At 43.5% G+C, this 287,466-nt stretch overlaps 9 protein-coding genes across 24 annotated transcripts in view; 4 read left to right on the forward strand and 5 right to left on the reverse strand.

The window, feature by feature from the left end:
• Positions 1-772: 772 nt before the first annotated feature.
• Positions 773-32,908, reverse strand: DCAF12 (DDB1 and CUL4 associated factor 12). Of its 3 annotated transcripts, none has more exons than XR_004982031.1 (10): positions 32,721-32,908; positions 31,656-31,910; positions 21,597-21,803; positions 20,305-20,365; positions 17,489-17,682; positions 16,312-16,377; positions 15,508-15,670; positions 11,618-11,802; positions 10,427-10,884; positions 773-8,403 (listed from the first exon to the last, which is right to left on the reverse strand). XR_004982031.1 is itself a non-coding variant. In XM_036402829.1 (9 exons), exons 1-9 carry the CDS (start codon positions 32,799-32,801, stop codon positions 10,726-10,728), a joined length of 1,371 nt encoding a protein of 456 aa, XP_036258722.1. In that variant the 5' UTR covers positions 32,802-32,908; the 3' UTR covers positions 773-10,725. The 3 variants fall into 3 exon arrangements, 1 of the variants encoding a protein (XP_036258722.1); XR_004982030.1 differs by having other exon boundaries at positions 9,001-10,884; XM_036402829.1 differs by having other exon boundaries at positions 773-10,884.
• A 3,406-nt stretch (positions 32,909-36,314) lies between these two features.
• On the forward strand, positions 36,315-70,120 carry UBAP1 (ubiquitin associated protein 1). Of its 4 annotated transcripts, none has more exons than XM_036403360.1 (8): positions 36,315-36,424; positions 53,756-53,796; positions 58,121-58,245; positions 60,099-61,049; positions 64,377-64,415; positions 64,868-65,065; positions 66,416-66,517; positions 67,961-70,120. In XM_036403360.1, exons 2-8 carry the CDS (start codon positions 53,763-53,765, stop codon positions 68,099-68,101), a joined length of 1,590 nt encoding a protein of 529 aa, XP_036259253.1. In that variant the 5' UTR covers positions 36,315-36,424; positions 53,756-53,762; the 3' UTR covers positions 68,102-70,120. The 4 variants fall into 4 exon arrangements, with proteins under 4 accessions (XP_036259253.1, XP_036259254.1, XP_036259255.1 ...); XM_036403361.1 differs by having other exon boundaries at positions 64,380-64,415; XM_036403362.1 differs by having other exon boundaries at positions 60,099-61,022.
• Positions 70,121-73,278: 3,158 nt separating this feature from the next.
• On the reverse strand, positions 73,279-98,351 carry KIF24 (kinesin family member 24). Its single transcript, XM_036403303.1, has 13 exons — positions 98,313-98,351; positions 94,355-94,982; positions 90,935-91,124; positions 89,601-89,698; positions 88,086-88,301; positions 86,894-86,981; positions 84,815-84,936; positions 83,163-83,268; positions 81,309-81,380; positions 80,525-80,634; positions 77,425-79,602; positions 76,419-76,512; positions 73,279-74,240 (listed from the first exon to the last, which is right to left on the reverse strand). The coding sequence occupies exons 2-13, from the start codon at positions 94,966-94,968 to the stop codon at positions 74,100-74,102; spliced, it is 4,029 nt and encodes a 1,342-aa protein (XP_036259196.1). The 5' UTR covers positions 94,969-94,982; positions 98,313-98,351; the 3' UTR covers positions 73,279-74,099.
• A 2,572-nt stretch (positions 98,352-100,923) lies between these two features.
• On the forward strand, positions 100,924-119,627 carry NUDT2 (nudix hydrolase 2). 5 transcript variants are annotated; one of them, XM_036403219.2, is made up of 4 exons: positions 100,931-100,949; positions 101,494-101,547; positions 102,090-102,247; positions 105,593-107,663. In XM_036403219.2, the coding sequence occupies exons 3-4, from the start codon at positions 102,115-102,117 to the stop codon at positions 105,904-105,906; spliced, it is 447 nt and encodes a 148-aa protein (XP_036259112.1). In that variant the 5' UTR covers positions 100,931-100,949; positions 101,494-101,547; positions 102,090-102,114; the 3' UTR covers positions 105,907-107,663. The 5 variants fall into 5 exon arrangements, with proteins under 5 accessions (XP_036259113.1, XP_036259112.1, XP_036259114.1 ...); XM_036403221.1 differs by lacking the exon at positions 100,931-100,949 and adding an exon at positions 119,207-119,627 and having other exon boundaries at positions 101,124-101,547; positions 105,593-105,946; XM_036403218.2 differs by lacking the exon at positions 100,931-100,949 and adding an exon at positions 101,124-101,375.
• LOC118699297 (uncharacterized) lies at positions 108,049-121,378 on the reverse strand. Of its 3 annotated transcripts, none has more exons than XM_036403215.2 (6): positions 121,083-121,378; positions 113,456-113,920; positions 110,760-110,900; positions 110,300-110,365; positions 109,683-109,773; positions 108,049-109,330 (listed from the first exon to the last, which is right to left on the reverse strand). In XM_036403215.2, exons 1-6 carry the CDS (start codon positions 121,135-121,137, stop codon positions 109,117-109,119), a joined length of 1,032 nt encoding a protein of 343 aa, XP_036259108.1. In that variant the 5' UTR covers positions 121,138-121,378; the 3' UTR covers positions 108,049-109,116. The 3 variants fall into 3 exon arrangements, with proteins under 3 accessions (XP_036259108.1, XP_036259107.1, XP_054373902.1); XM_036403214.2 differs by having other exon boundaries at positions 113,456-113,923; positions 121,083-121,377; XM_054517927.1 differs by lacking the exon at positions 121,083-121,378 and adding an exon at positions 114,008-114,050.
• A 7,979-nt stretch (positions 121,379-129,357) lies between these two features.
• LOC118699836 (myogenesis-regulating glycosidase-like) lies at positions 129,358-131,832 on the forward strand. The gene has a single exon (XM_036404029.1). The coding sequence runs from the start codon at positions 129,574-129,576 to the stop codon at positions 131,662-131,664; it is 2,091 nt and encodes a 696-aa protein (XP_036259922.1). The 5' UTR covers positions 129,358-129,573; the 3' UTR covers positions 131,665-131,832.
• A 2,965-nt stretch (positions 131,833-134,797) lies between these two features.
• On the reverse strand, positions 134,798-153,466 carry LOC118699234 (myogenesis-regulating glycosidase-like). 3 transcript variants are annotated; one of them, XM_036403097.1, is made up of 2 exons: positions 153,445-153,466; positions 134,798-141,393 (listed from the first exon to the last, which is right to left on the reverse strand). In XM_036403097.1, exon 2 carries the CDS (start codon positions 141,266-141,268, stop codon positions 139,232-139,234), a length of 2,037 nt encoding a protein of 678 aa, XP_036258990.1. In that variant the 5' UTR covers positions 141,269-141,393; positions 153,445-153,466; the 3' UTR covers positions 134,798-139,231. The 3 variants fall into 3 exon arrangements, with proteins under 3 accessions (XP_036258990.1, XP_036258988.1, XP_036258989.1); XM_036403095.1 differs by lacking the exon at positions 153,445-153,466 and adding an exon at positions 148,363-148,419; XM_036403096.1 differs by lacking the exon at positions 153,445-153,466 and adding an exon at positions 145,727-145,902.
• A 153-nt stretch (positions 153,467-153,619) lies between these two features.
• FAM219A (family with sequence similarity 219 member A) lies at positions 153,620-246,528 on the reverse strand. Of its 3 annotated transcripts, none has more exons than XM_036402715.2 (6): positions 246,360-246,528; positions 192,661-192,760; positions 168,026-168,128; positions 164,046-164,126; positions 163,662-163,716; positions 153,620-162,523 (listed from the first exon to the last, which is right to left on the reverse strand). In XM_036402715.2, the coding sequence occupies exons 1-6, from the start codon at positions 246,384-246,386 to the stop codon at positions 162,365-162,367; spliced, it is 525 nt and encodes a 174-aa protein (XP_036258608.1). In that variant the 5' UTR covers positions 246,387-246,528; the 3' UTR covers positions 153,620-162,364. The 3 variants fall into 3 exon arrangements, with proteins under 3 accessions (XP_036258608.1, XP_036258607.1, XP_036258606.1); XM_036402714.2 differs by having other exon boundaries at positions 153,620-162,520; positions 246,327-246,528; XM_036402713.2 differs by having other exon boundaries at positions 246,327-246,528.
• A 556-nt stretch (positions 246,529-247,084) lies between these two features.
• Positions 247,085-287,466, forward strand: part of DNAI1 (dynein axonemal intermediate chain 1) — a 141,376-nt gene continuing 100,994 nt past the window's right edge. The window contains exons 1-12 of the mRNA XM_036402527.1: positions 247,085-247,162; positions 259,208-259,264; positions 261,121-261,210; positions 262,106-262,186; positions 263,983-264,109; positions 265,486-265,586; positions 266,383-266,556; positions 268,261-268,320; positions 270,384-270,518; positions 277,732-277,819; positions 278,561-278,678; positions 280,909-280,952. Of these exons, the coding sequence (XP_036258420.1) occupies positions 247,130-247,162; positions 259,208-259,264; positions 261,121-261,210; positions 262,106-262,186; positions 263,983-264,109; positions 265,486-265,586; positions 266,383-266,556; positions 268,261-268,320; positions 270,384-270,518; positions 277,732-277,819; positions 278,561-278,678; positions 280,909-280,952 (1,108 nt within the window). The 5' untranslated portion in view covers positions 247,085-247,129. The remainder of the gene's footprint in view (positions 247,163-259,207; positions 259,265-261,120; positions 261,211-262,105; positions 262,187-263,982; positions 264,110-265,485; positions 265,587-266,382; positions 266,557-268,260; positions 268,321-270,383; positions 270,519-277,731; positions 277,820-278,560; positions 278,679-280,908; positions 280,953-287,466) is intronic.

Consider the following 287,466-nt stretch of genomic DNA (forward strand, 5'->3'; position numbering starts at 1 on the left):
AAAACCTTAACTTACAAAGCTTGAGCTTGTCCATGATCATGGAAACTAGGAGAAACATCTCTCAGGATGAGGCCAAGGGTGCAGACAGGGAGGCAGAAGCTGATTTTAGGCACAGAATTTTAACCTCCAGCATAAAACTTAGACGTCTCAGACATTCCTCTTCTGAAAAAGTAACTTTACCAGGTATAGACAGTGAAATAGGACAGCTGTGTGAAGGCCTCACTCTCCCTCCTGTGCAATGAAAATATGTGGAAATGCTACAGATGCAGTTTTGGGATGCAAGATCTCCCTAAAACCTGTAGTCCTATATCTGACTGTCCAGCTACATTTATCTGTGCTGTTCAACACTTCTAAGAGGTAGGTCCTTCTTAGAAAAATAAAGTCATTGAAAGGAAACTCTTGCCTCAGAGCAAATGAGGTATCAAATGATGAGAACAGGAAGGAGATGCTTTGAAGTTGTAACAGTCCCAACTCTGCCAATAGATAAATCTCCTGTGGAAGTAATGAGTATTGCTACAGCTATACAGAGAACCAGGACTAATGTTTAAGCCATGAAAAACCAAAAACAAGCTGAGATTCTGCTCTCAGGTTATCAGTCCACTCACTGGTGGAGGAAAAAGAACAGTTCACTTTGTTTTCACTGAATCAGTCATGTCCACACAGAGGCTGGACTGCTGTGGTAAGAAACCCAAGCCCACTTGCTTTTAAACTGCCCTGGATTTACTTGCAATCGGGTATTAGCAAATAAGGGAAAATATCAGCCACACCAACACACTATACAAATACATTTTATTTGAGATACCCATAGTAAGATGCACAAATACTTTTTGTTCACCAATTTTCAGATCACACAACTTCAAGTAGTGGAAAAAAACAAACTGCAGTTAATTACAATTATCTATGTAACAGGGCAGTAGTAAAAGATTCATTTGTCAGACTACAGCATGGTTATACAGCATCGTATACTCAGATGAGAATGTACAGGTCTAGGTATTTAAAAAGTGCATGGGGCATTGCCACATACACTGACATGCTTCTTCAAAGAGCAATATCTTTCTGGCATGTGAACACAGTAAACCAGTTAATGCAAGAGGGAAAAGAGGCTCATAATTTGATCTGGATATGTATCTACTAAAAGTTTTCCTCCAAACAGCAAATTATTTGTGACTGACACATGGAAACCAATCTATAAAAATCACTGTTACATTGTCCATGTAGTCAAGCAACACACACATGACCTAAAATTTAAAATTATCAGTTCCAGTCTATGCCTTCACAGCTTTTACACAGTCTTCTTCAAAAGAGTCCAGAATACTTAATTGCATTTAATCAAGCTGGGGGAAAAGCTGTAATCTGAGCTCCACACTTTTGCATCCAGAATGAGCTTCTTCCACAAGAGAAATCTCAATCTTCAAATTAAAAAAAAAAAAAAAACAAACATGTTCCACCTGCAAGGACATCAAATGGCTCATGTATTGCTTGGTTTATTTTTAAATTCCCATGTAAATGGAAGGAAAGGTAGGAAGCTGCACTGGTCTGAGAGAATAGCTGCATTGGTTTTAAGTTACATTTAAAACACATGGAACCTGGACTCTTATCTCCAGGGTCTCCCTCAAACCAAGGAAATTCATTAGGTTCCACTACTCAATGCAGTCCCTGTTTTGTTTTTAAATAGGGATAGTGTTGAATAGTGCTTGGGAAAGACCAGCAAGGACTGTTGTGTGGGTGATTACATATAAGAGCAAGAAACACATTTAATCAGTCTTCAGATAATCTTTGTCCATTGCAAATAAAAGAGCAACAGAGATTGACTTTGCATTATAGTTGGGAGTTTTCTGCACTCATGGACAGAAAATCTGTTTACTTTGCTACTTTCTTAAGCCAGCAACTGGCTTAAAATACCACCTAACTTTCTGTTAAAGCAATTTTTTTAGAAGAAACAAAAAGCCCCCTCAATTACTGTTTTTATATTTAAAATTCATAAGCTGCTCCTTCACCTAAGCTACTCAGAGATACCTTTCTACTTGTGTATATGCAGCTGGTTTCTTCCTTGTTTGTCTAAGAGATCCTTATTTCTGTGCACCTTGAGAGTAGACAAGTAATTCTGATGCCTCAGGATGGGCCCCTGTACTATTTTCAGGAGTTGAGAAAGTCAGTATGGTTTTGTACATTTGCAGTGAACCCCAGAATAAAAACAAGAAAAACAAAAGCCACAGAATTGCAATAACCAGCAGTATGGGAATCAATTCCATGGAACAGGAGTGACTTTGGAGCAAACCTTTTTGGACTGAAAGGGATATGGCAGTCCAAGAAGATACCTAGAGCTGAGTAAAAAGAATAAGGACTCTCTGAGCAAGATCCTAGTTCAGCAAACCACTGCCTAAGCCAGCAGAAGTGTTGTAGGGCTCTAACAGGTGCCCCCAGGCTTTGCAGAACTTGGTACCTGAACTAGTACACCATGAGAGAACAGGGAACTTGCTCAATCCAAGCAGGAGTGTGACATGATATGAGTGAGGCTGGGACAAGAGACTGACACTGGAGACAGCAATTTGAACAAGAGGGACAAAGCCCACCAGAAGTTACTTAACTTAACTTAACAGTTCTTTCTGTAACAGCCCCACTATCACACCTGCAACGTGAGAGAAGCCTAGAGCAACCAGGGGAAGCTGTAAATCACAACTGGCCTGTTACATCCCTGCACTGTCAACAGCCAGCCAAGTGGAGGACAATGCAGACAAGGCCCTTTCACTCCATCATCCCTGCACAAAGCAGGTGGAGGGTGCTGGTGGCAGCTGTGAAGCACATTAGTCATAGTCACTTATGAAAACAGAGACAAGTGCACTGGTAACCTTGAATGTTTGAGGGGAAGACTGAGTGACCACTAGGGAAACTGGTTTTTCTGCATGCCATCTTCACATCTCATCTGAAGAGGGATTACCACTAGTTTTCAAAGCTCTGGGAGCAACTAATTTGCAGTGATCTAAGGCATGATGGCACAAACCCTCAAAGCCTACCCTTCAAATATTCCATTGCCAGCTCACCTCTTTGTCATTCTTGCTGGCCAAAGTACATCAGAATAACTTTTTTTCTTTTGAGCACAGGATTATTGTTTTGCTCATATCCCTACTCTTTTATAATTCCACCCCCCAAAAAATAAATCTCTGGAGGAAGCCTTTACCTGGGATCAAGTCAGCAACTCACCCTCCTGGTATTGCCCTGAATGAAACATTTCATCAAGACTTTGAGTAGCAGTTGAAGATGCCAGTTCTCTGGCTACACCACTACAGATCACTTTGATAAACACCCTGGGTGAAGGCACAGGGCACCTCCACTTCCTGATCTGCTGATACCCACCGAACAATATGGGTGCAAGAGGCTTTCAGCTTCTCAGACTGTGCGGGGCGGACTCTCCACTTGCAAGACAGGCATCCAGCCACAGAAGTTTACAGTAAAAGCACAGAGTGATCTGGCCACCCTGGGCTACAGGTTTTCTTTTATTATGACTCGATAATTTTCAGAGTAGGCAGACAGTTTTGAACTCATCACTACAGGTGAACTAGGAAGAAATGGAAGAAGAGGAAGATGCTTAAAGTAGAAAACTAAGTTAAATCCATTCATTCTACTTAGAAAAGTGACTGTCTTAAAAACAGCACCTCACTGAATTTAAAGGAACTCTGAAATTAGCATGAAGCAAAAAAAGAACTCCACAGTAAGTCTGCACTGCAGTACAGAGAGAACAGATACTGTTAGCACAGAAATCACACAGACCTTAGAGCTCCATCACCATGTATTAATGTCAATACACTGATGACTAATCGTGCTGATTCTAAATACAAAGGTAACCTCATGGATCAACAGAGTGCAGTACTGTAATTCAGTTAATTATGCATAGGCATGTCCATGGAAGGCCACAGCAAGTGAAGCTATATATGTTCCTCTTTCCATGCTCTTATGAGACAATGTATCAATTGTACTGTATTTTCTAAATTAATAAGAGTTAGAAACTCAGGCCAAATACCAGATGTCAGTTTGAGGTTTGTAAACAAATATATCTTTAGAAAACTAAACCAAATGTAATGTCTTTGTGTTGAAAAAAACAACAACAAAAAACACCTTTTCAGAGAGGAGAAACAATTTGCAAGGTAACAGAACACTGAGCCCCATGTGCAGACAGGCTGGTTTCACATACTATCTGCAATTTCACAGTGTTCCATTTGCAAGTTGCATCAATAACTTGGAACAGGTTTATCTTACAGCTAAAAAACGTGCACTGTAATATTTGAAAAGAACTGTTACTGCTTTGTTTGACAGCTTCTGTGATAGTTCAGGATTCAGTGCTGTTTCTGATACAGCTCATGACAGAAACAAGCTGAGAAAGCCTCTGTTAGATGAGTGGATTTGGAGGAGTTGTTAACAAACATCAGACCCTGGATTCAGAACAAAAGCCATCAAGTATCAGAAAGTCCTGATTTTTTTTTCCTCAAGGCTTTGAATCTTATTAAAAATGTTTGGGAAAAAATATTAAAAACAGTTCACTGTAGAACATCCTACCTTCAGGCAACAAGTTATGATCACTGCACATTTTAAAACACCTTTTGTATTTTGTGCATCTTATGCACCACAGGCAGTGGGGAAGATCCAGCATTTATCTACACATGAACATAAAAGCAAGGACTGACAGGCATCACTGGCAAGACTGATACCAAGACCAACCAGCGCATTGATTTGTCTACACCACAACCTAACACAAATGGAACAAGTCACAAATAACAGTACAAACCTGTTGCAATTTCAACACATACATCTTAGAAAAAGACAATGCATGTACTCAGCCCTAAGACAGTGACAAGTTTAATAACTTTATAAAGATCAAGGTACCAGAAGAGGAAGGCACATTAACCTCTGGTTGGTCCATTTCGGTACTATTTGGATGAGTCATAGTGATTTATACCCTGAGACTGTGGGAGGCCTTGAAAATGAAAAGAGACCAGGTGAATGGGCAAATAAAAAGTACAAGTTTAATGTGATTGTAAGATTCAGCACCTGAATTTTCCCTTTTAGTAAGGGAATCTGGAAAAGCAGTTCCTAAGAAAACACTGTATTTACTCTTAAATCTTTTGTCCTGAAGGCAAAAGAATCAATTCAAAAGAATCTTGGACTAAAGACATTGCAGTATGTTGCAAGGGGTTTTATACACCCTCTCAGTTTCAGTACAGCAACCGCAATTTGTATACAATCAAGTGTTGGTAGTTTTTTGGGTATAGAAACAGTCAGACAGCCCACATTTTCCCAACTCTGCCAACTCCATTTTAAATCTGTGTGCACTTTCTTATACCATACTGCTCCCAGCAGGGTATTAGTGGGACAGGCTGTTAGAAAATGGGAAGATTCCTTTTTGCAAGAGCATTCTTTTAATTAGCCAAGTACCACATGGTTTTCATTAAAAAATCCAACATCACAAGCAAAAAGATACTTCCTAATTTTATCCTTGAAAAATAACACACAGTTATTGTAATAAAAACAGTTATTAAAATAAAAAACAGAGTTGCTAAAATAACACAGGAATGTTAGGGATATATACTTAATCTCTCAGAGATGTTTCTGATTAGGCATTTACATATCCCCTCTAGTTTTTAAATTCTTCAGGAGTCCCGAGAGCCATACCAAACACTGTTTGCCTTTTACTGTTTTACTGGTGTTCCTTGCCCATCCTCACCACAAAAAGTGCTCTTGCACAAAGGAGAGCACCTCACACAAGATGTGGCTGTGTTCTCTCTTCTACTCTCCCTTGTCCTGGGGTGTCTGCTTGAGAATTTTAAATAAGTTACTGAGGGCACCGTAACACTCAGAAATGCATTTTAAGTTGAGGTCATACCATGGGCTCAGACTGAGGCATGGCCAGCAGGGCATACAGGGATTTTCACTTGGCTAAAAAATTTGTGCCTGGTAGCTCAAGAGTTCCTGGCTCAGCATGGGCTGGCCAGAGGATCAACTCCACCAGCATAATACACAGCTCTGCAACAGACTTCCTTAGGAACAAGCTATACCCCAGTCCAGTAATTCAGTCATAGCAGCAATTGCAAAAGTAGCTATGTAAAAAGATATCAGACACCTTGGAAAAGTGCATTTATTGAAAATAAGGGTAACAGACCACTAAAAACAGACCTCTCATCTGGTTGCTGAAAGATGCTGCTGCTTTCCCACATGCAGTAACTGACAGCCCACCTGTCCTTGGTTTCTTGCAAACTAAGCAAACAAGTGACCTCGTGAAGGGTCTAGGCAAGCCTGCTTTGTTTCATGCCTGCACCAGGTGAGGGCACAGCAGTTCAAAAGGCCTGTAAATGCCTCTCAGCTAAGTGGCACAAATTAAGACAGCAAAGCACCACTCGACATAGCTGGATCATATATTTAATCTGTTAATTTTTCATCTGCAAGCTATAGACAAAGCAAGTGCTCAGGTGAAGGAATAGGATGAAATTCTGGAAGAGAATGATCCCCAAGTATCTTAATCCTTAAGATACAAAAAGCTGCCAAAGACCTAAAATGGAGGCAGCAAATATAAACCCCTTATTGCAATTCAGGAGTTTCTCTCATGAAGACAGTCACAAGAGTCACCCACAATATGAGTGTACCTTTTGTGAACAGACTAAGTACAGCAAGATCACTGGGTACTCTTGCAATGTTCTTAAAAATGCATCTGTGAGGAGAATGAACAATTGAGACTAGGAACATAAACCTACCATCAACTCTTCTTTGGTTATTTACTCACCTCAAACTAACACCAGCAGCACTGATGAGGAAATCAAACAAATGGACTCACTTCTTTACTGCAATCCCAGATAGCACCAGAGGAGAGCACTAGCAATTCTCCCTACAAATCTTGACTGAACAAGGGAGAAACCTGGAGGAATTACAGGAATAAGGTGTTTAATGAAGAGGGTGAGCATAATCCTTGTTACTGTGCTCAAGCCAATACTGCAAAGTAGCTTCTGGTTCCTCAGTAATGTCCCATGACATACCATCCAGCTGTTACTGAGGAGTTGCTTACTGAGGAGTTGCTGCTCAGTATTTACAAGCTAGGTATTAAGAAACTCATCACTGAGTCACTAGTTTGACTACCTATCATGAATACTGAAAATGTAATACCCAAAAATTCCTAAATTAACATGGTAGTCTCCTAAACTTACTGGTAGCACACAAGATCGCACATGACTGAGAAGTCAATAGCAAGCAGTCTGAAGGCGTGTTATGCTAAAAGTTCTTTCCTTCAAGAGAGATAAACCAGAGTATGTTGCCCACGTGGAATAGACTGCTACTCTGTAATCATTTCAGTCCAGCATGTACAAGGGCTATTGCCCTGTTCAACAGTCTGAGCCAGCCTTTAACTTATACCGAGTTAAACTAAAGCAATTTGAAAGTCTTGAGCACAGGCTGACAAAATGCCAGCAAGCCTGTTCCTGCTCAATAGAGGTCACCTCTGCAAGGACAATATTGCTACAGCAAAGACTGGTGTGATTTGGGTTGGAGGAGGCAACCTCAAACAAACCATTCAGTAGGAAAGACCAAGGGAGGGAAACCTTGAAGAAACAGTGGAAAAGATAAGATGGTCTGATTATATGCATGTCAATGGGTCTCAGCAGCGCACAGCAAGCTGTTCAAGAAGCTACTGAAGTGCAGTCACCAGACTGAGCTCACTCCATTGCAGGGGTGTATCTGGCTTTTGAACAGTAAGGTACTCAACTTGCCTCTCTGCAGAGCCTGGAAGCTCCCCGTTCTGCAGCCATTCCTGTGCTTGGATGGGAAACCCACTCACTTCTAACCATGATCAGCAGATACCTAACCTAACAGGGCAACAAAATCAAAGTAAAATAAAATCAGTTTTTCTCCTATTATTTATCTTTGGACAATTGGCAAATCATCATCATCTTTCTATGCCTCCTTTTCTAACAGTGATTGGAACAGAAGTTTTGTATGACAAACCACAAAAATATTTTGAAACTTAGTATCTATATCACTGTAAGCATTTAAAACCACTGAAACTAGCTAAAAATTAAGTTATCTCTGGTCCAAATTGTTTGTGTGCTTGCAGCACTATCTGGTTTGGTTCCTAGTTTTTTTGTGGGGATTTTCATACAGAACAAGGATGGCTCCCTTAATATGAGAAGTTATTTTTGCAAGAAAGCACCCTGAAAACAGAATACACAAAAACATGTGAGACTTGAGACATTTTACATCATTTTCCAGATTAATCTGAGAATTGTGCAGAGCCTTCTATGAAGAAAAAGCAGGAGAAAAAGGGCACTCACATTACCAGGCTTTAGGAGCACATATTGAGGTACTTGTGGAGATCACAGTCAGTAGGGAGGGACAATTTCCAGTGGTGCCTCTTCAGTAACCTAGAGACTGTAGAAAAATCAGCCTTTGTGTTTGAAGGCCATACACATACTCTTTTTCCTGCTATCATGGCCTAAAATATGCTTCAATTAACAGACCAACACCAGGGGTAGAATTTCCAGACCAGGAGTCTCCCTTTGGCACTGCTGATACTAAATGCCCAGATATTACCTGTTGCTTCAGCAGAACTGGAGGACACTCAGGTAGACTAAAGTGTCTAAGTTCTTTAAAAATACAAAGCAAAAAACTTCAAACCAAACCAAATTTAAAAAACAAGCAAACAAACCAAAGCAGAACATATTTCTTGTGGCAGAATTATCTTACCCAGTAGCTGTAAGGACACAAATCCTGCCATTCTTCTCCAAGACTTGTTTTTCTTCATATATTTCCACTTTTCTAAGCCCCTAAAATAGCCAAAGCAGCTATCTCATGGTATATAATTTTACCTTTTCAGAGAAAAGCCTGTCTAGCCATACACACAGTACCTTGAACTGATGCTGTTTATGCAACCAGGCCACAATGGTATTATCAAACACTGGAAGATCTACTTGTGAAGCACCTGTGTTAATGCTCAGTGCTAGTTATACTTCTGGGATAGGTGCACACCTGGGAGAGAGTTCTTCTCTTGCCAGGATTTCCACCCCAATGAGAGGGACCTGCACACTCCTTGTAGAATTTCCATCCAGGTCTCCATACCAGCTGGAACTTAAGCCTGATGCTGACTGCTTGGTGTTACTGATGAAGATACTAGTTTGAAGATGAGAGAGACTGTAAAGATAAATGCAGATTAGCTCTGGACTGTGGGCAGGAACTGCAGTGGTAGCTATGATCTCTCACAGAGATGGGAGAACAGAGCATGTCCCAGCCTCGTCTTTCCTCTCAGTTCCAATCAACTGTTCATGTGGCACCAAAGCTCTGAGGCACAGGCACACTTTGCTCCACCAATGGCAGGGGAAAGGCATTAATTCCAGCAGAGAACAGAGGCATCACTAATAAGCTGAGAGTCTGGTGCCGGCCAAAATGAGGAACACCTTAGAGTCTTGCATTTTAGCTGAGTATTGTGTAAGACCATCACCCTGGGAGGCACACACTTCACAGCTGGACCTGAAGGGCACTGGACCTGTTATCCCCTCCCAGTGCCAGGTGAAGCTGGAGGGAGTCTGAACACAGAAGGCAGCAGGGGATTCTGGAAAAGCCTGAGCCTCTCCTACAGCATATGGTAGTGCAAAGTGAGGGAACACCAAGATACCCTCCTATGCAGAAAGCTGCTCACTTGCATTAGTAAAGTCTGAGATGCACTCTTTAGTCTGGGTGAAAAAAATAATTTATTCCATTGGCTTCTTTGAGCAGATGGCCAACCAGAACAGCAAAAAGGGGAAAAATTTCCACAACGTGGGATAAAAAAGGTCCGAGGTTTTAGGCAGTTTATGAAGAGATTATAAGCTACCCTAACAAGCATACTTAGAAACCATATTTCATCTGGAGAACAGACAGATTTAGTTCATTTTGAATAACTAGCCTCCATTTCCTCTCAGCATCTCTGCAGCCCTCAGTGTAATGTCACCCTGCAACAGCCATGCTGCAGAACAGCCTATACAAACTCCAGTTGTGCAAGCCAATACCTGGGACGGGCAGTGAAGAAACAGACCAATTTTTGCTCCGAGCACTGCTGAAAACTACCATTCAAACACAAATGCATTTTTAAAAACTCCTGCACTTTGGATTTGATGGGCAATACCCCTAAGGAATCCATCCCTGGGCTCCAGTTAGTACAGCTTAATATTACCATATCCCTCTATGTAAAAACAGTGTCATTAGACTTGTACTTTTAAAAAATATGATCAGCCCAGGCCAGGGCCAGGCTCTCCAGATAAAGTAGTAGCTTATCTCTTATAAATATTTTTCATAGCTTTTAATTACAAGTAGTCCTCACTCCAGGTAATGTAACTAACACAAAGTACCTGCACACATGCAGCCCCAAGACTTTCACAGAAAGCTCAGGAGCAACCACTCTATAAGAAAGAAATCCTACCTCACAGCAAAGTAGAGGAGGGGACACATGGCCAAGCCAGCCTAAATGGAGGGAAGAGTCATTTGGAGAAAATACAATAAAAAAGGATTTCAAAACCCCTCCATATAAAGGATCAAGGAGGTTAAAGCAAAAAACTAGTTCAAAAAGATGTACAAAACTGTTGGAGACCAACAGAAAACTCTGCCAAAAAATAACGTGTTTAAATCAGGAATCAATGGCATCACACAATTTTGTTGTTTAAAAAATGAAAAGAAAAGTGGAAATCTGTGTAAAGATCAGCATCATAATGATCAGTATCATTAGCTCCAGAGACCGGCGTAATTCCCATGAAGTCCTGATGGAAGAGGGCCTCCTGCCACAAACAGTTTCATTCCAGACGAGTCGTAGCAGTGGGTGTAAACAGCATTTGGGAAGTAATTTATGTCAGAAAAATAATTCCTCCAGGTTTCATCATGGTTCTGTTAAGGGAAAGTTTAGATTGTTATTGTTGCCAAAAAAACCCAAAACCCTGTTTCACAAAAGCATTAGGTAGCTTCTACAGCCTAAAAAGGGGTATTTTCTCTTAACAATCCTGAAGCTTCATAAAAGTCAACTAAAAGATACTTGAGTTGTCCTGAACCTTTTTCTGAGAACATTTAGGTCAAACATTAGAACAGGGAGGTGAGGGGACATTGCACTGATACAACAAAAGGTAATAGAGCTAAGTTAAACAAAGTCATTAACTGCTTTTTGATAACATACAGGAAACCAAACTCAAGCACCCGCCAAGGCATTACCTCAGGAAGCCACAGTTTCTAAAACTGCAAACAATTAAAAGTACCACATTAGATTACCATGGCTTTAAAGAAAGACAATTTATTTTCTGTTTGAGGTTCTGAAAACTACAAGTTAGATTACACTCAAAAATCCAAAGATATAAAATCTAGTTCATTTATGAATCAGTGCATAAGAACTGTAATCACTATGCCTTACACTCAAGCAAATAACCTTCAGTACCTTTTCATAAAGCTTTCGTAGAAAGCAATTCTACAGCACTTCTTGCTCTTCAGTTTTAGTTACCGGTTACATGAATACTGTTTGACTGAGACACATTTCACACAATGGGTCCAAAGAGAACTGGCTCATGCTCTATGCCACTCCTATATAATGGGTCTACTTCCCCCACCTCTATCACAGCTACAAACTACCTACCAGCCAGCCTTTCCCAGTTGTCAACTTCAAAATTTCACTTCCTCCTAATTTCTGCTTCTGTCCATAGCAGGCACGGGGGGGCTTTTCTTCCAGGAACCTCTGGGCTCTGATATCATAGAACAACAAGGACCCTTGCCCTGTCCCCACAGTGATGATGTGCTCGTAGAAGCTCACCGAGCGGATACCTGTCAAACAGAGAAGAGATGGACAGTGCAGTAAGGAACAGGGATGCTTTGGCTCTGTAGTGCTGTTGCTTCATGTCTAATATTAACTACTAGTATTCTCCAAAACACACAAGTTTTCCCACCGCTACAGAGCAGTGCAGACAAATCCCACTGATGCTATTGAAACCGCAGCTTTGATAGCCTACGTGACTACCCTACTTCCTTGAGACCATCAGCTACACCAATGGTTCATAATAAGAAGCTTCATCCTCACCAGTCCTCAGGTCTGCCAGCCAATTAGGGTCCAGAGAACCTTTGCTCTGTCTGCACAAGCCCTTAAGTGAATACACCAAGAGTAAGTACGTAGCAGCAGACAGAGGGAAGAACATCATGCTGTTTTCCTCCACGAGCTCACACCCTAACCTGCTAACCTGCAGTAAATGACCATCTGAGAAAAGAAAGTCCCAGCTGCCACCAAGTGCATTGTGCTGATCAACAGGCTAGCTGTAAGCAAGTGTAACCATAATAATCACCAGTCACTTTGCTGATAAGATACCTTCAGAACTATTAATGAGCCTGATCTGTCTCCACTCAAATATTCTCAAAGCACACCTGATTTTTAGCAGCTGGCATTTTTAGCACTTTAGCCAGGAAAGAAAACAGAACAGGACTCTTGCCATCTAAACAACACTACCAGTTCCACCAGTACATGGGAAGGTACAGTTCAAACTAAACATTAGCACAATTCAGTTATTCCATTACATTGAACAGAATGTACATTTTGTTCTCACAAAATCTAAATTTGAAGTCTCAGCTAATCAAGGATCCCTTGGAACTAGGGGATAATCTGAATGCAAGAATTTTCAACCTGCAAAACATCCTGTTATCTCCATTTATTGTGCAAATACTGTTCTGTGTAGCCACTCTACTCCAAACAACTCTTCCACGCAGGTTAAACTCCACCACATCTACACTTCTCCTTCCTTCTTGACAGAATGCCAGGTTATAAACCCTAGGGCTTTTTAGGCTCTCTTTAGAGTACCACTGAATTACAGCCTAAACAAGCATTCAAACAGGAGAGGAAATACATGAGTTATGTCAGCTACATTCACATGCCAAGTGTTGTCACCACACCAGGCAGGGCTGAATGCCACAGAACTTGTATCATCTTGGACTATTCCCAGCAGTGCATGTGACAGCCGAGCTGCGGATGCAATCAGAGAGTTTCCTCTTCCCCTCTGTATCAAGTCCTAACAAGAAATAAGTCCTCATCCTTCTGCCTCTGCCACCGGATGTGACATCCACAGCCACCAGCATTCATGATGACTTAGAACAAGGCAAGTCCACATTGGCCTGCTCCAGATATGGGGTGAAGTCTTGGCTGTGAGCTTAATAGGTGGGAAACCACTGCCTCTCATCTACTCTAGATGATGAGATTCATATAACAATCTTCACTTTAATTCAGAGAGCTACAAATGCACTTAAGATAGCAGAAGACCTTCCCCCCACCTCTATCACACAGATCTGGCTCTGGCAAAGAAACACAGAAAGCTTTAAGCCCTCTGCAGTCAGCAAGAGCAGTCACTTGGATAAGAGAAGAAAGGCACAAGAGTGGACCTACTCTTATTTTTGCTCCAAGAAGTGATCTGGACAAGCCACCAGGAGAACACTTACTTCACAAACAGGTGATGGAGTATCAAGGCAGATGGCATTTACTTTTCAATTAAATGTATTCATAGAAAGCTATAAAATGCAGAAGAACTGTAGATCTTTCTCTAACCAAAGAAATTTACTGAAGAAATCCATGATGTACCCACTACTCAGAAAGTATTTAGAATAGGTTTTCAAAAACAGCATTTCAGATTGTCTCCTAAGGGGCTGAAGTACCTCAGATTAATCATTCCCATCAAGCTAAAAGTACAGCCTGTGTGCCTAGAACCTATCACAGTAAGTTCTATACTCCCAGCCCACTACCACCTGTGGACCTAGGTAATTTAGGTAAGTATATTGAACCTCACTCCCATGCTGCAGGAATGGTCTACAGATCCCAGAAAGAAATGAAGATGTAGTGTAATGTCCTAAACAAGAAATCACAGAGTCTATGCCATACAAGCTCTGTCTGCTGCCTTCAGGACATGAAGGACAGGGCACATAACATGGCTCTGCAGGCCAGTCAAGCAGAGAGCAATTGCTTCTGTGGATCAAGTGCTACTGTCCAAAGTGCGCATTTCCCTTTACAGCTGCTATGAAAAACAACACTTACAAGATGTACGAAAAAGCGTTCATTGCTTTCTTGTGTAAACAGGGTCACAGCAGAGGAAAGCCAGCTCCAGCCTTACTGAGCCACCACCTTTCTGTGACCTGCTTTTGTATACAACACAAGTGAACTGAAGTTAACATGGACTCACCACATTCAGCAGGTGCATTTGGAAACTTAAAGCACATTCAGGTACCACTGCAAAGCACTTGAAATCAGATTTTAGTCCACAGATCAATAAAGACCCTGTTTTCTAAAGGTGCTACACCACTCCAAGTTCCAGGGAGATCAATATAAAGTGGAAACACTCAGTATCTTGGAAATTACTGTTATTTATGTGCCTCCACCACCATGCCAAATAAAAAGATGCACCTACTCTGCAGAAGAGAAAACAGCCCTGAACAAAGGCTTTCTCCAGACATGAACTGGAGAAACCCCTCAAAATATTCCCTATACATATTATTCCCCAATATGGAAGATCACATCTTGAGGCAGGTTTCAGGCAGCAGCCACCACTGGGCACCACACTGCAGTGTCTGGGTGAGGACCTGGACAGAATCCTCACTAACAGCAAGTGAGGACAAGCAGTCTTGCTGGTAAGATGTTCAGGTGATTTCTCCTGACATTATACATACTTCTCCCATAACTGAAAGCAACAGACCCTGACACTGATCTGGACAACACTGCTCAGTAACTGCATAAATAAAACTTTCCAATCTTTGCCGACATACGTCCTCCTCTGGTAACCTGCTTGAAGAAGAGATGGAAGCCCAGAGACAAGCTAAGTAAGGACTGCAACTTACTGGTCTGGGATTAATATAGGACTCACTGTGCCTTCTCATGCCTGATAGTAAAAATAGGGAGAGAGCTTTATGGGACCATGCACTCTGCAAGCCCTCAGGCCTGGCCCTGGTATAAGGTTCAACTGGACATACTGCATGCATGAGAAAAGGAAATAGCATTCAAATCACACAGAAAATCAGGAGCCTCAGTCATGGCTTTAAAATTACAAAGCAAGCTTTCCCTCACAGCACATACTCCCAATAAGGTAGCACAAAGCAGACAACATACCTTTTTTCTAATTCATAGAGAAGAATGCAAGAACAGTATAAATAGTGGTTAAAAGACTACATTTGCTTTGAGATGATAAAAAACAGAATAAGAGCCAGTAAAAAATACACAGAAGTAAAAATGCACACTTTTGAAAGTTCAGTAATATCTGGATGGTTTACAATTGAGTTGCTCCTAATGGCAGTGATGTTGCCCTTCATTAGATTTCAGAGCTGGTCACATGTGGTTTGTTGGTTGCTCCACGTATACTGTCACAAACCCAAATCTATAAATGAACTGCTAATTATTTAGCCAATCACTAAAAAGTGCTTCCTGTGCATTAGAAGCTTGACTGACCACAGTTTTAACAGCTACTTCTGCAAGCAAACCATTTGAAGCACCTTTCACAGGTTTCTTACCGCTGCCTCGTTCTTTGGAACAGACGGATTTAACATTGTGAGAAGGCTGCCTTGGATCCAGAAAAGAGACATGTGCCTGTGATCCCACTGCGTACACTGACCACTCCTGACCATAAGCCAAACACACGTTCTCCCTGCAGTATGGCAACTTTGTGGAAAGTAACTGGAAAGAGAAAAAATAAAAATCAAACTGTTACAAGAAAAGACGAAGGTCTTAACAAAACAGTTTTGTAAACTATGTTCTAGGAAGCTGCAAGGAAATAAAACACAAAATGCAGGTGAAAAATAAGACCCAGAAGGAAAAATCCTGAAAGCAATGGCATGCCTTATCTGAAGCAAACTGAGACAATAAAGGCCAAAGCCAAGAAAAATAGACATTTCAATAAATTGCTTTAGATCCTTCTAAGCTGCTGCTATATCTTTAGCAGGTGCACAGCAACTTCAGCTCTCAGCTGAAAAAGCATATCACATTCATTGGGTGTGATTTGCCATTACACTTAAATAAATGCAACTTCCTTTATGAATTGTACTGATCAAGTATCCACCGTACTCCATGCAACATTTCACTTCAGCTAACCCAAAACTAGCAGAAAGTTAAGAATGCTTCCTGTCCTCTCAATTAAGGGAAGTGTGGAGCTTCTCTCCTCTTCAAGCTTAAAATTTCAGGACATTTCATTTTACATAGAACTTTAAAGTGTTTTACAAACACTGCTGCTCTTCAAGTATTCGAAGGAAATCAAGAATAGTGAACAGCCTTAACTGCTTGCAGTTTTTGAAGTTTAACTCCAACAAACAGAAAAGCACCTTTGACAGTGTGTGCTCTGCTTTCCAAAGATGAAAATACCCATCCAGGGACACAGCTCCCAACTCCTATTAGAAGGAAAATAAAAAGAAGAGAGTTAGTTTCTGTATTATAGCTATCCTTACAAACTCATGCTCTAATCTAGGCAGGCTGCAGAGTCTGGATTGAATTCATCCATAATCCTGTAAAGGCTCTATCAAGATAATTTTTATTTTATACTGATCTTCATAGAATGGTATACAGTACTTCAGGTGTCAAGTAGAATCTAAATTAGCAAAAGAGTAAATAATAACTTTCAAAACTATAAATTTTGCTAGGCAATCAAATAATGAATTATGAGACAGTACAATCTAGAGTTGACAATTCTCTTCAGCAGGTCCCACACTGATTCTAACCCTCAAGGAAGTTTCAGGCACTACTCTACTGAAAAAGTTACATCAAGTTTCAATCATGGAGGAGTAGCTAACAGCTATTGTGAAAAATAAAGCCTACAGGATCACTGTGCTTCAGACAGCACTCCCACCTTTGCTTCAGACCTCTTCTGTTCTTTGAGTGCAGGAGGGGAGAAAAAAAAAGTGGTGAAGGATGAATTGCTATGAATTGCTACACCCACTAGTAATAACAGGAGATCAGGATGGGGGAGATTGACCTTTACTGTTTGTCAAATACCAACCAACCAAAATAACCCCAAAGCATGCGCTAGTGCCTGCCCTGTGAGTCAGTCACCTCATCTGCTGAGCAATACAGAAAGGATTCAGCCATTGAAACAGGAACTGTTAAATGTTAGCTGGTCTTCACAGAATGTGAAGGAAAGCAGAAAGAGCACTAAAGAATGGGATTCAAGCTGCAAGAGATGTTTTGGTGCTTTCTTGGCTTCTTGTAAATATTTCTTTACTCCCTTGCTTAGGATGCAAATCTAAAATCAAACCCACAGGAAAACTTTGCCTTCTAAAATGTCTGGAGTTGTTTTTTTTTCCCTTCTGGACTCCTCCATTCACTTGGGGCAGAAGCAGACGTTGCAGATTAAAACCACTGCCTCAAAAGACAAGGATGCAAAATAATCAGAGAAAAACATATTAACTTGCTACTCTGGCATATTCTATTTAGCTAACTTTTTAGTTTTTCCTATACACATGGACAGTTTTAGGACTTCTCAACTGTTTTCCTTGTCTTACTGACCTTGTTCTTATTGTTGAAAGCCAATGCTCGGACTTTGCAATTGTCAGGATTGGTGTTCTCCTTGGGGATATCCTTCAGAGCGCTGTGTGTTATGTGGGCATAGACAGGAACTTGAGAGAGATTGTGCCTGGCATCACTTTTGGATAACACATCCTCTGTGACTTCCCAGAGACCCATCGAACCATCCCGGGAACCTGATGAATAGTCCACACATGAATAGTCCATTCCACATATACAGAACTCCTCTTTTCTAAGAAAAGGATTAATCAATAGGGTCTGAAAAAAAGGATACTCTTAGTTTAATCTAACAGAACACGCTGTTAGTTAGCCCATATGTTAACAAAAGGATGATTTTACTGAGCTGTAAAGTTCAGAATGTTATGAACTCACTGTCAGCTGTCTCTATGGTTTCCAAGCAGCCAGACCATCTCATATATTTTTAAACTAATTAGGATGCATCAAAACCCACAACCCTGTGCAACAACCATCATCTCATATACAGAATGAACTCAGAAGTGACTGAACAATATAGCTTCAGCCTGAGCCTGTCACTCTCAGCCTTGGTAAACCAGTCTGTTAAACCAATGCAAAATATCTCCACAAAAACCTCAGCTGGGTTTATGCCAATTTGGGTTTACTTGATTTCTGTCAGTATGCTTATGGCTGAGTACACAGTAATTTTTGAGCTGAACACAAACATTTATTTCTAATCACAGTTGTACCACTTTGGATTAAATCTATCAGAAAAATTATTTCACTAAAACCTGTGCCACTTCTTTCTTAAAGAATGTAACTTAGCTTAAACAGACAATAACTCATTTTATTTTTCTACTAAATTGGAAGACATTCATCTAAGATATGAATCACTAATGTTAAGAACACTGGATCAAGAAAGCTGAATGCCTCTGGTTCACTGATCAATACAGACTTAATCCAAGACCTTATACACATCTCTTCTGGTGTTCAGACAACTCACTTCCATCTAAGTCAGCTCTGACAGATTTGACAAGTACCTCAATTTCTTTACATAAAGTGAAAAATTCTGTCAAAAGAAATTCATAATGAAGATGCCAGAAAAGCTATATATCTATATGAGGCTATCAAACTTATCAGCTTTGCTATCTCATAGGGGAGAAGCTGCAAAGACAGTAAAGCAAAACATCTTGTTGCAACAGGAGTGGTCCAGCACAGCACAGGTGGCTTTGCCCCTCACAGACGGATTCAGGCATCTGCCACTATCACCTACTAGAGAAAAATACAAAAAGGAGCATCCTAATGGCACTTGCATCCAGCAGCACAACATCTTGCCACTCCATCACATGCCATTGGTTTTAATTGCACCTAATCTTGTTTGTTATGGAGGCTGAATACTCATCAGTAAAATTTCTAAACATCTTGACATACTTTCGGAGGAAGCTGTCCCTTTTAATAGCCCTGGCAGGGGAAAAAGTCCATGTATGTTGTTCAACTGGTTAGTCCTGAAGCCAAGCAGAGTATCATTTGCTACCATAAGCTCATGCCATCCTGGGAATTATTCATCTCATCTGAAGCCTTTTGCCATAAAAATACTTCCTATATCCTCAATGTCTGGAGTGGAGTTCAAGTATTTCTGCTTAACACTTTCAGATACAGATGTAATTGAAATCTGTACAATTAAAGCCATGTCAGAAGTTAGTTGTCTTTTTTCACTCTTAATTAGGGTTGTCAGTGAGTTCTAAAGAATTCAGTTTAGAAACCAGTCTTGCTAATTGCTTTCAATGAGTTTTCCCTGGTGTCTGAGATGTGCAGACTGGAACCTACATCCAGCCTGCTATAAGCACCACAGCAGAGAATATGGCAGTAGAGAACACTTCCACTCACACATCCACCCCTGACCTTTCCATCAGTTCCATCTCACATGCTATGCAATCTATCAGGCCCTTATCTTTCCCCTGGACACCTGTAATCATCTGTGCTGTTCTCTTCAAGCTTACTAGCTTGAATGTGAGGGAACTGCTGTACATATTTAGGGTAGAGACCTGCAGGATCAAGTTTTATATTAAATTCAAAAATGAAATTCCAGAATTAGCTTTTTGGATTTGGAAGAAAAATCCTACTAAACTAAACCAATTCAAACATGTGACTTTTATGTAAGACTATTATGATTTTCTCTCACCTGAAGTTTGACAACTCTGAGTACAGAACAGTACACCTTTTCAGCACAGAAAGGCAGTAAACTGCTGAATTAATGCAACAAAACATTACTATTTTTGCCTTTACCTAAGCAATTCTTTATGAAGTTACATTGATTATCCAACTAGTCACCAAAAAGTCATTAAATGAGTTTCTCTATTACAGCCTTCTGTATTGACTGCCATAGTGTAAGTGCATATATACATATACACATACACAAAGAACTGTACTGAGAGCTTGATGAAACAATCTGAGTTCTCATTAATTACTCTTTCACATGACTTCAGGAAACTGATATTGATCTCAAGTGTTCTGAAGTTATTAACCAATAACCAATATCCCTCTTGAAATTACTCCTCTTATGTGGAATCTTTTCCTGTGACTCATTGTGTTCAAACATCCCCTTCACTAGAAACACAATAATATTCTAATACTAGGAAACTCAGATCTAGACTAAGGCCCAACAACAAAATAAAATGAAGCACTGTACTAAGTCCAGGAAGTGTTTAAATGCCCCCACAGAGATGCTTTCCTAACACTTATCAAATACTGTGCATCACTAGAACATTCAGAGAGAAGGAAAGCTTAAAACACAAGTAAACAACAACAAAAAAAAAAACTCAAGAGAAAAAACATGATTTTACCAGAAACAGCCATAGTATCACTGATCCATGCAATTGAAAAAATCCAGTCCTTGTGTCCATCCTAAAAGAAGAAAGACCGATTTTTCTGTGCCATTATACTCAAGAGCAGTCTCAAAACAGACAAGTATTCTTCACTTCAATTTTTAGTACAAGCTCAGAAGGACAGACCTACATTAAAAGTATACAGATAAGATTCCAGTATCAAGCTGGAACACTTCAAGTACCTAGCAGTAATTTTACCTTTTTGGGTTTTGAAGTGTGCAATTAATAAAGAAAAAACAGGTCTTGGAAAAACAGGCCTCTGACCAAGAAAAAATTCATCTAAATTCTAAGAATTTCCAGAATTCTCACATTTTCTATTCTGAAAGCAGCATTCTTCTGTAAAGTATCTATTTGTTAGGATTTTTTTCTTCTAACACATATCCTACTATAAAAAGTAACCAAAATATTATGTTTACAATGCATGACCTAAGATTAATGTTTCAAGACTCTTTTCTTTAGTGTGTGAGAAACCTGTGGGGGAAAAAAAGGACCATAAGACTCTAGTTTTGTTTAAAAAGCTAAAAAGTGACAAAAATTAAGAGCAAGTCATGCAAATCTTCAGTCAAGTCTTGCTCCAGCTGGTTATCTGCTGCTGCAGAAACTCTGACCTGACCTCTGCTGTTGCAGTTAACACTACATGAAATTCTGAATAAAAAGGAGAAATGAGAGAGAAGCACTCACAGGACACTACTATATCCTCCAGCCTGTTTTTTTAAAGACTGGTTGTTTTAAAAAGGCCTCAGGATGTTTCAGAAATAAAACCAGTACCAGTTAATATCAAACTGCCACAAGCCACAAGGTCAGAACTAATCTTCAACACCAAGTTCCATCTCTGGAATAATACATCCAGAAGCTGCACTGGGATAAGGGGAAAAAATTAAAAACTTGTAACATATTTTTCATTTCTCAAAAGAGCTTTTTCACTATAAATAGTTTCAGAGCTCATCACCACAGTTAGACTTTAATACTTAGGATTGTGTTACATTTTTCGTGCTGAAAAGTAAGCTAAAGTAGACCTGAATGAAGGTGATGAAGAAATCTGACCCAAAGCCCTGAAAATCCACTTGCATGTTTGAGTACTCAATTATATTTAAGATACCACAACAGAAATGACAACTCAATCAGAAATGTTTTCAGAACTTTACTTCCTTACAAGACTCCTAAATATACACCTTGCTCTGATCAAACACACTTCAAAATGGTTACTTTTTAAGTGAGAGAATAAATTTTCCCCAGATACTCCCACTTACATCTCCCACACAGACAGGATCAAGTGTAGGCAGACGATAAATTGCAAGACTGTTGGGGTTGTCTCCACCTGTGGCCAGGAGGGTCCTCGAGGGGTTGATCTCAATGGCATGAATGCCACATCCCTGCTGGTTCACCATGCCAGGCTCACGATCCTTCAGGATAGGAATCTTGGTAATTTGACCAGTCTGGACATCTACTACAAATAACTGAGGGAAAAAAAAAAAACAGATAAGAAAAACAAGATGGTCAAATATCCTCCCTATTTTGAACTGACATTCTTTTTGAGTTGAAATCCACAAATGCTTCAAGGATTGCTGAAAAATGCATAGATTCCTTCTCAAAACAGGTTAAGTAACAATTACAGTGGGTTTATATCAATCATCCAATTTCATTTTCACAGTAATGGAAGGGAGAGGAGAGAAATCTGTCATGGGAGGTTTCCCACCTGAATAAAAAGACCTTGAATATAAAACTCTTTTCCCTGTTCAGTACGACAAAACAATATTGTTTTTCAATTTCCACCTACCACAGTGAAGGAAAAAACCCACCTCAAAAGAGCCATTAAGCCCCATGGAACTTAGCATGATTCTTCCTGCCTCCCAAGTAACACACCATAAAGTTTTGGCTTGGGCAGACTGACAGTTTATGCAAGTGGAATTTATTTTCTGGTGATAAACAGAGAATAGTAACTAAATACAGTACGGCCTGTGTGAACATCTGAAAGAAAGATATTTAGCTATATAACTCATCCCACTTAAAAAGACAAGAAATTAGAGCAGTATGTCACTGACACCTTGTCAGAAAAATGTTATAAAGCCTTACAACTCTTCAAACAGACCCTATGCCCAGCGTTATGTCAGTTCAGACATATGCAACCACGAGGTTACAGTTTAAACCAGAACAAAGGTTTACATTGCCTGCCAAAGTGCACTTTCATTTGGGAGGCTCATGGGCTGGGTCATTTCACAGATGGTGCTCAGAGGGCAGCTGCACTGACAGTCAAATAGGTCTAACAGCGGAGACAAAGCCCTGTGAGGGAACATGAATGCAGCAAGAAAATGGAGGATCTGAAGCTGACTTAGCACTAAGGCAAGTGATCTAGAATTCATAGCCCAGGATTATACTTAAATTCAACGTCATCTTTAGTCTGTTACTTCTATAACCAAGAATGTTGTTTCAAAACCTCTGGAAGTGAACCAAAGATGATAACAGTAACAACAAAAACCCTCAATACAAATTTTTAAAATACACACCTTAAGGAAATTGTTCTAAAATCCTTTGTCAGACATTTCTAGATGACCAGAAGAAAATCTAGAGGTTCTTAGAGAGAAGTTATACATACAAGCTGCTTTTGGTGAACTCTTACAGAGTGTAGATCTGTTCTTTAATAAAAGCATAGGAAAAATAACATAATAACATAAGATAATTTAGTGGCATATCTATTACTTGATGTACTGAACTAGCAGAATACTAACATCCTATCAAAACCTAATAAAGTATGGTATGTAACACATATTCCACAGAAAAGATGAAATCCACTCGTTGCTATTTGTGTGTTGTGTCTAGAATTATGCATCAACTTCATTCTGCAATTGATTGTAGGTAGCAGTTTTGCACAAACAGATGATTCCTACAGAGACTACATTTTCATGTTTACTTTTTTATTTTGCACAAACATGTGGTGTATGGCAACAGCTGTGGTGTAGCTGAGGAGGAGGGAGGCACTCCTCACTCTTCCCAAGCCTTACAAAGCCTTCACTGCTGGATACAGCTGGTAAGAACACAATGCACACAGCAGTCTTTCTGCCCAACCACCTGAAAATTAACACCTGCACTGAACAATCAGGATCAGTCATTTCCTCTCCTCTCACCTTCCCTTGTCCTCTCCACGTGAGTGCATATCTCCCTTCATCTCCAGTATTTCTTTCCAGCAGAAATGCCCAATTCCCTCCCCAATCCTCCTTAAACTACTGAAAAATATCCAAAACCTTAAAAAAGTTAACAGTTTATGAGTTAGGATTAAACTGCAGGTCCTAATGTTGTACTAATTAGGAAAACACATCCACACCTAAGGATGTTCATGGACTAAGAAGAATTGTGCTTCAGCTGTAAGAGATTCACAACTGGAAGTGCAAGTCAACTGGTAGGACGAATGAAATTAAAACCCCTTTGCATTCTCCAGTCTGACACCCTCGTCATACACCTGTGTTGGTTAATTAAAACTTACTCTAATGCAAACTACTTTTACCTAAACTCTAAACTAATTGGACTAAAAAGATAAAGAACTTAACTTTGCACATGTAAGGGACTTGCTATGTTGTTTTGGATGTAAAGGTCAGAGCAGTAACTTCTCCACTTGCCTGGTAAGGAACTTGGCCACTGAGTAGTTTAAAAACAACCATCACCTCCCCTGAGTAAAATAAGCAACCACTGCCTACACACAGAGATTCTTACACCACCTGGGGCATAACAGGAAGCAAAACCTCACACTTGAAAGCTGCACCTCTGGCTGCCCAGAAATCATCCCTATAAATCCAGCAAACAGAAGCCAAGATAAGCCACAGTCGACAGACATTTTTAAAGCCAAAAAGGGAGAAATGTTAAGAAACAAGAGAAGAACCCAGCTAAGAATGCAGAAAATTCCACACAATTTCAGGAGTTTTAAAGACACCAGAGTAAATAAAATACAAAATATTTTCAGCTGTTGAAATGAGTACATCTGCCAACAACTTCAAAGCAGTGTAGACATTAAAAGCCTTGACGAAGTCCTGATAACAGAGAAAATTACTGTATGGTTCAGTTATTTCAAAGAGAAATAAGAATTTTTTCCCCAGCTACTCATTATATAGAAACTAAAACCCAGCCCACAATGTTTTCACTGGACATAAAAAAAACTCCACCAGTCTCCAAACACTGAATTGCATGTATTTGTCTCTTGATTTTAAGCTTTGCACAAATTTGGTTCTTCCTTCTAATAAAACATGCATGTCAATCTTTACTATGCCAAACAACTTAACATCAAGGATCTGCCTTGATATCTGGATTGCTTCAGGCATCTGGCCGAAGTGCAAGGACCACACTTCATCTGTGAGAAACACAGCAGACTCAGCTGCCATGATCTATGCCAGACAACTGTGTTCTAACAAGGAAACAGCCTGGATGACACAGAAGAGAGAAAACCATTTCCCCTATTTTTTTTAAAGCAGTTTGGATGCACAGCTTGCAACAGTGCTATGATCAAGGCAGACAAGCATGGTTAGGTACTACAGCTGACTTAGTTTTAAGTCTTAGTTTTAAAACTATAGTTTATAAAATTATAGTTTTATAGCCATAAAACTTCATGATCTTTGCACATTTGCAGAGACTGATAGCTGTACACTTATTTTTCTTTCAGCCTGCAGAAGTGGTGAGAAGTCATTTTAGCAAATGGCTTCCCTGCAATTACTATATGGCTGTCCTCTTGGCTGTCCAACCTGCTTAGGATCAAGTTAATTAAGGAACTACCTCGCTTCACTGATGAGGGAAGTTCATTAATCAACTTGCCAAAAGTGGCAGTCTTTATCCAAGGATGCATCCAGAGTATCCAAGGATGAGAGTATGAACTGCAAAACCCATCATACTCTTATATGCAATACTGAGAGCAGAACGGTTTAGCAGGTTTTTTCATTTTTTGGCCTGCCTTTCAGGACACAATAATTTAGGGGGAAGAAACACCCAGAAAGCTAATAATCCAATACAGATAAATTCCCTTCCCATGTATCTTCAACTGAAAGCATTCACTTCAAACAGCAAGATTAAAAGAGAGGTCTATGAATGCCATTTCAAGGCAGCACAGACTCGTGTCTTCAGCTGCTACCCCTGCACAAAAAACAGCAGATGAAAAGTTCCAAATCCTACCCTATCTTTTAGTTGGTTGTACAAATCAATCAAAACAAAACTAAAGGGTGCCATCCTGTTTTTATTACACAAGCAGGATGGATGGAGATCTAAAAGGCACAAATAATATGCATGAAAGAGACTGCTCATTCTTCATGCAAGAGCTCACAACATGCTCTGTGCACCAGCTCTTCACACAGTGCTCTCAGAAATCATGGGCACATTCTTGTCATTCATAGTAACTTCTGAAAGAAACCCAACATAAGTACACTGCCCTGCTAAAAACAGTCACTAAAAGAGACTCAATCACGTTCAAGTTTCACAACTGGCTTAAGCCTATCTTTTGAGAATCTACATGCCTCCTCCTCACCATCCACCTCCACCTCACCTTACCTAAACAGTCTCATCACCCTTGTGACAATAACTAGTGCTCAAGTAGCTGCAAGGTCCACTGTATCTGCCTTGGTGAAATTAACCCTACAAGAAAACCTGTCTGCACACAAAGCAGCAAGCTGATCCAGATGACTCCCTAGCCACATGCACTAGGCAAGCTCCATAGCCAGCGCTAGCCAAAATGTGCAGGTGGGAAAACACTCGGCATCAGCTTCTTTTTTCTGTAGCAATACAGATTTACTAATATATGCCAAGCCCCAAAGAAACATGGACACTTTACTAAACGGGCATGGTATGTCCACTTTCTGCTGAAGATCAAAATAAAGCAGCATAGAATGGTTTGGGTTGCAAGGAGCTCTTAAAGGTTGTCTTGTCCAAGTGCCCAGCAGCAAGCAGGGACATCAGCTAGACCAGATTACTCAGAACTCTGTCCAACCTGTCCTTGAATGCTTCCATGGATCGAGCACTCAGCAGCTGTGTGAGCAACCCATGCTGGTGCGTCACTACCCTGATGGTAAAGCTTAAGAATCTTCCTTGTATCTAGTGTGACTCCTTTAATTGAAAACCATTACCTCTTCTCCAGTCACAACAAGCCCTGTTCAATTTGTCTGTCCCCATCTTTTTGATAAGTTCCCTTTGGGTACTGGAAGGACATGATAAGGTCTTCTCAGAGCCTCCTCTCCTCCAGGCTGAACAACTAAAACTCCCTCAGCCTTTCCTTGTAGAAGAGCTGCTCCATCCCTCTGATCACCTTGGTGGCCTCCTCTGGGCTCACCCCAGCAGGTCCCTGTCCCTCCTGTGCTGGGAGCCCAGGGCTGGATGCAGTGCTCCAGGTGGGTCTCAGCAGAGCAGAGCAGAGGGGCAGAATCTCCTCCCTGCCCTGCTGCCCACGGGGCTCTGGATGCAGCCCAGGACACGTTTGGCTCTCTGGGCTGTGAGTGCCATGGCTGGGCCATGTGCAGCCTCTCACCCCCAGCACCCCAAGCCCTTCTGGGCAGGGCTGCTCTGGGGCTGTTCATGCCCAGCCTGTGCTGGCACCAGGGCTTGTCCCAGCCCAGGTGCAGCACCAGCACTTGGCCTTCAACTTTATGATGTTCCCATGGACCCACTCCTCAAGCTTGTCTCTGGATGGCATCCCATCCTTCAGGTGTGTCAAAGCACCACTCAGCTTGGTGCTGCCATCAAACTTGCTGAGAGTGCACTGGATCCCTCTTCTATGCCCTTAATGAAGATATTAAAGAACTGGGCCCAGTACGGATCCATGAAGGACTCCACTTGTCCCACCAACCAACCACCTCTAGATGTGATTATCCAACCAACGCCTCACCACCCAACAGTCCGTCCATCAAATCCATCTCCCTCCAATTTAGACAGAAGGATGTTGTGGGGGACCATGCCAAAGGCTGTACAAAATGACAGATAAATGACATCTGTAACCCTTTCCTTGTCCACTCCTGCCATCACTGCATCACAGGAGGCCTCTGGTTTGTCAGGTAGGATTTACCCTTGGTAAAGCCATGCTGGTTGCCTCAATTCACCCCCCTGTCCTCCACGTGCCTTAGCAGAGTTTCTAAGAGTAAACTAGATCCCATGGTCTTCTCAGGCACAGAGGGGAGGCTGGCAGGTCAGTAGTTCCTGGAGTCCTCCTTTCTACCACTTCTCGAGACAGATACAATGGCTTCCCTTTTCCAGTCACCTGGGACTTCATCTTCCTGATATGACTTTTCAAATATCACAGGGAATGGCAACTACTCCAGCCACGCTAACATGCACTGATCTTAGCACAAAACTTACTAACAGGTTATGCAGTAGAGGCAACTCAAATGTGTAATGGCCTTGCACATCCTCCTTGAAAGGGTCTCAAGCAAAAAAATCCACAATATAAAGAAACCACCTGAGAAGTGAGGAGAGATAAAAGCAGCCAGCAAGTTGGTTGACTTTGAATTAACATTTCCAGAGATAAGACCCTGAAATGAGGCAGGGTCCACCTTTCTGTCGAACTCTGAAGCACTACCAGCTAATAGCCACAGACTTTGATGTTACTGCATTTGTGCAGTGCCAAAATCACATTTACAATTTTTTACTTGCATTTGGCCCTCTGTGTTTAATTTCAGGGGGCTGGGAAACAGTTAGTACATGCTGACAGATGGCAAAGGATGGAGAAGTGACAGACGTTGTCTGCTAAAGGGCATCCCTACAGCTCACACCATACCTGGAACAGAAACTGCCAGACAGACACAGTATCACATGCAGTTGACAGAAAAGCAAATACTCTTCAGACAAGAAACCAACACCAGGCTATTTGGTCACGAGCCACTGAAATACATGTGAATGGAGATATCAACTACAGGCACCAAAGGTTTATTTACACCGAGTTTCAGTCACTGTTCACTGGACTTTGAGTAGAGCTACAAACTGGAGGGGACTTCTCATTTCCTGCATGTGATCAGAAATGAGCTGTCATCTCAATGCTTCCTCACATATGCAAAGCCAGAAGACACATTAACTTGCAAAGCAAGTGGAAATAATTTTCCTCATAGACAGTTCACATTCACAGACAGAGGAGAAACTTCCCATTGTACTCTCACCACAATCCCAGGACTACAAGACCGGGCTGTAATTTTATGAGATGCATAGAACAGACACGTTTAAAGTCTCTAATAGGAAATGAGAGCTGGTGACCTACAGCAGGGCAGCCAAGGAAACACAGCAATCTGCTAAAGAGAGAAAAGGTTTCAGCCAGCATTCAGAAACCAACCCAAGCATGCCTGGGAAAAGCTGCCTTAGAAACCATTTCAGAGCATTCAGAAAGGAAGTTTTTCAACACAAATACACCTATAGAGCTTGCCTGGAAAAAGGAAAAAAAACAAACTAGATTCCAAGCAAATATATTTTCAAGCAACTGGAAACTAATTAGCTTTTTGTATTTAGGGAATGAGATACAGTTATTAACAGTTTTTCATCTTTATCTTTGCAATTAGCGAAAGGATTATATCTTGAACATGTACATGTAACTAACAGAGCAAAAGAAGTTGAAAAATTATTACAGAAACTACTTTTTAGATGCTACTTTATCCTTCATAATTTCCTGAAATAGTAAAGAGGAAAAAAAAAACCAAACCAAAACACAGGAACTTTGTGTTCTATGTTTTTGTCTGCCATAAGCCTGTCTCCTACCTAAGTCTCATAAGTTTCTCTATGAAGCCTGAACAGAAGACTGCAGATTACACACCATATCTTCTTCTGAGACAGTTTCTTCTATGTATCTTCACAGCATCAGTTTTTGGTAATTTAGATACCTATCAGAACACACCCTAAATGTCTGCACCCCCACTCATTCATTTGAATTGGAAAAACATTAAGGAGCCCATTTCGTGCAAGGTCTAGGAAATTCTTGCAAACAGGAATCCCGGCTCTGCAAAGCCCAGGTGAAAAGTCTGGGTGATTTCACTTGAAATTTTAGGTGCTTGAATGCTTACAATAGTTCCCATAATTTTCAATCAACCAGAAAAAGCATGCACCTTTACAGAACACAAATATCTGAAATATTTGATTTACTGCTCAACTTGAGCACCATGGAGAAGAATAAAGTTATTTCACTCCCTTGATTAGCTTTAAAGATAAAAAGTTATTCCATATAACTGAACAAATTATAATTGTCATCAAAAAAAAGAGTAATTGACAGAAAACTCCATATTCTCTTCAGTACTTTTATAGTAACTAGTAACTGCCGAGTGACTAAACCCAAACGTCTTTCTCTATGACAAGAGCGTATTTTTGTTTTGTCATTAAGAACACTGAATCCTGCTGGCACTGCACAGTGAAGGGTAATTTATAAATTAAATGCTAAAAGCAGTCAGAGCCACAGTCAAGCCCTGATTAAAATAACTGCTGTAGTTTATATTTTTCTCTTGCATTAACTTTAATTAAATGCAACTCCAATGCAGCAAACCTCGCTGAAGTCAACCAAGGTGTTTTCAATTTACTCCCAACTTGAATGCCACAACTTCAGCATATGAGAATCAGCAAAGGCATTTTTCTTTAATAGGTCACTCACTAAGGAGATGAGAGAGAAACATCTTGTAATTAGAGTGTAGAGTTTAATGCTTTACTTGTTCATATGTGAGCACAACACAAACAAGGTACAGCTATTACAGCAGTCATAATTCACATATGATCTTTCACAATGCTTCAGGAACTTCTTTTGCAATCACTATTTTGCTCAATGACACAGGAGGTCTGTCTCTAACATTAAGTCTGGCTGTGGACAAACACTCTAGGTTGCAGCATGTGCAAAGGGAACAACAATACTACTGAATCCCTCTTCAGCTTCATGATTGTTTGGTTCCAAACAATTTTCTGCAAGGTTGCGTTAACAACCCACTTGCCCATTTATCTTCGCTGCAGATACGCCCAAGCTACAAAAGTTACAGAACACAGCAAAATCGTGGCAACGCTATAAAACACACAGTCAACTCGCTAGAGTAAGCAAGATTTTTGGGAGCTTGTGTTTCAGCAGGAGTTTCTCTCCCGTAAGCACCTCTACAACCACAAGCAATGCTGGCTGCTGACTGGCTGAGGAGATGAACGTATGTGGAGAAAGTAGGCAGAGAGATTCTATTTTGAGCTTATTGCTGTTAAAAGATTGTTTTGTTTATACAGTTCGACCCTGCTTCTTCAGAGCTACTACATAAAAGCCTCTCCCTGTGCAACTGTGAATAATAACAGAACATCTCAGAATGTTTCATCAGAAATGGAAAACAACAGCCCACTAACCCTTGCTGGTCAGACCACTGAGCATGGCTTTGGCACAGAAGGATCTTGAGGCAAAGAAGCAATTGCAGCACCTGATACTCTCTGAGATTTAAGAGCTGCTGCATCTATGCAATCCCTCCTTGTAACCCTCAATTCCCATCTGTGGCACCAACTAACCTGCAGTTTAGGATTTTGCACTAATTCAATCACAACTCCTGACATGAAATTGCAACCTCAGCCAATGAACTTGGGCTACTAACTCTGGTGGTGAATACTACCCATGAAATATGGTCTCCTCCATTTACTAATCCCACAGGACTAGACACCATTTTAATATTCCCCTGAAATGTTTCAAAGCATCACTTCAAGAACCTGAGGAGTTGTCAGTTTTTGTAGAAGCATGTAAAGATACATAAACCACAGAAGCTATTCAAACACTGGAAACAGTTTTAGAGTGAATAATTATGAAGTCAAGAAGCAACACAGAAGATCTGATATTTTGTTTTTTTTTTAGCTCAGAACATTTCTGGCTGCTCTGACAAATACCTCGAGTTTAACCACAGTTTTAGAACAACTTTTAAAAGCCATCAGCACAGAACCATATGTAAAACCAAACTGTATAAGATTGAGAGTAACAGAAAAAAGGAACCTTAACAGCAAGTCTGGCCAAGAACTGACAGCCACAATTAGAGACTAATATCTGTCCATTAGCTTCTCATCTGCAGGACAAAAGGAAAGATCCAATCCCGCTGTTGGCTCTTCATCCCACAGCCAGGTGTAAATCGCTCTGTAAGGTCACACAGATGCTTCCAGAGGTGCCTCGCTGGGGCTTACAATGCCACATATTCAGATAAGAATAGATCATCGTTAAGCACTGCTTTCATTGAAAGTTAATCGGGAACGATTTTGACTCCACTCCTAATTCCTAATGTTTTCCCAGGTCATCCACGCACTTTGATGCTTAAGCATCGTTTGAGGGTGGGGGTGAAATAATTATAGAGAAGAGGGAAACAAAACAGCGAGGTGGCACTCACCGTGTTGCATTTTGTCCCGCACACCACTTGTCGGTGGTTTAGCCACTGGGAGGCAAACACTTTATTGAGTGTTCCGAGGTGAAATTCCCTCTCCTTCAGGAGGCTTGGGAGCTGCTGGGCTGCGTATCCATGCAACAAGCGGTGGTAGCTGGACTCATTCTGCATCCGAACCTCTCTCCCTTTCACGTAGTACACTAGAGACCTTTTCACCGGCGGGAGCCTTTTCCTTTTGTGAACAGAGTGATCCCACCCGTACTGTGGATAATAAAGTTAGACACTGGATAAAGCAACTAAAACAAACTTTAAGACACCACTCTTTCAAATTCAACGATATCCCCGGCAAAACCCTGAAGCCTTTGGAACACAGCGCACGGAAACTAACTCGGGAATGCTGACAAGCCTTTAGCAGCGCGAATTAAACATAAATATCTGCTAAAGGAGTAACACGGCGACAATATAACGACAGTCGGTGGCGGTTCGGCACCGTTGGTACGCCAAATGCTCACCATGGGAAAAAGCGGAGCGCTTGGAACGGGAGAGGGGCAGCGCACACTGCCCTCCCCCTCAGCCTGGCAGGTGCAGGGGTGACACCCGGGTGACTCCCCAGTACCAACCGCGGCGCTCGGCCTCCTCCGGCCGGGCCAGAGCCATCCGGCCATCATCGCTCCGCGGCAGCGACCGAACAACGGCCGAGCCCAACGGGGCACCGCGAGCCCCGGGGCGCGGGCACAGAGCGGGGCACTGACCCTGGGACCAGGGGCTCCTCCTCCCGGTGACCCTGGCACTTGGGGGCTGCCCCTCTTGGGATGACACCAGGAGCGGGGCTGTCCCTCCCAGGTGACACCGAGACCGGGGGCTCCTCATCCCTGGCTACCACCGGGACCCTGGCTGCCGCTGCCCAGGAGCCCCAACCCCCTAGGACACCTTTCCCATCCGTCGGACAACAGGGTCACCCCCTTCCTCCCGGGGACCGGCACGTCCGCCGTGCCGTGGGAACCAGCGCTTATCTCCCTTCCCACCACCGGGAACCAGCGCTTCTCCCCTACCCCCCGCCTCACCCCTTACCTGCTCCCCCTGGAGTCCCCCGGTCCCCGCGGCGGCAGCCACCGCCGCTTTACGCTTCCTGCTAACTGTTTTCCGGGCCATAGTAGAAGGATGAGGAGGATGTGGACGAGGAGGGGCCCCACATGGAGCGGGACGGGGCGGTTCGGGGCATATGGAGAGGGACCGGGCCCGGGCTCTGTCCCTCAGGCCCCGCCGGCCGCGCCTCACGGCATTTTACAGCACCACGGGTTTCGGTTTTTTTCTCTTTTTACGACAATAAAGTCGCAGCTTTGCGGCGGCGGTTCCGCCCCGCCCCGGCACCCTGTTGCTTAGCAACCGGCCAGAAAACTGGTCACGCCCCCTCTGCCTTTGCCATGGCTGCGGAGCCAGCGTGGTGAGGGTGTGGCGCCCCCTAGCGGCGAGGCGGGCTCAGTACAAGGTGGGCGTTCGGGAATTCCTCCCAGGAAACGGAGATTTTCCCAAACCCTTCCTGTTTGATCAGACTGCCAGCGCCCCAGGAAAGCCGAGACACTCGTGCCCGACCAGTCTGTCAGGGTCCCGCTATGAGGACAGAATCAAAGAATCAATTAGGTTGGAAAAGACCTCTAAGCTCACCCAGTCCAACCTATGAGTGACCACCTTGTCAACCAGACCATGGCACTGAGTGCCATGTCCAGTCTTTCCCTAAAGATCTCCAGAATGGTCACTCCTCCACCTCCCTAAGCACCTCATTCCCAAAGTTTAATCACCCATTCTGTGAAGAAATTCTTCCTAATATCCAACTCTTCACTGAATAGTGAATAGTCCACTGGATCAGAAAGTAGTTCAGCTGACTCCTTCAGGGTCACACGGAAACACAAAAACCCCTTTGAGGGTTTCTACACCTTAATCTGGTCTCTTGGCACCTCAGGAAAGATCTAGGAATGCACACCAAAAGCATTAGAGAGACCCTCTCCCGGGGCTGCACTCTCAAGTAATTTACACACTGTTAATGCTCCTGAAGGACTCACATTTTGAAGGACAGTTTACAGAACAATAATCTTTTATTATTGTAATAGACCACTGTGACAGGTTAAGGTGCAAAGATTGCTGGTGAAAGGATCTGGCTGCAAAAACTTATTCAGAGCAATTGTGATAAACAATCACCATACATATAGTTTTGACAGGTTCAGCCTGATCAGTCAGTCAATCCCAGAAGTTACAGTGGAACCTTCCCTAACTTGTCCCCATTTTTAACTTACTTTTATACTGGTTTTGCACTAGTTACTCTATTTTTAGTAGAGTATCTCTAGTCATGCATCATGTCCAGGGTTGTACCTTGGAGGTGGGTAATGTCAGCATCACACCTGAGGCAGCCTCTGGGGTGGAGGTGGGCATTTGTGACCTCGCCACAGTAGCTGGTTCAGAAGCAAGGCATCCCCTTTTCCTCCTCGTTTTTCAGCTGCTATACAGTTTATCTGCACCACTGAGTTCCCCCTCTTGCCAGGATTTCAATAGAGCCTGGGCCTGGTGTCTCCACTCTGCTCCACCTTCCTTCAGTCCCCTTTAGCATGGATTGTGTGTGGGAAGTTGGGCATGCTGACCACATCCCACCCAGGGAGTCGTGACTGTGCTTCACCCTCTGTTTTCTGTACTGTTATAATTCTGCTGGAATGTGAATGTAACTCCCCAGTTACATTCTAATTTTACTCCCAGTTTTCTCTAATTTTACTCCCAGTCATTTTCCTGTTGCAATGTTTTTGCAAGGGTTAGGCCATGGTGTGCACCAGCCAGCCTGCTCCTAAGTTTGTTATCAAAGTCTCAGGAATTCATCAAGGCTACTGAGATATAAACTGTGATAAATTAAGAAAGAAGAGGCTGAGAAACCTAATATCAAGACCACAAGGACTAGATAACAGGACTGTGAAACACCTGAACTGTAACCAATCACACACTCTGAGAAGTGCAGGCAGAAAACGAGTGAACAAGACAAAGGCACCAATCAAGAAGTGTGTACTTAGTAGTTTGTAGAATCTATAAATATGTCTGTAATGTAAACAATAAATGGCCTCTGCTTGATCATATTGGTTAGTTGTTCAGGAGTTCTGAATCTCCCACATTTTCTCACACATTCCTCCTGAGAAATCACTTACTGCTGGGGAATTAAGGAGACAACATTTGTATGTATTTACATTTCATTGTATCCCTTTGAGATCCATGTGGAAGGATGAATGCTTTTTCTGATGTCTACATGGCTCCTACACTCTTTTTCTGTGATTTCAGAGGCAAAGCTTCATATGATCCAAACCCAGCAATCACTGCTTGCCAGTGGTATTGCTGGGTAGAGAAACAAGGAAAACATGTGATATGCAGACTGGCTTTAAGGAAAAGCCAGCTTCTGACCACCTGATATCTGATGGTGCCTCAAGTCACATGGAATCAGTACATATTTTCCTGATGTGTACAACATTGGTTTTATGACCTTTATTCTGTGTTTTCATCCAACTAACCCTATGGCAAGGGTGCTGTGAGAAGCCAAACTGAAAAAGAAACCATAAAAGAACCCCTCAAGCTTTCCAGCTTCCTCTGAGTGTACAAGCAATAATTCTAGTTTGGCTGTTTTCAGTCGTGATTTACCATGACTAACTCCCCTCTCCCTATCCACCCTCACACAGACAACTACTACACCCATTTTGGACAAAACCCCTCCATTTCAGAACAAGGACCGCTCAAAAACCTGAAAACCCAGCGGGAATGTCCCTGAGCCCCTGGGGAGGGTGAGGTGGCCGTGGCAGCTGAGGGAAGGGGCTGAAGGGTGTAGGATGAAATGGCTTCTCTGTGTCCCACTCACCAGCCTCATCCAGCCCCTTGGGGAGCCCTGGCACAGCTGGGAGAGGGGCAGGAGGCACTGCAGGAGCTGGGAACAGAAGCAGGGACCAGAGCAGGTAAAGGAACAGTGACAGGGACAAGGGCAGGGACAGAGATGGCACAGGGAACGGGGCAGGGGCAGGAAAAGGGGTAGGGATAGGGACAGGGACAGGGATAGGGATAGGGACAGGGATAGGGATAGGGACAGGGATAGCGACAGGGACAGGGATAGGGATAGGGATAGGGACAGGGATAGGGATAGGGACAGGGATAGGGATAGCGACAGGGACAGGGATAGGGACAGGGGGAGGGACAGGGATACAGATAGGGGTAGGGACGGGGACAGGGATAGAGATAGGGATAGGGACAGGGATGGGGACAGGAGCAGCAACAGGGGCAGGGAGAGGACAGGACAGGGGCGGGGATGGAACAGGCACGGACAGGGACAAGTGCAGCGACAGGGGCTGGGACAGCGATGGAACAGGGCAGAGTGAGGGATGCAACACGGACAGTGGCTGGTAAGGGGATGGAAAAAGGGCTGGGATGGGAGAGGGACAGGGTCACGGCTGGCAAAGGCAGGCGACAGCGACGGGGACGGGGACACGGACACGGACACGGACGACGCACGGACACTCCCTCCCCCGCCCCCAGGGGAGGCGTGGCTCTGACTTCGCCCCGCCCCTCCCTGTTGCGGTGACGTCACCGCCCACCGCTCCCGATTGGCCCGGCGGGCGCAGGTGACGCCACAGCGTGACGCCATCCCGCCGGCGGGGCCCAGACAAGATGGCGTCGCCCGGGTCCGGCGGCGCCGAGCGGGGCCCGTAGGGACGACGGGCGGTGACCGCGGCACGGCGGGACAGCGGGGCCGAGGGCCGCAGGTACCGGGCTAGAGTGGGGGCGCGCAGGTACTGGGTGGGGCAGCGAGTCTGGAGCGCCGCAGGTACGGGCGGGGTTCGCGGGGGCCGCAGGTACCGGGCGGGGGCAGCTGGGGACGGACCGCGCCCCTTCTTCCTCTCCGGGGACAGGGCCCCTCCGCTCCCGCTCGGTAAAGCCGCCCTGGGGTGCCGGCACTCGGCCCGGGGCTGGGCTCGCGGAGCAAGACGGGGTGACGCTCCTGCCCCACAGGCTTCTGCTTTCCAGCAGTTTCCGGGACCGCCGGAGTTCAGGCAATGTCTTTCTGCCGAGTAACCCCTGATGAGTTTGCCCTTGATGAGTTTGCTCAGTGGCTGTTAAAATCCGAGTAAGCTGCTGGTGTCCGTGATGTTCGGAAGTGCTTCCTCGCAGTAACTAAATCGGTGAAGAGCCAAAACAAACATCTGATTTTCTTTGGGGGTGTGGTGTGTGTCGAGTCTGCCTTCAGGTAACTTGTTAATTTCTGCGTCTTGTGCTGTGCAAATCACGGTGCTCATCTTTCCTATGCTGCTTGTGACTTTAGAGTTCTGCTAAATCACGGGGCATTCACTCTTTGGCTGCGTCTCCTTGTAGGCTAAAGATCTTTATTTCGTGGGTTGTAGCCCTACACTTCTCTTTTTATGCTGATCACCACTTTCTGGATCTTTTCCAGTTAGCTATTCTGCTTTTGACTCCATCTTTCTCAGAGTATGAGACATCCCATGGATGTATACTTTGGTGTAAGAATATTTCAGTTTAGTTGATTCAACTTCCTGATAATGCTTTGTGATCCCTTTAGTTCGGTGCTTACTAGAAATAAGAGATTCAGTGCATTTATTTATGTTTAGTGTAATTCAAGGGCTGTCTTTCTGTGTTTTGATACTCAAAATTTATCCTACTAAAGGGATACATTTGTTCTGTTGTTTTTTTTTTTTTAATTAGTAAAAGAAATGACAATAGATGGAGATGAATAGCTGCCCTATTCACTGTTTTTATTCCCCACATCATTAAAAAATCCAAAGAAGTGAAAAACATATAGAAATGTTACGACACTGATGTTGTCTCATTAGAGTGGAGATAAGCAGATGGACTCTGGCACTTGGCTGTGGAACTATTATAGCTGCCATCCCAGACCCAGTAAAATGAATTTGTGTTGGATTTAAGCACTTTGAGGTCGATATTCCTACGTGACTCACTTTGGCAATTGAGTGTTGCCAAACTCAGGGGCAACTGGGTTGTGCTTGATGGTGTAACTTCAGTGGCTGTGCTGCTGATGCAAGGCTTGCTGCATCCCACAGCCTGTTAAGGGGCTAAGAGGTTTTTGTGGGAGCTTGGTGAGAGGGATCTTGTTCCTGCTCCAGCTGGGATCCAGGGTGTTGAGGAAAAAGAGGAGGTGCTGCAGCTAGCCAGATCTCTTCATCACCTTCCCTTATCAGCCTTGGAGCATGGGACCATCTGCTCCTGTGCAGGCACTCCTGGTTTTCTGGCATTTTTCAGGCAAGAGTGGGGAAAGCCTGTTTTGGCCTCCTTCCCTTTTCTGCCCAGGATAATCTGTGTAGCTGTCAGCAGGCACGGGCAGTAGGGTGGGTTGAGGTGCTGCCCGTGGCAGCAGCACGAGGAGCGTTTTGGGGCGTGTGCGGGGTGGTGTTGGGTTACAGCACCACGAAGAACTGCTGCTCAATGACTTCAGTTTCCTGTACACACAGAGCTACAATTCAGAAGTGCCAGTGGTTCTTAAGGTTACTGTTTCCACTGCGTGGCTTAAACCTTTTAGGGAAAAACCTTAATTCTAAGGGCAGGGAAACAAAAAAGTGTGTAATTTTTAAACAGCTTTTGCAAGTTTATGGGTTTAGTCTCAGGAAAAAAAACTGAAAGTGATGGTCCTTTCCTTGCCTCACCATCTGTACTTGACCTGATATCTCCTTTTTTTTTTTTTTTTTCTTTTTTTTTTTTTTTTTCTTTTTTTTTTTCCTGTGCATGCCCTGTGACACAAAGGAGTCAGGGAAGAAGTTGCTGCTGCTAAAGTGCTAATCAAGTGTGAGCTGAAAGAAACAGACACGAAACTCTAAAAGGGAAAACCAAAAATCTCTCATATTTAACATATGTGAATCAATAGGTGTTAGTTTCTCTTTAATGAAGAGAATTTAAAATTTCAGAATATTGAAAAAATGAGTATACTGGTCAGCTGGGAGATTTACTGTATAGTTTATGTTGATGGATAGAAAAATCAATGGCGAAAGATCATCAAAAACACGTGGAAGAGCTCCATCTCCATTATTCCATTATGATGTTTTGTTATCCTGGAGACAAAAACCTGTAACTGACAGAATGGAGTCAGGTTTCTGGACCAATCCAGCCTCATCTGTCACACTGTGACAGCTGGAGCTGCTTTGGCTGGTGCTGGGGGCAGAAGTGCTGTAATGACACAGAAGGTGTCACCTTACTCATCCTCCTTTTTAATTTGTGTAAGCTTATGGTTTCTTGTTGCTTTCACAAACTCTAGGGATTGATAATTTTGTTGTCCAGTTTAGTTAATTGATAATTGTTGTCCATATCCAGTCTCTGCATCATGAGTTTTTAACAGCAGTCCGTTCCTGCATTTTACAGTTGATGCTGGGTTGAATATTTTGATAAATTATCTGTGAGAAATTTAGTTTTCCTTATTACTTCTTTTCAACCTTCTCTGGTATTTTGTCTAGCATAATCACTCCCAGTCTCTTCAATCATGAATTCCAGAGTTTCAGCTGTCATTTTACAGGGATTTCTTCCTAAAGGCATGATTCTCTATTTAAAATTGATCAGTGCAATTCAGATCAATGTCAGCGTAAGGAAGATCTAGTGGAGCCATAATTGGAAAGCTCTGAAGCTGTTTGTGAAAACAGTTCTTTGAAGGAAAGGCAAAGAAGGGTTGTTTACAATTTATAAATAGTTTTCTTGTTTGAAAAAGTAGGTCTTCTAGGATGCATCAAAGGTTTGTTTCTCATCCCTGCATTGTGTGTGCTGACGCTGCTAACTGGGAAGGCAAGGCTATTGATCTTGCAGCACACACCACTCTGCAATCGACTCTTGGGATTAGTGCACTGATCGATACAAGCCTGAGCTCACAGTTGTTGTGTGTTAACTACTTAGGCAGGTAATCCTCTCTGGTATGCAAGTGCGTTGCTTAATGCTTTGACCCTCTGACTTGGTTTGAATAAGCTCCTGTTCTGTGTCCCTAATGACCTTTTGCAGTCAGTGTAGTCTTGTGCTGAGGTCTCCATCAGAACCTGAGCACTGGGGGCTTTCCCTCTCTCAAGTCTTAGATTTATTTAAAATCCTTTCGTGCAAAGGGCTTTTTTTCTTAACTGTTAAGAAATGCTGTCTTTCCTGTGGATGGGAAACTTTTAAAGGACTGATTGTATGACCAGTCTCGGTTTGGTTTGTATTTTTTTTTGAAAGCTACAAGATCTTTCCAGAATCTCTTAAGCTTGTAATGTACTTGGTTCAGAATATACAGAATTATATCAGAAAGGGAGCACAGTGGTTCAGAATATACAGAATTATATCAGAAAGGGAACACAGTATCATTGCTCTAATTTAGACTTAAATCTTCCCTTCTACAAGGAAAGCAGATTGGTTCAAAATGCCATGCTGCAATAGTAGTATTACAGTAACTGACTGAGCTTATTTATTCTCAGCTGCATTTTGTGTCAGAAACTCTTACACAAGAGTAACATTTTAAATCAGAAGAAGGTGAGTTCTATCCAAGATGTAGTCAGCTCTTCATCTGGAGGACTATCTGCATATGAGTACAATTAATGTATTTTGCTGGTGGGTATACAGGAAATTAGTAGTAAAGAGTTGTGAGCTCTTGTCTGGTCTCTGTTACTGGAATTCGGTGGTTTTGGTAACTATATACTAGATTATGTGAAAGATTTTATTTTTAAGCCCCTTCCTTATGCATACGTTTGTGCTTGCACCATTTGTCATCTCTAGGCTAGCAGCAGAGGAAGCTATGACTGAAATGACTGATGAGATTTATTCCCTGAATTTCAGGAAGGTGTGTTTCAAAGGTGTGCCTGTTACCAGTTGTGCTGTGTCATGTTTTAGCCCTGTGCCTAATTCAGACACAGGGAAGTGCTTGTGTGTTCAGTTTGGTACACTTCATCAATTGTGAGCACTAAAATAAAACTAGATTCCTAGTTTATTAACACTCTCCAAAGTACTTGCTTAAACTTTCAAGTGTTTCCTTCTGTGATACAGCAAAGCCACTCTGGGTTCCACCCTAATGACTAATACCCTCATGTGGTGTCCTTGCATAGTACTGTGTCATAATTTGACGTAGAAATATAGGCACATGTAGCACGGAAGGGACTCTTGAATAAAGTCACTATTAATCATCTGGAATAAAACTGTGTTTGATGAAAAAGGCCGGAAAAGCTTTACGCTGCATAGCCTCCGAGAAAAGAATGTGTTCTTAATCTTTTAATTAAGTATTATGTCACCACAAGCAGTTTGTTGACAGTCTGACTTCTTGGTAGAAAACAGGTGAAGGATTATTGAATTTCATTTTGCTTGCTATGTTTGTAACAATATACAAAATAACTGTTTCCAGCAAGTACCTTGATATTCCTTACTAAGAAGAGGTGGGGAAAAAAAAGTACCTGTAGTTAGAGGTATTTTTATTCTTGCTTGTGGGAGGGAGCCTAAAACAGCCTGCTGTTTTCTGTTTACTTACCTGGAAGTGAGTGCTTAGAAATTTAATGTCTCTTTTGCAAAGAAAACCCAAGAAAAGACAGTAAGATGGCTTGTTGCTTTTAACTAACACTGTTGAATATTTCTGAATTTGTATGCAAAGAGAGAGCTATCGAATTCAAGTGTGAATGTGAAAGTAATACTGTTACAGTCTGTAATCTCATCTATATGAAGGTCTTCAACTGGAAAAGCCTTAATAAATGTACCTTAAAGAATCCACAGTTGTATTATAAGATGAAAAATAAATGAAGGAAGGCAAAGGTGAAGAAGTTGGTTTTGAAATGAATGGTGAGGTGGTCTGAGCTGCTTTTGAAGTTGGAGGTGGACTCTGGGAACTCTGAAATGGCTGTGATGGCTGTTTTTGTGGCACAGTAATGTCACCCTGTTCATACTGACCTCCCATATTGCATACACGGTTATTGTACAGTTCTGAAAGCCTGTCTGTCTCTGGGGATGTTCTGTATGTGTTCTGATATTGGAGATGAACACTTGAAATGTGACCGTGTTTAGTGCAGGGAATCTGGCTGTACTCTGGGTAAATCAGTTATACCAAGTAATGGAAAGGATTTCTCACTTTCCATTCAGGCTGGGAGAGAAGCTGTGTATCCATTTTATGCTGGTCTTCACTGAAAGCAAATTTCTCCTGTAATTTGATGTTCTTGCAGGAATCTGAATATGATACTCATGTTCTGTTGTTAGGCAGCACTGGATTAATTTCCTAAAGTAAGCTGGATTGAACCAGACATATGGGTTATGAGAAGAGCAGGCTGGGACTGATTCTCAGGTGACAGTAGAAAATCTGATAGCTCAGAGGAGGAATGGTCAGCCCACAGTATTGCCACTTCTTAAAAAAAAAATCATCTTACTGCTGTGTCATGGTTATTATGGTGGTCCACTGAGAGAGATCTCTGTGCTGTCAGCAGTCCTGTGTTCTTGCCAGCCTTAAATGTTTGGAGAGGAGAATCTGTGGGATGACTTTGGTGGTCATGGGGCAGCTTCATCCAGCAACCTAGTCTGGTCTAGTTATGAAATAAAGTAAGGCTAGATTGCTGAAACTGAGTCAGATCTGTCAAAATGTCCTGAGAAAATTAAGCTAATGCATCTCTGAAGGTTTCTTTTTGCGCATAAAATGAGCCATTTCTGTTTAGTTATTCATTGCTTTAAGTGTTCTGGGACTTGCATTCATTACTGTATCTGCTGAAGAACTTTGTGATGTGCAGGGGAAAAGTTTGTACTACTAAGTGAGACAGGCTATATAGTATATAACAAAATTACAGACTTAAATTAATTGGAAATGGTAACTTAAAAATAAAGTTTGGACTACACCAAACTTCATATGCAAATCTGAAGTGTATCCTTGGGGCTTTTATAGTGAGATGAAAAAGACTGAATAGGAGTAATTTGGTAGGGAATAGATACTGTTCCAAACTTGAGAGACTGCAGTGAGATTCCTGGGGTAGCTGTGGGTTTGGGATTTGGGAAATGCAGGTTGTGTTCTGACTTTGCTGCTGGCTGAGCTGGATGACTGTGAGGAAACTGCTTCAGCTTTGTGCATTATTCCTCAAACCTGCAAAGCAGGGACAGTTTGTCTGCTGGTTAAGTGCCTTGACAGGTATTCTGGAGTCTCCTGTAAGAGCTATGTGGTGCAGAGGGTGTAAGGGAATGTCAGCAAAACTACTTTGCCCTCAGGGGAAAAAAAAAAAAAGAATGAGAAGTGTGTAATTCCTGGCATTATAAATATCCTGTAGGTATCTAGATTTCATCTGAAAGCAGTGTCTTTCCTTGTCTTTAGTTTCTTTTCTCTTTTCCGTTCCACTTGAGCACTGGAAGTTCAGTATCCATATGCCCTGTTGGGAGGCTTGTAATTGTGTGTCTGTCCGTCTCTCCTACTACCTTACAAGTCTGTGGATTTTGTTCTGTGCATTTGTGATAGAAAGTTCACTCTATAAGTGCAGACTTTTACACTACTTCTTAAACTTACCTGCTGAAATATTGGCAGGGTTTGCAAGTAGGGTTGCAGTGCTGGGAGGGCAGACTTGTTGTCTTACACAGGGGGAAAGCACACCCCTTCAGTTTGTTTTAAGTGAGGAAATTTAAATCTTAAAGCTCATTTTAAGTGGAAACAGTAGGAATTAAGATAGGTGGGCAAGGAGATTATTTTATGAAGCTTGGGGATCTACCAAGTACCTTGTGTGAATGTGTCAGGGAGGGAGGAATGACACCTGTGGTACAGAAAGGCTTTCTGAAGCATTATGTGAAGGTGACTATAGCAGCTGGAGCATCCTTGAAAAGTACATCTCAAGGATTGAGTAGTTGCTTTGCTTTCCCTCTTGGAGGGTGGGGGTTGTTGGTCTGCATGTTTGTGTATCTTCACTGCTGGTAACCTCAGCTGTAGCAGTTGCACACACAGAGTAAACCATGTTTAACAGATCTGCAGTCTCTTCGGTTTTTCCTTGCTTCTGGCTTCCATTCCTGAATTTTTCAATCTGTAGTTGGATTACAGGCTGAACCATATTTCAATTTAAGCAGCCCCTAATAGAGGGGCATTTGCTATTCAAGAAGTACAAAATGAAGAGATTGCAAGGAAGATGTTTGTGCTCAGGACTGAGTATGCTGCCCTCAGGTAGTGTAGGCCCATGAAGTTTTCTGACATAAAACACAACAAGCAGTTCCTTTACTTATGATGCTCTTGTTTTGTAATAGATCCGCTATAGCTGAGGGCAATCTCAGTTTCACTTCACTATTCAGAGGCAAATTTTTATTTTTCTACACTAGACAAGCTTGCTCAAGGCAACTTACCTTCCTGTGTTCCAAATTAATTGTTTCAGAAGTATACTCAGTGTGGGTACCGCCAGTTTGCTGAGCTGTTCAAGTGTCTGCTGCTGATTTCATATACCGAGCATTTATTTTTTTGATAGCTGGTAATGATACTTCTGTTGCTGTGTGTTTTTAAAGGGCAGAACATCATCTTTATATCAGTTCCAGCCGCTCCAAAGTTTACAAGCCATTGCAAGAAATAATGAAGAAATTACTCTTAATTTTAAATCAGTTTCCTGCTCTTAATGCTATTGTGCACCAGTTCCTTGTTAATTAAAACAAGTGAATTTTTTTTTCATTTGAAAACATGACTTCTGGTAGTGAAATTTAATTTGGTGCTATCTACCCATAGTATTTCCCATCTAGCTCATCTTTTTAATGCAGTCATTCAGTCCTGTTTGGACTGAGTGGGAAAACTTGAAAGCAGGATTGACTGATAGTATGCCTGGAGATGAAAAAAGATTGGTTTTAGGCATTACTGTAATGGGACCATCTTTTCACTTGCTTGATACATTTTTTTGAATTTCAGTTTGACTCCTTTGTTCTTTTGAGTTGGTTAGGTAAGGAGTATGTCCCTGATGAGGCCTCAGCTCAGCGAACACATGCCAGTAGCTGAAGTGAGTATTCATGAACAGTGAGTGATAAGGGTTTGTTTTCTTCCTGGTCTTTTAGTTTCATCCTTCAGTGCCACAAAACCTGGCATGTGATACATGCTTCTGTCTATGCTTGTTTTCTTGCCTCAGTCTTGGTAAGATGGGTTAGATGAAGACAGATGCCTGTTGGCTAAACAGGAGTGACACATGAATTAAGGACAAAATGAGTTTGCATTGAAAGCTAAGCCAGTACTAGTGATGATGTGTTGGAGAAATGCGTAAACCCCAGAAAATGTCAAATAAGCTTGTGAGGAATGTCACACCTGTGACACCTAGGATGCAATTCAGGTTTCTCACAACAGCACTGTCACGGCAAAGGCAAACCAAGTCTCATGAGGCATGTTTTGAAAATCAGTGAGATTTAAGATGCTATGAGCTTATATTGTCACTTCACAAATGAGTGTTTTGGAAACCACACTTTTCCAGGTGTCCTATGACCAGCTCTTAGTTCCTTCAGGAGTATGAAGTGTTTAGGACTTTTCCTTCCATGTATCTCAAAGTGTGTATTTGGAGAAAGATTAATCTATGGTGAATTGGGATGTTTCCTGGAAAATGGCAACACTGAAATATGAAACTGAAAAGAGGGAAGATTGAGACTGAACATAAGGAAGAAATGAAGGTGGTGAGGAACTTAACAGGTTGCCCTGGGGAGCTGCGGATAACTCATCCCTAGAGCTGTTCCAGGACAGGTTGGATGGGGCTTTGAGCAGTCTGATTGAAGAAGAGATACCCTTGCCTGTACAGAGTGTGTGGACTAGGTGATCTTTGAACATCCATTCCAAACTGAAATGTTCATGATTGAATCAAGTGAGTTTGCAGGGAATTTATATTCTTAGAATGTGCCTCTTTTAGTTGAGAGAAATAAGATGTGTCAGTGTGAAACAGGGACATCAGATGGCAGAAATAGTTTAACAGTTTTAACCACGTGATGGGAGAGATCCTTTCAGGAATGGGAAAAGGCTGTTGTTGGCCTGATGTTTGTTGAAATTGCTTGGGCTGAGTGTGCAATCAGGGTCTGAAACAGTGGCTCCCATGCTGAGTATCAATGTTTCAGCCTGCTTGCTGCAGGATGGGCAGGGTTGTTTGGAGGTGGAATAGTTAATGTTACAGGTTATTTTTTCCCTCAGTACCATGCCGAATTTTGCTGGGAAAATGTTAAATGTGTGGTAAGAGTGGGTAGTGCATGTGACCCAAGTATAAAAGGAAAAATTAATGCATCTATAGTAGTATAACACTGTTCTCATTATTCTTGTAAAGTACAAGAAGCACATATTTTGGCTGAGATCCAATACATGGAATTGCAAGTGATGTTTGACCTGCTGGCAGATTTTATTTTTCCATTTAAAAACTTTGGCCAACTGCATTTCTTGATAGATTTTTGTCTGCTTTGTTAAATCAATTCCATAAGTGTTAATATTTCACCAAATTTATAACCAATACCATAATTATGAACAAATGTTAAAATTTCTCTTCTGAGCTTTTACAGGGAGAAGATGACAACCTTATGGCTTTCTTTGGAATGGACTTTTTACATAGCAGTTTAATTGTTGTAATGAATTGTTTAAATGAATTGTTATGGTTAATAAATAAATATTGAAAATTAATGACTACAAATTGCCTTATGTACCAAAATAGTTTGAGTTTTTGTGTTGGTATTGGTATTTGAGTTTTTGATTAGGTCCTGGTACGGTCAACAGAGTTGAATTTATTTCTAAGTATTACCAGGTCAGCTACCTGTTACCTCCCTTGGTTAAAGACTATAAGAACAAAAAGCTTGAAACTGCAGAGATTGTTATTTTTGCATTAAAAATAGTATATGTTGTGATTAATGGATTAAAAGCTGTTTTACTCTGTTGTGCATTTTGAGAGTGTCTGTCTAGCTCTCATTCATAAGTGGGACAAGTCTGAAATATTAATAATACTCAAGTACTTCAGAATCAGCTTGTTACATATTGAAGTACCACTGCAACAAATAGAGCAGCATTTTAATTAGTTTAGGATATTCTGGGTTGCAGGCATACATTCTAAATGTTCAGGATATTCCATGCTTTTCCATGCTTCGTTACCAAAAGAACATTAAGTGGGCTATTTTGTTGTTGAAACTAGTAAACAGCAGTTTCCCTCAAGAAGGGTTATATTGAAATATTAACTTTCTTCTAAAGTGCTGTGATTAACGAGGGAAGTTGATGCACATTCTTGGCTCTAGCTAGTGCTAAGATGGCTTAGAAAAAATTGACTCTTTTGTAGTAGTATGAAATCTTATGATAATTAAGCTGAAGTAGCTACATTTGTTGATAGTTACCAGATGCTTACCATCTGACAGTTTCAAACTCTCAAAACTGGTAGGTATTTGTTATCCAAACTTTAGATATAGGAAAATAGCAGTTAAAAACAGTTGCTCTGCTCATCAAATTTGGGACTTGTTTCATTACTGTATTGAGATTATTGCAGCCCTCATTGCTGGTATGAGTCCTGAGTCATCTTTTTCATTTTTTTCCCTAGAATGTAGGAATTGCATAGCACATTTATATTTTTATCTCTTGAATTTCTGTCTTGCTTCTCTTGTGCCTCAAGGAGGGGAAGTTAGTCCTCTATTTCTAGTTTACCATTCTTTTCCTCAGTGATATTGTAGTTTGTAGATTAGTGAAGCTGACCTTGTAAAAAAAAAAAAAGAAGACCTATCTTTTCTCTCAGCTGTTCTGTTTATGTGATCTTTAAATGATTTGGGTAAAAATCACTAATCTGCATTCTGAAGTCCATATCTGTTCTTGGATGAACAGAACCTCCACTACTGCCCAATTTTCTGGAGTCTGGAAATCAGTCCAGCCTTAGATGTTTGTTACAGATGGTTTTCTCTTGTGACAGGATTGAGTTTTCTGGAAAGAGTCCTTTTTGAAAAGGTAACTCATTTGCTGCCACAGTTAAATATGATAGGTGCATTTATAATAGGTGCATTTTCCATGCTGTTGTTTGGCATGTCAGTGTCTGGCCAAAGGAAAAGCTTACCTTGATCTGCTTTGACCTCAGGGCTGCCTGTAATTACTTTTCTGTTTCCTTGTGCTGTTGCCTGTGAAACTTGTATTTGTAGAGGTTTGTGTTGTGTATAAACTTCAACTGTGTTGAGAACCTGTATGGCTGATAAGTCACAAAGTGACTAAAAAATTGGTGTATTAGTGTGCTTCATTTGCACAGCCATTGTAGGGTTGTCCCTGATTTCTGGGTGAAGTGTATGGCAAATTACCTTATGTTTCAAACACATAGTCGGGATCTTACAGGAATGGAGCTGTCTGTTACCAGTTATGAACCTTAAATCCTTAACCAGCCAACCACTATGTGCTTGTAACAAGTCCAGTGTCTTTAATGAACAAAGTGGGACATGATATGAGGTAACTGGAACTGCAGGTGTCTGATGTCAGTGCCATGAATCCATACGGAATGACAGGGAGCTGCCATGCCTCTCTCAGAGCGTGCGGAAGCTCCCAGCAGAGAGGTCCTGGAGCAAAAGGCTGATTACCCACTTTGTGACTTCAAATTGTGTCACGTTAAGCAGTGGCACAATTTGAAGAATCAATGTCTCCTGATGTTTATCACTGCTAGGAAGATGCAATCAAACATCCCCATGAAAGACTCCATAATGGATGTTGTGACCATCACTAGTGTTGTCTTGTAATCCAGTAATGTGATCTGCACAGTCCTGTTTGCCAGGGTCTTTTCTCCCTTTCTTTCCTACTCATGTATTTGAAAAATGAAAAATGCTTTAGAAAGTGCCATTTTATTTGTTCCTGTCCCTCTGCCCCTCAATCATTGCACTAGTTAATAGCAAGCTGCATTAGTTTGATGTAGGCTGCTCTTCAGATTTAGATCTCTCATCACAGCTGCTTGGACTGTTGATCCGTGGGATATGTATGCAGCAGGGACACCTCACACTTTCCTCCCGCAAGCCCCCTTTTGTCTGTGTGAGCCCTACTCTGAATGGTTAAATGTAGGATGATGGTCACTTGTATTTGTATCCCATAAGATAAAGATATCATTAGATTTGTTTTAACTGGTGTCCCTTGAAAGTTGGATAGCAACTTTATGAGTGTTGTCTTCAAGGAGGGTTTGGTTTGTTTATGTCCATCTTAAAATTGACCAAGAAATTTAATTTATTTTATCTTCTGGATTAAGTGCTACCACATCTCCTGTGGTAGCACTTAAGAGGAATTACTGTAGATCAAGTTAGAAGTTACTTTTCTGTTAAGACTAGTGAAAGAGATGGTTTTTCTTCTCTCTTTTTGTGGGTTCTTGGTTTGGGGGTCTTGGGGTTTTTTTTGGCTGTAGTTTTTGCTTTGTTTTTTATTGTTGTTTTGCTTGATTTGGGTTAATTTTGGTGGGGGAGCTGGGAGGGAGTGTTTTGGCCATGTTGCAGTACATGACGTGTAGTTTTACAGCTTTATCCAGAGAGCTGTTACCAGTGGTTTAACATCATTTAACATCCCCTTGCAAAAACATCCGTTTTTGCAAGGGGAGTACCTCCATGTGCTCTTGTTTGCAGAACTCTTAGAGGTGCAAAGCAGAAGTGATTGCTGCAGGTTTTGGGGTGATGCCATCTCTTTGGATACTGCAGTAAAAGCATGGAATCTGTTTTCTACTGAAGTGAACTTAGCAGCTTTTTGCTGAGAGAGGTCATAAGAGATCTGAGCTGTGTAGCAGTGGTTGAACACTTAGATAGACAGGAAGCTTTGATGAGAACTTTTGTTTTGTCTTAGCAACACGCACTGTTGACTTCTGTTTTTGCTGTTTGAAGCTATATGTACAGAAGCCTGATGTTGGTTTTAGCCCTACACTTGCACTGAAACAAGTAGGTACAGTGAAAACTGAACACAGTGTCTAAATTTTGAACACCTGTGATCGTTAGAAATCAATCTCTTGAAACAAAGTGATTTTTGCTTTTTTCTTTACTGTAAACCCAGCAGTTCATTAAACAAACATAGGCAGGAAATTTCTTTTTACATTTTCAGCCTTATGTTTGTAGTTTTCAGACTGAATGGTGCATCCTTTGAAGTGTGTAGGCTACACAATATGTATTAGCAGGTGAAATGGAAATTGCAAGATCAGGTCTCTTTCTCTGAAAATCATAGATGTGCTGATTTGATTATGGTTGATAACTTGAAGCATTTTCAAGTTTTCTATCACCCATAAGTTATTAATTTTTCATTTATCAAATTTTAGGTGGAAATGACTTCAGAGAATACACATGCCTGGAATGTAGACATGTTTGCACCCTATACTCAGAAATATAGCAGCAGGAGTCCAGTTCTTATTGTCAAATCGTTAAATTGGTTTAAGCTATCATGAATAAAGCAAGTACAGGTATTATTAGTGGTAGGATACTTCCAACTTGCCTAGTCAGAACTCCTTCAGAAGAAAAGGAATGAAGAAACACTGAAATAATAGCAATAAACCACCCCTACTTCCCAGAAGCTCTTAAAGAGTCACTCTTTGTAATAATTTTTTTGTTCTCTTCTGTTGATGAGTCTCTCCCTTTGGCATTGCCTCTTGCACCAAGTTACGCTTTTCTCTGTTCTCCTTGTCTGGCAGCACAACTAAATGCCATTCAGGTTTAAGTGATGACGTGCCCAGTGAATTGCCTTGGTCACCTCTGTCTCTTCAAGCCATTCCAACTCATCACCTCTCTGTGCCAGTTGTCGCTGTCATCAGTTTTGCCTTGCCACTTCTGTTTCTGCATCTTTGTGTTGTTGTTTGTTGTTGTGGTTGTTTCCCTGTCCCCTCTCCCCTTCTGTCATGATCACTCTGAGGTCCTCTGCCCTCATCCTCGCTCTTGCTATGCTTTGTTACTCTGGCTGGTTTTATGAATCCTGACCTGCTGCCTCGGTGTTGCTAAGTAAAAAATTATACAGATGAGTAGGGAAGAGTTCCCATCAGGTTGCTTCAGTTCCTTATAACTTGTAGGTTCTTGCAGCCCTGATCCTCTCCATGGAGAGTTGTCCAAAGCCAAGAATGCGGGAGTGAAGCTGGGGAGGTCTACATTTATAAAAGAGAGCTTGTAGGTGGCTGTAAGAACATCCTGTAGTACTATGCAACTAACTGGTTCTTCTAGAGCAGGAAAAGAGGTGAAAAAGTTTTTTCTGTCCTCTGTCAGTTTACAATGTGCAGTAAGGTATCAGGCCAAATCTGTGCCACCATGTGCTGTTGTGGCAGTGCCCTTCAGCATCTTGTTCTGGAGTCTGGAGACCAAAGGAAACCGTGGTAGAGCTGCACTTGTCCATCATCTGATTTGGAATGAAGCTTTGGAAGCAGTTCAAATTTCAAATTAAAATTCAAAATTAGTGGAAACAAAAATCAGCAAACCTTTACTGCGCTGTGTAATTAATGTTAAGATAGTGCCCAGAATCATAGTAACAAATGAGTAACTGCCTAAGTGCATGCAGATACTGTTTTCCCAGCTTGGACAATAGAGCAACAGCAATATGCTTTTAACAGTGGTCCCTGACTAGCCTGTCAAATCCAATCAGTCATAAGACACTATTTTAATTAAACCTCCTTTGGGAAGGTGGTGATGAAATGTGGCTGGCAGCCTGTTCTTGTGTTACAGTGTATAGTGCTTAACGGTTTTGTTTGCTGGCAAGTGCCTTGTGAAGTAATGTTGTCTTAATAAGTGCACACTCACAGTGCATCAGCAAGACCTGTGTGATATAAACTCAAATGCTATGTGAATCTAAAGTGACTGGCTCTTGAAATGATCAATTTCATGACTAGCTTGCTGCTGATGTGCCTTAGCTAGTTCTGTGGTTAATTAAGGTGTTGCATATGGCAGAGGGATTATTTTTCTGTTGCATCTTGAAGGCAATGCAGACACTAGGTCAGTGTTAGGATACTACAGGCTCAGCAAAAGCAAGATACATGTATCTTATGTGGGATGACACTGAGACTTTATGCCTATCCAGAGTGATAGGCTACTGCAGAACTCCTTGGAAGCTGGATGTGCAGTTTTGGCTTGTTGGGGTTTATACGCATTGCCAGTTGTGTCCCTGGGGCAGTAACCTGTAGTAACTGGTGCTGCTTTGAGCAAGCACCCTTATTAACTGAAGCTGGCAAAGTGAGGAAGTTACTTTCTCTAATCAGAAGTTTTTGGAATCCTCTGAAAAATTCTGAGGTAGTGACTAGAAAAAAAACTTTGAGAAATCAAAAGAAGTGTTGGAGGTCCCAAGTTAAGTGGAGAGTAAGCAGTGTTTGCACACAGTCTCCAGTGACAAACAGGGGACTGGTGAGGATGTGAAGGCTGTATGATTCTACATGTCACCTGGCTTTTTCACTAAAAACAATGCCTAATTGCTACTCTCACACAGAGGAACTACCAAACTCAACAGCTTGTCTGGTAGTGAAACCTGGGTCTGAAAATGTAACTATTTTTTGGGGTGTTGTCTGCAGTCTGGGCACTGGGACCTGTAAGGCTTGTTCAGCTCCAGTGGTTGACATGCAGCTTTTCTGGGTAGTCTGGTGGCTTTGCCCTTGACATCCTTCCTTGGATGGCAGGGTTGGCACTGTTTCACCTTCTTTTCTTTCTGTCTTGGAAGCCTTAATGTTTTGTTTGTTTCTGAGAACAAGGTGCCAGAACCAGTTTCTGGCTTAGTGGAATAGTTTCAGACGTAATAGCACTGCTGACAGAGGTTGTTGAGTTCCTGAAAGAACCTGACAAACATTAAGCAGGATGACACACAGTTTTTATGTGCATCATGCACCTGGACTTGCCCAGCATGACTCACTTCCCCATGGCCCAGCATCTGCCCACTGTGTTTCACAAAGTCTGGTTGCACGTGGGTGATGTTCGTACAGCTTTGGCTTTAGCTTTGTGTAGGTTTCCCATTAGCCAGGGCTGGTTCACTTGTTGATTTCAATATAATGTTGGAAGGGATCTTTGCACTGCAAAAGGTATTTTCCTAAAGTACTTGAAACTGGCTCTTCTTGTCCCCAGTCCTGTCAGCAGCAGCAATAGCTAAGCTGTGTAATCCTCACCTTCCTTTAATATGTAATGTTGGCAGTTGGAATCTGCAATGGGAACAGTGCTCACAAGAGTCCTTGACAAGAGGAATGATGGGCATGAATGTTAGATCTGTCCCATGTTGTTGTGCTCTGCTGCCTGTGGGGATGTACCAGAGGTCTCCATGGTTTCGAAGAACAGCTATTGGGCATTTCAGTCTGAGATGGAGAACTTCAGAGACAAAGGGCAGCTCTTCGTCTTTGTCATGCTACAAGGAACACTTAAAAATAAATTGAGTTATTCTGGAAATTATGCTGTAGTACTTTGTGATGTACTTCTAATCTAGCAAAAAACCCCATGTTATTTAGTATACCATAAGCATCCTGGAGCAGAGTTTTAGCTGACAGCTAATTCTGTCTTGATCAACTCTTTTGGTGAGCCAGGCCTACTCTCTGTTAAAAGCTGGCTAGCCACTTCTGTATTTAACATCTTTGCCATGAATGATTCACATCCACATTTTTAAAGTTGTTGCTAAGTGTTGTAGGCAGTGGATGGGGCCTGTTCTCATTGGTTTTTTGTGTGTATCCAAGGTGTCTTTCTCATGGTACCATTTATTTTACACCTGTTTTATGCATTTCCCAGTGTGTCTAGATGAGTGCCATGCTGCTAACTGGCTGCATACCCAGTGCAGTAGTATCCCTTTTTTAGAGCAGCAGGGATTAAACTGAAGAGGATCAGCGTGGTATTTCCAGTAGGAAGAGCTATTCTTAATGCCAAGGGAGGCAGGGTGTACTTCATGAGGCTGGGACAGAGTGGCCTCTGTGTGCTGTGATCTGTAACTCTGTCTTCCTGTTCACCCTGGTTGTGTCTTGCCTGTTGGCCATTTTGGTTTTCTGGTTGAGGCTTTTTTTTTCCTTTATTTTGCTGTTTCAATTGGCAGACCCTGGTCTAAGTTATTTCTCTGATCAATTAGTTTCAAGGCTAAAAAATATGTTTGCTTATCTGTGTTAGGAGCAGGCACATGAGGTGTCTGCAATGTGTTCCATAATCTAGAGATAAGACTCTGGAACTGCATAGACACAATCTGTGCTACATATACAAAATTGTTCAAGCTGTTTTAAAATGTTTTTCAGGTTCTAGATGGCTTCTAAGAAGTTGGGATCCGACTCTCATGGTAAGTGAGATTTAGCATCCTTGTCTTTTCAATAGGATGAATCCTGCTATTGCTGCTGACTAATGTCCTAGCCTAGACTGTCCATAGAGACTAATCTGTTCAGCCTCTGAGTAGTTTTTTGTTAGGAATGAAGTGCCTTGGCTTTCTTCATGCATAGTTGCTTGCTGATGCTGTGTTTGCCTGTTCTCTGATTAAACTGAAAATCAGTCTCTGGCTGTTCCCTGTTCCTTCATGGTAGAATAACATGTTCTCCTTCCCCAACAAATTCCCCTTCAAAATTAAAGCTGATCTGCTCTGGTGCTTGCTTAAGTGGGCTCTAGATCTGGAGCATCTTCCTATGGAAGTCACATGAGAAGTTGAATTGAAAGTGAAGCTTTTAATACAACATTGAATTATGCTTCATTTTTGCTCAACCATGAATTTCTCTCCTAAATTGGACAAACTTGATTCAGAAGACAGATGAAGAAAAGACTATTTTTCTGTCTTCTGCATATGAGATGCATAAAGTCATGCAGGTGATTGGTATCATGAAAGTTATTTGCCTGTAATATCCTTATTTTTAAGAAAACGGGGTGTAATTTCAGTGTAATTAATGTTGCTGTGGAACATTAAAGTTCAGTTTGTTGTATGCAATATGGATTCCTCAAATCAGTAATCATGACTTTCCAGGCTATCAGAACTAATGCTTTTAGAAATTCAACCTTGTCCTTCTGGATAATTTTTGCAATAAAGGTGTCCTGGGGAATTCAGTTTTTCCTGGAGCTTTTTATTTAGTCTTGCAAGTGTGAAGTTGAAGTAAGAGTAGTACAAAATAAGAAATGTCTCACTTAAATACTGGGTTAAGGATAAATAGAAATAGTGTATCAAAACTTCTTTTTTTGATGGTCTCCTTCTTTGTTGTGGCCCAGTGACTTTGCTGCAAGACAACTGATTCTTTCATTTGGTACTTGACAGCTATTCAGTAGTTGCTCCTGTGTCTGAAAACAGTTTCTATGAACACTCTGATCTGCTGGTCTTTTATGTCTGTTTTGATTTTTCTCCTCACCTAACCAGACTAATAAAGGCTGCTCAGGGCCAGAATTCGACATGTCTTAAATATTTCCCAGAAAAGTATGGTGTGGTGGAAGATGCTGCTGGCTTCAAAGTAACAAGGTCCAAACAAATGGTGCTATGAGCTGCCTGGTTGACTTGTGTGCTCCTTTGTGTACCCTCTGTTCCTAATCACACTGTCACAGTCCTGTTTCTGAGGAGCAGTGGACCAACTTCCTTGTCTTAATTATGTCTTAAGAGATCAGCAGGGCAGTTGTTTAAGTCTACTCCAGGGTTATCTCACTGAGTGAATTCTGGTTTACTGTAAAGCATCCATCCCCATGGCTGCCTTCAGCTCGGTGTCTCTGGCAGGCTGATGAAATCAGTCAATATTGTTGATGTATCTCTTGTGATTATTGTTGAACTGCTTATTAGAGGTCAGAGGGCTGTCACTGAATCACAGAATGCTTGAGGCTGGCAGGGACATCTGCAGATTGTCATGTCCACACCCTTGGCAGGGTCACCTAAAGCAGGTTGTTCAGGACCATGTTCAAACGGAGATGAAGATGGGAACACAAGGTATGAGTGGAGGGAAAGGAATCCCTTTTCCTACGTGGATTATGCCAAGTGTGATGCTTCAATATTTCAGTTGTATTTTTGCTGTCGCTATACAATTTCAAAGCTTTTAAACTGATTTCCAACAATTAAGTAAGTGGTTCATGTGACCACAGCAACTAAGTTCCTTTCACATGGTTTCAAAACCGTTCCTCATTCACGCCTGTTTTGGTTGTTTTGTTGTTGTTGGTTTGTTTTTCTGAAGTGTTTCCACTTTAGTGCCAAACTGGACACTTCTATGAGTTACACTGAAGTGGAGAGAAATCCTACTCCTACAGTAGTTTGTTGTGCCAGGAATGTAGTACAGAGGTCGGGCTGACAAGTACACTTTTGCCAGGCCTATTCTCAGAAATTACTCAGTATGTTTTTAACTGATACAAGGATGAAGTGGCTAACAGACTTACTAAATAACAGTTTGGTAAAGACTTGTTTCACTTAAACCTGTGACTGTGGTAACAATGTCTTTCATAATACCTTTTTTATATAGGTTTTTCTTACTGCTCTAGAATGTGGAATTTAAAACAATTTGCACCCTTTACTCCTCAGTGTGTGTACTTGATCTGCTTACAGAAAGAAAAGGATTCTTGGCTCTCTGGATAAGAGTTTAGCTTCACGAAGCTAGTACTGTTCTGATTGGGCTGAATTTTATGTGCAGAGGTATTTTGCCTCAGACTTTTTGCCATCAAATGTCCTAAACCATTTGAAGTGTTTTTAATATGTGCTTATTGGCTTTTTCTCATATTCAGGATGAGGTTGTTAGCAAGGGTTGTTATTAAAAAAATCAGTATACTGGGGAAGAAAGTAGGAAGTTTTTATTCCTTAGTCAAGCTTCTGGGGTTAAGCTGGCAGCTTAATAATGCTAGTTGAGTGTGCTTAGTATTTTTTATTTGCTGTGCAAAACAGTACTACTGGTATTAAAACAGCAAAGTTTGTGCTTGTACCCTCTGTGGCTGGTATTTGCTTCAGGCGTAGTTGTGCAAGGGGAAGTGCCTACTACATATTGTCAATGGGTCTAATAAGAAAAGGATTTGCATGCTGAACAATTTGAGCTGGGAAATCCATGTGGAGAAGTAATCTTGCTGCACTTGGATCATCTGGTATAGAGCAGGACTTGTGCCAGTGGGACTAACAGGCTGTGGTAGCAGCAGTTGGCAGGTCTGATTGTCTCTGACCTGGCTGCAGAGGCTGCCACAGTTATTTCTGTATAAGCAAATGCTTTGGCATATCAGGCTCTCAAGTTGGCAGCTCAAGCACAACTTGAATCCTGTGTTGCAAAGAGTGGTAGTGTTGGCCAGGTGAGGTGCTGTCTGGAGGCCATGCTGTGCAATGCTTGAATATGTGATTCTCAGTAAGGATCACTGAAAACACTGTCGTGTTCTACCTGGAGTATTTTTTTTTCATCCTGGAGGTGCAGGAGGGATGTAGGTCGTTCATCTTGATAATTTCAAAGTGTCCTACCAGAACTCTGTGACCACCCAGTGTGTGCATAGTATAAGAGCTCAAGTAATGAGAGCATAAAAGCCTTTAACTGCAAATTGACAGGATGTTCTTGTTTATGAAAGCTGCTCAGCCTCTGGGAGTCTGTGGCTGCCTTGTAGATGAATCAACATGAGGGAACACAAACAGTACTTATACTGCCATCTGAGTATGAAAATGGGTCAGATAAAAGCAGCTAGTCACAGTTCACTGAGTGAGGAGGGCTTGGTCACTGAACACCATCTTAGATGTTGCCTTTAATGTCTTTCTGTATCTGTGTCACTCAGGGAGAAGCTACAAGTGAGGCCTAGAGTCACTCTTCAGATTGTTACACGTACCAGAAACCTTGCCTGTGATTCCAAAGTGATTAGATGAGTGATCCAAGAGACCACTTTCAGTTAATGGAAAAGCTGTTTTGTTTATATTTTGGGTTTTCTCATACTTTTTCACAGTTGCTCAAGTAAAGCACACAAATACTCTGGCTGTTTGGAGGTGGTAGAGCTCTAAGTGCTTTTTCCTTGGGAATTTGCTGGAGAAATGTCATCCTAGAAAAAAACAACAGATGTAGGGCCTGATAGAGTTAGATTGCCTTATTTCAAAAATTAGAGTTGCTGTGTTAATAGCCTTAGTATTTCACTGTGTTTTGTTTAAAGTGGAATGGCTTTGCTTCATTGCTTTACATTTGTGACCACTTTCTGTCCAAATGCTACATACTACTTGTATGTCAAAACCTGGATTGTAGTTTGTCTTAGTTGTTCTAAAGCTGAGTAATTTTAAAATCTACTTTGAATATGACAAAAAAATGATAGATCTTTTTATAGAGATAGAATACAGTGTTCGGGAGAGCTTCAGCATCCAGTTGTGGAGGGATAGTGTTGTCACAAAGGTTGTGAGGGGGTTTGCCTTTATTTTTTTTTCTTTTTCTTTTCTTAACAGTTATGGGCTCGAATTTAGGAATTAAACAAACTCTGACCCAGCTCCCTAAACTAAGAGACACTGAGGTCCAAACAGCTTCAAACTCCAATTGTGTTGTATATCATATCTACATATATCATACATATATCTACATATATCATATCTGGTGTAGATGCTGCAGTGGAGATAAAGTAGCTCCCAAACACAGCAATGTGAGCCTGAACTGAAAGCGTGAAATTCGTGAGTTGTGAGGTTTTTTTCTTAATACAATTCCTGCTTCTGATTTCAGGGCCTTTCAGTTACCTTGATGATGTCCCATTTAAGATAGGAGACAAGTTCAAAACCCCAGCAAAGGTTGGATTACCCATTGGTTTCTGTCTGTCTGATTCTTCTCAGCTTGTCAGAGAAACCCAGGTAAGTGATATTTTGCCTTCCTGCTCTCTCTCCCCTCACCCTGGCCTCAACGTGTGGCGCTGTACATTCCAAGCTGTCACAGTTTGCACACAGACAGTCTTGTATTTCTAGAAGATCTGTTGGGCTATATAGAAAAGTAAAATATGATGGGTCATGCAGAAAGCTTCTAATTTTTATTGCCTTGAAAACCATTAGGCCTTTATTTTTAAGCATTTGTTTTAGTCTATCTGTTTCAAAGAAGCACAGTGGTTTTGTGTGCTTTAAGTTAGTTCTGAATGTTACCTTGACAAAATATGAATATAGTTTTTAATAGGATAAATCCTAAGAACTGATACACCCAGACAATGACATAATTTTCCATTCTTATTTTCTGGGTAGTTCTGAGTGAGAGTTCTTTCCAAGCTGTGGGGCACACAGGTTACAGCTGGGTACATGGATGGCTTCCCTGTCCTAAGGAGCATGTTTCTGCTAGTATTCTGCTAAAATAAATTGCTAGTAGCAAAAAATCAATTCCTTTAGTGCAGCTGTTTGAAATCTAATCTGCAAATGCAGATTGTGATACAGGAGGTCTGATTGAATTATACTTTCTCATTTGGATCCATGATTTTCCTTGACCAATCCCAATTGACGATTCTTTTTACCTTGTCTGTGACATATTGCCATAGATGGTTCTGCTTTTTTCTTGCTGTTTTTGTTCTCTCCCTGCCCTACATATTACCCTGTTATTCTACTTCATGGCTTTTCCCTCATAACCATTGAACAATTACCTGATTTTCCTAGTACCCATATTTCCACTCAGTTAAGCTGGTGTGGGAGAGCCAAAGGAGATACTGATGTCCTGTTGCTGGCTTGATTGTGCTGTGTCTCCATTTTTCTGCCAAGCTGGGGCTCATCCAGCATAGTGTGCCTGTTCACCCTGCACAGTGTGGACTGTGCATCTCACAGTGGAATTTTACTCTTGTTATAGCTGTTAAGAGCACTGTTTAAAAAAAATGCAGGAAACTTAGCTTCCCACCCATATTTTTAGTATAAAAAAAATGTGTGGATATTTTAAGATGGAGTTAGGCTCCTCAGAATTATGCCCTTTACAGCTAAGCCACTCTGTGGTCAGTACACTGGTAGTGAGTAGATGCCTCCCTGTGCTGATCTGGCCTTAAAAGACCTGATGTTAAATGGGAAAAGCTTTTGAGATCCTGTCACATCAGTAACTGCAGCAAAATCTGCTGCTGGCTGTATGTGTTGTCATTGGTGTAGCCACTGTATCCCCTTTGGCTGGTGAGGCACTGCACTGGAGTGAGAAAGAAAATACTGCCTTAAACCAATGGGTGTAACACTCTAATATTAAGTCCCTTAGGAATCTTTTAGGGGAAACTGAGTAATACTGTATTGGCCTTTGGATGCACAAATACTCTGCTGAATGACTTGTTGAACTTGTGGACTGGGGATAGTTCAGTGGTGCCAGATCAGAGTGTCATTGTTCATCTAATAACTCATTAGATTTCCCCTTGCTACCTCCCTTGTCCTGGGGGAAGTAGGTGGGAGGGCTGTGAAACTGATCTTGGGATGATGAGTAGTTCTAAAGCAAAGCTAAATGGAGGAAGGAGGCAAAATACAGTTCTCTAATCCAGGTTGCAGCCAAATTTTACTGTTAGAGGTAAAATTAATTACTTCTGGTGTCTGCCAGCTTTGTCAATCTTCAGGCTGTTTAAAAATGTTGCTGTTCCTAGTAATTCATGTAGCTCTTATTCTCTTTGCATTAATTTATGTTGCTGTTAGAAGTAGCAGCTATGATCCTTATAACTTTTTTGGTTTTTTACTTCCCCTTCTCTCCTTTCCCCTCCACGTCCATTCAGTATGACTTCTCGCTGGAAAAGAAAACAATCGAGTGGGCTGAAGACATCAAAAAAATTCAGGCTGCCCAGAGAGAAGCTGAACGCAAGGCAGAAGAAGCTCTAGCAAACTCAAAAGCAGCTCCAGAGGACAGCACCAAGATGGGGTTCTCAGAGGGACCTTGCCCTGAAGCCATGCCTCCTCCTATTAACCCCATCCTTGCTAGCCTGCAGCACAATAATATTCTGACTCCTACTCCAGCCAACACCAGCTCTGTGAAGCAAAAGGTCGTCAGTCCACCTCGTCCAAAGGCAGATTTCAACCCAGCTGATTTTGAATGTGAAGAAGACCCGTTTGACAAACTGGAATTAAAAACTATCGATGATAAGGAGGAATTAAAAAATATCCTTGAAATTCATGTTGGTACTACTGGGCCGATTGTTGCCCAGCTGTTAGATAATACCTTGCCTAAAGGAGGGTCTGAGTCTGTGTTGCAAGATGAGGAAGTTTTGGCATCCATAGAAAAGGCCACGTTGGACTTCAAACCCCTTCACAAACCCAATGGCTTTATCACTTTACCACAGTTGGGAAACTGTGAAAAGATGTCCTTGTCTTCCAAAGTGTCCCTTTCCCCCATCACTTCAGTGAGCAATATCAAATCCCTGTCATTCCCTAAGCTTGACTCCGATGAGGGGGATCAGAAATCATCAAAGCTCACGAGCACTTTCCACAGCACTACCTGTCTCCGCAACGGCACTTTGCTTAGCTCTTTGCAGACCTGTGCTCAGAGCAAAGCCAGTGAACTGAATGGACACCATATGCTTGGTCTTTCCGCTCTAAATGAGGACAGTGGCAGGGAGACATTATCCTCTTCATCCAGGCTGTCATCCCTGGCTGTTTCGACTGTTTGTACAGAAGAAGAATCATCTCAAAGCCCATCGACTACGGTAAACTCGGAGTGGAGTGGAACTGGGGTGAGAGGTGGAGATGCAGAGGCAGCTCTTGCCTCTAAATTGCCCTGTTACTTTGGTTATAATTTCATTTGCTAGGAGTGAATTGTAGATCCTCTTAATGTACATGGTAAATTGATCAGTCCAACAGGTCTCTGTGGCAGTAGTTCTAAACTTGAGATTATTACCCTGCATTTTGCCTCATATTTGACAGTTTTAGACCAAATCCAGTGATTGGTTTTTTTTAGCTATTCAGCTCTCATTTGTTGTTGATAATTGCACACATTTGAGCTAAGCATAAAAGGCATCTTCTGTGTACAGTCCTGCATTCTGTCCTATCCAGATGAGATATATCAGATTCTGAACTGCTGTTAGGCTTTGAATCAAATCTCTTCTGGTTTTCTTCCTTAGTTTGCTTATTTGCTGGAAATGGAGGAAATGCAGGCTTCTCAAGGAATAGAAGTAGTAGTAGGTTAAAACACCCAGATATGCTGCATCATTCAGGGAAGAAAAAAGTGCTTGCAGTTGACCTGCAGTGAAGTAAGCCTATTTTTTTTTTTAGCTTCAAGCTTCAATTTCTTCCACATCCTTTAAAAATGTAATCTTTAAGAGGAAAAAAAAAGATTATAGTGATGTGAAACCTTGTATTTGCCCTTTCTTGTGAAGGAGGGTAGTCATTGCTTGGTGGAGACCAAAATCAGTGTGAAGATAATCTTGTATTTTTAATGTTACAGTTATTCACCATACAGCTCTGAGATGCGAGATTAAGGAAATGAAGAGTCAATCTTGTTGCAAGTTCTAAAATCTGGGGACAGTAACTTCACATCAGGCGTTGTTTCTGTCTCTTTGTGACTAAGAACAGAGATTAGATTAAGTTTGTGGGGGTTTTTACGAAGAACCACAGATCTGGACACCAGTACTCATGAAGCCTAGTGAAAGCTGTGGAGTCAAATCCTCTCGCTTGTTCTAAAATAATCTGGGTTTTTTCTTTGTCCAATAGAGGCAGTGTTTCAGTGATTCCCTGGTTTTAGTGTCGTGCTGTAGGTTTTTGTGTGACACCATGTGCTGTGAAACAAGTGATGCTGCTTCTCCCTTTTGTCCTCCCAGCTCTTTTTGGGGTTAGATAAATGCACTCATAATTGTGAAGTACAGTATTCTGGGAAGCGGTGTATCTGAGAGAGCAGAGCAGAACAGCTGGTTGTTGATGACTGGAACAAATTCAATGCTGTTAACTTTGGCAGGAGCAGCAGTGTGCTGAGCACCTGCTCACTGCTGGAGGTCACAGGTGTGGGAGGGGCCTGTATGCCTCAGTTGTGGAACACATGGCATCTCTGGGGATGAAAGACCACTTACAACTGGATACACTGGCATTAAGATGCCTGAATTTACACTCAAACAATTAAAATCTCTCTGCTGAATTAAATTTTTTTAAAGACCAAGAGGGAGAGTGTATTCTTGACAGTGTTGTAAGGGAAGATGCAAAATGGGAAGAGAAAATAGACTTATTAGGAGAACTAATAAGATTAATTCATTAATTTGAAACTATTTATGCCTTGGAAGTAGTGAACCAAGAAATAATTATGGTGATGGAATTTAGTTCTTCATGTTTAAATTCCAAGACTTCAGATTATACTTGTTTTATGTTTCCACAGTATAATTCCACTGAAAAATGATGGCTGATATGCAAGAAATATAAGTAAATGCAACAAAAGAATTGAAATAAATGTAACAAAAACCCTCAGAGTATGAAAACAGTACAACAAAATCACAGTCATCTCTGTGACTGGGAGCAGAAGGCTTATATCTAAATGTATTCCATAGTGATTTTTTTTTCCCCTCACAAGATTAGAAATTTTAACTTTTTGAATTTGCAGTTACCATGGGAGTTTTTGCTTTACCACTGAATTGGATCTAGGAATCTTTGGATGGAAATAAATCTGGGGCTGCATAGGTTCTGTGGTGGTCCCCTCACTTTCACTTTTTCTTGAATCTCAGCATGTTGATTTTTGCAGCTTTAGCAGAGGTAGAAATGACTAATGAAGACAGGCGATTGAAATTAAGAAGATTGTGTAGGAGGAGTTGGCTTTTCCAGACTGTTGAATCTCTGGTGTCAGAAACAGTTTTGGTTTTCTTGGCTGCAGTGTCAATAACAAAGCATCATCCTTCCATTGATAACCCACTGGCTGACATCAGGGCTCTTTTCCCTATTTCAATGTATCCTATATTCCAGTACTGCCCTTGAAAAAGTGTCTGGAGAGAGGATGTGTCTGAAGAACACACCATGAGAATAGGTTCTTGGATACCCTAATGCATCAGAATGAATATGATGTCTCAGGGTTGGTTTTCTAGAAGAGAAATCCTTACCCTGGAAGATGTTTGGGAATGCAGAGCAAAACCTCCTTGGTGGTGGTTTGGGGTCTTTTGGAATAAATAAATGGAAATTGTCAAAATCTTAATGGATCTTTTCAGAATTGGTCTTCTGCAGGGGGTTTTTTGTTGTTCAGTTTGGGCACTAAGAAGGCCTTTCTGAAGGATGTGGACAACCTTTCAAGCAATCTGTGCTGGCATAATAAGTATTAAGAAATGCTAAAAGCTGCATTTCTCGGCCCACAGTGATTTCTTGCAGTCTGTTCTAACTCTGTTTAAAACGCAGGAGTTCTGAATGTATTGAACTGAAATGTGTAGCTTTGGTGGGGCCAAGGCCTGGCTTTGCACTGCTGTTAACTTGGGCAAGGCTGTACAAAGTGGTGGACTGGTTCTGCAGAAGCAGAGCAGGTGCACAGCAGGGAACATGACCCAGCCCTGCTGGTGTGCTGGGAGTGGGACAAGTGCTAGGCAGAAAACTCACATGTTTTTTTGAGCCAGTGTGGCATGTTGCTCCTGTGTGGTGTATAGAGTTCTGTGCTTTGGGAATAGAAAAGAGGTGTATTTTTCTCTGACCCCTTCACATAGTCAAAAGGTCCAGAGAAATTTTTAGGCAATGACTTCTAAATTATCACTGTTATGCAGGCAGTGCAGACTTGGTGAGGAGCTGAACTGGGGCTGTGTGAACAAGCAGCTGTTACAGTGACAGAATAAACAGTTTTGTAATTATTGTGGGGGTACACACATCCTTCTTGGAGTATAATCCAAGTATAGAGTGCTGAGAGGAGGAATGATCATTATGATGAGGATGATTCTATAGTTGCAGGCAATGGGTAATGTCAGCATCTTGTATGTGGAAGCCTGATCAGACCCTAAAATCTCCCATCCTGTGGTAGAATCATCTATAAAACCTTCCTTGCCCAGCTCTGGCAAATTCTGCTGACCGGTACATGATATTTATACTTGTTTTATTTGTGTGTTGTCCAGCAGGTACACCCAGACTACCAGGAAACAGAAAACCCTGTGGTAAGTTTCCAAATACACCTGTGTGCTTGCTTGCATTGGATCATGTTTATGGTAATCTTGGTAAGTGGTGTTCCTTTGAGTACAGAAAACCATAGGTCATGAGTAAACCTGAGGAGAAGGAAGCAATCTGTGCTTCCTTTGAGGTGCAGGGATTGGCTATATCCCAGCCTTCACTGTTGCTGTGCTTGGGTGTTCAAAGGCTTTGGTCACACCAGTAGGAGGGGGTTCATTGTGGAGAATCTGGGTTGTTGATTGTTGCTTTGAGGGTTAAAAGAGTATGGTGGGAATCAGGCTACTTGGTTTCATCCTCACAGTGTGTAACTTCCTAAGGGCACTCTAGAAAACCTTTTGAATTAATTACATGGGGTATCCTGGTTCCAGCATTAGGCAGAAACAGGATGTGGGGATGCAGGAGATGACCATCACCTCAGCCTCTGGGTTTTCTCCCTTAGGTAACACACCAAAACTTTGCAGTGTCTAAAGTGCCCAATAATAGCAGCTGCACGAAGTGGCCAGGCGGTCTCGCGGCTGAGCTGCAGCAGGGCCTCTCCCCCAGCGAGAGGCACTGTGTGGAGACTGTGGTCAACATGGGCTACTCGCCTGAGAACGTCCTGAAAGCCATGAAGAAGAAGGGACAGAACATAGATCAGGTAAGAGCTCGTGCAGTGCAAAGAAATGCTTGATTGCATGCTGGTTCTCCTGGGAAGCTGTCTTGGGTTTGCAGAATGGGTGGGGTAAATACTGTTACCCCAATAGGGGGTTGCAGCCTAGAGCTTGTGCTTATTTCTGGTGAGAGATTGCTGGAGTCAGCCACGCCTCTGTGTGCTGGGTTGGAGCCATGCTGAGTTTGGGATGGGCCCTTTGCTCTATGTGAAACTGGGGGGGAGTTTCTGTGTCTCCCCAAGAGCCACAAACACATCCAAAGGAAGCTTAGCATGGCTCTGTGTACTGTGTTAAGAGCCATGTGACAGAAGTCCAGCCACCTTCCTTTGTTCTGAGCATGAGGGTTTACAATACTGACGTCTCTCCTTGTGGAGAGATTGGCCCCTGCAGGCCTAAGACAGCTCTGACAGGCTCCTGCAGGGCCCCACTGACCGACTTGTGTGTCCTGGTGCTGCTCCTTCCTGCTCGAGCGCTGCCTCCAACGCCTGCTCAAACCAGGTCACTGGGCACAAAGCGCTGCTGGGCAAAGTGTGGCTCTTGGATCTGCTTCAAACAAACACTTCAAAGTGGGAGAACATGGCCCAGCCTCCTATGCTGGCCCTCAGCAGGCTGTGTGCTGCACAGAGCATGTCCCAGGGACTCCTGCTTGTGGGACTGATCTGCTGGCCCTTTCCCTACACACAGAGAGTGGCTTAAGCTGTGCGCTGGAGTGAACTGAGCTATCAAGTGGAAAAAAAAAGTCCTTAGGAGGGCAATTTTAAATCCTGCTCTGCTTGCAAGCGCTGGTTCTTTCACATATCTAGCATTGCCTACCTGACCCTTCCCCTTAAAGCTGATGATGCATAAGAAATTTGGCAGCAGTTTCTGTGTGCATGACCTGGGATTTGCAGCTCACTTGCTGATATGCTGAGCTGATCTTCAAAGGCTGACTGCTCTCAGATTGCATCAGCTTTTGTGGCTGTCTGAGAGGAAGCTAAAAGTAGACATGTCCTGGCTGCTGGACCTACAGTTTCATTTTTAAAACTTGTAGTATAAAAAACACAATGAAACTTCTGTTCTGCTATCAGAGGGCTAAAGATACACTTCTGAGGCTGCTCTGACTAGAACTGAGGGGATGGTCAGAGAGCACAGTAGGACAGAAGGGTTTGTCTTGCTTTCTCTGCACAAGCTGTTCTCTAAGGAGTGTCTCAACTCTGCTAGGAAGGACTGTATCTCTGTCCCTGGTGAAGTGCTGGGTAGAATCATGCCCAACCCCTCCACATGTACCAAGGTGACATTCAGCTGCCTGCTGCAAGTGCCTCTCTGCAAACACAGTTTGTTTTCTTCATTCCCCACAGGTTTTAGATTACCTGTTTGCACATGGACAGCTTTGTGAGAAGGGCTTTGATCCACTTCTTGTTGAAGCAGCTTTGGAAATGCACCAGTGTTCAGAGGAGAAGGTGAGGGTGCGATGTGTGCAGGAATAGAAAAATATCCTGTGACAGGGAATTCCAGCAGCAGTTCCTCTGGCTGATTAATTCTGGTTTTCATGGTAATGCTGCCTTGTTTCCAAAACTGACTGTCAAAGGACATCTTTGTGTTGATAAGCTAAAAATTGTTAAAGCATTAGAATTTGTCTGTGCCATTCTATTAGTCTCATTTGCATCCATTTTTATGGGGACAGGATTTTTTTAAGACCCTGCTTATTGTGGTCGTATTGTTTTGAATACCCAGAGTTATCTTGTGGGCCAGGTGCTTGGTACAGATACAGTTAACTTCAGCAGCAGCAAATTGTCTTTCAAACCTTGCCAGCCTGCCCTGGCCATAAATTTTCTCTGTTGTGCAACTGCATCTGCCCAGCTGCTTAGCAAATTGGGTTAGGGCTTGCTCTGGAAGAAGCTAGAAAATGCATGTGTTGGGGTCTGGTTCATTGTCTGGCTGCTTTACCAGCACCAAAGGTACAGCAGGAGCAAGTAGCAAGGGCAGAGGACAGGAGGATCTTTTAAAGTCTGCCATCCTATTGTGTGACAAGTTATTACATGAAGTCTTTAGAGGTGCAACCCAACCCCCTCAAACCTAGATATATGCCTTCCTGCCTTCCTTGGACAAGTGATAATCTTATAAACAGAGCAATAGCAGTGCAAGGATGGAAAGTAACTTGAGTTTGAGAAACCCATTTGCTATTGGCTCAGCCCCAGAATTGGAAATTGCTAATCTTCTGATTGCCCATTTCAAACTGCTTGCTTGTTTGGGATATTTCCTTCTCATGGAGTGGCTCAGATGCACTGTAAATGGCAGAGGGTTCATGAAAGTGATCAGCTGACTCACTTCTTGCCACCTTGTTCTTCAAAGCTCAGGGAGGATTCACAGTTAGTGTTGTAAATATTGTATGCACACAGTAGAGTGAGTAGAGTGTGCTAATCCCCCAGCTTTGCCCTAGATCTTAGAAGCCAATTGATGGCAAGGGCGATGGCGCTGTTCCTGAAGTCCAAGTAACTTTAAAAAAAATCAGGTGCAGCAGGAGCTGCTGGATGGGGCAGCTGGGTGCCATTAATCAGCATTTTTGGGATCCCACATTGGGCCAGGTTGATAAATTAACTTCTAAAAGAGACAGAGACACACCATGGCAGGCTGAGCTTTGGCGCCCTGGTTGAAGAGGGGTTTGGAAGTTAAGGACGGCAAACAGGGGACTGAAGGTCCCTGTGGGCTGCTGTGCCTGGATCTCTGGTGGCTCAGGTGTGAGCAAACTTTCTCCCAACAGAGCTGGAATGGGCTGTGCTTGGGGAGGAGGAATCCACAATCATGGCATGCTCAGCTGCTGAAGACAGGCTCTGTGCTACACCTCCACCAAGCACTGAGCCATCTGCTTTTCTCTTGCAAATAACAGGCTGTCTGTCTTTCAGATCACAGAACTTCTCCAATTAATGAGTCAATTTAAAGAAATGGGCTTTGAAATCAAAGACATTAAGGAGGTCTTATTATTACACAATAACGACCAACACAATGCTTTGGAAGATCTAATGGCCCGTGCAGGAGCTAGCTGAAGACACATTCCTGGATTCTTGGCGTGCAACGGAGCAGGACGAGCCCAGCCACCTTCACATCCAGTGTGACTTGGTCTCAGCGGAAGGAGTCCAGCTTTTTGCATACAAGGGAGAGTGTCTGAGCAAGCCTGCCTGCGTGCATCACTCCAGCATTTCTCTTTCCACTGAGGGCCAACTTTCATTCTTAAATTAAATTTTAAAGTGTCCTTTCCTAAGTTTCCTTTTTCCAGCTTGGCCACGGAAAGTTGAGACTGCCCAGCCTCGACTGGAATTGTACATAGGTAGAGATGGAGTGGTTCCCCCCTCATTGTTGCACTGGAGTTGGACAGAAGAATATTAAGTTGGTTCTGAAACTAGGATGCTTTGGCTCTTTGAAGCTGCTTTCATGGTGTCTTGTCTGCTTGTACTGAATTACTTGACTGTGTCACAGTCCAGATTACCTGGTTAAATTTGACCTTTAGTGCAATGGAATTTTATTTTTTGGTTGAAAGTTAGTCTGTAACTTAGTAAAACACTGGTTCAGAAACTGTCACTATGCATAAAGAGAGAACCTTGGGTTTTTTTTGTCCTCTTGGTTTTTGTTTTTTACCCATGCATCCAACACTTTTGCCAGACATGAGTGTCCAGTGCTGAGTGGTAGGTTCCCTTGAAGCAGGTAAGCTGTGAACTCAACCCAGACCTGCAACTTGTGTTGGTTCTTGAACCTGAAGGCAGAGAGCTGGGGCTCAGTATTGTAAATCCCCCAGGCTTGTAGGATATTTAAGACAATGCCCTCCTAGAAAGTCAGTTAATCTTTTTGTTCTAAATAATACACAGTGTGATGCAGGAGATTTCTTTCAAGCACTTTCTTTAAAACAAATATACTCACTGCATTAGTTCCATTTTTCACACTGCTATAGAATTACGTAATAATATCTAGTACTACAAATCAGGTTTGGGGTTGTTTTTGATAGTTCAAAGTATTACGTTGTACATTGATCAAGTTCTAAATACATGAAATATCAGCAGTCTTGAGGAATCTCTAATTTGCTAAATATTTTGATTCTGCAGAAGAACAACTAATAAAACCCTGAAATATAACTCCCAGTGTCATGGTTCCCATCTCTCATGCTCTTTGGCTTCAGCAAACGGGGACCTTGCTGGATCCTGCCCACCCAGGTGCTGCCAGCTCCTGTGGGCATGTGTGAACATTGTTGAGTAAACAACCAGAGGTCTCTGGGCTGCAGCTGCAGTGGTAGAAGGTGCTTTGCTTCTCTGTGGCTTATTTCTGTTTTGTGGCAAAACCCCAGCCTAGGGATCCAAACTCACGTTAGAGCCTGGAACTGGAGCATCAGCCTGCTGGAGGGCAAAATGTCTCAGCCCATTGCACCAGTGTAGGTTTTTCAGTAGGAGGTTTCACCTCACCAGGACTCCAAAGGGGATGGCATTTGTCTCCATTATGTTGTTAACTCTCTATGACCAAAACATCCAATTTAGGCCCAGTGTGCACTCATGGAATTCTCTGTGGGGTGCGCAACTGTGTGAATTAAATGTTTACTTAAAATGATGCAAGAGGGGGATCTGCTGGCAAGTATCTAGGAGATGTGGAGAGGGATGATGAGGAGGAGCAGGGCAGGTTGCCTTGCACATACCCCGTAGTGTTGACCTTCACCATTTTCTAGTGGTGGAGCTGAAATAAAGATTGTCTAAGAAGGACATTGAGCAGCTGGTGGGACAGCAGCTGCTGCCTCTGTGAGTGCAGGTAATGCACAGCTTTTCTTCCTTCCCAGGCGAGAAATGCAACAGTGAGGTGAGGAAATGGGGTTCCTGATTATTTGAAAAACCTTGAAAACAAAATTCAAACTGCTTTGCCATCACTGCTGAGAGCATTTGGTTGTGTTGCTCGTTCTGGTTTTCTCAGAATTGCTACCCCAGCGATCCCCATCTGGTACCAGACAGTCTGGAAGGGGCAAGAAGTCTTTGCCAGCAAAGAAACAGCTATTTAGACCAAACCTCTGAATAAAATTATCTCTGATTGTATTAGTGTGTGGGTTTGTTTTTTTTTTTCACAGTTCCCCTCCAAGGTCTGGCTCTTAACCCCACAGAATAATCACTTGGCTGTTTGAGCTCTTGGGGAGGTGAATACAGGAAGTGGCAGCTGTGAAGATGCAAGGTCTTATTTCAGATACCCATGCCCACCCAAATCTACCCTGGTCATGCTACTCTTGCTTTGGCAGTGATGTTTCTGGGTTTAAATCCTTGGGTGGCTGAAGGCATGAAGGGTATTGCTATGTTGGCATCTCAGAGAAGAAAATACCAGAGTGAGGGGTTAAGGGGGTGGCTTAGACAAGAGGAACTGCTGAATGAATGTGTAACAAGAGCTCCTGTGTGACCAGAGTTGAATGTTCAGGGTGCTGTGCAGCACTTGTTAATCTGGTACTGTCCAGGCACAGTTCATTGTGGCTGGGGGAGGTCCTGCTGGCTGGAGCAAGGCTGGGCTCTGCCCTGCTGCTGACTGGTGAGAAGGTTGGCTGCATCCCCGGTCACACGACTTTGGAGCCTTTCCTTAGGCTGTCAGGTCACACTGATTTATGTCCCTGCTGTGCCTTTGTCAGAGTTCCGTCTGAGATCTGTGTGCCTGGGCGGGAAGGCTGGTAAGAAGTGTAGAGACAGTGCCTAAGCTGGTGGTTGTGCTTTCAAGGAGAGCATCTTTGAGCTGCCTCCTCCTGGTTCTGGACAGCAGCAGCCTGGAGATGGCTCTGGTACTGCAGAGCCACCCTTCAACCCCCATGGCAGCCGAGGGCTCCTGATCCTGCAGTCGGGCTGCCCCAGTGCCCCAGGGCTTTTCTTGCCCGGCTCAGTGGCTCCTGCCGCGGATCTGCTGGAGCACAGAGCCTGTGTCAACAGCGTTCTGTGGCTGCTCTCCAGGCCAGGAACGGTCAGTCCAGCTGTGGGTCAGGGCACCCAAAACTTTCCACACCAACAGGCTCTGTGAAAATCCCCGTACAGATTTCCAGCCGCACTTAATCTTTTGCAGTCAATCGAATGGACATTTTGATGATGTTTACCTAAAATGATTTTCACCAGAGTTCTGTAGCAAACTGAATTTTATTTTAAATTCTGTCAATTATTGAAATAAAGTATCAAGCCTTTGCTAATAAGCATTAATAGTCATTGTTGCATCTGAATACAAAAGTCAATCCATTTTAGTTCTGTGTTTATTTGATGGTACATGGCCAAGCTCTCTAAATCTCTTAGATTGCTTTTATGACACTTGAATGCATGTTCAAGTTGAAGTGAAAACCTTTTGTAGCAGTTGTCAGTGAAATATCAAACAGTAGGAAGGGGATGACACTTAAAATGTTCATTTAGCACATTTTCACACAAGAATTAAAGCAGCAACTAGGTAATAAACCTCAAAGGGGAGAGAAAAATGTTACCATTTCTGACAACAGCTGGATAGTTTCTGTTGCACATGAGGAACCCATTGTTGGTATCTTTGGGGCGTGCAGCAATGTCCCTGTTATTGCCAAGGATGGGCTGCTTTTCACAGCCAGATGCTTTATTTTATTTTTGTCAAATCTCACCTTCAGTAGAGAAAATAAAATTTGGAGAACAGACATAATAAAATATTTAAGAAGGTATAGTCATGTGGATTGGCTGGATAACATATTTAAGAAAAAAAGATTGTATCAGACATTGGAAAATTGTGTGTGGTTGTTGTTTTGATTATTTGTTGTTTCTCAGTGTCCCTGGCTGTTCCTCGAGGGAGCAGATAGTTCCTGCTCTGGGAATTGCTGCTGGGGCTCAGATCTGCCAGATTTGCTTTTTTCACAGTAGATCAGATGGGATTCACAGGTGGCTCCAATCTGGCCGCTGACTTAACTCACATCTCCTCTGCTCACAGAAATTTTTGGTCACTCTTCTGTCTTGTCACAACTGTGCCTGCAGATTCTGAGGTTAGGACATGGCACTGTGGGTTGTGCAAATGATTCTTGTGTGTTGCTTAGGAATAGCCAGCTTCTGTAAGACACACTAAATGCCTGTGAATATACTTTGCTCAGCTGCTTTTTAAAAACCTGAAAGAGTGATCAACCAACACTCATTTCCCAAATGTCAGAATACGTGGAGGGAAAATTTTCCTCCCTGGCACTGTTTCTGACTGGGCATCACATTTGCCTGTGACCTGTGCACACATCCTACAGTCTGACCTCTTCTTTGGTTTCAAATAGACTCGCCAAACTCCTCAGCTGCTCCGTGACAGCAGTGTTTGCTGCATGCTTGCTGAGAACATGCCGGGGAAACTAAGTGCCCACATTTATTTTAGGCTATCAGGAGGACTGCCCAGCTGCCCTGTATTCCCCTCGCCTTACTCACAGGAAAGCTCTCCCTGACCCCAGGAAGTGGAGGGAATCGGTGGTTTTAAACACTTGTTCCTCCCTGAGTGGTTTTAGCAGAGTGCTGATCTCCCACTGCTCTACAGCTCTCTGGTGGCTGTCAGGCACCACTGCTCTGTGCCATGCAGAAATACCAAGAGTTTTGCTCCTGGATGCCTCACAGCCCTGGGTGAGTGAGGGAGGCTTCTGACCCAGGTTCAGGTGCCTTGCTGCTGGTCCTGGACCAGGACACAGGAACCGTTTTGAGAGGCATAACCTCAGACCCCAGAGAAACTCTGCTCTCTTCTCCACAGAGGAATCCAGTCTCAGCTGCAAGATGGAGACTAACCAGTGCTAAAAACAACTCAACAGCTAGGGCAGTGACGAGGGATTTGCTTCTGTTCCCCAGGCCTACGCTGGGTGACATTCCTGGGAGTGTTTGCACCAAATATGCATCCCAGAGTGTCCCTGTGATTACTGTCCTGCTGCTCAGTCCAACCCGGGCTCCTCAGGGAGGCTGTGCAGGCAGGCAGCAAAACCCACAGCTGGTCAAACAGCAGTGTTCCGTTCCCCTTGGCATTTCTGGCTACTGAGCAGGCTTTGAATGAGCTACCACAGGCGTTACTGAGGATACACAGAGATGGATGAATGTGCTGCGACAGCCCTAATTTTGGAGTGGGAGTGCACACACAGCAAGTATGTCTCAAGGTCACTTGTGCCTTCAAAGCAAGTGGACTGGCTTTGTGGTTCAGATGCAATGCTTGCAGCACCAGGGCTTCTGCAGGGCTCCAGCTGATGGCTCCATAGCCCTTGATTCAAATACCAGTTTCACATGACAGTGCTGTCAGCAGCTTCTGGAAGCCCAGTGCCTCCAAGCAGACCCTGTTTTCATGTGAGAAATCTGTTCAGCTCTGCTCAGAGCAGGCATTGGATGTGGTGTGCTGCAGGTACAGCTGCTGGCGTCTTCCTCTGGGCAGCAGCATGAAACCCATGTGCTTATTAACATGCCAGATGGAATCTTTGGTAGGAAGTCCCTGCTAAACCACTTGTTACCCATAACTTAAAGACACCTCTTTCAGGAGCTCTGGAGGGTTCATCCCAAGCATTAATTCAACTATAGGTTTCCTTCTTCTGAAACTGACAGCACTTCACATCCTGCCTTGACTTCCAAATACTTAAGGTCCAGACACCTTAGTGTAACAACCCCTGGCTCCTCTGTCTTTCCTGGCTTTTGTTTGTAAAGACTTTTCTGGGTAGCTTTTTTTTTCTGTTCTGACCTGTATCTGGCTTCAAAGTTGTTTCCCTTACTTGGCATCACAGGATTGCTTTTAACATGTGAGATGCTGCTATGATACATTAACACAACTTGAGTGCTACTTGGTGAGTGAGATATTTTAAGGCTGCTGAATTGTTACTGTTCAGAATGTGGCTTACTGGTATTAATGAAATACAAAGCTTATGGTGCCAATTAGTCATCTCTCATTTACTCAGAATTCGCTCCACTCTTATATAAAACACACGCTAGTCACAAACATCAAACCAAAAACTATCCCCTACCACCCACGCTCTGCAGCACCAGGTGTAGCAAAGTGCTGGCTGGCGTTTCCTGTAGCTGCTCCAGTGCATGTGCAGGCAAAGAAGGTCTAAACGGGTGGACGTGTTTGCAGTGATTTGTCAGTGCCAGGGGAGGCTGAACAGAGCTGAAGCTGGGCTCGCATTGTTTGGACACACTTTGACTTCAGCACCAAGATTTCATCCAGCATGGCCATGAAATTCTGAAAATCCTGGCAAGGAAGGCACAAGGAAACAGTAGGGAACAGTATCAGTAGGTTGAAAAAATCAGAGTATTTTTTACACCGCAGCAGAACATAAAAGCGTTCTGCATATTAGTAGATTAAATCAGCATTTCCTTATTAAGTCACAGCCCTCACAGACAAAGGTCAGTGCCTCTAAATACCAAGGTTCACTGACTCTGGTAGTTTTATCGGTTAGTGAAATTACAGCTCATGTGTGGCTTAAAAATAAAAATAAAGCAGCTGCTGTCACTCTTCTACTCTGCTTAGCTTTTCAAAGGTTTGGTACCAGGACTGGTCATCTGGTTTTACCATGTACTGAACTCTATTCCTGACACCTCTCATGTTGGATTTGTCAATTATGAAAATAAATGGTGAGTTAGGCCACTATGGATCAGCCCAATATTGAGAGATGTAAGGGATTTATGTCCCATCAGGTCATGGGGCCATGGCTGCAGGTCTGCCAGAGCAATACCAGCACCACACCCAGCCTCAGCCCAGGGAACTCTACCTTTCATAGCCACATGGATAAAAACCATTATGGGACCATGACAAAAACTGTGGTTTTCATCCTTTTTTAAGTAGGGCTTGTATTAGTAAGGGAGCACTTGGACGGGCTCTGCTCTCCAGCTGAGAGTAGTTTGGTGCCTTTGTTCATAGGTCTGTGCCTGAGAAGCTGGGAGGTGTCAGCTTCCCCAGGGCTGGGAAATTCAGCTGCTGTGTATGAAAATCAATCACGCAAAAGCTTATTTGGCAGTACTCCAGCTGTATCTCCTGCACTGCATCTCTGTCCTGCAGGGAAATCAGGACAGTGATGAAGACTAGCCCAGCTGCTGTGGCATATTTTTCTTAAGCACTTTAAATATTGCTTTGTTCAGTGTGTGTCTGATCTTGGCAGGAGTTTCTCCTGCAGCCAAAGTTTCGTGGCTGGAGAAGTTGAAACCATCTGCAAATGGAAGGAGAGAAGCTGATGCATGAAGCCCAAGCACATTTCATTACCCAAAAAAGGTCATGCTGTGAAATAAAACTACAGGGTATGTTATTCACACACTGCTGGGAAGGCCTGGCAAGCTTGTAAAAATTCTGCTAGCCAGAAAATTACTGCTTGCTGCAAGAGGCAAATAAATGCAGGGGGAGAGCTGGTGTCCAGTGACTAACAGATTTAAGAACAATCTCAGAAGATTAAAAAAAATTAAGAAGATGAAAGATAGCTTTGTTTCACTGCATTGTCTGCCACAAAACTAATACAGTTTATGTCTCCTGTGCTGCTTGGTGAACTGTATGTTATCTGTAAAACAGCATGTGCAGTTTGAAATCACAGTGAATAAGCCACATGGTGGCCTCACTCCAAAGTCCCTGAGGGAAGAGTCCCTGTACTTCAGATCTGAACTGTGACAGGAATTGAAATGGTTTGATAATGCAATGCACCAATGGAGCTTGGCTTTACTGAGAAGCTGAGGGAACTGGGAAGGCAGGAGTTCTCACTGGAAAATGTTCATAGTCTGGATTTTCACATAGGTGTGACAGGCATCTGTTGGGATACGGGAGAAACAGAGAACTGGGATTGCCTAGCTAGCAGTGGGGCCATGCAGGTGCCAGTTTTTAGGTCTAGAGTACACCAATGTCATCTGAGACAAAGACAAGCCAAGAAACACTTGAGTAATCAAAGCCAAGAGCATGTGAGGCACAAGCCACAGTGGTCAGAACACTGGAGTAAGCGAGGCCCAGGCTGTTGGCACACCTGCAGTGTGAGAGGCAAAGAGGCTCCCAGAGGGAAGAGCCAAATCCCACCAATGTCCTGCCCTAGGGGTGTGCTCTGTTCTGTGGGATTGCTTACTTGTCCCAGCCTGTAAGAAATAAAACATCACAGGGACAGATGGCCTGTCTGGTACAGTCTGCCCCTTGATGTGAGATAAGGGAAGGCTCTCTTATCAGAGACAAGGGCTTCAGGGTTGGCCCATCCATCTCCTGCTCCCCAAGGGCCTGTCAGAGTGGAGACTGGCAAACACAGCAGGCACTGAAAATGAGAGGCTCTCCCAGGACTAAGACAGGCCTTGGAGAAGGGCTTGAACTGAAAAGGAACAGCACATCACCAATTCAAGTTAATAATCTCTAAGATTAATTTATGCAGGCTCAACAGCCACCAAAACCATCATTTGAAACACTTACCATTGCTGACATCTGATTTATCAAGCACTCCTCTTTGAAGCACAGGTGTGCCAGTTCATCCAGCTGCTGCTGATGAGCACGAATTAGAGTCTTTCTGTTTAACAAAAAACACAGCCTGTTACTGGTTACACAGCCTGTAGTGTAATCATTGCTTGTAATCACAGCTGGCCTCAATAAAGAGGAATACCCCAGAGGGAGCCTTGCTGTTCTGTGTCCCTGGCACTCGGGAAGGGCACACCAGTGCTCCATGAAGTGCAGTGGACTGCACTGGTGTGGGCTTCAGGATGAGCTGGGTGACTGAGGGCTGCTCACAGAGGAGTGACCACAGCCCTTCTTTAGCACAGGCAGCAAACAACTGCTTTTCACTGTAGGAGAATCAAGGAGCACAACAATTGTCTAATTAATAGGTGAAATGGCTTATGGCCATGAGTCTGTAATTCCAGTGAGAAACAGGCTGAGCAGGAAGGCAGGGCTGCTGTTGATTCCTCTGAGCAAGTTTCACTGACTAACAAGGTATTTTCAGTCAAGGGAATGCAGCCCAGTCCCTGGGAGCTGACAATGGCAGCTCAGAGTACTCAGAAGCTTTGTATCTACATCTTCAGTGACTGTTCAGCTGCCCTAGCAGCTTTTCTTTTCATTGATGGAACAGCTATAACCTGATTCTTGATGGAAGGTTTTGATATGTTTTAAGTACTTTACAGCTTACAGTAAGCCATTTAATTACTGAGAACTGCAGTTTGTATTATAATATTTATTTGTCTAGCATTATCCTAGAACAATATAATAATTGGCTTCCTGTGAGATTTTAAAATATCACTAAATAAAAGCAACCATATATTTTTAAGATAATTACTATAAATTATGATGAATCTTATAATTATTTAATAGAATGATTAACCATTGGTTTTTTAAGTACATAGGAGTATGACATACAAAAAAAGGCCAATGTATCACATGTCCAGATTTTCTAAGCTTCACTACAAACTTCATGATGAGCAAGACTTACTGTGCCTTTTCTAGGGCTTCCTTCTGCCATTTCCCCACCTCTGATGCAGCACTTGGAGAACAGCTGCTGGACACCTGTGAGGGGCATTTTGCATTTGCCATTGGCTTATTATCTTTGGTTGCAAATCCTGCATCTGCAGCAAAAGTCTCCTGTGTAAAAATACTCTGCTTTGACTTGTTTTTTAGCAACCCTGTCTCCTCATTGCCGAACGATGACTTGGCAGGGTCTTCAAAATGGGTGAGATCCTCATTCCTCAGTCCTGGCTTGGGCTGCTGCAGCCGGCTGCTCTCCCGAGAGGGGGTCTCTGGCCCGGGAACGGCAGATCCAGCTGTGGATCCAGCTGTGGATGTTTCTGTCAGGTCACGTTCAACAAACAAACTGCGCCGGACTCCCTGCTTGGATAAAACTGATCGCAGGTGGCAGCAGCACGGCTTCACACGACCACAGGTGGGTGGGAGCTTCTTGTTTGTGGCTTGAGAGGAGCCCAGCAGGGCACAGAGCCTTTGCCCATGGCCGGGCTGCTCTGCCAGCTCCAGCATGCTGTCGGTCATGGATCTGCTCCTGGTGCACTGCCAGTCCTCCTCCTCAAACCTGCTCTGGGCGTCACTGTCCGGCACCTGCTTCTCGCCGTGGGGCTGCTCTTGGTTGGAAGTCGCTTTCTCTGTTTCAGTTGTGTCCTCACCATCAAGAGGTGACACCCGCAGTGGGGTCATGAGCTCGGAGGTGAAGTCTGAGGAACTGGATGAAACAGAGTGGCTGACTCCATTTTTTTGAGCTTTCCAATTTACACCTCCTCCTACAAGGGTAGCCTTTTTAGCCAAAGTGGATTCTTCCTTCTCCTCATGCTGGAGATCAAATTCTTTGCACTCTGGAGTTCCTGATTTCAATACAGGAGATACACACGGAGTTGAAGCATCCGTTTCTGGAGTTAAGGTGGCTTCACTGGAGTAAACAATACGTCTGTGTTTGGACTTGAACTCTTTGTGATCAGCTAGGAAGTCCTTGCCATTTCTCCAGCTGCAAGCAGGATCTTCCTGCAGGCAGTAGGGTTTCTCTGCAGTATTGCTTGGAGGGAATTCAGCTAAGTCATAGTTCCAGTCTGCAGGACTTTTGCTGCAGCCTGCATTTTTAATGGGTTCCTCTACTGCTGAGCGACCCTCACTACAATCCCAGCTGTCATCTAATCCGCGATCTTCCGTGGGTGTTGAATATTTAAAAAATAAATCCTGCCGCTTTTGGCCTTTTTGCTCTTCTTCGGTTCCTTGCTCTCTTTCATGAAGGAAAAATGAATGTTGACTGGATTTGCTGCTATTTCCTCTTTTCACACTCTTTTGACTACAGACAGGTGAGAAAGAATCTTCACTGAAATCACTGTCATCCAGATCTTCCTGCTGTATCCACTCTTTGCTCTGCCCTTCAGTTGGAGGTAGGCTCAGCTCCTGCTTCAATTGAATCTCTTCGGGCTTGTACTGCATTAAAAACCTCTCAAGGGGTTGATAGTTCAACTTTTGCTTTAGAATAGGGGGTTGCTGAAACTGCTGGTGATAAAGACGTAAATGTTCTTCCCTTTCCTTCTGATAGGGAGGCAGATATGTCCACGCTTCAACAGACTGTTTAGCAAAAGTATTTCCCCATTCCTGTTCACTTTGGAGATTGCCATCTCCAGAGGAATTATCGTCATTAGGAACAAATTGTTTCTGAAGAGGTTGCACTGTCTGAACTTTCAGGCACTGGACAGGTGTTCTGTTTTGCATATACTTGTCTTGCTGGCCACTCTCTTCTGTGGAAATGAAATCCTCCACTGAGGAGCTCTTTTCAGGGAGGGGGGATAGATAACTTTTCTTCAGGGGATGTGTTATTTCTAGGACTCCCTTAACTGGGGTGGTGTGGTGGAAGCAGGGACTGCTGGTATCTTCCATGTAGGCATGTCCTTTGCCAGTTCCCTTGGGGGTAGAGGTAAGAGGGACACCAGGTGGCTGGAGTGTTGCAGGATATGCCTTTGGTTTTGCAGCACTTGAGGGATGCTGTAGGCCTAGCTTCACTTTCTTTGGAGAGCTCTTTTCCCCAGGTGGCAAAAAGGGAGAGCCTGGGATATGCCTTGGAGATACAGTTCCAGCTTTGCGACGCCTTTTTGTGACAGGGGCAGGGTATCGAATCCCTTTCTTCAGCTCTTTGACCCTGTAAAAAAGAGGCTGGATTTAGAAGATGTCATGCTTTCAGATAAATAACAGCATCATCAAAACAAATTAATGCTTTCACATACTAAGACTAAATATTGAATTCAACATTGTGGTTTGTTTTCTGTCTGTGATCTTCACAGGTATCAAAACTCTTCTGCTAAAATTCCTGGACTTTTCGAAAAATCTATAGCAGTCTTTTTAAGCTGTTCCTTGAGCAGTGCATAATGGGTCAAGTGAATGGAAATGGCCTCAGTTTCAGTGCAAGTGCATTTCCACACATTATAATGCAGCAGAACCAGCTGGTGTTCTCCACAGCACATCACAGAGTCCCACAAGGCTCAAAGCAGGATTTTTGAAGTAGTTGCAGTGGGGCTTCATAGCTCAGGTGATGTGCACAGGGCTGCACTGCTCCTGGATCAGACTCAGCAGTGCAGCTGGAAGAGATGATTGACTGGTATCACCCTTCCCCCTACCACCCTGACCCTCAGCTGCTCCCTCTGCTCCTCTTGCCCCTCAAGTTGTCTCTTGTCCTTTTAAGACCAGCACTGCACAGCTTGTAATTTACTTCCTGCTCTGTAGGAGGGAGGGTGAAGGCCTTGCACACATTCTAAGTAGAATCAAAATACAAAACTAAACTAAAACTTTTGATTGCTAAGGTCAGTAATCCTGCAGTTACAGGGCACACAGTGATGTTTTCATCACTGAAAGTGGCCATCAGAAAGTACTTACAAGACCCAAAAGAATTTAAGACAAAATATAAGAGTTGGAACAAGTAATGATTTTATTAGCTTTTTAAAGATTCTGTTTCTTGCCTAAATCGACATTTTCAATTCAACTATAACAAAATGTAATGGCAGACATCATACGTTCTTTTTACTTTGTGATTTTCACCCTGGCAAGAACTGAGTTTCACCTCCTACCTGTCAGCATATCGCAGAGTGTTCAGGGTGTGCTCTGCAGCTAGGTTGCTTGGTGAAACATTGGCTATCATACATGTCTTGGAATTGCCAATGAAAGAGTCTTTCAGCACCTAAGGTTTGAAGGAAAAAGAAATTGGGTTCTTAGCAGTTCATGCCTCCTGCACATCCTGTAAATTAACATCTACAGAAGAAATTCAACATGAGTTGAATTTTTGTAGTGGCTTTTTAATTTTTTTGATAAACGTAGTCCTCTTGTCTCAGTTTTTCTTGCCTTTATTTGTTTATAGTTTAAAATGAATGCAAGTATTAATTAGGGCTCTAAACAAGCCCTTGTTCCAGATGCTGCAAGGGTGCCAATATGGTTTGAGGAATAAAGCAAAACTTACAGCTGAAGGAAAGAACTGTTGATGAAAGCACCCAGGACAGTAACTGAATAGAAGATGCAAAATTGTTTTCAGACTATGGGGAGATGGATGGTGGTGAGTCTGAATGGTATGAGTCTGGATGGTGATGTAATGGGGTTTTGTTTGGTTTCAGCTCTTGGCTTGTTTCTTTTTTTCCCATGCCAGTCCCCATTGTTGGCTGGAGGAAATTTGCAGTTAACTTTAATTCTGTGATTACCTTTAAATTTAAAATTTACAAAAGCTATGCATTTCCTCTCTTCCTCAAGAGAGGAAGTAGTTACTGAACTATGCTATCTATTTATTCATTTATTTATTTGATTTTTTGCTTATTTTTGTCCTCAGCAGGGAAACCTCTCCTCTTGCCTTTCTGCTCATCTTACCAGAGTTAACTTGCTTTGCCGGAAAGGAGTATGCACTTGTTCCTGATCCAACGCCCGAATGCATTCCTTTAGCTACCAAAAGAAAGAAAAAGCAGAAGGGGAAAACAGATCAGTCATGCACTGGCAAGGATCTGAACAACATCAAACCAAGCATACCCAGGTCCTGTGTCACTTTGTCTCTTACTATGTGTTGTCCCTTGCAAGGTCAATTTGTGCCCTGCCTGATGGCTCCATGGGCAGCACCAGATGCAAGGAGCAAGCACACACATTGAGCACACATGGAGCTACACAGAGCTGCTGCCTGCACTACATCTAGCTAGTCTGAAGCCAGACTGGGTGTAGCCTAGACTATGCTGCAGCTTGCAGAGCAGGTGTACCCAAAGGACAGAGCTTTTTGAGCTACCTCTCTTATTTTCTTTCTTCTCAAGATAGCAGATTACAGTATTGTCATGGTGATACTGCCATCAAGCATTTACAGCCTTTCTACATTTTACAAACTCCCACTGAAAATGACACTTATTCTCACTTTCCCCGTATTTTATCAAAAACTGCACCTGTAACAAGTAAGAGATTAAATTATTGTAATTCGTTATAGTGCTCTCATAGTTGCAGCGTCTGAAAGTTTTCCACTTGAAAACAACATGAATATTCAAACCAGCAGCAGACTTGAGATTTCATGGGTTAAAAGGTCTGAAGAGAGTGTTATGATCATTGAGGCCAGAGCTAGGTTTTACAGGCTGCAGGTTACGAAGATTTACCCAAAGCTGCTTTCTATTTTTAATTCAGTCACAACTTGTAGATTTCCAGGTATCTTCTTAGTTTCACACAATACCAAAAATGTACAGACTCTGATTTTACCATTTCTTTTAAAAGAATTTCATGGGCTTAGGATTCTTGGGAATCACAGAATTGTTTAGGCTGGAGCAGACCTTCAAGATCAGACTTCTTTCTATAGAGGTACCAACTCCCCATGACACTCAGTTATTCACCAGCAAATACTCAAGAAAGCATGAAGTACAGAAACACATTCACTTCACAGGCTACCTCCCCAGTACAAATACTAATATTCCAGTACAGGAAGAGCCTCTGTGCAAAAGAGCATCTACATTCCCAAAGCAGAGCAAGCTACCTCCTATTTACAACATACTAAGAGGTACAAACTTCTGCACCACTGGCTCCTACCCTGGAACCTGAATCACCTTCAGCCTGGCTCAGAGAAGCCCCCAGTCATCACTGAGCCCTGCTTGTTTGCATTAGAGCAGGTGCAAACCTTTCTGCAGCATTTACACTTACAGGCACTTCTGCTTTATCTTAGATGGCATTTTTCTGCTCCTTTGTCCCTCTTTGCCTGACTAAGGACACTTAAAAAGACAGTTTGCCTCAGGAGTGCATTTCTTCCTGTTCCTTTCTCCCCACACATAAATTGATCGTTATTATGCTCTTAAGTCCTTTATTCTTGATTTGAAAGAGAAGCCTAAGTGGCAAAAATAACTGGCAGGAACAGATGTGCTTTCATGAAACAAACATCGCAATTCCAAGCCAGTATTCTTTAGAAGGAACAAAACATTCTATATTAAATGTGGGACACTTATACTACACCTAACATTGTCCATGCTATCTTTACCAGTCTGGCAGTAAGAATGGATTAAAAATACTTAATTTTTATAGGGATATCTCTTCCTTCTTAAATTGTTTTTTGGTCATGCGACATATTAAACTGAACACACTTAGTACCTTGGTTATTTTTTCCTCTCCATGGAATACATGCATACATTATTCTGTGGTTCATTTTTATTCTAAAACACATGCTAGTAATTAAATACAAAACTTTCCCCAGACATAACAGTAGCTTACTGCCAAAAGACTTTGGTTTATTTCTGCTCCTTCCATTTTTGTTTGTCGATCCTTTTCTTTGGCATCAGCTGCTCTTTCACTGCCAGCCAAGTCAATGAATGATATCCTAGAAAAAACAAAGTTGCATTTATCTTAGGGGCTTTTGTCCCCTCTTCTTTTTTTTTTTTTTATTAAACCAGCAGGCTGCAACACATGGCATTAGAAGAGTGATTAGAAATAACTACTTTTGAACAACAAGAAACATCCATTGGAAATATCTGAGATACCAAAATAAGCATAGGAGCAGGAACCGTGTCAGAGCATCTTAACATTAAATAATATAAAGTGTAGTTACATGTGATGACAGTGCTCCACAGTTTAATGGATAAGCTGTGTAAAGTACAACACATTCATCTTTCCAGATAATCACTGTGTTTTTAGTTTCCTAAGAACAGGGCTAAAAGAAATTGTAAATGTTTTGATTTCTCCTTCCAGGTAAAAGAGACAACTGCCATGTCAAATGGAAATTCAGGACAACAGGAACAGAAATTTCCAGTGTAGCAAGTAATACACTGAGCTTTCAGTGATACCTGCTGTTTCTTTCCACAGAACTCCAGTACTCCCTTTCACACTCCCTAGCTCTGGGTGCCAGCTGCTGTACTGACTGTGGCACTGTATCTTTGTCTTTGTCCTTCCTCTTTTTCTGCAACATCCCTGGCTTCTTTTATTGGCACATCTTGGCACCCTCCCCTCAGTTCAGCTCCTCCTCCCTTTCAGGCACACAAACCCCCCCCAGTTCAAATGCCACACCTACATAAACCTCTATACTTTTATTTCTAAGCCTGCCTGTTCTGTCTTTTGCTCTCTTCAGTGTTTGTGGCCCTCCCATTTTGCCTTGTGTTCAAAATTAGATCCTGGGAAAGAAGACAGTGTGGTAGCTAATGGAAGGAGGTGTTAGCAGGATTTTGTGATACTTGGCAGTAATGCAGATGCACAGACATTCTTCCTCAGACCTATTTCTTGAGGTTGTTTACTCTGGAGAAAAGATGACTGAAAGAGGTACAATTCATTTTTGAATACATAAAGTGGATGCCACAAGTGTAAGTAAACTGCTCTTTCTGTCTGCTGCAGATAGCATCAGAGTCACACACTCAAATTATCATGGAGGTTTATGTGAGGTACTCTGATTCTTCTGGCCAAAGGCAAACATTTGTTGTGGAATCATTTGTTGTGGGCTGGTCAACCCACACTCCTTTTGTAGTCAATTACAGGACAGAAATGCTTTGAGGGGCAAATGCACCTGACATAATTTACTGCAAGGATCCCAGAAGTGGCAATTTCATTCTATTACTTCAAAGGTGGTGAGGTCACATGTGGATAAGTACACTGAAGGTGTCTATCTTTAGCCAAATTAAACACTGAAGATGAGGGGATGGATTTGATTGTCAAACTCCTTCACTGGAAATTTGTATGAACAATTTTGACAAAGCTCTTGCAGATGTGCCTAAAACATTCTCCTTGGAAACATAGAAAGGACTGTGGAACTTTTCGTAGTCCTTTTTAACCCTGCCTTCTAATTTAACTCACACCTGTGCACTAACACCTCCTCTTTGTCTCTTGGATGTCCCTGGGCTTGACATCAGCACTGAGCACTTCTGCTTTTCCGGTCTTACCTCCCAAATGCCCTGTTGCTTGTGTCTTTAATTTGAATTTGGATGATAGCATGAGACCGAGAGGAATCGGAGTTGACAGCAGTAACTCCTGTGCTACGTTCTTTTCCCCCCTTCAAAATCACCTGCAAAATAAGGGGACAAAATCCAAATGAATTCCAAATAAAACTACAATATCTCAGAAAGATATCTTGTCCTCACAAGGTGAGGAAACATTGTGAGGAAAGGTGCATTACAGCCTTAAGATTTGGTGCAAGGCAGTAGAGGTAGACTGGATCCCTTCCAATATTTCTTTCAGAGCTTTGTTCATGGACTTGCTTGTAGTGACACTACAGAGCTTAAAGAGCTACACTGCTTAAAGAGTTACACTGCTAGTAACAATCTGTTGCATCACACACTCACTCATATTTGCAAAATATTCAACTTACAAAATTAAATTCTTTCTTATATTGCTGGCATACTTTTCTAGTACTACAGATACAATCTAAGAGCCTTATGAGATTGACCATTTTTGTGTTCTTTTAAAATTTTACTTTCTCTTGTAGTAGATGAGCACAGTTATCCAGAAAGTCACACACAAATTCATGAACTGCCAAAACCTTTCTAAATTTCCAAAACTAAAAAAAAAAAATTATGCCAGAGTAAGGAACAAATTTAAAAGATTAATTATACTCAATAAAACATTAAAATAAGAAAACAAGGAAGGAAGGCAGGGCAGAAGGATAAAGGCTCCTTCAAGATAAAAATCTGGATAATTCTTTTTTGAAAACTTTAATGGACTGTTGCAGAAAGTCTAACGTTGACTGCAGCAGGACATTCATAGAAAAGCCATTAATTTTGCTTCTGGCTGCAAGAACAAATCAAAATACTGCCTAGCAAAATCAATACATTCTCAGCTGATAGATGTGAATTATTCATGCTTTTCAGTGGCCAGTTCTCAATGAGTAACATAACCACCCACTGCAGCTTCTGAGCTTTATATCAGTGCTAAGTGAAGACAATTTCTGAATCAAAGCCAACATCAATGAGTAGTAACTAACCAGGGATGTGTTCAAAGTACCATAGGATATATTTCCATATAGCTGTGGCAGAATACCCAGAAGTTCTGAGTCAAGCCAGTGACATTTCTGTTTTCAAAAGGGCTTGTGAACAATGTATTTTTTCCCCCAGGATATCGGTAAAAATTAAGTAATTTAATAGTTCTTCTGTGTGTGGAATGTGATAATACCAAGGAATTGCAAATCAAACATGTAGCAAATTTGCACTCTAACTCACAGAAGCATCACCAGCTTGTCCTGAAGCTTGGAGTTAATGGGAAGATAAACAACTGAATTAAGTGCAATATCAGTGGACAACATTATGACAATTTTAATGAGCCAGTTACAGTATCAGGCACTTGTATTGACACTTCCTTACCAAAAAAAAAAAAAAAAAATTAAACTATGCAAAGTCAGACTAAATAGAAAGTCGATTTAATCAGCTTGCTTGCTGCAGGACAATACAGAAAATTTGCCAGTGTCCTTTTAGGGCTCAGCCAGGTAGGGAAGAAAACTGAAGCCTTGTTCTTGGTGAATGTTAGCTACTGTTTAAAGATCTTCATTTTACTTGGCTGTTATCATGCACACACATAAGCAGTATTTTAATCCTAACTCAGACAAAATATGCCAATCTTAAGTATTTTCTAATGTCTGTTTCTAATAATTTTCAAATTTATATATTCTGTGCAAAAACCACATATCTTTTATATACAAAAATCTAAGTTCATAGACCCACAAGACACCACACTGAGAGAAAATACATATCCAGCTTTCAAGGTCCCTTACTGGGATAATATTTAACTTCTGGAATCTTTCCCTATGGAATGGCAGCAGAAGTGACAGCTGTTAGCATGTGGCTAACACAAGAAACAGCAATAAAGGCACTTTTAATAGAGCCCCTTGGTGCCTTGCTGGGGTTATCAATTTCAGGGCCTTAAACAGGAACACACACTTGTGCTACACAGTAAATAATCTCTGTAAGTGACACACCTCACAAATAAGCAAATTGGGCTGCAGAAGACAAAGAACAAATCCCAAACATTACCTCCAACAGCTCATCTACAGAATCCACCTGAACCTCCCGCAGTCCAACTATCTGAACGACATGCTTGCCATCTTCTCTTGCAAAAAGTCTGACAAGAGAACAGTGTAAAAAAGAAGATCTCTGAAATCTTAGAAAGCAGCAATGAAAACACACGTCCGTGCTGTGACACTGAGAAAAAGCAATCAAGGCTACTGACAAGGGAGAGGCCCTGCTGTCATAAATTTATTTTCAGAGCTGAAGAGATACTTAATTTATAACAAGTACCACTGACGTTTCACTGCTAAAGAGACATTACTAGTGCACTTCTGCTAGTTCAAGAATATAATAAAGCAGGGAAGTAAATAACCACGTTTACATGTTAAGAGTTCCTGTCTCCCTTTAAACTACATCTCAGGCTCCTCTAAGTCCTCATCAATCTGTAAATTTTGTTCTATTCATATTCTAATGTTTTTTGCACAGGATTTTAAAGCAGCTCCTACAGCCTTAGAGTCATATTTCAGCATCACCTCCAGAGGCTTGCTGGGCTGAGTCACTGGGCTCCCAGGCAAAGGTGCCCAGGGAGAAGGTGAGCAGGCTCTGCAGAGTCCAGCACTTAGGAGATCAACAGGATCTTCAGAGACTGGACTGGCAAGAGCCAAATCCCCACTGGAACAGCAGGAGGGACAGCCAGAGTTACTCCCCAATGGCTGACACACAACAGGCTGTCCAAACAAGTTGTGGATGTCCCATGCCCAAAAATGTTCAAGGCCAGGCTGGATGGGGCTTGGAGCAACCTGGTCTAGTGGAAGTTGTCCCTGACCAGGGCAGCAGGAGTGGAACAAGATGATCTTTAAGGTTCCTTCTCAAAATGTTCTATGATTTTAAGACAGGAACTTCTGGCCACAAGAAGCTTGTTTCTCTGCCTATGGATGTCCAGCTATTATCTTATTACAGTGTAAGCAAGAGCCTGAGCTTGTATCTCAAACCTAAGTCCTTATTTTTCCCCCAAACAAACCAGGAGTCCCTATCAATGTCACAGTATCTACTGTCAGATCTTGCTATCCTCCTAAAGTATCTCCTGTGAACAACCCTAATTAAATATATAACATTTACTATAAATGCTAGTATGTTAAATGTAATCACGTGAAAAGAATAATTGATTTCCAAACAGTAACCAACTGATTCACAACCACAGGCTTGTAGGAAATCATACCTTTGCCTTCCATTTAGCAGGTCATAAAGGTGTCCACAGTAGATCTCATAAAAACTGATCAGAACCACTAGCTCTTTCCTGGATGGTGATGCTTCCAGGTACCTAAAGATGTCCTGGGCAGCCAGGGCATAGAGTCCTGGGTTCCGGTGATTCCCTATCATGGTGTAAGTCTTGCCAGCACCAGTCTGCCCGTATGCAAAGCAAGTTGCATTGCCTCTGTGAAGACAGCATATGTGTTTAGTGACACATCTGATTAATTCATATCTATTAAATAATATTCTGCAATGCTGGTATCTATCTATAGAGGCCCCTTAGCAATGAGGTTTGGTCTGCTACCCTCTCTGGGAAAATGCAGGATGCTTAACAATGATTTCCAGGTATACCCTATGGAGATCTGATGTGGCACAAGGTGCTGGCTCTCTTCCTTTCCTTTCCTTTCCTTTCCTTTCCTTTCCCTGCCCCTTTTAAAGAAAAGACTTTGTACCTGGCTCAGTACTCCTGGCAGAGGAATGGGTAAAAATGTAGGGCTGCAATAATCACAGTGAACAATTTCTTGCCAGTTTAGATTGCAGACTGACCTCACCATGGTGTCAGATTAAATGAATGCTGGCAGGAGGGATGGAAAAGTAAGGGGGAAGCTGGGAAAAAAATAGCATAATTTCTTCTGGTGGCATTACTGGACTAGCAGAATTGTGGCTTTAGTGATTATTACACAGCAAGGTACAAGCCTCATTCTCCATTCTCACTTTCCTTTTCTCAAGAGCATGATACTCTGTCACTGTTGATGACACGTGGAGATTTTCAGTAACAGAATGCTCCATTTTGTTAATTTTCAGTATGGATATGTCATATTTTCCTTCAAAGACTCAAAGTAATTATATTCAAGTATATATTCCATATATATATATATATATATAACCTTGCATAGCAATAAGATGCCTCATGTAAAACCACCATAAATTTCCTATTAATCAGGAAGTATGTAATTACAATTAAAACTCTAAGCAAATATAAATCAATAAAAATAAATCACAAGGCTATTCATAATTTCTATTACCTTGTGAACTGTACAAATACATGTAAAAATATCTCTCAGTAGACTCAGGAAAGAGACTACTCTTTCCTGAGACATTATTATCTGTAGAGAAACATTATTTCTCTACAGATGAGTGTGCTCTTCCACACAGGAGCCTTTGTAGAGTGAAGATGAGAGCTCAGAAATCCTGGAACACATGTTTTTATTCTAGGCTGACCATGCTGTCACTTTGTTGCAACTGAGTTCAATTTAACCTTCTTCTGTAATTGAGATTTGTCACTTAGCGTGAAGAAAGTTTTCCTTGATTTACTTTTGTCAAAATTGCAATCAAAGATATTCTGAAAGGGGGAAGGCATGTGGCAAACGTGAAATCAAGGTACGTGTCAAAAGGTGAAAAGCATAAAGCAAAATTCAGGCATACACATAAAACTGGAAAACAAGAAAACATAAAATAACCAGTGTAAGCACTGATGCCCTACCCGTTAAAAATATGCTGAATGAGAGGATAAGCTGTCTTCATGTACACATCCTGATTGGTACATGACTCCTCGAAGACTTCATCAAAACAAAAAACATGCTAAAAAACAAAGATAATCTTTACATGAGCATGAATATGTTTCACATCCCCTCCAACTCCATTCAAAGGTAAAATGAAATAATGAAAGTCTTTCGAGTGACTTCATATGGCTTTGGATTAGGTAGAGAGTGATCTAGCACACTTAATATGCAGCACAACTCATGTAGGAACACACCAGTTAAGAGATTCAGGGTAGGGGGAAAAAAAAGAACACAAAAATGCCTCAAATTTCCCATCACTCTGAAGCATAACATGCCAGAGCCTTTTAACAAGAAACAAAAAAAAGCTAATTAAGAAAACCTATTCATGAAATTAATCAGTCTACAGATGTACTGTCAGACTGTAACAGAAAAAGAACTGAGAACTCTTGACTCTCTCAAAATTAGTTCTCACTTGTGACTTAGTTGTGATTAATTGCCTCTGTTCTTAAAAAGTTTTGTGCCAGAGAAGAAAGAAGCTGCTCCTAAGCAAAGCTACACTGTCTGAACTCAAAAGGGGGCAAGAAAATCAAAACTTCCCACACTCCAGATCAGACTCAAAGAAGCAGGGTCTGTGGAAATGATTCAGCATGTGTCCCACTGTAAAAGGTGGCACAAGAACTGGGCCTGAGAGAGATCTGAAATTTTACCAGATACTTTAAACAGTTGTTACTAGGGCCCAGATTGTAAAAATAACAGTCAGGAGAGCAAGAATAGCTTGCTGCCTCTACAAATCAGTTCTGTTCCTGGTGTTGTCAGTCACAAGTGAGAATTTGAACTATGACAGCACAAAATATTTGGGATTAAGAGACAAAGACAAACGGGAACTTAATTTTCAAAAGCATTTGAGAAAAATGGAAGGGACAGGACGAGGGTATGTATGATTCCTTGAAACAGACCTACTACAATGCTTAAACAGTGGAAAGGGAACTCCTCATTGAAGTACCCTGGAAAGCCATCAGCAGGCACTTCTCCTGCAGCAGTGGCATGTAGCAGAGGGCTTATTTTGCCACATACAAAGTTCCAAGAGACATACTTCTAGACCTTAAAATTCTGGGCTCAGGTTTGCTGGCACAGTCTGGCATAAATCAGAAGAACTCAGATATAGACAACTTTGATCTAAATCAAAAGCCCACCACCTATTTCAGTATAAGAAATACTAATAGTCCTTTTCTGTTTTTTCCTCATGGAAACTCCAGCTTTACCCTTCCATGCAAGTGACTGGCCCATAAACACAACCTTCAATGCAGGATGTTACCTGTAAAATGTATTGTGTAAGATCAACTGCCTCCTTCTTCTCGTGGAGAAGTAGGGTTTCCTGATCTTTCACTGTGATTATATTTGCCTCCCCACGTCTCTCCTCCCTCACGCAGAGAGGACGTTTTCGGACACACACTCTGATTTTTTCACTCTCTGTCCATGGAGTCTCTTTGTCGAAAGTATTGGATCTACAACAATAATGGAGGTCCACATTTTAAAATTAAGTTACAACAGAATCTAGAATACGCCTGAATTTGTTACATTTACCACAGAATATTTCTGCTCTTAATGCCTATCAAAAAACTCCATAACACATCTCATTTTTACATGATGCAGTTTCTAATGATTTTTCCTAAACAAACTGATGCTTCCTGTACGCTTCTGATAAAGGAATAGTTATGTTTGTACAGCTACACTCCTGAACTTGCTGCTGGACTGACATATTTTCAGTTGTACACAAACATGAGATGGAAGCTGACATAATATCCAAGTTATGTAATGAAATTTATTCTTGTGCAATTATTTGCACTCACAATTAGTCACTTAATCATGTACAATGAAAATATGAATAGATCTTGAAAAGGAAAATATACAATACTTAGCTGCTTTTCCTCTCCTACTGGACTTTTTTCTTCCCATTACAGATTGTTCCAACTGGTTACAAGTAAATGATTCAAACTGGCAAATCAGATAGTATCACCATGTTCCTATTCAGCTCAAAAAAAAAAAAAACAACTGATCTCATCCTTGTCTCCCCTTTGGTCTTTTTTCATAAAAGGGTTATGTGGTTTTAGACCATAAACAAAGTTGTGCTCTTACGTTTCAGCAATTTTACTTCAGTCCCCTTCCAGACATCTCAGAAACAGGAGGTAATTTCATGTTTCATTGATTAACCTGCTGTGTACAGCATTTTGTGAATAGAATAGGCTTGAATTAACCAAAGTGTATTCAATATATCTCCCCCTTCTTCAAGCTGTCTTCAGCCAAATCAGTAACAATTTTCAGCCTGGATTTGCATTTCAAATAATCAAGCCCCAGCTTGTCCAAAAGCAGTGTTTCTGCCACACTGTCCAGGTGCCAAAATCTCTTAGCATAGCAACTGAAAACTCATATATACCAGTTGTCTAACAAATTGTAACCACACAAGTAACTCAACATCTCATTAACATCCATATGCTTGTGGTATCATTGCTGTTGTGCTCCATGATTCCCCAGAAGCACATGAGATGAACATTTAAATCTCAAGATATGTCTTTGAAGACCACACATGAGCAATCTTCATTTGTCACTAGACTCCCTTTAATTTTAGTACAGCTTTCCTGTGCAGTCCAGGATCAGGCTGTGCATTTAGATGGAAAATTCTTTTGTTGGAAAAGAAAGGCAATGACACTTGAAATAAGATGCTTCATAAGCTGGTGTGAGCTTATGCATATCACTAGGCACCAAATGTTGTCCAACAAATGATCAGAAGCTCTGAAGTTTAATTCTTGTGCCAGAGGGCGTAATTGGTGACCTGCAGCAAGAGCCTGTTGTGCTCTAAGAGCTTGAAGCAGAAAGGATTGCAGTATTTGGAGAACAAAAAACCCTGAAAATTTAGAGACTGTTAATGAGAAAAAAGGAATATTTTTTTCTAGTACAGAGGAACATTTTTGTTGAGTATATTTTGTAGGGAATAGAATGCACATTAATTCTATATGCTGAACCCAAAGTTTGTATTTCTTACTAACTCTTTTAAAATATAAATTGTATTTTACAATAAAATAATTTTTCATTACTAGGCAAAAAAGTCAAACAACAGTCATGACACAGATCATCAGAAATCTAACTGAATAATAGGTCAGAAGGACAATTATGCCTTTGCATAATGAAGTCATTTGCTGTGGGCAAGTTCAAAATAAATTTGAACACATTAAAAGAGCTCTTTGTCCTTCTCCTATCTGAAATTGTGTCTGTTTTCCAATATTTCTCATAGATGAGACTAGGTGAGCCTTCACAACGGTCAAATCACAAGGTGCCACGGGAAGGGATGGATTCAGCAAAGCAGTTAAGCACTTGCAAAACAGGAATCAAACCTGAGTGTAAGCATGCTGCTCCAAGCCTGCCTGAAATGCACAACTCTCCAAACACAAGAAAATTAAGTGGAGGCATTTCAGGAGGAGGATGCAGAAAGCCCACGAGATGAGCCATAATACTTAGTACAGAAGAATGTGCTTGCAAAAGAAGAGAACAAGGAAAGAGAGAACAATGAAGAACATGTCTCTATTGCAGGATTAAAAATCTTTAACTCCTTTACTTAAGGCATTAGGTTTAATAATGTATCATTTTTTAATTTGCCAGCATTATAAATCCTGTCCTTTTAGCTGCACATTGGCTCATCTTCCTGAAGAGACAGAGAATACACCCAGATATCAATATATATTGGAGGTTAGTACACTTCTCCAGAAGGTGGGAATGATTTTTTTTTCCAGCCAAGGAGAGTTATAAACCTGTCTTGCCTTTCACAGTTTAAGTGCTCTACTTATTATGTCACCTTAGTACTTTTCCACCGTGGCAGCAGCATCTATCCCTCCAGGCTACATGCACTCCAGGTGAGAGCTGTAACTGACACCTCAACTCCATGGATCTTTCCCTGTACCAAATCTTTCTCCACAACCTTCCCAGACCACACCTAACTTCATAAAACTACCTCTTTTCATTGCATATTGACTACCATGACTGCATTGCAAAAGCTAGATACTGGTATTACGTGGGCAGAGGCGTACATGCTCTGCTGGTGAATCAGGAAAAAATATTGAGTGCTTTAAAAATGTTGCCAGGGTAGATTTACCGGTGGTTCATGATAACCCCAGCCCCTCCAGTACCAAACACTGGGAAAAGTATGGAAGTTACAGATCACATGCCTAGGGAGCAGCTGCAAGGCATCCCTCTCACCACCAGGTCTGTAACCCTTCCCAGCTGTATTCATTTTGCTTCCTTTTAAAGCTTCAGTTCATAGATTTCTTTATAAACAAATATAGCCATCACAGCTTGTATCCTTTTTACCAAGAAAAGCTTGACAAATTTAACAATAGGCAATGCTGTATTTTGGTAAAGTAATGTTTTAAAAAATAATCCCATGGAAAGACAAAGATTGGCTCAAATACCAAGAAAAGAAAGCCTTAAATCCTGAAAGATAATAAAGACTATTCTTAGACAACCTTGGTGAGTAGCAGCTGGTCAAATTCAGATGATTCCTTCTATAAGACTCGGAGAGTTGGAAATGCCTATTAATATCTCTCTTGTCTGTAAGACTGCATTGCTCTGTAGTGCTTGGATTGCTTATTTGGAGGTGAGGAATACAGATTCTGCTCCACAATTAAGAAAGAATCAATTATGACTAACCTGAAGTATTAGCAAAATAAAGGTGAGTGATTATTACCTGATACAGGAATGAGGTAGTCCATAATTATACCCTGAAATATGAGTTACTCTTTGTACAGGAGGAACTTCAGAATCACCCAGGAGAGGAGCAATATCATCAGAAACTGTTGGACAGCTCAGGTCATTTTTTGAACCTATTCCAGCAATATTTAGGTCTCTTCTAGTTAATCTGATCGGTTCTGGACTGTGTGGTGGGATGTGTCCCAGCATTTCCCCTACATTGTCCTTCTCTTCATCGGCACTGAAATCAGATGACTGATACAACTCCGGTTCAGAGTCTTTAACTGTTCCATCATTTTCTCCACAAAAGGACTCGAAACGCAGCTGTCTACGGGGTCCTGACTTGGTCACCTGAGGCTGAATGAAAAGGCCATGTGGTTGAAAATCCTGCTTGCTTAAGTTTGCAGTGCTTTCTTGTTGTGTAAATTTGATTATTCTAATGAGGTGGAAAAGATGTTTGCGGTCATTTATGTCATGGACCCCCAGTTTGGAAAAATCTTCCACGGCAACCTCGGCAAGCTCATCAATTGTCTGAACACCAAAGGCAGCAAAGTGGGGATAGTATTTTTCAAGTCCTGCTTCACAAAGGCATTCGTAAAGGCATGATGCCATCTTCAACCTAGAGCCTGCAAGAAATCAAACAAAATAAACATTAGAATAATATGAAACACCACATCTGACAAAGTTACTAATGAAGAAACTGCACGTTTACTGATGCCATTACTTGCAGTTAGGCTAGAAGCTTGTTTAACTCCAAGTTTACCATACACTAGACTGACAAACACAAAAAAAAATAGCCATAACAACAATAAAGTAAAACATGAAACACATCTTTTATCCATGAAACTGTATTTTAAAATTATATACAATATACAACATGTAAGAAATGCACAAGGCAATATTACTCACTGCCACAGAGTTCCTACACGCCTGATGTCTACTTGATGAATGCCACAGCTACTGAAACCCTGTCCTCAAGCTATAGAATGTAAAATGCCTAATTTTAGACAGTCAATTTAATATCAAGGCACATGGTCTAACGTGGTTCAGCTACCCCTGGTTAACTAACCAGAGAAGAAAAAAATTGCACTTGTCCTCACCTCAAGCTGCCTAATTAAGACCGTTCATCTTACAGATGAACTATAGCAAAGCTGCAGTTTTGTTGTGTACCTTTCTCTTTTATGTCATGAATCCTCTGAGCATTTCTGAGTCTCCTTGACAGAAAAACCAAAAAAACAATTCTGCAAAATCTGAAAGACAGCATTTCTCTAAAACTATATATGCCACTGGAATGCCATACTTGCATTCTTGGGAAACCCAAAAACCCAAAAAAGAAACATGAATCACTGAAAAGTATACCCCAAATCCCCCAGCTTCTTCACTTATGTCTTACTGGCAATGCATGGTGCAGCTGTCTGTATCCCGACGGACTAATATCTGCAGATATTTTTACTTCTTCCATAAAACACAAAAATGATAGCACGTCAAGTGTTTGCTGCCCACTGCTTTCTCATATCTTTGTTCAGTCTAGGACCTTAACAAATACTGCTCTTACTCATGTTTGGAGGTCACAGTAAGACTCAACAAAAATGAGTCATTTAAGTTTTCTTCCCTGTAGTTCAGGGTAGAGTCTTTGTGAGGATTTTCAAGGCTCTCTACAATGACATTAGAGAAGAAAATAAGGTCATCCCCAAATTTGAGTCCATGTCATTAATTAACACATTATGTTGTAGTAATAATAACAATAAAATCATATGGATTAATATATAAAGTGCTGACTGTGTAAGATACTACAGAGGCCAAAATGTAGAGAACATTTAAAATTACTTACAGTCCATGCTTTAGGTAAAATTATGAGATTCAACAACAATGAACTACATGACCAAAAAATTCACAAGTAAGTGAATTTATTTAATCTGTAGATAATGTGATTCTGAATCCTGAGGTAAAGTTAGAGTCACTGCTGAGGCTGATAGATCCTGGAAGGTGGAAATCAAAACTGACAGAGAGGACAGCAAACACAGAGATCAGGGAGACTAAATACCACATGTGTGCAAGGGTTTCACAAGTATTCTCCACTTGCCAACTTCTCTAACATATAAAAACACACAGGAACCTGAGACTTAAATTAAATACATTTTGGAAAAATTCCCTTTCTTACATAAGGTAGCTTTAGATGTAAAACCAGTGCAGGTGGTTTTACATACAGAAGTGCAACTCTCTGTATGCACTGCCATGAGAAGCTTCTGTTTGATGAAAGGAGCAACTAGAACTCAAGGCCAAGATACTAATCTCAAAAATGTTGAAAATCTGTTAAAGGCAAAAATAATCAAATAAATTTACTTTGTCTACTCTCTATCTGTATCCTAGATTACACCTATATCTTCATATATCCTTATATTAAATACAGAGTGTCCAAAGACACTAATTCAGTCACAACCTCTGTTCAAATTATAATGGTGAACACAGGAAAGAGAAAAAAGAATAGAAAGGGAAACAATGGAGACACTTTCTAAAAAAAGAACAGCAGACAAGGGAAGAGAATTACAAATTTGAAGGTCAAGGTTCTAATTAAAAATGAAACAAAATATACTTAAACAGCTAGAAATAACAGGTTGTCATTATATGGAATGACAAGTCAGAAGAATTCTTGGCATTAGGAAAACCCAAGTAATGTAGGTACTGCAGAACCTAAAAGAGCAATGTAAGCAGCTTCTGTGGCTAATTAGCTAAAGCTCTGTGCCATGTGAAAGCAACTAAATGGTTTCTTAATGAGACCTGGCCTCTTAATGAGACTTGAGATCTGCCTTTCCAGATAGAATAAGTCTTACTGGATCTAAGTGGTTTCAGGGATAACTCCACCAACTCCTTTTTGACAGGACAGGAATTTCACAAGCTAGGGAAAAAAAAAAAAAAACCCATTCACTAATAAAGGAGGAATAAAATAATTAACCACAGGAAAAAATTAGGCATTGGCATAATGAGAAAATCAGCATTTTTGATCACATTGAAACTCAAGAGTAGACAATTGCTAAAAGATTTTGTGTGGTTCAAACATGAAAGAACTCAGGGAAAACTGCAATTGCCAGTGAAACTCTTCTCACCTTTCGATCACTGATGCTCAAAAAAAAGGGATATCTTTCTCCTTATTGAAAGAACACTTTAATTCATCCAATCCTAGATGAGAGATCTTTGTGTCTGAGGATGCTTTTTGTAACAGATAAACAATTCATCAAAATAAACTGGCTTTGTGAAAACTAAGAGGAGATTTTCAAGAATCCTAAATTGTTAATGCCATCTTCTGGCAAAAAAAAGGCAGAAGACTCTCAGTCTTGCAACAGCCAGCATTTCCTCAGTTATTTGTTTCCTCACCCATAACATATCATGGGGCAGAAAAACATACCATTCTTCAGGGTGGTATCTTCATATCAAAACTTAGGCCTTGTTCCCCACAAAGATATGGGTAGCTTCACTGAAAACAGGGTTGAGATTAAAGACTGGGACTTCTTGAAATAGTTGAATATAATATATTTTGAGAAAGAGGTGAGTGTGGAGGTATAATTCTCCACATGCACCCAGCCTGACACCTCTACGTGGCAAACATGAGTTCTCTACAACTTGTTTCATATGCCAAGATGTTTTTAAAAGATCTTAAAAGGCTTCCAGATGCTGATAATGTGTGAGTGCTTATTGTAAAAAAGCATCAGAATTATATATAAAAGGGACCAGCTTAGCTTCAGAATTAGATTGCAGTCTGTCATAAGAGAACTCTTCCTCAGCTTCAGTATTAGAGGGTTTTCAATGGTCATAAAGCTGATGAAAAACAGAAAAGTCAGGTGTAAATAATAAAAAGGAGTGGTTACATTTTTCTGTCCTGTCCTAGGAAATTAACTTACAACAAAATTATGCTCTAGGAGCTGACTCTCCATTTTAAAATGCTTTTAATTATTAATTACCTCTTTCACAAGATCTTTTCCTTCTCAATACACTTTTCAAGGTGGAGGAAAGGTCTTCAAAGGTGCTTGGTGAGTGTCAATCACTGTATATAAAATAAATGATGTTAAAGCCCCATAGAAATTATTTTAAGAATAAAGCAGCCTAGAACCACTATACCTTGATCATTATTAACTTCTGATTTATTAAAGATCTCAGCACCCCATTCATTTGAGTAACCCTCACATGTCCTGTAATCCCATTCATATTGACCTGACAATTTTAGATGATTTAGAGTGACAAGTTTAGATTAAGATGATTTCCTGAGTGTCACCACTGAGAGAGAACACAAATGTCATTATATCTGTTCTTTAAATTAGGGAAATAAAGTGAAGAAATCTTACATGACACTCCTACAAATGCAAATTACACATTTTGTCCTGCATATAGGCTAAGGTAATCACTCTGAATCCTAAAACCTGGCCTGATTATGAAATAATTTTATTAGTCAAGATTTTCAAGGGTATTTGATAAACATAGAAATTGTTAATAAGCATACAAACCATAAAAACCACCTTGTTTTCTGTGTAAACCATTGTCCTCTACAAGTACCTTATAAAAATAGAACTTAAGAGCTTTAAAAGTTTGTAAATGTGTATAGCAGGTGGGTGTTTTCCCCTGATAGCAGCTACAGCAGCACACTGTACTCACTACTTGCAACCATTTTACCCCAAAAAAGACTTCAGCACTTCATCACAGGTTCTGCTCATGCCAAAGAATTTGCAGGTTTCTTGAAATACAGAAGCAAAGAATGAATAGGAAAAAGGGAAAGGAATTCTTGTCACTACCCATCCATCTTCCTTCCTTATTCATTTGAACATTAAGCTCTTTTTTTAGGTGATCCAAAGCCAAATCTGATTTAACCCTCCAGAAGTGAATGGCTAATTTGCTTTCCCAGAGCACCACACAAAATGCTTTACCATTAATCATTCTGACCCCTTTCCCTGGGAATTAGGGCATTCCTGCGAAGAACAGGGAGCTGCACTTTTTTAAGACAAGCTCAACAACAAGAGATAATCTGTTTTGTAAAATGAGCCAAAAGTTTTAGTTTAATGCAAAAGGTGGGGATCTGTGAAGCCGTGGTTGACGTTGCAGCAGATCCCTTTGGAAGATCATAGGATTACTCCACCCTGCACGTAAACAACAGGGCATTAAACACTCCACTGCTCCTTGGAACAAGCGTTCAGCTGTTTTGAAGCTGGACACTGACAATAGATGACCACTTACAGCTTCAGTACAGCAAAAATAACTGGAGAGGAGGGAATGGTTTTAATGCTAAATTGTTTTAAACGCTATTTTACAGCTGGAGCTTGACACAGGTCTGCTGCTTGCAGGAACAAGTAAGAAACAGGGGTTTCCTTTGCCACTGACATACCTTGAGGAAGTTAATAAAACAATTAATGTCATTAAAACACCCTTACAAACAACTAAATACTGGGGATTATTTTGTTTCTGCAGAAAGCACTTCAGAATATTGTGGTGCTCTATCCATACTAATTAATGTCAATAGAACTGGCTGACAAAAAACCAAATATTGGAGATTTTTTTGCTTCCCCACAAAGCATGTCAGAGTATTTTATTCCCCTCTCCATACTATTTATAGCCTGGTGACCTCAGCAGAAGAGGCCCCATCCTGCAGCTAATCCCAACAGCTGCCAGTAACAGCTGCATGGGGAAGGGGAAGCGTCCAATATTGGGATACTGACTATTGGAAGCGTCCAATATTCAACCACGTGCCGAGAAAATAACCCACCAGTTATGGCAGGGTGCCAATTATTTGAAAACCGTGCCTGAGCTCATCCTCCCAGCAGGGTCTGCCAAATGCCCCTCACGGTTTCTTTTATAATTCCAAAGTTTTACTTGAGTTTTAAAACATACAAACATAAAAAATATATTTCATAGATCTTATACAAAATATATTAAAATATATTTTAGGTAGTAATTAAGTATTTTATATATTTTACATAATGTATAAAAATATGTAATTTTAATTGCACTTACATATTTTTATGTGGTATATAAACCATGTGCTATCTGTAAAATATATAAAATACATAAATGAAAAATATTTTGTAATTATAAAAATGTAGCTAAACAAACCGCCACGCGTCCCGACTTGCACCGCGTGTCTGAAGGGGGGACATGTCTCATCCTTCAAGGAGCTGTCCCACCACAGCTTTTCCCCTGTCTAGAGCCCGGTGGGGCCGGTAAGGGTGATGTCCCTAGAGCCCTCCCTGACCCAGCTGTCCCCGTCCCCTCAGGGCTGGGGTCTCCCCTCACTCACCGGCCGCGGCGCCGCTCGGCGGCGGCCATTAAGCCGCGTCTCCATGGCAACAACGCTTTTCCCGCTTCAAACGCCCGCGCGCAGCCTCGCGCGCACAACCAGCCAATAGCGAGAGGGGAGAGAGGCGGGTAGGGCACCTCCCGGCCGCGAGAGGCCAATCCGAGGCCTTCTACGGTATGGGGGTGGGGTCTAAGTGAAGGCTGGACGGCTGGACGAAAAGGGAGTAGCTACCGGCTGAGGTGCTGCCGCTGCGATTGGCTAATGCTGACGCCAATCAGGCGCTGGTTCCCGCCCACTGCCGGACCCAGAAGCAGAGGTGAGGGCGGGGTCCATGGTGGCCGCTGTGGGGGTGACACGTGTCCCCGGTCCCGGTGTCCCCGGGGTCCCGGTGTCCCCATCCCTGGGCACGGGGGGGACCCTCTGCGGGCGGCGAGGAGGGGGCAGGGCAGCGGGGCCAGGCGCCGGCGGGGGGGCCCCGCGGGGATTTGTCCTTGTCCTTCCAGGCGCGCACGGGAGGTGGTGCTGGTGCCGCGGGGGCCGCAGAGGGGTGTTGTCCTTGTGGTGGCTGAACCGAAGGAAGTAGGCAGGAGCTAAAGGAAGCGGTTGAAGTGGCTGACCAAAGGAGACGAGCGTCGTGCCGGGGCGGGGCTGGTGGCGAAGGGCTCCGTGCTCTGGTTTCCCGTGTTGGGAGCTGGAGGTCTCACAATGCTGCTCTTGGCGTCCCAGGAAAATCCAGTGCTCTGTAAAATTATTTACTGATCTATGCTTCTCTGTCGGAATGTAAAGCTTTTCCCGGAACTGGGAATCGGCCAGATTTGTAGCATGGCTTACTCATCTCCGTTGCTTCTTTTTCTCTATAGGACCACTCATGCTGGCTGCGTAGCTTATTGCTGACAATATTTATTACTTAAGAGGTGTGTTCCTTATTGTTTACATCAAACCAGTGCTTAACAGGCATGTTAAGAAACTTTTAGTTTTGTATGACAGCCTTCTGTCTAGGTGGGACAGCAGAGAGTCTGTCCTTTGTCATTCATTTTCTCGGCTTTGCCCCGATATCCTGAGGAGTCCTGTGCTCCAGGAAACTGTCCAGAGCAATTATTTCCATATGCCAGTTCCAGTAATGGTGAGGTATTACCTCTGTGCAGGGCCTTTGCAGTTTTGCAGTGGAAAAGTTTCAGAGTGTTAATCTGTGGCTTTCCTTTTGCTTTGTAATTTTTTTCCCCTCCCTGCAATGTGGTTTGTAATTTATCAGCTGCAAAGACATGACATGCAGGTCATTTTTCATGTTTCTCAATAACAAAGGAAATTTTTTTACAATTCAAAGGTAGCTAATAATATACAATTTAATTCTGTAGTAACTTCGAAGGGGTGGACAACTTTTTTGCTGTGCTGAGATCTGTTTGCTGGCTAAATAGAGCTGGTCTGTTCAAGCCCCATGTTTTGTGCTGTTCCGCAGCTCCTGGTGCAGCTGGCAGAGGGGAATGGCTGTGAGAGCTTGTGGCTTGATCATCTTCAGGAGGCTGCAGCCAGCACCGTCCTCTAAGGTCACTGACAGCATTGAGTACCTCCTGCTGCAGACATCCTACGGGAGCCACCACTGGACCCCGCCCAAAGGTGATTTCTGTTCTGGTGACACTCCTGGCGGTCATTGGTGTCAGGCTGCTGAGAGGATTTTGGCTGAGGTCAGTTTAGAGGGGTAGTCACCACCTGGGAGAAGCTGCTGGCTGTGCTGTTTGTGTGATGGTGCCCCTGGCACAGCTGAGGGGGCAGTTCTGAGGCTGAAACCCCCTGACAGTTGTGGCTGTACCAAGTGTTGGGCATGACTGATTTGGGTTGGGGCAGGGACTGTCACCCAGCCCAGCTCCTCAGGTGTCTGATGTTTCTGGCAAGGTGTGCACACGACTGAAGTGAGGCAATGAGGGGATGTTCTGGCTTCTTGTCTCAGGTCTCACCCTTTTCCAGGCACCTGCAGTGTGGCCAGTGCAGGATTGTTTGACCCATGTGTGGTCAGAGTCTGCAGGGCTGTGGTCACAGTCAGCAGGAAGGCAAACTGAAATCTGTAATTGAACACTTTAATACACCTTTCTTAGGAGATGCAGGAGATCATTAATGAAGATCACTTGCCTAATGCAATAGAGATGAGAGGGACAGATATGAGAATTAACCTTACCAGCCATTCTTGGTCATCAGTGAGGCCTCAGAGGAGAAAACAAGCCCTGTGTCCCAGGACAGAGCAGCACCTCCTCCATAAAGGCATGTCACAGAGCCACAGTCACAGCCCTGGTACCAGGAAAAGTGCAGCACAAAAGTACTTCAGGTTCCCTGGAGATCTTCTTGCTGTTTTTTCCCACCTGAGATTTTTTCCCCAATAGTTTTTGCTTCTATTTTGTAAAATGTGTCACCTTCAAAGCATGATGCAGCAGTTTATAAACAAGAACTTGCAGATTGGAGGGAAAAAATCTTTTTACAGTGTCAGTTAGGCTCTCCTATAGAGGGAAAGAACAAAACTTTCCAAACCTCCCCCTTTGTCTACTCCACCAAGAGCCTTAGGGAATTGAGTTTGCAGCCTAGTGGAAAGCTAAAAAAAACATCTGCTGGGACATGATTGATTGTTGTGAGAAGAAATCCTCGTGGAAGGCTCCCTGGGAACGCAGTAATTCTGGACAAGTGATTTAAATTACTTGTAGGAGTTTTGGTAGGGAGCTAATTGTCTCATAAGCATACATCTCACACACCTAATAGTGTAGGTTGGGAGGGACTCTTAAAGGTTGTCTAGTCCAAGCCCCCACCAGTGGGCAGGAGCATCCTCAACTAGAACAAGTTGCTCGGAGTCCCATCCAACCTGGATGTTTCCAGGGATGAGGCACTCACTGCTTCTCTGGGAAACTTGTGCCAGTATTTCACCACCCTCATAGTAAAAACAAGTCTTCCTTGTCTGTAGTCTGCATCTGCCCTCTCCTAGATAGAAAGCAGGAGCCCTTCTCCTGTCATTCCAGGCCCTTTCCAAAAGTCTGTCCCAAATTTTCTCATAAACCACCACCCTTTAGGCACTGGAAGGGGCTCTGAGGTCTCCCCAGAGCCTTCTCTTCTCCAGACTGAGCAGCCCCAACTCTCTCATCCAGAGGTGCTCCACTCCCTGATTGTATTCATGGCTTCCTCTGAACTCAATCCAGCAGGTGAATGTCCTTCCCTTGCTGAGGACTCCAGATTGATGCAGCTTTGCAGGTGGGGTCACACCAGAGCAGAGGGGGAGAATCACCTCCCTCAACACACCACTTCAGATTTTAGAGATCAAAAACCAGAATCTGATGGTGGCCTGTAATTGAAGCTTGGTATTGATTTGGGGGAATTTATTGAGGAGAAGCTATTCCATTTTATAATATCTGTGATAGGAGGGGTCTTCCAAGGTAACCCTGGGAGGTGCAGTGTGGTAACGTGTATGTGATGTTTACACAGATTCCATGGGGCTGGAGCCAGAAGGAGAAGTTGTAATAGTGTCTCAAACTCACACAAAAGGCAGTTTACAGCTACAGTTGTACTTTGTTATTTTAAAAGTTCTCTAAGCTGCTGCAACTCTTACGGGATTAAACTGGACTTGCTTGGATCCCCTCACATGAACCTCATCAGCCTTATCTCTGCCCCTAGGACTGTGACTTTGCACTAGCTGAGGCTGATGGGAAGGGGATGTAGAGTTCATTTTCCTTCTCAGTCTATTAGAACTGCACCAGTGAGAACAGATGGGAGGATCTGAAAGGATCTGAAAGCTGTGTTGTATGAGGTGCTGCCTGCAGTCCTTTTACCTGCTCTGCAGGTAGGCTGTACTGCACAAACGTGGCAACTTACTGAGCTTAGACCTGAGGTTATCAACAGGTATCGACATCAGATGCTATTTTCTGCACAGTGACTGCTTGAAAGAAAAGTGCATTTTATATCTGAGGTGATGTTTTGTTGTAAGAGGTGTTCACACTTTTGATACACAGGCAGGGAAGTGAGTAGGACCTGTTGCAAAGGCAAAACAAACTTCCCATATACCCCAGTTGTGGTACTAAAAGGGCACTTTGAGTATCTCAGACCTGAGGAACAATTCATCTCTACAATTAAATTATAGCTATTTGGAGCCAACTACATAGAAAGTAGAGTGACACCAGGGACAAAACAGAGCTTAAACTTTTTTACCTCCCAAAATGTTCCAGCTCCTCCTATGTTGCTTTTTTGAGGTCTTGCTTCGCTTGTTCTATTTATATTCTGGAGCTTTCATGAGAAAACCAAATCTGACATTTCTCAACAAAAGTACAAATGGCTGGGGATGTGTTATATTTATCCTTTGTTTGTAGTGGCACCTCTCATTCTGAGCAATGTGAAATAAATGGTGTGTCCTAGGAGAACTATCCAGCTGTTGAAAGGACTAGCTCTTAGACTTGTTGCTTGTTTCAGAGGGGAGTATAGAAGAGAAAAAAATCCCTGTCTGCCTAAATGAAATGCATCTTTTAAATGGTCCCATTGTTTCTGGACTGTTGGCCCAAGTAAGAGTTTTGCAGAATTGAGCCTTAAGCTTATGTGAGAGGACATGTTTGAGAGAGGATTGAGACTCTCAGATGACCTGTCTCTGCTCTAACTGGATGAAGGAAAAATGAGGGACTCAGTCCTCAGTATAATCCAAGGTGGAGCTTTATGGATGTAGGGTTCTCCAGAAGTGGAAGGGAGGAGTGGGAAGAAAGGACTTCTGATGCTGAGAGGCTGATGGAAGTTTCAGGAGGTGAGGGATAAACAGTGATTCTAAAAGCCACAAGACAAAGACAAATCAAGACATAAGATCTGGAAAAGCAATCTCTCTTCTCCAATTTCCATTTCATCCTGTGTCAGCTACCATGTGCTCTCATCTCTGCCTCCCAGTGTTTCCCAATTAAAGCAGAACGTGAGTTTCCTTCCCGGAGATTTACTTTTCCACCTTCTTGGCAGGCCACGTGGACCCTGGGGAGGATGACCTGCAGACAGCCTTCCGGGAAACACAGGAGGAGGCAGGTCTGCAGGCCAGCCAGCTCACCCTCATCGAGGGCTACAAGAAGGAGCTGCACTACCCTGTCCATGGCAAGCCCAAGACCGTTGTGTACTGGCTGGCAGAAATGAAGGACTGCAACACAGAAATCAAGCTGTCAGAGGAGCACCAAGCTTTCCAGTGGCTGAAGCTGGAGGATGCCTGCAAATTTGCAGAATATGAGGACATGCAAGCAATGCTGAAAGAAGTGCATCAATTTCTGTGCTCCAGAGAATAAGTGGTTTTGTGAAGCATAAGGGGATTTCTTGAGGAGACAGGTGTGCTTCTTATGTTTTAAACTGGAGGAAGAATTACATGGCTGCAGAAATGTAGATTTCCTTTTTTGTTTTTAATCTGTAGAAATTTACTGAGGATACAAGGAGCTTTTTAAGAGAATGTCTCTCCTAGCTTTTGTCTCTCCTAGCTAGCACAAAAAAGCATAGTCTGATTGAACCCTAAGCCAGAGATGTCTGAATTGAACCCAGAGCTAACAAAAGACTTCCTCTGTCTCCTTTTCTTTTTCTTTTTTTCCCCCTTTTTTTTCTTCCTTGAAGTGCTGAACAACCACAGGTCTTTTTGAAAAATCAAACACTTGATACATCTTGACTTGCTAATGTAAAGCCAGAGAGTTGAGAAAATGAGCATATGGGGATTTTTAATAACAAAACGCTTACTGCAGAAGTCATACCTTGAATTTCAAATGAGGAAGCAGTAGTTCTATTCCCAACTCTTCCAGTGATATGCAGTGATAACTTGTCAGATCATTTCAGGTCTTTTTTTTTTTGTATCATGAATTTATGTACATCCATAATGTGCTGTTGTGAGAAGATTTTCCACCCAGACAGTCTTAGTAAATGGTTGAGGTACAGTATTTAAGTGGTAAATTGAAGTTCTTTTGCCTCTTTCTTTTAATTTTTTGATCTTTAACAGACAGCTTAGCCATAGATTTTCCAGGGGGTTGGGAAAGGGTATTTAATCCACTTTCTGCATAGGATATCCAAGCTTGTGTGCAGTCTATGTCTGTTTCATACTATCAGTTTCTATGGCTGCACCCACTCATCTCTTGGGGTAGCAGACATAACTAATGTTGGTACTGGTGTGACAAGAATCTCTTGCATGTCACTCCATTATCTTCCAGTGGAGTTATTTAAAATAGCATATATTTATATTTTCAAAAAAGGGGATGCACTATAAGGAGGCTTTTATATGTAAATATGTATGTATCTATACACATAAAAAACTTCAGTGCTCGTCCACATTACATCAGGCTTTATTTTGATTATGAACTGTTCCTCAGAAGTGTTCCACTCAGGAGGTGGCAGAGAGTGTAACAACCAGTGAAAGTGGGAGAGAAGAGTTAAAAGCCTGTGCAGCCTCAGTCTTAGTTTTTCATTATTGTTTGAGGTACCATTTAATCAGTGCTGTGTAAACAATGGTGTTGCTGCCTTCCTGTTTATGAGCAAGATTAGCATATTAAGCTGGAGTTAGAGAGTCATTAACAAGTCATCGGTTCTGCCCGTTCAGCAATAATGGACGCGGGCACTTGATGCTTTGGAAAACACATTAGCTCAGCTCCAAGCCAGTATTTCCTTTTTAATGGCACTGCTCACATAGTGCTCCCAAAGCCTGTCAAGGTTTCGGAGAGTGACCAGTGCTGTGCACTGTCAGGTGATGTACTCCTTGGAAAAATTCCAAGGGGTGTAACTGTGATAATGGGTAAGGCACTGTGTGTGCATTTTAAGTGATTTACGTACAGAATGTATTCCCACAAATTTTGTGAGTAAAATGATTCTTAAACATATTTTGATCCCAGAGTCTTTGAGTTTCATTTAAAGTAGAAATGTTGGAAAGTCAGAATTTAACTGTGATTCTTGCTGCTCACTGGTGAAGAAAGAGTTCTTCCTCTGCCCATGTCTAATAGTAAAATATTTTCCCAAGGAGCATCTGGGAAACCCTCCAGTAAATAAATATGGAATAATCTGCCTGGCAAAGATATTTCTTTCCAACCTCTATGATATTTATGCCCTAAACCAATAGGGCTTGGTTGTTTTGGTTTTTTTTAAGACCACTAAAGTTTTTTGTTATAATAACATCTTATGACAGTAAACTTTTTACCATTTAAAAAGAAAAATAATAAAAAAAAACCTCAAAAACAAACAACCAGAGATTTTAAGATGATTAAAAACCCCAGAGATTTTAAATTCCCTGGAGAGACCTTACTTCTGCTGTATGTTAAATAAAACCAAACTCAAGAGAAATCTAACCTCCACTGAAATAGCAGAACAGCTTAATTTAGGTCAAGTGAAAGGCGTTGCTCAAGTAAGCGATGTGAGGATACTGTTTCCCTTGCTCTACTGAACAAATGCACTGACACAGCTCATACTTGTAATTTCCTGGTGTTATTGTTTCTTTCTCCACATAACTCTTGACTTATAGCCATGCTTACATCATCTCAGAATCAGAGAGAAAGAAAGCTTACATTCATGAATATTAGGAAAGCACTAAGACATTGCAGATTTCACTGAGAAAAGATCAGGATTGAGTGCGATAGTCGCAGGTAATTTTGCTTAAACAAGAAGTGTAAAGGCTGAAAACAATGTCTTACTCCTATCTAAAAGAAAAAGAACTGCATTACTGCTCTGGTTATGCAGTGTATCTATTCATTGTCTATTCCATATGATTATAGGAAATCAGAGACTGAAGCTGGAATAAAGTGGCTCTATATGCAATATCCCCAACAAGCATGACCGACATTTCTTGCCAGTCTATATAATAAAAGAGGATGTGTGTTATAATAAGGTTTAGTACATCTTAAATATGGAAAAGTTTTTTTGAGAGACACATGCTCTCTCAGCAGGGCTCTTGCAGTGATGCAGAGAGGACAGTGGAGTGCTACCTTTTAATGCTGTTACTTAATTGACAACTTAGTGGGAATGAATATTTTGGCAGATACCTGGAAGAGATTTTATAGAAGGCAGTGCTTATTAATTACATTCTCACATTGACAATGTAACTGATGGCCTTCTGTGTCTCTTGGCAGCTAGTTTTATCTTAAAAAGAATTTAAGGATCATCAGGACTTTTGCTTTTTGCCTTTTGCATTGTCTTCAAAGATTCACTTTTTCATATGCTCAGTAACTCTAATTTTGATTCAATGGACAGTTGCAGCTGGCAGAAGTCCCAGCTTCATTTAGGGAAACCTGGGGTTTCTTGTGGGTTAAAGCAGTTCTGAAATTGCTAAGCAGCATGTGCCTATACAAACCAAACAATCTACTCTGCTTGCTTCAGCCCTTGTCCTGTGCAAAAGGATTGTACTCAAGTGTTTAGAAAAAAAACCCAAACTGTGCTTCCTGTCAAAACAGCAAGGGCAGGGAGGAGATAGCTGTGGTGGCAGCCTTCCTGGTGGGAGCAGTGACACGGGAGGGAACAAAAGCTCTGTCATTCTGGAGCTAGTCCACTTGGTAATTGATGTTGTCAAAAAGAGGAGTGACAGTCCCATCTTTCCACTCGATGAGGATCTCTCCCCGCCTCAGGGAAGGGGAGCGGGATGGTGGCAGGTACGGCTGGGGGTGGACCCCTCTTCGCAGCGGGGTCGGCTCCCGTAAATCAACTCTGCTGCTGTGGGCTGGAGAGCTCTTCAGAGCAGAGAGGATTTTCTTCTTCCTAAGTGAAGAGAGAAGAGAGTAACTGCACCTGTCTGTCACTTGGTTGCTTCTCCACGTCAGCAACTGTAATGGCACTTCCTTCAGGGATGGCACAAGACGTGTAGGGGAGGAGGAGCCAACAGTAGTGGCTGCATTTGGGTGGGTCAGTGAGTGGGATGGATAAACTGGGTGGCAGAGAGGAGAAATCCCCAAGGGTGACACATTGGTGACCAGAGCCATCTGCTGAGAGCCTGTGACATTAGGTGTGGAATGGGGAAGGGTGCCAAGACGAAGACTTTTGTTTTGAGACGTTGGAGATTTTCTTTAAGATGCTGTTCATGGCAAAGCCAATGAACCTGACTCTCACTTACTTGTTGTAGTGAACATTGAGTGTCAGTATTATTAATCCCAGTATGAAAGCCAGGGGGCTGAGGACCAGCATGGCTGTCTTCCAGTTCGTGCCTGAAAGGGTATCAGAGAAAGCATCACTTGTTTGCTGTACTTATGCAAACTGTTCCTAGCAATAGCCACAACTACCACAAAAAATTGCCTGTAATGTCCCTGGAAAATGCCAGATAACAGGAAAAGTGCATTGTCTACAAGATCAACCTCTTAGAGCTGTTTTTACACTGCATAGCATCCTTCTATTGAAAGTGGCCACAAAAGTTTTTCTTTCTTGCTATGAAGACAGGAATATCTCATCCTTCTCCACTCTGCATCTTTCTGATACAAAAGAAGAAGGGCTGGGATAAAGCAGTAGTGCTAGCAGCTGTCTGACTTTCATGTTTTTACTATTTTTTTTTTATCGCAGGCCTGTGGAGATTTAAAAAGAGTCTTTCTGACAGGTAATTTTGTGCCCTTATTCCCTACTGAGCATCCTCAGCAGTACCCCAGGGAAATGTATCTCTGTCACAATGGGAAGGACAGAGGCACTGATGAACCTTCATCTGCCTGGTCCCTTCCTCCTCTGGCTGATCCCTGGACCTACCTGCAAGCCTGGCCCCAGTGTTTTTCCCCCGATTTCCATGTTTCTTGGAGTGGTTGTGGGATGGGTCTAGTGGAAGAAGCAGAAAGACTCTGATTAGCAGCTTCCAGTTGGACCAGGGGTCCAGATTTCTCATGAGGCTTCACTGTAACCACAAATCCCTTTTATATGGGACCCAGAAAGGAAAAGGAAACTTTACTGTCACTCGGTGTTCCCCAACCACAGATAATTTTTGCTCCTAAAACAGTGGGTGGCTATGCCTCCAGGTTAAGCCTGTATCACTGCTCTGCTTTCCAAGGGAAACTCCTCGGCATGTTGGGTGAAAGCATTCAGTAGTACACATGGAAGTTCTTCAGAAGTCCTCAGGTACACTTCCACCACTGAAAATAGCTGAGTAACCTCAAAGTGCTGCCCACACTTTCCTTCCTGGTGTTCTTATGCATGCATTCAGAAACGTGCTCACCCTCATTTGCTGGGAGCTGTGCCTGTTTGGTCTTTGCTGGAGACACTGTGCTGTTGAACTTGTTAGCCAGAGGGGGGTCAGTCAAGCTCACAGAAGACTCTCTGTCCACAGCATCGATCTTTGATGAATCAATGGTTTTAGCTTGGAAGGAAATAAAGCAAAGATCTGTGTGATTATCATTTACTTTTTGTACAGGAACCTGGATATGCTCATTGCCCAGCAAGGAAAAGGAGCCCAACCCTGCTGGTTTGGTTCTCTGCCCTGCAGGGTGAGAAGGATGTGGTGCAGTAGCAATCACCCCCTCCTGTGCATCAGGGGCTTTCAGCTGTCACAGATTTTAAAGGTGAAGTGAACCTCTCAAGATGGAATCAACAATCAAAGCAGAGCCTGTTTTCTGGTGGTAGATGTGGTCATGGGTTTTAACAGTATGAGTGCAACACCAGCTGTTAAAGGATGATGTGTGAGGAAGAGGCAAGTGGAAGAATCGCAGCTGTTAACAACACTGCAGATATAAAATTGGGATCCAAAGGGTTTTAAGCAGGCCATACCTCCTGCAAGGCTCAGTACCTTCCTTTGCCCTCCAGTCCTGCTGCAGAGTAGGGTGTGTGGGCAAGCACCTACTGCTAGAGGGGAGGCTGTGTGAAGTTTGGTGTCAGCAATTCACCCCTCTGCTGCAATGATGCACATGCCAAGACCAAGAACACTGTGACTTCAGGGCTCCCTGCTGCCAATCCAGACCCCATCCCATCCTATGGAATGAACAACCACAGCACAGCTACACAGGTGTAATTTACTGAGCAGATAATCCACCAAAGTATAAGTTGTCTGTTGATGCTCAGGTGGAAGTTAGATAAGAAATGCCTGAACAAATGTATAGGATTTTGGTGTTGTTCGTGAGTAGTCAGAGGTTCCCTACAGTAGACTGAACCATGGGATTGATAGGAAAATTTTGACTTTGTGTGAGACACACTGAGTGGCACAGCCTGATTCAAAAGCTGCTCTGTGTTTACCCTCACAGCCTTATTTAGGGATCCTGGCTCCAAGGCAGCCCTGGGCTGCCAGGAGCATTGCCTTGGGGAATGAAAACGCTCTTTTCACATGCCTTTTTCCCATATCTTAAATGTTCCACGCATTTCCTAGCCTATATTTAACTAGCCTATTATGGTATCTAATTTGTGTGGTCCATATTTAACTTAATGTTAAACAAACAGTACATTTGTAACTGTTGTGATAATTACATGATGACCTTCTAGTTGGCTAATTAAAAACCTTGAGGGGGAAAAAGGCCACCTTCTCTACACATGACAGCCAAAGCAGCTGATGTATCTCTTTTTATTTCAAATTAGATACAGTGTCTCTGTGTCAAAAGGTTATATTTATAATCCATCTGCTTACGCCAAGCAGATACATCACATTTTCTCTTTACTCATTTCTACAGAGCTGAAAATCTCATTGGGTCCATCAACCTTAAGGTAAGGAATAGCCTCCTCTCAGGGAAGTAATTTTCCCTGAGGAATGTTGGGAACTTCATCACCTACAGAGTGGACAAATACATAAAAAATCATTACAAACACCGGGTGGTTTTGGGTCTCTGGAGTGGGAGAAAGGAGGGGAGGGGAGGAGGAGAGGAGGAATGGAATGTGATTTTCAGGTCTCAGTTCTGCACACAACTTTACAAGAAAAGTATTAAAAACCACATTTATTTGCAGAAAGGACTTAAATGAAAGTGGGAAACAGACTGGACCATGAACTATCAGTGATCAGCAGTGGGCTTCACTGGGCACACAACAAATGATCACAGCCACATCTTGGTAAAATGACCATGCCTGGTGTTTGGTAGCCTTATGTCAAACTCCTAAAATTGTGACAAGACCAGGGTTTTTGCCCTTTCTGTGTCCAGTCTAAGACAAAGGCCAATGAATACTGGTGAAAGCAGTTTGGATTCTCTTCAGCAAAGGCCAAGGCCGTAATTGGTCCCTATAAACCCCATTTTCTAATGATTTTTGATGTCATCTTCTGGGATTTCCTAATGCAAAGGGAGGGCAACACTTAAGCTCCCTCCCACTACTTGCTGTGTCCACCAGTGTCTTTATGGCTTCACTGGGCACCAGCAGCAAGGTTCACTGAGGCTAATGAGAACATTGAATGAAGGTTACAACTAGATTTCATTAGTGAAAGGTGCACTGTTGGGGTGTCACAGAAGAGAACTTTAATTTCAGAAACTGAAGCAATAATTTCTGATACAACTGCCTCTCAATAATATTTATAAGTTTAAAAGAAGTTTTCAGCTGCCTCCAGTTGTTTTACCAAAAAGAGACATTCCAAAGTACCAAAGCTCTTTCGAAGTCTAAAGTGCCTGACTTTGGGAGACTTCCTTGGGTGTTTTGTGCTTGGGAAAGCAATTTCCACTATTCTTAGCTGTGGGCACCAATTCAGAAATATTTTACCAAAATATTTGCCTGTCCTCAGAAATGCACCTGGGCTTTGGAGACCTGATCATGTAAGGTTTTGCATGCTTCTGGAAAACACTGTACAGCCACCACTGGAAACCAGTGGGACCAGTGGAGCCATTTGGTGTTTCTCCAGGTGGGGCCGAAGTGAACATGAGTTAGAATGACATGTGCAAGCCTGGTGTTAGATGGCTTGGATGACATGAAAGTTAGATGTTATCTGACACTAAAGCTACCTCCTCTTACTTTCATAGATCCACACTTGTGTGTCTAGAGCTTGTTGTGTTGGTTTGCTGGGCCTCCCAGCTGCTGTCCGGGCAGCAGCACAGACGGTTTCATCCGCCAGCGTCTTCCACCTGCTGAACTTGTCCTTCTCCCTCGAGACAAAGACCTTGTGGCCTCCCTCCTTGGTGCCAAGGTGGAAGCCCAAGCTCTGCAGAGTCAAGTGTCCCTTCCTGCTGCAGAGCCATGCCTGGCGTTCCCAGTCCCCGCAGGGCTCCAGCTTGACCAGGGCGTTCTGGCGCATCCTGTGTGCCGACAGGCAGCGCCCTGTGTGCAGGCTGACGATGGTGCCCGTGTCAGGGTTCCAGCCCCACCTCTGCTGCTGGGAGTGCTCCTTGCAGCTGGCCAGGCTGATGCTGTTGGTCTCCTGGGAGGCACGGATGCACTTTTCCAGCCGGGTGTTCCTTATGAGGAAGCCTTGTCCCTCTGCTACTGCGGTACAATCAGAGCAGGTTCAGTACTGTGCACTAACACGTCCCTTTGTAAATACCCTGGGGGAGGCAAAAGGTAACCCACCAGTCCTTTCCTGGAAGGGCATGCCCAGATAAACTGTTCACACAGCTTCCTAATTTCCTGGAATGACATTTCTTTGAAAAGCAGGAGCGTGCAAATAGCCATGAGCAACGCTAGAGGAAAATAGCAGTTATATAACTAATGAGGAAAAACATCCTTCCAACCTGAATGATTATATCAAATATCTGCCTGTATATATATATATATATATATATATATATATATATATATATATATATATGTATGTATTTAATTCAGTACTTCAATTGTTTTAACTAGGTAGCCATCCTTCCCTCCCTCCAAACAAATTAGTTTGAGGGATCTTTTGCCCCTACCCAGGTCAAATCTTTCTTATAAAAGAGCAGTTTAAATCCCCCTTGTGCTGTTCATCTGGGGCCAATGAGGCCACCTTGGGCTACACTTTCTATTAAGTGGCGGTATTCTATTAAGTGGAGGTATTAAAGCAGTGAAGGGATAAAACCATATCCCACCAGAAATGTGTAAGTATTTGGCTGAGGCAGCTCATGTAAGTATTGAAATTATCTTGGATTTAGCACACCTGACATTGGTCTGTGCACCTTAGGAACAAAAGTACCACTTCTAAGAATCCTTTAGTAAGAGGGAGACATTGCAGCTGTCCTGCAACAAACACACAATTTGAAGCAATTTCTGTAATTGCTTGTTGCTTTTAAGAGCAACAGGTCCCAACATCTCAGAGGATTTAGGACGAATATCACATTAGCTGAAGGATTGCCACTGTTTTCAGTATAACTTCATCAGGTGTGGCCTGTGAATATCCTGAGCAAAATGTTAAGTGCTAAACCATCCACCAGTGTTTCAGGTGAACTTTCTGCTGTATGTTTTATGCCTAAGATGGATAGAAATAGAAGTTTCAAATTTCTGGACATTCTGAGAAATCTTTTAATAACAACACCTTGCAACTCCCAGATTTTACAGTGACTTTTTTTTCTCTCTTTTCCCCAGGAGACAGAATTATAAAAGCCCCATGGGCATATAGTACTGAGCAAGCATAAAGAGGACACAGAAAAGTGATGTTAGGCAAGAACACTGATTTTTATCTAAACTATTTCTGCAGAGTTTCCCCTCCCAAATGAAAAAAACCACCACAGCAAACCAAAACAATACTGAGCCAATATAAGTATTTGGCTCAGTACCTGAAGAGATTTGTGACAGTATAAACAGAAGCTGGTACACAATAACAATGGAATAAACAATAGTTTAAAGGAGCTCTCATGTTTTTCTCTCAGGAAATTCTAGGGTTCTGCTAGATTAATAATGCCTTGGGGCTGTGTAAAGCAGAAACAGCTCAGGGCTTCCTGCTCAGCCTGAATGCCTGAGGAGAGGAGCCAGAAACCACAGTGCTTCTCCACCAGCTCTGGGATTGTCTGATCAATGTGTCTGTGCTGGGATATTGACTTGCATGGACCTGTGATAGCCACCAATCCAGACAATTCCTGCCAAGCCAATGTGCCTAAATGGAAATTAAATTCCTGGGCTATTTGTGGGCAACTTGTGAGTCCTGTTCTCTTTAACCCTTACTGAGGGCTGGGTGGAGGTAAGACATTCAATGCATTTTGGACTTGAGTTTCTGCCAGCCTCTAAAGGCAGGAGCAATGTCTCATAAGTAGTTTCCCTTAAACTTTAGGAAATTGAAATTGATTAATACAGTCCCCCCAGCCCCACCCCACCCTCGCCATTTTTCCTTAGGATGTGGAATTCAGGATTCTCACATCTTCGCTTCGGGTTAACTGTGAGAAACCCACTTCCAAAGTAGTAATTTGAGATGTGCATTAGAATGTAACAGAGGAATATGACAACTGTGCTGGGTCAGATAAAACTGCTGAGCCCAGGATCCTGTCTGCAGCGCTGGGCCATTAACATCTGCCTGTATAGAGGAAGAGGGCAAGAATCAGACAAGTAAGTAGCTCACTCAAGACAACAAGATGCCAGTGCCTCCTTCCAAAAATCACAGAATCACAGATTTGTTGGGGTTGGAAGGGACCACTGAGATCAAACAGTCAAATCCAGCCAACACAGGATCACATGGAGCAGGTGACACAGAATCACATCCACATGGGGTTTGAACATCTTCAGACAGGGAGATTCCACAGCCTCTCTGGGCAGCGATTCCAGTGCTCTGTATGAACTAACTCAGAGAGTATCAATGGGTATTTATGGGTAAAATGGTTTTGCCCACTACATTTTTCAGCTCTGAAGTTCAAAGAAAAATATCATTTTGTTGCTCCATCAGTATCAGAGCTCCTTCTCCAGTTTCACAATGTCAGCTTAAGTTTTGATTATTCTTAATTACTTTGTGGCATCAGGAAGCTGCCACAGGAAGCTGCAAGATCAGATCCCTTCTGATCTTTCTGAGCACCTTCTGATACTATCACTGCTGTGATCATGTCAACTTATTCCAGTCTTTGTTCCAGTCTGTGGGCTAGGTCTGTCTCCTACTCCATGAGAATGGAATTTCTTAAGGGCCTTGATGGAAGATTCTTATCAAAAGCCTTTTGCAAACACTGGCACAAGACCTTGATCTGCTCAGCACATTTATGTTCTTACTGATACCATCATGGATGTCAGGCATTCCCATTACAAAAGCTGCATTGACTTTTCTCATGTTTATCTGTCTGTAAATACTCTTCTTTTCTTCCACTGACTTGCCCATGCTGAAATGGAGCCTAAGGACCTGTGTCTCCCTAGGCTATGCAAGGATCCCTCTTAAGAAGGGCATTATTTCAATGCAGCCCTTTGGTGTCAAGATTGCATTAAATAGGAATTTAATACACTCCTTAAACATTTTTTAATGTCATCTTTAGTTTTCTGTAACTCAAAAGATATTTGGGCTGGTCCTTTGCCATAGTTTATTTATCCTTTTTTTTTTTTTCTCCCTCCTTAAACTTCCTCTGTTGCCAGTTCTGTTTGATAACACTTCAAACTGCAGAGGGAGTGACTGCCATGTCCTCCCTGACCATGTCTGAAGGGAGCACTACGGCCAGTAATCCATTCAGCCTTTCTACACTGCCCTACTTTTGGTCACCCTTCTTGCATTTGTGCCAGTCATTTACTGACCTCCTGACCCCCACCAACTTCCTGCTTCAGATAATGTTTGAAAATTTCTGCTGGCAGTTTTTTGTATTCTCTCTCTAGGCTGCTCATCCAGGTCTTTTTCTCATATGTTTTATTACAGGTTTTATTATTAAGCATGCCGCAATCTTTGCTGTATTTTCTTTTCCTTTCTTGGCAATGACTCTCCATTTGAAAATTTTGGGTATTTTCACTACACTTTGAAGAGTGCTGCTGTTTGACCCAGCAGGAAATACGTGTTTTGCTCTCTGTGGAGTGCCTGATGTTTTATGTTCCCCTCTAAACAATCATCATGTTTGTTACCTGCAAACATTGCAGTTACATGTGGCTGCCAGCAGCCATTGCTTGTGCCCCACAACTAAACCTGGAGGATGTTTACTTTGAGACACACATCAGGCACCAAGAATCATTACTCAGGAGACAAAATGACATCCCAAGTCCTGCTGCCCAGTAGTCCTACAAATAAGGCCATGAGCTCTAGCATTTTAAAGAATGTTAACCTGGAGGAACCAGAGCATCCAGTGTACTCCCTGAGGATGGGATTTAGCGTTTCTGGAAAATGCCAGCCTTACCCACAGAGTCCAAGTAGATGCCTGCTTTGGGCTGCTCATACTTGAACACTTTGGCCTCTTCATATTTTTAGGAACAAAATAAACAATTTCTAGCAAGGCTTCTTGATGCCAGCTCATTTGTCCTACGATACTGACACTCTGTCTGGTTACAAGATAGAAAAGCAAGCAAATACAGGCCCCTGCTTTTCTGCAGCATGACCACCCTGGGGACATGCTGTTCCATGGAGGATTAGGGGCAAAATCCATGCAACGTTCCTAATTAAGGTAATGCCACTGAGAAAGCCTTGGTTACCAGTAATCCCAGTGTGACTGGGAAAGTTTCTGCTGTTTCTAAGCATTGCCTGTGATGTCTTGATCAAAGACATTTGCAAATAGTTTGGGACAGCTTGGCCCATATTTTTTTCCCAAACACTGCTGTTTTCTTAAGAATATCTTGATTTTGGTTTACCAACAGGGTTTCATATCTTTCCACATCACTGCAAGGTCCACTTTTGACCAAGTAGCTCAGCAAAGGTCTCCAAGGGACCAGAGCAGCCGTAGGAAAAGGAGGAAGGTTTTGAATGAAAAAAAAAATCTATAAATTATAGGAAGCAGGGGAGGTTGGTGAAGTCACCACAAAGCTGATGCAAGTGAGGAAAACCAGTCCCTGGGGTGGGGATATGGTGGGTGTCTACAAAATCCAGAGAGGTCTGGAGGAGATGGAGAGGGGCTAACTGGCCAAGGACCGATCCTGGATGGGACAAGGGGTGCCAAGGGAAGGCTTGCAGTGGGCAGGAAGTGCTTCTGCACCCAGGCATTGTTTGCTGCTGCTGGGGAGAACCTGCACAAGCCAAAGGAGAAGGTCTGGTAGCTACTGAAGAGTTAAATGCATCACAGACAGGAAATCCCCCAAGTGAAAAATAGTTGGGGGCTGAAAAGTCAATGTGGGAGCAGAAGAATTGTACAAGCTTGGCCTTTCTGCCTCCTCAGTGCAAAATGCTTAGGGCTGCCTTTTGAGGTCAGGGCATCAGGGATCGGGGCAAGCATTACCATGGATCTGAGGGAGAGGAGAGTGGCTCCCAAGATATGGGATCAGGCCAAGATGCCAAACACAGACACCACAGCCTCACACCCAGTGCATGGGGGTCCAGAGTCAGTGTTAAATGCAGTTTTATTTCAGCAGTTTTCTTTCTGTACATGTAGGCATAGATCCTGCTGGTGCCTGACTTCCCACTGCCCAGTGCACCTCACGGGGTCACCATTAGGTCTGGCTTTTTAACAAAACTTTTTACAGAATCACAGGGTGAACCAGGTTGGAAAAGACCTTTGAGACCATCAAGTCCAACCTGTGACCTAACCTAACACTTCCTTATCAACTAAACCATGGCACTGGGTGCCACATCCAGTCTTTTTCTAAACACCTCCGGGGATGGTGACTCCAGCACCTTCCTGGGCAGCCCATTCCATTGCCCAATCACTCTTTCCGTGAAGAATTTTTTTTCTGACATCTAACTAATTTTTGCCTCTTCTCTGTTTGCAGGTACTTTCCAAAGGAACAACTGTCAGGACCAGCTTAGGAAATTCCAGGATTTCCAGTTTTCAGCAGGAAACTAACCCCTCAGAGGTCTGTTAAGAGCAAGCATCTCTGTCCTGCCAGTAGCCTTAAAACTCAGGAGCTCCAGGCAGGAGGGGATGGGGAAAAGCTGCCACAGAGGAATTTCAGCCCCAGGCATGAACACGTTTGTGCTCTGTGCTTTGAGCTTCATTGGGCATTGCCAGACATTGGGAAGATGAATTCCTTTCTGCAAAACAGTGGTGGTTTTATTGTTTTATTACTGGTCTGGCTGAAATGCAGTGGCTGATCATGTTTGCACCAAAAGCATTACACTAGAAAGGAAATTAAATACCCTGTGATCCTCCATACTTCCCTAATAAAACAAAACCATGTGGATTGTGTTGTATGGCAGCAGTAAAAAATCACTTTATTCTAACACCAGACAAAATCCTACCTTAGAGGCAAAGGAAGAGCAGCACCTTGAAGGCTGTTCTGCTCTCTTTGCATGCCATCGTGGTATAATCTCCAGATCCTAACCAAATCTCCTCTAACTTAAAAGATGCATGTGCATCATCACCCCTTACCACTACAGGGACATAGCCTCAGCCTGGGGCTTAACAAAGTGAGAGATTCAGTTCACTTTAATTGGCAACTTTTGAGGTGCAGAAAACAGCAGTAGATGGAGCAGAAGTCAAACCTGTAGGAGCACAAACCTCTCCTATTACCCAGCAGCAGAGCAAATTGAGAAGGTAACTTCTCAAAGCATCCCAGGGAACACTCACTTGTGCAGCAAGGAATGGAAAGTAGCTGGTCAGAGGTGCCAGTCTGAGGTTTGTCTTTAAAGAATAAACATCTCAGCCGGGCAGCCCAAATAGTTGTGGTCCTCTGGTCGAGGGATTTTGAACAGCTCTGAGCATGTAACCTGTAAAACTGCAGGGCTGTTCTCCTTGCTGCTTCAGGGACTGAAGGAGCCTTGAAGAACTTCAGTGATTTATATCAATGAGTTGCTTTCAACCTGACATCTCAGTCATAGCAGCAAAATAAAAAGGCTTATTAGCTCAGGGAGTTTTCCCAGTTTTAAAGAAAATTAATTCCTCTTGATGTCCATGATGAGATTAGTGAGACCATGGTAGCACCACTCCTGGGAAACTGTTCCTGGGTGGCACTGCCCCAGATCTCTGGGATGATGCTCAGCAGGGACTTCTGCTTTGTGCATCTACCCATGCACATCAAACCAGGGCTGCTTGGATTCAAAATACTTCTGTGCATGGGCAGGATACAGGACTGGAGCAACCCCAGAAAGCAGCTGAATATCAGCGTGAGATGCTACCAAGTTTGCTCCATGGAGGTGAGCAATGCAGATTCTGCAGCTCCCCAGCACATCCCGCTCCCAGCCAACCACCACAGGAGTGGGACTAATACTTCTGCACTTCCCACTACCCTCTCCCATGCTGCTAGCATGCTCTTAGCTCACTCACTTCTTCTAGGAAGGAGCAGCTGGGACCGGGAGGAATATCAGTGTTTAGGAGGTCACTTAGTGGCTGTCTCCCTCCCTGAGCAGGTTTATTCATCCACTACTCTCAGCAGCTTAAAAGCACTTTATAAAAGCTGCTGGCATGATGCCACAGTGTCCCTGGCCCAGCCATCCCAGCACCTTGCCAGCCTGTCCCTCACTCTTTTGTACCCCTGTGTTTAATCCCATTTAAATGCTGCCCTGAAATGTGCCTGTTGGCACTTGTCCTACAGCTGGTGGGTTCTTGAGCTTTGCAGCCCAAGCAACAGTTCAGCAGGAAAGCAGGTTAAAACCCAGGAGGCTGTTCTCTTCCCACTTTACAGCTACCCCAAAAGAGGAGAAACTTACCCTCAAGCCAAGGAAGGAGGCAAATGCAGCCCAGGCTCAGCCTGAAAAGCTCCATGATCTGCCAGCAGAGCAGGGGACAAGGAGCCCCCAAAGCCTCTTGCCCACGAGAAGTGTCAGGCAGCTCACTTTTACCCCTTTCTCTGTCATTCACAGCAGAAAAGCCCTGCTGGGAAGAGAAAAACTCTTTTGTCTCAGCAGTGGAGGCTTGGCAGCTGGCTTATCAGCAAAGGATCAGCTCGGAGACACAGTCCTGCTCAGCGGTTGTCCCTTGGGAGAAATCATATGATGGCGAGCCAGGATGGGGGGGGATGCTGGACCGGGATGCTCGCGGCTGCCAGGCTCGGCTGCCTAGCAGCAGGGATTGCTCCCAGCAGTGACAGATGCATGCCAAGCAGGCTGGCCCTGCCTTTGCCAGGGCTGGGAGCAGAGGGGGATGCAGGGCTGGCCTGGCAAAAAAAAGCAAAGTTCAGCAGGAGTGCTCGGAGGGGCGTGGGATGTGTCTGCTGAAACCCTGAACTTGGCCCTGCTGTCACAGGGTTATTCTCTCTTTAGAGAGAATGGTTCCTACCAAGAGGATTTTAGGCAGAGTTATAGCTCATGGCAGAGATAAAGCCTCACAAACCAGCTGTGACTGTCCTAGAGCCAGAGAGTGATGGAAGGGGCAGTTGAGCTCCTGGATGGGGGAACAGGCTCCTGGTCTGGATTTACCCCCGATCATCATCCTGAGGGTCGCTTGGGTTGAATTTGACTTTTCATGCATCACTTTGGGCTCTGCATAGGGAGAAAACCTCACATCCCTTCCAAAGGAGAAGCAGCAAAGGCTGACAGGTGAACAGTGGCAGGGCAAGTGAGAGTTACAATTTTGCTAGCAAGATGTTCCCATTCAGCCACATCCTCTCAGCTCTTGTCTGTCTCATATGTTTGCTGAGGTCATTCTCACTTTAATAAACCATTAAGCCTTTTGCACAAAGACACTTAAAAAATGGTGGCTTCACTTTCACTTTTGGGGTCCAGTCCTAAATGGTATCAATGTCACACCTCCCAGCTCTGCCCATGAGACCAGGAGTCAGCTGGAGGGCTGGGAGTTGCTTCCTTTAATGGTCAAGCTGTCAAATGAAAACAGTGCAGTACTGGCATCCATGCAAGGGCATGGTCTCAGGTCAGGGCCTTGCAATGGTGCAGCTCCCTCTTTGTGCAGCCCCCTCTTTGTGCAGCCCTGGGAGGATGGCTCCCAGCTTTCCCACTATCAGAGGGGTAACCTGGCTTCAAATAAGATGTGGATATAGTAAAGGATATTCTACAACCAAACAAAGGGGAAGGCTGGGGTAAATTCTTGCTGTGGTGAGGCTGGTCTTGTCTGACTTATGCACAGTAGCACTGTGCATAAGAAAAATACCAGCTGGTTTCTCTGTGATTACTGTGTTTTTTTTTTCCCCCACAGAAACAGGTCAAATTGTGGTAAATTATAGGCAATTTAATTTAAAAAATGCAGATATTAAATTCTCCTCTACTTGACTGGGACTGAAAATGCAAACACTCTTCGCTGCATTTCCTTGGCACCAGACTGAGGAGAGCCCACACCAGAAACCAGTGCCATATTTAGGCCCTGGAGAAGAGTGGTCAGTCCAAGAGCAACCTATCAGCACAGACCAAAAAAGAATCAGTTGAACATTAGCCACTGAGATTTTTAGGGTTTCAAGACACCACTTTGGCCTGGATTCTTATATGTGCAAGAAAGTACTTGCATATAAAATTGCTCTGTAGCCTTAGAGTCCATTCTTCCCCCCTACACTGGCTTTCTTAGGGAATGACCTAGCCTCACGCATGCAGAGGCTTTCTTCAAATTGTTTTCACAGCTTTTCCTGGGATGTCCCTAGGAGAGAGCAAGCTATTTTCCAGCTGTGGCCTCTCCCATGTGGAGCAGGAGAGTCCTGTAATCGCTGACCTTCGGTCACATAATTCCCACATCAGTTAGTCCTTGCCAGCCCAAGTCCCATGGAGGAGCCTTGTTCTTGTCTCCATCGTCAGTTTGATGGGTGCATTGTTTTTTCTCATCATGTTGCAGCTCATGGTGAATTTAATCAGAGTGAAGTAATGATCAAGTGAAACTTAATCTCCAGATTGTGGTGTGGTGCTGGCCACCACACTTTCATGCACAGGGGTCACTCACTCACCACACACCAACTGCAGCCCTGTCTGGAGTGGGACAGGCATTGCTTTCCAGCACACAACAGCTGGCAGAGGTAGTGGAGACAAATATTTTGCTAGCTCTAAACTTGTGGGGTGCTCAGGGACTGCCCAGCCTATTACACTTTCACCCCAGCCTTGTAGCCTGAGCAGTGTTTTGTGACACTGGAGACATCAGGAAGAGGCTTAAAATCTCAGCTCAATTCTTTACCTTTAGGGTTATCCCAGGAAAGAGATGGCAAAATTCACACTGTATCTGTGTGAATATGGAGTGAGGAGCACTGGGGTTCTGGGGAGTTTTTTCAGTATTTTAGAGGTGAAATCTTCCACTCTTTAAAGGTAACATACTTTGGGCAAGGTGGAGATGCTCATTGGCTTTCTTTTCAGCTCTCTGGCCTTTGGCAGGTTTTCCCTGCATTGGAACCTTTGATCATAGAGATCAAATGGCATCAGATGTTTAGGAAAATAACTACCGTAAAGATCTTGTATCTCCAAGAAGGAATGCAGGAGGAAAAAGAAATTTTTACATGCCAAAATACTGCCATGGCTGGGAAGTGGAGCTGGTCTGGGATAAAGTAAAGCAGACTGTGAGCAGCAGACTGAGTCTGGGCGGAGCCCAGAGCAGATGCACTCAGCCTGTCTGAGAGCCTCATCTCCCACTGTGGGTGCATAAGTGCCACAAGAAGTCCCACAGGTGCAGGCAGGAGCTGCATTGCCCAGGACCCCTCACCCTGCCAGGCACTTGGCTTAACCCATGCAGAACCTGAAGCATCCCTCAAGGACCCACGCTGTCCTGCCCTCGTGGCAGGTCTGACTCATTGTCACAAGAAAATAGCAAGAGCGAGCAGTTCCCCTCCAAGAAAAGCCTTCAAGAATTGAGCCTCTTTATCTCTTTTCTATTGCAGGCAGCTCCCAGGAGCTTTGTCTCTCAGAGGAGCTGCCAGCTGAGCCTGGGTGGGAGCCTTTCTCCTTAAGTGGGAGAAAGCCCAGCTGGGCCCCAGGTGAGTACCTGGCTCATTCCTTCACCTGGCATGAGCTCAGCCTACTGACTTCATTCAAAGCAGACTGAGATGACAGCACCCTTTCCCCCCCCCCATTTTCCTGTATTTCCACAGTCCTCCAGACTGCTCACATGGTTGCAGCTGTGGCACACAAGGACCTTTTCTGCCCTCACCTGTGCTTTGCTAATCCCTCCTTGTTTGGTTTGTTTGAGGGGAAAGCACCTCAAAATCCCCCTGGAGCTCCTCACAAGCATTGATCCTGGTAATTGGGTCTGATAAGCTCGGTGTACCCAGGGGATGCCTGATGACCAGTCACCCCACAGCCTGGGACAGGTCTGGCAATGGTCCCTGGGTTTCAGCCTGGGTCACTGGCACGGCAGATGGAGCTCCTTCCCAAGGATATGGTCAGAGCAGCTCCCAGGCTGCAGTGGGATGCTGTGGCCACTACTGGCAGCTTGGAGCAGTGCAAGGACACTGTGTGCATCTTGGGGAGTCAGAGAGAGACCTGAAACGGGGGAAAAAAGTTGATTTTGCAAGGCTTTTTTCTGCTAGCTTCAGAGGAGGAGTTTGAACAAGAAGACAGGAATGGATCTTCCAGATCCTGTTCCTATAGCAATTAGGAATGAAAGACCTGTGCAGTAAACTCTACCTTTTTTTTTCCCCAGTACTGAGGGACTGGAATCCTCTGGATTAGGAAAAACCTCAGGTAATATTACTGCTCCAGATCTGAGCTGGCTTTGCAAGGTTCCAGGGGGTTTATGACACTGTCAGGCTTGCACAGGGTAATCAGCTTTGCAGCAGCACTCTGTACAGGCAGAAACCAGCAATGTCTGTGCAGCCACCTTCATGCTGAGGTGAGACAAAAACCCCCCAGGCATCAGGAACCATGGGGAGCAGGGCAGAGTCCCCAAAATCAGGATGGCTTCCAGAAATAGGCCTGCTCAGAGTTGTCTGGTGGTGTGAGCTGGTGAAGGTCTCTCCATGTGCAGGGTACAGCCAAAGGCCTCCCAGCTGGTCGGGCTCTGTGGCTGGCATGGGGTTACTATGAACCAAACTGCTGCTCCAGCCCAAGGTGCTGGGTGAGATCCTCACAGGCCAAGGGTTGAAGCAGTGAGGACAGTCATCCCATCCATCCCTGGAGCTATTGGGCGCTTCTAAAAGCCCAGACCTAGGGTGAGGGGTGCACTCAGCATTAGGGCTGGTATCCTCCCTGCTCCAGGACACAAAGGAGTGTATTTGCAGGTGGAGCAGGATCCTGCACCACTCTGAGGGACAGGCTCTGACTGTGTCCTTTCTCTCCACCTGCTCGTGCTGCTGCAGGTGTTCTGTAAGCACCGTGTGCTGCTGGCAGAGATTTTGTTGTCCCTACCTGCACCCCATGGACTGCAGAGCAATGTCACTTTACCCTATGCAGCCACCCCCCAGCCACTTCCACCTTGTGTTAAGCCTTGTCGGGCTTGCAGCTAATCTGTGGCAGCTCATGCAATAACCTTGGCTCTCCCTCCTCAGCTGCAGAGGCAGCAGATGCCTCTTTCCTCACACCATCTATATGCATAGGAAAAAATGGTGAGCAAACCTCCCCTGAGTCCCTTTATTGTCAATAAATCCCCCATACACTACCCCTATTTGTCAAGCTGCTGCAGGAAATGAGAGCTAATGGGAACTGCTTTCTACTTTGCATGACTTTTCTGCTAAAAAGGTCCATTTTAAACAGTCTAAAAGGGCTTGGTAAATGATTAATCAGTTCTTGCAGCATTTGACAGGGCAGTAGTTTGTTTATGGCTTATTATGTTTAGCTACCTATGGGTCTTTCTGCTAGGACATGTTGTATAATCTCGCTAAAAGCACCTGATAGTGACTAAGTGTTTGATAACCTATAAAGGGAACTTCAATATAGAAAACTGCCATTCTGTTTAAAGGAAGAATTGTTTCCTGATGGGTTCTTTAAAGAGTGATGCTCTCCCTGAACCACCAGGAAGGTAAACATATGCAGAATCACAGAATATTCTGAGTTGGAGGTGACTCTCAGGGATCATCCTTTAGTCCAATTCTTATGTGAGTGGCCCATCCAGGGATCAAAATCATGACCTTGGTGCTCTTAGCAGCAACTGAGGCAGCCTCAGAGTCTTAGAATGCTGATAATCTGAGGATTCAGGAATCACATAGCTGTGATTCCTGAATAGAGGCCTGACAAACTTCGTGACACAAGTGCCAGGAGACTGGGGGAGGTTCTAGGGATAAATTTGGTCTGGGGGAAGGAGACTCTGAGGGTAGGTGCATAAGGGGTTTAGGGGTGTAGTTGCCCTTTGAGCTGGCTGATTTGTGTTTCGTCACTTGAAACCCTTGAAGCTCCCGTTTGGCTATAAGAGGGTCTAAAGTCCTGGCTCATTTTCGGCTTATCACAGCTATGTCAATGTTTAATCTGTGCATGCTAAGTGCTGCTAAGATCCTTGGGGTGAGGAATCCTGGCTTCTTTCAGCCTGGGCGACAGACAGGCCCAGATCCATACCTGATTAGCACCTGATAAAGCAGCCCAAATATAACACAGCAGTGCTGGTGTCCAGGGTACATCTGGCTTCCAGGGCACTGTGGGAGAATTCAGCACAACCTGCCTTGGGAGCACTTGCACTCTGGGGGGGGGTTAACAAAGCACTCACCAGAGCACAGAGGCTCTGCAAGGACCAGTTAAGTATTCTCAGACAAGGGTCTCTGTGATGCCATAAACCCATGGATGGAGCAAGGATAGGGCTGGATCTGGGCTCTGGATCACCTCTGTGCACCCCTTAGCAAAAGTCCTTCTCATCACCCCTGGGCATCACTCAGGCTGACAGCTAGGCCAGCAGATGTTTAATGCTTTCTGGAGACATAAGCTTTAAAGGATGGGAGTGCAGCTCCAGAAGCTCTTCTACCCTGGTGGAATCTCTGCTAGGAATCCAAATTTCATCCTCTGCTGCCTCCAGAAGTACCAGTGCCTGCTGTCCCCACAGACCACTCACATCTCCCCTCTTCTCTGTGAGGGGAAGGGCTGGGGTATATATATGGCATCCCACAACATCATAGGAGTGAGGGAAACCCAAAAATCCCTGGAGACAGGATGGCTTGGCTCAGGAATTCCAGCTTGCTTGTATATGATTTTTCTGCCCCTGATCTTCTGCTCCTGGGGAAATCAAGGGATTTAAAGCAACTCTCTGGGAGTCAAATCACTGCATAGAAGGCTTGCAAACTTCCCTCACATCCTTTATTCTTGGACAGATTTTTGAGTCATGATGTCCATGTGTTCTGGGGTTTTTAATGTGTTGCTTAATATAAAAAAAAAGAAGAAAAAAAAGAGAAAAAAGAAAAAAAAGACAGAAGAAAAAAAGAAAGAAGAAAAAAGAAAGAAGAAAACCTTCTCTTTCCACTTCTTATTTTTTCACCCTGGAAAATGGTGCAACTTGTCTTAAAGGGAAGTCCTGTCCCCAGGCTGCTGGGACGGTGAAAGGAGGAAGGAAGAAGAGGAAGAAAGCTCCTCAGTCAGCAACTGAGGACTGACCCAGCACACAATAACACCTTCAAAATGAAAATGTTGTTTTGCAAAAACACGAGGGTTTCACTGGAAACCACCCGGGCTGGAGCTGCAAAGCCGTGTCAGGAGCCAGGCCAGCACTGGGAAGCTGCCAGCTCTGAGCCCTTTGGGGCTGGCAGAGTGCCCTGAGCATGTGTAATCCAACCTGCTCCCCAAAACCACCCATGTCCTGGATCACCATCTCTTTGGGGCAGCAATAACCTTCCTTTTCTTACCCTCCTGCCCTGGCCAGGGCTTGCCTGAGAACACTTTTATCCACTCCAGCTCTTTTTCTCAGCTAAGTCTCTCTCATCCCAAGAATGCACTTCAAAAACTAACCAGGCAGTTAATTTGGGTGGTTTGGGATCTGCTGTGATCGATCCAAAATGTGTTGACCTCTGGCATTTTTAATGGCTCCCTGGGTGCCTTATCATCTCTGTATATTTAGACGCCGATGTCATAGTGACATGGGTAAATACACCCAGCCATTTATTGCTGGGCACAGATCAGATGAGCAAGCTGGCTCCTTTTCCCTCTCTCCATATAGGCTGCTCCTGCAAGTTTTCATCCTGTCAGATCATACAGACCCCAGGAAGTGGCCAGGGGAGCCACAAACATGGTTGCACAGAATGCATTGTCTCGAGCCTCCAGCCTCAGTTTCTCCTGCCTGTGTTTTTGTTGGCAGTAGATACTCAGCTGTGCTGCATTAGCTGGCTTGGTGATGCTTGATGCAGCTGGAACACGTCACCTTCTGTGCATTTCTCAGCAAAACAAGGTTTTGATGTAGTCCTGGTCTTGCAACAACTTCAATTTAATACACCTATCGTCATACTGTGAACCAAAACATCTTCCAGCTCCACTGCAGTGTAGCATCTTGCCTGGCATATGCCCAGCAGCTACCGAGTGGTAATAAATTAGGAGAACTGAATGATAATAAAAATACAGAGACAGAGATGTACTGGAAGATTCCCTTTTCCCCCTGCAAGGGCCAGAGGGGCTTTCCTGGGGTGATGGCTTTGGAATAGGTAGCAGGGCAGGCAGTTGAAAGGAAAGAAAAACACATCCCCACAAACACACCCCCACATCCCCAAGCAGTTCAGGGAAGGAGCAAAGTGCATAGGGAGATAAAACATCTTTTGCCAGCTGCATCCCTGGGAGTGTGGTGGGGAGCAGCAGGTGGGGGCTGGAAACTTCAGTGCAGCATTTCTCTGCCTTTGTTTAATGCAGGGAGGTTGTGGGCAGGAGAGGAAATCCAGCAGGGCTCATAATTAATGTAAACACAGATCAGCCTGTGATGTCCAGTTTGTATGCTCAGGCAGCAGCCCCTTGCCCTGGCCCCATTCTCCTCCAGGCTCTAGTCTGACTTTCATCCCTTCATCCTTGCTCTGTGGGACAGAGCGAGGCTGCAGCCAAGAGAGGGTCATAGGAATCCTGGCACAGACATGCTCCAAAAAAGCTCAACACAGCTGCCAGTGAGCAGGCTGCCACTGCAGAGCGAAGTGAGCCAGAGACAGAGGGCAGGGAGGCTGGGCTGCGGACAGAGCAGAGGAGCTGCGGCCTTCAGCAAGATTTAATTGGCTTGTTTTGGTGTTTATGACTCTCGGTTTTATGAAAAACCATTGCAGGTGTGAGCAGACAAGCTTTGAGAAGGACATTGTGACAAAGCTTCATGCAGCATCTTGGATTTTCATTTAATCAGCTGGAGTAAAAGAATTCAGCAGCAAAGTTGCTAACCAGGTGTTGAAGCTGCAAAGGGATAATGGACACTCGGATTACCCACCGCTCGGGAAAACATGGAAACTTTCCAAAGGACGGTGCCAAAGAAGGGCACTTGACTGACATTGTAGCACCAGTGAAGCCCTCCAAGGAGCTGAGGCCGATGCTGGGTGCCATCCTGCTGGGCCTCATCCTGTTCATTGCAGCGGTGGTGGCCTGGTGCTACTACACGGTGTCCCTGAGGAAGGCGGAGCGGCTCAAGACAGAGCTGATGGACCTGCGGGCGGACGGCTTCGTCATCCGCAACCAGCACGGCGAGGTGGTGTTCCGGCTGGCCTTCCGCTCGGGCAGCCTGGACCTGGAGTCGTGCTCCAAGGAGGGTGAGATCCTGAGCTGCTCACGCTCGAGCCGGGGCCCGCTCAACTTCTTCATCCAGACGGTGAAGCCCAAGGACACGGTGATGTGCTACCGCGTGCGCTGGGAGGAGCTGGCGGCCGGCCCGGCCGTGGAGCACACCATGTTCTGGGAGGACGCCCACTGGTACGGGGGCTCGGAGATGAGCATCCAGCACTGGCCCATCCGCCTGGCTGGCTACCAGGAGCCCGTACCCTACGTGACCAGCGACGTCTACTCCTTCCGCGACAGCTTTGGCGGCATCCTCGAGCGCTACTGGCTCTCCTCCAAGGCGGCGGCCATCAAGATCAACGACTCCGTGCCCTTCCACCTGGGCTTCAACGCCACCGAGCGCGCCCTCTTCTTCCAGGCCCGTTACAAGGACTCGCCCTACAAGCCCCCACCAGGCCAGCAGCCCTTCCCCGAGCTCAGCTACCGCGTCTGCGTGGGCTCCGACATCACCTCCATCCACAAGTACATGGTGCGCAGGTACTTCAACAAGCCCTCCAAGATCCCTGCTGAGAACGCCTTCCGGTACCCCATATGGTCCACATGGGCCCTCTACAAGAATGATATCGACCAGGATAAAGTTCTGAATTTTGCAAGAGACATTAAGAAGTACCATTTTAACTGCAGCCACATAGAGATTGATGACATGTACACCCAGGCCTATGGAGATTTTGACTTTGACCCTGTCAAGTTCCCCAACGTAACTGAGATGTTTGCAAAGCTGAGAGAAGATGGCTTTAAGGTCACTCTGTGGATTCATCCTTTTATACACATAGATTCGCCCAATTATGAAGTGGGGATTGAGCATCAGCTGTTCATCAAGGAGCCCACGGGGCGGCTGCCGGCCATGGTGGAGTGGTGGAACGGCATCGGGGCCATCCTGGACTTCACCAACCCAGCAGCCCGTGACTGGTTCCAGAGCCACCTGCGCCAGCTGCGGCACAAGTACGGCATCTCGTCCTTCAAGTTTGACGCGGGCGAGACCAGCTACCTGCCCAAGCAGTTCAGCACCTTCCGCCCGCTGTCCGACCCCAGCATCTGGTCCCGGCGCTACACGGAGATGGCCATCCCCTTCTACGAGCTGGCCGAGGTGCGCGTGGGCTACCAGTCACAGAACATCTCCTGCTTCTTCCGCATCATTGACCGTGACTCTGTCTGGGGCTACGAGCTCGGCCTCAAGTCCCTCATCCCCACTGTCCTCACCATCAGCATGCTGGGCTACCCCTTTGTCCTGCCAGATATGATCGGAGGAAACTTCCTCCCCAACAAGACGGAGGGGGCGGCTGAGATCCCCAACCGGGAGCTGTACGTGCGCTGGCTGGAGCTGTCGGCCTTCATGCCCTCCATGCAGTTCTCCATCCCACCCTGGCTCTACGACAAGGAGGTGGTGGAGATCGCCCAGAAGTTCACGCAGCTCCACGAGTCCCTGGTGGCCCCGCTGCTGCTGGAGCTGGCGGGGGAGGTCACCGACACGGGCGACCCCATCATCCGTCCCATCTGGTGGATCTCGCCCCGCGACGAGGCCACTCACCGCATCGACTCCCAGTTCCTCATTGGGGACACCCTGATGGTGGCTCCTGTGCTGGAGATGGGCAAGCAGGAGCGCGATGTCTACCTGCCAGCGGGCAAGTGGCGCAGCTACAAGGGGGAGCTGTTTGAGAAGACCCCGGTGCTGCTCACCGACTATCCCGTTGATCTGGACGAAGTTGCCTATTTCCTCTGGGTTTCCTAACAGGCTCCTCTTCAGCTGTGCAATTGGTGATTAGTTTACTAGTGGCTTTAATAACCTGGGAATTTTCATAATTTTTAATGCAGCAATATTTCAGAGTGCAATTTGAAGGAAACACTGACACTTCTGTTCTGTGTGGCAATTGTTCTACAAATAATTTATTAAAATGTATTGGATGGGTGTCTTTGTTACTGCATTGAGACAAGTGTAATGGACAGAAACACAGTCTCTGCTCATAATCTTTTCCCACCAAGAATTGCCATGCACGCTTCTTCTGTCTAAAGGCAATTACATGGTCTTCTTTGTTACCCAGTTTCACAGATGATCCCCATGGACATTGAAAATTTCATGTGCTTAGTGAAAGAGGCAGCTGCAGCAAAGTACTTTTTTTTTACAGAAAGCAGTCTGTAGTTATCTTGAAGAGGAAGGCACCAAATTTGCAGCCTGCATATGAGATGGGAGCTGATGCAGGAGTTAGGAGTTTGCATTTCCCATGGCCTGAGCTATCCAAGCAGCAAGAAAGCTACAGCACTTGCTAGTGCTGTGGCAGCTATTTTCTCCCTTTTATAAATTACTGAGAACCATGTCCATGGTCTGCATTCAGGTAAGCCTATAAAATGTGGTGATATCTCATGGCAGTCAATATTAAATCCTAGTAGCAAGTCATGCAGAAGTTTATACTTAGTAGGCTCCATGTGTGTTTTAGGACCATGTTTAGGACAAAGGACAAAGGTGTAATCTGTCAGGTGTCAGGAGAGAATATGGCCTCCTCAGAGAGTTCAGACAATTAACAAACCAGCCTGAGTACCAGGCTGCCTCAATTTCCCCACTGAGTATGTTTTCCCATCCTGTGTTAATGGAGATCCCGGTCCATGACAGGTGGATCCTTCTGTATCCTTTGGCCCACAGAGGTGATCTCTCCAGAATGAAGGTGTCCCAGCAGCTCCTGAAGGCTTGGGGTGACCAGGCTGGCTGTGAAACGCTTTCCACTCTTGGTCTAATGTTTCCTGCTCTTTTTAAGCAAAAAGAAATTTTAGGTTGACATGACTAAGCAGTTTAAGAGAGTCTAAGGATCTCTGGGCTGCAATGCACCTTCCCAAAGTGGGAGACAGATCACTTTGCTGGCTCCAGCACACTTCCAGTGGGCATTTGGGAAGTAAAGCTGTTTGTAGCCCCAGGGCAAGAAAAAGCTTTGGTTTTTAGGGGTTTGCCCATGGGCTGCTCCATACAAAAAGTAAATGGGTAAAGTAAATTAAGTAAACAAAATGGGTCTGGGGAACATTGTACTCAGTCGAGAGCTTGTCTGGTACCCAGAGGAAGCAGATCCAAAACTGGCTCAGACCTGTTATCCATCAGTAGGTCCATTGTTCCATGAGGACCCTGCATGGACACAACAGCAGTGCCAAGTGGGATGAGCCAGAATATCTTCTAGGTGCCCCTGAAAGCAGCTGGAATTGCAGTAATGCTATCGCTGGTGTGGCAGTGGAGAGGGAAAACCAGCCTTAATGCAGGGATGTGAAAGGGAAAGCAATGTTCAGTCTGGCAGTTGAGCTCAGGGTTAACAGGACAGCACTGAATACTTACCATGGGCTTTCTCCCATGCCAGGATGGTAGTTTCCAATGAGGCATCTCCCTCAAGTCTGAGAAAGTGTTTCTACATTTGCTGCTTCGAAGCTCCAAATGGTTCCCCATAATGGTCTTGGGGGAACCAGAGGATCCCAGGGTGGCCCAGCAAAATTCCTCTGGATGTTGTTCCTGCACTTAAAAAAACTTTTCTGCAAAGCTCATGCCCACAGTGCTGAGAGAGGAGAGAGCCAGACTCTATCACCCTCATACTGTACCTCTGCCCCTGTGATCCATGTGCTCTGCATGTGCACAGCTCTGCCACCCACCTGCACCCCAGGCTGACGGGGAGAAAAATAGGCAACACTGAGACTTCCTGCAAACCCTGGGGGTGATACGGGATGCCTGGTCCCATGGCTGAAAAAATGTCCCCCCATCTCCTTCCAATCTGTCCCTCAGTGCCTTTCCCTGCTGCCCAGCTGAGCCACAGGAAGCCACAGGGGACAGGTGCTGGAGGCATCCTGTGAGCAGGTGGCTCCACAGACACCTCTCCACACCCTGCCACACAGGGGCTGTGTCCTATTGGAGGGACATCTTGTTTGCCTTGCTAAGCTTCAGTCCTGGTTGATTTTTTACACTCCAAGTGCTGTGCACGTGCTCTTTGCTGGAGGTGCTGGTGACATGAGACTCTCCTACAGAACCTGGCTCACCACAGGCTGCCTGTTTTTTGGCAGGGGAAGTTTACTGCCTTCTTTGATGACTGCTGAGCTGAAAAACACCCAGCCCTACAGGCAAAATAAAAAACCCAAACAAATAAAAATCTGTTTTTCTCTACTTGGCCTCTGGGGTTTTGTGTCAGCACAAACCATATTCATGGCTCTCCTGGCACAAGTGATCTGCAGGCTGGCAGCTCCTGCCTGGATTGAGGAGGCTGTGCTTTTTCCTGAGGCTACCAGCCTGGCCATGTGCCCAAAGGAGCTCTGCTGCTGTCAGTTTGTCCTTTCACCACAGTCACCCCCAGCCTTGGGCTCTGCCTGCCTCTTGGCTTTTTCTTACTTTTAATCAAAGCTGTGATTTCAGGCAGGCGTGGACATGCTCACAGCTCGGGTCTCCTGGGCCAGCAGCCACTGCTCTGCTATCACCCATAGGCACCTCCTTGAAATCCAGTTTGCAACAAATTGGACTTCTGCTGTAGCTCCTCTGGGGTTTGGATTTTGCCATTAACACTCCTCCCTGTGCAATGCACAGCTGTGGATGTGTTTTCAAGCACTGCCATGTAGCTGAGACCCAGCATGGAGCTGATCCCACTCACTGCCCCCATGTCCATGGTGAGCCTCAGACATGCTGTCTACACACCGCACCAGGTTTTGTGAGGATGTAAACCAAACTCAAACCCAAAGCACCAATTCTAGGAGGACCTCTGTATCACTGAGGGTCTCCTGCAAGGCTGTGAGGGCCCTAAGTTGTCAACTTGCCCAAAGGTCTTCAGCAGCTCCAGCTTCATCCCCCATGTGATCATCAGCCAAGTGTATGGATGGCACTTACACCCAAGGAAGAAGTCAAAGGAAAAGCATTGGGAAAATGTCTTTTATTGCAAAAGGAGTGAAATGAAGTCTCTCTCAACCCTCAAGCCATGCTGTATGGGTTGGCCACTGCTAGTGATGCCCAATGGCATAAGGCAGCTATGGTTTGTGTGGTGACAATGGAAAGGGAAGGAAAACATTGTTTGGGGCAAAGGGGCTGATGTGGGGCAAGGCAGGCTCCTAAATGAGTCTCACATGCTCCATTCCTGGCCCTCCCATAGCCACAAACATCTACTCCATCCACGTCCTTGCTGTCAATGCCCTCTGGAAAAGGGAACCATGGGGACAGTGGGAACAGTGAGAAAGACCTTCTGGAGAGCCAAAGGGAAGCTGAGAAGAGGCTCCTCTTGCTCATCCCCTACAGTCTTGGTGTGTGTCCTTTGAGAGCAGCATGGACTAGCAAATCCCGAGACTCAGTGTTGATAAATCTTTTTTGGGGTGAATGTCAGTAGAAATAGGGCCATGACCCTAAAGGTGGGTGTGGTCCCCACTCCTGGGGGCTGACACAACATTGGGGTCCACCTGGACATGGCCTTTTCATGGCCAGCCCTAAGGCACAGCTAGTCTCTGCTGTCAGGACCTAAGGGAGGACAATCCTCAATCCAGTGGGATTGTCTGCCACCACTGCAGACACAAGAGTGAGGTTACTGCCAATTTTTTCTTTTAAAACATACATAAAAGCTGCAAGCTTTAAATAAAACAACAATCTTCACCCTGATTTCAGTGAAGACTAGGGTAAGAAAAGCCCCAGATCTCCCTGAACCAGCCAACCCACCAACTTGGTACAGATGGACATAGTTAAACTTCTTTTTGTTTTCCAAAATTTTATCTCAATCAAGGTGATTCATGTTACAGTTCATACCAATTAGCAGTTAGAAAAGTGGTTAAAAACAGACCCACCAGCATTACAGTCTGACAGAGGACAGCATGTACAAACACAAGCATCCAGAAAACCTGATTCACAACAGTGCAAGCTTCAAAATTCAATCACATAAGCATCATGTGTGAAAAGGCTGAATCCAACTCCCAAACCTTGCCTGGGGCTTTTTCTTGGCTGAGACAAGCTAAACCCAGCTTTGGCCTGTGACCCATGGCATAAATAAGAGGAATATCCCTAGCAGCAGTTCCCAAGGTATCTGTGCAGAGCTTCTGGTCTGCAAGGTCCGAAAGATCCTCAAATGCTACAGCATAGTGTTAGAAATAGTGGTTTTGGTAAAAAGTTGGAAAGGCCATCTAGAAGCCTGTGAGACAGCTTAAGGCAGCACTGCTGAGGCTGTCCCCAACATCAGCTCATAGTCCTCTCAGCAGCTTTACCTTTTTCCTTGCTGGACCACTGAACAGCCATGTCCACTTGTGCCCTAATTACAGCATTTAGAAAAATAAGGATATTCTGTAATCTTACCCATTCATTGATATAGTTAAATAAAAGAAAATGATAACTTTGTTAATAAAATCCTTTCTTTTTCAGGGGAGGGGAAAGAAGACAGTGTGTCTAATGGAGAATTTCCTCCATGACCTTCCTGACAGTGCCTGAAACCACTGCAAGGAGATTGAAGGCACTCATCTGGCTGCAACCATCATCTTAACAGTAGGAGGATACTAACAGAGATGCTGTGTTTCTCTTCACACAGCCTCATCCCTCATGAGTGATGCACACAGTGAGTGGCACAGAACCAGGGAAAGAGAAGACAGTGTCTCATGGTCATGCCAGGATCCTTCCCATGAAGTCCTGTGCCAAGAATCCCAATTCTGCACTGGCAGCTGAGCTGTGCAACATCTCCTCCACCTAACTGACACCTTATGTTTCTTATTTTCCAGATTCTGTACTGCATTAGTATATAACTCTGAACTCCATATAAAGTGTTAGCAAGTTCTCCTCACAGTTTAGGCAGACAAAACAATCCTTTTCCAGCCTGAGAACCAAGGACACCGTTGCAGCTTCAGGCCCAAAAAGTATAAACAGCGAATTGAGGAGAACAAACTGGGAGGATGGGACTTCACAACCTGAAGCTGTAATGGGACAATTAACCCCAATATGGAAATGGATCAAAACTTATAAAAGTGTGAAAACTCGTGACCTGTCGTCCATCTTGGCTGGAGCCACAGACAGGCCCTTGTACTGCCCAAAGTGTATCCTTGAAGGCCTTTCTAATAAATAACTATTCCTTTAATACTGTCTAGCCTCTGTTCTAGGTAGTCTCTTAAGGCATCATAATGACTCCCATGCCAAGGGATGGCAAGTATTTATTTAATGAGCAAAGGTTGAAAGGGAAGAGCTGGAGCCCCTCAAAGCTTGGTCTTCATGCATTTATAGGGCTGCAGAAGCTCCCTCCACACTTGGCCATTCTTAAAGGCTTTGGCCAGACTCATCTCCTCACCTGCAAGCCAGGGCCAAGTCCTGCCAGTGCCCTGATGAGTGACACTGAGGTTCCAGGATTAATTCCTTGCCAGACGGTGTCTGTAACTTGTAACATCATCATTTTCTGCACCAGTGGCAGAGAAGAAACTTGAGTCCTTCAGAATTAAAAGCTCGAGAAACAAACAGGCTTCAGGAAACGCTTGTGCTCCAGCTGGCCAGGGACCTGTAAGGATCCCCTACATCTCACTTTGGGATTAAATTATACAGAGGAGATTCAGGTCTTCAGGGAGTCCATGAAACCAGACTTCCTCACTTCCTAGCTACAAAAGCACTTCAGATTTTACCCCTAACACCGAAATTTCTCCTCCTGCACCCCATCACAACCCTCAAGCTTAGTACATCTCCTTTTCTGCCTCCTGAAAAGCTCTGTGGCTGGAGATGGGCTTTGAGAAAGATCCTCATGGTACCCAACCCTACCCAAAACAAGCACCATCTCCCTGCATGGCCGACTCCTGCCAGACCCATGCCCAGCCCAGACACAATTCCAGGAGAAGTCCCACAGATGCTGAGCTGTCCCTGGCTGGCTGTAGCCTGGGCAAGGTGCCCAACCCTTCCCAGCCATCACAATCCAATTCTGCAGAAGCTCATTAAAAATTCAGGGGTTGACACATGTTCCAACTGGGACAGAGCTGGGAATTCTTGCCGTCGGGAAGACTTCAAACCTGTTGGCCCTGCCTCGGGTCTCTGTAAATGCATTTTCCCATACAAAACCAAATGGGAAATCTGCTGAAGACGCAGCTGCTGGGGACTTGGGGTACAGGATGACATCACCCCACATGCACCCCAGGAGCCTCTGACAGCAATCCCACCTCCAGCAACACCAACACTGCCTGAGAAAGCTCCCCAGGACTCTCCCAGGGAGAGACAAGGGCTGACTGAGGAAAAGCTTCAACAAAATCATCACCTCTAACGGTGACCTGAGATGGGTATTAGCTTAACTCTGCGTTAGATGAGAACATTTCCGTGGGTGCAGTGAGAACAGGCGCTGGCACGGACCCATCAGTTAGCAGAGCTGGTGTTTTCCACCCACAGGCTATCGGCAAACGGTGCTGTCAGTCCACGACACGTGCTGCTTGTGGGAACCAGCTGCTCCCACGCAGTGTCTGGGGACAGCTTTGCTCCAGGCAGCCCTTCTGCCAGCAACAAACCTCATCTGTCCTTAAAAACCAAAAAGGATGGAATCAGCGGGATAATCATGTAACCAAGTGGGGTCATAAGTGCTTTAAAAAATGGGACATGCTGGTAGAGGCGGTGCTGCTCCAGGAAAGGCAATGTTGATGCCCCGGGCAAAACACACGGGCAAGAGCCTTGTAGAGGAAGTCAAATGGGCGAGCAGGTGGGATGCAGCTGTCCCAGCAGGAAATAAGCGACCCATTCAGTTAAAACACATGGACATCACTTGAGTGACCTGGCCTGCCTGGCACCCAGGAAAGTGGGAGCATGGGGCAACTGTTAGTCCAGCGCCATGCCAGGCAAAAAGGGGAAAAAATAGGTGTGTATATATATATTTATATATATGTAACTCTATTTGCTTTATGCTCTTAAAAATATCCATTTGAATATATTTTCCATATTAAAAAACTTACGGCAGGCTGTGCTGTAGCAATCCTCCCACAGCACACACCCCCATACCCAGTGCAAGGTGCTCCCACAAGACTAGGAATGCTCCCCACTGCCACTAAGCAACTTCCAACACTTGAAATCCTTGAGAATTGAAAAGGTACTGGGTTTACCATGTGTCTGCAGACAAACTGACAACTCCTTTCTGACCTATACAGATAAATTGCTGCCTACTGTAATCCAATCAGAGCCTACCACAGGACCCAAATTTAAAAAATGAAGACCAATCCCCAAATTAAAAAAAAAAAATTATCCCCAAGAACAGTGAAGTTGATTTAGTTCCCTTCCTCCAACCCAGTCTCAAATGAAATGTGCAATTAGAGTTATTATTTGTTAGACAGTCCTAGGTAAGGCATGGTTATTCCAAAGCTGATTAAGAAGCCTGTTAGGAAACCCAGAGGAAATAGGCAACTTCGTCCAGATCAACGGGATAGTCGGTGAGCAGCACCGGGGTCTTCTCAAACAGCTCCCCCTTGTAGCTGCGCCACTTGCCCGCTGGCAGGTAGACGTCGCGCTCCTGCTTGCCCATCTCCAGCACAGGAGCCACCATCAGGGTGTCCCCAATGAGGAACTGGGAGTCGATGCGGTGAGTGGCCTCGTCGCGGGGCGAGATCCACCAGATGGGACGGATGATGGGGTCGCCCGTGTCGGTGACCTCCCCCGCCAGCTCCAGCAGCAGCGGGGCCACCAGGGACTCGTGGAGCTGCGTGAACTTCTGGGCGATCTCCACCACCTCCTTGTCGTAGAGCCAGGGCGGGATGGAGAACTGCATGGAGGGCATGAAGGCCGACAGCTCCAGCCAGCGCACGTACAGCTCCCGGTTGGGGATCTCCACTGCCCCATTAGTTTTATTGGGGAAGAAATTGCCTCCTATCATGTCTGCAGATATGAAGGGGTAGCCCAGCATGCTGATGGTGAGGACAGTGGGGATGAGGGACTTGAGGCCGAGCTCGTAGCCCCAGACAGAGTCGCGGTCAATGATGCGGAAGAAGCAGGAGATGTTCTGTGACTGGTAGCCCACGCGCACCTCGGCCAGCTCGTAGAAGGGGATGGCCATCTCCGTGTAGCGCCGGGACCAGATGCTGGGGTCGGACAGCGGGCGGAAGGTGCTGAACTGCTTGGGCAGGTAGCTGGTCTCGCCCGCGTCAAACTTGAAGGACGAGATGCCGTACTTGTGCCGCAGCTGGCGCAGGTGGCTCTGGAACCAGTCACGGGCTGCTGGGTTGGTGAAGTCCAGGATGGCCCCGATGCCGTTCCACCACTCCACCATGGCTGGCAGCCGCCCCGTGGGCTCCTTGATGAACAGCTGACGCTCAATCCCCACACCAAAATTGGAGGAATTGTAGTTTATGAAAGGATGAGTCCACAGAGTGACCTTAAAGCCATCTTCTCTCAGCTTTGCAAACATCTCTGTTACGTTGGGGAACTTGACAGGGTCAAAGTCAAAATCTCCATAGGCCTGGGTGTACATGTCATCAATTTCTATGTGGCTGCAGTTAAAATGGTATTTCTTGATCTTTTCAGCAAACCGCAAGAGTTTATCCTGGTCGATATCATTCTTGTAGAGGGCCCATGTGGACCATATGGGGTACCGGAAGGCGTTCTCAGCAGGGATCTTGGAGGGCTTGTTGAAGTACCTGCGCACCATGTACTTGTGGATGGAGGTGATGTCGGAGCCCACGCAGACGCGGTAGCTGAGCTCAGGGAAGGGCTGCTGGCCTGGTGGGGGCTTGTAGGGCGAGTCCTTGTAACGGGCCTGGAAGAAGAGGGCGCGCTCGGTGGCGTTGAAGCCCAGGTGGAAGGGCACGGAGTCGTTGATCTTGATGGCCGCCGCCTTGGAGGAGAGCCAGTAGCGCTCGAGGATGCCGCCAAAGCTGTCACGGAAGGAGTAGACGTCGCTGGTCACGTAGGGTACGGGCTCCTGGTAGCCGGCCAGGCGGATGGGCCAGTGCTGGATGCTCATCTCCGAGCCCCCGTACCAGTGGGCGTCCTCCCAGAACATGGTGTGCTCCACGGCCGGGCCGGCCGCCAGCTCCTCCCAGCGCACGCGGTAGCACATCACCGTGTCCTTGGGCTTCACCGTCTGGATGAAGAAGTTGAGCGGGCCCCGGCTCGAGCGCGAGCAGCTCAGGATCTCACCCTCCTTGGAGCACGACTCCAGGTCCAGGCTGCCCGAGCGGAAGGCCAGCCGGAACACCACCTCGCCGTGCTGGTTGCGGATGACGAAGCCGTCCGCCCGCAGGTCCATCAGCTCCGTCTTGAGCCGCTCCGCCTTCCTCAGGGACACCGTGTAGTAGCACCAGGCCACCACCGCTGCAATGAACAGGATGAGGCCCAGCAGGATGGCACCCAGCATCGGCCTCAGCTCCTTGGAGGGTTTCTGCTTCACTGGCGTGAAGTTCTCTGGCAGGAACGTGTACATGGCGCTGCGCTTTCCCTAGAGCTTTCTCCAGCACAGTGGGAAGGAAGCACGCCTGGGGCTACCAGGAGAAGACACCGGATTGTTAGGAGAGCTCCCACCTCCACCGCGTCCCAGAACACCCATCTCTGAAAAAGGAGAGGATATAATTAGTCTGAGAGAACCTCTGAATCAAGGGACAGCGTGTCATGCACTTGCTCCCCCCGGCCTCCTCTGCCCATCTGTGACTTGCCAGGAGCTGTGTTCCAAGTACCAGACATCATCTCCAATTACCCTGGGCAAGACAACACATGCAGGGAACAGCCTGAGCCCGACATGGGGAACAACCCTAGGGCAACAAGGACCAAATCATTCCCACATTTAATGGCTTTTTGTTGTTGGGAACACCTTCAGTGAGTCAGGAGTGGAGACTGAGTGGCAGTAGGAGGCTGAACAGGAGCCAGATCAGGAGCCCACTGAGAGTGTCTTTAAGAGAAAGGCATAACTGAGAGCTATAAAAGACACCACATAATGAATTCCATGCAGCCAATCCTAATTTTAATCATATTGCCTCCCTGGCAGATTTAATTCATCTGCAGCAACATCCCTTTCTTGTCCCAAGCATGTCCCAACTGCTTCACTTGGGTGATGCTTTGCACTGAAGGTGAGTAAATCCCTGCTTCTCCACAGCTCACAGAGAGCCAAATGGGGATGGGGTACAAGTGGCTCGTGTCTGGCGTTGGGGGGCATGTAAGGCGTAGGGGATGCAGTAAGTAGCACAGAATGGCTAGCTCCTGCCATGTGCTCAGAGCTTTACAGCAGATCTGGGTGGAAAAGAACTTCCAGCTTTTCTGGAAGAAAAACTAACCTTGTAGGAAGTGAGCAGTGGGCCCAGAGGGCCCTCCCTCCATCCAGCAAGGCTCCAGCTCCAGTGTTTCAGCTCCATCCCACTCCCCCCTGCCCGGCCCCCGGGAAGTGGGCTGTGCCAAGAGCCTAATGGCTTTTCCTTGGCCAGGGCCTGGCTGGGCTCCGCCAAGCATAACGCCGGGATCCAGGGGGGAAAAGTAAAGTAAGGACATGGGAGAGCGAGAAACAAACACAGCTGCAGGAGGAGCAGGGGAGGGAGAGGAGCTGCAAAGCTGGAGAGCAGCTGCCTGGTATCTGCCTGATGCCAGCAAACACAGCCACCTCCTCCCCAAGCTCTGGGGCTGTAAACCTGCTGGCTGTGGGCAAACCAGAGGGGAAAAAACTCTTTTGGGGCACAAATGAAACCAGTTGCAGAGACTTCCTCTAATAAGGTTGTTTTTTTCCTTAACAAAAAGGAAGAAAAAGATCCAAAATGAATTACAAAAGCGTCTCCCTGCCACAGGCATGGCAATCTGGAACAAGTGGATCCTGTGCCTCAATAGATCTTTCTCCCCAGGAAAGGAAAAGTAAAGCAGAAAGAGGTCCTGAATGCCACCTAAGCTTTGTTGCTCCACTACAGTGATGGCTACGTGTAAACCCACAGCAGCATCTGTGCACACGCTCAACAAAACATTCTGTGTTTATATCCATCTTGAAGCACGTATTGGACACGACCTTGCAGTTGGGGGAACTTTTTGTGTGGCCAGATGGGTCATCCTAACCTTCCCCGGGGAGCCAGTAACTTTCTAGACAGCCAGTTGCTTTAAATGGGATTATAGAGGCATTAGGAAGTGATTAGCCTGAACAGGCGATAGGTTTAGTTAAACAACTTGTCCCACAGCCAACTCCCACAGAGCCCTCACTTGCCAGCAGGGAGCTCAGTCACAGGATGGGGACAGCTCCAGCCACTCCAACTGTGTCACCCAGCGCTGGATCCTGCCTCCCACGAGGGCAATGGGGCTCTCACCCACACAGTATTTGTGATGCAAGGCCAGCTGAGCCCAGCCAAAATTGGGCAATAAAGACAGAGAGGAGGTGATGGCGGAATGAGGCTGTGTTTGGGAGAAACCTTCATCCCTGCCTCAATTCTTCCTTGGCTTTAAGGTGAAGCAGAAGGACCTTGGCCAAAACTAGCAAAGCTGAGTGCAGCCACAAAGCAGCAGGATGCTTCCAGAAATACAGACAGGTATGCTGAGCCCAAACAAGGCCTCACCCTCAACATTGGCAGGTTTGGGGATGCCAGAGAGAGAGAGAGAGAGATGGAAACAAATACCTGTGACTCTGGAGACACGCCTGTGTCTCACTCGTGCTTTATCTAGGGACTGCAAAGCTCAAGATGGGAAAAAATAAAATGCATCCTCCACCAAGCAGGACTTGCAAATTATTTTGGAAAATATATTTTTTTGAAGTTTTCACATCTTCTTTACAAAAAAAGAGGGTAAAATAGTGTTTTCTTTGCCAATTCTCATTCAGGGTTTTAAGCCCAAGAAATATCTGATGCTGCTGTGGCTCCATCTAAAATTGACAGCAGCTCTGAGGGCTTCAAGGAGTTTCTGGATTTTTATCTCCCTTTCAGGAAGCTGGTTTATTATTTATGAACTTCTTCGAAGCTGCTCTATTTTTGGCTGTTTCTTTCTTTCCCTCCCCCCTCCCATGGACTGGAGCTCATGGCACACATGAGGGAGCCATCACTGCCACTGTCAATAGAGAAATAGTGTTTTTTAAGAAAGGTTTTGCAGCCTCTTGAGTCCCTTGGACACCGACCTGCCTCAGAGAGATGTGGAAGCTGGATGATTGAGCTGGTGGATTTAATTCTGCTCTGACTGCTGTGGCTGGGTCAAACCCCGTGGCTGCTGATGGACACTGCCCACTTGGACACCATTTCAACAAAGATGCTGAGAACAGTGTTTGCAGGCATCACTCAGCACAGTGATGGGCCAAGGAGGTCTCCAAAAACAATCTTGGTCTCTGCCCTGTATTTTTTTGCCTTGTTAACAGAGTGTACATCCTCCAGTGGGAGATTTGCTCCGTCCCAGGTGAGAGCTAAGTCTCCCAGGATCCCCGGAGATGCCTTCTGCCTCTCACTCACAAGCTGCAGCCTGCAGAGGTGCCTGCTCATGCACTGCCTGTTTCAACAAATATTTTTTCTTTTTGTGTAATGCTAACTTGTTATTTTGCTCCAAGATGACATTGTGGCGACCTTTAACTCCTCAAAAAAAAAAAAAAAACAAACAAAAAAAAGAAAGCGAGAAGGGAGAGTGTCAAAGTCAAACAGCATGTTTGCAGCTTGCTGCGCCGCAGCTTCCCAGCTGACCCAAAACAAAGCTTTTTCTCTGTGTTCTGTGGAAGCAGTGAGTCGCCTTGCCTCAACTCGAGATGAAAGCAAAACATCTGAGCAGGACACACTTTATGGAGTAAAAATAAAAATCCATTTTTTGACCGCTTCTATTTTTACCAACACCACTGCTAACCGCGGGCTGCGAGACCCACAGCACCACTAACCCCAGCCACTTTGCAATTAGGACATTCATTGAAAGAGGGTCAATAACATACAACTGGTCTCTATTGCCCTGGCAGGGTCAGGTCTGAACCATGCTAGGGGCCAAGCTCCTGCTGGGGACACACACCCACTTCCCACACTGGGATGCCAGGAAACCCTCCCTCTTCCACTGCAAGGTGCTGCCGCCTCCTCCCCAAACATCTTGGCAAGAGTTGAGCTCAGGAAATAGTACAGAAACACTGCAGATTTTACCAGGAGGCATCTCCAACCCCACACAAGTGCAGGGAATGAGGACAGCGAGTTAAGGGAGAAACGCCTTCTCTGCAAAAAAGCTGTGGGAGCAAAAAGAGCCTCCACGTGCCCCGTCTGGAACTGCCTGCAGGGAACCTGCCCTGACAAAGGGACTTTGCACACCCAACACAGGGGACAAACAAGCCCATCCTGGGGGTTTAATTTCCCTTGGAGGGCTCTGCAGCAGAGCACTAGAGTTCTCTGGAGGGCTTTTTGGAGTCAAATAGGGTGAAATCACTGCTCCTCCTGCTTTGTGCTGATGGGAGCAGGTGGGACGAGTGGGGCACCTTGGTGACAACACTGGCACAGGGCACAGGGCTGCTCCTCACACACCCTGATTCCACATGGATCAGAGGCACTGATTCCCCCTTAATCCTGTGGATTCCCCCAAATACTAAGCTGGATCCCTCTGGGGGTCTGGGTTAATCCCTGCAGTACTCAAGGCACCTCGGGGGGCATGTGTGTGACACAGACACCCAGCCCATGAGCCAGGGCAGCAGCTCTGCCTTTGCAGGGACAGCCAGGAGAACACAGTGCCCCAGAGGACCCCTCACCTTCACTGTCCTTGCTGTGGGCAAGGGAGTGGAGCAGGGATGGACACACTGCCTGGCCTGAGGGGCTCCTGCACATGCGGCATTGGGGGGACTCTCTGCACCTCCTGCAAAGTGACAGACCCTTGCTGTCAAGGGCTGCTGCAAATTCCCCCCCTGACTCAGCTGCTGGACACAGCCAGGCCCATGCAGGAGGCACCTCATCCCTCCGGGGCACGGTGCCCCAGTGCTTACCTGGCCATGGCTTCCTGGGGATCCCCGCCTGCCGCCTGGCTCCACCACAGATGTCTTTTTAAGCACATAAGAAAGGAGCAGCGCTACCTCTCCGCGTCCCCGGCAGCTCCATCCTCTCCATGGCGCGGGGCGTGCCGGTGCTCGGAGCCGGGCGCTCCGGGAGCAGCGGGTGCCCGCGGGCAGGAGGAGGGGACCAGCACGTCACCGTCACCGCCGTGTTTTCTCAGCTCCGTGACGGATGCGTGACCAGCCAACCCTCCGGCCGGGGTGTGCCAAGGCGAGCGGAGCCCGGCCGGGAGGGGCGGCCGCACACGGGCGCTGCTTCCACCAGCTCCGGCTCCCGGAGCGCCGGACCCAGGCTGGCATCTCACCTCCCTGCCAGGTGAGCGGGAAGGGCCGGCAAAGGCGCATCCCCTCCCTGCACTCACAGGAGCGCCACAGTCAGAAAGCAAAACGAAAAAAAAAAACCAACCAAAAAACAAATCCAATAGAGGGTTTGGGGTGGTTTTTGCTTTCTCCCCCAAATCTTGCAATTTTAAGCAGAGTCATGATCCAGAGGAGAGTAATGAGGCTGACTTGTGAAAAGAAGCAAGCTGTGCCCCACTGCTACTGGCTGGTTTGTAAGATAGGATTAAACAGCACTGGGCACTTGGAGGATAAACCCCAAATCCAGGGTGGCCATGTGAATGAATAAAGAGCTCATCTGCAAAGTGCAGACAGGCTGCCAGCACCTCGCTCTGTCTGCAAGAGGAGTTGAAGCTGTGGCATCAGCCCTGCCCAGCCTTTAATACATTCACCTTTATTACAGGAATCGTGACTTTGCAGCCCAGTTTTGTCCTTTAAAGTTTCAGCGTCAAGTGATGCTCCAAACCCATTTAGTCACCTCATCCAGTGTTCAACCATGAATACAAAGCAGTCACTGGGATCCAATTCTGGCAGCAGACAACTTAATATTTAACACCCCTGACAATTCCCCCTTTACAAAATCCTCTTTCTTTGTTTTTCACCCCGTGCTAATTACCAAGATGAAGTTTAAGAGGATGGGTTTTCACTTTAACCCTGCACACAGCTCATGGTGATTTTGTCTCATGACTAAATCATGACCAGAGGCTTTTGCTTTTCCCTGCCTGGAGGCACATCAGGGAGCCTGAATTTATCTGAGCCACAAAAATTTGTGGAGACTTTAAAACAAAATTAGTCCTTCTGGTCCACTTGTATCAAAGAACATTGGGCACGAGAGAGAGAAAGCTCCAGGGCTCTCCCTTTAAGAACATGTCCTTGTCCACTTTGGAGAAGTCCCACAGGCTCTGGGGGAGCTGGAGGGAGGGAGCCTGGCTCTGAAATTGTGGCCTATGGAGTAACCCTGAGCCCAGCAATCAGCTCCTCGGCACCTGCAGGGCCATCAGATCTTGTGTCCAACAGTGGCAAAAGCAGAACACCAAATACTGCTGCAATTAGCTTATTTCATTTGCCACTTTTGCCATGTGAGATACACTGCCACAAAGATTTTGGCGTCTTTGCCACTGTCTGTTGCCCCCAGCCCATCTCTGGCTGGTACCAGACGTGTGCCATCTACCACACCATCACTCCAACAGCCTCTCCCCAAAATGCATGTCAATTTCACTGCTCATCTCTGTCCTCCCACCCCACAAGTGGGACTTAGTGCCCCATTTGGTCACACAGATTCTTTCTTCAAAGAGCTGACTCAGCCCTTTGGGAGCGCTCAGCGTTTCGGATGCTGATGCAGGCTGAAACCTGAGCCCACCCAACATCCAAACACTACAACACGATATGGGGGAGAAATGGAAACCTAAGTACATCCCTCTGGCACAGCCCTGCCGATTTTCCAGCCATCGAGCCACCATCAAACTTCAGGCACTGGCAGCGCCAGAGAGCTGTGGATGGCTCACGATGATGGGCTGTTTACGCAAGTCCCGGAATTTGCATCCGTATCCAACAGTTGGTGACGCTGGACAACCTTGGCCCAAACACAATCACCAATCCCTTTAAGTGCTCCCTCGCAGCTCTTCCATGTGCAGATCCAGCCAGGCAGACACAACCCCATAAGCGTCACTCTCCACTGGGATGTAGGTGTCTGCTCGCCAGGCATTTGCCCCTTGGACATCAAGAGTATCCCAAGGTGGTAAGGGAGGAAAAGGAGAAGAAGCTTTTGTGCTTTCTGACAGCTTTGGCTGCTCCTTGCCATGGCCAGTGACAGTGGAGCTGTCCCAAAACCCACTCCAAACCCAACCCAGCATAGAGCACAATGAGCTGCCTATGCCCATCTGCAAAGTTTCACTGCCAACATCTTATCAAGCGGCAAAAGTTGAAGCTACGCTTTGTGAGTGGTGCCGGGGACGCGTCTCCCGGCTCCGCTCATCTTCTCTGGGCGGCCAGGCTCCCACCCATCACGGAGCCCGCGCGGTCCCGGCACGGCGGGCTGCGCAGGGCTCGCTCCCCAGGTCCGGGCAAAGCGCAGCACCTTCACCCCGCTCCCCGCGGGCCTTCCCGAGCCATCGCCGATGCCGCAGCCCGGGGTCTGCGCTCGGGGGACCCCTCGCCCGCCTCCGCCCGCACCCCCCGAGCCGCGCTTGTGCCCCCCGCCCCGAGCGCAGCCCCGGGAGCCGCTCACTCACCGGCACCGCCGGGCCATGGCCGGGTCTGCCGGTCCGGGGGCTCCGGGCTCGGGGCTGAGCGCGGTTCCGGGGTTGGGCGCTGCCCGCCCCGCCCCGGCTCCCGCCCCGGACCGGCCCACGGGCCGGCGCTCCCCGATGGGAGATGTAGTTCGGCCCGGGAAGGGCAGCTCCGGGGCGGCGGGGCTGGACCTGCTGGGGGTGTCCGGGGCTGCGTGGGAATGGGGGTGCCCCCGGGACTGAGATGGATCGCGGTTTGGAGTTGGCAGGGCTGTGCCGGGATGCTTTCGGGTCGGGATGGGCTTTTCATGAGATGCTTTGGGACTGGGATGTGCTTTTCATGGAATGATTTGGGGCCGGGCCAGGTTTTTCAATGGGATGCTTTTAGGCCGGGGCATGCTTTTCACGGGATGGTTTTAGTCTGGGATGGGGTTTCAGGGGGTTTCCCTGCTCCCAGGAGGATTGGGGTACTGCTTGGTGTGGGCACAGCACGGCAGGCTGCTGCCACACTGGAGTGGGGGTCCCCAGAGAGCTCTGTGCTGAAGGATCCCCCACTGTGAGTACCACAGTGCCATGGATTTATGATCAGCAGCACACATGGAGGGGCCCGGGTGGCGTTGCCCCTGGCACTGTGCTCTCAGATCGTAGTCAGACAAGGGCATTTCACACCCTCATTAATGATGTGCTGCTTTCAAAGTACCCCTCCTTATTTAGCCTGTGTCAGTGCTCAGCATCCCAGATGGATGGCAGCTCTTCCTGGACAACTTGCCAAAAGCAAGCACGTCCTCAGCAGCCCAGCATGAAGCTGACAAACACGGGTGTCAATGACAGCTTCTATTTTTGGCTGTGTTACTATGCTCCAAGAGCTTTCCCTTGCACGCTTTCTTGGTCTCCAGCTTGTGTGTGGTGGGAGAGCAGCAGTCTGCAAGGGCTGTTAAAGTGCCCACCAAGCCAGCAGTCAGTGAAGTTTCTCCACCCTTCCCAGGAACTTCCCCAGACTGTGGGAGGGGGTCTGAGGGGAACAATTGCCCAAGCCAGTTTTGATGGAAGACCACCTTTGCCCTTCACCGGTGCCATGGGGCAAGGTAAGCCTCTGAGATAAATGAATGTACCCTGGCATTGCCATCTCAGTAGGCCATTTCCAGTGGGTCTTCCTGCCGACAAACACCACTCTCTCTTGCATGGTCAATTCCCTAAAATTCTCATTACCACACCCATGCCAATTGAGGAAAATATTCCTGTTTCTCAGTGGAGAAGACCTTGAGAAAATTCTCTCTGAGGCTCAGGCGTAGGGACATATATGGGGAATCCAGTGTTCACTGTTTATTCTTGTTGCTTGGTTTTAGTTTCTAAACTCAGTAATTTAAAGCAAATCACATGTTTTCTGCAAAGTCTCACACCTAATTTTGGCCCATGGGGATTTGATGCAGTAGCAGAATGATGACTGTGCTGGTTGAACAGCATCTTTTCTGCCCTCTGCCAAAGGATGAAAAAAGCTGCTTCAGCAACAGGGACATCCTAAAGGTAAACATGTGGGGATTAAAAATGTGCTGCCAGACCTGCAGTGGGTGAAGGACAGGGCTGATTACTGCATAACACACAGTGTGGCCAGGGAACACGTTCTTGGTAAGTAGAGCACACAATGATAACAGAAAATACAAGCAGCACAAGAAACACTGATGTGGCCCCAAAATCTGGGAGATGCTAAGGTATGTGCAGTCAGGCTCAGGGATGCCAGCAGGATTTTAGGTGTTGTACAGTCCCAAGCATGGCTGGAGGAGAACATGCATACAAACAATTGTCCAGGGTGTAAATCTGGCTTCCTTAAGGATCTCTCATAGAGGTCCCTCGGGACTATGGGGCACCAGGAGAGTACTCCCCAGGCAGCACTTACTACCAGGGGAAGTCAGAACCCTCAGGATGTGCAGACATCTCTGGGATAGGGATGGTCTCAGTCCAGGAAAAGAGATGGATGGCCATGGCAAAGCCACAAGCACATATACTGAGAGAGCATCCCTTTGGCACTGTCAGGAGGACACAAGATGCAAAGAGGGGCTGAACAGACCCAGTGCCAGCACCATCAGACCCCAGACCCCATGGACACGTGCTCTCTGTGACACAGAAGGACAGCTAGCACCCTGGCAGAACTTTTGGAGCTGGACAACCAGTTCATCTCAGGCCAATAGGCAGCGGGATTGATGGCTGATGATGTGCCTGTAGTTCCCCTGCATTGCCAGGGAAACTACAGGGAATCCCCATCTCCTCAGTCAGCTGCTTGGGCTGACCTTGGCCCAATGGATTTTGTAATGGGGGCATTGTTAATCCCTACAGATAGTAGGGAGTGGGAAGAGACACCCATTCCATGTGGCAGCATCTGCCTTCACAGCTGCTGGGACACACGGTGAAACGGGCTACTAGGCAGGATCTAGTGCTGGAAATGCAGCTGGAGATCTGAGCATCAAGCCTCTCTTGGGGGTTGTAGCAGCGCTGTGATTCTCTCCCCAAGTTCCTCCCTCACCCAGAACCATGGGAGAGAGGATGGAATCACTGGCTCCTCTGCCCCTGCATCCAAGGTGTCCACAGACACTCAAGCACTTTGCCTAATGGGAGATGGGGTGAGTGCACTGGGGCTGCCAGGAATGGGGCAAGCAGAGGCTGGGAAGGGAGTTACAGGACTGTACCAATGTCCTACAGCTGGCAAGCCTGAGAGGGCTGTGTTTCATGGAGGAGAGGGGTGCCCTGGTTGGTAGCATGCACTATTTCTGTCCTGCACAGTGGTGACGTCCCTGTCCATGCCCTCTGCTTGCTCCCTCATTACAATGCACATGGTAACGAGGCTGCAGGAGATGAGCTGGTTTGCAGTGAGCTTTGCCTCAGTGCTGCTGACCTTCTTAGCCTGTGAGGGGAAAGCTGTGTCCCACAGATGCCCCCTTGAGTGGGGCCTCAGCTCAGGGATCGCTCCTCCTGCAGGACCAGGGCTGGAAGGCGTTTTTCAGTGCTCAGAACTCTCCCCAGCCCTTCACATGGTCCCCTGGGATGGAAGACCCACCAGCTGGAACTCATCTGAGTCTGGAAATTGTGTTACAGCAGCTCTCAAAGCAACCCCATCATCACCAGGTCACACTCATGCAGCCTGGCATGAGCCCTGTCACTGCCTCAGTTTCCCTAATTCAGCAGATCCTGTGCCTGGCACTCTCTGAAACCTCCCCATGGACAGGGCTGACATGTCGGACCTTCTGCTCTGCCAGCTCTAAAAGACCAAAGCCACTGCAGGATGCAGCCCCAGCGGACAAGTCAGCAAGCACATGCCATGGGGTGTCAAACACTCTCCTGATCTCCATATGATCAGGGAGCGTATGACAATGCCTCGCTACAGAGACACAGCGAGGCGGCCTCTGAGTGCCACCCTCCTGCATCTGCAACTGACGTGTGGGGCATCTACAACTGGGTAGGTGTAGAAACCCCAAAGTTTTCTTCTCCTGCAGCACTTACCTGTGTTACAAACTTGTTCTGTTTCCAGAGCTCCTGTGGAACCCACTCTTGGATGGTCTTTGACAGAGCACAGCGAGCAGCAGGAGTTGGTGCAAGTGCTGTTGAGGGTCCTGTGTTTTTTAAGGAGGAACATGCAGCCTGCTGGGACTGGTGTGGGTTGGCAGCCCAGGGTGATGTTCATAGGATCAGTTATGCCATAGAATGGGAGCACTGGGATTTGGTGGCTTTCTCTCAGTCCCATAGCCATGCTCCCTGACTGCAATTCCTGCCTACATCCCTCTCGGGCCATACCCTCCTTGTTTTGTCTTGGCTCCCAGCTCCCTCCCCTCCTGCCAGCAGCTACCTTACAATGGTAGGAAATAGTTTCAGCTGGTCCTAGTCAAGATAATTTTATTTTCGGAGCTGCAAGAGCAGTGATTGTGGCTTTTCAAGCCCCTTTCTCCTGTATTGCCTAGGAAATCCTACAGCAATCCAGCTGCAGACAGAGACCCCACACCACTGCCACCAATGACTGTGTCACAGCACCAGCACAGCTGCCCCAGCCTCATGAGGTAGCCAGGGAAATTATTGCCTGCTCTGTCTCCCCTTTTTAATTAAAAGCTGGATTTGGGTGATCCTGTGTTGAGCCTTGTTTGCTGTTCCATCCGAGAAATGGTCTCTGCAATCAGAGTGAGCAATCCTCACCCATCTCAGTGCAGAGGCAGCTGGGTCATGCCAGGGTGGGAGTGGCATGAACTGAGTTTTCTTTCTCCAGAGCTGGGGAGTTGAGCAGAGATGCCCCTGCAGGGATGGGGACAAGTCAAGCCTTGCTCTGCTCTGGCCTATGACACTGTGCCCACTCAGAGCCCCGCTGTGCTCTGTTCCAGCCCCTCTGCTGCTTCAGTTTGGCAGATTCATGGGAGCAGACCCACACCCATCTTGGCAGGGGAGATGCCAACCTGTGCCCCTGAAGGGCTGCAGAGCCCTGCCTGGTTTGCTGATGGACAACCTGGAACACCTGAGTGGGTTCCAGCAAAAGTGAATTTTGTGTCCTTAGAGAAGAAGAAAACAAGCTGCCCTTGATTTTCACACTCTACTGGTCTCTGTTGAGCCAGGTTTAGGCTCTCCATCAGCCTCATTCCCTGCAGGGAGTCAGTGGGAGGCTGGGAGGGGAAGGTGGACACTGCAGTGCCTACCCCTGCCTCAGCTCCCTGGTCTTGGAGCAACCCAGGTCACAGGTCTGGGGAGCACCACTGTGCAGAGGTGGAATCCAAGCCTCTCAGCTGTGGGGGTACTAATCCTGCACCAGATTTGTTGCCAGCATGATCCACTGGCCTCCATGGCTGTCCTCTATTCCTGGTGGTCCACAGGTTTTCCAGCTGCTGGTATTGGACTTTAAAATCAGGGCTTGGCTCCTGTGCCAACAGCTTAGAAGGGCAGAACAGCTGCAGGGCTGGAGAAAAGGTTACTTCACCCATTGATGTCATACAGATGCAGCAGTTCTTTCTGCTTCTTGCTGACCAGATGCAGGAGCTCGGTCCAGCCTTGTGTGCATTCCTGCTGCCCTGGGGACTCATTTTCCCAAACGTTGGTGGCCAGTCCTGGAATATTTACCTCTGCCATTCACACAGGTCACAGCAGCTGCTGTTTCTGGGACCAAGCAGGCCATGGAGTGAAGGCTGCACTCCTGGTTTCAGTATCTGCAACTGCTGGGGGCTCCGAGGAGCTGGTGCAGTCCACACTCCCTTGCCCTGGTTTGCTCCAATGAAAAAAAAGGCTGTCAGGCTGGTTTTCATATGTATGCTTTTTAATATCATTAATTCTGTTACACTACACACAACCAGTAACAATGATAAATACTGCAATGGAAATGTTAAAAAAAAATACTATACACGTTTTTCATGTTTTTGAAAAAAACCCCCACATTTTAAAATAAATTAATGCATAAAACTGATGGTAGAAAAGAGAAAACCCAAAACAAACCATAACACAACTGATCTGTTTAAGGCAATACTCTACACAGACGGGAACAAAAGTACAACAGTGTGCTACATGATCTGAATGGGAAAAAAGGGAACAAAAGAAAACCCATACAGGATGCAGACTGATGCTTTGGAAGTGAGAAAACTCCCAAAACCAGATAAAAAAAACAATGGCCAAGTTAAGTGCAGCATTAATACACTCTGCATGTCAAATGATTAGCAGGTTCCTAACAAGGACTAAGGTCAAGCTACAACAAATTTATCTTCCTAATTAAAAGGTTATTCAGGTCAAACCCTACATTTAACTCTATTTGTGATTAGCTGTTTCAGCTATATTTCACTATATGCAAGGACAGCCAGAAATTCATCTGCTCTTGAGATTAACACAAAGGTCGGGAGGTCTCCCGTCCTGAAATGTATTTCCATTAAATAAATCCAAAAAGGATCTTGCTTTTGGTGACCTTGAAATACCTCCCACCATCCCTTCCCTTGGGGCACCAGGCACCACACGGGGAATGGAGACCAGGAAGGCATTTGCTTAGGCTGATTTTTTTTCCCATGCTGAGGACACAAAATGGAAGTGCAGATTTGATCTGGACTTGGAGGAGTGCTGTTTTTCTGTCCGCCAGAAGTGTCCATCTGGAGCCTGCTGAAAGTACTTTGCCAGCATGGAAGAAACCCATCCTGTACACAGGCTCTGGCTACAGCCATGACATTTGCTATTAAGGTTGGTGCAGAGCTCCACACCTGCCTGGACAGCCAATGAACCCCAATTATTAATGCAGCCCAGAACTTGGCCACTGGAAGATGGACAATAATTGTAATGCCAAAAAAATCCCTCTTTCCCTCAAAAAAGAAAAGAAAAGGGACAGTAGCCACTTTCTGCCAACTTCCTTGGGTGGATCCCCATCAGCTGCCACCCATTCAAGATCGGCAGTGCCAGATCTCACCAGCATTGACCCAGTACATTCCCAGTAAGGTGCATGTCTGCAAGGTGCTGCTGGGGGCAAAGAAACTTCCTGGGACATGGTCAGAGCCTCCTGTACTGCCCTGCTAGAGTGCATGGGAAGGAAGCCATGAAACACAAGGAAAGAAACCCAACTGGAATTACTAGACTCGTGAAGGCCAACAACAGTCCGGGTTGCCTTGGGTTCGGGTGAGAAGGGGGGGATGCAGAACTGGGCTGAGAATCACTTTGGTGCAACTGCCTCTGATGCTCATCATTAGTGCATGGGGCAGGGGGAAGAAAGGCGACGGCTGCTTTGAGAAAAGGGGAGTGGAAGGAGGACGTGTGTGCAATATAACAAGGCTTGCAATTCTAGGACTAACCACTGGACACGGATACCAAAGATTACTTGTGACAACTAGCTATCCTTCTACTGCGGCTGCTCCTTCCCCCATTTTCTGGTCTGATTCTTCTTCAGTTTGGGAAGCCATGGCTGTTTGGCATGATGGCCAGTGCTGACCCTACCACCCCAGTCCTTGCCCAGCTCATGGGGTGACTCTGCTACAGGTTGGACAATGAGGCCTGGAAATCATGTCAGGCACAGACTGGCTCTGCAAGCCAGCCAGCACCTGCTTTCAGACCCTTCAGAAACTTATTTAATGGCAGCTCATCTCCCTTATTAAACTGAAGGTTCAATAACCTCTGTGGAAGGAGTAAAAAGGGTTTAAAAAGTGCAAAAAGGGGAGGGGAAAAACCCAACTTTCTGAATTGTCTCCCCTGCAAAGACTTCATCCTCCACCAGAGTCTTTCTCCTGGCGGAACTACAGCCCCACCAGTATCTCACAGCACCCTGCCCCAGTGCAGCAAAAGCAGAGCCAACAGGCTCCCCACTAAGGCCTCTGCTGCAGGACTCCAGCCCACACCAGGAGCACGTGGGTTGGCAGGTCTGGGACCTGGTCTGCAGACCTGGACCCACAGCACTAAGGCCAGGAGGGCGAAGGCATCCGGCTTGGTGGGCTGCATCTCACCAGGTTTTGCACGAACCTGGTGAATCCTCAGCCCCACAGCCTTCATGTGGGTGAAGAGAAATCCCAGCCTCCTGTCTGATTCTCACCCCATCTGTTCACTGACCTACAGCTGGCCTGACTTTTGCTTGGGGTTTGTCTTGGGACAGAGGCAGCCACAAGTTGAACACAGCTGCTACTGCAGCTTCTCCATGCAAAGAAATGGAACAAACAAATCTGTGAACTGGGGGTGGATATGAAGGTCTGTCATGAAGAGTGCTTGCCAAAGTTTTTCAGCTCTTTCCATTTGTCTATATTATATCTCTCAACAAACTGTGTCTCCCAAATCATGGAGGCTTGAGGAAGGTGGGTACCAAATGGAGTTGCAGCTTATTTAGATTGCAAAAGCAGAAAGGCAGCCTGGGTGAAGAGCAGTGCTTCCCAGGGAGCTCACCTGGGACAGCTGCATGGGCAGCTAGGAGAGAAATGCTGCTCTGGGAGGGTAAATGTCTTAGCAGCTATGATGCTATTAGCAGCATAGCTACTAAGCATCTTAGGATGGCCTTTCAGTGGCCTTTTCCTGGTGCCTACTGCTTTCAAGTAGGCACCAGGGAAAGCTGCAACCTGTCCTGCTGGTGTCTGTGCTGCTCTGTGACATGGTTTGCTGCATGCTTGTGTGGGCCATGGGGCTGTGCTTTGTGTGATCTCAGTCAGTCCCAGCCTCTGCCTCCCCAGCAAGCTGTCAAAGATGTGCTCAGACAGGCAGTGTTCAGCTGCTGTCATTCTGGGACTGCCAGCAATGTCAAGTGGGGCAAAGGAAGGGATGTAGCTGTAATTTTTGGGAAGTAATGCAGCAGCTCAGCTGCATAATACAGGAAGTTAAAATATGGACCACAACCCCTATTAGAAACCTCCATTGACCTCCTGCAGATAATCCCAGCCACAGAATCTCTCTTTATGCTAAATTCCTGGCCCTTCTGCTTCAAGTCTTGTGTGGTTCTGTAACAAAGGTGGGTTTGTCTGATGAGGTGCAGTTTGGAGCAATCCCTCTCACAGCTGAGCCTTGAAAGGAACAGACAAGTATGCCTAGAGGTGAAAAGCAGCTTAAAATGAAGACCTTTCCATGCCTTCCCAGCTAGCCCTGTGGCACTGCTCCTCTATGCAAATGTTGCTTTTGATCATGCAGCCCAAGCTTGCTGAGCCAAGCAGCAGCCAGGTGCCAAAGCCCACGGCATTCTAGGCAAGAGTGGCAGTACCCCAGGTGGGTGTGAAGTGAGAATGGAACAGCAAAGGAGGAGCCCAGGCAGAACCACCAGCCTAAAGGCTAAGATGATCATATGGTTGCTAAAAACAAGAGCATGAAACTGCCATGGGAATATCCCAAAAACGAGCCTTTCAATCCTCTGTTCCCCTTTGTGCCATCCCAAGCTTCACTCCTAAATTCCTTAATTCTGCTATCAGTGGATGGTGCTGTTGGGTCATCAAATCTTTGTACATGTTCCCTCTGGGAGCAGGCAAACTCAGAAGCCAGCTGTGAAGAGTCAGCTGCCAAGTAACTGGTTTACACATCCTTGACAAACATCTTTCTCCAAAGATGCTTAACCTCTGTACTAACCTCCACCCTGCTGCATTCTGGCATGCGTGAGGAACATCAGGAGATGGTAAAGAGAGGGAAAGCAGAATAGTACTTTGAAAATAGGAATTAAACTTCTAAAGCATTATATTTACATCCTTCCTGCAGAACTGTCCTATCAATGGTGCCTCTCACTTGACAGTATCCATGCAGGATAAAAGGTTTCTCCCATGTGCCCCAGAAGGGAATTGACATCAAGACCTGATGTGACTTGCCTGAGGTTAGAGCAAATACCTACAGCAGCAAGGACCCCAGATCTCATTTTTCTGTGCTCTAACAGTCCAGCAGACACACCAGGACTGTAGCTGGCTGCAGTGCCAGCTCAGGGACAGGATGTTTCTGGTGCATACATCTGAAAGCAAGCTTTGCTCCCTGCTGGCATCAGCACTGCACTGAGACAGATCAACTCGGACAACTGGGATCTGCCTGAGGCCACGACAGCACTTGGCAATCTTTCTAGTTATTGCTTGTTTTCCTTTTCCTGTTTTCCATCTGTTGCCCAGCTGGGTCCTTCCTTTCTTCAAAAGCATCTTCATGTTTCTGTTGAATCACACACAGGGTGCTGCATTTTTCAAGCCTCCCGCATTCTCCTGCACAGCCTGCAGGCCAGCCCAGGATCAGACTGTACATGGAAAGGGAAGGATCCTGCTCAGGATTGCAGACCTGTGTGTCAGCCAGTGAACCACTGAACACAGTGGGTGCCTCCTTTTGGGACAAGAGCTGATGAAACAAACCAGAAAGAGCTGTGTCCCTCTTGTCTGCGGGGGAAGTTGTCCTAAGTTCCTCTCAAAGTCCATGCAGCAGGAATGGTCACCCGGTTTTGCAGTTGCAAGGCATCTGCAGGCAGGACAGCCAGGAGAGCACAGCAGATCCAATGGCCAAGCACACATGTTAGGGACAGACATGCAGCAATGTCAGATATCCCCCAGTGGCTCTTCCAAGGGTACACTTCAAGATGTGTCTGGTAAGATATCAAATGAGCCTTCAGAATGGGCATCAGCCTCCTTTCAGCTGAGGTTTATATACAGACACATGAACACACTATCTATAGACCTTCCTCAATACTAGGAGGATGTTTCTCCTCCCAAAGACATCTGGAAATGTGGCTTTTGCTGACAAGAGAGATGGAACAGAGTGCTGAGACCCTAGAGTTCAAATCCAGCTCACATTCAAGGATACTAGCTGATATTTTATCAGATTAACATCTGATAAAAGAAAAGGATTTGCTGAAACTCACATAATTTGGTGACTGACATTACATAAAATCCTAACAAAAACCCAGTCTGGCTTTAGGATACACCAAATGCAAATTCCTTTTTGGAGGCACCAGCATCAATATCCTTATATCCTGTTTGCATGGTAATTTAGGTAGACAGCAGTGCAGCATTTCATACTCCATGGTGTTCCTCCCCTTGGTTTTCTGTACAACTTTGGATTGAAAATGTGGCCTGAGAGGGCCATCTTGTTTGGTGCAAAGACTGGAGGAAGGAACAATTTTTTTTCTTGCATGCCATCTGCATTTAGAGAGCACCCAGCAGCTCTGCAGATTTGTAGAAATGTTGTGACAGAGTCAGAGTCTGTGCTCTTGCCTTCTGCTTTTCTGGCCCTGGTGGCAGAGACTGGTCTAAGGAGAGCAGTGACAGGATAACCATCTATCTTCACACCTTCCCAGGAAATCACCTCAGCATAAACTCCAACAAGGTTTGCTTGAGCAGAGAGGCTGGATCAGATGACCCCACTGTGGCCCCTTCCAGCCTTACCCATTCTCTGACTCTGAGGGAATACAGAAAACCTGCTGGCTAAAGCAAAGGTCTGAACATGAGACCAGACAGGGGGAACCCGCCTCATCTGTCGTTGATACATACCAATGGGCAGTCCTCAATATTCCACAATGAGCCAACAAACATGCTGCATGGTCATAATCTGCTGAAGGGGCTGCAGTTCAGAAGGGTTAGTGTTCAGTTTTCTATGACAGCCACATGTGCATTGCCTTAAGCCACTCAGCCTTTCTGGTAATGACCCTACACAGGTAACTACTTTTCCCCACCCTTTCTACATTATTCCCCTAATAAAATATATGAACACAAAGCATAGAGAGGAGAAGCCAAAAAATTGCCATTTTATGGTCCAGTACTGTCATGCCAAACCAACTATTTCTGCCACCAACTCCTTCTGTGCACAGGCAAAAATGCTTGAGTTGTGCTTCGGTTTGTATTTGGAGGAAGCACCAAGTGGAAGAACATCTGAATTAATCTCCCTCCCTCCCTAAAGGGCTGTGCTAGAAGCAGATGCACATCACAAAATGCAAAGTGCTGAAGGCAGTTGCAGGGTTGGGGAATGTCTCAGGGCACATGGCAGGCAAAAACTAGCAACAGGGGCAATAAAAGGACTTGGTAATGGTGCCATGGGACAGTGGGTGTCACAGAACCCCTCAGGTTGGAAAAAACCTTTAAGATCATAGAATCCAACTGTTAATCCAGCACTGCCAAGGCCACTAAGTCTGTCCCTCAGAGGAGAGGTGTTAACCCTGAGAGATAAGAGTAACAGCAAGCCTCATTCTATCCTAGACTGAACAGGACAGTGCTTGGCTATAGCTGGACTCAGTGATCTTAAGGGTGTTTTTGAACCTAGATGATGGCATGATTCTATGATGGCAGCATGATGGAGACCTGTGGGGTGTTCAGCCCTCAGTGGCTGGCCCAGGTGAAGAGATGGCTTGTTGCTCTAGCAGAAACTCTGAAATGCTCCGAGCTCCCAAGCAAGGGCCGTGGGAAAGGCTGAGGTGTGCAGCCTGGCTGGAAGGCACAGAGACTGACCCAGGAGGATGAATGTGATGAAGACGTTCCATGATACCAGTGCTGAACTGCAAAGTCCCTCTCCAGAAGAGTGAAGTTTTAAAGAGCGCTGGTCATGTCCTATAGGATTTGGTTTGACCATGGTATTTCTATTAGGTTTTGACTACATTCCCCATTAAAAAAGACTCCTTAAGGAATGTTTTTCCCTTTAATCATTTCTGTACTCTCTACTTCCCTCACCTCTGGACAACCTCATACCTGAGTTGTATTTTGGAAATACTCCCCCTCAGCACTACCAGGTAGTGAGAAAAGGAGATGAATTCACTTGAGGAACACCATCCCCACAAGAGTTGGCAAGTTAACCATCACTTCTGTATGAAGAGGCAGGGATGCTCAGTAAACAGCACCATTCAAGTTCTCTTTCTATGGCCTAGAACCAGAGTGGCAGCATGTTTTTTAGGCAGAGGGGACAAGCACAGCTTTAAAAGTTGTCAACACCATCAAGTAAATAAGCCTGGGAATCTTGTGTGCCTGCTCTATCACTCACACTGTGGCTGGTATCAAGTTTTGCCCTGCACAGAGTAAATCTCCAGGATGTTAAAGAAATCTCCTGCTAATTAAGACTTCTTAAAGACTCTGCTCACTTCACATAGATTTCAGATAGGGTATCCGTCTGTTGTGGTGCAGCTCAGGCTCTGCTTTGTGACTCAGGAATTCTCACAGGAAGCTCAGAACTGCCCTCATTTTTTCCTTTCCTAGGCTACAAAGCGGGTGATGACCCCAAGCAGGTGGTCCTTCCTCCTGAAAGGCCAGGAAAACACAAGAATTGTGCCTGTGGCAAAAGATTTCAACATCAAGAAAAATGCCAGCCCATCCCTTGCATATGCTGCAGTCGGTGAGAGGACATGTTTCCTAATTCCAGAAGTGATTCTGCGTTCAAAAAAAAAACCAACAAAACAATCTGCTGGTGAGCTGGGAGCTCAGACCAACAACCTAATGTAACAGGTTTCCTAACTTTTGCAGCACCATCTGCTCCTGACCTGGGACCATGTCTAGCTCAAACTGGGCAGATAGGAGGTGAACAGTAGTTTCCTCTCATGGGCATCTTTCAGCTGAAGCTGTTCATAACTCTGCTGTTGCTGAAAATTCCTCTCAAGTCTGACCCTACCACACTGATGACTTCAGCATTAATGAGTTTCTCCCACAAGCACCCAGAGACACAGTGTCAAGAGAATATCAAGAGTCAAGCACTCTTAAAATGTGCTGTCTTCAACTAGCTTTTCCAGCACTGTTGTTCAGTATGTCTCTAGTCCTGACTCATGCAGGATTCATTTCTTCTCAGCTGAACAAAGTTTAAGATTTTTGGAAAGAGATGGTTTGCACAGGGATTAAATACAGGCTGAAGTCAGAATACGTGACAGAACTGAAGTCACAAGTATGGTTGGTATTCCTGGGCAATGAGCAAGTCCTTGAAGTGCATGAGTGGATTGCAGATCGAACCTGATGTGTTTGGTGGTAATTTAATGTGGCGCTAAGGGTAGATTGCATTGGCTATGTGACACAACAGCTCTAGCTAGTACTGACTCACAGTGAGATGTCAGCTACTTGTCCCTTTTGCAAGTGAATGAATTGTGTCATGCTAGTCCTGGCTAGCCTTGCCATAAGAAAGGATGCCCTGGTCCGTCCCCATTCCTGTGCCCCAGTTATAATATTGTTTTGGTTATGCAAATGAAACAGGTTTAGTGAATGAATTAAGAACTGACTTCCTCTCATTGGTAAAACACTTTGATACCTCCAACTTGCCCTAATCTTTCAAATGGATTGGTTTCAGTGGGCAGGATTACCTGAAGTCCCATCTGACCTTTCCCATTCTGGAAAAAGACACTTTACAAAATATCCCCAGTGCCTAAACAAACCAAGGAGGTATCTCTGGACCCCTCTGCATTCGCTCTCCAGACCAGTCAGCTCTGCCAGGCACTGCCTGGCACATTGAGCAACTTCTCTTTTGTTTTACCATAGTTTAAAATAAGTTATCAACCAATCATAAAATGAATTTTTTGGTTTCTCCTGGCTCCATGAACACAAAGAGGTGCACGTCCTACCATAGGAGGAAGCAATGGCTGTTAAGTTTTACAGTTATAGTGGAAAGCACTGATCACAGCCTGCCGGCCTCACTACTGGATGTGACAGGCAGTGGAGGAGGTGGCTTGGCAACACATGCAGGTGGGGTTGACAGATTTAGGGGGGATTAGGTCGAGGTCCTCGTCATCCGGGATCTCATCTAACCGGTACCCATCCTTTAGCAGCTGGATGTTCAAGTCTTGGTTGATCTGCTACAGACAAAGAGACAAACAGTCAAACACTTGGGAGTTCTTACTTCTGGTGGTCAGAAGATGAAGGATTCATCCATCATTCCCTTATTTGGGAATGTATTTCCCCATCATTAACAACTGCCCTCCAGTCCTAGATTTGACCTCAGTGAGGGGAGGGTACTAGCTTCTCCAGAGTAGGAATATCTAGAGTGAGATACGCTATTTTGCAATGGAATAATTTTTCCCTAAGGACAAGCCCTCAGTTAAAGTAATACAATAATATTATTTACTAGCAGATGGGCAGTCCCCCCTCTCAGTCTGGGGCACACTATAGCAGTGAAAAGACGGTAAATTTTGGCTCTGTGATCTCAGGTTCAAGTGCTGTCTAACTGGATCTATATAAACAACACTTAGGGCACAGAAACAGCTCAGATCATCTGACATGGTCACTGCTCTTGGCTGTTTCCCAGGGTTTCAGAGCTATTTTATCCAAGGAAGAGATACAAGGGGCAAGAGTTCTGAGCAGTTTGTGGGCAGAATGGCTGCTCAGCCCTTGGATACAAAATCCTGCAGAAGCAGTAGCCAGAGGCTTCTTACAAGAGGCTGAGCAACATATTCATGAGAGAGTACAAGAATTTACTCAGAAACAATGCAGAGGGACTAACAAGCCTGAACTTCCTGCCTTTTCTCTTTGAAAGGGCAAGAGTTCATATCTGCAAGTCCTCCCTGGAATTTCTGCTTGCTCCAAGTAAACACACCCTGGGTGACCCTGACCACTCCAGTAACTGGAAATCACAGCACACCCTCAGATCCTGTATTTGTGTCCTTGGCATGCATACAGTTGCTGAGCTGCCATGGCAGTCAAGATGATGCTTTTGCACCTCATGGGTCACTGCAGGACTAGGCAGAATGAAGGAAAGTTTGAGTGAAACCAAAGGTAGCTGTGAAAACTGTTGATGGGCAGATCTCTGTGTCATCACCAGGGAAGAAAGCAACGTGACACAGTTTCTGCCATGGCCCCTTCCAGACTCACGGAGTCTATACCACTACTAAATTTGTTGTGTGGCCATTTCTGCCTGTGCAAGGACTCTATAAGCTATTTCTGGCTGCTCTATTACTTGTATTCATGGCAAGGATGGCAGGAGAGAGTATAACTCACCTCAGCTGATGAGTATCCCGAGGAGGAATATCTGGACATATCGAAGTCATCATCACTGCAGGGAAGTACAAGTACAGTGAAGAAGGAATTAGTTAGATGAGACCTGTATTCCCCACTTAGTTCTATCTTTCTTGTGCCATGAAACTGTTCTTGAGGCACAGAGAAGTTACATCAAGGGAGCCTGTAGAGCAGCTTTCATCTGTGACCCTCAGATCTCTCCATCACAGTGCTCTTTTCTCACAGCTCTTCTCCCTTGTTCTTACACAGAGACCCACCATGGCACAGGTCAGAGGGAACAGTGGAGGGAAGAATGTGAGTGCTGCCCTCTGGCATGAAAACCCACTTAAGCTGTCATGTATATCATGTTTTTAACCTCTTGCATACCTGTCTGTATCCAGGGCTACCAGGGGCTTTTCATCTGGACTCTGGTCTAGCGACGAGTAGCCCTTGTTGGGAACGACGAGCCTGAAATAATTAAATGTTGTCCATTAACCACACAGTAAACCTCAGAACCACACACTGCCTAGGGTAAAGCTGTATGATAGTTAGCTTTCCCCATTCCACTTCTTTGCAAGCCCCCACTTATTGGTGAAGATGTTTAAATGGGTGCAATTCAGAGGGAGCAAGATGAGTCTCTGGGTAGCCTACAGTGGTTTCACAGGGATTAACACTGGGCATGCCCTAGGAACATACCCTTTCCTGGAAGGAAAAAAAAAAACCATTGGGACATTCTGTACTTCATTCTGGTAAACCTGTTTGGCTAGCACTGCCTGTCATATCAGATTGCTCATTTTTTTGTTGCTTGTTTTTTTCCTGGCAAGGGTACCTGACACCAGCAGTAAGTACATAGGAGAAGGAGGCTAGGGGAAGCCAGAGGCTAGAGTGATCCCAATATTCTGCTGTTGGACATCAGGGATATTATGTGGTGCCTCTTTCTGAATCCCTATCCAGGCCTCTGGCAACACAACACCTCTGAGGTCTCAGTACTAGATTTAGTAATATTAGAAACCCAAGCTGGTGTGCCCAGCATAAGAAACCAGTCAGACCAGCACTTTTGAAATTCCATTTTTTTGCAATGACTTTCAGTTAATCAGAAATTTTACAAAGGCTGAGGATGACTCTGCACCTTTAACTGTCTGGGAGAGTTTGTGAAATGGAGTGCAGGCTTCAGAACTTCTAGGATAAGGAAAATGTGTTAATACAATGATATCTTGTTCACAATGGAGTCCTTTCATCCAAAAAAATGCAAAAATAATTTGGTTCACAATTAAAAGAAGATTAACTAAACCCAGCAAATGGAGTAGAATTCTTTGTTCAGCAAGTAAGAACCATAGGAGTGACAAAAATCTTTTTTGATAAGTTAAGTCAGGTTTTCTCCAAAGTGGTCATTAACAACATGATACACAATGATGCTCCACTAAGAGTTTAAGAAATATAAATCTAAATATGATAATCCATCTCATCCATGCTCCAGCTACTCTCTAACTACCTGAAATGTTTTTCTGCTTCTGCACAGATAATTGCAGCAAGCCATTAACAATTTTAGAAATAAGAAGTCCTGGCAAGCACAGTCAGTGCTCAGGCTCAGGAAGAGTAAGAGTAAGTAATATATCAAATCCTATAACAAAGCAGATATATAGGTTCACAATTAGTTATATTTTCTTACTGTGTTCACTGACACATAAATTAAATAAATTAACTTAAAACCTGACACAGAATTTCCAAACTGCTGCACCAGGGGGACTGGAGAAAATGGGATCCACTTGCAAAATTCAGTAGCCCTTCTCACAGAAGCAGGACTGTCCTTCTGCTCCTGAGGTATGAAGACAGGAAGTCAAGAAACAAAGATGTCTGGAACTGAAGCTGAGATTTGGCAGCACAAGTTTGCCCATACAGATATCAGAAGTACTGACTCCCACTTTCACTCTCCAGTTTTCCAGTCCCTGCTCCATATATACTCACTGACAGTTGTTATTAAATCATCAGTGAACGAAGCACTCTCAGGCGATCTAGGAGGAGAACACTGTGGTGATATTTACTTGATGAAAAAACCCCCACTACATCTTCTTCTTGAGAAGTGTCTTTTTTCTTAATAATAAAAAACTTTAATTTAACTGCCCAGACAAAAATTGTTATAGTGTCTCTGCCCCTGATTTAAGTATTTCCCTCACATCCTGATTGTCCTTATCTTCACTTCCCACTGTCCTTGGAATAAAGTCAGGTAGTGGTGGTAGCTGCTTTTGTCTGCAGCTGCCCTGGTATAAGCTTCTTTGTCTTTGTGTTTTTGCTCACTTGAAGCCACACAGGTTGGACCATAATGTCCAAGTTTAGGTTGCCCTGAGTAGACTGTAGCACCCAGCTGTGTTCAAGTGGTGTGGATGGTGTTGTGGGCTCTGTCTACACTCATAGGAAGAGCATCACCCCGACCTCGTTTCACATTTAATTTGATTTTAGGGAGACTGAGAGTGTTATGGATCCAATTACTCTCATCTGTAAGGCTGGCTGCACCCTTGTCCCAGAAGAGGACTGAATGGTGAAGGCAACCTTGTACTAGAGGCTGGATGTCAGAAATCCACAGGGATAATACAAAATAACAGAGGCTTTGGGGAAGAAAGGAGGAGGTGGAGTAGAGAGTAGGAGAGGCAAAGCACAAAGGAAAACATTTGATGAGAAGAGCAGAACTGTCAAAAAGGGGGAAATGGTTTTAGCTTAATTCTCCTGCAGAGACCTGAGGAAGCCGACAGTTCAGACTTAAAAAATAATCTGGAAATTTTGCAGTGTGTCCTCCTGGAATATATCCCATTATATTGTTACCCTGTGAAAACCTGCTTGAACAGGCTTGTGGCATTTCTGCCTTGCTGGTGTTGCCCTGTCAGTGGCAAGACAGACTGAAGCATGCAGAGGTGCCCAGATGTCCCTAAGTGAAATAAAACTGAGCTGGCAGTGTGAAATCTTTTGTCAATAGGTGTCACTGCTCCTCTCCTTCCATTGGCAGCTTGGAAACAACAATCTCTCCATGGAAAATTTGCTCTTGTTACAGGTAGATACTTCTATTTATCCCACCTTCTCTCCTTTATTATCTTCCTCCACTAATTTCAGTGTTTCTAAACCTCTCAAGCAGCAAATCTGCTACCATTCCTCTCAGAATGCTAGCTTGCAGCCTACTGCCAAAAGAAAACAAGTTTTTCCAGAATGTATTTGGAAGATAAGGAGGACCAGTGGGCATGGAAAACCCAGCTGAGCACAGTTCCTGAATTTTTTGCTGCCATGAAGGATCTGGCTCTTTTATATGGCTTCAACACCTGAACACAGAGAGGAAGCAATGCAGCATATTCCCCATATGTATTTCAGGGGCTTACAACTAAAAGTTGGCAAGGTCCTGTCAGGATTTATGACTAATATTTTGGGTCTGGGGAATTAGTGTGAACAAGAAATCTCATCTTTCAGATGCATTTCATATAGAGAGGCTCTGACCTGCAGATCCTATTCTACTTAATATATGGTAATCCAGGTAACTTTCCCATTCACCAGTAAACATCCAGCATTCCCCAGATTCCTCCATCATTTTAAGTGAGGTCCTCCACTAAAACCTGCCACCTTTCTAGCAGCATGCAAAGCATGCAATCCTGTGGGCTCATGGGGTTTCCTCCCTTCTGAACATAGGTAAGTAATACATTGGTGTACTGAAGTCTGCACGGACAAAAAATAAAAATACTCTAAAAGAAAATATTTAGCTCATAAGTATAAATGTCTTTGTTTACAGCACATTGTAGTACTGCCTAATGCTCTCTGACAGAGCTCTTCCAAAGCACCTCCAGCAAAGTGTGACTGTGCTGTTCCAAGGGTGGAGAAGGTGTATAGAAAATCACACAGAGACTGATTATTTACAAGCCTTCATTATCTGTCAGTAGCAGAACAGGTCACCATCAAAAAGGAGCAATGGAACTTACAGTGACAAAGGCAACCAAGGCAGAATTAAGCACTAAACTAGTCCGTGTTTCATGAAGAAGCACAGCTCCACTCCCACTGACAGGATTAGGTCTCAGTACTAACTCAGTACTAAATTACTCAGATCCTGCAGGATGGCTCTATCAATCCCTTGATTTTAACCTGGCTGGGCTGCCTCTGCCTTCTACAGGCTGCACTACCCCTGGTCCTGGGCTCAAGTGTCCTTGCATCTTCCCAGGGGCTGGGATGCAATACAGCCCAGAGCATTTGGGCCTGCCAGCTCCAGGAAGGGCCATCACTGCTCTTGCAGTGTGGCTGGCAGCAGGCAAATGCAATGAACACTGTCCCTGACCACCCCAGGACCATTAGGGACTGCAGCTCAGAGCACAACTGTGAGTACTCTTCCAGTCCTTTACCTTGTTCGTGCCATCACATTGTTCTTCTTGGGCTGCTGATTAACTGGGCTTCCCATGTTGCCATTCTTCAGGGACCCCTTCCGAGCCAGCTCCCTCTGCTTCTCTGCACAGGAGATAGGAATGGGAAAAGCAAAATTAGAGCAGCAGCCTAGCTGGCCACCATAAGAAGAAACCCAGATCTGGTAGTGGCAAAAGGCACAGCAGAATTAACAGCAAAGGACATGAGCTCGCCACCTCTTATGAAGGGATGCTGCAAAGGCCAGATGAACCATGTCCCACTTTCTCCAAGGTCACCAGGGACTAAAACTAATCTATCTTCAATCACAGCAGCATTTTGACAGGAACACACTAAAATCTGGGTCTCCAAGACCCATAAGGTCTTGGAGCTTCTGGATGAAACCCAGCTGAGGCAGACAACAGGCACAGATCTTTTGCCTGTCTGCAGCTAGTTGCTGCATGGACCCCAATACCATGCTGTACTAATAAGACTCTGCTTCTAGCAGGGATGGGAACCCAGGCATGTATATAAACTGATATTAAATTTTCTGATTGAAAGTCCTTCCTTGTTTCTTGTGGAAGATCAGTTGTGTTGTGTTGTGTGACAGTGTTCACAGGGGTTTTCAGATGAGGGAACAGATGAGGATTTGACTCCATGTTTCAGAAGGCTTGATTTAATATTTTATTATATATACTACATTAAAACTATACTAAAAGAATAGAAGAAAAAGTTCTCATCAGAAGGCTAGGCTAATAATAGAAAAGCAAGAATGATAACAAAGGTTTGTGGCTTGGACACTGTGTCCAAGCCAGCTGGGCTGTGATTGGCCGTCAACTCCAAACATCCACATGAGACCAGTCACAGACCCGCCTGTTGCATTCCACAGCAGCAGATAATCATTGTTTACATTCTGTCCCTGAGGCCTCCCAGCTTCTCAGGAAGAAAAAATCCCAAGAAAAAGATTTTCATAAAAGGATGTCTGCGACAGTGTTGAGTTACCAGCTAGTCACAAAAGTTGAGCTAACTGCCCCAGCCTCATTGTGCAACAGCAGGCAAGGCTTGTAGGAAAAGCTGAGCATGGGGCCAGTAAGGCAGGAATGAGAACAGCTAAAAAAATTCTCCAGTGTGTGAGAAAATGCTGGAAACTACTTTTGTGGCATGCCTGAATAACAGGTGTAACAGACTGCTTGCTGAAGAATCTGAATAGTGAATTTGTTTTGCTTCGACGTCTCCTGCAATGTGAATTCTGTTGTTGGGTTGTGTTTTTTTCTGCAGATTTTATTTCCACTCGGAGAGAAGAGCAGCTTTTCTCACTTGTGGAAAAACAGCATGCTTCTATAGTGTGCAAGTTCAAGGTGAGCCAACACTTTCCCTTCCTCACAAGTCAGAGCAGGGGGACACACATCCAAGGCTCTCTTTCTTGAGGGAGAAATAAACAGCAGGGATAGAGGTTATTATGATGGGGAACATGGAGACAAGAATACATACACTTGCAAACCATACCCAGCTTGCTCCTGCTGACAGCAGAGGTGAATAAATGCACTTGGAACTTGGCAGGAAAAGGATTGGATTAATAACTCACTCTGGCTTGAGCAACTTGAGAGACTGGTTTAGGATTGAAATCAAAACCTTAAATCAGAGTAATTTCTCAGTATGGAACTTGGAAATGCATTGTTAACCTCTGTCTCCAGAATAAAAGGCTGATATTTTGCAGGCCACATGAATTTTGCTGTTCAGAGAGAGATAAAGCAAGACTATGAAGGCAAATAACTACAACACGAAATAGAACCTGATTTCCACTCATCTCCATCAGAAGCTCCAGTGCTGACCACAAAGACACAGCACTGAGACAAGCTGCCAATGCTTTATGATGCTGATGAAATGGTTACAGGGGGCTGAATACACTGTGAGTGCAGGTGTGATGGCTCAGGGGCAATCATCAGCAGGGCTGAAACCTTCTGGCATTTCACTAATTTTCCAGACAGAAGGTTCCTTCAAGAAGCAGGATAGAGCAGAGAAGGTTGGGAAGGCATGAAGCAGTTTGTGTTTGCCTTTGACATTACAAAACATGTTCAATTAGGAGTCTGAAGATCCTGTCTGATGATTAGCAGGATCACTGTGTTGGGTGATGCATTTAGTTGATGTGCAAATTTTTGGTAATGGAGAGTTGCACAGGTGACCTAGTTCTGTGAGAAGCTTCTAGATGTTTCCCTGTGTCTAACAGAGCCAATGCTACCAGGCTCCTAGACAGACCTGCTGCTGGGCATGGCTGGGCTCATTAGCAACAGTGGTAGAGAGTCTGGGATAACACAATTAGGAAAGGGGGGAAAATCCTGCAAACTGCAGCCAGACAGAAGAGTGAGGGTGTGTCAGAAATAACCCTGCAGATACCCAGGTCAGTACAGAAGCAGGAAGAGGAGCTGCTCCAGGTACCAGAACAGATTCCCCTGCAGCCCATGGTGAGGTACCCCTGCAGCCCATGGAGGTCCATAAGGGACCAGGTGGGTGCCTGAAAGAGGCTGTGACCCTGTGGAAAAACCATGTTGTTTCTGTGTTTTCACTCCTTTGTCCAGATGTGTAATAGAAAAGCTTTGATTGGCTCCTGCTGTCCAGCCAGCGTCACCCAACCACAGATAATCTACTCATCTCCATGCTTGAGTGAAGCAAAGCAGCAGTTTTCTGTTTCAGTGGAGAACTTGGAGAATACAGACAGCTGTGCTGTCAGTCTGACTCACGGGGGAATTTGGCTGCACTGGTTCCACTTCAGCTAATCCTGGATGTTGTGTCAGAAGAACACGTGGAGCACGTGAGTGTGTGTGTGTGTGTGTATGTGAGGAGGGGGTCCAGGATCCTTCTGACACCCCTATACTGCTCTGAACAGCATGAGGAACAGCCTTTTGTCTGAATCTGCCAACCACATCACATCTTGCTCCTCCTTTGTTGTTCACCTTGTCACTTCATCTTTGAGACACTCTGTCCCTTATGACATAAAAATCATTTAAGAGAATATGCATCTGCTTAAAGAATAAACCATTGCTTTCCTGCTAGCCCCACACTAGCCTGTGCTGCTCGTTGACTCCATCTGTGTCATTCACCATCTGCTCCAAGTGCTGCTTCAAAGTAAGCTCTGCTGGTGACAAGACAACAGCCAAGCAGACTATGGAGCATTCAGTGAGGCAGGGATAACACCTAAGTAAAAAGTAGCAAAGGAAATGCATGCTTCAGACACAATCAGCATCACGAGTGGCCCAGCCTTGTGTCCTGCCTGGCAGTGGTCTCCTATTATAGTTGCCTGCAAAATTAATAAGAAGGTGCCCCAGCATGCCAAACACTCAGCAAACTGTCCCTGTCCCAGTATTCACTCACCTGATCCAGGATATGTCAGAGGGTGGATGGACAGACAACTGCATGCTCACAAGTGACACACATCCACACAGAGAGCCTCTTTAGGGAGAGTCAAGAGGGGGCTGAATTCTCCCCTTATCATGGGAACACCTACTTCCCTAATGAATGATTTCAAGCACTGCTTGAGATGATTTAGTGCAATCTAAAATGGTTACCTGTTCAACTGGCAGGGTGTGTCTAGCTGGTTTATGATGAGAGAAAATAGTAATGGAGCATGGGAAGCAGAATGAACTTAACATGAATGTGTCTAAACTAAAAATCAGACTTGAAGGAATCCTTAAAATTATTTCTCTGGTTTCAGCATTTAAACAAAATCATAATCAGTTTTAATAATACTTCCAAGATTTTTTAATAAATTAAATGCTGAACAGTTTGTTTGGAGCATGTTGCTATGTAGGGGTGGTGTTGGTTTTGCCTACTGTCTTCCCCAAACGAGAAATGCCAAAAGTAGTCATATGCTTGAGTCTCCTGCAGAACTGCTCCTTTTGTGACATGAGGCAAAGCAGACAATGCAGGAATCTGGTGAACATCACGCTGTACTATGCTGAAGAGATATTTGAAGAATCAGACACCCCAAATCTGCATTTTCCATTTGTCCCAAGATAGTGGGTGAGTCTGGCTATGATCAGACATGGTGGGTGGAGAGTGGTTTAGGATGCCATTGTCACACTGTCACTGTGCTTGATTACCTGCAGCCCCCTCAGCTGAGGCAGCCTGACTGGCACAAACACTCTTTTATGGCAGATGAGTCTGATTTGCCTCTTTTGCACTGCGGGGTGGAACAAGCAGATGCTGACTGCTCCAGTCTCTTTGCTGAGAGCTGCTGGCTGGACGTCAGTAACTCAACTGCTTGTGAACCTGCCTGACTAGGAGAAGATGGAGCTATGGGGACAGTGCAGTGTGGACCCATGGGATTTGCTGAAGTGGCAAGACAAAGAGAAATTAATCCAGTGTGACAGAACTGTATTTTTTCATTTTCAAGGTTGATGAGATGGGATTTTGCGATGTATTTCTTTCTCTGTCCCCCACAGTCAGCTAAATTGTTTCTGAGGCTGCGGACTCTGATTCCCTGATGAATTCTAATTTCTCAAGTAAGCTGAGAATTTAAATCACACTCAATGAAATTAATACGTCTGCTCAAATTCTGCTGAATGATGAACAGATTCATGAGCAAATTAAAGGAGAAAGAATGAAATGCTGTCTACAGCTTCTTCAAGCCCAAGTCTTGATTTCAGTTCGCTTGCATCGCTTAGCTGAGGGACATTAGCATGAATCTAGGTTACACAGAAATCTTCTCTATCTTTCACCTCTGACAGACAGTATTTGTCAGTGAGGACTGTGTCACTGCATGGAGAGGATTTCAGGGTACATACATAAATTTGGGCTTTGCCTGCAGGCTGCACGGAAAGGAAGGTGTAAGGAAGTTGTGTGCTAAGACCATGCTGATCCCAGTGCTCCCTGGTGTGTAAGTATGACCATGTGGCCATAACCATCAGCGTTAGTGCAGCTGATGGCTGTGCCTACCTGCACCGAAAAAAAAAGGCAAAAGAAAAGTGATTTTTACTAAACAGGTGTAGCAGAAACAAAAAGGACCTATCTGTGGCCAGCCCCCTATGGTGAACATGGGGACTGAAGTTTCAAGCTGATACAGGCCAGGCATCAGCAGTGATTACTCAGGACAGGGCATCTGAATAAGCATATTGTTTCACTGGTTTCAGAAAAGTCTGTTCAGATAGCAAGGGTCAGACAGCTATGTCACCCAACTTCCAACCTGGGTCAGACATGGTATTCTTAGCTGAATCATATTATTTTTCAGACCCAGACAAACTTGGGGAAAATAGTGAACTATTTTCTAGTTTCTAACTTCAGCTGGTTAGAAAGAACCAGTGTATCAACCTGTTTTCCAAGGTCCCTCTAGGACCAGGTTTTAAAGATCAAATAGCAGCATTTCCATATGTTCTGTTTATCTGGCTGCTGCTCTGTGCCTTTGGCATGGCTGAGAACTGGTACAAACAGCAGTGGGGTGGGAGTGGTTCTAAGCTCCCTTCAGCTCCCAAGAAGGCCTGATCTAGAACTGGTAAAGGACCTAGGGACTACAAAGCTAATGTCTGTATCTGCTGTTGAAGGATGCAGCCCTTAACTTCCTGCATGGGAGCTACTATCAGCAGCAGCCAGTGCACTTCATGCACAGCAGGGCAGAGCTCATTCTGAGGTAATGCTCAGGAGAATGCTCCCTGTGCAAGTTACTGAGAGGTTTCCGAGGGCCTGGGTGATGTTATTTTGTGCTTCCCTTCAGAAAACATGCACCAAAACATCACACTATTCTTTAGCACAGAGGAGAACATATAAAGGAGTGCTCCAGTCCCAGCCAAAGCTATCATCTATGTAAACCACACATCTCCAAAAGTAGCTTTATGTTCCCAGCAGCATGTCCTCATTCCCTAGCCATGCTATCCCAGCCCCACAGCTCATGTATCTGACTCTGATTATGGGAAGGAATGGCTTCTCTCCTTCTACCCACTATTTGGCTTAGCCCCAGAAGAGAGCACGTAATTTCCTGCAAGGAAAACCTCATGGCTGTACACTTTGTAAAAACAAAACAAAACAAACCAACACTATTTTGAACACACAGAGCATTTTACCTCTTCATGGCTTAACACAATAGTGAATAATCTTTGTAAAATAGTAAATTGTGTTTTACTGCTGGTAGAAACGACATAACTGTTTTAGCTTAAAGCCATGTAGAGGATCTGTGGCAGCAGGGGAGCAGAGAACCAGGATTCCTGCTCCCAGCCCTCTGCTCGAGCTGTCTCTGCAGCCATTTTATGCAGACAGGTTGCGAGTGCGTAGCAGCAGGCAGCAATTAATATCTCTTCATCTTTCAACACCTTTCTGTACTGATTTCTAAGGCATCTATTGTCGCAGCTCCTACCTCACAAGGGCATTTATTTTGTTCTCATTCAGCATGTGCCTTTTCACTTAATTTTAAAGGATTGAGATTTTTATTCCTAATGGCTGCAAAATATTGGATAGAAGGATTTCATTTATCACTGTCAAAACTGGAATATATGAACAGCACTGGTGATATTTAAATGTATTTTTTTTCCCCATTTTCCACATTTACCTTCAGAGAGGGACTTATATGGTATTTTCATTTACTTTTCAAAGAATATTTTACCTGCCAGCCAGAAGAACAAAGTTAGACATCTGGGGAAGCATTTGCATCCTGACAAGCACAGCTAAAAATTTTCTGTTTACAAACTGATCTCTAAAAGACCTAATCCATAAAACTGAGCTATGCTCTCTTTTAAGGTATTTCAAAGGGACAAAGAGAATTAATTTACTTCACCTGGGGAGAACTTCTACAAATACCCCCTCATTATTTTTACTCAACTGAACACGTTTAAGTCAAAGCCATTTGCTTGACCTTGCTAAATGGCATGACAGACAAAAACAAAGGGGGAAAAAAAACCAAAAAAGGGACACTTTTAAGAACAATTTAGCACTCTTCATTTAAATAATTCAATTCATTTAAAACATCACTTATGCTATAGGCACAATCTACAGACTCAAGACTCACAGACGTAATATTAGTGCCTACATCACATTTATTATGAGTTCTGATGTTCTGTGAAGAAGCATTAAGGTTACTGGTGCATGTACTAAATGTGATGTGTATTCAGAAGAGTAGTAGTATAAACTTGCTTAGCTGAATATTCACAGCATTTGGTTACACAGGATGTCATCACACAGTGTCTGTTTGTATTAAAAAACACTTTTAATATAGTCTGACATCAGTAGGCTTGAACTGCATAGATACTTAGTCAAATGTCCACCCTTTCATGCCAAAGATTGGTCTATGGGAGAGCACATGTGTTATACTGCCTACATAAACCACAGATTTAAAATAATAATAAAAAATAATTAAAATATTTTAATATGTTGTCACTGTGAAAGCTTTCACTGACTGGCAGATAGCCCTGCTTGGAATGACTTATTGAATTCCATCAGTAGGCAAAACAAATAAAGCCCTAAGTGACAATGCCACAAGTAGCACAGGAGCTTAGAAGGGACTCACAGCCTGCTGATTCCAGCATTGTGCTTGGAAAGGACTCTTAGTCTTTTCTTTTACCAGGACTGAACTGCAGCTGACAGTACAAGCCATGTTTCTGGCTTTATTTATCAGCAAAAATGTTGTGTATTTGGTTTCCATGAACCTATGTACTTCAAACAAAATTCTGTATTTTCTGTCTAGTAAGATGAAAGCAGATGAAGACAGGTAACTAGGCTGGTTAACATGACTGTTTTCTTCCCTGGAAAAGGTAAAGAAAGAGAGTCAATAGTGAGCAGAGTATTGGCAGGGCATGTCACCTTCCAATTACTCTGCTCCCCAGAAGGGACTTTCAGGCATTGTTTCACTGGAAGAATTGTCTGTTTACTATGAAACTCTACAGGATAACAGGATATGCACAGCTCAGGGTGCCTCTTCCTGCTATTCAATTAGTGAACTGCAGTCCTGGGTACTTGGCTCAGCTGGAGCTGTCCCACACAGCAGCCTGCTCTCCTAACAGGATTACTGACCTGATCCCTCCTCCGAGGGACTGCCACAGTCTGGAAATTTGACACACGGCCTCAAAGCTCAATTAGTTATTTAATAAGTTTATGATTAACCAATCTGCTGATTAAGCTTTCATTAATTAGGTTGGTGGGAATTCTGTTTCAAAGGGATGGTGGACTCTATTGTCTCGGAGCAGGGTTGGAGAGCCCTTGTGTTTTTCATGCCCTGACATATCTCTTTACTGCTCCAGAAATAACTGCAAAAGCAGATGGAGACAGGTAACTAGGCTGGTTAACATGACTGTTTTCTTCCCTGGAAAAAGGTAAAGAGAGTCAATAGTAAGCAGAATATTGGCAGGGCATGTCACTTCCAATTACTCTGCTGCCCAGAGGGGGACTTGGGTGGCACCTGGGCCTGCTGCCAGATCACTGGGGCATGGTGACCCTTGGGGACAGCTCAGTATTGTGGCCTGGTTGTTACACCTGGAGCGGTTCAAAGGCTTCTGCTCCTCTCTTCCCCTCTCTTCTGAAGTCTTGCAGATGTAAGGAGGCAGGCAGGGTTTATCTAGGGCAGCTGGAGACCTTACAAGTACAGTTTCAAAGGGCCTGGTCTGTCATTTTGGTATTTTGATTGGGGTGGGTGGTTCACTTCAGAGAGGAGTCGGAACCCTTTCCTCTTTCTCTTTCTTTAGAGAGAGTTTAGAGAAAGCTCATGGCTTCATCTCTGGCTTTGTTCTGTGGTCTATGCTGTGACGGATGGGGCTCAGTAGATGCTGCAACCTGCTCCCTGTAGGGTGCCTTGGCTGAGAGGGCAGGGTGCTGCCACCTTCCTTCTTCAGGCTGGCCCCTGCTTTGGTAGAGAAAACAGGACTGGGCTCAGGGATTATCCCAAACTATCATAAATTATTACATCTTTTCCCATCCGCAAGGGATGCTCTGTCTTCTTTCTTAGGCAAAGCTGGTATCAGTTGGTGTTAGACAGCAGAGGATGGCAAAGGGGATGGCAATCAACTGTTTCATGTTCCTTAATGTCCTCATGTTACAGGTGCAAGGCTGAGGGTTTGGCAGCTGCTTTCTCCTTACACCACTCAAAAGGATTGGTGACAAAACACAGCCATGCTTCTAAGTGGCAGAGGGAAACAGGACTGGCCAGAGAAAACTCATGTCCCTGCTGAAATCCCTGAGAAAGAGTCTTGAAAGACAAGATGAAAGACAAAATTCTGGCTGTAGCAGCTTTAAGAGCTGCAGGAGAGGAAGCAGAGCAGGGGTGGGGGATGACAGATGCCACCTCTACTGCAGAGCCCTGCAGCTGGAAATCAGACATGTGCACTGCTGAGCTGCAGCCTCAGTCAAAGTGGCTTGGAGAGCTCAAAGGGGCTCAAGGAAAGCCTGACTCATGCTGAAGAAAGCAATAATGTGCTGGGAAAGATGATGACAATTTTTAACACAGATCTGCAACATGACAAGTTTATGTCATGGTTTAGTATTTTAATGCTGATGTATTTCATGCTTTTTTGCCCTTTTTTGGTGGGACAGTAGTGCTCAGAAGAGGTTTGTTACCACAGGCTTCCAGCTGCTGGCATGTCCCTTCAGGCCTGAGGTTATGGCACTGCTACCCCAGCCCTGCTCACCACAGGCAGCCTCAAAGCAGAAAGGATGGGTGCTAAAGCACTGCTGGCTTGTGCAAGGTTTAACATTGCTTTTGGGGGCCTGTAAGTGGGAATTTAGGCAAAGGGGAGGCAGGTGTTAGCAAGACTGAATGTGAGCCCCCTTCTGTCATGCCACACACTACTGATCTTGCAAAGACTCATGCCTTTTGATTGGCAAATGGGCCCACCTCCTTCAAACAGCTGGCAGGGGAGGTTCCTGATTCTGCCTCCCAGCTGCCTGCTCTCAACACCATGGCACTAAATGAGGCTGCTGGCAATGCTGCAGCTGCCACGTCCCTGCTATCTGACCCTCTCTCCTAAATGAACCACTGAGGCAGAAATGCTGGACATTTTTACCTGCCTCTTGAAAGGCCAGCTGTATGCACTGAAGGAAGGAAAAAAATCCCAGCTTGGATTTGCTTATCAAAAGACCATTAGCTAAGGACTTTCTAAAGCATTTCTAAAAGAAAAGGAAGGAGACATGCAAAAGCAATACAAGAATTATCATAATTTTTGTACTCCTTGCATGCCTGGGTCAGGTATATGTTGGGCCACAGTGAGCACATGTTCAGCTTCACTTGGCACATTTGAGAGCTAAAATTGCCAACTGCATACAAACATAAGGTTTATTGTTGTACAGCTATCTATTTGGCTGCCTGACTGGAGCTGTGGTAAGATGAAAGGAACAACAGAGTTGTGAGAGTAGAAGAAAAGAGTAGAGAAACAGCCTGAGGGTGTCAGCAAGCAAGGCTTTATTGCAGTAGAGCTAAGGGACTAAGGAGTGTGCATAGAAGACACAGTTGCTTGCCTGAGGAAATTAAGAAAAAAGTTCCTACTGTGCATAAGGACTACAGGCATACCTAGAATGGTGGGTATTTCAGTGATGCAGAGTTCCTTTTAATTACAATTTCAGTTTGAATTATCTTTCAATAATTAAGATATACAACAGGCTTTAAGGTCTCTGTATATACAAAGTATACAAAGTCTCCGTATATACAAAGTCTCTCTGTATATACAAAAGTATATACAGAGACCTAAGCACAGTGAAAGTGGATTTAATTTAATGATGAAAAAGGGAAGTGAAGAGGGTCAAGATATAAAAAGGACTTTTTAAGGGTCAGGGACCTTATTAGGGGCTTTATAAGAAATGACTTGCCTTCTCTTCAGTCAGATTGTGCCACTGGGTGGACAGACAGATGAAGAAGAGATGATGGTGGGAAGATCCTGGCTGGTTGCTGATGGAGCAGGCAGCATGTGCAAGGAACAAAATCCTGCAGACTCCAATGTAAAGCAAAAGACAGCAGGGAGGTATAACCTCAAGGCCTCCTGAGATTTTAGAGAGTCTTTGAAAAGATACAAGATTGCTTTGTGTTTCTTTTTGCTACGCATTCTCATAAAAGAATCTAATTTTCCATTCATAATCTGATTTGAATCAAGAACACAGGTTTCCATTGCCAATCAACTGTATGCAGGTTAACACCATCAACTGTTGTATTTTTTGCCTCATTATTTCTCTCCACACAAGCATCAGGAACTTTTAGGTCATACTGTATCTCAAATTACCCTGGGGACAGAAAACAAAGCTGTCAGGTTTATCTGTCCTTAAGACAACTTCACTTGTGAAGTGACATCAGAAACTCTGAATTGGAATGTCTGCAGGAGAGATGTCTGCAGAGAGTGGGACTGAGACACTGGGTCCCCTGAGGGAAGAAGTTCAAGTGCAGGGAGGATGGAGGAGCTGTGGTCTCTACACACAGACACATGCATGTTCAGTGACTCAAGTTTGGAATCTCTTTCTCTCACACTGTGCTGGAAGGAGCCTGGTTTTTGCCAAGACCCAGACAGAAACAGCGTTAACACTCAGCTTTCCGGACAGCCTCTCCACCCCACTGATGCTGGCACAGTCAGTGCTGAAAAAGGAAAAGCTGTGAGCAGAGAGAAAGCAGGGCAGAAAATATTCTCTGCATTCTTTGAGGCTTCTAACAGCTGCATTTGTGAGGTGAATGGAAGGGTAATACCAGGCTTCAGGGAATAAAAAACTTTTAACTCCTCTTCAGCAGAGGTATGAAGGAAGCCCAGGGACTGACAGCCTTATCCTTTCCAGGGAAGGCACTTAAGCCAAAATCTGAGGGCACTGGGATCTGAGGAACTGGCTTAAACAGAGCTTCTCCTTGGGCAGTATGTGCACTGGGAGAAGGAGAGTAAGGATCATAATTTTCTGATCACTCAATAAACAATCCAGCAAAGCCATCTGATTGAGGAGACACGTCCTGACTTGGAACTCATAGGGATAAAAATGAGAACAAACAGAAAAGGAACTCAAAGTAGCAATTTTCTATCTCCTGCATCTGTTCCCTGGGTGCCTGAAGTCATATTGACTCAGCCTGATGACAGAAACAAGGTTTCTTCCTGCCAGGTCTCCAGGGTCCACTAAAAAATAAAGGAAAGCAAGCTGCATCTCCTCCCCTGACCACACTATGACAAAGCTGTCAGAACAGCTCTGACAGTATCACGCCTGCAGCAATGTCTGGTGAAAAAGCCACAGAGAGCCATTGCTCTTCTACAGTCCTCTGGAGAGAACTGTACTGGAAAACGGAGCCAGAAAGTATTTTCTTCTGTGAATTTAATTTATTTCATGCTTAAAAGCAGTGAATTGGAATAAACAAGACCTCCAACAAAGTGTCCCTGCTTTGTCTGTTCTGGAGAGGGTGCTTTGTAGTGGCAAATTCCAGTAACATGGAGAGGTAAATTTGGGGGTTAAATCTAACACACTTTGCTCACTGGAAAGGCCTCAGTGGTAAGGAAAAAGACTGTGGTTTTTGTACTTAACTTACAGTGTTAAGTGCACTCTGCTAACTTTGGCTGACCTTGAGAAAAATAGTACTTAGGATTTACTGCTGACTTCATAACCTGATCATACGGAACAGACCTCATGAAGGTCAACCAACATCTAACAACAGTGCAAGGATCTGGGGATGTGAAGGAAAAGTCAAAGAAAATAGCACACGTCAGTGGTAGATAGTGCCCAGGGGGCACTTTCTGGAAGTCTCTGAGGACCACTTGAAAACAATTGGGTAACTTCAACACTGCTGGACTGGCAGAGGGACCTGTATGTAGCAGACCCCAGAGGCTTTGAAGGACTGTCCTGAATAATCTTTTTTTTTTTTAGTAATATCAGTTTACAAATCATGTACTCCTGAGTTTTAGTTTTTAGGACCTCAAATATTCTCTGTTTAATTTTTCACAATTCTGTGATCCTGCCTCTGAATTATAGAGCTGATCTGTGAGGTCTGGCAAGTTGTTCTTTTGTAGCATCCTGCCTTTGAAAAGTTTTAGTATTGTTCTGTAACCTTGGTAATGTTTTGTTTGAACAAACAACTTTGTTCCGAACTCTTGGACCATGAGGGAGTATTTATTTTTTCTGCACATCAGTTTGCTGCAGACCAACATTCACTTTTTCCCAAGGCAACCTCCATACATTTAACAGTCTTGAACACTTGCCCGCTGCCTCCACTCCTGCCCTAAAATCTTCTCAAGAAGATCAAAATAGTGCTTTTCACATTAAAATAGTCAACCTCGCCCTCCAGGATGGATTTTAATCTTCTTTGATTCAAATCCATTCCCTCATTCTACAGGGAAAAAACCATGGAATTCATAAAGGAAGAAATGTGGGATGGGATGACTCATTTGCTTTTGTTTTATTCTGTGTCTTCCATTATTTGTGGCATGCAGCAGGTAGGGATCTGTGTGTGACAACCAGCCTCTGGGTCATGATCTCTTTCTGCAAATCCTCTTAAAAATCCAAACCACAGATGAAAAGAATCCTTCTGCCAATCTAAGATAAAAGTGTCTTTCCCAAAGGCTAGCTGAGACATGACCAACACCAAGAAGAGCTCAAATTGGTCTAAAAAATGGAGATGTTGCAGAGCCACCTTGGTAGCTGCTTGACTGTCACCTCACACAAACACATGCACAAACACTTTAATTTGGTTCTGCTTTGTACACTCTGTTAGTGCCCTGTGCTAATGCCCCAATGTTTTGCTAGGACACAGTAGGTAGAAGAAATCAGCTGCTTGCTCATATTACAAAATCATTCAGCACTAAGGAATGCAAGTTAGGAAACATATCTGTAAAAGAACCAATCTCCTTGTCTCTGCACTGGAATCAGTAAGACATACAAGCAAAAGAGAAAATTAGTTTTAACATGTTTTTAAAATCAATCAAGAAAGTTTGGTGAATTAAAGAGAAAGAAAAAGCAGTAATTAAAACTTAAAAAGAACATTCATAATGAAGTGAAAATCAAGCAGCAGTTGTGTTTTTCTTGTTTACCAGGGGACATATCAGAAGACTGCTTTATGCCAGTTCATGCAAGTCACCTAAATCTACCTCTGCAAATCCAGCTGTGGTTATGCTAGGAATCCAAAGGTCTAACTAGACAAAATGTTTTTGGTTTTTTTTGTTTGTTTGTTTGTTTTGTTTGTTCATTTTGGTAATGAACAGAAAGTATATGACATCTTAAAAAAACAACCTGGAGTCCTAACCAGAAGCAGGATCACCGTTTTCTAGTCCTGCTCAAAGCAGCATCAGCTATGGGATCAGACTGGGCTGCTCAGAGCTTTATTCAGTCAAGATTTTCAAAACCTTCAGGGTTGAAGATGGCACGATCTCCCCAGGACACATTTTTCATGCTTGACTGTCCTCATGGTGAAAAAGGATTTCTGTAAGGTGAGAAAAGTAACAGGCTGGGAATGAAGTACCCACTGATGCTCCAGACAATTTACTCCCAGCTCAGGCATGATGCTATCATTCCTCAATAGCACAGAGGAAGTTTCACATGGAGCTTTTCCTCAGAACTCCAAAGTCCTGGTCATGTCCCATTGGATGGTCATAACCAGGTAAATGCAAACAACTGGCACGGTGCTTTGCTTCTTTAGCCCTGCCCTTTTCCTGTTCTCTATCTGCCCTGCTTTGAAGCAGAGATTACAGCCTAGTTCTAGGTCAGATGAATGTGCTGTAGAGGGTTCAATTCATTTGGTCAAGACTCAGAGCAGTCACAGCCTTCTCTAATCATGACCCCAATTTCCAGGGAGACGGGACCTCCCCAGTACCCTGGACTGTTTAACTGCAGATGGAAAAAAGCACAGTGCCAACAAAGGAGCTAAGATCATCTCCTTTCGTTGATCTACCTGTTCCAATGAAGGACAGGAAATCCAAAGGACCCAAAGTCAAATTCAAGGACTGTGGTGTATTGTAGCTTTTCTGCACACAGGTAAATGTGAGTCAGCTATGTGAGCTTGGAGGAAACATGACATCTGCCTGCACAGAAATAACTATGTCAAAGTTTTGCTTTCACATTTTCCTTCAACCCCTGCCCTACAGATCAGAGGCTGCATAAAGCCACTCTTCAACCTGGGAGCTGAAGCATTCAAGCAGAAAAAGAAACTGAACTTGAGTCTTTCCTGTTCTGGCTGAAAATCAGTAGCTAAAAAAGGCATAGGTGCTTTGTGACATGAGTCTCCCAGACTTTTTACAGTCCAAACCACCTTGTGAATTAGACATGAATTTGTGAAGAATTCTGGAGTCATCAGTTATAAGTTCTTTTAGTCAACTTAAAAAAAAAAGCGCTATGATTTACTAGGGAGTCTTAAGTCCAGGATATTTTTCTTTTAAAAAATGAAAGCAAACCTGAAAATCCAAATTTTAAAGGCAGCCTCCATCATGGACTCAAACTACCCATGCTTGACAGCATCACTTTAAATATTTAGTATGCTTGCCCTGTTCAAGACACACTTTTAGCAGTGTAATTTATTATGTCAAACACGGTTTCTCAGATGAACTTATACAAAGTACAATTGTCTCACTTGTACTTTTCATCTGTTCTCTCAATTTTCTAGTTCTAGAACCAGTATTTAAAGTAATTAATAGAAAATATTTCCCTTTTTTTTAAAAAAACAGCTCTTACTTTCAGGCAGGGTAAGTGATTGGGAACAGAGAGGGGCTGTTTTCTGGCACCTGTGAGACTTGGGAGCTGAGTTGCAGCCAAGGGGCTGCCAGCAGCCCACAGCTCTGAAACACCTGGTGTGATTAAACCTTCTTCTCACAGCCAGCTCACAGTTTAATCATGGCAGAAAGCAGTTTAAAACTCATGAGCTTCAGACTAGTGAGCTAGACAGAACTGCATCATTCCTCCAGAACACATTAGCAACTACTGACTTGATTATACCGATTTCACAGTTATGATCAAAAAAAGAGGGTATGTGGGTTCTGTGGAAAAAGCAGGGATTGCCTTCCATTTAGTGCAGAATGCAGAAAAGAAATCAAAGTTATATCAAAAAACGAGATGGTTTTGGGTTTACAGTAGAGTTGTCTTAAAGCCCTGTAGAGGATTTATTTTATTGTGCTATAAACAGTGTTACTTTATGAGACAAAGGGTTGGAACACTCACAAAGACTTAGGCTGAATCAATTCAAGTTCCTGTCATGGTAAGCAGCAAGAGGGATAAAAAAGGCAGAGAGCTAAGGAAAATAAAATTTGGTCAGAGTTCATAGATGAAAGGGACATGAAGAGGAAGGCAGGCAGGAGTCACTGAGAAAAATGGCTCAGCTGTGCAGTCTCTAAAAGTGAGATGTATGATTTCACTGATGCAGAAAGTGGGAGGAAGCCTGGGAGAGGAACAGTTCGCAAAGCAGTGTGGAGACAACAGGAGTCTACTACTAGTAGGAGGTAGACACAAACAGATCACAATTATTACACAGGTTGGAGATGATTATTTGACAAAGACTTGGATCCATCTGCCAAGAATGTATGTATTACCCCTCCTTTCCACTTGTAACTGGACCTGGAAAAAGCATTTTGTCTATGGGGCATGTTTCCTAAAAGTCAGTTTAGAAAGAGGGTTTGGACAATGCTCAAACATTTTAAAATTTGATCAACAATTCCTGCTTTTCCTTCTGGAAGATGTTTCAAAAAGGATACCACAGCTATTTTGCACAGTACCAGGTTGCAAAGTCTCATTTCCATGAGTGATGCAGAAAAGCATACCCTCAGCACAAGCTACTCAGCCATGATGCAGGCACCACTTAAAGCTTTTTGAATGATAGTTGTGTTTAACAACTAGAGAAATGGGATCAGACTGTCCAATTACTGCAGTGACTTTTTTCTTAAATAAAATTTTATCATAGTAAATATATGGCATCTGTAAAAATAGGTTTATTTTTCTTCAGTGGCCCTGCTTTATAGAGCATGACTGCCAAGCAGAACAAGGAAAGAGCTGTGCGAAAAGACGGAGGTCTGAAAGAAACAGACAGATGCCAAATGACTTTCTACACATGGCACAGTAGGAAGGCTGTGGTCTTTCCTGGAGAGGCCACTGCCCTATTCCTGTCAGGAGTGAAGTGATTGTCAGGACTCTGAAGGTTCAGAGGCCTTTCTGCACAATTAGTCCTGCTATCCTCACTACAGCTTAATTATCACTCCTAAAGATTCTCCATAAAGCAGTGGTGTTGGTTGGTGTAAGAGGCTGAGACACTGACAACAGCTGAAGCTGTTGAGTTGCTTCTACCAATCTAACCTAGAAAACATGTGTCCAGCACAGGCCCCGACTGCTCCATGTCTTCAACCAGCTCTCCTTCCATGAAGAAATACAGAGTGGTTTCTTCTGTGCTGCCTCCTGCCTTTGGGAATTACTCCTCCCTAGACCTCTAGACCAAAACTGATGGACATAATGAAATGTGGCTGTTGCTGACTGGCCAACAACTGTCCTTTGTTGCTGCTGCAACAAACATTTCTTGTGGCACATCTCCCTGCCTGCCACCTTAGAGCTGGGCCTTTCAGGCCCTTTTGCTGCACCACGGCTGGGTCTGGAAAAATGGGGCTCTGCTGTGCACTGCTGGATGTAACACTGTCAGCTCTGCCAGGAACAAAGCCTGGGGTCAGAAGAAGGGTTCCTTGGGTGTACCTCTGCTCATGCTCAGGTGAGGTCTGCATCCAGGACCACCAGGGTACCCTCACCTAACAAGGACTCTACTACTGACAGGACACATGATATGGATGACATCCTTGTCTTTTCTGCTGTGGCACACCAAGGTTTCTGTGTTTTTATGAATTCTGAGTCTCCAAAGAATCCTTTAATATCTCAGAGAAGCAACATGAAGTTTTCAGGTTGCTATGAACATATCCTCTGTCCATAAGGATAGCAGCTAAAAACCAAGAATTGCAGTGAACTTACTGTACCAGGACATGCTCCTCCCCTTTGAGAAGTGTATGTTATCTCTGTTTCGTAGAGCTTGATCTGCTGATGGAGCATTTTAGTCCCCACATTCAATAAGCAGACAGTAACCTTTCCCTGTTAAGACTGAGAGTGCAGCACAGAGAAGACAAAATGGGAGCCCACATCACATGAAAATCAGAACAAATTCAATTAACCATCAAGCATAGTTTAAGGCTCATCATTAATCAATCAAACACATTAAATAAATGCATCACCCAACACCGTCTGTAGATGCTGTGGTCTCTTCTGGAGCCAATTTACATTAATTACACTGGGCTATACTTGCTTCTCTCAACTGCTAGGCAGGAACTCATCTACTTTTGGAGACATCAGAAGGAACTACAGAAATAGTAACACCTGTGTAATTCAGAACTGGGGAAATGTTACACTGTGGTGGAATAGGTGGAACCTACATTTAAGGACACAGGACTTTGAGGAGCCAGAATATAGTATTACTGCCCTTTTCTGAGTTAATTTTTTTGAAGATACCAACATCTGAGCAGGCAGCCTTATCATCTCAACTGCTGTTCATCTTTTTAATGTCAGGAACAAGCTGTAAATCACCTCTGAGGACCTCTTTCTTTTAAACCAGTTCTCTACATGCTTCACAGGAAACAGTGATGAGAGTAACATGTACTTGTGTAATGAGACCTCTGAACAGACCACTGTGTGGTGCTGCCTGCTGGGGTTAGGCTTTGCTAGACCAGGTACTTTTTACTGTCATCACTACTTACTTCTTTAACTGATTTTTTTTTTCTCATGTCCATCAGAGAATCTCAATAATTTGCTCAGTTTGGTTTTCTTCACAACCTTCTGAGCTGCTTCTCATATTGAGGTGATTTGACTGTGGTGGGTCAGACATAGAAGAGAACCTGTAATTTGCAGTTCTGGGTTTCCCCTTCAGGCATAAAACCCCCATTCAGACTCTGGATGTTTTGGCCCATTCTCAATACAAAATAAAATAATATCTTCAGGATTAGCTCTCCTTCCTATACGATCAGACTGCAGGTAGCATAAAAATATGGACTGGCTCAAGAATAGCCAGGTAACACCCCAAAATTATCCACTTACATTACAGCTTCCTTCTTCACGACTTTCTACCTGAAGGAGTATTAGCCAAGTGTGGTCTGTGCAACACAAGATGTGAGTGGGTGTGAGCCTCTTGGCTCGTGATGTGTGTTGGTACCCAGGAATGTGTCATGGGAGAAGTGCACATACTGTGGAGGGCTAGGCAAGGCCAGCCAAGCCCTGGTGCAGTGGCATAACAAATCAAGCAAAATTACAGTGATACGAAAAGCCAGGTCATTTGGTGAATCTCATGCCACATCATTCCCATATGCATATGCTCGTGCTCTGCTCCTGGGGTTTGCTGACTGGAACCTCTCTTCCCTCTGTCTCACTCTCTCACACATTCCCTCCTGCCTGGATGTCTCTGCTGAAATCCAGTGATTGCTTTGTTACAGTTTGTCAGAATGGCTTTACTCCTTACCCAAGCCTGTCTCAGGCACCTCTTCCTTTCTGCCCCTCTACTTCTTTTCTAACTAATCTGCAATAATATGCCTGTCAGAACGGGTTTTCTGCCCTCATCTTTGCAGCTCTGTCGGTAGACAGCCCTACTAGCCTTAATGTGATGCAGCTGCTCACTCTCTCAGAAAGAGCCTGGAAATATCCTACAGGAAGGATGCTACCATAAATCTGTGTATTTCTCTTATAAATGGAAAGAGTAATAAGAGATGAAAAAATGTTTAAATAAATTCCTCTCAAGCTCCACGAGACTTCTGAGTAGTGGGCTGCACTACTGTCCTCATGGAGAAAATCAATAGCAGTGCTGCATTGCTCCTGCTCTCTGGCTTCCACCTCGCCCTTCCCCCTGCACACTGCACGGACTGTGTTCAAGGAAATGGGTGCTCCCAGGGGAGCAAAATGGCTTTTTGCACTTAAGGTAATGATGTCACTTGAGGTCGCCATGCAAACAGTTATGGATATGAAAATCTGCAGTTCTGTCAACAGAGCTGGAACCTGGGGACCTAGCTTTACAGTTGGAGCCTTTTTATAAAATGTTTCCCTAATTTACCTACAGAGCATCTTCCCAGAAACAACAGCTGCTGTACCTAATTAGCATTAATCACCTTGTTACAGAAGAGCAACTGGGAATAGTACAGTACTTGAAATACTGACAAAATGATACACTAATGGCATTGATCTGTCCAGTCTACTTCAACTTCCCCTTTATTATTCTATTTTCTGTATGAAAAGCTTCAGAAAGCACAAGTTTTGGAGCAGACTGGGAAGTGATGATGCAGAAAAGGAGCCACAGATGGAGGCAGATACAGAGCCTTTTAGCCTACATAAGATGCTCACTGCTGGCTCTGTCTGTGACTGCACTTCCCAGCTCTGCATCTTGACCTGAGGCAAAAGTAGACCTGGAAGGGGATCTCTGAGCACTGCATCCTTTTGGGCAGCACTAGGAGAGGTTGCTCTGCTGTGTGCTTTGTGGCTCTTCAATGGAGAGTTTTAAGACAAGCTCTGAACACACACCCCACCCCAGGGGAAGGGGTAAAACACCTACACCAATTGAAAGATTAATCTCAGAAGCCACATGGGGCAGTCTGTTGTTTACTAGGATCAGAGACCTTCTGTAAAGTTTCAGCCAGAAATGCACCAATTTTGTTAAGTTGAACCCTGAGGGCTTTGTAGTTCTGACTGATACTCCTGGTACTATTCCTCTCTGACCACAGAGCAATTCAGTATCTGTCATGAATACACTGCAGCAGGCTGGAAGGCAGGAGCTAACAATACAGACATGCCATCAGCCTCTGTCCCGTGATAGATTATATCCTCTGTTCACTTCAATCTCCACCAAGATGGGGCTCAGTCACGAATTAGTTTTGTCCACGTCAGACACACCAGGGAACACCATTTTCTATGTCCTTGTGACAGTGTTTCTGCTGCTTTTTAACCCTATCAGCTCTGCTTGGTCTAAGTGAACAGCATTCCAGTAACATCCTTGAGGTGTGATTCAGTTTCTTTAGCATAGACATTCAATTTTCACAAACTTTTATGGGCCCTTTGAGGAACCTTCCAAAAACGGTGCCTTATTCCCTATCTAATCCAAGGAGGGGAGGTGCTTACACCTAAGGCCAGAGGCACCTTGGAGGGCTGAAGGCTGCTGTCAGTGTCTCTGCCTCTCTCCTACATGTTCATCTGCACACAGGCATGCAGGACATTTACTGCCAGGCTCCCAGCGTGGTGGATGTGCTGATGAGCACAGTCCCTCATCCCACCTGTTGCCTGTTTTACAGCACTCCAACCAATTTCCACACTGCCCATTCTGTTTTAACACAAACTAATGTCATGACTGCTAGGAAAGACAGACACAGACTGTCTGGGTAGGGATTTCAGACCAGAAAAGGGAAATTAAAAATGCAAAATAGAAAAGCAGATGGCATAAGCTTCATTAAAATAATATCTCATCTCCTGGGAATGCTAGGAGGATCTGTTGCCTTCCAGTGGATGTGGTGCCCTGAGATTTACACTTGGGAATTATTCTATTCCTCTCTCCCTCCTTATCATAACTCTCCTCTGCTTTCAAAAGGCTTGTGGTATGTGCTCCATCTGGATATGGCTCCTAATAAGGATGTGCTGGAGACATCTCCTAAGCACTAATGTACACCCAGCCCCCAACCCTTGCTGTCAGGCGTCTCCTTATCAATGATCTGAAAGAAAGAAAGAAGCAAGGCTGAGCATAGCAGCTCCGGATAGAAAGACAAAGTGGGAGTGCTAGAAAAGTGACAAATACATAATTGATATGGATACAGTATCAATAAAGGTTGAAAATGATGACCTGTGTGAACTCAGAGATCTTATTTCCCCTTGCTGCGAGGTTCTTTCCTTGATGTGGCCCTAGCATCAAGCACTATTCCATTTATGAAGCAGGTGCAACCTTTAGGAAGTCACCAGAAATACAAGACACCCGTGAAGCTTTTCCTGTATCTAACTGACCCCCCTCAAGCAAACATGTAAGCCAAACATATTTATTTAGAGGGGAAGAAACAACCAAGGAAAAGACCACTCAAGCAGCAGGTTAAATCTGCGTGCAGTATGTGCAGTTTTCATGCTCTTTCTGTCACACTTCAATCACTGCAGCGTCTGGAAGTAAAAGTTGTATTCATGCTGGGTTGGTATTTAATTGAGCTCACTTGAACCAAGCTTCCAGCAAGCACATACGACAGATTTACACACGAATCTTTGCAAACTGAAAAATGACATTTATCAACCTTCCATCAGAACATTTGACATTTGAACAATTGATTCTGATTTAACAGTGAAAAATGCCACCATCCATATGGAAAACCTGCAATAGGATTAAGCCCCTAGTTGCTACCATCCCCAACAATGGCTTTGCCAGATAAGCTATTAAAAATTTATGTACTACCTTAACTTTTTCTAGCCTTAAAGAGATTAAAAACAACCCTGACAAGTTCAATCCAGAAGGAACAAAAAAATCTAGTCAGAGGAATGGGGGCCAGAGCTGGGAGATGCACTGATTAAGCTTCTAAAAAATCGAAGAGGCTGGGCAGATTTTTAGAATAAGAGCAGCAGGAGCTGATGTGGATTAAAGGCATGTTACACTGGCCATAGACAATACTGTTAGTCTCATTTTGCCTCAGATAACCTAGAGCTCATCTGAGTATGGCTAAGAGTAGAGAGCCGGTCCAAGTGCCACTAGGTATGTGTTCACTTCATTAAAGAGGAACACTGTTTTCACAGAGATGTGCTGGGGCAGACTTCTCTCTGGAGAAAAGGCAGGAAGATGCTTGTCAGCCTTCAGGGCAATTCCTCTTCAGCAGGTAGGTTTCACCCCCTGTTATCTTCATAAGCATACTGTGGTCAGCACTGAGTTCACTTGGCAGAAGCACCAAGGGGAAAGGAGGTCCTGGCAACAGTGTGCCTCTACTACAAAAACTGCTCAAACACTTCCAGTACCTCCCTTTGACTCTTCTTGCCACTCAGCACTGGCTAAATGAAAGAGAATACTTCCTATGTGGGAAAGCAGAAGTTCTGGCAGAAAGAGCTAATAATTCTCCTCTATCTGATTCCTGGAAAAAGCTGGTAAATTCTGCAGAAGTGTGACTGTGGCCTGTTTTCATGTATTAGTCCATTTCAATAATAGTAACCTTACAATCAACTGATGTAGTCATCCCCAGTTGATAAATGTCAGCTTACAGGACAGTGAGTTTCTCCTGTCCTATTCTTCTCATTTCTATTATTCCAGTTTTCATGTTTTTTTCCTCTATGCTATTTCGGAGTCTTTATCATACTTATTCCTCCCAAATATGCTCCACTAAATTTTCTCTGCCGACTCCTGCTTTTTATGTAAAAGTCATTAATGAACATATACACAAAATGGCTGTTGGAGAACTTCATTAGTAATGTCCTTTCTTCTGATACTTTCTCCTTCAACACTACCTGATGCGTATTGACTTCTCAAGTTTCTCATTCTAACAGCTTTATTTATAATACTGAGATTGGTTAAAGATCTACCTCAAATTACTCTTCCATTTAATTTGTATGAATTGAACTTCTTTACCTTGAATCCAAATCTATTTTCGATGATCCTAGAATGGTGTCATGACTTACCAAAGCCAAGTCTAAAAAAGCACCATTTCCTGTCAGGTTAGTGAATCTCAGGAGGATATTTCATTTCGTAGAAAGTCAAAAATATTGCAGACTTACCAATAATAGCATCAATTGCTCTCTAACCTGTTCCCTGGTGTTAAATTATCCAAAACAACTACTGAAGTAGTAATTATCTGTCTAGTAACATTAAAGAACTATCTTGGCAGCGAAAAAGGATCCTGGTGGCATATGGCATGCTGGCAGTAATAATCTTTTACCAAACTATGAATTGCGCTGTCATTAACACACACTGCTGCTCCCTGCCTTTTCCTGAAAAGCAGCCACTGTTTCAGAGTATTCATGACTTGCATAACCACCCTCAATCAGCAGCATCCTCTCAACGTTACTTGCTCTGATATGAAGGACAGCCAGGGGACTCCTTCCTGCTCCTACTGGGAAATTTTCCACATTTAGCTTTCCATTTTTTTTAGCAAAAAGCACACTGTTCCTTTGGCTTGTCTGTCATCAGGTTCTTGAAGCTGTGTGGCTAAATAGCTGCTCAGGTTTTGGAGGCAGACAGGCATGTGTGGATTGCTCTTGTAAGCATTAGCCTTGAAAGGAAGCAGGGTCTTGTAGTAACAGGACGATTCTGCTTCCAGAATTAAAAAATATTGCTCAGAAATAGATGAGTATTTGTGTGGGAACCTTTATGGACTTAAAAGTCCTTCATCTCGCAGTAAAGCAGCTCTTTTTCTGGTAGTGTCTCAACTCCCTGATCCTTTCCCTTTTGTTGCAACTATTCTGTCTTCTCTTCTTCTTACAGTCCCTCCATATTATCTTCATTCTCTATTTGGCCAAGCCTTGATCTCAGCTTAATAGAAAACCTGTAGGTTTAAAAGAACCATCCCTTGCTTTTAAGGCATTGCTTCCTTTCTTTACCACATCCATGGATACAGGGGCTTTCCATGTTTGTAGGTCAGTTCCCTGAATCACAGCAGCAGAATTACAATGATAAAACTGCTCTGTGAACTGCTTGAGCCTTGATGGCCTGCTCAGCCACATGCACAGAGATCTGCATATGTTCCTGTCTTTCAGGCCTTGGATTCAGCCTTTTCACTCTCCATCAGCACAGACTCACCTAATTTCACTTGAAGTGGAGATGGCTTATAGTTCATGGCTACAGTCTCCCCCTCTCTCGTATCACAATCTCTGTCCGAAATAGCTGCAGCTGTTGGATCCTGTTAAGAAAGAACAGAAACAAAACAGAAAGGTTTAGCTGATAGTTCTGCAGCTTCTTCTCTGAGTGGCTATTAGGTGACTCCACTCCCTTCACATTCAGAGTGAGCAAAGAACATGCCAGTGTTTTGAACACTGATACCCAGGGGCAAAACACAGAACTTTGGAAGCACATTTATTATGTTAAAAGTACCTCTGGAAATGCCAAATTTCAACATCAGGCTTATATGATGGATGATACCAGGAATATAATGTGGACGGTGGGTCACTAGTTTAAATTCAGCCTGGGCTGGCAGTTGTCCCAAATAATTTTCACATGATGACTCCTTGGGGTGTTGTATGAAACATGTTTACAGTTTCAGATGAATTCCAAGTAGACCACTCAACTTCAAATTTCATGGCTGACAGGAAAGATCTGTCAGCACAGTACCTTTCACTGTCACTAAAATTTCCCCCCTGGAAAACCAATCTCCCCAAACACTTTCTGCTCCAGCCTACTGGCAGACAACATGTATTGAACTCTGTGGTACAGCACATCAAAGAACTTGAGAGAGAAACAAACTACCAACTCAGACAGTTCTACTACTGATAAAAATAACTGAAGTCCTTTCACAGCAAACTGCAAACCTGTTGAACTCTCTCACTTAGCACCATAGTGCAAATTAAAACTAGTTTTCAAACATGTTCTAACTTCCATCTAGACGACAGAAATCAAATTGAACATGCAGATAGATAGATGTGTATTAAATTTGGGCATATCACAGTTAGAGATGCACAGGCAAAGAAAACATTCAGCATTAGGTCCAATACATGAACAAACCATCACTTGTGAGAAATCATACAAGGCATCATAAATTAAATACTAGAATACTATTTCAAACTATTGAATTGATATTGTCTCTCTCAGTTTCTGGAGTTTTTATTTGTACACAATTACATGTAAAATGCAACTCATCATTTGGCACTGACACCTGTATGCAAAGCAGAGTCACTGAGTTTCAAAGCAAGGTTACATCACTCTTCACTCTCAGTAAAAAAAACAATCACTTGTTGAGCTACTCAGTGCACATTAGCTCTTTTAATACACTGTGCTTAGGAGATAAAATGTAATTTTTGAATTAGGCTCTAGCTTGGTGGAAACTAGTTAAATAACATATGTAATGCTATAACATTTTATGAAAATCCTGCTCCTTTGCACTATCCAGTAGACTTTGACAGTACTTAAAATGGGTGGTGGGTACAAGATCTCACATTCAAGGACAATGCTGAACAAAAGACAATTTCTTCTGCTTTCCTCTAATGCAGTCACTGCTGCAGTTTTCCTCTAATGTAGCAGTTTAGTGACTGGGTAAAAAGATAAGAGCAGGTTGCAAACCAAAAAACCAGCCTCCAGGAGAACATATAGGCATAAATCATAGACCAGTTCATGGTATCCTTGGAACATGAATCTGGTCTCAAACATGCCCAGAAGGGAATAGATCAGAATCCAAGCTGCAAGAAAGAATCTCAGGGTGTAGCCTCTCACCCTCCAGGGGAAGGAAACACCCAAGATTTGTAGATGCTTGTGGACAAAAGGAATGTTGAAAGTTAGAGGGTCCACAAAATCTTACAAACTTCTGTTAGCAAATGACACACTTGTCATGAAAATTGGTACATTAGTTCTTAGCCTCCTATTAAACACCCACCAGTGGGTTTAGGATAAAGGAGGGAGGTGAAAGGAAAGGGAGAAAGAGATGAATTAAAGAGAGGTAGAAAGAAAGAAAGGAAGAAAAAGAGAGAGAGAGAGAGAGAGAGAGAGAGAGAGAGATCAGCAGTCCTGGCTCCATTGCTGATGCAGATGATGGGGTGTTCAGGGTGGTGGGGTGCACACACAGGGCTTTGTGGGAGTACCTTTTTATAGATAAGTTTCCCTGCACTGGAGCTAAGTTTCTCCCTTTCTGTGTAATTTAGTTACTGTGGAAATGGGCTGGAGGCTTCAGGGTATTTGGTGGTCTCCGTATCTTCCTACATGTCTGCTACTTGACCTCATTCCTACACCAGTGCTGTGTTGTGTTGTGCTAATCTCCAGGAGCCAGGATAAGGATGTTTGTCCCAGAAAAGTGCTGCTCTACCTCCACGTGGCCCCGTCTCTGCCCTATTCTATTCAGTGTTCTATTACTAACAATCCTTAGCTGTTACTACCAACAATCCTTGGTTGGCTTCAAAGCCATCCAGCTATCAGTGTTTGAGACATTCACATGAGCTCCCTTATCTTTGAGCTTCTACACATGGGAACATCTAGATAGCACAAAGGACATGTCTGTCTGTCAGACATGCTGGAATCTCTCCAAGAGGGATGTCCAAATGGTGCTAAGTGGCACCATTTGAGTCCAGGCTTCCTGGATAAACACCTTTTCTCTGCCAATCTGGGAAAAGGCAGGACACAGCAATTTCTAAGGAACATGACTCCAAGACCTGCATGCTTCCTAGTTGCTACTGAACACAATAAGGAAGTCCTGTGAGCCCCAGTCTGCTGGCTGCAGGAAGGCACAGGAGTAGACATATTTATTATGGGAACTGACATAGTGTGATGACACTGTCTCCTGCGCTGGTGCAGTCCAGCAGAGAGTACACTGAGTTTAAAGCCAGAAGTCCACATAGCAGAGAAGGGGTCTGGCCATTCCTAGACTAGCCCAGGTTCACATTGTTAAAATCATGCTAAAACTCTAAATCCAAACCAGCCCTTCCCTTTTGTGGCAAACTGATGTGCCCACGGTAACATTACCTTTGTAGTCAACTTGACCATGACATGAGACATCCATTTGCATCAACAGAGGGAGGGAAGAAATGTTCTGAGGTGCCTTTGAAGATTTGAACTCTGAGCCTGGACCAGTGAACTCAGCTGGAGAAATCTCAAAAATGGGCTTTAGCCCAAACACACAGTAAAGGCTTCCTAGGCCTCCAGAGGAAACCAAGATGATTTTCAAAGAGTGATTATTCCCATTCTGTCTAAGACACTCATCTTAAAAAGACACAAATCTGTCCTTGGAGAAGTGTTTCCCTCTCCCCCCAGTCTAGGGAGAAGGCCTGGCAGCTGGTAGAGCTTCTGACACTGGAGGTGGAAATGATGCAGAACATGGTAGCAAAGTCAGCCCTAGGAATTCTTCCCAAAGGTTTGGCATGACAGTTTTCAGCCCCAGCAGCACATTACAGCTACACAAGAGATCCACAGCTTGAGCAGAGGGATCACAAACACCATTACTGTGGGTGACCACCACTGCATGCATGGGCCAGGCCCACTCCCCCCAGAGAGTAAAACGGATTTGAGAGGAAACCCAGCTGGGCCAGGGACAGTGTCCCTAGCTCCAGTAGCTATCTATCCCTGGCCCAGGAGTGGCAAGACACTATCATATTTCCCATCCATCACTTCACAGACATTCTGCAGCAACTCACAGGACTCCATAGTAACAATGCCCACTGTGAAAACAGCAGCATTCCCACGCCAGCTCGGCTGGAGCTGTCTCTGCACAAACACACTCTGCTTCTGTGCATACTGAATGGATGCAGTTCTCTCTCTACAGCTCAACTGTCCAGAGAAACGTTTATTTGACTGATTAGCCTTTTGCTAGTGAACGCCTAAGAGCACACTGAGATTCAACACAGTCTTTTGCTATTGGAATTCACTTGGCAATTTTTTTCTTTTTCACAAGCCTCCCTACAGCAATACACACAGCTCCGCCCTCAACATCAAAATCTCAGTTACATGGTGTGACTGGTCCCAGGACAGATGATGTTACTTCTTTTTGCTCACTGAGGACAACACAATGCTCCCAAACAAAAGGCAAGTGCTGAGAAGTGCCTGCAGGGACTGTAGATGGCTAAAGATACTTAATATATTTAAGGAATTTTTTTTTTTTTTGTTCCTGAGGCTTCTGTATGTCTTCATTCCTAAGGAAAATATATATTCAATCAGGGCACTGCATGAACATTCGGCTGGGGCCAGAGTTTAATCAAAGTTTTCTCCCCACATGCTCACAGCTTAATTGGGCATGCACAAACACAGCATTTGAACGGTGGGGAGTTTTCTTACTAGATTGTTTGTTTCTATAGGCTCGACACAAAGGATCTTGAAAACTGCCCTCCTGCTAAGAGCAGCCATGTCCCACAGTGTGTGTACCATGTGCCATTTCTGAACATCAGAAATTAGTTCCAGTGAACCTTTGTGGAGCAGGAGTGCTGTGAATCATCAGTATGCAGGAGCACAGAGAGAAGGTGAAAACACTTTAAACTGAAATCTGGGGTTTAAGGAAGATGGCATACTTAGCAGACTTTTTTATTTTTTCTCTTTTAAATAACTTTCCATTTTGCAGTACTTAAGAAAGCATCAGCTCAATAGCCTTTTACTCTTATTACCTACCCCTCCCAATAACCCACACCAGCTGTGGGAGAGGGAATAGCCCCAAATGATGGAGTTGGGTGCTTGGTACAAACTCACCCTGGTAGCACCTGGGAAAACAGAGCTTTCTATGTCTTCCTTCACAGTCAACACTTCCAACCCCTTGCAAGCTTAACAAGACCCCACTTTCCACTCTGCAAATCCTCAGGGACCCCAGTGCATGTGGAAGGGAATGGGCACACACAATTTCTTTGGTCTTCAGCTGCACCTCAAAAACATATGTGTAACTTGAGAAGTCTTTATCTGCCCCTCCTTCTCAAAATCAGTCATATTTACACCTCTTATGAAAATGTTCTCTACTTTGCTGTCTGTGGGAAATTGATCACCAACGCAGCTCTGCTGATTTTTTTCAATAAAAGCAGAGGGGCAGAACTGCCCTCATCCTCTAATCTCAAGGAAAGACCCAGTATAAAGGGCCTGACCATCACTTCTGTCCATAGTACACGGGCTTCTATCTGACCACAATTAGTTGTATCAGTATGAGCCAACTGATCAAGAATATCATCCAGCTAACTTTTCTCTCTGCAGTACCCATCAATGATGTCCTTGTCTTCTGTCCTACTTAAAAGATGCTGGAAGTCTCAGTACCAACACATGTGTGAGAGCTTACAGTGAGGGCTTGCGGCTCAGCAGACATCTGTTTTCTGGAGCTGCCCATGTGGATTGCATACTGCACACAAATGCTAACAGGAAAGGACAAGTCCAAATGTTTTGTTTCTTTCCTACATCAAACATTGAGTCTGAAAAATGGATAGATGTTCTGTGCATGGGGGACTGACTTAGTGAGCAGAAAAACAAGTGAGAAACCACACACCCTGAATACAGGTGTTACATTTGGGTCAAGGAGAAGTTTCTGTAATTCCAGTGCTGTCATTCAGACTCTTGGGCTAGAACATTGTGCTGCTAATAAATATTTATACCTTCAGTCTATGCCCTGGGGAACAGAAAGTGCTGTGCTGTTGGCAGATTCCCTCTGCCTCAAGCTCTACCATGCCAGGTATTCCTGAGAAATCTGGCTATAGAATGCTTCTGGGAAGGGGACTCTGATGTGCACAGGTAGGTATGTAAAATATCACACTGTGTTGGACAGCAGACCTCTGTAGTCTCTACATATCACTACAATATAGGCATAAAGTATCTATGAACGTAAAGTGCCAAAAAATCCCACCAGGAACAAAAAGATTGAAAACCAAGACGTGCAGAGTTTGATATCTACGCAACAAACAGCATAAAGGAAAGGCTCAAATTTACAGGGGGTCAGATTTATATAAAGGATGAATCAAACCCAATGTATAGACAAACAATGGTCAGTAATAATGGCATGTTTGGCAAGAGAAAGGAAAGAGTCACAGGGCAATGTGCAGCAGGAATGTAACCAGAAAGCCTCACAAAAAACTCTCATAATTTCTTCCTCAGGCCTCAGCTTAACTGATTTCTTCAGTGGGCTTCAGCTCACTTAATGTGCTTCAGTTTTGGAGCCCATTTTTTCAAGGGAGATGTAATCCCCCCCATCAGTCCTATGGAAAAAAACTAGAAGCTACAACCACCCCGGAACACTAGAAGAATAGGATTGCTCAGAGAAGAAAGGGGAAGACTAAGGAAGGATATTATAGCTGTCTTCAGTTACAGAAAGGGCCACGAGGGTGAAAAAGAGGAGTATTTTTTTTCATGTTTCTCATCATGAGAAAAAGAAATTATTATCTTAAATTGCAGCAGGATTGCAAGGAAGTATCATCAAAAACTACAGAGTTAAGGCTAAGGAGATGTACATTTGCTAGATGAAGTTGTGGCATGTTGCTGCAAACCCAGGTTAGAAACTGATGTCACACAGAAATTCAACAGAGCTGATCTGGTTTTCAGGCTGACTGATCCTGATCTGGTGCAAACTGTGAAGATCCCTGGTCTTTTTAGGTCCCTTTCCCCATCTGTCTTAACAGAAGAAGAACTTCCTTCTACACCAGACTTAGAACACCACTTAACCCTGGAAGAGGTTAATCTGTCAGAAGAAGAACTTCCTTCTACACCAGACTTAGAACACCACTTAACCCTGGAAGAGACGTTCTCCAAGTTTCCTTACCCACTGCCAAGGACCATGGCTGACCTCCACCTTCTCTCTGGGAGAGCTGAAGAAAACAATCTTTTCCCTAAGTCTCACATGTTGAAGGATCTCCAGAATCACAAGGGGTCCAGAGCAGACGGCTCTTGGGAAGACAAGATTGTCACTCTTCATCAACATGTGCACTCTGCCAGATCCAGAGCAGTAACTGTTCATCTCAGCATCCCCACCCTCCCTGTACCAAAGTCAAAATAAATGACATTTTGGCAACACAGTGACTGATGTACTGAAAAACATTCTGATAGCTACTGACTCCATTTCAACAAAGCAATAAACAACAACTGTTTATTGACTTTCTACTAGCTCTGCCAATGCACCACTTACAACATTGCTGTTTTTCTTTTCTGAGCAACTACTGAACAGATCTTGTTTAACAAATTAGGCCTGCAATATCCACTACAAGATCCAGATTTTGAACCTGATTAGTTTATAATTGTAAGCTGGTGTTTGAAACCATTTTATATCAGCAGCTGAGAAGCCAGCAGTATTAATATTGCTGCAAGATTAAAACCTTTAGTCTTATTAATTACACTGAACCAGCATGTCACTAAAATGACTTTTTGCTGTGTACACCTGCAGTCGGGGTAGCTCAGCTCACTGACAGGTACCCAGGAGTTCAGACCATTGCTTTGCTTCAAATGGGGTCAGAAGAGAAGTGCCAGTCTCCCTGTGGGTGCTGCAGTGCCGGTGCTGAAATGCTGCCCTGGAACCCTGGCCACAATGGGTCTGCCCGACTGCCACATCCAGGCTGAACAAAATGCAGCAAACAGAAAGGCATAAGCTGTGGAAAGGGAACAAGATGTTTCAGTGATCTATTTTCCTAATCAAAAATGACATTTGCAGTACAGGGAAGAAACTTTTTTTTAGATGATGGTGTATGACTAATCCTGGGAGTCTACAGTAGCAGAGGAAGCACCAATGCAGTAACTAGACTAAATACTTTGGGAAAGCATTTGAGGGACAAACAAGAAAAATGGGAGTAATTACATGATTTCTGTTAGATTTCCCTCCGAGAAACCAGCAGCACAAGCAGCCCCCAGCCCTTTCCTTTCAATCATGATAGAATACATTTAACACCATATTTCCCTCCAGGCTCTTTCACACACATAAGCCATCTCTATTATCACATGCGTTTATAAGTTTGGTATCTTGTGCTAGCTTTACATGACTTAAATTGGATCATTAACATTGCAAATTAGAGAAATGCCACACTGCACTCCACACTGCCTGCAGCACTTACCAAGTGGCATGCAATAGCTATTTAAAACCAGCTATTAATTGAGGTATATTTTCAGGGCGATTCAGTATCAAAATAATTTCTTCCTTGTAAAGGATATATACGTGAAGATATTACACCTTTCCTTTTGTGCCTCAGATTATACAGCCACAGCTCTGAGGTGCAACATGAGTATTCAAGGTGCAAAAGCTTCACAGATTCCTTGGTAGCTGTTGTAAGAGTCAGTTTAGCAACTGGCATCTGGCCAAACCAGGATCATAAAAAACCCCATACAACTTTACAACTGCTCTTTAAACCTCAACTCTTGAGGGGAGATACCCTTAAAATTATTAAAAAATTGAGCCATGTGTCAGAGCCAAGGTCACAGTGTGTTTGGAGAACAGACGCAGGAACAGGAGCCCAGGTCCTTGGCTGTATGTTGCAGTTGAATGCTATGGAAAACTGCACAGACCCAGTGCAGTCTGCAAGGGACCATGGCAGGTTCTTGTAGTGACTGAATTTGTGCCCATCAGTTACTGTCAAGAGCTTATTTCAGGTCTGTGTCCCATCTTTACTTCTTCAAGTCTTTAACAGAGCCTCACCAAGAGGAACAGCCTGTTTTCAAAGGGAGAGCTGTTTTCCACCTCAAATGAAAAGTTTTAGAGACTCTCCTGCATAGTGAAGGGGAACTGTGTTTCCTTCCCATGGACAGCTCCAGGGAACTATGCTTCCTTCCCATGGACAAGTCTAACACCTAGAGAAACTGGCTGAGGAAGTGCAGGACAAGTGGAGCCTAGTACTGAAATACCATTATTGTCAGCATATACAGAGTGGTTTATGGATCCCCTCCATGCACAGGTAGGCTGCCCCAGCTGTACACAAAACATAAAATCTAAGTTTGGCTGAAAACACTAGAAATTTGGGTTGGTTCTAGCAGATACCGCAGAAGCGACATATTCTGACAAAAAAAGACCTGGTGCAATACAAATGACACCAGGAGAGCCCTGTTGCAGTGACGTTAGTTCCCACCAATGTCCTGGAGACCGGATAATTGCTGCCACAGGCCATTGATTGGATCCAGCATGGCAAACACGATGTTATTAAGCTTTTACAGTCTCTGGCTGTAAGAACAATAGCTGGAAAAGCTGGGATGGCTCCACATCCACCCCTTTCAACAGACCAAGGGCTCTAATCAGTGGTTCAATGTCACAGCTATTACAAGCATAAATCTGGGCTCACCTGTTCTTTTCCAGTTGGTTTGGCTTTTGTATTTGAAAGGCAGCTGATTTTTACATGTTCAACTTCTGTACAAGTGTGATGAATGAGGTCTTGCTTTTCACTTCTGGAATACCCCTGGCACCTTTAATCCCTCAGATCCCTTTCTGAGCTATTTGATTGCTTCTTCTGTTCACTCCTTCTCCAAGAATTATTTTTCATCTGCCTGTTTCCTGCACTTAGTAAACCTCCCATCTTCCAGACAGCAAGGGTGTCTGGTTCTCCAGGCTCTCTGACTGTGGTCTCAACCCAGGAAAGGAGATAGGGTGCAACAGGATACAAACAAATCCCTGAAGAAGCACTGTGGGGCCCCACCACTCTGGAATGGAGGCTCTGCATGGAAGCAATTACAGTGCCAAGCCTTTGAGAGTTCAAGAAGGATGTGGACAATGCTCTCAGGCACATGGTGTAACTTCTGGGGTTGTTTTGAGCAAATCCAGGAGTTGCGACTCCATGGTCCCTGTGGATCCCTACCAACTCAGAATATTCTATGATTCAAGAGATTTATCAGGAACCATAATGGATACCCACTGGCATTTAAAGCTCTGTAATAAATATAAAAATCACACACTCTTCCAACACAGCTCCAAAGATGTGCAGCTGCCCAGGGCTCCTGCCCCAAGCATATCTGCCACACTGAAGAAAGGTGAGGGTCTCAGTGGTGGACACCAGCTTAGCCTGGACAGAGCAGAGACCCTGACACAGCCCATGCTGTTACGGGGCTCAGAGCTTTCCCAGGACTAAGTCCTGAGAGTTCACTTGTCCATACTGCAAAGGTGGATCCCAGCCATAAAAAATTGCCAGTTTCTCTCCACTAGTAGAGAAAACAAAGCCACTAAGCTCAGAGTTCAGCAGCCCTTTTCTCTTTAGCACCACGCTTTCAACTTGTCTCCAGAGACAGAAAGCTCAACCACCAGATTTCCATATTTATAAGGAGAGAGCTTCTGTTTAGCCAAGCTTGCGACAGAAATAACCCTGCAAACAGCAGCAGGAGCAGCAGCATGGCAAACAAATCTGAGGGGCAGGGATGTGAAAGCCAGGGGAGATCTCACGGCACTCCCTACCTTGGCATGGCTTTCCAGCCCTGCCTGAGAAATTCTGAGGGCACAAATCATTTTGGATTCTAAAATAAGAGCTTGCCTCGCCCCCGCCCCACACTCCTGTATCTCCGTGACTAATTAGCATCCGGAGGGATACAGATTCTCTTCTGATAAAGCAATGTTTTGCTCCCTTCTCCCCTGACACATTTGTATTAGAAATATCCTCATTATGTGACTAATCAGGGAAGCTGAGACAAAGGCACAGAAGATGACTTAAAGGGACATCACTGATTTTTATAGAAGCTGCTTATAAATTATTCTGTCTCCAAAGGGCAGGTATATTTCCTCCCCTCCCAATGCTGAAAAAAATGGAAAATTGAGGTTCCTGAAGAAAAAAATACATTTTTATTACCAGAAGTGGCTTTTATCATTCCCATTATTTACTGAGCTTGCTCCCATTTCCCTTGGTTACTGCAGGGTTGCAGTCAGTGCACTGCAAAGGTTCTGGAGAGCCTGCCAGCCCTGTGCTGCACATGGGCTGGGCTCAGCAAGGTGTCCGACAGCTGCAGTGCTGCCTGACACTGTGGACAGCAAGTGACAAGGCTGGTTAGCAGTTTACCATGCTGAGTTTAAAAGTCAGCAGCACATGAAAAGTCAGCCACATCACCAGCCATCCCTTGAGATGGTCTGAAGATATTTTAGCTACATCTTTCACGTAGCACAGCGGGCTGAGTGAAAACCAGAGCGTATTGAGGTAATCTGCGCTTGGCAGAAGATCTCTGAAATAAAGACAAGCAGACACCATTTGGCAATAGCAGAAGAGCTTTTTAAAGGAATTTGTTTCCCTTCCATGCTCCCTGGAATGGAGCTGGTGTCCATCCAGCTCCAGCTTGTCTCCTTCACCTCCCGTTGACAGCACAGAAAGAGATACCAGGCCAGACAGCTTCCGCCTCGCCTCTTTCAAGGCAGCCCCTTTATCAGCTGAAATCACGCCATCTGTCCCCGGCATCCTTTGAGGAGCCGCAGCAGATTGTGGAGCATGGGAGGATGCACTGCATGATGTGGGAACGGAGGTCGAGGGAGCTCATGGCATGCACAAAAATCCCAACCAGATCCCTGTTTGAGCTGGGAATGGAGATGAAAAGGTGAACACACCATCAGTACTCCCTGGGACAGGCTCAGGCATGTGCACAGACTCCTGGTCTTTATTCAGGTCCCTCTGGGCTGCTGCTCCTTCTGCTGCTGATACATGGACCAGCCCCAAGGCCCTGTGCTGGTCCTCCCAAAGGCTTTGCTGGAAGGCAAACTGCTGTGAACAGTGGCAGGGGTTTGCCTTCTTTGCTTTTTAAGTGTGACTGCCCAAATATTTGGATTTTGAGAGTTTTTTTTCAGATGCCAAATGTCTACTCTTTGGGGTGAAATTTTGCACTTTGGACATTTCTCTTAGTCTAATTTGAAATATATTCCATATTTGTATATAATTCTTGAACCCAACATTTTTCTTTTTCTGTTTATTTTGTTGAGGTGAGGTACTGGGAACACATTTGGTCACCTGAGCCCCCCCTCCAAGTGATATCCCTCTCTGCAGGTACAGCCTGAGGCTGAGGCTGATGATGGCAGGAGGTGAGCAGGGAGGAAAAGCAGGATCTGGCAGTAGGACTAGAGCTGTCTGGAGAAGGTGATGGAAGAAAGAGACTGGATGGATAGCCAGATAGCCAGGAGGGGATAGCCAGTTGAGTTATGTTCCTAGAAGAACAGGTCCAAGAAGAGAAGGAAGAGACACAACAGGGACAGCATAAGGTACCCATGGTTAAAAGCACTGGAGGACACAATTGTCAGACATCAGTGATATGATGTACCCTCCCAGGCAGTGCTCTGCCAAGGCTCACAGACCTGAAGCACAACATCTGAGCATTGCTGTTACTTCTCTAGGTGATCCTAGGCTACGTTTGAGTGAAGCTCCAGAAGCCTTCTGGCAATTAACAGATTTAGGAACCTGACTGTGACCTGAATACAGCTAAGGCTGGTGGCATGTAGCAATGTGTTCAGCCCAGAGACATGCTGGTGCCCAGAGACATGCTGATGATGCTGTGACAGGCCACGTTGGGGTTTTCTTATAGTACATTCTTCTATTCTAAAACTGCAGGGAACTGACATTCAAAGAAAATAGCAGGGATAGTTTTCCAAGCTCTCAAATACAGCTACTGCAGCCTAATTTGAGGCCCTGCAGCCTATGTGCTACAACACAGCCTGTAATGACATATCCATGTAAACCCTTTCCTTTGGTAGTGCAGCATGGACCTGTGCTGGAGATAAAACAGGGTTACACAACAAAAGAACAGAAGCCCAAGTCTGTGGTTTCTTGCAGAAGCTGCAAGTGATGTAGGGAAAAGGGGAGAGACGATTTTGTGATTACACATTGCGGAGCTCTCCTAGACAATTGGCACTTGTGTGCTCTTACAAGAAATGTGCCAAGTCTCTAAAAGAGATTTCCCAATGGGTCACTAATAAGGTCTCCCTTCTTTGCTGGAACACTGGATCAGAGCTCTGCAGTGTGATATGATGGGTGCTTACAAATGCTACCAAAATTGAGTGGGAGTTGTACTTGCTGCAGGTGAAAATATGTGAATTAGAAGCGGGGGAGTGGGAAAGACTCAGGCAATAGGTATCCTACACTGAAAACCCCAAATGAATTTCTGGCCTTACTCTGTCCGTCTCAAGCCCCTACCTGTGCAGTCACAAGATCATGAGACAGGGAAGGTATTTTGAAAAATCTAGGGGCATTCGGTAATTTCTGGAATTTCTAATACATCCCTTCACCTAGCAGTAGGGCTGCAGAGATAAACAAGGACCCTGTGAAGTGCTCAGATGTCTTCTGTCATGCTAAATGCCACAGAACAGTCCATAAAATGTCTTTCTAGGCCATTAGGGGAGTTTTGCTCTTCTGCCTTTTCTTCACCTTGTGTGTGTGTGGCTCTAACACATCATTCTGTACCTGAACTGTTTTTCCAGAATTAGCTGTTAATGTCTTCATGCTCTTCGCTCAGTTAATTTTCTCACGAACTTACTCTTTTCCCATTATCATTCAAACTACTGCAATTCAGGGAAAGAGACAGTATTCAATTATGTCACACATCCCTGGTCAGTGTAAAGAGTCATATCTCTACCAATCTGTCCTTTCCTCTGTCTTGAAAGCCTATTTGCAAGCTTCCCTGCTGGCATCACCCTGCTGCCTGGTGCAGCCATCCTCCACCAAAACCTAGGAGAGTGGAAAACCTCAGTGAAGTAAGAGCTATTGAAGTAAGGAACTATTATAAGAAATGAGAGCAGCAGCCCCAACACTTACCTTGATCTTATCAAAGACTTGCCCTCATCCCAAACAAGGGTGCATGCCCTGGGATGACCTGGCACTCGGGGAAGTTCCCTTTCCAGACCTAGTATTTAGAGGCCGGCCAGAGGTGATGAAAAAAGAATGCCCATTCATTCTCACACTGTTTATTCCTACTTCATTATAGATCCCTGCATCCAGTAAGGTGAGTCTTGTACCAGTGGGTCCACAAGCTGTAGGGATGGATTTGCAACTCAGCCTCTTGCCCCCTCACCCCACTGACTTGCACCCCACTGATCCAGCTTTGGGATCAGTGTCATTCAGACTCACTAAGTCCTTAATACTTTGTGTTTTGAAGCAGGAGTTTAAGTATCTATTAATCATTTACCTTTTTCTCTCACCTCTTTGATTGCTTTCTTCCTCACAGCATGCCACCAATGTGCTGCTTCAAGAAGAAACAATCTCAGTATTTTCACCATTTCTTTCTTCCTTGTTAGAGATACTCAAACTCTTTATGATTCTAAAATACTGTTTTTAGGATGGCTGAGCAGAAACACACACCATGTTCCAGGCAACATACTACTGATTTAGGATGACTTTATAGTTTTTTGCCTGCATTTTAATCTCCCTGACTTTTGTTTGCCTTTATGTTGCTATCAACACACTGCACAGCTGGCTTCATTCCTGTTCCCTGCAGTGGTGCTGAGTTTTTTTCCCTGTGTCTCAGCTTTTCTACCTTCCTTTTAATCTTCCATAGTGTTTTTGCAGGAGAAGTCTGAATCATTTTCCCCTCTTTGTATTTGGGAAAACTGAGATTCAGATAAGTGAAGCTGCTAAAGATAAGAGCAGGAGAATTGGGTCCTTCTCCAGAGTTCTGTCCCCTGCAAGAAAAGCATCTTCATATAGGCAGTTCTACCAAACACATTACAGAGGATGCACCAGAAAGCAGTGAGGACCAATATTACACCCCAAAGTACACTGCAGGAGAAAAAAAAGTGGTCAGGGGTTGCAGTTCCAGCACTATATTACAGTCTTGAAGCATTTTAAATGAAGAAGAAAGTTACATAAATCACCAGTCTCACATGTCAGACTGTTCATCAGAATTTTTAAATGTTGGTGTCAGTATACAGGCTTGCATGTTCATCCCATTATCTCCCTTTTCCAGCAAATTGTTTTTCCAGATTAGCTTGTGAATGTCTTCATACTCTTTGCTCAGTAATTTTCTCAGGAACTTACCCTCTCCTATTATCATCCAAACCACTGTAACTCACAGAGAGAGCTGATGTTCCAACTATGTCACATGTCCCTGATCAATGTGAAGAGCCACCTTGCTACCAATCTGTCACTTCTGACAATTTCTTCTCCTGATGAGTCTCACTCGTATAAGGAGCTTGGAACTAAAAAGGGGAAGAGCAACAAGTGATCCTAAAAAGCAAATTAAAAATGTGCATCTTTTCTCTTGAGGTATGCTCTCAGTTTTAAGTTTTGAGCTGCGCACAGCATGTATAGTGTCCTGTCTATATGTTCCCCCAGGACATACAGAAAAACAGAGACTAGAGAAAGAAACAATGAAACATAAGAATGGGAACTTCTGGGGCTTCAATTCGGTTTCTAAGCTGTCAGTAGAATTAATAGAAGTGAAAGCATTAGGAAGACCTTTCACTATTAACGAAGCCTTTTAGCTTAATAAGGACAGCTTAGACAACACATTCAGATACAGGAAAGATGGTTCACATAAAATTTCTATAAGAAAGGTCCCCTGAGCCTGGTTCTATCTGCGTGTCATCGCAGTTTTCAATTAACACTGCAGGTAGGCATAGAAACACTTTCAGCTCATTATCCTCTTTTCAAATAGTGGTGGACATAAGATGTTTAGCTGAAACAGCCCTTTGTAGATCTTTTAAATTCCATTATCATTAGGAAGACAGGCATCCAAAAGAGATATTGTTTTCCTTACTAATAGTTTTATCTTCTGCAGGGTAGAAGCAGCTTTGTGCATTAATTTAAGGTTTGCAATATCTGTGCTGCTGGAAAAATCCATCTGAAATGTAAATCTTCAGAGCAATGATGGATTGAAGCTGAACTCAGGCACTTGACTTATGGAGGCATAAATAGGAACATTACTGGATCAAATATTCATCAGCCTCCCAATGAAATAAAAAATGGTAAATAAATAGAAGTATCTCTGGATGATCATTCTCATTATCTGGCTATACAACACAACCAGAGAATCACTAAAGAAAGTTTGTCATTAGCTGTTAATTGAAGGCACTTTTAGAAAGTGCTGCTTAAGCCTTGAAAGATTGACTGTCTTTCCAACCACTACCTAATGTGTATGTTAGAGCTGTATTATAAAGCAGTCTCATTAGGACCCCTCCTCCAGCGCCACAGCTCAGAGAGAGCTTCTGATGCTTTAGATGAAATTCACATTTGAAAAAGCTCATCTACATACAGCCTAACCCCTGGGCACATCTTCAGCATACTTAACTGCATACAGACCTATCTAAGCTGCTGCTCATGTTGTAGAAACACAACATACCTAAGTGCATTGTAATGACACTCAGAAGAGCAGCAGAGTCCTGGCCCATGGTGATGTACAATCACACAATGTGCCAACGCTACACATCATAATGATCAGCCTGTAAATGCTGAGAGCTGAGAGCAGTTACCTCAGGGCATGATTTTAGGTTTGCTTGCTCTTTACTGCTCTTCCACATACCTTCTTTTGCTCTTACCATCTTTCTCTCCTTATTTCCAAACCTTTTATTTTCACTCACTAATGAGAGCCTGTTAGTGTTGAAGAGGATCTCCTGTCAAGATAATTCCTAGATGAGACACCATACTTCCCATGAAGCAGCCAGCTTCTACCTCTAACATGCTCTAACCTGATAAAACTGAGGGCTTTCAATTTACTTTAAAGTGGATACACTTCCACTTAAAACTTTTCTCTGCCTCTACAATTGTTGAAGTAAAAATCCATCTTGTATCTACTTTACCTCCAAAGCAATGTTTTCAATCTAAGTTATAGGGCCATCTATGGTAACTCAAAATTGGGCATCATCACAAGACCTGGTGCAAACTGCCTACAGAACCACTGCTTTTAATTGAGTGGTGTGATATGGGGTGATCCTGAGACAGCACACAGGGAGCCTGAGCCCAACAGAACAGGGTCACAGAAAATGAAACAGGGTCATGGCCAGGAAACACCAAAAACAACCCAACTGGCTCAGCTATACCAGAGAGATCAATAGTTTAATTGTAATATGTGCTCCATATAGGAAAGGCATTTAACTATCAGAAAGCACCCAAAGGAGGGCCATGAGGATGGTGAAAGTCTGGAGGGGAAAGCTTTATAAGCAGTGGCTGAGGTCACTTGGTCTGTTCAGCCTGGAGGAGATTGAAGGAGAAGAACTCATTGTAGTCTACAACTTCCTCATGAGGGGAAGCAGAGGGCAGACACTGGTCTCTTCTCTGTTGTGCTCAGGGACAAGACCTGAGCGAATGGCCTGAAGCTGTGTCATGGGAGGTTTAGGTTGGATATCAGGAAAAAAATTTTCACCCAGAGGGTGGCTGAGCACTGGAAAAGGCTCCCCAGGGAAGTGGTCATGGCCCCAAGCCTGAGTTCAAGAAGTGTTTGGACAGTGTTCTAAGGCACATGGTGCGACTTTTGGGATGTCCTGTGAATGGCAGGAGTTGGATTCAATGATGCTTCTGGTTCTCTTCCAACTCAGCTTATTCTATGATTCAGTTTGTACAGCCACTAGAATAAATAACAGATGAGAAGAATGACGCTGAGATTGTGTTATGTTTAATCACAGGATAGTGGTGTGCATCTACCCTTTTTCTGTTTTTTATGCTTCCACTTCTGCAGTAGTTGCAAAAATTTGGAAGCAGAGCAATAGGCAGCACTGAGCAGACACCTGTGTTTACACAGAGACATGTAATTCACTCACATTTCCCACTTCACTAATTTTAGAGTTGTACAACTCCCACAGTATGTAAAATCCCAGCAGAATTTATTTGATCAGAAATTAATATTAAATAGCACAAACAGTACAGTTTAGAGCCATTTGCCTCAACTCCTTCAAGGGCTTTTCAGATACTACTCCCCCAACATTATTTAACGGGGCAGGGTTCAGGGAATTTGTGACTGACAGCTTTTGAAGCTTCCAAAACCACCTGTATGGCTGAACTCTAGTTTGAGCTGCTAGTTCTTAGGTCCAGCTTTTACATAAGACAAATTACAAAGCTGTGTCCATGCCTATAATAACCCTGAGCTGCTGACAGTGCTTCTGCACAAAGAAACAATGTGTGGCATCTTAATTACACATTAATTAATGCCAAACATCTTCATTTACAACCATGCTCAGCACCTTGTACCCCAACACTCACATAAACCTTTTGGTTATCATTCTGTATTACCATTGCACAGGTAGCCAGCTGCATTACCACACCATGCTTTAACTCCAGACACAAAAAGTACACCAAGTAGAACAGGAGCTTGTATTGTGGTTTGTGCAGAGCCAAGATGTATCTCACAAAAGCACGGCTGTGTGGAGAGCACAGATGCTGAAGTTGCATCCTTCCTTCACTTTAGTTTAACTCCTCACTGTCTTTACTCCCTGATATATCCAGCAACTACTGCACAGCTTTTCCTGAGGCTGTACATTTCTTCGGAAATTAATATCATTTCCCAAAGGCTTCCAGAACTAGCTTTAGGTCTTACACCAGCAATACAGTTTTCAGGAGGCAATTATCACAGTGAAGGGAGAAGAATGCAGCCCACTAACACCAGCAATCAGGGCTTCTTACTGAGCCCCTGTCAGAAGGAACCCCTGCTCCTTCTGTCAGTGTGACCCCTTGAGACTCCAAACTGCAGGTGATGGACAAAAAGAAGAGTTTGGAAAAGAATTTTTCAGTCACATCCCCACAGAGAGTATGAACTAATAGAGGCAGGTGAACATAGTCTACAACAGTGACTTGAGTCAAGACCTCAGCTATTCAGGTGAGACTACTGCTGCTAATACAAAGCATTCCCCCTTCCACCACAACCAACTGCCAGGCTGACAAGTCTGACATTCACCCACAGATTGTGACATTTGCTTGCATAATGTTTTTGCATTTCTTCCATCAACAGCGTAGTTCAGCTGGCACGCTGCTTTTTTCTTGAAATAGGAGGGATATGGCTTTTCTGGAAGCATAGGCTGCTTTACCATCTGATTACCTTCTCAAAGCCATGGTGCTCACCTGCCCAGAGAGTGTGAGCAGCAGCTGCACTCCCTGGAAGGAAAGAATAAAGTTGAGATCACACTACTCCTTGCACACACAAGCATCTCAATGCTTGCTGCTGTGACCACAACTGCATTGACTGGCCCTTAAATCCAGCACCCAGCTTTGTGAAACCACTGCAGCTGGGCTGTGCTGATTCACAGATGCTGCTGGGCACAGCAAAGGGAGGGAACTGGAGAATCTCACGTCATATTCAAGATGACTGTCACAAAAACACCACTGGTGAAAAAAATAGACATTGTAAGCACAAGACTCCTACATCTGTTTAAGTCTGTGAGATAAGAGGCTACATGGCTCTGCCATGTGCAGACTCATCCCTGCTTCAGAAGCAGGAGTTTCAATGTTATCTGAGCAAGCTTTGCATTTTATATGCAAACAATTACATGGTCTAAACATCTGCTCTTCTTTCTGATAAACCCTCCTCACTTGGGGAAATGGAGGGAAGAAAATTTCAAGGTATAGACCAAGTGTTTTTCACACAAATGCACTCAGTAGCTCGCTTGTGCAATTGTTTCTAGCTGGAGGAACTTCATATTTCCATTCAGATCTTTCTAGCTGAGAGTGTTGCACCAGCACTGAAAATTAAGAAATGCAAGTCATTACTACTGTTCTCCTTGTTTTCAGAAGAAAAAATTTTAAGAGGGGAGGGGCAACACTACACTTCACTGCAGAATTACTGGAGTGACACTATACTTACATGGGAATGAAAACAGCAGTCTTATTTAAACCCTCTCAAGATACCAGGATCTAAGAACAGCAAAAAAGCCCCACCAGGATGGAGGAAGCGGCTTTCATCCCAGCCAGTGTGAGAACCATCTGTTAAGAGATTTACTTACGTTGTTGGAGTAACAATGCCACAGCTGTTCTCCGTGAATTAAAAAGAAAGCCAAATCTAAAAGAATTGTGTCTTTCAGAAGACAGTTAAAGAGACTCTCTTCCTTTTTATTGCATTTCAAAATGATACAAGGAGGGAGATGCCACTGGCAAACTCCTCCTTTTTTTCTGGAGAAAAAAAGGAAAGCACATGACTTTAACCCAAACCTCACCATTGGTTTTCTAAATTTCATAACCCAAGGAATTTCAGTTCATACACATTCTATCCAGTAACAGATAATTTGAGACCTGTATTAGGGCATTGGTCCCTGTGTGCTAAGTATACCTCCCAAACAAACTACAAATCCATTTGGTACTAAGCACCCTGCCAACAGAGGTGGACATAAGCAAAACAAAGCATAAGGTCATAAGGTTCTTCAATCTCCTCCCAGTAAAAGAAGTGCTGACCTAGAGATCTTCTTTTAGCCAAGTGAAAGTTCCTCTACTGTCTTTGTTTATTTTAATGACTAGGACAAGCCTCATGCAAACTTGCATCCATTCAAATCTTGTATGAGGACAAGATGTCAGTTTTAAAATTGTCCTGTGCTCAAGCCAACTAATGTAATGTCCTGAAGACCCCACTCAAACCATCTCCACTGGCATCTGAAATGCCCCTGGCTCCCAGTGCAGCGAGCAGATGAAGAGTTTGTATTCAGACTGCTGGCACCAGATGTCAACCTCAGCCAGTGTGATGACTTCTTTACAGCAGCCATGACATGACAGATTTAGACAGTGAATCTAAAGAGACTCTAAGAGACATATTCTGCTCTCTTTGCCTGGATGCACGTGGTCCTGATGCCTACCTGCTCCTTTTCTCCTGTGTCAGCCATGACTTTGCCACTCTTGTTTCTGCATGAACACTGTGATGAACCACTGATGGCTGCAGGTGTGCCCCACAGTCTTTAACTAGCACAGTCGGCAAAGAATTTTCATACAGCAGCAAAACTGGACCATAAGGATGCTGCTCTACATAAGGAAAGGCCTTAAAATGCAAGAATTCTAAATTATAATAACTATTTTCCTATCCTGTACAGAAATCTAATGCCTTTTTTTTTTTTTTGCCTTGAAGATACCAAAAGCATGGCCAAGACTAATTAAACCCTTTCAAGAACACTGCCTAATAGATATTGTAGATATTGGTAAAGCATAGATAAATTACTTTCCCTCGAAACCAGACTAATGTGGAAAAGTCTGGAAATGTTAAAAAATAATAAACATGAAAGCATGTAATAATTACTTTAATTAAAAGAAAACCTCCTGTACTGTTCTGCTTTTAAGAAACTATCCTCTCAACTTCATGAACTCACAGAAAGTTACTGGATGTACTGGCTATGCAGCACCATAAACTGTAAAGATCAGGGTTACTGCTCCAGGCTAATGGTGTAATTTTCCACAGGGTGGTTTTCATTTACAATTCACTTATTGTATCTGGAAGTCTAATTGTAGCCAAGTACATTTTCGGGTTGTTCAAGGTATAATAAAGAACCAAATAGCTTAGAAAGGCAGCTTTAACTTTATAATTAGAAACATTTGCTATTTCAGGTGGCTTCTCCCTAGCATGTTTATAAGTTTCCCGATATACCTTTCAGCATGTTGTAAAAATAAATTATGACAACCACAGAGTGACTCATAGATACAATAAGAAAAAGGGGAGAGGGTTCTGGATAAATCTGAGTGTTCATAAGCAAATCTGAATGTTCATAAGCAAAGCGCCTTCTAGTAGAAATAAAGACAGACAAGGAATATCTGCACTTGATTCCCAGAAGGCCCATTAAACACAAGGCAACAATGGCAATTGGTCCCCATTTCCCCACACATGAGAGGAGAATAGTTTATCTGTCCATGTCAGAGAAATGCTGTGCCTTGGCAGCCACCCTCCCAGTGTAACCTGGTAGCTACTACCCACTGGAGCAGCTAGAGATGCTTCTCCAACCCTCCATGACCCCAGTTAACACTGACACTCCAGACCCTCCACTGCTGCTGGCAGCAACCCAACCTCCTCTGGCAGTCACTGGGAGCAGTCTGCAGTGATGGGGACAAGGCAGGACATCCTGCAGACCCTCCAAGTTACACCAGCAAGTGGAACAAGAATTTCACCATGATGGGGGACAGCCAACACTGTTCCTTTCCAGCTAGTTTGGTGAGATAAAGAGCAAAATTAGTAGAAGGCACGTTTCATAACCTATTTTTTTATATGAGCTCTGGTATGGCAGAATTCAGTCTTTATGAAAATCTGTGGTTTTCTGTCCAAAAAGTATTCTAATGACTCTTGTCTATTATCTTCACTGAACCAGAAACAAACGTTTTCTACTGTCTCACAAGTTCTTCAACTCCCTAATTTGTCGCTGTGTAAGAGAAATATGAAAATGATGTTAGACACAGAAAACAGCACCTTAAATTTAAAAGGCCCAGAGTCAGTTGTTCCAAGGTTAGTGGAATGGTTGTAAATAAATAGTTGACTAAAAAGATGAATTTTCTCTTCCTTCCAGGAATTTAAGAGTTAACCCTTTCCTACTGTTATCCCTAAAGTGGATATTAAGGAGCAATGCTGAGCAGCAAATATTTCTGATTGCTTTATTCTCTGCCCTGTATCATTGCAAGCTATTTTTTCTGTAAAACATACAAGGTTATAACTGCCATTGCAGAATATACAAGTAAACACCAAATATCAAGTGTTCTAAAGACTCTCCCTCTTTCCCTCTTTCTAGCATGTCTGGATGTTGCTTCAATCATCCTAATGACATGGATGATACAGATAAACTCTCTTTAAGGACGTTGGTCACAAATACCCTGTGAACAGTCAAAAAAAGTAGGTCAGGAGTCTACTTAAAAAAAGAAAGCAGAGCTGGATATAAGCACAGGACCAGACACCACCTCTTCCAAGTAGTTCTGTGTGTGGTTGCTGAATCCTCCTGCTGCAATGCTGTAAACCCTGAGTTCCTGTCCACCACAAATGCAGCTCTGCATGCCAGCACTGACTGCCTGGGACATCCTGGTAATGCTGTATACAGGCTCAGTCAGCATGAAGACACGGCTTGGGGAAAGGGAGACTTTCCTTCCCTTTTCATGCTATTTTTTGGCATTCTGTACAAGTAGATACATTGCTGATGGCTGTTTTTTCTATATTGTGATTTTATCAGTACAGAGCTTCCACGCTTAAGAACAAGAATGCAGACCATTCTCTGCTTGCAGGGCACTAGAGAAACCTGAAGAAAAACCTTTTCTTTCAATGGTATTGCTCAAACTTTACATTTAATGCACTTCTGCAGCCCACATAGCCTTGTTGAGGGCTCTCACCCTGCCAAAACATTGAGTAAGAAGAGAATGTAATACCTAAGTTTAAGCTCTTCTCCTTCCATAAATAACAATATGAACAACTCTATACTATCAACATTTAAAATATATGTTTGCATTTAACATCTTTTGTATTATTCCCATTAGGTTGCCTGTTTAAACCAACAGAATATTGCAGAGATCATGGAAACCAGCTATCTTGACTCTTACACTAAAAAAGTGAGAAATTCTGAATCCTAAAACTGTACTGAAAACATTTACTAAAAAGAAGAAAGAAAAATTCTGACTTTGCAACCTGATAAAATACTGGCTATAGCCTAATAAATCAAGCTAGGAGTTGAACAATTTCATAAATTCTGTCACTGTTAACGAGGAAAATTTTACAAGAGATTAAAATTCTTACACGCTTCACCATAAGCAAGGGAATTAAGAGAAGCTATCAAACATATTAATGCCTGCCCCACTAAACAGGCCACAGCAGAAGGAGAGACTGGAGAAAAAGCAAAGATGGCCAGATATTCTGCATGGAGCAGTGCTGTCAGCTCTCCCTCCTGTGGTGTCCATGTCCACAGTGCTCCCTGGATGCAGGGCATTCCAGAATACACTCACCACGGCTTTTAGAAATTAGTCTTTTATCTGTGATAAAATACTCACTTGTCATAACATGAACTGGCCGTGTGATGAAATGATGCCTTGCTGTTCTCATACCTGCTCTAGCTCAGCTTTGCTCTGCTCATTACTCAGCAGAGCACTGAAATCCACCTGCAGAACAGAGGAGCCTAAAGCTCACCTTAGGCTATCACTACACAACAGTCATACACAACAGCAACTGAGTGAGTATTCATCCATCATCTGTGGCATATAAATGACTAATTAGCATCTCCCCAGTAATATTTTGCAGAGAACACTTGGTTTATTACAACCAGACAGCACAATGCTGGCTCTCAGTGCTTAAACTCACTTGAACCTAACATGCTTCTTCTGTGTAATTTGCTAGCTACGACATTTCTAAGGATCACCATCTCTGCCACACAAATCACCTCTGCAGGCAAAGAATCAGCCACATGTGCTAGGATAGGTATGTCTGCTCTGAAGTTGTTTATTTTATATAGCTGTTAGGTCAGCATGTCAGGAAACACTGCGTCCTCCTTTTCATCCAAGGCTCCATCCAGACTGGCTGTGGTGCTGCATCCTAACACCACTGGATTCCAGCTAATCAGCAAAAAGAAAGTGAGGCATTTATGAGGCCATTATTCTGGTTCTTCCTGAATTATCTTTGAGCCTGAATTTTTAGTCACTGTAAAATACTTGCAGATAACATTGTTGCTAGCAGACTCCAGCAGATAACTTTGAACAGCAAAGATCGGGTAACTGAACCTCTGGAAAGTTTTAGGGACTTAATAATACCCTGGCCATAATGATAGGCAACCGACAGCTAGTTATCTCAACTGCAGCAGTTAACAGAAGTTTACAGAGAACAAATAAAAAAAAATATTTCTTTCAAGCTTCCAGTATCTTTAATTGGATTCCCAGGCTTAAGGTAGAGAACAAGAAATGCAGGGAAAAGAGATGGAAATGCTAGAGATTAACTAATTTTAGAACGAACCACATGCTGTTTGCTTGCAGCTGGTGAGTGACCTTTGCATTATTCTCAGCTAGCAGGAAATTCCAATCTACATTAATAAGCAGAATATTGTTCACTCTTAGAAGAGTGTTTACTTTAAAGGCTTTCTTGCACATATAGACCTCAGTCATTTTCTGTGCACTTCTTCGCACTGTCTGCTCATCTCAGTGCATTTGAATCAGTGAAGTGGTTTGCAACAGTGGTAACAACCATGTGGCTGTTCTCTCAAAAAAACCACTCAGAAAGTTTTAAATGGGCATGGAGGGGGGATCCTTCACCCTTCACAGCTATTCTGCAACAGGCATTTCCAGATGGTCACTGCTAAGAGGCAGTTACTTTTAATCAGGGATTCACCCCAAATTTTCTGAGATTATTTCAGCAATGAAGGATTTAATGTACGATTAGATGAAGACAAATGGGGTGCCATTCATTGCAGACATACAGTTCTCATTAAACTCAGTAATGCCTGTACACAGACGTGACTGGATTTCCAGATTTTGACTGCAACTTGCTAAAATATGCTTTAAGCTACAACCAAGCATTTAAAAAGGAAGCCGCAGCACAGTGACAAATCAGTGTCTTTAATATATTAAAGGAGGAAGGAGGTCTTAAATTAATTTTATGGAAATATTTTTCTGGTTGTTTTCTGTACTGCAGAAAGCCTGTCTGTGTGAGGTAGCAAAGTGTTCTCCACTTGACTAGAAAAGTCCAATCCCATCTAACTGGAAGTGATGGCAATGATCCTGCCCACGCAGCGCCTTCTCCCTGCTTTGCCCCCACACCCACGTCATGCTGCTGTCTCCAAGAGTGGCTGCATTTCTGCAGCAGGGAAAGCAGGTGTCACTGTAAGAAGCGCTGAATGAGTTCTGTATGTACTTAACTACAAAGAAACAAGTGAAATTTAGCACAGCATCCATCATTTGGATGCCGGAACGCCAGTCCAAGTCACATGAAAACATTTCTGCTTGACAATGGACCCAGGCCCATGTTTTGGTTGCAAGCACAAACTCTTCATCTCATTTGGGAACATCAAGTGTCATCTTCCATACCTTGGGTACACTTCCTCCAAGAACAGGCTGGTGGTTGCAAATGGCCCATTCCTCTCTGTCCTGCTACACCTCTGCCAGCTCCTGACTCACAGAGAGGGGAGCATCCCTTCCCTCCTTTTGCTGGCTAAGAAGGATCACCAGCTGGCTCAGGTTTGCAGAGACATCATGAGGTCACCTGGTCCAATTTCCCCTGCTGAAAAAAGACCACCTAGAGCTGGATGCCCAGGACCATGATGAGATGGTTTTTGAATATCCTCAGGTATGGATAATGCCTGTGTGGGAAATCTGGACCATGCTCCACCACTACCTGTATTAATCTCCAAGGGCAATTTGAGGCAGGCAAGCAATGCTCTGCTGCCCTAAAATGTACAGACTTTCCTTAAAGAGGTCACCAGTGAAAATTCCTGCAGCAGTGTTGAACACAGGAACTTTGGCTTATGCTAGGTCTGAGGCATTCAAGTCCCATAAGTACACAGTCTTCCTTCTTTCTAGTAAGAAGACACTGAACCAGCTAGGGAAAACAGCCAATTAAACATTTCCCTGCAGGTCATAACCATAGCTAGAAATTCTTAATTAACAAGTTAAAATTCATTTACAAAAGGCTTCTTAACATTTTTAGGACTGGTATACTCAGCTTGCCAACCAGAAAATAGCCTGAAACACCATATGGGAGCCAACAGATTTTCCTTTTGTATTTGTCTCAGTTCATATACAGCAAGTTTCAGAAGGAAGCATCTAACCTGCTGAAAGTTTATTTATCTGAAGGTTTTTTAAAAAAAATACTGAGAAGAGCTTTTAAAGCTGTAATTCATAATTGGTTTTGGAAACTATGACAAGGTACTTACTGTCCAAGACAATGATTTGAAGGTTTTGACTCATTTAAGGATCAGTGGCTTTATTTGATCATCAAAAAGAAAGAGCAACTGGATTAAAAAATTGGACTTGTCAATCTGTCAATTGTAAGGCATGGATGAAGTACAATGCATCTTTTTACCTTGGTGTCCTGTGGTTTAAATTGTAGATTTTATGAGCTGTTGCTTATGTAAGCCAACACAAACAGAAAGAACAGGCCAGAACTCAGTCCCTAACAGAGAGATGACCACATCTACCAAAAAAGCAAATTTTTCATGTGAAAGCAATGAAGTGCTGACCCCTTTGCTTCCACACGTGAGGTAATGCAGCGCTGTCCTCCCTCTGCAGACAGACAGGACTTTCATAGCATCTTGAGCTCTGCCCACCAGCAAGCACAGTGAGAACAGATGTTCTGGGTACTTCTGTTAGAGTGAAGACAAGAACTGTGGGCAGTAAAAATAAATAACACCAGCTCTGCTTTACTCTGCTGATTTTGGAACAGTCTGAATAGCAGCTATCAGCTCTTGAAAAAGACACATCTAAAAGATGGCCAGCAAAAAAGACAATGGAAATTCTCTCTTGTTCACAACCCAGACAGCATGGCTTCAAAGACACAATGCTCCTTCTGTCCAGGAATAAAACTAGCTAGAAGATCCAACTCAGATGTCTTATTTTCTGTAGACACTGACTAAATGGAGTTCCAGCATACTAAAGAGCAAGATCACTTCAGCAGGAATTGTGACATATTTTAATTCCAGCATGACCCATAGCAGACAATGAAACATCTCTCCCCTACTCTTTAGTATCAGAGCTCCAACTCTGAGATATCAGATGCCTAAGTATGTTTCATGAGCTTTATATGAACTCCAAAATTCCTTTGCTGCTCCACCTCTCCATAACCCTGCCACACACAAAGCCTGTGTCTGAGTCGTCTTGTGCTTTTTTTCCAAAGTCAGACAGGTGTGCAATATTGGAGAAAGGGAAGAAATAGACTTCAGAGAGAATGAACATGCTCTGTTGGCCTCAAGCGCTGTACCTCCTCTCCTCTCCTCTCCACTTCCCACCATCCTCAGCCAGCTCAGAAAATGCTGCTTCATCCTGGCTATGAACAGTCAGTAAGAAGGACCCCAGGAGGATGAAGGTTTACAGATTACAATGACTTACATTTCATAGCTCCATCTGACCAGAATGAGATGAGCTTCCCCTGCACTGCAGTGTTACAGAGGGTAGCTCTGAAATTAAAGATAATGGAATAAAAGCCACATCCACCAAGACCCTTCCTTCCCTGTTTGAATGAAACAAGCAATTAGTGGTTAGCACAACCACCCCCAGAACTGCAGGCTGGTGACAGAAATAGGAGAGGTGCCCTGGGCTGTGCAGAGAGAACAGCTTGTCTCCACAGGGATAAGCAGAGCACAGTGAACTGCCTTCCCTGAGGTGGCCAAGCCAACAAAGCTCAGTGTGCCAGGGCTCAATCTGTAAGTGCTGTGTGGTGGAATGACCCTTTTTAGTCCGCAGCATCGCCCTCTCTGCTGACTCTCAGCATCTGTCCCACCCCTGATTTGGCTCCTGCTTTCAGAGTCTCTCCACAGGCTGGAAATGTTTAGGACTTCCTTGTCATCCACCATACGAGAACATGTTTGCACCAAGTTCCCAGGGCGTGAAACACGCTGAGATCATTACCCAGCCCTGCTGTGAGAGGCAGATGGTTTGCACTGAATCTGGCTGGTAGGCTGCTAGTCACACCCTTCCCTGCCCATGCCAGGTGAGGGGCCTGAGGAGGGACTGCTCACAAAGCCAGGCTGCCATGGCACTGCTCTTCCATGGAAGGGACAGACACAAGCAAGGACAGGTGACAGATCTGTGGGCACGGGCAGTCACTGACCTTTGTAACAGAACATCAGAGCTGCAGAGGTGAATGAACTTTTATTTTGATTTAGATATTGAGATTAATTCATACAATGAAAAGAAGGAACTCTGCTAATGACAATGGAGCACAGCAGGACCCAAGGGGCTGTATTCTGTTATGATGTAGTGGTAGCTGACTCATTTAAAGGGTCTGAAATGCTAGTGCAGGCTTCTCCAATACTGTTCTTCTCCTAAACAGATTTTCCATTCCATCCAAGTCTGTGTGAGAGAGGGAAGAGCCAGCACTATTGTAACTGGGCAATTTACTCTGTTGCTTAGATTTTTTTTTGACTCACCTTCCACCTGAAAGAAATTACAACCTATAATTAAAAAAAGAAACAAACCAACCCCCAAAAAGACACACTAGAAGAACCTTGACAACCATTATATGGAGGAACATTGGGCTACTGGGGACAACAGGAGATGCATCAGAGCCGGGGACAAAGGAACTGAACCACAGGGTGAAAGGGATAAGCTTACAGCCTCAAAAACAAGATGAAAGTTAACAACACATGATGCTCTCACAGAGGCCTTTTCTGAACCATTTCATACCATTCTGACTCCAAGTGCTGAGCTACCCTGTGGTCAAACTTCCCCCTTTGTTAACACGCTTTGTGCCTTGCAAGTTGTTATCTGGTGGTTGTTTGATGACACCAATTCATAGCCCGATTTTTTCTCTTAAGATCAACATCTCCTTATTTCCTTCTAAAATGTAACAGGCTGTTGCCTGACTAGGAAAACTAAAGAAAACTTGGTTACATAACGATTTGTTTACTTGCCCCTCAATACCCCTCCTAGGACACCACTGTCAGGAAGGAGAAAGCATTGCTCAGACCCAGAGTGCATGGTCCAGTTTGCAAGCAGCTGCCATGCAAACCCCAGCTTGCCTGAATTCTGCTCATCCTTTCTACAGTGGGACACACATTTGGGTTTTTTCTACTTTAATGCCGTGTTTTTTAGTGAACCCTAAAATATGGCATCCTAGTTATCTTTCAAAAACAGCTCTAAAATTGGCTTGGATCAGAAAACAAAAACTTATGTCAAGGGGAAATGGAGAGATTCACTGTCACACAACCCTCCTGTCCCTCTGCAACCAAACTGTGTCATGGAGGGAGGATCTGCACTCCAATCATTACCTCATGACACACTTCCATGTTTCCACATACTGCTGGAAAAATGCTGTCATTTTCCTGACACACAGGAAAATGAGGTGCTTCAAAGCAGTACTTACCCCACAGCTAAGTGGAACAAACCAGTGGCATTCTGGGCATTTACCTACATTCCAATCAAGATGAGGGAAGACTGTAAGAGCATTTATCTCTAGAAATCTGAACAATACTAAACAATTGAAATTTCATGGGTTTTTGCGCACATGCCTAAAAAACTGGAAGATGTTAGTGAAAGGTTTCCCAGGGCCACGTTTTCTCTCTCCTTCCCCACCACACATACATCAAGACACAGCCTCTGTATTAAAGTCCTCTTCTACTCACCCGAAGCTATTAAAATGCAGGTTTTTAATTTCTAATTAGACTCATTAGATACAGATGTGCTTCTTTCAAGCCCAATCATGCATTTACAAGGGTCATCTGACCAGTACTCCATAGAAATTAAAGCATGGCTCTACATTTGGAAATTGGTTCTAAAAATATTATTGCAGAATCCACAAATCTTAATGGCCTACATCAAACACACTCCACTTAAGTCCTTTAGGAACATCTTCCTGGTGAGCAGTGTGCAATGTAGCCCTGTGGCAGAATCCTTTCCCACACCCAGAACTGAACTGTTGAGTGCTTTTAAAGACCTGCAGCCACATTGGGGCAAACAGGGAACTGGCAGTGTCAGAGACTGCGTGATTTGACCTGCACCACTTCAACTAAAAGTCATGCTATATGAAGCAGGACGATGACCATCCAGGCCTGGACTGAGCTGCTCTTATAAAAAGAGCAGCTTCCCACCACAGCAGGTGAAAGCTAATCCAGTCAGAAAACTGCAAGAATACCACTACCATGAGTCAGGACCATTCTCTGCTTGGAATTTTGGGAAGGCAAACTCACTCTTGGCAGTTTGGAATTCCAGCTCTTTACACCCAGCTCTCTTCCTTATTTGCTCGGTACTACCCACTCAAAGTATTTAATTCTTACAGAGAAAATCCAGAAAGGCTTCACTTCCTCAGATCAATTGGCCTTTGAATCATAGATGTGTTACTGGTAGAAATTTGCTGACTCCACAAGAGAGGCTCCTTGGAAAAACATGCCTGCCCTATGCACAACTGTGACCCTTTCCCCTCAGTTTCATGCAGGACACTGTACTGTGTCTATGGTGATGCTAAGGGAAGGATTTTCAGGCCTCAGATTCCCCCCAAATTTCAGCCTCTCCTACTAGCACTGCAGTAAGCCAGGACTGAAAAACTTGATGGCTCAAGATTAGGATCAAAACTATTGAATGAAGACACTAGAATACAATGTAGACACTACTACAACAATACAATGATTGTTGGTCCATGGGCAGCTAATTCTAGAAGGAAAATTTATTCTCCTTTTAATAGTGATTTCATGAACAGACATTATTTTATGGTGAGAAAAAACACAGCCATGTTGGAACAGTTGAGTCTTTAGCAAAGAGCTTTATGAAACAGCAAGTAGTGCAAATACACATTTATTAATGAGAACAACACAAACTCAATCAAGAGAACATGATGAAATAGAATGCTCCATAAGCTCTACAGAACAATAGACTGGAGACTAAGCTGTACTGTACTGATCAGAAGAGCATGAAGGCACAAGGCTTTACCAGGGTAAATGACCTGTTACACAGAAATGACAAGGGAAAACACATCTCTGCTCCCTCTAGTATATTCTTTGCAGCACTGGTTTTCATTGCTTTGAATTGCAAGGTAAAGATAGAAGGATGAGTTTAAGTGATTTATATCCCTATTAACATCAGTGGCTTAAAAATAAAATCAGAAAGCATAGAACATAAATTTAAGTCATTAATGTTCCATTTATGCATTAGTTTTTACTCTGATGACTGGCCTTTCGTCATTTTTCAGACAAGGTTAACTTTCACTTTTCCACTAAATCTAGACTTATAGTTACTATTTCTGCTACTGGTATCAGTCTGCAAAGGAAAGTAATCATATATTGTTATGTTTTTCAGACTCTGGTGTCACAATAACATGAATATGATATCCTGCCCCCATAATTCCTACTCTGCTACTGAAACTGTGGAACAGAAATTGGAGGTATAGTGCAACAAATACAGCTTTTAAAAAGCAATAAAAAACAAGCCTTAAAAATCCTGCACATGTAAGATTATAAATCCATTTTGAAGCAATGTGTTGCAAAATTGGTCCAATTTCTGACCACAAATCAACAAGATGTCAGAAACAGGTCTCTGTCTCAGTCCTCTTTCATGGGTTGATATAAAAAAAAAGCTTTCTTCCCTTCTCTCAACTTCCCAACTGTGAAATTATTATTAATAAACTGAAAATCTTTCTCATGCCCCTGAAGTGAATTACCAAAAAAGCTGGGTTTTTGCATGTCCAATCTAGGCACCATGCATTCAGCTAGTGATTTATGCAGTTTGCTAGTTGGACCATGAAGTGTGGATATCCCTGGTTCTCTGGATTCTTTTTTTATACAACAGAAAGTTTCTTTCACACAGGTTGAAATATTTGTCTCAAATCTTTAAAGTAGCTGATCACATATTTAAAATGGAATTCAATTATGTTAGCCAGCAAATTGGCTGTTGTTCCATGTGATTTTCCTGGCAAGTTCCATGTAATTACCTTGTTACCTGACAGACATGACTGGGCAGAGACTGCAGCAATAAGCAACAGTATCATAATCCAAATTTCAAATTCAAGCATCTCTCTCTCTCTCTCTCTCTCTCTCTCTCTCTCTCTCTCTCTCTTAAAAAGCATGTGCAGAAACCACTACATTCCCCAATTTTATAGTAGTATTCCCAAAAACCTTCTCTGCACTTTGATATCAAAGTGTTTCTCTGCTCAACTGTCTTTCACAAAGAACTCCAGAAGTGGCTGGTTTAACAAAAAAGAAAAGTCGGAAACTGTCAAGAAAACAGGCTAGCAACTAATCAGACACTTTTGAAGCCTCTCTCTTTGTTTCCAGGGAGCAGAAGTGTGTGTTCAGACTGGTAGAGGACACTTCTATATACAACTAACCAGATCCTGCTTTTCTCAAGAAGCAGAAGTTATACTGTTTATTCAAAGAAGAGGGAAAAACAATTTGCAGTTTTCAGTGTTTGTACAAAAACCAACACTTTCTGTTTTTGAATTCTGTTTTGCTGACAACCAGGTGTTTGGAAATGCACTGCAGAACAGGCACGACTCAGGAAACCAGAGTCTTTAATGCTTTAAGTGATTAAATGAGAGACTTTTCTCCCCATGAATGTGTCAACAAGAATTTCTCAAAGTGTAATTTAAAATAAGGTAGCCAATAAAGCTGGAAGTTGCTCAAATTTGAAGGCATTTTTTTATGGTGCAATGGCTTTTGGTTTCTAACGTGTTGATTTCTATACCTGTACTGTGAAGGGGCCAGCCTGGACTGTGTAACCCAGCTTACAGGGACAGGAAAATCACAGCAGAATGCAGAGGCCTCTCTCTGAAAATTCTGAAAAGGGAGGTGAATTTATGTTAATTTGTATAGAAAAAGAATTTCGTGCTGAGAGGACCATCTGAAGTGTTGTATTTATTATTCCCTAAAATGCTCACTCCATTTCACCAGATTTTAGTGGCAGATTTGTGTCTACCAAGGTTTCAGAAACTCTGACCTTGGAAAAGATTTGACTTTTATGGGCTGTGGCTTTCTATCAGAAGCCTTGTTAGAAGTCAATGGCCTCTGGCACTTCTTTATCAGTGCTACTGCTGCCTAATTACAGCCTAATTGCTGTTTCCCATCCCACTGAACACCCAAGAAGCCTGTGGCTCCCTCTTCTGTGTGTGCCTGATGGATGAGTTGTTGATTCGCAGTTCTCCAGGGTCCCTTTCCCTCTGCTTTGCTGCACAAGTAGGCTGTGTCACATCTCAGGTAGTCCCATGACCTGTGTGCCAGTACCTGCTGTCACCAGGTACACCCTGTCACACAAAAACACCCTCACAAGCCTCTGCTGGGAAACTGCAATCTTGCCTTAGCTGCTTCATCTCCAGTCTCTTGCAGACACACACAAGGCCTGGTGGTTCTCACATCAAGGACAAAAACCTAGAATTGCACACAAGCACACCTGGATTTATCCCAGTATTTGAAGACAGATCAAGCCCCATGGCAACCTGAAGTAAGGTAGGGGAACAGCAGCAGAAGGACTGGCAAGCAAGAAGGCAGCTTAGGACAGGCATCTTTGGTGATACACTTGAAAGCAAACTAGCTGATCTGCACAGTTGCATGGATGTCCAGGAATAAAAAGGCTGCGTCATGGAGAAGAGCCTTACGGACTGGCCAGGAAATGACACTGCATGTTCAGTCCTTTGGGGCTACTTGTCCTGAGAAACAAAACCCTGCATTGCAGCTCTAAACCAGCACTAAGGCACATCTACACTACAATGAATTGGCACCAACTTTTCAGGCACTTTTTTTCCATACAACATGCTGACACAGCAATGGTCTGGTAGAGACTTGTATTTTAAATATTCACATATTTACTACATTTGATATTTCTGTCCTGAAACAAATACTTATTAGAAAAAAGGACCCATGTAGTTTCTCCTGTGAACCTAGTCCTCCACAATCATCTGGCAAAATCTTAAATCACTGTTTGCCTTCCCACTGACTTACTTATTTTATAGACACAGTCGAGGCATATAGGTAATGCTTTCATGGGGGCCTTGCTGAACTCTTCCATGGTTTTCAGTTTTTTTCAGAGCCCAAAGCACCATGGCTGCACAGGAGCCATAGAAAACACCAAAGTTATCTGAAAAACGTTTATTGAGTAAAATTATTTCAAGAAAAAAACAGGACAAATACCAGAGGCCAATCCACATAGCTCATTTTCTCTACAGCTGCAGGATGCAAAAAAATCCTCCTCCCAAAACACCTTTCAGATAGTTTTTAAGAGGAAACATGGCAGCATAGCTAGCAATCCTGGTAATCTGAAAAAAATCTACAGACTGCCCCCTGTAATCACTGCCATAAACAAGTAAGAAAGATGCACAACTCTATACAATATGCAGTAGCACTTAGAATTTGCTTGAAAATCTAATTACAGTTTAGTGCAGCAAGTAACTGTAAAGGGAAATCGCATTTTCTCCCCTATTTCTTAAGCAAAGCCACTTGTGGTCAGGTTTCCATGCTGCAACCCCCATAGTTACCTACAAAACACATCCTTTAGGACACATAAAACTGCAGCCAGATAAGTGAACATCAAGTAATCTCCCTCCTGGCTCTCTCTCCACAAGTAACCTGTACAGAAGCAGCTGGAATTTGTTAGACAATGAAGACACAAGTCCAAGAGGCAATACAACCTCTTCATGACCAGCATGCAACTCTTGCATAGCTTAGAGGCAAATCTCTTTCAAGTGGTTAAAACATTGTCAGTGCTCTGAAGGTACTACCTGAGTTAGTGTAGTGCAACTGAAAGACAAGTCCACTTAGCTTTAAACAAGTTACCTGAGGTATATTTTCATCAAAAAAAGCACAAAGCTCACCGAAAACTAAATGACCCAACTTTTGGGGTGGTAAATGCAGTCCTGGAAGGCTTCATGCTGGCATGTCTGGACTGAGATGCTCAGCTTAACATTAATTCAGGCATCTCTACTTGATGCTGGAGTCTTCTTGTGGTTACAGGACGGATGCACTCAGATATTCCTGGAAGTGGAGAAGAGCATCATATCCCCATTCACTTTCTCACGTGGTTGTAACAGCCACCACCAGAAACCAACAGATCACCTCATACTGCATACTGGGTAGGAGGTTCCTTCTAGGAAGGAAATTCACTACAATAAAATGATACATAGCTCATAATGAAAGAAAAAGTTCCATCCTAGCTAGCTAAAGGACATGGACAAATAATTCAATTTTAAGAGAGAAATTGTTATAGAAATAATTTTTGTTTCTGATGAAGGCATATTCATTTACTTCTTGCCTATATAAAAGTTAAAGAATTTCAGAACTGTAGGTCCTGTAACAAGTTAGCTTGTAAGAACGCCCCGTCAGGAGGAACAAGAGGACTGCTGCTCAGGGAGAACAGAGGATGTGGACCTCACACTTGCAAAGGGATCTTTCTAGCCCATGGTGGCTGCTGCCCACCATGATTTCAGCAAGAACAACCAGAGGCTAGAAAGATAAAAATCAATGCTGCATGATTACATTAGAGATCACCTCTGGAACACAAGTGTCTACCTCTTGAGAGCTGTAAGGCTGCCTACACTGTTTCATTGTCAGGATAGAAATAATTTTTCTTTGAGTTGTTTTCATTGGAGAATTCCCACTGCTTCTAGGAGAGTCATCAGCTGCCCAGCTCCAGTGGCAAGTTCACATGAACAGTTTATTAATTTAGTCTTGTTTTGCCCTCATCTGCATTAATTTCTTAGGAGATGGCAAATACCTCCACAGGGAGACCTGCCAGAACCTCAGAGAAGCTGCTGAAATGTGAAACCCAAATCCATGTTTCACCCTTAAAAACAGAAGATGGGCATTTTGTGATTCCAATGTGTTTGTCCCTGACCACCCCAGGAAGCAAAGGAAAGACAGACTTAAACAGAAAACTTCTTCCACAATGGAAAGACATTTAAAAAATAATCAATTGAGAACAGACATAAAAATCCCTGATCTTGTTAGCATTGCTTCAGTGTCCTCAAAGGGCTGTCAGAACTCTCTTCATCTATGGGAAGAAACCTTGTTTGTACCAGAAAGACAATGGATACATTAAATATAAATCTAATATTCAGTGAGTTTATAACATGTTGGTTGCCCATAGCAATAAAAGGGCAGTATTGCCAGACTCTGCTTAAATGAGACTGCAATTTTAATAAATATTAACCAAGTGCACATCCAAGCAGATGTTTATTCTTGATACAGAGCTGACATTTATGTACAACTATCAGGTTCAAAAGCTATTTTCTAACCTATCCAAACCTGAGAGTACTTAAAGATACAGTGGTACAGCGCTACAAAATTATTCTGTTCTTAATCCACACTGCATATAGAAAGTTTAAACCTTACAAAGAACAATCTAGAGGAGCACGAGACTCTTTCCTGGAAGTCTGGGCAAAAAGTCTCTTGTCTTGACCAGAATTTTTACTGATTTTGGCTCATCAGGATGTTTCTGTGACTCTTACCTACATTCCGCACATTTTGAGAGAGAACTGAACCCCTTCAGCACCAGTTGTCCAGGTTCGTCCTTTTTTCAGTAGCTCTTTAGTAGAGACAGGTTCACAGATAGAACAGACTCAAACAATTTGGAGAATAAGGATTTTTGCACTGATTTTATAACTCATCCCTTCAGCAGACCATAGTGGATGGAGCTTTGGCAAAATTTTTAGCTTAAGTAGGGAACCACAGAATATTCTGCGTTGGAAGGAACCTGTAGGGATCATTTAGTCCGACTCTAACTGCTACGTGTGTACCTGCTATGCCAAAACAGCAGAACAACAGCTTGCAGGAAGGCTCTGCCTTGCATGCCCTCAAGTACTTGAAGTACTCCAGCGTACCCAAACTTGTCAGAGGCCTGCAGGCAGCAAAGGAACCACCACACAGGCCTCCCACCATCCGCTGGATAATGAGCCAGATGGCAAGCCTGCAACAAAGCCACCATGAGGCAGTCCATGTTCCTGTTCACTGAACCTTGTAATGCAGCTTAATTTCTCCAATCTAAATACCAAGCCCTGAAAGCTGCTGTATCTCTAGCCCATTTTCTAGTTAACATTAGGTATCCAGAAGGGAGCTGTTTGCATTAAAAATAGGATGTGTCACATTAAGCCACTGGCACATTCTATAAAATCCAGGGAAAGTATTTTTAAGAAAGCACGCTAAACAATACTGGTGTTGTTCTTGCTACTTCTGTAATTCAAGGGGCATTCAGCACAGTAAAGGCTGCCCTGTGGCCGAGTTCTAGTGAGAAAAGTCCAAGCTCAGCACCATAAACATTGCTAAATCTATAGAAATCCTTGTCCAGGTTATGAGATGGAGATAAGGACTTTTAAGAGCAACTCTTCTGGCAAATAGAAGGACTCCTTGCCAGTTGCTTCACCAGCAACTTTTAACCCAGCTTTAAACAGGTTTGTTATCAAAAGCTTTAGCTCAGGAGTCCCACAATGTGCAGTATTAATTCAGCTGATGCTGGGGCTCGTTGGTGCCCTGTCCTGTGATGTTTCCTGGCATGTATGTTCACAAAGTCACCTCTAACTGTAACATTCAAGACTGTGACCATACAACTTGGTGTGGAACAAGTGACAGAAGCACACAGCAATGCTGCAACAGGGGCAAGGCAGCTAAGTTTACATATTTGTGTAAACTGAGCTTAAACACATGCTGAAGATGTTACAAACCAGCCACTGTAGTGTACACATACAAACTGGTTTTCCTTAAATTGAAATGTCTGGGTGTAATTACTGCCAGCCAATGCACTGTGAAACCCTTTCTGTTTCACCAGAGCAATGTCATACAGCATTACTTTTAGATACTTTCATTAACACTTGGAGCTCTAATATTTCACTTGCTACAAGTACTTCTGGAAGAGAAACATCTAGTAGCCAACAAAAGCTTGTTGCAGTACCAAAGCCACCATCTGAGGAAAAACCAGAGCGATGACCAGCATCTCAAGTAGGACTAGGTATGTCCTTCTAACCAGAAGAAGTTATTGCAATAACTCAAAACAACATAAAAGATTAATTTTCTCTGCACTGGCAACTGTAAGAATCTCAATCATTCCATCATACCAACCTGATAATAATAAGGCGGCAGATTTCAAGGAAAGGTATTGCTTTTTCTCATAAACCTAACTCCAAACCAGCTGAGGTTTGGAACAAAACAAAAAGGTAAAGGCTTCTCATTTATTTTTTATTTCTTGGCTTCAGATGCATGAGGGAAAGAAAACCAGAGAGAAAAGTTGAAAGAAAAATATCTATTCAATATCAAAACATTCGAGCTGGTGCTAGAATTCTATCAACACCATAGAGGAGAGACCTCTGTTAAAAAATAGTGATACAGGCAGGAGTTACTCAGAGTAACATAAAACAATACCAAGGCTAGGAGAGTTGGTTAATCATATTTTTTACCCCTTCACAGAGCACAACTTAGTGATGCAAGACAGGACAGAGACCAATCTCAATAACAAGTAAAATGCCTTCCACCTCCTTATTCAAAGGTATGAAATGGCTTGGGATTTAGGCTGTTTGGTTTGGGTTTTTCAAGGTATATAGAGACTGATACAGATCTTCAGTGTACTGGGGGATGTGCAGGTTTATCAGCAGCTCACTAGCTTTCTGAAACTGAAATCATGCTGTATTTCTGCCAGGTCTGAAGAAAGATCTGCACCTGTGGCTGAGTAAAGCAACACCAAGACATCCACTGACCTGGAGGTACCAGCTCGTTAAGAATCCTTAAGATGTTTTTCTCTCTCCTCCCCTCCATCACTGATCCTGAGATTTCAGGCACCAATCCTTCTATCCCAGATGATACCTCTATTCTCAATTTAGAGCTTTTTGATGTGCATTCATCGCTTAGCACATCTCTCTGCCCTAAATAAAGGTTTTGCTCTTTTTTGATACAAATCCAGTTGAGCTTCAGAGCAGAAACTCTAATCAGAAAACATTAATTAGGCTGAAATAGCTAGACATAGCTGGTGGTTTTCCAGGTGATCTGCCAAACTGAAGGAGGGCCAGGTTTACAGAGCCACTTATTTCACTCCAGCAAGCAGTAGAAGAATTTTTAAATAAGCCTCACTGGCTTTTAAGTCCTTTCCCCATCCTAATTTAGAGGAATTACCAAGATATATGTAAATATTAACAAGTAGAAACTGGACATACTCAGGAACTGCTAAATCACAGAGTCATCATAGGATCATAGAATGGCCTAGGTTGGAAGGGACCTTAAAGATCATCTTGTTCCATCTTGTTCCCCCTGCCCTGGGCAGGGAAACCTTCCACAAGATCAGGCTGCTCAGAGCCCCATCCAGCCTGGTCTTGAACACTTCAGGGATGGGACATTCACAATTTCTCCAGACAACCTGTTCTAGTATCTCACCACCTTCACAGCAAAGAATTTCTTCTTAGTATCTAATTTAAACCTACTCTTTCAGTTTGAAGCCATTCATCCTTGTCCTGTCACCACATGCCCCTTGTAAGAAGTTCCTCTCCATCCTCCTTGACAGCTCCCCTTAGGTACTGGAAGGCTACAATTAGGTCACCTCAAAGCCTTCTCCTCACCAGGCTGAACAATACCAATTCTCATAGTCTGTTTTTGTATGAGAGATGCAACAATTCCTCTTTTTAAACTTTTATACTTCCAGGTTTATTTTTTAAAAAAGTTTCTGCAAGACAAAAGCAAGCAGTTTTAAAATAACTTCAGGAGATATCCATCTTGTCCTTCCAGCCTTTAAGAAGTGTCTAACGTGAACTGTTGACACCATTTAGGAGAGGTCCAATCCACACATAGTTTCTACCCCATCAAGTCTATGTCTGTTAGGTGGCCCCTGCCCCCTGAAGGTCATTATACATTCCACCAGGACTCTCGTGACCATGGCACCGTCCCATCTTTCAGACAGGAACCTTCCAAAATTAACCAAGCAGCTCTGGTTTAGTGCTGTGTGTGCTCACCATCCAAGCACTGCCTGCACCATCTGATGCACAGTGAGACTCTAGTTCAGGCAGTGTTTGCTTACAATAGATTTTGGCTGTGGGCAAACACTTGAGGTCATGCTGACAAATACAGCAAAACTTGGAAACTCAGGGAAGGATGACAATAGATTTTGAAAAATCTGACCCAGCAATACAAAATGGCAACTGACAGAACTAATGGAGGATGGATTGAGTAAAGGATAGTATTTTCACATGCGTAAAAATATTTTGAAGTTGATTCTGGTGACAGTGACAGATCCATAAGGACATTCACTATGCACTGCAATACACGATGGGCAGCACTACAATGTGCCAGGGAAGCAGCCCCGTCTTTGAAGAACAGGCATAGATCCATCTAAAAACTGATTAGACACATCATGTTTTTTAACCCAGAAAATAAAAGGCTGCATGAGGACTGCTGAAATTTCCAAGGTACTCATTTGGAAGTGGCCACCATTAAATTTTATACGATTTACCAGTTAAGCTGAATGTTATGCTTTTATTATCACCAGCAATCAGCAGAATTAAATCCCATGCCCTAGTAATGCCCCAGGAAGAGTGCTTCTACTTTTGCATAATAAAAAGAACGAACTGACTTCAGCCCTGAAAAATTAAAGGATTTGTCATGTTTATCAATTAAGACCACAGCCTGAAGTACACCTTCAGACTACTAAGAGAAAGTTCTTCAGTCCTGCTATACCAAAAGAACAAGTTTGCAATATCAAGGGGATAAAAACTCAGCAAGGGTCTAATACACTTCAGAATGTCAAGCTTGGAGTGGTATTTAGCAGACCTGCTTCATCCACGCCTCCTGGCTCTCTGTCAGCATGAACATGTTATCACTGTTGCAACTGACTGCTGGCAATTCCCTGTGATGTTAATGAGTTCTGAATTTATGCAAAGTCTCCCAGTTGGTGCTTCCGCAAAATCTAGCAACAGAGAGATGCCAAGGCAGGATACCTGTGGTAGAAGCATCTAGCTTTCTCCCAGTTATTAATTAATATAGCAAACCAGACTTCAGTGGCCATTTGAAAATCTTTCAAAACACGTAATTGACTGGCCTAGGAAAAAAGAGTTGACAAAGATGCATCACAACCCTGTTTTGAGGTCCTACATAGCTATTGAAAAAATTATGACAAATTCCTATAATCTGATGAATCTTTCACAAAAGACAAATCAGAAGCCAGAAATAAAATGTTTGATCCTCAAAGCAATTAGGATTTGCAAAAAGCTGTTAGGACCTTGTGCAATCAAGTAAATCTGCAATGACAGAAGAACGTCACAGCTTTTTTACAGAATTATCCACGGTCATTCAGAATCACAGCCACTGTCAAATATCCATGGCTTAATAAGAAGGAGGAAATTAAGTGAGCCAGCATCAAACACACACCTCTTATGCCAGTAAAAGAACCTTGTGCTCCCTCAGCAAGGTCCTAGGACATTAGCTACCGTGCTTCCCGAAAACCAGCACTGCTGTGCACATTCCACTAAATATGGATTCAAGGGTAAATCATTTGGATAAGCAAGGGGAAACTTTGGGACTACTGGAGTTGATATCATGAAATACTGGTTTCCAGATCATCGTTGAAGAGAGAGATGGCAAATACATTCTCCATCTCATGTGCGGATCCAACAACCAGGGTCCCACTCACTGAAAAGAGTCGAAGTGTGCACCTAATTCACCCATTTGTTGAATCGAGCACAACTTATGGTCACAAACTAAGCAGAAAGCACTGCTCCTCTAAAAGTCAGTACAGAAGCACCTCTAATCTTGTAAGTGCTAGCGGTTAACCTTGTGGGACAAACTTCTCTTACTGGGTTGGACTCTATGTGAAATAATTTTTTTCCCAAAATTCAGTGATTAATCTTTAGAATTCAGTGTTGCAAATACAGAACCTTAGAGTTAATAAAAGCTCATATCTGACATTTCCCACTGCAGCACAGGGGAACTTCTTTTCTGCAGAAAGCATGAGTTATAAATTCTATGTAGCTACATAATCCAAATAAAACATTCTTCCATAACCAGATAATCGCTTTATAATAATTCTTACATGCACAGCATGGATCATCTCAGCTATTTTCACAATCACTTTGCCCTAATTTTTGCAAGAAGTACAAGAAATTCTTTTCCCAGAACTGCTTTTGTGATATGCTTTCTAAGGTACATCCACCAAAGGGTTTGGCTCTGCTGGAAATGATGAAAACGAGGAGCAGTATGACATTCTATTTCATCAGAGCAGCAGAGGAATGGCTAATGTTTTGCAGAATTCTAGACTATTTCTTCAGGTTTTATATTAGCATCCTGAATGCTGTAAGTGGCAACTCCTGCTGCTTAAATCTCAGTACAGATGTGTCACAACATATTTTCAAGAAGAGCTGGACATGCTCTAACTCCTTTAACAACACCCATTTCCCCCTAATTGCAGTGATCAAAACTGGAAGCTGATCTGACTTTTGACACACACATTAACAGAAATGGAATCACAACCCAGCAGTTTCTCCTTGGCTTATCAACTGCCAAGAAGCCAACGTGAAGTGCAGCTTTTACACGCTCCAGTGGGCTAGGTGACCTCCATCCTCAAAGCCTGAGAACATGCTGCTCCTGTTACTATTCTCAGAACTGCAATTCCTTTTTTTCCCCCTTAAATAAAGGGAAATTAAGATTAGAGATCTAGAAAGACCCACAGGCCCAAAAGAGATTGGTAGGAGCAGAGAGGAATGGTTAAGTCTTTCCCTGACCTACAACACAATTTTCCTGCAAGATCTTTTAAAGTTTTAGAATTCTAGGCTTAGAAAAGAAAGCTTCTTCTGCTGTTTTCATATCACATGGATCCTGTGAAAGACCTATTACACACTTCCATTCCCATCTTATCCACATATCCCCTAGCTTTTCTCAACGGATACCATACTAGGCTTTCTCTTATTCCACATATATTCCAGAGACAGATGCTGTGAGAAACAAGGTTCAGGTATGGTGCATTGCCTTGTGCTTTCAAAATAATTCCACATTCACAACCACTAGGGCTCAATGCCACAACTAGAAGGCACCAGATAATTTTGATGATGCAGGCTGTACTTATGCTAATCTGTTTTGCCTCTGGAACAAAGATGTCCCACAGCAGCATTAGTGGAAGTGCTGCTGCAGAGGGGAGGCTGTGCAGTAAGAGCTCGTTCCTGTACTGACACTGGAGCACTGCACATTCCTCTGCAGACCTCAGGCCCTTGCTCCAAACTAGTGAAGTCTGGAAGGTTGAACCTTCACTAATTCTGTTCCATCACCATGAGTGCCCCTTTCCATGCACTGACTGAAAAAGCAGTGACTGCACAATCTGTATGTGGTGTTCAGCTGGAGAGTCTGCTCTGGCCATCACAGACGGTGTATTTTTCATTTGCATCACATGCATGTTGTTGGGAAAAAAGTCATGTTTTCATACAAAGAAGTATATTGTTTTTAGACATGCAAATCACAAGATTCTGCCAGACAAAAGCTTTGCAATGCCATCTCTGGTTAGGAACATTCCTATCCATTTTTTCGTTTCAATTAACAACATGCACCCCAAGCAATGCATACCTCCTTGCCTCCCTCTCTCATTTTTTCAGGTCAGTCTGCTCAAACAGCTCCTTGCATGTTCAGGTTCTGCAAACTTCAGAAATTTTAAAATTTGTCTTTTATTACACATCAAGCTACTTACAACAAATGACAACAAAACGAGTTTGATATTAGAAATTAGGCCCTACAATTGAGTCACTACCAATGAGGATAAGATCCATAAGTATTAAAATTATAAGTACTTTCCTCTACTATATTAAACACCACAAGTAAAAGCCTTTTAAATCAGAGATTTCTAACCAAGTCCCCCCAGGCACTTTCCTGAAGTTCAACCCTTAACCTGTATTGGTGCATATTCCTCACTAGGTGCAAGACTCTACACTTAGCTTTGTTGAACTTCATTATTTGATTTGAATGCCCTTACCTTCTCTTCTCTAATAGATATTAGACCTTCTGCTTCAACCCCAAGAAACTGCTTTCCTAGAACTAGCTGGCTCAGAACATGGGAAGTCCCATCTGCCTCCCTTGCCCTATCATTAATCTGCTCTAAGGCTGGTACATCAGCCAAAGAGTGAAACGTGAACAGTTCACTGTCTGGGGACATGGCCTAAGCCAAAAGAGCTTAGGCAAATGTAAACAAATTTACTCTTCTGAATTTACAAATGTGGGTCTAACCAACAGGTCCTTTTCAATACTGCAATACACTGCCAGTGTGCCCTTCTGCAGGGACTACAGTACTTCATCACTTAAAGGGAAAAAGTAACAGTTTCTTAAGTTTGAGACACCATCACAGAGGTGAACACAGAAACTCAAAAAATGTCAAATCACCATAGTTAATAATGCAAAAAAAGTGAAATGATGAACTGATGAAGACACAGATTTAATTGCATTTAAGGGAGATAAAAATGCTTGGTCAACCAGGTAAAAAAGATCTACTGGCCAGCTGTAAGACATCTGTTTGAAAGAAAGGAGCATGAGGGTCCACCACCAAAGCAGGCTATCTCATGCCAGCTAAAAAGCACCTCCAATGCCTCTGGCAAACTTGCTGAAAAAACAGAAACCACCATGCCCCAAATTCAGTAGGGAATAGGGAAGGAAACAATAATTAGATCAGCATAAGCAACTCTGACATTGATGCAAGAGCCGAGATTGGTTTTTACCCAGGGCCACATACAAACAAAAACATGAAACAAGAAATAACCTAGGTAAAGATTTTGCTTGGGTATGGGTGTACTAAATCACTAACTGACATTCCCATGCGATCAGTAAAGCACGCAAGAGAGAAATGATCATTAGAATATTGCTGCTCTGCCTGGCTTAGGAGAAGGATTATTAGACTGAACGCTGCAGAGCCCAAAAGACAGGTGCTTGTACAAATGGGACTTGGCTCAGAAAGGCAACTGAAAAGAAACTAAGAAAAAGCAGTGTCAGACAAGCATGAGTCAAGACACCATACCATGTCCAAAGAGGAACAATCCATGGTTCTGGATGCTGAACAAAATAGCAGCTCCTCAGATAAGCTCTAACACAGACTATTCTGGAAGCGTGCTGAGGAGAGAGCTGAGGTATGTTTGTTCTACCTGCTTCAGCACTGCACACAGAGTCTAAACAATGTACTCTGGTAGGCAGATGGTGCTGGGTTACAGGAGTCACTTGGTGGCCAGTTATTTGATAGCCAAAGACTTTGTTCTACGCAATAGAAATTAGCTGGCTCAGGAAGAATTTAAGTATGTTCTAACAATGTAACTTATTCACAGCAGAGGCTGCATCCCCAGTAGAGAGCTTGCCACTACAGCTGGAATATTTTTTTAAGATGAAACAAACAGTACCCTCCCTTTTCCCTTCTCTTTAGGAAATAAGGTCTTATCCATCTTTAGAGAGCCAGGGCTCTTCTCAACAAAATCAATATGTGCTACCTTCAACTTTATTAAAACTACACTTTTCTCAGTCCACAACTAAGATGACTGCACCTCGCCTATTAAAAGCAGTTGGGATGCAGCCTGAATACTCTGCACATATTTAAGAGAGCACTTCTTTGTAAAGAAGTTTCCTGATGTGATAAAACCTTGCTATCCTGTGAATTGGTGATGGATGTGTCCAAAAGTTCAGCAGATTTGCTAGCAGTTACTCTTCAAAATCAAGCAAATTTCCACCTACAATTTCACTCACTCTTGACTCAGTAATACTCAGAGACAAACCAATGAAACAAATGTTTGCTTCTGACTGCTTACCACAAAATGGACATTAATCCATTGCACAAGATGACACTAAAATTCAAAGAATAATGGTTCAGACTACAAAGGCTTTGAGCTGAACTGATGGATTTACGAGTGGCAACTGGCTGCATCACTACAATGTCAATTTTATAGTGCCAGATACAGAATAACCTTGGAGGAACCTTATACTCAAAACCGCACAAGACCTCACTGAAGATGTATGGCATGTGTGAGTGTGAGGGGAAACACATTTCTACAGACTGCCTATGGAAAGTGACAAATAACTGATCTATGTAGAAGCTGAAAGGCAACTACTCCAGCCAAGATCTTAAAATGTCTAAAAAAACAGGTACACCATTGTCACTGACTGACTAGAAGTCCTGCTGTTAGCCAACTTTTAATCATCTAGCCCACAGACCAAACTGGTATTGGGTCTCCTTCTCTATCCTTACTAAGTTCAGGCTTCAATTTCACCAAAAGTAAAATGTACCTCCAGACAGGTCACAGCCCTGTTGGTAAGCTGAGGGCTTTCCTGGAATGAAGTCCTGCAGAAATTAAGGCATGCCTTGTTCTTCTCTCTCACCCTGGAATTTTCCTCATCTTGTCTCTTTACAGACCTGCCACTATCTACTGGCAGAGAAAGAACACAGCTATATCAGGAGCAGAAATTGCTGTCTGAGTAGGTATTAACATCATGCTACAGATAACAAGCTCTTGGGAATGATGGTAGAATCCCAAGAGTAGACTGTGCAGATTTAATTGTTCATAGAGTTCACTGCCCCATTTTAAATACCTTTCTTCACTCAGAAGAAGATTTCCAAATATGACTGACAGAACAACTGTAGTCAGAACTTATACAAAGAGGTAGAGAAGAAGGAGCAATGTTCCTGCAGAGGCAGTGCCAGCCAGAACACACTCCCATATCCTGACAGGTCATCCTCCAGACACAACAGCACATCCCTCACTGCCTTCCTTTGGGAGCATGTGCTGGATTACTGCTGGAGTTTTAGCCTGGCCTGGGATGGTAACAAAAATGTTCCTGTACCTCTGCACCTCAGGCCTGACATAGGACAGAATCCCAACTAACTGCAGTATTCAGGGAGGCCATCTTTAGGCCACTGTTACAGATGACATGACAGCACATCAAAAAAAGCTGTATAACTAAAAGCAGCATTATCTGAAATCAATTTTTTCAGGACCCATAGTCCTGCAACATTACAAATCTCATGTACTGTAAGCATTTACAAAATAGTAGCTGTGTAACCCCTGGGCTACGTTATAATGAATATATATAAGGATGACATTTTCATTTTAGAGCTTTTTCCTTCTAGAAAAATGAGGGATTTCTGTACCTGCACTATAGAACTAATGTTATATTAACATGCTATTTATAAGCCCTACAGGTAGAGCATTTCATTTTGCTTTAGTTACTTTTGGTTTTCTGTTCTTCATTTTCCTCATTTTACAGAGAGATCTTAGTATGCAGCACAACTTTCTTAAGGTGAGATAGGCAGTATTTTGCAGAAATAAAGAATGCAGATTTTATAAGCATGCCGAGCACTCATACTCTCTGCTGACTAAAATTACAGTTTTTTAAAAAAACGAAGTATCTGGTAGATAATATAATTTATTTTTATTCTCTTTTGATGTTAAAAAACAAAGCTGTACATAAATGCATCTTCTGTACCTTCAAAATTTCTGAAAATTTTACACTTTCAGAACTGGTGCAGATTTGGCATCTCAGCTGAAGAGCCAGCAGTATCACTGTAGGATTTGGCTGAACAAAACCCTTACTTTGGCTGTCATCATCATAACTAGAGCTACAAGCCTGAGGCCCCTGCTGGCAAGGAACCAGGCCAGGCACAATGATTCAGATTGAGATATAGGAACCACCAGCCCAATTTCTCTGGAAAGAGCTCCCATTTTTCATGTGGGCTGAAAACCAGGAAACTGAAATACTGCATTCCTGCTGTTTTCAGAAAGTGAGCCAAAGTCTTAGAAGTTTGTGTCAAAGCTCCACTGAAGCTGCTGCACTTCGACAGATGCGTTCTTGGCAAAAGTGGTACTGATGCCATGTAAGCAAAAGCTCTTTTACTCTACTTTCATTTTAGTGCTAAGAACAGAAACTGCCTGTGTTGATCTACAGGAGCAACGTGTGATCCAACACTGTCACCTGTCACTCTGCCATCACATGCCATCCAGGGCTTGGTGCATGCAAGAGACACAGGCTTGGGAGGCATCCATGTTCCAACAGACTCAAGATACAACCCCACTGCACTGTGCTCAGTATGTTCCATTTTAACAAAAATTCTAAGGGTTTGGCAAGAGTTTAGGTAACAGTCCAAAACACAGATTTAAAAATCACAGGGAGAGTGTGCAGTGAGACACCAGTGCTGAAGAAAAGATGTCTCTACACACAGCTACAGGGCCAGCCGTTCTTATTTCAAAGAAAATTTTACTTCTTTTTTGTCTGCAGAATCCTCACTGTGCAAGTTTCCCTTCATCTATCTCTCCCTTTAATATCTACCACTGTAATAAGAATTTTATGTTAGGAAACATTCCCAGCAAAAAACTTGCTAGAAAACAAATTATCATAACAAATGCATCACCACCAACAGACCAGGAAAAATGGACTAGTTGGAAGTTAAGACATCAAATACCAACTCCATCAGCCAAGAAAGCTATCTAGCAAGTGTAAGTGTCCCAGAAATAATGAATTTCAGGCCTCATCACATCCCTGCAAACCCTGAATTGATTTTATCTGGAAATAACCCTCTACCCAGCAGCTACGGCAGAGAGACCTTTCTGTGAGTGCAGAAGGATCACAACAGGTCAAGTTGGAAATGGACAGAATCTTAGCAAAACAGAATTCCTGCAGTTGAGCTTGCATTATGTTTATAAGGATGACGTGACACAAAACATTAGGAGCAAACAGAACACCCTGTAAATTAGTTGATTTTTAATTTGATTTTGATTCATTAATTTGAAAAGGCGGACATTTTTAGAATAGAAGCCAAATGTGACCAATATACAAGAACAGAAATGTGGATCAGAACACATAGTTCAATTTTCATGGACAGGCATGACGTGAATGTGACCAAGTGCCAGTTACCAGTCTGTCTTCTTTTCCAGAATGAAAATGTACAGAATTGTACCACAACATCAAAATATGCAGTGTAACGTGTCTCTCCAAGATTTGAAACACTGGGCCTCATCCCATCTGACAACTGGATGATATTTAACCAGGTTTATCCAGGTTACCAGGTACTGTATGCCATCTTCTCCATCTGCACATAGCAACTCTGTCTCATTAAGTCTTGTGCTGAACCTCCCCTTTGGGTGCACATCAGTTACCCAGCAGTTCTCAAAACACATTTGCAGAGGTCACACAGAGTCAAGCCAGCTTGCCTGACTTCACAATGCTTATCCAAACAAGCTGAAAAGAGGAAGAAAATGACTACCCACCTCATTAATTTCACATCACTGCATCCAATGTGAAGTGTTGGAGGGCACATATGACAGACCTGTCCAACATGCAACCTGCAGGCCAAATGCCTCTCAGCCCTGCAACATAATCCCTACCTGACTTGTTATCAGCAGAGAGAAACTTGCAGCAACCAGAGATCTTGGTAGGCTTTGTCCAGCCTGTACTAGTTGGGTGCTGCCCTTAGCCTTTCAATGGGAAGCCAACACAGACCTTGGTGGGACAAGGCTGTCAAAGAGACAATGTTCCCCAACCAGACATATTTTAGCTTTAAAGAACTTAGTTTTGCAAAAAGTCATGTCAGGTTCTCTGTCCCTGCTCTGTAAATAAAGCACTGGTTACTGTCAGGATGTGCTGCCAGCAGACACCAGACATTAGTGTACTATCACCCCTGACAGACAGCTGATCAATAAATAGTGCAAGTGGCAGTGGCAGGTCTGGAGGGCGGAAGGGTTCAGAAAGGTTTCAGACTGTGTTCTAAGAAAGATACAGCTGCTAAATGCCAAAGAGAAGCCAATCTTTTAATTTTGAAGATGGGCAGACCAGGAGGCCTGTCAGACGGTTTCCAGGCAGACCAGCAGCAGCTGTCCTGGAGTTCAGTATAAAGACATCAAAGGCTAAGATGACACTTTATCCATGCAGATGAACAGACATTCAAAAGCATGCATGCAGGTCAACAACACAAAGTTCAGGATTTTGAGCAAACCCTACCTTCACAAACCTCATTTCAGGACCTGTCACACACTGGCCAGCACTCAGAAGGAACAGTGCTTTCCTGGGACACCCTGATCCCGTTGGAACAGGATGAAAAATATTTCATCTAGTGTATACTCTATAAATCAAGCAAGGGACCTTCTTTGTTTGCTTTTAGCAGGGAATAACGTTTAGAAACATTTATTTTTATACACAGATTCAGTGGCAAGTCATGGTGACTTTTAGGTAACACGTGAAAAACAAACTTTTACTTCAGCTTTCTGGATGTGGAAAAGAGTGACAGATGCATCTCTCCCTGAGACCATTGGAAATGAAATCTTTTAAACTGGGAAGCAGACAGTAAGTCCAGAGATTATAATGTTATTCTGTACTTTTGTACTGATTTTGACAGGGATAAAGTTCATTTTCTTCACAGTGGCTACTGTGGGGCTGTGTTTTGGGTTTGTGCTGAAAACAGAATTGATAACACAGGGATGTTTTGGTTATTGCTGGACAGCACTTTCAGAATCAAGGCCTTTTCTGTTTCTCACCCCACCCCACCAGCCAAGAGTCTGGGGGTGCACGAGAGGGTGGGTAGGTACACAGATGGGACAGCTAACCCCAACTGACCACAGGGATACTCCATACCGTATGCTCAGCATACAAAGCTAGGAAGAAGGACAAGGGGGGATGTTTGGGGATGATATTTTGGAGGCATTTGTCCTCCCAAGTATTCATCAGGTGTAATGGAGCCCTCCCTTCTTCTCTGCGCATGGCTGAACACCTGCCTGCCCAAAGGAAATGGTGGATAGATTCCTTGTTTTGCTTTGCTTGTGTGCATGGCTTTATTAAACTGTCTTCATCTCAACCCACAAGTTTTCGCACTTTTACTTGTCTGATTCTCTCCCCCATCCTGATGTGGGAGGGAAGTGAGCAAGTGGCTGTGAGTGATTTATTTATTTTTATTTGTTAACTGCGTTTAAAACGCAACCTTAAAAGTACAGAATGGGAGGGAGAGTGACAGACACACAGTAATTGTAATGGCACAAAGCAGTAGCATTGGCCAGAACTGCATCACCCAAACAAGCTAATATGAGAAATCCCAGACTGGCAAGGATTCTTGCAAGTATCCAGTCCCTATCTGCAAAGTACAGACCAGGAACTACAAAGCAGAGGAAACCACCAGAAATGCTATACCAGACTTGCTACATTCCACTTCTGAGACCACTGTCAACATTTCCATGCCTGTGGAAAAATCCTATACACCCAATCACAACAACTGTGTGTGTAGACACCTGAACACTCAAGACCCCCTAAACCACAAGGTTTCACTATGAGCTCCAGTACTTAAAAAAGAATTGAAGACCTGAAGCACAGATTCAGAGTATTTTTAATGCAAGTGTTAAAGCTCTTTGTGAAATTTTTCTAATTTTAATGTTGAAGGAAACTGTCTCCTAAGCTTACTATCACTGCTGCCCAATCCACCATCATATTCTGAGACAACTGGGTTGGACCAGAGAAGCTGTTTGGATTCTGCCTGGTTCATGTCCATGCAAACATACATGTATCTGCAAATTCCACACTTCCACTATTATCACAGACTTTCTAGAAAACACTTATTGTTTTGTCTGGCAACAGCTTTTTCAAACTTTGACTACTATGCCTTCAATAAAACAAATAAAGATGGTCACTCTTGTCACATTTGTTGAGTCTCCTATATAAAAACAACAATAAGTAGGGAAGGCAACAAGCCTGTATCAGCTTGTATGGACAGTTCTTTGCCCACCACAAAGCCAAAGAAACAAGCAACAAAAAACAAAACAAAACAAAACCAACCAAACCCAGAATGCAACCCAAACTAAGCATATTTTCAGAATTTATCAACACTCCCACAATAAGAGAAATGTATTTCTTGCCACTGAGAGATAATTTGAGTCTGTAGACCTTGAAGAGCTTTTCTGTTCACAAAACACTTATGGTGCTCTCAAGTTCTTACAAACACTAACTGCAACAAGGAACTGAGGTTGTGTTTACACCAACTCTAAATAACATATGGTTTGATATATTAGAAATCTCAAAAGTGCTTCAGTGCTGGCACAAACCTAGCAACAACCTATCCTCACCTGCTGCTAAAAGGAACAGTGCAAGTATTTCATTGAACTACTTTCCACCTTCCCAAACAATTCATATGGCAGAGACTGAGGAAGATGGGAGAGTAAGGGGAGGGGAACACACAAGAGAACCTTTTCCAGGTAGAAAACAGAAATGGGCAAACATATTCAAGAGTTCTGTGGCAGGCAGATGGGGCACAACACATACACAAACAAGCCTGCGGCATTGGAGCAATGCAGCTACAAGCTCATAGAAGTCTTGCCTTACTTGATGATGGTCTAGCATCTCCCCTGGCTGCCAGCCAGCTGGCCTTCCTTCATAACCCATTTCAAAAGCTATCAAAAGCCCAGGACCACTCTACCTGCCCACTTACACATCTGCAAAGTCCTCTGAGCCTGCAGACTTCCTTCTCTGAAAGATTCCCCAGGGTCCCATGTAGTATTGTAACCATTATGTCAGGCTCTTCAGAGCTCATTAATTGAATATAATTGTGTCTATGACGTGAAAAAAACATCCTGGTATGAAAAACACATGCGGTGGCACGGCATCAAACCCTCACAGATTGCTTTCCTTATACAAATCATTTAATGTGAGCAAAGCTAATTTGACGGCGATGTTTCTTTCTAATTGTTCCATGTTGAAGGAAACTGTTTCCTAAGCTTACTATCACTGCTGCCCAATCCACCATCATATCCTGAAACAACTGGGTTGGCCCAGAGAAGCTGATGTTTCTTTGCAGAACACCTGGACTTTACACAAGATGAGCATCTCCTCGCTGCAGCTTGGTGTCGAGAGCAGGCTGTAAAACCATCCTCGGAGAAGGTCCTGTGGCTTCACAGCGCGTGTAACTTCAGACCGACCCCGTACAGCTCCGCTATCCCCGGGGAGCATCGCTCCGCGCAGCTCCCAGCCCGGGCTGGGCACAAACACCGCCCGATTCCTCCACAGACCTCACCTAGCTTATAAAAGTCAATTAAAAGCACAACCGTCCTCAGCGCCTACAACCGGGCTCCCCGGTCCTTCCCCCTCGTCCCCGGGCCATTCCCGTGCCCGGCGGCGGGAGAACACCCCGGGATGCCCCGGGAGCAGCGGCGTTTCCATCGCGGTAGGAGCGGAGCCGCCCGCCTGCCCCCGCCCGCTTCTGCTACCGGCGGCGCTCGGGGACACACCGGGGGAGGAGGAGGAGGACGAGGAGGAGGAGGAGGAGAAGAGGACGGGGCGGGGGGCAGGATAAGAGGATGGCCCGGGATGACACAGCAGCGGCCCCGGGCCGGCGAGGATGGCGGCAGCGCCTAGGACACCCCGTTATATAACGGCGGCACGGCCGCGCCCGCAGCGCCGACACCCGGGGGCGTGTGCGCGACCCCCTCGGCACCGGGGTCATTTCAACCCGGGCACAGCGCGGCCCCGCCCGCCCGCCCCTCACCAGCGGCTGCATCTCGGCGCGCACGGCGGGCACCTGGAACCGGTCTATCTCCTCCATCATCTTGGCGGCGGCGCCGAGCGCGGCGGGCGGAGCACGGGGAGCAGGGCGGGCGGGCGCGGGCGGCTCCTCAGGCGCCGAGAGGGGACAGCGACAGCGACAATGACAACGACACCGCCCGCGGCTGCGGCTGCCTCATCCCCGCCGCCGCCGCCGTGACTCAGCCGCGCCGCTTCCGGGTCCGGCCGCCGCCCCGCCCCTTCTGAATATTCATAAAGGGCGGGGCCACTGTCCCGCGCTCGGGGCCCGGATGCTGGGCTTCAGTGCCCCGCCATATATGAATATTCATGACGGGCGGGAGCGCTGTCATTGGTGACCGAACGGTGGTCTCCTTGCGGCCCCGCCTTCTTTTGAATAGTCATTCGAGGGCGCGACCACTATAACCAGTTTTGTGGCCGGTCAATCCATTCCCCGAGGCCTGCCCCCCTTATTGAATATTCATAAAGCGGGAGGGGCTCGGTCACCAGGTCGCGGCCCAGCTGCTCCGTTTCCCGTGGCACCGCCCTTATTTGAATATTCATCAAGGGGCGGGACCTGCTGTCAGTCTCTCTGGGCCGCGGCGCTGTTTGCAGCGGCAGCTGGGATGTACCATTTCCTCCCTCGAGGGGAGAGCGGGGGGAGTTGGGGGAATGGCCTGGTCCAGCCGCCGCTTCCGGCGCGTTGCCATGGCTGCCGCCATCAACTTCCGGCGTGCCCGGCGGGCGCGGGATTGCGGCGAGGGCTGTCCGCTGCCCTGAGGGACGGCCATGCCCCCCAAGGCGGCCGACAAGCGCCGGCAGGTAAGGGCTTGCCGCACTCATGTGGTGGCAGCACCGTGGTGGCGTCACCACATGCGCCGTGACGTCACACCCCCATGGCGTCACCGCGGCGCCTCGCGGGAGGCGGCAGCCCAGCAGCGGGAAGGTCGATGTGTAGCCCCGGTGTGACCCTGTTGCCCTCGGTTCCTCCTCTGAGCTCTATCAGTGGTGTGACACCAGCAGTGACGTCACCGTTCTCCAAACCGCCACCCGTGACGTCACTGCGTGCAGCACAGATCTTTCCCTCCGGGTTCACAGAACCATCAGGGCTGGAAGGGACCCCCGGAGATCACCCAGTCCAACCCCCGTGCCAAGGCAGGACCACCTGGATCTGGTGACACAGGAACACATCCAGGTGGGGTTTGGATGTCTCCAGAGAGAAGACTCCGTGACCTCCCTGCACAGCTGTTCCAGTGCTCTGCCACCCTCAGCATAAAGAAGTTCTTCCTCAGGTTGAGGTAGAACTTCTTGTGTTTTAGTTTATGGGCACTGTTCCTTGTCCTGTCACTGGCTACCACTGAAAAGAGTCTGGCACCATCCCCTTGTCACCCACCTTTAATATATTTATATGCATTAATAAAATCCCCTCTCAGTCTACTCCAGACTGAACAGGGCCAGCAGTGCATGAGGACATGCAGTCTCTCCTTGTAAAAGAGATGTTTCAGACCCCGGATCATCTTTGTGGCCTCTGCTGGATCCTCTCCAGTAGCTCCTTGTGTTCCTTGTGCTGACGAGCCCAGAAGGGGACAGAGCACTCCTGATGTGCCCTCACCAGGGCTGAGTAGGGGGGCAGGGTCACCTCCCTTGACCTGCTGCCCACCTGAGGTACCACAGGATATCACGGGCAGCAGGGGCACACTGTGGGCTCATGGTCACCTCATCATCTGCCAATGCACCCAGGTGCTACTAAGCAGAGCTGAGGGGCTGAAGTGACAGCTTAGGTTGCCCCACAGAGCTGTGGCAGTTTAATCAGCACAGCCTCTCTTGGCCTTCTTGAGTCCTGGCTGCATCATATTGTGTCATGCTGTGTCATGCTGTCCCTTCAGCTGCCCATGACACCTTGAGAGTTCTGTGGCATTACACAGCTCTTCAAACCAGCCTGTCCCAAAGCTGCAGCACTCCTCACTCTGTCACCTTGCTGTTCAGCCCTGTGAGACTACAAAGTCCTCAGAGATTGTCAGGCCATTTCATCACACTTCCAGTATGCAGCACCCCTTCCAAGGCAGGTCCTAATGCGCTCAAGGTGTCTCCAGCCTGCCCACGGATCTCCCAGAGACACTGAGCAGGCAAGATAAAATCCTTTTTCTTACAAAATTTTTAAAAATTATTTTAGTTATACCCCGCTGTGAGTTTTGTGTCTTTCCTTTTGCTTTGCTATTTGGTCTTTGCTCAGCTCCAGCAATGAAGAGGAGTCATTTGCTACCCTTCCTGGCCCTAAACCTAGACTGCTGTGGGGTCCCTGTTTGTGAGAACTCACTGTAATCCTTTGGTCTCTGTGCAGACATGTCTGCATGCATCCTCTTTTAGGATAAAAATCTCAGGTTAATTTGAATAATTCCTGGGTCTTGTCTGCTACTGGAGTATTAAAGTGTTCAGTTTAAAAGTGGATGGTGGCCTGGCTGATAAAACCCTTTTGTTAACATTTTTAGATCAATCCCAACACACTTGATGTTAGGGTTGGTGGAAGGTTAGCAGGCATGGAAGCAAGAGTGAGAGGATCACTCTGACATTCCTAGTCCCCTACTAAGTACTAATGAGTATCAAGATATAAAGGGCTTTATAAAGTTTTCAAAGGGCACAAACTCAGAATCAAAACCCACATCCAGTCCTAGACAATAAAGATGTTTATGCTAAAATTGCAAAAAACCCATTAATCATGATGTGAACTAAACTGGGGATGAAATTCTTGCTCTGAATTTCAGTTTCTTTTATTGTCAGAATTTCCAAATAAATATTTTCAATAATTTTCAGTAGCCATTATCACAATACTCTGAAATGGAGAGGCTTCAATTGGCATGTTTGAAAAACTTAATATGCTGTAAAGGCATTGCGTTTATTTTAAAGCTCTTGAAACATCATAAACTGTTTAAACTCTGAGGATGTTTGGCTTTTCACATAATTTTCATCACAATAACCTAAAAGGCAATAATTTTAACTTGTCCTGTATTACATTTCCTATATTTGCCTTGAGCTTGTTAAATTTGTTTGCTGTTTCACATCCTTTTATCTGCTAGAATATTCTTGCAGTGGAGGAATTGTGTGGTTGACTACCTCTGAGTCCAGAGGTAGCCAACCACACAATTTTCCCTCATTTTCCCTGACTCAGAGTACAGATGACATCTCAGTGGCTTTGGGAGTGTGGGGAGTGAATGCCTTTGTGCTTGAGGGCCTGATGTTTGATATCTACTTGGCCATAGTGGCCACTGTAAAACTAATTGGTGGGTCAAGGTTTAGATTCCAATTCTTGACAATAATTCTTCTGTAGTATTGTGCTCTTTCCCCCTGTCCCTCTGCTTTTTTTTCCTCTGTTTTTTGTATATTGCTTTATTCTTTATTAGGTTTTTCACTGCTGACTGCTTTCACTTTGAAAATTTTCTTCCTGAGATTGTTCTCAAAGCTGGGATACTTACCTGTACACCTGTTCCCTTTTACCATATATCACTTCCAGCTCCTTCTCTGCTTTCATGACTCTATGTTCTTCACATACTTAGTGATAAATTCTTGTTTTGTTTCTTCTTCTCCTTATGTGGGGGTTGTCTGTTCTTCTTCTGTGCCTGTCTTGTATCTGCATTCTCCTCTAACATCAGTTTCTGGCTTTGTTTCATTCTTTTTTTTCTTTATCCAGATTATTTCTACCTCCAGCTCAGTCTCCATCCCCCTGATGGGTGAAAATATGTCAAAGCTGGGCTGATCATAAGAATTAACGTCTGTGGTGTTCTGGATGAATTATTTGACTTGACCAAGCCTTATTTATAAATGCCTGTAGGCTTTCATGTATTTCTGTACATTATTGAGAAACTTTAGTTTTCAATGTTCAAAGTCTTAAAATAGTGCTGTATGTCTGGATCTTTGTGCTTCCAATGCACAGCTTTGGAAATAACATATATGTGTGTTCTGTACTTCAATAACACCATTCCTTTCATATGAAATAAGTTATGCACAATTGAGCTCAACAATTTTTGTAGGGATGTGGAATTATGGAAAGGCATAAGCCAACTTTCCTGCATCAGACTGAAGGGAATGAGTGCATCAGATTCTCAGCTTTCCTGAAAAATTAGGTCTTGAGCATGGCAAGCAGGACACTCAGAGGTGTGGTACTAACAGCAGAGATGTGTGGCATGTGCATGGGCTTGCCAAAAGTGTTAGGGCATGGAACAGCACCCTGTTGGTCTTGTGTCAGTCCTGTGTGTGGTGCTGGGTGAGGAGAGAAAGTGGCCAGTGATTTTGAGAATGTTATTTTGAACATGTTTGACAGGTTGGAAGTGTTTGTTTCAGGTTTCCGTGCCTTTGCTGTGTAGCTCGAGGAAAATCCTTGAGTCAGCTGTGTTGAGCACCCTGTGCTAGTGTGTACCTCAGTGCCTGCATCCACCTCAAGGAGAAGCAAGATCTTGTTATGGCTCCATAGCAGATCTTGCATACATTTAGCATTTAAAATACAAAATCAGACTGTTCAATCTTACCAGTTAGGGTTAACCTCACTGCAAGAACAGATCACTTAAGCAGTGCTCAGAAAGGGTCTGAATTAGGACAGAGAGGCATTTCTTTTTACCCTTGTGGTCTTCCACCCACTGACATTGAAATAGCTTCTTTGCTGTTCAGCAAGTCACAAAAGAAACAAATAGACCTCTTCCCCAAATACAGAAAACAATGAGACACAGTTTACTTTTTTTTGTATTTTCTTATTTTCTATATTTTTTTCTTCCCCCGAGAAGGCTTTTAAAGGTGCTTACTTGTTCTTACACATGCATTAAAATATCCATGGAGTATAAAGCAAACATTCCATTTAGTGTTGCTCAGAAAGCATTAGAGAATGTATTGGCAAATAGCTCTTAAATTGGCATCCCTAGTGTGTGCAAATAAATATCTGGTACAGGGCAGGCTTCAAGTGACTTTGTTTCCATGCTGTGATTTCTTGCTCCTTGTGCCAGCTGGTGGTTTACTAAGGAGTTTGTTAATATTCAAAACAGGAATAAAAAGCTAAAACTAATATCTAATATTTATTAGCTAAAGCTAATAAATAAAACTTACAAAATTGTTTTACAGAAGTGCCAGGCTTAGCTCTCATAATGTCTCTACCTCTTTCTTTTAGAATCCAACAAGTACATTACTACCTTACAAGTACATTACATTTTCCCCACAATTCTAGTTAATCTCTGTCCTGTGCTGTAGAGGAAGTGGAAATTACTGTCTCTGCTCAGGAAGATGAACTAAACTTAACAGGAGTGTTCTGTGATTGCTCAGCCTTGTAGCCTGATTGTATTATGGTGACAGTAGCATGGGGAGCAGAAGGGCTGCAGGAATGTCTCTTTAATTATATATTAAAAATATAGTCTAGGTTTGTCATTTGCCCTGATGAGTGTTTCATTAATATGTAATCAATTTTCAGCTCTTGGAAAATTACTTTAATATGAACTGACACTTCAGCTTGTCAGAGTGACCAACATGCATCATCACTGCTACTGAGCTCTCTGGTATTTTAGGCTGGATCTGTGAGTCCAGGTCTGCTTGTCCACCCTAATGCTTTAAGCATAAGGACAAATTTTACATTCCTCAAGGAGTCACTGAATAGTGGTGTCTGGCTCCTCACCATACAGTGACCCATTACAAGATCTAATCTGAAAGGGGCAGTTCAATCTGGCAGTATGGTAGAAAGATGTACTGTGGGAATCCTTAAAATCAGAGGGTTTTGGGAAAGCTGCAAAAGGCAGGCCTCAGAGACAGCAGAACTGTGATTAGAGCTAAGCAGTAGCCATAAGATAAGTCAGCAGAAAAGTTATGTAAGAAGTAGAAACGTAAGGACAAGTAGAACAATGGTCTGTGTGTTAATGCTTGTCTAGAATAACTCCCTAAGCTGCAGAAAAGTATATCTAGTGAGATATTAGGAAGTTCTAAGCTTAATAATGGAGCTCTGTGCATTATGTTTTAAGGCTTACAAGCAGGTATTGTATTCAAAATAAACAAGCTTTGTTTTAACCAAAGGTATGTGTACTTATGGTGGGTGGATAGAACTACTGTCAATGTGCTTTTGCTCTGTGTGATTGGTCAAAAAACTTTTAAAGTGGTAACGTTAAGTTCTTGGTCTGCTGCCTGGGATGTGAGCTGATGGCATCTTCCCATTGTCATAACCATGTAATGAGATGCTGGAAACCAAAACAGCTCAAGATGTGTTCCTAGCAGTCCTGTCCTGTTTGTGATTTGTACATAGACCCCTGGCCAGCGATATGTACCAGTCAGCAAAGGCTGCAGTGACAACCCTTATCCTAGATGGCAGCACAGCACATGTGGGAACAATCATTGCATCTCCTGTTTGGATAGACAGGGCTGGCCTTGGGACTAACCTGAGGAATAGACACATTTTTCCAGGAGGATTTCTATGCTCACCAATTCAGGATTCAATCTGGTTTTAAATGAACACTGGCTCTTGAGAGTTAATCTCTGCTTCCTAGGTCACCAGGATGATTTAGTTACCACCAGAATTGCCACTGACAAGTCAGAGGATTTGTGCAGCAAATGATAAAACATTTGAAAAGCAAGGCTCTAGGAAAAGCAGTCAGAAGGAAACAGACTTGAAAAAACTTCAGAGCTTTTGATATTCAGTCAAGAATAGCAATAGGTACTGGTAGTCCTGTCTCTTTTGTATAAATTCGGTTAATGATTCTCAGATCAGCAATTAGTGACTGTCATGTCACCAGCAGAACGGAGAGCAATGTGAAAAAAAAATGTAGATACAGTAAACAAGAAGAACAAGACCTGAATGTATGGTTGAGTGCGATTTTTTTATTTTCTTCATTGCAGGGTATTCAGGTAATATTACTAGGGAGTTGAGGGCAAAACTTCTATTAAACATTGCAACCATCTTTGATGGTTCCCCTCACTATCTTTTTCTTTTAGGATGCAGAAATATGATACCTCTTATGAAATGCCAGCCTGGTAGGGCTTTCTTTTAAAACTTCTTTCTCATTTACAGCAATGGTCTTTAGAAAGTCACCAGTAGTTTCTTCTTATTTTTGTTTTCCTGTTTTATGACTACAGAAAAATTAAATATATATTATCCAGACATCCTACCCAAAATACAATTGGAAGTTCTTGTTGAATAGCTGAGCAGCAGAAAGACTCCCTGCTGAAGGACTGGATTTTGCAGCTATTTGTACCTCTTGGTGGCTTCTCTGTGATCGAGGGAACTGTGAGAAGGGAAAGGAATATTACATAGCATTTAAAACATCACTTGTCATCTGTTTCCTCTTTTCATTTTTATTATCCTGCTAGATTATAGTATCTTTGCTGTATTCTATAGTCAATTCGTCTTGTAGCAGTAGACATCTGGCCGAGGGAAGAATTCCTATGTGCTGATATCATATACACCCTGGAAGAAAGATCCAGAAAGAAACAGTAACTTGGGTCTTCTGCAGTCTTTAAGTACGGTGACTGTCGCAGGCTTCTAATATCTTTTTGCTGTTGGAAGTGTGGCAATCTGTTAATTTATTTAATGTAAGATAGTCGTCAGAGTAAACATTATTAGCCTCCATTAATTCTGACTCTGGCATTTTTCTCTGGAGCGCTTGAGCATCTCCTGGAGTGGTCAGAGTCACAATGGTGACCTGGAGGTGAGAAACTCCTTAATGCCTCCTGCCTGTTCCTTAGTTCCCTAGCAACCATATCTGTTCTTTTTTCCCTAATATAAATTCCTCATGATTATTCACACTCCTCTTCTTCTCGTTAATTAATATTATTATTAAAGGCAGGGATAGGAGCACATTTATTAGGAAGATTTAGGAAGACAGTTGATTTTTTTTTCCTGTAGCAAAACCATCTTTAGTTTATGTAGAATTTGCTAAAATGTAACTATTTGGATTGATTAGTTCTTTTTTGGATGTCTGATTTAGGCTTTGGATTGCAAAACCCCCCCACCACTCTAGATGCTGAACAATATGAACCAATAATCTGTAGCAACATAACCTGGGAGGACTGAAGTGAGGCAGGAAACCTACAAAAAACAAAGTGTGTGACTGTGGAATTAAGCTGTGTATCATAATGCCTGTGCCCAATGGAATGAAATTAATGTTTCCCCAGCAACCTTAATTCTCACATTTTCTAAGTTCTGAATGCTTCTCTTTGAGATGTTAATAATAGCTAACTTTTTTTTCCCCTATAGCTAATGTGAGACACAAAAATGTGGTTGAATTTTAAACATGCATATGAAGGCAAGTAAACATCTTACTAGTGAATATTGAATATACAATCATTATGTTGATTCATAGTTATAATTTATTTTTTATTTGTATTGCAGATGTGGTTGTGAATTCTTCCCTATTGTATGAACACTGTGTGATATATTTAGGTAGCTGTCAGAGCAAAAGGATTACATTTTTAATCATAGTTTATGGGTAATGCATTGTTACAGTAAAAAGAAAAACGGGGAAGCCATGGTTACAGGACACAAACTACCTAGGTGATATTAAGGATTCTTTATAACCAATGTGGCAGAGAGAACTTTTAAGAAAAGGTATTAAAAAGGAAAGTGTTCTGGCTTTGGAAAGATTTACAGAGAGCAGGAGCTTGCAAAATAAGCCAGCAAAAGAACAAAGCACAGATACACGAATAACCAATAAAAAGGAATGTCAGGACTGCCCTTTTCATCAAGCAGCACAGCAGTATTGTCTGTGCTATTATCTGAATTAGGAAACAGTAAAAGATTGTGTATTTTTGACTGACTTGTGTTTGCTTGCCAGCTTCTTGTAATAGTTTTAAACAGATCTACTAGTTTTGATGACCTTCACGTACTGCTAATATTGCCAAAATACTAGGAACTCATCTTTCCTCGTCTTATTTTTTCATCTTTGTGCCACCTTCCAGCTGGGTTCCAAAAGTTTGAGATACTTTGGGATGAACCTTCTGCAGCATAGCTTGCAGTAACAGGAATGATGCTTGCAGAGCAAAGTATGTCTTTGCTTTTTATACTGACTTCAATAGAGTATTGAGTCAAGTGGAGCTAGAGTCTGTACCTTCATTTGCGAGAGTACAGAATATCCAACAAAAAAGTCATTCAACTTTTGTTGTTGAAGTAGGCCTCTGCATTGTGAGGGATGTTTTATCTGGGCAGGAGACAAGAGTTTTGCTGAACAACCCAAGAATAAGCTAAGGACCAACTCCTTCTTAGACAGCTCCAGGTATGGCTCTCCTACCTTTGTGGAGCACACAGGGAAGAAAGCCCCAGACCCACACTGATCTCTGTCTTCTGGCTCCTATCCTCCCACTTCAGGTTTATTGTGTCTTTGGCATGGGCTATGTCCATACAGTGCAGCATTTGACCAAGGATCTGTGTCATAACAAAGTAGTTCTAAAGCATAACTGTTCAAGTTGGATGGAGTGGTTGGAGTTTCTTCAGTTCAAAATACCAGACATAATAATTTTATGTCATGTCAGTCATGTGTTTGGTCCCTGCTGTAGGGAACTACTTGGCTTAGTTCCAGGGAGCCCCAAAGCAAGCTGTCACAGTCAGCAAGTAGAGGCTGGTAGGAAAGCAGGCATGAAGCATGGAGAAGGCTGGTATATCTCACTGACAGATGCAATGAAACCTCCTCCTAGAGTACCCTCTCCCAGTCATACACAAACAGCCATCCTTTGATGAAGGTTAAAAACATTCATAGGGTCAAAGCTAAGACTTTCAGAGCCTGGTTCTGTATTTTGCAATAGTTTGTAAACTTTGTTGCACTCAAAAATCTTCTTTATGGGCAACGAGATGCCACAACTTATAAAACTAAAAATTTCATGTCAGTGTGACTGAAATTTTAGTCTAAACATTATTGTCTGTCCAGATGTATTCATTAAAGAAAATAAGAAATACTTCTGTGCAAAAAAAAAAAAAAAATCAGTAATTGTGATACTGCTGTTGAGGTTGTTGTGGAAAAAAAAAAAAGCTTCCCAGTTTCTACCTCTTTTCTTGTATTTGCTTTTCCAGTGCTCTGATTCCTAAAGTTCATAGTTTGATTTTTTTGATTTTGCTGTTGGTGGTGGTGTTGTTGGGGATGTTATGATAAATTGTCAGCAGCTGGAGACCTTCTTTGGGGAGGATTGAGATGCCCATTTTGATAGTTTCTTCTTTACCTGCTTTTATATGCTAGCTAATATATTTCCCTTTTTCCATTGGTCTGGTGCTCCACATTACACCTGATATTACTACATATGGTGCTTTTTCAGTGTGCTAGATACTATTTTTTTTCCTTCTTTGCTACACCTAAACCAGATTTTCTTCAGTTCCCCTGTTTGCAGACCTGCAATTCTCTAACTGGCCAGTGGTTAGATGCTTGCAGCTGTGGGGTCTGTGATGCCAAGTATGTGCTCCATGTCTTATTATGCCCTGCCTGTACTCCTCTGTGCCGTATCCTGAGTCTCCTCAGAGTCTCTCTATCATACCAGCCCTGTACTGCATCATTAAATTCCAGTTGTAAAACCATAGTAGTTGTGTACAAAGACAAGGGAAATAGAGCCAATTAGCCACCGGTCCCTGGTTGATTAGAAAAACTGTTCATGTTCTACTCTACAAACTCTTTATGGTAGGGGAAGCAGGGCAGGGTTTGTGTTGCTTCCTTAGAATGCACTCATAGCTGTAGCTTTTTTTTAGTCTCACTTTGAGATTTTAATACTGCTGCAGATATTTATACACAGGTGGCTCTTTGAGTTATGTTAATTGAAATCTGTGCAACTGCTAAAACCGATTATCCTGAGATCGCCTTGGCAATGCCTTTGCTAATGGATAAATGTTTTTGTAGACCCACTTACAAAGGATAATAGTAAGTAGACTTCGTTTCATGTTTAAAATTAAGAATCTGATTTTGATTTGGATCTGAATAAAACTCTGCTCTGAAAATCTGTTTAAGTCACATCAATTCACACATAACAAAGTCCTTGTTAGAGAGAGCCCTTTTTTGCCCATTGCCAAGCAATCACATGGGGGAGACAGGCCAGCTGCATGATCCAGTCATCTCAGTAGTGGTTGTGACACAGGACCTCTTAGCCTCTGCTCTGCAATCAGCCCATGGGGGGACTATAAAGGAAATGTTATAACTTTTGTCTTCTCCACCTACATCACAAAAATTTGTATTTTGAAGTGAGGCATATTTTCTAAGCATAGAAATGTGTTGTTCTGCTCATTTTTCATGGCTTTTAATATGTATCTTCTGGAATAAAGATAATCCCTAATGCCTCATTAGTAACAGCAGTTTTATGTGTCTTAGCTTGTACAAAGAGAAATAACACAGAGACACTGTCTCACATTTTTGTTGAACTTTGTTCTCCTCTGAAAATATTTCTTTTCTGAGTTCTTATTGTCAAGACTTAACAAGTGATGGGGCTTGATGAGCAATGCTTTGGGATTCTGGGTCAAAGTCTTTCTGGCTTCTTAATTGTTTAATACCTAGAAAGTAGGTGGTGGAAATGAATATTCAGTTTTCATAATGAGGAGGAATCATGAGGGGAGTGTACGAATCTCTGTGGAGGCTTGTGTTCCTGAAAATGTTCTTAAGACGTATGGAAGACAAGAGGAAGAATAGATGTTGTGATAAAGTGGGGCTTTCCAGAAGAAGAAGAAGGAGGAAAACCAGGTGAGAGAAACAATGGCAGACTTAAAAAGCAAGCTGTGGTTCTTTGCATTACCATGTAGTTGTACTGTGGGAGTCCTTGCTGTGGAACTTGTGCATGCTAAAAATGTGCATGGATTCCAAAATCACAGAATAAATTTGTGGAGAAAAAGATTCACTGATATGGAATAAAAAGGATAGCATTTCTGGTTCAAGTCCCTGTGGCAAGCTAAGAGGTCATCCTGGAGAGAACAGAATAGATACTTTCTTTTGAACAGTGTTGGTGAGAGATACTTGGCTAGGTCGACCTTTGATTTGAGTTGAAAGGCACACTCTGATGTTCTTCTGAAGAAAATCAATCAGCCCTTGGGAGCTTGCTCTCCCACCCCTTCGTTTTCCTTCCCTCTTGCCTCGTACCCCCTTCTTTTCTGTCACAAAGTCAAACATTTTTTTTCTGAGTAGCTCCTCTGCTTTTTTCATCCATACCATCAAATGTTGTGATCCTACCTGAAACTGTTCTTGCCAAGGTTTCTAATGTTGTTTCCTTTGCTCGATTTACCAGTGCTCTCTCTTCCTTCACAGTTCAAGGTCCTGTCTGTTGCTCAGCATCTCCTCAGAAGGATCCTCTTCATTTCCCCTCCTACTTAAATTTTCACAAATCTTGGTCAGTGGTGCCCTTCTGTTTTCCCTTGACTCTGGGTAGGGTAGTGTCCCTCTGTAAGGCACTCTATAAACAACTGTTTAATTGTTTTCCTTAAAGCCTATTATAATAATTTTTCTGTGCTTTCATGTGTGCAGGGGGGTTGACCGTGGTTCATTTCCCAGCTGTTCATCAGTGTTTTCCATGTTTTCTGAATGCTCATGACTTTGTGGGTGTGGATCTATTGTCTTTGGGCTCCCTGTGCCATGCAAGCACTTAAAACAGGGGCAGCCTTTTAGTGTGTTTGACCAAGGCACTAAAATGTGTGTATGACATTTGGAGTGCATCACAGACTAGGACAGACTGGTAGTGTTGTACTAGGACAGAGCCTGGCATTTTTTCATGCTGAAAAATCACTGTCTTGTGTTGTAAAAGTGACTGTTTTTCCTTCAAATGATTTATACACAGACTGCTGGCATACTCAACTTTTAAAACATACCATTGGAGCAAGCATCAAACTTTTATTCTGATTTTGTTAAATCCAGAAAGAAAGTGCTTTGAAAGTTTACATTGGATGTGTTCTTACTTTAGGGCCAAGGTGGACCTTCAGGAGGAAAGGCAGGAAAAGCTGGTAAAGGTAAAAAAAGGGTAAGATTCTCAAGTCTTAAAAAATGTTTTTTCCTTTTTTCAGCTATGAGATGCAAACAAGATTCAGTCTGAACAATGAGGTGGTTTTTTATAAAGCTGGTAAAATATCAATTGATTTAGCAGTAAGAGGTCTCTGTAGGTTTCCACTGAGAAGGGAAATACACCAGCAAGTTAGGACAAAAAGTATCACCTGGAACAAAGGTGATACTTTTGGTGTTAAGTGATAATTTGGGTAAAATGCAATATGAAAAGATTTATTTAAATTAAGATGTTTGGGATGTGAATTCCAAAACACTAGCTGACTCAGACAGTGAGAAATCTGCCTGCTCAGTTTAGAAAATTCAAAGTATAGTCCATAGTCACTTAACAAAGAAGTACAAACTGATAACAACTCATGATAATGTTTTTACTATTGGGAAAATAAATTATTTGAATACCTTGATTTAATCTACCTTCCTCTTACTTAGCTCCACTGGAAAGGATGGAGGATCCACGACAGGGATGGAAGAGCAGTCTACATGCCTTTAAATAGACATATTGATAAACAGCTTTTCACTTTCTTGGGACAAATCACAGTCTCATTGAATGTTCCTCTTTTCACCATTTAAAATGGAAAGTTATTTACTGTTAAAATTAAAATAATATATAAAAATGTTAAAACCATAATACTTCTTATCTGAATCACTTGGGAAAACAGCCACTGAACTAACTGGCATCAATTGTGTATGATAAATGTCCTACAAGCAGGTGTTCATGTGGGGAGCATTAAATCACAAACAACTGTTCTGCAGCCAGCCTCCTGTGCGTCAGAGCGCCTGACCTTTCTTACGCTTGCCTCATTTCAGCTCCCTTTGGGGAAAGAAATAAGGCTGCAAACTGTGACTTTCCCTGGGCTCTTGAAATATGCAAAATTCTCAGTTACTTTCAGCCAGTGCACATTTTAACATAGCGTTGTGCTTTTTACCTTTGTGGTACTCTGCAGGTAGCAAAGCATTGCTGGGTCCAGCCTCTATAGCTTCAGCCATAAGCTGTACTTACACCTTGGACTCATCCTCAGCTTTGTATGGCTGTAAAGTCAGCAGACCTGAGAGAACTGTATTTACAAGAATGATTGATTTATTTTAAATCAACTCATTACACAATTTGAACTGAGGGAGAAATTTTGCCTGGAGCAGTTAAGCACTTTAATCAGCAGTTTTGTGTTCTGACAGTTTTTTCTGTAAGGACAATTAATTGAAATTCATTCCTGCAGTGATTCATTTTCTTTTTAATGACCTTATATCATGACATGAGTCCAGTGCTAGCCCAGGGAGAGCAGCAGTCTGTTGTTTGCAGAATGGAGACATGCTGGCCTTTGCAAGAAATTGGTTAACATTCCTCCAGGAGCCACATCCCTGCAGCTTTGTATTTCCAACTAAATTCTAAGAGTAGCCTATAGAATAATAAGTCAGGAGTAATTGCAGGTTCTTGGCTTGTGCCCTTGAGTAGTCCTTAAGTCCCATAATACCAATGGGTATTATGTGGCAAGGGAAACAGAATTGCCAACTTTTAAACTGAGATTGAAGTGGAATCACTTGAGTTTTGTTATTGGAGTTAATCCAGTTTTGTGCCAGGGCAGGAATTATCTTCAGGGTGCAGCTCCTCCAACTCACTGAACTCCTGCTGGCAAGTGTAGCCATATGAAAATCTTCAGATTTTGGCCTGCCCTTTGTGTTCTTCTGCTCTGCTCAAAGCAAAGATGGGTGTGAGAATATTCTTTTTATCTCTTTGCTCTGTGCTTCAAGAGGTGCTGCTTTGGCAAGAAGCAAAACTGTCAGAGTCTTGTTGCATTTCTGAGCTTGTCATTCCTGTTCTAGGATGAAGATGACTTTCCTGAAATGGGAGAGGATGGGTCGACAGCAAGGGCTGCAGTCAGATCCCCGGATCAGCTGGAGCTGACTGAAGCTGTGAGTAAAGCAGTGCCTGTCTTGTCATGAAGTGTGTATGAAACTCCATAAGCAGAAGCCTACCCGTCAGTTTTGGAGGAAATTCTGCAAGAGTGAAACTTCAGTACTTGCTGAAGTACAGTGTCTGCAGTAACATATGAAATGGCTTCAACAAGAAAACAGGGAGAATGTGCTATGAAACCCAATTCTGGGCTTAAAGCACTGTAACTGCCTGGAGGTAATCCAAAAACAAAAAGGGGGCTGGGGCTTTGCTCAGTTAAGGAGGACCCAGAGCCAGCCCTGAGCTTTTCAGGTGCCTGTGTGCAATACACAGGACAGGGAAGTGTCCTACAATTTTATTGCTATTTCTTCTGTTGGTTCAGTAGCATTGCAATTGGTCACCCTTCCAACTGCAGTTGTTTCTCTCTGCTCACTGCCTTATAAAACTCTAGCATTGTTCCCTGTCCTTAAACTACCACTGTGACAGGGAAGTTTTATGTATGTCCTCCAACTCAGGCACTAAAAATAGTTAGCAATATTTTTTTTTGTTTGTTCACAGTGGTCAATCCTAAAAGTACTGCTACTGAGCTTATTGTTTATTTTTGGACAATGTAAATTTTAAGGACATCAGTTGTCTGTCTCACCCTATAGAATGCAGTTAGCATTTTTCAAGTGATACCGTATCTTAGATAAGAATTAAAATCAAGAAAGCCCATTGAAATACTGTAGTAGGAAGCAGGATGACTGTTCTGGATTCCACTGTGAGCCAGGTTGTCCCCAAGCACTGTTCTTTTGGTGGCATTAGCTGTATATGCGTTATCTGCAGTGAACTGAGCATAAACATGGTGATTTTATTGCTGTACATTGTATTAGTAGTGAAGTTTTATTTACAGTACTATTTTGTTTCATTCCAAAGGAATTAAAACAGGAAATTATACGTACCTTGACAGCTGATAATCCCCATGTTCCACGTGATATTGTCAGATTCAACTTTAAAGTAAGTGTGACATGACGTATAAAACCGGAATTTTTCACAATTAATTGGTTTTGTGTTTTCCTTTGGTTTATAACCAGGTAAATTTTCTTTTAATGCAGTTACATCTTATTACATATTTACTGCCAATGGTTCTTCAAGGGTTTTTGTAGAGCGTAAAAGTCTAAAAACATTGATTCATTTATTTAGGATTTCATAATTACGGTACAAGATCTGTCAGTAAAGGTAATAATTGTACCTAATCTCATGTAGTTACTTTTCCCATTCTTTGGTGGTTAAAGGACAAAAGGCAAAGTTTTTCTCAGTCTGTACGAATTATGTCTCAGTATCCATACTTGAAGATTGAATTGTAGGAGAGCTCAGAAATTTGTTTTGTGAAATCAATGACCAGCTTTATTCATGATGAGTAGGAGTGAGCAACAGACAGCCAGAAAATATCCGAGAGTCGCACCTTCACTTTTATAGGTGCAGGGCACACACTGTGTTACTATGTAGCAGCCTTCTGCCGCTACCATATACAGCCACCAACGCAGTAGGGACATAGGGAGGGTGGGTGATAGCTTTGCCCTGAACGAAAGGGCATGGAGACAGCTCCTCCAACTCTGGCATTGAATTATTCCCAGATTTAGAGGGGTGTCGTGGTTTAATCCCAGCTGGCTACTAAGCCCCACCATTCACTCAGTCTCCCATGGTAGGACAGAGAAGAGAATCAGAGGAGTAGAAGTGAGAAAACTCATGGGTTGAGTTGGAGACAGTTTAAGAGGGAAAGCAAAAGCTGTACAAAGCTAAACAAGGAATTAGTTCACCACTTGAAGCAGATGTTCAGCAATCTCTAGGAAAGCAGGGCTCCATGTCACTTAATGGTTACTTGGTAAGATACACACTGTCATTCCAAACATTCCCTCCCCTCATTCTTATTCTTCCACCCAGCATTCTTTTTCCCCCAGATTTATATGCTAAGCATTCCATATGGTATGGAATATCCTTGGAGTCAGATGGGTGAGTTAGTGATGAGGTGGGGTGGGGAACAGAACTGTGCAAATGCTGCTTAGCAATAACCAAAACATCCCTGTGTTATCAGCACTGTTTTCAGCACAAATCCAAAATACAGTCCCAAAGTACAGTAGCTACTGTAAAGAATATCATCCCTGTCAAAACCAACACCTAAGAGAAGAGAAAACCAAGTAAAATATTCCCATGTCTGTCTCACCTCTGTGCTACTGTACTTGTTCGACCAACCATCGCAAGATTCCAGAGAAAGGAAATCAGTCTTATGGAATAATAAAAAAAAGCCCTTCTCTTCCATTTGGAGCTGAAGCTTTCCTTATTTATGGTATATAGACAGGTGATCAGTAATCTGTATCTTCAAATTCTCCACAATGACTGAAGTGAGCTCAGTGGTATGCTGTGATTGACATGGTAAGCAAATCAAAGTAAGTGAACTGTTGAAGCATCTGTGTTCTTTGGTGGCTTCTGTTTGCTTTTAGGTGCAGCTAAAAACTAAATTATACAGATTAAGCTGTTCTTTACTGTGAAGATAGTGAGGCACTGGAACAGGTTGTCCAGAAAAATTATGGATTCTGCAACCCTGAGAGTGTTCAAAGCCAAGTTGGATGGGGCTTTAAGCAAGCTGGGCTAGGGGAAGGTGTCCTTGCCCAAGGCAGGGAGGTTTCAACAAGATGTTCTTTAAGATTCCTTCCAGCCTAAACCATTCCATTCCATTCCATTCCATTCCATTCCATTCCATTCCATTCCAGGATTCTATGATTCTATGATTTTGTTGGGTTTTACTTTTGTAGGAACGAGCATACAAGCTAGTGGACGATATGGATCATACAGCCGTTCACTTCACTTTGAATGGATATTTGATACACAAAGATTCAGATGAAGGCAGACGCCAGAGTATCAGATCATGCACTGAAGCAGGTAGCTTTATTGTCTGATACCACGATAGTTTTCAGATGGGCACTAGTTCCTCTTATTCAACACGATGGAATGATCATGCTGCATTACCACAGAATTAAACTGCTCCTACTTGAGCTTGCCTGCCTGTTGGCAATCAAAATTAGAAAAATAATCAGCCAGATGTTTGCTGCAGTCTAGAAAATAGCGTGTGTTTTTTGAGTCATTTGAATGCTAACACTGAAATTTTCCAAGTTATTTAGTGCCATTTAAACATCTTTCACTACCACTAGCTGGACATACATGTCTAAACTACCTAGCCTATTTTGAAAGTTTCAGACATGATTTAAAGTATTAAAGCAGAAATGTTTGGAATCTGGGTGATTTTTCAGGAAACTATCACATGCATGACCAATTCTTCAATTCTCACCAAGACATATATTTTCAGACAATGTGAGATACAAAACCCTGAACTACTTGGACCTTTGATCTGAGCTACTATCAACACTCTTAGTGTTCAGACAAAAAGATGCATTAACCAGATACTGAAAGCTCTGTTGTTAGTGAAGAGTTCAAGGTTTGAATTTTCAGCAGGGAATGATGTACTGGCTAGTGATTTTGTTGTATTTCTGCTGTTTGTGATGGGAGAATTTCTGTCACAATGAGTGTTCCGTCAAAATGGTAACTGCAGGCACAATGATAACGCTGGGTAAACTCCTGAGAACAGTTTTTGCTTGGAGTTTCTGAGGGTCTGTGCCTCCTTTATTTTACACTTAACAAACTATGAATGATGATTTGAAGTAGGGCAAAGTGTTTAATGGAATCTTCAATGCCATGAAATCATGGATTTTTGGCAGTGCTTTTCATAGATTCCAAACCAATTAGTTTCAAGTGGCTCTATGCTAGCATGGCTACACAGTCAAGGCTAAGATTGGAATGTAGATATCCATCAATTTCAAACAAGACTAGTATATTAATTTTTATCCATATAAATAAGAACAACCACGTTATAACTTCTGTGTGCCTTGAAAACATTCTTAGTAGTTGTACAAACTGCAGAAAATTCTGGACGATAGAAAGGTCTGGAGCTGAAGTGATACCCAGAAACAGAGTTACTCAGATCAGAAGGGTTACAGAAATTTGCTCTGAAAATTTATTTTTTTATTCCAGTTAATCCAGGAGTACTGCAGATGAATTCTAGAAATACCCTTGTGACCTTTTGTGGCTTTGAGCAAACAATTGTTCTCCAAAGTGGGGATTTGTTACTGTGTTGTCTAGTGATACAGAATTAGGAAGGGGTACATACGTACATCTATGCTCCAGAAGACAGAGGATCTGTAGAATATTGGATAAGATGTCCTGTTATTCTGGGCTCATTCATTTATCCTTTCTGTCATCAGAAGAGACTCCTGCTGAGGAGGAAAAGGCTCCTGTGGAGGCTGCTGCTGAGCCAACTGAAGAGGCAGAGACTAAAGATGAAGAACCCACAGAAGAAGCTGAGGTAATTCTCTATAGCCAGCTAAGAGCTGTCCATTTTATTTTTAGCATTAGCTTTTAAATTACATTACTATAAAATGGGTTTCCTTCTGTGATTGATTATTTTATGTCTGAGATGTCAGTACTGTAGGTGAGAACCTCCATGTTCTCCTGGGCCGCTGTGGTCCTGCTGCCATTTTTCAGATATAGAAGGTGAACAAGGAAATGATACCAGATCTGTCTTTATCCAGATATTATATAAAAATAAAGTATAATCTGCTGGGATCTAGAATCTTCCTGGACAGTATGTCCATTGGTGAAAAACAAAAATCTGGAGAGGTGATTAAGACTTAACTGAATGAATGAAGTAGTGGCTCAATTTAAAGGCAGATAGGAAAGGAGTAGCCTGTGAATGTCTGTTCTTATCCATATGGTGTCAGAACCCACAGTGTCAGAGTTTCAGGTGAAACTCGTTGTCTAGCAAGGAAATGAAAACACAGGGTAATGGGACTCTAACAAAATCTTGGGGTCCCTGAGTACATTTTACCAAAGGCAACTGTGCTATATTATCTCTCTCATGTCAGGTATCTCTCTTATGTCAGGTTTTAAAGTAATTTCAGTCCCTGAATGTATATTTTCCCATTCAGATATAATTTCAGAATCTCATTGATCTGAGTGCTGGAAGTCTCCTAATTTGCATCTTAAATATTTAATCTTCAGTTACAGTCTCCTTCACTAGGCAGCAGAAACCAGCAGTCTGAGAAGAAGGAAGGAGATGACTGATTCTCTCAGGGTGAAGTCACTGCTGTTTTTTCTTGCAGGCTAAAGGAGAGGGAGAGGGAGGAGGAGAAGGAGGGGGAGAAGGGGAACAAGAAGCTGAAACAGCTGAGGCAGCAGAGGAAGAGCCTCCTCCCCAAAATCCGCCAGAAAGGAAGCTTGCAAACCAGTTCAACTTCATTGAGAGAGGTTCAACTACATACCACTATCCTCTGCGGGTATGTTGCTGTTTCCTTCAGTGACTTGGAGGATCTTTCCTTTGAGAGGGCATGTAGATCACCTGTGTTTGTATCATATCCTGTGATCTATCGATACTATTAGGAAAAAAGGTATAGTGGTTGTACTGTTGTAAAACGTTTGGTGTAGTGACAATGGTGACAGAAAATTTCTTGCCTCATGAACTCTTGAACAGCCTACAAAAAGTTTTGATGCTACTGTAAAACCTTAAGCCTCTACTTGGATATATTTCTCAAGTCTATTTTCTCATCTGAAAATGTACGGAGCAACGTTAAGGTAGCAGCTGAGTACTTGGAATGTGTGAAAGCAATTTCTGTTTGTCACTGTATATTGTATAGTTTTGTACTTCAATTCTTGTTAATGGAGCAGAGATATAATAGATAAGATATAATCTCAAGGACAAATGTGTTTGGGCTTGTATTAAGCATGGGTACTAGAGTAACAAACTTATGTAAGTGTGACAAATCTGTACTTTTTGTACATGGTACATCTCCCTCCCACTCTGCATGCACTTTCCAATAAGTAGAGACCCAAATCCTTATGTTCCTTCCCTAAGCTTTTTGCTGAACCTACAGCCATTCCCTGTGAGCATGTTTTCATGGGGCCTTCTGACTGGGCAATCCTGGTGATGTTGACTCCTGACAGAGTGCTCAAAAAGGAGTTTCCTACACCAGGTATACAAGTTTCAGAGATAAAATTATTTTGTTTTCCTTGCTACAATTGGAGTGTATATTTCCCCAAAGAGCCTGTCTGTTGTCTTACAGCCATTACACCTAGGGTTAGATGTCTTTACATATGAAGGACTCAGAGAGATATATGAGTTACTGTGCTGCTGGAGACAGATCTCAGGAGAGCTTGTCCAGCAGTGGGGTGCTTGCTATGAAGTTTGAGCTTAGATTCTGCATCTTTCAAAAATCCCAGTGGAAGCTGTGGAATTTCTCATTTCTTTTTCCCAGATCTGAATATTCTCTTCTTCCCAATGATTTTATTGGAAGAAGCTTTTGTGTCTCTGTAGGATTCTGCTTTGAAAGCAGAATATAGACCTTAAATAGCTGCATAATACTTCTATGTGCTGTACTAGATGTGCAGTTTTCACCTCTGAGATGTCTTAATTTCGGAGGTCAGTGAAATGCTACAGGCAGCTTCTTAAAATTTTTCTGATACAACAGTTTTTTGAAAGAAGATGCTGTTCTTTTAATGGAACGTTTCATAGAAATATATTGATTTATTTCAGAATGTTGATGTAAGGATGGTAAAAATATTATTTCAGTAGCATCAGATGAATTGACTGTGTTCAATTCTTTTGTTCTGATTGTTGTATCCAACTGCCTTTTTAATATATAGAACAAAACTTCTCAAATTTGGTAGGATGTCATAACTGATACCAGAATTGGTACCAGAACATTTCAAATTATAGAGGTGAAAAAAACCCATTTGAATTCCTTCAAAATTAACTGCTGAAATATTTGAAGTATGTGGGAAAAAATCAAAAGCTCTTGTGAACATTCTTTTGGCTCACAACAAAATCTTTTTATAGTTGCACAATCACCAACAATGTTGTACATTGCCCTAGGAGTCATTTGGATATCAAGTTATTCATACAGACTGTTTCCACAATTAGACTGTGGTACTGCAGAGGGCTTCAATGCTGAGATTATGCTTCTTCAAGCTTTTTCTTTTTTCAGGAAAAAGGATTGCAAACTGATCCTGCACCTTTTGAAACTTTCTCAGACAATGTTAACCAGGTAAATCTATATCTATATCTATCTCCTTTTTATCTTTAAAGTTATTTTAGACTATATTTTGGAAATTGAGGTGTGAGACAGTTAAAACCGAATTATTGTGTTTACATTCCTTGCAGTGGAATGAATTCCTTTACTGTGGCTTTGGTCTCCCATTTGACTCTGACAGCAAACTAGTATGACGCTCTCTTCTGCCTTAATGGGTGAACTTGCTCATGGTTTATATTTCTAAGGTTAAGTGTCTCAGTTTAGATGCTTTTCACTAGTTTATTTTTTGCCAGCCACCCTGACCTGTCTGCTTTAGACAGTCTTAAGTGAGTGGGAATGAGGAAACCACAGGGTGAGAAAAGTTTTGGATTCAAGAAGAGGTGGGCTGCAGCCTGCAGGGTACTGGCTCCTCTAGGGATATAGCTCTCTCTTGGAGTATTGTTAGGAATTTGGCATATGCAGCACTTGGATTTTTACTCTGACTAAGTTTAGCAGTATGCAAAAGCAGGTTTCTAAAGCCTGAAGCTGAACCAAGTGAGAACTACAGCAAAAGGGACTGTTGCAAGAGACTTAACTCTGCTTTATGTAGCAGAAATGTGCCTATCTATTCATGATGAAAGGCTCTGTAGCTTTTTCTGAATCCTTTAAAAATGTAAAATAAACTATTTTGGATGAAATTTCACACAAGAAATACGTTGTGTCTTTCAGTGGAAAGGGAATCAGCCAAGTCTGCTGATTAATTCTCAGATATTTGTGAAATGTAATTGTGTTTGTCACAGATATAAACATTGTTTCAAACTAGTGTATCAAACTGGTATTGAAAACACTATTTGGGTACCAGTGAGTAGAGGAACGGGAGAAGACACTGTAACATAATGGCAGCAATTTAAAAAATGCTGGTATAGGAAAATGATAGGAAGGGAGTGGAAGTATCTCTGTCAGGTTAAAAACTGTAATCTATTCTATTCCTGAGCCTGAAATTACAGAGTAATTGGCTTGAGATCTTCCTTCCCTCCAGCTGGAGTTTTCTTCCAATTTTTTCCTTACAGTGAGATGCCCCGAGACTTAGAACACAGATCTTTAAGATAATTAGCCCCTGACTAAGATTTTGCATTAAATGTTTGAAAGCTTAGAGGAAAGGTTTTCCTTTGATTTCTTTTTGTATTGTTGAAATTTTCAGTGGGTCTAAAATAGTGTTTTTATAGAAACTCTTTTTTCCCCTCAGCTCTTTTTCCTTTATGTTCTTCCTTATGTTCACAATCTCATATTCCAAACTTTTCTGTTCTACCCCTTCTCATACTTGTCTCATCTTCTTTGTCCTTTCCCCGATGTTTGGAACATCTTTCCATTTTATTTCTGCAAATGTACAACACAATACAGTTGTTTGTTTTTTTTCTAAAGAGTTCTGCTATCTTTATTTCAATGTTCTAGTCTATGGTCTATATTTGAATCATACTCCCTATCCTAAGCTAATATGTCAGATTGCCTTTTGTTTTGTCCTGAAAGAAAAATACTGGCCTCAGATACAATACTAGGATTTCAATACTAATGAATAATTCTTAAGAGAAGTTACTTTTGGATTACTCAAGTAAGACGTGTGGCATGTGGCATAGCAGAAGATGTAAAACTGCTCTCAGTTTCCATTTGATCATATGCTGCAGAGTTGGAGTCCAAATTTAAATTGTGTTAAGCTTCTACAATTTAATTTTCCAACACCACATGAGAAATGTCATAAAGCAAATGTTTAATGCATGTTTCCTGTTAAACACTGGTGAATTAGCCAAACACAAAGTCCTGCAAAAATAATGGTACAGACAGAGTCAAATAAGCAAGTAGAGTGTTGGAGGAAAGAAATTATTAAGAATGTTGTAATGTTCTTAAAATAAGACATGCTCCATCATTCCTGAAAAATCCTGGACCTTCAGTCTTGACTTTTTGTGTAAGAAGACAGATGTTCAGCTAATTCCAGGAACAGTTGAACTGTTGTGATGACTCTCATATTTTTTGTGTTGGTGTAGTTGGCTGTTCTCAGGAATATGATCAGGTCTTGGTAAATCCTGCCTCTGTCTGTCCCTCAGTGGTTTATCTATGATTCCTATATGGAGGAACTTGAGAGAATGGAAAAGGCAAAAGAGAAAGAAAAAGCAAAACCTGTGGCAGTAAAGAAAGAAGATCAGAAAACTGGAAGAAAGTTATCCGTTGTGGAGCCACCGGTATGTTTCACAATGTGGGGAAAAAGGTTGTTCAAAGTGCTGGTGGGTGCATCTGTAGAGCAAGTCGGGTCAAAGTAAATCATGTTGGCTGTGTAGCTTGTTGTCTTAGGAGGCAAAAAACACCTTTAGGAAATGCAAAAGTTAGTTTTTGCTAGAAATTGAATTCCCAAAACAGAATTTCTGTTGTGCTGTATAAAACAGGATTTTGATTTTGCATAATCTTATTTTCAAACCAGATTTCCAAGTGAGATATATAGCTCTTGGTTTTTGTGCACTGTGTTTGTTTCACATTTTTGATTATTATGTGAGAGATAAAAGAATGAAATAGGTAGAAACACCCTGTGATTTTTCAAAGAGTTGTAAGGGATGATGGTTTTACATACAATGTTTCAATCTGAAAAGCACTGAAATTTATGAATATTTCAAAATACAGCACTATAGTAAAACACTTCTCACTATTTTTTTAATTTTAATTTTGAATTATTTTATTGAATTACAATTTATACATTTTCTAATTATAGATACCTAAGTGGCATGCTTCTCAGAATATCAGGTGTCCTAACACATGCCATGCCCTGACCTGATGCTGTGACCTTGCTGTGAGAGTGATACTGACTCCTAATCCAGATTCAGGAGTAACCTTGGAGTACCTTGTGGGAACGACAGTTCATTCTATCAAAGTGACAGTATCCCTGTCTTAAAAATATTATCCCACTTCAAACACCAAGTGTACAATGTATAGGACAATATGACAACCCTGAAAGATCTTCTTCATGTTCCAAAATGTTTTCAAGGGGTTCAGGAAGTTTCTATTATGGTTTAATTGGCTGGTTCTTTCTTCCCCAGTCTAAGGTAAACAATTTAGAAGGCAAACTGAAATAATTTCTTTAATGACTGGAGCAAGATACCCTGAGAATTATAATACAGAATCATGGAAATCAGTTCATAACTTTCTCCTAGAATAGGTGTAGACATATCAACATAAGATAAAGATATAGATAGATAGATAGATAGATAGATAGATAGATAGATAGATAGATAGATAGATAGATAGATAGATAGAGATGTATGTGTGTGTGTGCGTGTGTTTAATAAGAGCTGACTCCTGAAACTGGCTTTAGCTCTTTCCTACCATATGGCCAATACAACTGCAGAGGATTTGGCTGGTTTAGCCACGAGGCAGCACTGTGCCAGCATAAACCTTACAGTATAAACAGACCAGGAACATGTTCTCATAGGCTTCTTCCTGTGAATTGTGCCTTGGAAATTCACTGTCCTTTTGAAAACCAGTAAACCTTTCACCTGTGTATGTTTTGGAGAATTAAGCCTCAAGTCAACATTGCAATTACAGGCTTAAAGGGTGGACTGCTAAAAGCTAAATGAAAATAAAGTGAAACCATATTGGAAAGTACCTGCTACCCACTCTGCTTACAACAGTGGGAAATTGAAATCCAGTCACTCATGCTATCTGTCCCTTTGGTGTTTTGCTTTTCACACTTAACACATTCCAGGGGACTTGAAGGGAAACCAAAAAGTTGATGCACTGAATAAGTGAAAGGAAATGCTTCTTTATGCAGAGCTAAAGGCACCTCAGACCCAAACTGAGGTCCTCTGTGAGGCTGATCAACCAACCTGAAGTGTATGAAAAACCTGATGAATTCTTCACCCATTAACTGGGAAAAATGCAACCTGAAGAACTCCAAGGCTCAAATCAGACTTAAAACAGTTAATATGTCTGTTCAGATGTAGGTGTATGGAAATTAAAGGCTGATGGCATCAGAATCTGTATTTCTGGCCTCAAGTCAGCAAATGGAGAAGTAGGATTTGTGGAGTGCTAACTCACACATTACATATGTTACACTATGCTAATTAAAGCAGAGCTTTTCCAGCTGAGTGCTTTTTAAGGCCAAACTGTGCTTGGTCATTGCTGAAGGGAACTGTGGAACATCAAGCAGGAGACATGGCGGATCTGGATCAAGCTGCAATGGCTAGAAGCCACAATTAATTTCTAACATTGTTTTGGTCAGGCTAAGTATTAGCAAGAAAAACTATGATAGCTACTGAGATAGCACCAGATTTAACCCCAGAGAAAGAAGAAGATGAAATTGGCTATTACCACAGGTGGGTCTCTCATGGAAGATGTTGCTATGGTAGGAGGCCATGAAAGAGAAGATCCAAGAACTAGAGCCACAGCTGGAGATGATGGTAGGAGTTAGATGAGGATTTAAAAATGTAGTGAATGAAAAGAGAGAGAAAACAGTACTGGTACTGAATAAGAGGTCAAAGGAGTGCATGACTGGAAAAGCAGAGAAGAAAAGAGGGGAGGGGAAGGAAAGAGAGGAGAACCTTGGCAGTTCTTGACAGAAGTTTCTCGCTGGGGGAAGAGAAGTAAAATGAAGCTAAGCATTGCAGCTTTCTTGCTAGGAAAAACAAGAAAGACATGGTTTAGCAAAACAGACAATAGAGGCAGCCAACAGGAAAGGAAGGGAGATAACCAAGAATTTCAACAGAAGGGAGGGTGAGAATTTTATAAAGAAGATGTGTGGGGGAATAGAAGTTGGAATAATAGAAAATATTTGACTGGAGGCTGTAATGAGGAACTCCTAGAAATCTCTCCATGTGCCTCTCACTCAAATGGAACTAGAGGGGAAAGGGTGTGCTACATCTAATAGCAGTGATACAACTTTTGGAACTTTTCCTCAGTATTTAATCAAGGCAGTACACAGACCATGGATAACACAGAATACCAAAGTGGAATGATATGAAATTTTCTGAGCTGAAAATATCTGGAAGCAGAGATAACTAGACAGAAGTGTTGTATCTGCCTGTCCTGCTCTTTCTGTTCCTGTACCATCTGTTTATGGCTCTGATTACAGGGAGGATACTCAATGATCTTAAAAATCTTCTCAACCCAAATGATTCTGTGATTCCACAGTTCTGACCCAGAGATGCTTGGTCTGATCCATAACCCTCCTTATGTTCTTGAATGAACTTAGAAATGACAGTATTTGAGGGAGAAGCAAAATGTAAAGAGCTTGATGCAATTGGTGCAGGCTTGCTCCTCTCACCCTTAAATGGCAAGGTATGAAAACACAAGTCTGGCATTAAGGATTTTGAATGAATCTATGCAAAGAGCAGTGGAGCAATGTGATTAGACCATAACAAGGACATGTATGCAAGAGAGGTAAAAACAATACCATCAGTCTGACCTTTACCAGCACACAAGGCAACAGAGTTAATGAGGAGGAAAAAAATACAGAACAGGGATTAAATATGAAATGGAATAAAATAGCACATATTTACTAAAGATAGGCTGTGTCCAAATAATGTCATCTCTTTCTTTAATGAAAAGCAATTTGTGTTTTCCTTGAACATGCAAAGTAGAGGAAAGGTAATCTAGCTGGAATTCTGTTTAGCAATAGCAAAACTATTGCTATAGTGCCATTAGGCAATTATTAGATAGACCAGAAAGGTTGTGAGAGGGACTGGTGGAGTGGAAGACTTCATATTGGAGTATCAAAACAATCTTTGGTAAGGAACAGGTTTATAGTCTGTAATGACAGAGACAAACATGAGTCTGTTTCTCCAGCAACTCCATGTTGGTTGGGGAGCTGTAATGTGTCTATGAGAGACAAGTCCACTGTTGGAATTTACCCTGTGATGAATAGTAGAGAAGATATTATGTTATGTAAGGTGAGCTGATACCTTTTCAGGCAGGGATATGTGATTTTGATCATCACTTTTCAATGATTGCAAAACTACATAGATATGGAAAATATCATAAGAAATTGAAAGCTTGACTTCACAACACTAGAAAATTTTAGCGTATTTATCTGTTAATGCAAAGGTAGGTAGGGACTCTGATTTGGATAACAGAGAGAGAAAGAGGGTTACTAAGGAAGAGGAGAGTGTCAACAGAAATACTGATGATGTCAACCAATTAGAAAAATAGAAATTAAAATATAAATTAAATTAATTAAAATAGGAAATCAAAGCAGGAATTTTCTGCAGTGAGAGGTGGTTGATCATTGTCATAAGAAGTCCAAACAAAATTTATATTTAACAGAGAAATGTGCATTTCTGAATCATGTGAGGTTCTGTCTCACTTGTCTATCTCATAATAGCATTATACCTGTCTGAGATGTGCCTGGTGAGACAGCCCACAGGGTCACAAATATCACTTGGAAGCTCTTGGATGATGGCTACTATCATTTTTCATGTAACAGGTGAATTAGAATGCAATTAACTTTCACATTATTGTTCACCTGTTCCTGGTCATCCTGAAGAGTGCAAGAGTTGTTACCGACTCCCCTGTCTTCAATTTTCTGTTTGCAGTTTATCAGAATTAAAAGCAAAGAGTGAAAAAGAAGAGATGAGTACACTTATGGAATTAATAACTGCTTGACATGATTTGAGCTGGGGGCCTTTATTTGGGATTTACAGTTGGTGTTTGTATTCAGGTGTTGGCTGGGCAACAATGACAGTAGCCCTGTACTGTGCTTCTTTCTTTGCAAACAAGGGGCTCTTCTAGTCATAGCACATACATTGCTAGAGGTATGAGTGGATATTGCACTGATTTCAGGGTGGGGTTTGCCTCCTGGATATGCAGTTACACACCAGTAGAAGCTTTTTTTCATGCTTCAGTTTATGGGAGTCACAGATTGCAACTGGACAGCGGCTGAGAGGCAAGTATGAGGCAGTTAGTGATAAGGAATTACAGAGCAAGACCCAGACATTTTTTTCTGAAGTATTAGCCCATTATCCATTTTACATATGATTCAATTAACATTATTGCTGTTCTAAAAATAAGTTATGCACAGAAATAAACAAAGCAAACCTGGTATCCTATGAGCTCTCCTTGCATTTGGCTAGCTAGCTCAGAATTGGCCTAAGGTGGAAAAAGTGTGTTTCAAAAAGAATTTTTTTTAAAGAAGGAGAAATTAGGCCTAGCACTTCCTCTGAAGATTTATTTCAGCAGCATACAGAATAAATAAAATCTGAAACAGGACAGGATACAAAGAGAAAATAACTTACTCTTATCCACTTATAATGTCAAAAATGTAGTCATAGATGTGTTGTTAACAGGATAGCTACCTGACAGAAAAGCTGACTTAAAACTTTTTGGATTCATGAGTTTCCTGAGAGTTTCATGAGAGTTTCCTGCTTTGCAGAAAAAAAACCCAGTTGAATAATATATTGTTTCTGCATTTACAAGGTTGTTTGGTTTTTTTTTATTTCTTTTTAATTTTTAGTCTGCTTTCTGCTGACACTCCCCAAAAATAAAATTTGTGGAATCATATAATAAATTAAGAGAATGATTTGGGGTTGGAAGGGACCTTAAAGATCATCTCATTCTGAGCACTGTACCACTGTCAGGAACACCTTCCTCTAGACCAGGTTGCACAAAGCCCTGTCCAATCTGGCCTTGAACACTTCCAGGGCTGGGACATCCACAGCTTCTCTGGACAACCTGTGCCAGTGCCTCAACACACTCACAGTACAGAATGTTTTCCTAATATTTGATCCAAATCTACCCTCTTTCATTTTAAAACAGGTGTTCCTCACCCTGTCACTATACTTCCTGATGAATAGTCCTTCCCTGTATTTCCTGTAGGTTCTTTTTAGGGACTGGAAGGTACTTTAGGGTCTCCCCAGAGCCTTCTCTTCTCCAGGCTGAACAACCTCAATTGTCTCAGCCCGTCTCCATAGAAGAGGGGCTCCAGGCCCTGATCATATTCATGGCCTCTTCTGGACTCACTCCAGCAGTTCCATGTCATTCCTGTGCTGGGAACCCAGAGCGGGATGCTCCAGGTGGGTCTCACCAGAGTGGAGCTGAGGGGAAGAATCTCCTGCCTTGATCTGCTGCCTTTCTCTGAACTTGGTTTCAAGTTCTACTTAATTTTTTTCTAGGAAAAGAGGACTGCACACATTACTGGAGGTGTAAGCAAACCATGGATTTATAAAAAATGTAACAGTTTATAGAATTCTTTTTTCTCTTTTGTCCTCTCATCTCTGTGTATCCCTATTAATTTTGTGCTGTTTGAATGAGACTCAATCTCCCTTGAGTCTCTGCAGAGCCCAGGAAAGAAGCAGAGGGACAGACGAAATCTGAAGTCATGTTCCTGGTTCTGACTGTGACTGTGTGGTGTAGTTTGGTCAACCCATTTCACTTTTTCTTTTCATATTCAGGGCACTCTCTGAGCTGTGTCAAGGATGGCATGTTTCTTCCCAATGTTGTCACTATGAAGGAAATCTTACTGTGCTGGCTGCCATCAGTTCATAGCAGGGGCTTGAAGATTAAAGGCTTTGAAACTCTGGTGGGGCTTTGGGGCAGCAGTAGTGGATGGGGATTCAGGTACTTGGAGCAGCAAGCTCTCAGAGCACTTTGTATATGCCTTGGCATTGCACAGAGCTGTGATGACTTACTTATATAGCTCAGCACTGTGGACTTTCAAGCTTTGTCCTTCCCACTGCTAGCACCCAGGCTTCTTGTCCTTCTTTTTAGTTAGTCCAGTTTGGATTTCACTAGTGGTCACACATACACACAGAGTATAGAGAGCACACTCATAAAAAATAGTTGAGAATGGAGTTCAGTAAGGTATGCTGATCAGCCAGAGGGCTCTATGAGATAAGCATATGAACCACCCACCTGCTGACAGACAAACAGCCCCTGCTGGGCTCTCTTTTCTCTACTTGTCCGTGGATGTGTGAATGGATCAGGTTGGAATCAGCCAGTGATTGACCGAAGGAGTCCTAAATCCTGTGATATTTACTTAATGCATGAGACCTTAGAGCTCTCCAGGTAGAGATGAGAGACTGCTCATGCATGACCAAACCCCTCTGATTTCATCACGAAATCTGATGAACTGTTACACAGTGAGATGGGGTAGGAATCATCTGTGTCCTTTTAGGTCATCCTGTCAGGAGTTACATTGAAAGACAAGACTCTTATCTACCTTTAGAGGTAATTACCTGTATTGAGCTAAATCAGGAACAAACACTGAAGTTACTGCAGCTCAGCTGTGGATGGTATCTTGCTAAATTTATAATAAAGCAATTACATTTTTTCAAGTGCTTGTTTCATTAGGTTCTTGTATGACATATTGCAAATTAATCTGTATTCAAGATCAAAGGATTCAGGTTTTTCAGTCACATGAGGTCTGAGGCACCTGTAAACAGACAGGAAATATGTTTTCCTTTCTTTTCCCTTCAGCACGTCGATTCTCTAAGCATGGTTGCAAAGGCTGCTAAAATAGCGGAACGGATGGTGAACCTGAACACATATGATGACATTGCACAAGGTATGGCCCACTGAGAGGTGCTTCTGACTCAAGTCTCAAGTGTCAGTCCTGCAGACAAGTACCTACAGCCACAGCAAGGACAGGACAGGACAGAACAGAGTAGAAAAACAGAAGTAAAACGAGCAGGTCTAGGAACCTGCTGACTCACACAAGGCAAATAGCACATCAGACCATGGGCAAGCAAAGACCATGGCACATTAGCCCTGCTCTGATCTGGCTGGGGACAGCAGGTCTGGTGAGCACTGCCCTCCCTGCAGCACTTCCCTCCCTCAGCAGGTACTTCACTCCTGGATGCAGGTGCTATGACAGCAGCCACAGCAGAGCTGATCCCTGCTCACATACCAACCATGGCAATGTGCTCAGTCTTGATGTCATTTTACAAAAGTAATTTTGCTGCATCCGCTCAGCTTCCTCCTGAAGAGCCATGTCCAGCTCTGGGAGTGGCCTGAGGTCACACCTTGCTCAGAGCTTCTATTTTCATGTTAATTTTTGTCTGCTGATTATCAGTTTGATTTTTATTTTGCCTATGTGTGAGAGGGCTTGTTAAAATGCATTTAAAGGGCTGAGTTGCTGGTTTGGAGTCAGGACTTAAGAACTGAGACAGATTTTACACTGACAATTTGGTTGTACAGAGGCTGTGAGGATAACAGATTGTCTTTTAAAGCTTCCCTGACATTGAACTGTGCTGATTTATTTCTGATTTATGTACTGGGACCTTTCCTTGATTTTTTTTTTGTTTAGATTTTAAATATTTTGAGGATGCATCAGATGAATACAGAGGCCAGAAAGGAACCCTCCTCCCACTCTGGAAGTTCCAGTATCAAAAAACCAAGAAACTTGCAGTTACTGCCCTCTCCTGGTAAGTCTCTTCATTCCAAACTTAATCTCGACTGTTGCACTGGGGAGTGGAATGGAATGGAATGTAAAGGGATCTTATGAGGCAGGGCTGATTTCTCTGGGAACACGGGTTTGATTTGTTACAGTCAGCTGCTTGGGCAGCACTGAAACGTGCCCGGTGCTTCTGGTTGCAGAGAAGATTGTGTAAGGCTGAATGTGACTGGCTTGTGCCCTTCAGCAGAAACTGAAGGCAGAGGAGACTCTGTGCATCATTGGGGAAAAGTGAGCATGGTTAACAGGGCAAAGAAAAGTCCTTTCTTGGAAAAGCTGGGATAGATGTGTCATATCTTTGAACAGTATGCTGTAGGAATCAGCCCTGCATAGGACAGCCCCAAAAATCCAGCTATGTACTTGAGTGCTGACCAAACACTTCTTGAGCTCTGTCAGACTTGGTGCTGTGACCACTTCCCTGGGGAGCCTGTTCTTGTGCCCATCCACCCTCTGGGTGAAGAACCTTTTTATAAGATTGAATGTAGCTCTCTCCTGATGCAGTTTTTGATGCCATTCCCTTGGCTTCGGTCACTGCTCATCATGGAGAAGAGATCAGTGTCTGCCCCTCCTCCTCGCAATGACATTTTGAGTGCAGTGAGGTCTCCCCTCAGTCTCGGGTTCTCCAGGCTGAGCAGACCAAGTGACCTGAGCCACACCCCACACAAGGGCTTCCCCTGCAGACAAGACAGGTATTTTTGTACTGGGATCTTGCACAGTTCAGTGCAGTAGGCATTTGCCCTGCAGTCCACTTTCACATATTTTGATCAATCCAAAAATGATCACTGATACTTGCAAATCTACTCTCTTTCGTTCTGCGATATTATTGCTATGGTTATTACTGTGAAAAAAAACCCACTTATCACCAGCACAAATGAGTCCTTTCACTTTTTAACACGCCTGATGCTCCTCAAAACTGGCTTGGTTCATGCACTGAACATGAGACATACCTAGTCAGACCCTGCCCTGTGCTCCCCCACAGTTAGGCCTCTTCTTACTTGTTTGTGTGAGCATGTTTGTGCCTTGATAAGGAGAATCTGTGAAGAGACAGAGCAGGATTGCCATCTTCTGCCTTTCAAGCCACTGTGGTATTATGTAAGAGAGTATTACGCATGCAGTTGTGTGAGAATTACAGATAACAGTAAAAATGGGAAGCAAAATTGGGAGAAAAGGCATCTTTAATAGGTAGTTTATACTGCTATTAAATTTGCCTCCAGAAAATGATAAGAGAAAGATGACTCTGAAATTGGAAGAATTACTCCAAATTGCTTTATGGAATAAGCTTTTCTAATTCAATTTTTATTCTCTCATTTTTAGCCATGATGATGCATTTAGTGAAAAGAACAAGAGCATTAGGATGCCTAGGTACTAGCCCAAATGAAAAAGGAGAAATTAAAAGAGAAGTGGGTTTATTTTATCAATTCACAGTAGCAATTCAGAGAAAATACTCATAGATAATTTCCACATATGTTCATTTCATGGAATTGTTCCCCACTGGTTGTGCTGTGTGAGCTCAGGGATAAACAACAGTACTGATCTTTGTCCCATGGAAATCCTACGTGCAGCAATCTACCACCCACAGCAGAGGTTGTAGAGAGAGTTGATGTTTTTCAAGTAAAGGGACTTTTGAAGACATAGTAGATGGCTAATTGCTCATTGCCAGTATTTACCACAGGAAATACAATGTTCACCAGCTGGGTCAGAAGGGAATTTCCCTTCCTGATTTGTGGTTGTGATCATGAATTTATGAACTGATAGCTGTCTCTGGAAGCATCTTTCATAATTTAATAACAGGTAGGGTAAAGTGAGTTTATTGATTTAGAAATCCTTTAATTCTTTCCACTGAAAGATGGAAACCTATATATTCCTGCCTTTTTGCTTTCCTCAAAGATCTAATTTTTAAAAGTAAACTTCCTGCAATTGTGAAATGGATAGGCCAAGAAATGCTGGAGATTGACGTGTCTGTCTTTTTATCCTTTTCATCTACTGTTTTGGTCTTCTAACGTTCTGCTTTTTTGTGCATCATGAGTTTGGACGAGTTACTCACAAACTTTATTAGTGCATATGGTCAAAGGGCAGAACCCTCAGACTGAGTGGAGTCCTGTGAGAATGAACTCTGAAGTTAATGTGTGAAACACTGTGTATTGCTGTGGAACTACATGGTTAATAATAAATGCCATCTTATATATGTTTTCTCATTACAGGAATCCAAAGTACAAGGACCTATTTGCAGTGGGGTATGGTTCTTGTAAGTATTAAATGCAAAAGAATCACTGAGAGATTTAAAATATTTAACAATTGCTCTGAGATCAATTCAGACAATCCTCTGAGGCATGGATTGCATCTCATAGCAAGAACTCAATTTTATAGCAATAAATTGAGATTTGACTCAATACAGGGATTAGGCCTTTCCATTCCATGACATGAACATTCAGAAATACATAGGCATAGACAGCAATTACTGTAGGACTATACCAAATTTAAAACAGGATAATGTGATACATAATGGAATTGCTGAACTATTCTTTTTTCCTTTGTGGTCTGGAGAACAGAAATAAACATGATTTCAAAAGAGTTTAGATAGATTCATGGAGGACCAGTTTGATGTTGGAGGGATAAATCACCTGATTCAGTAAGTTGATAGCTGTGAGTTGCAGGGAGCTGAGTACATACAAGGGGACAGACCTGTATTTGCTGACCTTCTCAATTTAAACAATTGCTACATGTTGGTGCAAGATACTTGACTAGACTAGCAACAGGAACCTTTGTTATCATCCCAAATATGTCTTTATTCTTATGTCTTTTTCTGTGCTCTGACAATGGAACCAGGTGGGTTGTCTTCATTTATACTGGTAAGGACTGTGCTCTGCTTGCAATATTGTAAAATTTCATTTTCATTTTAAATTTACATTTTTCTTTTGACTTTCACTCCATCTGAGTCTGGAAATGTTCTTGTTAGTTTGCCAAGATGCTTAAATTGGCCTGACGCTCTTTTTAATTCAGCAGGCAGCAGCTATTCTGAAAAGCAGATTAAAATCAGCTTTTGGAAAAAAAAGCATGGTGTGAAGTGCTCAGGATGTCCTTACCTTGTACAGCACAGCAAAATCTTATTGTTCTTAAATCTCTGTGCTGAGAGAGTGCAGGAATTTAGCAATGCCTTCCCACTGCCCTTCCAGCCAGGTGGCAGAGGAGGGATACAAGCTCAAAGAAGGTCATCTCCCTGTTTAACCTCTTCCATAACCTGTTCATTTAATTGGTTTAATTTCATACACTTTGTACACTAGGCAAGACCAGTATGCTTTCTGGGTTGTGCAAAAGTGTTAGTTGGTTCTACCAGGGCCCACTGTGCCAAAGGCAATACAGAGATGCGAAGGGAGGGAGACTCTAACTCAGTGGTTTGCCATGTAGGTGACAAGAGAGCCCGAAATCTTCTTACCCCATTTTTATAGAGGACAGAGGGCATAGCTTGTCTCTACCTGCTGAAGGCAACTAACAGCTGAGTTTCTGCTCTCGACTCCCCCTTTAGTCAGCATGGAGAGGTCAGCACATCCAGAGGCCATCTATCCTGATGCTCAAGGGAGGAGCTAAGTGGCTCTCTGGAAGGAGTGATCCCTCCTCACGAGTGAGCTGAGGCAGAGCACCTAGCTGGATTCATCTCACCACTTTATTGTCTCTTAAACGACTAAAGTGAGGTGAGATAAATCCCGCCCAGAGGAAATGATCCTATAGTCACACAACGACTGGGATATCTTTGGGTCTGCTGTGGCCATAATTACATCAACAGTCTTCTGAGCAGCAGGAATTTGGAAGCGCTGCCAAAATACAAGTAACACATTTGTCCTGCTGCCTAAAATGTAGTTTTTGAAACTAAAGATCCCTTGTTTACTATGGGATCTTTAGTTTCAAAAAGTACTCCAGAGTGGTGGGTGCTTTCTTTACAGAGAGGGCCCTAGCCTCTCCCTTGCTTTTGTACCCTATTTCTGCAGTCTTCTCCAGTGATTTATTTGGATGGGGTTTCTGATGCTAACGGTGTTTCTTTGGCATGAGACAGGCTCTTCTGAACAAGGAAATATTGTCATCGTAATTTGCAATTCAGGGTTTATGCTGCCTGGCTGGAACTAATTTTTATTCCCGTGAGGAGGAGCTGTCTTTCTGTTTTTATTTTGCATAAATGAGATTGCTGGGTTTCTGGGTACACTGTCAGCTTGCAGTGCAGGGTTCAGAGCCTCTAGTGGGTGTTGGGCTTGTGTTCTGCCTTTCTGATGGGAACACTATGAATACAAGCTCAGGTCTTTGCCATCACCTCAGTTCATGTTCCAAAAGCAATTGTGCCTCTGACAGGCTTCAGAGGTGGCTTTTTATGTGCAGCTCCAACTGTCAGCACATGAGCTGAGTAGGGAAAAACATTTTCTCCATGGCCAATGTATTTTATCCCACAGTTTCTTTGGATTTAAGGGATGTAACTTTCCACTCAAGGATGTTTGAAGAGTACAGACTCAAACACAAAGCACTGGCAACCTGAGGTATTTGGCAATGATGTCTACTCAGTTCTTCATAGTCTGAAGTAGGGCTTTATGTAGGCAGAAGAAAAGCACATAAAGATATATATACTGTTCTAACTTTCTAGTGTAAAACCAGCATAAGCAGTGCTGGCACAGGGTCCCTGCACTGATGTGACTGCATCCAAAGTAAGAGTTGCTGCAACTTTGTGATCAAACTAAATTGGTGTCAAATCCAGACCAGAGCTTTCATGGAGGTGAGCTGTCTCTTAGTAGATGTCCTGAGGCTCCCGAAAGCTGAAGAGTAATCGTGGAACACAGAAGATGGAGCAGCTCTGGTTGCACTCTCCTAAAACATAGAGACAGGTAAATACAGGGAGATAGGGCATACTTACTGGGCAATCTTGTATTTTTCCTTTTCTCAAATGAACTGCCCAATGACCATGGATATTATTTTATTTACTGCCTTGCACTGAGTGAGGCTGATGGATGGTTGGTCACTGCAATAAGGGTATTCCCAAATAGGACATGCTTAGGATGCTTCAGAAGAAATAGCGAGAGGAGAAAATGAATCAAGAGGCTTTTACAGCAAGGTACTGCCTCTTCCTGTTTGCCTCTCTACCTTATAGCCATTTTCAGAATCAGGCACTTTAATTAGAGATTAGAATCAAGAAAATGAAAAGTAAAACTGGTGCACTCACAGAGGGAAAAGTCATTCTGCAGGGACTGAGAGGAGATATGCATAGAGATATGCTATTTGCCTCCTCTTTTTCTTCACGATGCCTCATTTCCCTCTATCTAGAAAACAAATAGTGGAAAAAAAAATTAGTAGTGAATTCCCAATCCACTACTCACTCAAAAGATTGAATAAAAACAAAGATGAGCATCATGTTACACCACTTAGGTTTGTACACAGCCTGTTTCAAGCCCCAGAGATTTATTCTAGGCCAAATACTTTGTTTTCTAGCAAAATATCTTTCAGCCAAATACAAATTTGAGGGACACAAGTAAGGTGTCATAGAATCATAGTGTGGTTTGGATCGGAAGGAACATTAAAGATTGTTCAATTCAAATCCCCCTGCCACTGGCAGGAATCCCACTCACTAGATCATGTTGCTTAGGATTTCAAACCAGTCCTTGAACACTTCCAGGGATGGGACATCCACAGCTTCCCTGGACAACCTGTTCCAGCTTGTCCCTGTCTCACCTTCTTCATAGTAAAGAATTTATTCCCAATATCAAATCTAAACTCTCAGTTTAAGGAGGTTATCCCTTGTTCTGTCACTATCTGCCTATGTAAAAAGGTATCTCCATCTCTTTTATAAGCCTGCTTTAAGTACTGGAGGGCCACAGTGAGATTTTCCCAGAGCCTTCTTTTCTCCAGGTTGAGCAACCCCAACTCTCTCAGCCTGTCTTCATAGTGGGGGTGCTCCAGCCCTCTGATCATGCCTGTGATCTCCTCTGAACTCACTCCAACAGGTCCATGTCTTTCTTGGCCTCCAGAGTTGATCATCAGGCAGTGTAAAATGGGATGGAAAGTGCTAAACATTGAGGAGACAAGGGCTGAAGAGATTATTGTGATGATGATGGCTAAGCCTTGGCTCCCTTACCCAAATTCTTGAGTATCAGGATTGAGAGCTCTTGCACCCTAAGAAAAATGTATCTAAATGTCTCCCACCTCTTATTCACTCCTTGATCTCTGAGAGTCTTTTCCCAAAGGGTGGCACATGCTAATGCTTTAAACAGCCAAGATTTAGGCTCTGGCAGTGAGATATTTTTTAATCCAGTTAGTGTATGCTCTGTTGATTCAATGCCATATAAGTTAAAATCAAATCTTATTATATACTTAACTGGATGCTGAATGATTGCATTCATACTTTTGCTAGTAAAGTTATCCTGTCAGTCATCCTGACAAGAGGGATGGTAGTTTTGACAAGACATTTACCCTCTCCTTAGGTCTAGGGATCCAGATAATAGGTGAGATAATTCAGCAGGATTGGAGTCCTACACTGAAAGAAGCCCACTGCATACAAATAAGGTCTGTGATCATTAATTAATGTTAACTACTTGTTAGCTGTTCCTGAAATATAGATAAATCCTTCAAGTTTTCAATGAGATCTCAGTCAAATTATGGAAATAAAAATTGAGAACCATAGAATCATAAAATGTCCTGAAACAGAAGGGACCCACAAGGATCATGGAAGCCCAACTCATGTCTCTACACAGGATGATCCCCAAGAACACTACTATGTGCTTGTGAGTGTTTCCAAATGCTTCTTGAACTCTGTCAGGCTTGGTGCTGTGACCTATTCCAGTACCCAGCCTCTCTCTGGGGGAAGAACCTTTTGCTGATATCCAACTTAAACCTCCCTGGCACAACTTCAGGCCATTCCCTCAGGTCCTGTCACTGGTCACAGAGCAGAGATCAGTGCCTGTCCCTCCTCTCCCACCATGAGGAAGTTGTAACTACAATGAGGTCTGCCCTCAGTCTCCTCCAGGCTGGACAGACCAGGTGACCTCAGCCCCTCCTCACTTGGCTTCCTCTCAAAGCCCTTCATCATCCTTGTTGCCCTCCTTTGGATGCTCTCTGGTAGCTTTATATCCTTCTTTTATTGTGGCACCCAAAACTGCACCCAGAGCAGAGCAGGACAATTTGCTCCCTTGTGCAGCTGGCCCGATGTCCCCAGGACAGGGATGTCCCTTCTGGCTGCCAGGGCACTGCTGACTCATGTTCAGCTTCTCATCAACCAGGATCCCCAGGGTCCCTTTCCCTGGCACTGCTTTCCACCTCTCATTCCCCTGTCTGTCTGTACAACCAGGGTTGCCCCATACCAGAAACAGAATCCATCACTTGTCTCTGTTAAACTTCATCCAGTTGCTGATTGCACATTTCTCTAATATGTCAAGGTCTCTCAGCACAGCCTCTCTGCCTTTGAGGGAAACATCAGCTCCTTCCAATTTAGTATCATGGACAAACTTGCTTAACAGTCCTTTGAGACCTAAGTATAAGTTGTTTGTGCAGATACTGAAGAGCACTGGGCCCAAGATGAAGAACCCCACCACAGACCAGCTGTCAGCCTGAGGTTATCCCATTTACCATAACCCTTTGTGTTCTATGCATCACCCAGTGTTTACCTACTGCATGATGTAATTATCTATCTGCAGACTGGACATTTTGTCCAAAAAGGATATTTAGGGAGTCCAGCTCTTTGATACATTAGAAAATCATGAAAAAATAGAACTGAAAATAATTTTAGAAAGTTATTAGTCTATCTCCATGTAAGATAATACTTTATTTAAAACATGGTTTGAGGTCTAAACTTAGTCCACCTAATGATGGTTGCATGCCCTATAATTCCTGTCATCATTGACAGCATACCCCTGTAGATGACAGGCAAGCCTTGTGACAAGGACAGAAATGTATGTTTGAGAAGCAGAACATTAGAAAGCCTGAAAACTTTGATTTAACAGTGTAGGCTGTGGGCTTAAGAAGGCTCAGTGTTACAAAATGTGCCAGATGTTTGCTTGTGTTTTCTTCTCTGCAGTGGTAGATTTAAAGGTTGTGATGCAAAATGTGGAGCAGAATCTGGAATGGATTTACATAACAAGCTGCAGTTAAATTTGGTATTTTCTGATGAATGACCAAAGAGCTTCAACTAAAAGCACCAAGTGGATTGAATACTGCCTAAAAAATTCACATCTTTGAAGCAGCTCTCAGAAAGTCTCTTCCAATATGTTTATGTATTTAAATTATGTTCCCAGAACAGGCAGAGAAGACTCCTGGGAGCAGAAATCCCTACTAATCTTTCTCTAAGCTACATAGTTTGTTTTTATATTGGGAATAGAGATTTAAGACCTTGCCAGACAGAGAAAAAACATTTTATATTGCTGTGATGAAGTTCTTTGCCTAGTATGAGGCTGTGTATACATGCAATTCATGTGAGGGGAGTGCTCTGGAGAGGAGGAGCTGGCATGTCCCCAGTCACATTATGGCCTGTGTGCTGGACCAGGTACAGCACTGACTGACAGACTTTTAGACCCCACAGTGAAGCTATTGAAGTTTTCTGAGTCAAATGCTACAAGAGGCTGATAGAGATTCACGTGGCCCACACATCTCACTCAAAGAGACGTTCGTGTTGCAGTCTGGATTCTCTTTGCTCTTTGGCATACATTTGTATGCTGTAACAGATTCCAGCCTTTGGAAAAACTGGAATTTTTTTCATTCAGTCATGTTCCCAGCATGCAAGTTGATAAATGCATCTT

This window comes from Molothrus ater, chromosome Z (genome assembly GCF_012460135.2).
Source record: "Molothrus ater isolate BHLD 08-10-18 breed brown headed cowbird chromosome Z, BPBGC_Mater_1.1, whole genome shotgun sequence".
NCBI classification, from domain to species: domain Eukaryota; kingdom Metazoa; phylum Chordata; class Aves; order Passeriformes; family Icteridae; genus Molothrus; species Molothrus ater.

Bases quoted from the DNA above. Each gene is read 5' to 3' on its own strand.
- DCAF12 (XM_036402829.1), bottom strand. From the start codon at position 32,801: ATGGCCCGGAAAACAGTTAGCAGGAAGCGTAAAGCGGCGGTGGCTGCC. The intron at 15,671-16,311 runs GTGCTTTTCTGT...TTCTCTTTCCAG, and splicing joins CAGAGCACACACTGTCAAAG to TTACTTTCCACAAAGTTGCC. The intron at 10,885-11,617 runs GTAGGTAGTTTG...TTCCCTTAACAG, and splicing joins CAACTGGGAAAGGCTGGCTG to AACCATGATGAAACCTGGAG.
- UBAP1 (XM_036403360.1), top strand. From the start codon at position 53,763: ATGGCTTCTAAGAAGTTGGGATCCGACTCTCATG. The intron at 61,050-64,376 runs GTGAGAGGTGGA...TGTGTTGTCCAG, and splicing joins CGGAGTGGAGTGGAACTGGG to CAGGTACACCCAGACTACCA. The intron at 66,518-67,960 runs GTGAGGGTGCGA...TCTGTCTTTCAG, and splicing joins ACCAGTGTTCAGAGGAGAAG to ATCACAGAACTTCTCCAATT.
- KIF24 (XM_036403303.1), bottom strand. From the start codon at position 94,968: ATGGCATCATGCCTTTACGAATGCCTTTGTGAAGCAGGACTTGAAAAA. The intron at 91,125-94,354 runs GTAATAATCACT...TTATTGTTGTAG, and splicing joins CTACCTCATTCCTGTATCAG to ATCCAATACTTTCGACAAAG. The intron at 83,269-84,814 runs GTAAGACCGGAA...TGTTTTTTCTAG, and splicing joins AGCAACAGGGCATTTGGGAG to GATATCATTCATTGACTTGG.
- NUDT2 (XM_036403220.2), top strand. From the start codon at position 102,115: ATGGCTGTGAGAGCTTGTGGCTTGATCATCTTCAGGAGGCTGCAGCCA. The intron at 102,248-105,592 runs GTGATTTCTGTT...CCTTCTTGGCAG, and splicing joins CCACTGGACCCCGCCCAAAG to GCCACGTGGACCCTGGGGAG.
- LOC118699297 (XM_036403214.2), bottom strand. From the start codon at position 121,137: ATGGAGCTTTTCAGGCTGAGCCTGGGCTGCATTTGCCTCCTTCCTTGG. The intron at 110,901-113,455 runs GTAAGAGGAGGT...TTTCCTTCCAAG, and splicing joins ACAAGTGTGGATCTATGAAA to CTAAAACCATTGATTCATCA. The intron at 109,774-110,299 runs GTAGGTCCAGGG...ATACCCTTTCAG, and splicing joins CACTGGGGCCAGGCTTGCAG to GCACGAACTGGAAGACAGCC.
- LOC118699836 (XM_036404029.1), top strand. From the start codon at position 129,574: ATGGACACTCGGATTACCCACCGCTCGGGAAAACATGGAAACTTTCCA.
- LOC118699234 (XM_036403097.1), bottom strand. From the start codon at position 141,268: ATGTACACGTTCCTGCCAGAGAACTTCACGCCAGTGAAGCAGAAACCC.
- FAM219A (XM_036402713.2), bottom strand. From the start codon at position 246,386: ATGATGGAGGAGATAGACCGGTTCCAGGTGCCCGCCGTGCGCGCCGAG. The intron at 192,761-246,326 runs GTGAGGGGCGGG...CTTTCTTAACAG, and splicing joins GCGCCGAGATGCAGCCGCTG to GATCCAACAGCTGCAGCTAT. The intron at 168,129-192,660 runs GTGAGTCTGTGC...TCTCCTGTGCAG, and splicing joins TCCACTTCAAGTGAAATTAG to AGAAGCAGAGGGAGCTGGCT.